We start from the raw sequence: 288,358 nt of genomic DNA on the forward strand, positions 1-288,358 counted from the left end.
CCCATATGTCCACACACTCACCACACCCCATATGTCCACACAATCACCAAACCACTATGTCCACACACTCACCATACCCCATACGTCCACACTCACCACACCCCATATGTCTATACACTCACCACATCCCATATGTCCACACTCACCACACCCCATATGTCCACACACTCACCACACTCCATATGTTGACACTCACCACACCCCATATGTCCACACACTCACCACACCCCATATGTCCACACACTCACCACACCCCATATGTCCACACACTCACCACACCCCATATATCCACACACTCAACACATCCCATATGTCCACACACTCACCACACCCCATATGTCCACACACTCACCACACCCCATATGTCCACACACTCACCACACCCCATATGTCCACACACTCACCACACCCCATATGTCCACACACTCACCACACCCCATATGTCCACACACTCACCACACCCCATATGTCCACACACTCACCACACCCCATATGTCCACACACTCACCACACCCCATATGTCTACACACTCACCACACCCCATATGTCCACACTCACCACACCCCATATGTCCACACACTCACCACACCCCATATGTCCACACACTCACCACACCCCATATGTCCACACACTCACCACACCCCATATGTCCACACTCACCACACCCCATATGGCTGTCCTCAGAAGACCACCGCTGTTGATAGGATATTATACAAATATTGACTTGTTTCCAGGTGGATACGGTGAATTATCAACTCGAGGAAGTGATATTACCCGAGGCCGAAGGTCGAGAGTTATATCATTTTCCAAAGCTGATAAATCACCGTATCCATCTGAAATCAGGTCAATATCTGTTTTATTATATGGCATTTACATGATGTAAACCATTTTACTACATACACGATGTATGTGTACACTGTACATGTATTTCCTCTTCATGATATTGAGTAACCCCTTCTCTCTGATACTCAATAAAATTTTAAAGAGAAAAATGAAGGCTGATAATGTCAATAAAATAGAGAAAACAACACATAATAATTTTACTTATTATTTGTAAAATCTGACAAAAATGTACACACAAATATTGGTAGGATCACATTTATTCCAGTAAACCTGCTGCTCTCGGTCACATCTCTCTGAATGATGACGTCACAATAGATATTTGACTTCACAGAAATTCCCTTTATGCTATATTTGGGTACGACCTGGACCCATCGGAATCTTATATCAACCTATGAAGTGATTGTGACAATATTTTACAAGACGTCACAATGCAAGATTTCTATATTTGGGTACGACCTGTGGATTTTGGAATCTTATATCAACCTTGGATGATGTCACAATGCATAGTTCGAAATTTTTTGATGGATATCATGTTGTATCATGGCGGGAAAGTGTAGTTTCAACCAATCAGGAGCGAGCAAAACACACAGCCATATAATTATAAGCCTTACTAACCAATCTTTATAATCCAACGGATGATTAAGAATGATATTCAAGGATGAATTGACTGATATTCAATAGTCCTCTTAGGGCTTAATTCACCAAGATTAAGCAAATAAATAACAAACACTTAATGTTATAATATGCAATATATATTTATATATATAGTGTATAAAACACTAATCAAACAAAACACATGATCATTCAAACTAATGATGCGCTTCATAAACAACAATCCTTTGACATGTCCAAGCAGAAATCACAACAGCATAAAAATATCTTTTCAATTCATATCACATGGTTTGGGAATAAGCCTCTTCTTTGCTTCAGAATATTTCTTATTGATTGTGAAGACAAATATATTCCTACACGCATTGCTACATAGAACTTAAAATCCAAATTGATTGAAAATCTTAAAAATATGCTAATAAAATTATACAAAGTTAAAGAAATGCTATAATTTATTTTAAATACACATTTAACACTAAATACTTATCTCTGTTTGAAGATTTTACTGACCACATGAATATAGTCATTATAGCAAACATGGGATTTTAAAGCAAATTTGGAAGTAAAACAAACGAAATCCTGTCAATATTGTATCCTTTAGTACAAACGATGTGAATCTGCTTCACTATCTAAAACTTTTTATGCACGTGCAATATTAATGTATGTCAATTAAAAACTACCAATACTCCCGTGACAATGTCTTCATAAAAATACAATATGCAAAGACCGAGATTTAAGTTAAAAACAAATCAGTCCTTATCTCAGACTGATAAACATTGAAATGTAAAATTTATATATTCCAACAACACATACCATACATGTTCTTCTACTATGTGAACAAAAATACATATCTATAAGTGAGAAAATACATTTTATAAATTTCTATGTGAGAAACACAACTTTATTTTCATTAATTTAAAGCATGATTGATTGCTTGAAATATGATGATTTGTTTTGTTAAACTATAAAAACTAAATAAAGACAATTTGTGTAGATATAAACGTTCATCATGGCATTATTATTGATACAGTTGAAGGTAAAGATAAGGAAGGTTGAATGTGCATAAGTAATTTCCTTGTAAGGTATATGATATAACAACCGTACCTTACAATCAAGGATTAATGTCAACTTATTACAAAAATTGACAAAATATGCAAAATACAGTTATGTCAACTATGTTTTCTGATGTTCAATGAGAACTATCAATGACTATGACAACTTCAATGTGCAGCGATGGAATGAGGATAGATGTCCAGCCCTATCACCTAGCTCCTTACACATGATTAATGGAGCTACAATTCCCGTTTATCTAGCCCCACATAATTTATGTTTCTTTTATCAAGTGTCCTCTACTCTTGCCATGCCAGTGCATGTATATATTATGAGACCCCTAAACTGGTAACCTCACCACCACACTAATCTGTTCCTCAAATGACACGGGCACCAGGTAATTAAAGGCTTACCTAGCACTAATACAGTTTAACATCAAGTTTGATGAATTTAAATGAGCTGGCAAAATACAAAAAAAAAAAAAATGTTTTCTACTTTTTTAGTGTCAACAAATTTGACAGTAACATATACGCAAGATATGTATGTTTTAATTGGCAAGAAAAAAATCCATTAAAGATTTACAATGTATATAAGGTGATCATAGTCGTTTTAATTTGTACTAAGGTTAAACGTTTAGTACCATTTACTTTATCAAAGTTATCTCCCTTTGACTACAGATTAAAATCACTATTTGTCTGTCTGTCTATGTATCTGAAAACTTCAATATTTCATTTAATGAAAAAAAAAAGGTTTTCATATATAGCTACATCCAATTTATGTCAGGGGAACATAATATATATGTAATATTTTGTGGTAATAAATCCATTATAAATGCATAAATTATACCTGTTGCTAAATTAGCATAACCTGCTGTATAGAAAATGGACAAAGATTATAAGGAAATGGAAATTTGTTGATGATCTAGAAATTTTACTCCATTATCTTATGTTATTTTTCTATTCATTTGCAGAATTTACAAACTTTTTAAAACTAGACTCCTTTGTATTGCTGGCAGAAGCAGCCTGTTATTCTACCTACTATAACACAGCACTGGAATGAGAAAGTTAATCATCAAATTTATGCATGCTTAAACAGTGAAGTATGGGTGTATATATATTGTACATACATAGAACACATCAAATGTTAATTTAATTTACAGTACACATCCAATCTGCATTCGGGCCAACAGGTGCAACTGCTCACATACCAATGAAAATCAGAATGATAATTAGGTATATCTCCATATTAATAAATTCACTGGAAGGTATAGTTCAAACAGAGTTAACCTGCTGATGGCTCCCTCTGAAGTCTGTTTACATATAGATGTAGGTTATAGGATACACAATCCAGATACATCTTTATTACATAGAGACGACAAAAAAGGATTAATCAAAATCTGACAAGAATTATGTCATTCTTGCCAGATATTCCGAGACATATATTGTTCCTTTTACACTTCATGCTAACATCGTCTGAGACAACAGTTAGCAGCTGGGACTTATCAGACCATTTAACGGCCTACTAGTAAATCCAGAATCCTTCAAATTGAAGTTTTCTCAAGACTTCAACATCAGGTTCAAAATGCTTTATTTTTTCACATTTAAGGGAAAGCATTAAATGATACATAGTACTTTAAATGTTGATTTTAATGAAGTTATTATATTATTTGACACTGTAAAAATCAGTGGACAATAAAATGTTGGTGCTGACCCATTGATTAAGCTATTTACATCACTTACAAATAAAGAGAAAGTACAATCAACAATTTCCATCTAAACTGTATAAAACACATCCGTTTTAATTCAAACACTTGTAAATAGCATATCTTACATAACAAGCTGTTAGGCCTGGTCAAAAGGGAAAAAAAGGTAATAGAATAGATAAAGTTTAAATGTGAATTTCGATCAGAAGGACATAAAAGATTAAATATCAGATGGGTAGTTCCCTTCCAATGGGGTAACAGTATCATCCTGAGCACACACAATCATCTGCAATTTACATTGCTTTATTGCCATTCGTACTGTCACAACAGCAGAACCACACCCCAAAACAAGGATCATGCGTCTCCAATCACATAAGATAATTAACAAATGTCAGTAAAAATACGAGTTTTTTAAGACAAAACATGAAAGATACATATTGCTAAAATATCCCCTGTGATGAAATGCTAAAATATTACATTTTTTTTGCTGTTTATCAATACAAATTTTTTCTTAATTCAGCAATTTGTCTATAACAGGGTTATTCATCTTTAATGAATATTATGTAACCAGGTAGAGTTCTGTCTGTCTGGTTGCCCTCCCGGTAACCATGACAGAGTTCTGTCTGTCTGGTTGCCCTCCTGGTAACCATGGCAGAGTTCTGTCTGTCTGGTTGCCCTCCTGGTAACCATGGCAGAGTTCTGTCTGTCTGGTTGCCCTTTCGGTAACCATGGCAGAGTTCTGTCTGTCTGGTTGCCCTCCTGGTAACCATGGCAGAGTTCTGTCTGTCTGGTTGCCCTCCTGGTAACCATGGCAGAGTTCTGTCTGTCTGGTTGCCCTCCCGGTAACCATGGCAGAGTTCGGTCTGTCTGGTTGCCCTCCCGGTAACCATGGCAGAGTTCTGTCTGTCTGGTTGCCCTCCCGGTAACCATGGCAGAGTTCTGTCTGTCTGGTTGCCCTTTCGGTAACCATGGCAGCGTTCTGTCTGTCTGGTTGCCCTCCCGGTAACCATGGCAGAGTTCTGTCTGTCTGGTTGCCATCCCAGTAACAATGCAACGTATTGCTTAAGAGTTGACAATGCTGTTATGTCAAAGCAAAGGCAAATTATTCTAAGAGCTTGTCAAATACTTCAGTCATTGTTTTCTTTGACAACTGTGTTAAGAGTGTACTTCCACAAAATAACAAGAGCACTGTTAAGCAAGTTAGCTCAGTCTACTTTCTGAGAATCCACTGAAAAGCTTGTTTCAATAACTTCAAGTCACTAACAAATGCTGTGGTCACTCATATCTGAAATGGTCACTATAATGTCATTGTGGCTATAGACCTTGTCAATGGACCTTGTCAAAGCAGGGCATCTTTGTCAACAGTCATTAAAATCATGTCCATGTCATATTAATGTCTGGTTTGATGCACGGATACAAGAAATCAAAATGTTGAACTGGTCACTGATGTGTTGTACTGTCACTGATGAGACACATTAGTGGTGGCTTGTCGCCGTTTCTCCATTGCATGATAACACTCTCCCGACAAATGTCCGGTCAACATCTGTTTCAGCAGAGTTGAGCCACCAATGTCAAGGTCACATGAGTTTATAGATTGTGAATCGCAGAAACTGCCACACTGCTGTGAAGTACTCGAGTACCCACGTAACATTTTCTCAAGTTCTGACATGGTGGTCGTTTTTCCTTCACTGCCAACCTGAGCATGACTGTAAGGTGACCCATTCCTGTGTCGCACACACAGATATTGTCCATTCTGAGAAGAGGAACAGCTAGCACAAGAAACAGCACTGCCAGGCATAAACCTGTTGGCCTGGGGGTGGGACATTTGCACAGAGTATGGATTAGTAGTACTAGGGTAATGTTCAGATCCATTCTGCATCGTACTACAGCGATTGCAGCCCTGAGCAAATGTTGGCCCAACACTTGAAAACTTTTGACATCCTTGGTAGTTGACATTTTGGTTGGTGTAACTATTTGGTGAACAGTTCATATCGGGTGTGGCCTGTATTGGTGCCACTGTAGCCTGTTGTCGGTTCCGGCGCTCTTCAATCGATGACAGGAGTTCTTCACGTCGGAACTCGTCCAGGACTTGTTGGACCTGGTTATCAGTCATTGTATTACAGAACTGAAGCCACATGTCCGATATTTCTGGTGGCAGATCTCCAGCTCCGGCTCCAGACATGTCACTTCCATTGCTGTCGCCCGACATGCCCAACTGAAGGTTCATCATCTCTTGGGAACAAGATGGGCTGACTGGTTGATTCTGAGGACTTAACGGAGAGGCAACGGATGTCAGGGAAATGCTGGGCTGGTGGTCAAGAAGCTGAGAGGATGTGACTGAATGTGTTTTGTTGAGTAGATTAAGTGGTGATCTAGCTGCCTGTTGTAGACTATTAACCATGCTCTGAGGAGAAGCTGTCTGAAGGGTGACAAGGTTTTGTTGGGGAGGCATGCCAGTGGAGGCAACTGTTTGTAGGTTAAGGATATTCTGGGCTGAACCAGCTGACTGAAGATTGATCAGAGGTGAAGGGGATGAAACTGGCATTGGTTGGAGGTTGAGCAAATTTTGTTGTGGAGGTGAAGATGTAGGAATTGACTGAAGATCTAGGATATGTTTTTGAGAACTGGATGCCGGAATAGACTGTAGGCTTATGAGACTTCTTTGGGAAGGAGATGTGACAGACACAGAATGCATTTCTGCCAGATTCTGCTGTGCAGCAGAGGAGGTCACGGAAACAGATTGTAAATCATGTAGTTGAGGTGTTGATGTGACTGGAATGGGGGACAACAGTGTGATTTCACTATCGGATGGCATACCGGGTGATGACACTAACCCTGAGCACACGCTTGACGACCTACTGCTAGTGTTATCCTCCACTGACGGAAGCTGGGTCATGGAGCTCACAGGAGAGAGGCTGCAGGGCTTTCCTGTCTGTAGAATATCAACATTACCATGGAGACCTGTCTCAACAGAGTTGAAATTTCCTTGTGGAGAGTACATCTGAGATTGCATTAAAGGTGGTGTAGAGTTTGTATTGCTTTCAGCACTGGAAAACATGGTCTGGAACTCCCTCGTCGGCTGACTCGGTGGTGACATCATCTCGACAGATGACACTGGGATGTAGCCATTGGTGTCTGCAGGAGGTGGACACATAGCTGCCATATCACCTTGGGGATCCATCCACCCTCCTGCCTCAGACAGCGGCGACTGGTCAGATCTCTTATCACATAACTGACCAGTCTCCTTTCCAAAGCTACTAATGATGTCAAAGATAGACTCATGGCTCGGGTTGATAGTGTTGGCCACTTCCTGGAAAACACCAGGTGGAAAGTCACTACAAGTATCAGTTAATGTCATGTTGTTATCGTCATTAGGATGGCTGTCTGACGGACTTGGGTTCATGCTAGAATAGGGGCTATTTCCACTCATATATCCTGGGTCACTATGGTCCCCGTGTGTGGAGTCATTACATTTCTGGTCCTCTGAGAGATACATTACGCCGGGAGCACAAACAGGTTTTGCGGTCTTCTCTTCATCCATCATGATATAACGCTCACCTTCCTCTTCACTGTAAACAAAAACATCACAATTAGTGGGAATCTACTTCACATCATAATACAATTATTATCACTAATCAGAGTTTTCAGTACTATTTTCATTTACCATTACGGTGCATATAGTATATTTTAACAGCAGTTGATTTCACCAAATCTTATATGCTCAGTCTTCCTTGAAGGATAAAGTTTCAATTGACAATTTTGTACAAAAGGTACATAATCACATAGTTTTAATTAGCCAGCGGTAAACATATGTATGAGTTTTGACATCTTTCACAACTCTTCATACTCACACTGGTATATTAAATGGATCATCTCGTACAACGTGATGATTAATCTTTTTCTTTTTTTTTCCCATTTCATATCAAGGGTTTAACATCAAGTTGCCTCACATATAAAGAATTCACTTCCCTTCCAAGTGCTTTGATCACTAGTGTTTAGAAGTTTATTAACAGCATGTCTTTTTTTTTCTTCACAACTGACTGATGCGTCATCACAACATTTCAAATTTTATCTTGAACTTATAATCAAACATTATGCAAACATAAAATCAAAGCTTGAACCCGAATGTCTATTCATGTGATTGTATATGCAAAGCAACATTATATAGCCTCAGCTAACGCTAGGATTTTTTATATCGAAACAAAGGGGTTTTTTTTTGCGAAGAAAAAAACAACCTTTTACACAGAACTATAGGGGCTTATAAACTTCTACATTTGCAAATTAAAAAAAAATTATAATGATAATGTGGTTAAGTTTGTGAAAAGGATGCTGAAGTTTTCATTGATAATCACAATTCTATTAAACCAAATTACTAACGAGTATTTGATCTAGCAGCTAATTTTACATTGAACCAAACTTTGAAGCTAACTGACCAGCCAGGAGTACTAATTACGTCTTTTCTAACTAGAGTTAATACTGACAGACAGCTAGCAGTCAACAGACAACATTTACACAGATTCGTCATATTTTCAATTAACACCGATGAAATTGAATGAAATTGACACGCTATAGTTTTTGTACACTATAAGTAATTGCTATTACATACAATGAATGGTGTACCTTGAGGGCTAACACATGAATATGTCTATTGAATATGTTTAATGTCTACAGAAAGCAGTTATGTAATAAATGTACATAATGAAATGTATTGCCTCTCAGATAACAATTAGCAAATGTCAAATAAGTTAAAACTCTTGAAAATTTATCCATCAAAAGCAACAGTACTTCAGTAGAAAATGAAGCTGTACACTGATAAATGGCTTAAATGTCTCGGTGTAGAACTACAGTGTAACTTTCTGGACATAGCCAGGTCTCCAGATAATACAGGTTATATTTACTATAAATCTAGAAGGAAAATGCCATATGATTATGCTGGACTAGAGAGGATAAGACAAGAGCAGTTTTGATAAGTAATACTGTATCACTATTATGACAATGTCCAGCAGTGCTATATAATATATCTGGCAAGTAGAAATAACTTTAAAACTATCACTTACCTGATTATGTAGTTCATACAGACGATATACTGTGGCACATTTTTTGTGTTGTATATAATGGTAGCTCGTGTCTGCATCCACACCCAGTCGCAGTTCTTGCCCAGAAAACGATAGTACTTGCTTACTGATTGCCCTTTAACAATCACTGTCAAAACAAAAAAGGATATACATGTATCTCAAAGATGTGATTTATACAAACTTCCTTACTCTACCATGAATTTTGTTAGTATGAAGATTTGATTCTTAATAATTTTTAAGATGGAAACCTGTGCAATAACTATGATATAGACTTCAGGAGGTGCGCTTCTTCACTGTGAGACAGAAACTTATAAATGTATATTGTTTTGTAACATAGAGCCTGAAGGACACAAATTATCTTACTGTGACATGGAGACTTAAGGGTGTATGCTACCTTGCTGTGACATGGAGACTTAAGGGTGTATGCTACCATACTATGACATTGAGACTTAGGGTGTATGCTACCTTGCTGTGACATGGAGACTTCAGGGTGTATGCTACCTTGCTGTGACATGGAGACTTAAGGGTGTATGCTATCTTACTGTGACATGGAGACTTAAGGGTGTATGCTACCTTGCTGTGACATGGAGACTTAAGGGTGTATGCTACCTTATTGTGTTATGAAGACTTTGGGTGTATGCTAATGCAATGTACTTACTGTGACATGGAGACTTATGGGTGTTTGCTATCTTACTGTGACATGGAAACTTAAAAGGTGTTCTAATGGTCTTCTCTGGATAAAGCTTGTTTGAGAACAAATACAATGTAATAAAACTAACAACTCTACCAAAGACTCTTAAAACATTCTTAGCAGTGTTTAACATCTTGCACCAGGAAACATACATGGTTGTGATATTAGGTAAGACTGATGACAGAGCCATGTAAAATCATATCGAGACAGCAATAAAGCCAACGATTTTAATGATGTGGTAAGGTGTAATGTGAAGTGACAGACTGCCATAAACGACGGATTGGTCAATTTTACCTGTATACTCTGATACTCTGTGATACACAAAACATTGGTTTACCTTTCTAATCTGACACAAAACATTGATTTACCTTTCTAATCTGACACAAAACATTGGTTTACCTTTCTAATCTGACACAAAACATTGGTTTACCTTTCTAATCTGACACAAAACATTGGTTTACCTTTCTAATCTGACACAAAACATTGGTTTACCTTTCTAATCTGACACAAAACATTGGTTTACCTTTCTAATCTGACACAAAACATTGGTTTACCTTTCTAATCTGACACAAAACATTGGTTTACCTTTCTAATCTGACACAAAACATTGGTTTACCTTTCTAATCTGACACAAAACATTGGTTTACCTTTCTAATCTGACACAAAACATTGGTTTACCTTTCTAATCTGACACAAAACATTGGTTTACCTTTTCTAATCTGACACAAAACATTGGTTTACCTTTCTAATCTGACACAAAACATTGGTTTACCTTTCTAATCTGACACAAAACATTGGTTTACCTTTCTAATCTGACACAAAACATTGGTTTACCTTTCTAATCTGACACAAAACATTGGTTTACCTTTCTAATCTGACACAAAACATTGGTTTACCTTTCTAATCTGACACAAAACCTTTCTAATCTGACACAAAACATTGGTTTACCTTTCTAATCTGACACAAAACATTGGTTTACCTTTCTAATCTGACACAAAACATTGGTTTACCTTTCTAATCTGACACAAAACATTGGTTTACCTTTATCTGACACAAAACATTGGTTTACCTTTCTAATCTGACACAAAACATTGGTTTACCTTTCTAATCTGACACAAAACATTGGTTTACCTTTCTAATCTGACACAAAACATTGGTTTACCTTTCTAATCTGACACAAAACATTGGTTTACCTTTTCTAATCTGACAACACAAAACATTGGTTACCTATTTATCTGACACAAAATTGATGGTTTACCTTTCTAATCTGACACAAAACATTGGTTTACCTTTCTAATCTGACACAAAATATTGGTTTACCTTTCTAATCTGACACAAAACATTGGTTTACCTTTCTAATCTGACACAAAACATTGGTTTACCTTTCTAATCTGACACAAAACATTGGTTTACCTTTCTAATCTGACACAAAACATTGGTTTACCTTTCTAATCTGACACAAAACATTGGTTTACCTTTCTAATCTGAGAACTTGTCAATAACAAGTTGATTATGACATATTATATTTCTTTATCTTCCTTCTTTTTCTATAAAAAACATCAAATTACTTACTATGTTTGATTTCAAGTTTTATAAGAGGTGTATTTATTCATTAGAAAACAAATGTTCTCAAATAGATAGAAAATGTTATCATTTCTATAACATCATGGTAGTGGTCATCAGGTACTGACTTCATATATAAAAGAAAAAGAATCTACATGTATATATTTCTTTCTACATTACAATACTTACTTAATTATTCCTAATGTTTTCATCAAATTACAATAAAAAATTCATAAGTCAGAAGTTCAAGAAAACGAATACTGAATTGGTCTATATTTATGCTTATGCATATAACCCTAAAGATTACTAATGCTATCATATAATTTCTAAAATCCTATCATTTTGTTTCAGATACTCAAACATTAAAACTATATGTAATAAGAATTTTTTTAAACTTACACACTATTACACTTTTTTTAAACCTATTCCCAAATCACCATGGTAAATCTTCAATGATAATATACATCTAAAGACAAAAAATCAAATTCAATAACCGGAGATCTATTTTAAACAATTATGCTGCAAAGTAAATAAAATATTTACTATTTCTTTATACAATGATTTAAAACAGATATGATATTGGTAACATTTGAATTTCAAGTGAAGTCTACCTTGGTAGTTATTTTTTTATTCATAAAATCAGAATCATAGATTGTACCATTCATTGAGGACAACAAAAAATGTTTACAAACTTGAATGCCGACATGGGCATTAAAGGGGTAAAAACTGACATAGCCCTGTAGCATTTCATGTATTATAAAAGTAACTTAATATTTGTTCAGAGTCTGATAGGGTCATATGTCATGATGATTTCTTTTGAACGAATATGGAAATTTGTGGAGATATCTGATCAATTCATAGATTATCAAGTATCGGAACACACTGGACAGATGACCAGGCAACTTCTCAACACGATGGAATTTCTACAAAAAAAGTTTTTAAATACCCGTGATTTTATCTAGGTTTTATTGCTTCCTCTTTGAATGACGTTCAGAAGCTTAACAATTTTGTACAAATTAAATTTCGGTTATTTCTGACATTTCTGAAATATCTCGCCTGATAGATTTACAAAAACTGTCAATAATTTTCACATTTTCAAATTTGAATAATCAATTATTTTTCTTACTATTCTTCAATATTAATTAAATGCTAATATACCTGTTCGTTATGTTCTATTATGGTAATTTTTTAAAAATGTTACTTTTTACTTTCCAAACGTATAATAGTAAGAAATACTATACATTCAACTCAATTTCACGTGGTTCAGACATTAAAAGCCAATTTATCACCAACAAGAAAACTAGAGTCTTCCATTTTTATGACACCAGAATACATCTAATAATTGGATCTCAGCCCAATCAAACTGAAATAAATTATGCTAAATTTGAAGAGCGCTAATAATGATATATCCAAGACAGGAATTAAAGTAGACAGGACTTGAGCAAGTCTAGATGACAACTTGCTGAGAAATAGCTTGATGTGAGTCACTTACTGCAGGAGTCTAACAAGTCGAAATATGACAGATCATCATTAATCTCTCAGAAAATAAACTATGCATTGTTTTTATAAGATCAACCAGTGTATTGTTTGGAGCTGTATATTTCCTCCTGAAGTCTATAATATAACCAAGCTACATTAGTACACACCTCTCCGCTGGTGACATTTTGTCATTTCGTTTGACATTTAGATACTAAAACCCCAACCAATCATTGAAAATAATGAGTAAAAAACATTTGACAAATCTGGCAGAATAACGTATAAAAAACTTGTTTCTGGTGTTGGATTCTGTACATCTAAGGACTGGGTTAGAAAAATGTGAATAAAATGGCAAGGGCTTTGTGTGTAATTAACCTACAGAAAGACAGAATCTGTCAAGGTGAATCTGTACATGTGATACACACCAGGGAAACCTACGTTAATGTCATTATTCATGAATGGAGATCTTCCTCTTGTTTTACACTAACCTCTGTTCTTTTTGGAGAAATTAACTAAATCAGACAATAGATACGTTAATACTACTATATTTCAGTTATAAAAAAATTATAAAGGTGTCAAACTTGTACATATGAATAGTTAATAATATAAAGATATTGCAAAGACAGGAAATACTGTGACAGTTACAACTTACGATTTGAATGGCACTTTCCAACAGTTTCCACGTCCAGAGGGTTGTGGAATTGGTACGCAGTTCGTCCCAGAACTTCACAGGGTTCGTACCCAATCAGTGTGACGATTCTGATAATGAAATGAACACAAGTTAGGAGAGTGGACAGTCAGGTGAGAAGTCAATCAGCTGATGGCGGCACACCTGGATATAATTAACGGTGAACGTAGAGGGCAGCTGTAAAGTACACACACACACACACATACACACACTGAGATGTGGAGTCTACGACGACTAGGGGCTAGACTGAGGCTTCAGAGGGTGTGTGCCATAGCTATCATCTCTGTACCAGTTGAATTAAGGGATGAAGTTACTAAAGACATTGTCATGTTAATTCTCAAACAGGACGAGGAGGATCTTATCAAGAGTGGTTATGGCTAATGTGACACTATCATAGATTACAATCCTCATTTATGTTCTATAAATATGCATGAAACATTGTCACTTGTTACTGTACATATACTGATGAGGGATATCGCTCCTACTATGAACTGACCAGACTGACCGCCAATCTCTCACCTGTCAGAGATTCAAATGACCATCATGTTGTCTTCTAGCCAGAGGTGACCACAACCTTACCATCTATAGATTACACTGACCACTAATGTATGCACGGTACTGTGAATACTGAATCAGCCTTAACTAACCTCGGAAAGTTGATACTCTACAACCTCGGAGTGACCACTGAGGTGTGACACCTTACTGATCAAGCGTGACCACAGAGGTGTGACACCTTATTGGCCAAGGTCCAATGAGATGTGACACTTTACTGACCAAGATTGACCACTGAGGTGTGACACCTTACTGATCCAGAATGACCACTGAGGAGTGACACCTTATTGACCAAGGGCCACTGGAATGTGACACCTTACTGACCAAGAGTGACCACTGAAGTGTGACACCTTATTGACCAAGGGCCACTGAGGTGTGACACCTAACTGACCAAGGATGACCAATGAGGTGTGACACTTTACTGACCAAGGGCAGCCACTGAGGTGTGACATCTTACTGACCAAGAGTGACCACTGAGGTGTGACACCTTATTGACCAAGGGCCATTGAGGTGTGACACCTTACTTACCAAGAGTGACCACTGAAGTATGACACTTTACTGACCAAGGGCAACCACTGAGGTGCGACACATTACTGACCAAGGATGACCAATGAGGTGTGACACCTAACTTACCAGAGTGACCACTGAGATGTGACAATTTACTGACCAAGGGCGACCTCTGAGGTGTGACACCTTACTGACCAAGAGTGACCACTGAGGTGTGACACCTTATAGACCAAGGGCCACTGAGGTGTGACACCTTACTGACCAAGGGCGACCTCTGAGGTGTGACACCTTACTGACCAAGAGTGACCACTGAGGTGTGACACCTTATAGACCAAGGGCCACTGAGGTGTGACACCTTACTGACCAAGGGCGACCACTGAGGTGTGACACCTTACTGACCAATGGCAACCACTGAAGTGCAACACCTTACTGACCAAGAGTGATCACTGATGTGTGACACCTTACTGACCAAAGGCAACCACTGAGGTGTGACACCTTACTGACCAAGGGAGACCACTGAGGTGTGACACCTAACTGACCAAGAGTGACCACTGAGGTGTGACAACATACTGAACAATGGCGACCAATGAGGTGTACCACCTTACTGACCAAGGGCAACAACTGAGGTGTGACACCTAACTGACCAAGGGTGAGGGTGACACCTGCACACTGTTGACCTGACCTTAACCACTGTGGGACACCTTACTGATCAAGAGTGACCACTGAGGTGTGACACCTTACTGATCAAGGGTGACCACTGAGGTGTGACACCTTACTGACCAAGGGTGACCACTGAGGTGTGACACCTTACTGACCAAGAGTGACCACTGAGGTGTGACACCTTACTGACCAAAGGTAACCACTGAGGTGTGACACCTTACTGACCAAGGGTGACCACTGAGGTGTGACACCTTACTGACCAAGGGTGACCACTGAGGTGTGACACCTTACTGACCAAGGGTGACCACTGAGGTGTGACACCATACCGACCAAGAGTGACCACTGAGGTGTGACACCTTACTGACCAAAGGTAACCACTGAAGTGTGACACCTTACTGACCAAGGTCTACCACTGAGGTGTGACACATTACTAACCAAGGGTGACCACTGAGGTGTGACAACAAACTGACCAATGGCAACCACTGAGGTGTGACACCTTACTGATCAAGGGTAACCACTGAGGTGTTACATCTTACTGACCAAGGGCAACAACTGAAGTGTGACACCTTTCTGACCAAGGGTGACCACTGAGGTGTGACACCTTATTGACCAAGGGCCACTGAGGTGTGACACCTTACTCACCAAGAGTGACCAATGAGTCCTGACACCTTACTGACCAAGGGCGACCACTGAGGTTTGACACCTAACTGGCATAGAGTGACCACTGAGGTGTGACACCTTACTGATCACAGGCAACCACTGAGGTGTGACACCTTTATGACCAAGGATGACCACTGAGGTGTGACACCTTATTGACCAAGGGCGTCAACTGAGGTGTGACACCTTTCTGACCAAGGGTGACCACTGAGGTGTGACACCTTATTGACCATGGGCCACTGAGGTGTGACACCTTACTGACCAAGAGTGACTAATGAGGTGTGACACCTTACTGACCAAGGGCGACCACTGAGGTGTGACACCTTACTGGCCAAGAGTGACCACTGAGGTGTGACACCTTACGGACCAAGGGCAACCACTGCAGTGTGACACTTTACTGACCAAGGGTGACCACTGAGGTTGGACACCCTACTGACCAAGGGCGACCACCGAGGTGTGACACCTTACTGACCAAGGGAGACCACTGAGGTGGGACACCTTACTGACCAAGAGTGACCACTGAGGTGTGACAACATACTGACCAATGGCGACCACTGAGGAGTGTCACCTTACTGACCAAGGGCAACAACTGAAGTGTGACACCTACAGATATGTGAATGGCAAACTCTGAAGGTTCCTGCTCTGTCAAACTGTAGACTTTGCATTAGTTTGGTATCTGTCTGTTTAATACCAAATCAACATCAATAAAGTCATTTACAGATCTTCTAATTTATAAAGCAAAGGAAAGATAGTCTACCTGGAGAACAACCCCAATATAAGCCTATAATATTGACACAGCCACATGTGGGTTTTGATAAAACAGTCTGGAGGTGGAGGACTAATGGTTTCATATCATAATGGTTAATGCTATGTAAAACCTCAATATGGATAAGTAGGAGGCCAAGAAAACGCCTGTCAACAGTTCATGTAGGCAAAGTTTGTTTGTTTAGTTTTACATCCTATTAACAGCCAGGGTCATGTAAGGACACGCCAGGTTTGATGGTTGAGAAAAACCAAAGTACCCAGAGAAAAAACACTGACCAGCAGTCAGAAAATGGAAACTGCCTCACATGGGATTCGTACTCGCATCCTAGAGGTGGAGAGCTTGTGGTAATATGTCGGGATATCTTATAACCACTCAGCCACCACGGCCCTGAGGAAAAGTTATACTAGTAACAGATATAGAAGACATTCTCTTTGTGGGGAATGGGCAAGAATGTGATGATGTGTACTCTTAACTCTGAAAAAATACTCCTTTTATTTCTGATAAAAAGGGCAGATAACTCAATAATGTCATATTTTGGAAATTTTCTGTTGTACAAATCACCAACAAACCAGTGTTTATGTACACCGAGGTCAGCGGAAGCAGAAGATGTACTGATCTAAGTCTCCGTTTATAAAATTTGATAGGACTGAAATGAGAGTAAGAGTGGGGTCAAATTCATAGTCCATCTCGGGTATAAAAGGAATGATCACGTCTCTGTTAGCCTCCACTACAAAGTCAAGGATCAGTGCCCTTATAGTTATTCCCATATAATCCAAAATTAGTCATGATGATTCTAAAACATAGATAGTATAAAAGCCCATCAGGAAAAGCTTAGAATTTTTTTGTAATAACTGGGTCTTATGATGTTTAAATGACAGCCTTAACTCTTCAAGTAGTATGCTGCTGCAGAAGATTTAAGTAATGTTTCCTTTTGAAGAAAAATTAAACTCGCTTAAGTGAATCCTTACAATTAGGAACATAATTTTTGTATGCATCCTACTTTGACCATTGAGGGGTCTGCACAGGAACCCTAATTCACGTGATTTAAAAGGCACAAGAATTTTATGAGTCTGACAGTGGTAAGGTTGATGATGGGTTACATGAGAAGGGAGGATATGGAGCCAAATGTCGCTCGATGGGACACATTTATCGCCTAAAGTACAGGTATATGCTGCCCGCCTTCCTTATTAAATGTCTATTACATATTCATCTGCATCCTATAAAACGGTTTAAAATGATGGTTAACAGAGAGAAGCAGAAATCTCAGGTCAAATTTAGGCCGGCCATCTATCTCAATTACAAACATATTGTAAAACAGTTGACAATTTTAAAAGTAGACCAACTTTATGTAGGTTTATATGCAGAATCATTATAATTAATATTCCAAAAAGATATCTCCTTAAGATGTAGGTCAGGGATGTCTCAGGAGCACCATATCGGCGTGGCAACTGATATCATCTTAAATAGGTGGAGAGACTTTCTGTAGCATTTAGTGGAGACATCATATGATACGGATTGTCATGGCAGGCAGCGCTGATACAGTATCCAGTAACACTTAACTCTTACACGAGGCCAACTGCACTCAAAGCGGGCAAATTTCTAATGAACCCACTTCAAAACCTTAGAAGAAACATCTACGTTTTTAACAAACAAAACGTGATTTTTTTTTAGATAAAAATTACTACCCGGTATCTTTATTTTAATTCTGAAAATATTGTAAAAAACAAGGGCAACTTTATACTGCTGTACTGCGCATATTTCACATTATTACAAAGCTCAAGAGAGCAGAGTTACCAGGAAATCTGAATCACCGAGGAAACTTTAATCTGGCGTCTCCATATCCGGACAAAAGTTTGAGGAATATCGTGAGTTTGACAAGGGGATAGATTTAACAGTTGTTAGAAACTTAATACTCTATGCACAAAAAAACTCTTATCAAGTACCAAAACCGTCAATGACAATTCATTTTTAACTGGAACGCAAAATTTAAATATAGGAGAGTTTTTAATTCAAATTAAATTTAAATTATCTTAAGCTTCAGTTTCAACAGAAGCAAATAAGATGCTTCTGCAAACATTTCTGCATTTTGGGTCAAACTATCCACTTGAATGAATAAGCCTATCAAATTAATGCAAAAAATTCAAAATGAAATTACAAAAATTCGTTGGATGAAAAGACGCGAACTACTGAGGAAAAGATGGGCTAAGACTTCTAACATCAAAGCATGTAGTACTATACAATATAGAGTTTTAAAGGTATAACCTGAAGCTAATCAGTTGCAGCGTTTTTGTATACTTGATAGTGTAGTTGATCTACCCTTATTTAGTTTGACTAAGTTCCACTATTGACATAAGAGCTTCCTAATTTAAATGTAAAAAAATATTACTGTTCCTAACAAGGCCGTTTAAAGGCCAAAAGAAATTTACAAATCTAATTGACATGGGAATGTCATGTCTATTATGTACAATTGTGAGTTTGTCAAACATAACATCACCTAACCCTCAATGATAGGCCTTCACAGTTAGATAATGTCTTTATGTATTCATTTATCTTGTTTTCAGGTTAAGATCTCTGTACAATTACTATTCAACAACGCACATGTTAGACACTGTGATTCTTTCCACAAAACATATCTTCTTGGGTAAATGACGTCCTATCATTTTCATTATGGTGAAATGTAAATGGCAATATTGTATTCACATCTAACATCATATAAAAAAAGCTTTTGAAAAGCTTTTGAAAAAGGTGACAAAAAACTGGTCCTTATAGACAGTCATTTGTGAAGGTTGAACTGTATTGTAACACTAAGTAGAAAATTGGCTTCCATCAGAAAGGGCTTCATGCAACTCCAATAAGTTGCAGTAAATGTAGCATAATGGCTAAAGCAGCCATTTTTAGTTCTCATACCTATTCAAAACAATTACCGATCATAGCCTGAACACCCTTTAACTTTTATTGAAAGCAGACATTTTATTTTTAATCAGAATTCATTAGGAGTCGCTGTGGCCATTTTGGATTCCTAAACCTAATTTAAAAATATAACTATATATATATACATATAGCATCCACTATTTTAAAGTTTTTACCTTTTTTGGAGTCAAAGCAACCTTGTTGGATTTCTCTAGAACAATGCAAACCTGTATTGCCCATCTACATACTATCTGCTACTACAATGTGCAATTTTAAAACAATAGGCAGACTGGGTTTTGAGGAAATCTAAGGAAATGGAAACCAACTGTGGACAGACAAACAATAGTAGGGCACTCTCATCTGAAAGGGGAGGCTAAAAACTGGTAATTAAAGAAGGCATTCTTTAAATATAGGTGATCCTTAGTGCAGGTTTGACTACCTGGATATTGTATATTGATACCTTGTGTCACAGAATGTAAAGCGCATCCCTAGGTCATGCCTGCTCATGAACATGCTTCCTTCCATTCGGATTTCTGTTATGGACGTTGACTGCATTGGACGACATATACACACCAGACATTCGATAGCGTGGCCATGCGGACGGGTAGCTGACTTCTTCATCTTGATACGACCCGACCACTGGACCAACTGTAACAAAACAAGAACTTCATTTAAGATGGGAAACATTCCATAAACAGCTATTGTTAGAAGAAGGGTTTACGAAATTTGTGATGATGATTGCATGCATTCATGATTGTGGAGATTGTAGCAATCATTTGTGATTATTTTTGTTTGATTTTCTATAAATAGCCAGATTCATTAAAGATACTCCACCGCTGACAAATGGTATTTTTTCACTATCAGAAACAGGAGCTGACGATTTAGTATTTTTCGTCAGTTACAAAAGTTACTTACTTTACACCTTTACTACCATTGAAAAGTTTGAGCTTCTAATTTTACTTTAAGTTAAAAATATGAAAAATAATTAATTGCATCCCGAAAAAATTCCGTGTCACTATATCCTATATGGAATGAAGTACTAATGGCGCATGCACCAATGGCGAAATAAATTATTATATATTAATTTTTGTGTTAATTAGACATATATATACAAGCTTAAACACCAATTGTTGTTCAAATGATGAATATCATTTATGCTTTGTCAGCGGTGGAGCATCTTTAACTGACAAGGCCTGTTATCTAAGTACAGGAGGCCTGAGAGTACCCAAGGAAAAAACTACCATACTACAGAAACTGTCGTATAGCAAACAAATTGTATAAGGCTAGTGCTAAAATAAGTATTTGGCCACTACAACCCTATTTTGAAAAGACAGTGGTAGAATGAGTGTGACATCACCTCTCTTACACTTAAACAAAATTGAGAGGTTTATCTACATTTCCACAGGTATTAGTTATTTGAAAAATAGACGAAACTCATAGGCATGGCTATGTCATATAAAACTTATTGGCCTAAAAGCACATGAAATATCAAATTATTGAACTGATTTAATAAATTTCACATAGCCATTCATGTAAGATCCTCTATGTCAAAGAAACCTTGATCACTCAGTATTAAAATGATACAAGGTTACATGACTGTTATCAAATTTGCAGTCTGTATGATGAACAGAAAATACAATGCACTGATGACAACCAATGACCATCGTCCCTGTGGCACATGAATGAATTAAATAAAAAAAAAAAAATCCAGAAATATTACAAAAACTCTTGACATCTATTCTTGGCAAGTGCAAGGCAAGAAGTGGGGTCTCACATTTAGGGGGCTTGTGTTACAAAAAAATATCCATTTTGTCAAACAGAGTTGAAATATACATCAGTTAAAGTGATATCTCTCCAGTGACACAAATTATAATTACACTCTAACTCATACTTTTACCTAAAGACATAATATAGCATCATTTAAAAAAAACTAAATGAAATAGTATCTATATTTTTATCATTTAATCCTGAAAAATAATCTCCATCTCTGGAAGGTAACAAAAACTTTGTGTTAGGTATCCAGGAAATTGGATACATTTACAGATTCTGAAGCAATATCAAGCAATACGGCCATATCAAGTTACAAGCACTTTTGGATATGTGTTTTGGGAATCAGACAGCTTTATTTGATGAAAAGATAATTCATTTCAGTCAGATAATCTTTCTAAACACAAATCATTCCTACTGTCCAAAAACGCAGACGAGGCAAAACGTACTCAGGACTTCTTTTTTTATATTTGAAGGGTATTCAACAACTGACACTGATTAAATGAAAAGGTTTCTTTGCAAAGAAATCGTGGAAAAATAAATACTAATGACATCTTATGAAAAACAGGTTAAGATTCCATAATAAGTACTAGGGTATTTTATAACCCAATTTTGTTACATTATACTTCTTATATCCATTATTTTTTAATGCGTGTATATAACACATGTTGGAATTTGTTTTCCAATGTTTACTTTGAAATAAATGGATCTATGAAAACATTGATATTATCCCTAATAATAACGCCTTATCTTTGATGGTGTTCTTATCTTCAGAAGCTTAATTAAAAGCCTAAGGTTGTTAAAACTTAAAAGAATGGCCGAGTTATGCAGTAAATAAAACTTTTGGAATTAAAACAATCTCTTTCCAGATCATTTAAATAAAATTCTTTTCTTCACTCTTCATTTATGAAATTCATCATGACTGAAAGATACCAGAACGAATGTTCATTTGAGTGTCGCACAGTGCAATAAAATAAAAATGCTTTTTCATTGCAACTTGATGTTTTAAGACAATATTATTTTTCATTGTGTCTGTTTATTGAGGTTTAAAACATACATTATTGCACCATAAAAGTGGCAATTAAAACTGCCTGAAATCTTATAGGAGTCTGCAACCTACCTAGGAAAAGATTTAGAGGAAACAGACTCTGAACTGACAGGTATATTCTCGTTAGCTAAAGAAACTACCCAAGGTGAAAATATTAGGTTGTCTCCCGTCAACACTGCAGCCCTTTAAATTCTCACTCAAGCTGAACTGGTTCATTCAAGAATGGAAATGAATGAGCCCGGTCTTTAAGAGTTGCAGAGGAGAAATTTTCATTAAATCTTGTGATGCTGACTTGTAAATTAAAATAAACGTGGTATCTAAGACCCATCAGTCTTAAATCTGATCCAAGGTGGTTATCCCATTAGGAGGGAGAAGGTACAAGTATATTATATATTTATGCAGGAGTCGTGATAGTGAAATTCAATCACAACTTGCATTTGAGGATTGAAGTCCCAACTAAGTAAAGTACACTACGACCCTATCTATCTGGAATAAATCTTGACAATCGCATATCAAAAACAGGCCAACACTAGATTCTTCTGCTCACATTTCACAACTAATCTTCTCTCCATCTTTACCATCGTACATCTTGGTTGACAATCATTTTACCATTCCTTGCCGCATAGCCATCATACCTACATCGCTGCAGAAGCACATTTTTACGAAATGGCTTTAAACTATGATTCTCAGAATCATTAATAAATCACAAGATCATTGTGGTTTGACAAGGTCTTCAATAGCCAAAAGTTTTTTTCTTCAGTTTTTTTGCAACACTAAATCACCCAAAATATGAGAAGTGAATATTTTAAAATGCATAAAAGGAAAAAATTATAATGCTTCTTTTTTTTCTATCGTGTTTGCAGTGATAAAGGGGAAAAAAAAGAAGTTTAGTGCTATTTGTATGATAAGAAATGAATAAATGCATATTTTTGCACATAAACTGTCCTATAAGTTATAGCTTATCTGATATTTATGCACCTTGGCTTACTGCACTAAATTTTGCACATACCATGCAGTATACTTTCTCGACTTTCGCTATCCTGGTAAATTCACGAACGTTTATCACCACCAATTGATATCAACATTATTGGTATCCGAACAATTTTTCAGTCTGCTAGAGTTTTTCTTTACAAATTTGCTTTGACATAGAAATCGCAAAATTAATAGGAGCTAACGAAAGTTGAATTAAAGCAATATGAACAAAACATTTCAAAAGCATTGATCTAAAAAATATGTTTAACATGAAACCAAAGATTTCAGAAAAAAAAAGAAAAATGAAGACAAGATTTCCCCCCTTGCTTAACTGAACCACTTCTTCATGGATATTGGTTAAAAAAGTCACATCATAATTGTCATCTTAGGGTTATATTTTTAACATGAGACTCTAAAGATTTCATCATTAAAAAAAAATAAAAACAATTATTATGCTTCACTCAACCAGTTCTTTATGGATATCGGTCAAAAAGTCCATCAATATTTATATCTAAGGATCTAAGGCTAAATTTTTATCAAAACTTCTCAATAAGTTGGAAAATGCAAAAATAACAACTTAATCTGAAGTGAACCATGACAAATATTTAATTTGCGAAGACTGTATGTCATGCTTTGATTTCAGTGTATGCCATTGAAACACATCATAAACCCCCACTTGTTTTGCATGAAGGGACTAATATGGGTGGAACACCACCCTCTAAAAAGGTCAGCTAAAATTTCTACTTTGGTTAATCGCCTATTGAAGTGAAGATCTTCATAGATGACATCTAATTTAAGCACACATATCATGGAGAGTAGGATGCATATGATTATACAAGGTCAAAGGTCAGCATTTAGTATCTGCACTGAAAAATACATGAACATAAAATGGCATCCTTGTATAAAATAAAGAGCGCTGACTCCACAAAAAATTGTAAACCTTAGCTTGAATAATTTGCCAGTGTTAAATTTCAAAAATTGAAACCTATACAAGTATCAGTGTTAATCATATGTAAATGATTTTAGTGCGTGAATAATGAACGTCTTATTAGATAAACCTGTTGGTACTCCAACATTCCACGTGACCCTGTGTCAATGTTACGTCGTAGTTGAACTGTGTTCTAATTTTAGCTTTGACCTCATGTTCTAGCATAGTAACATGAGAAAATTAAGAAATTGGCATGACAATGTTTTTGCAACATCATATAGAAACCAAAAATAGATAGGAGCTTTAAAAAAATAACGCATTAATTGTGTTTTAAAGAAAAGAATTTATCATGTAAAATTGATTTTTCAAACTTCATAAAATATTTTATGAGATTTGAAATCTTTCATTTTGCTTTTAACATCAGAAGAAAAACTTTGTAATAAAAAAAAGAAAATCAGACATTTCAGTTATAAATGTTTTGTCTTCACATAAAATTAGGACAGGATGCAACGTGATTTGACACACGGGACAGCATGGTCAGGCCCTTCCACACATTTCTTGAAAGGGCTTAAAATCATAAAAAGATCTTAAATTTCATTAATGCATGTTATAAAGTTAGAAAAGTTTCTATCAATTTCTGCATACTTATTATGCAAACAAATGTTATTGTGAAAAAAAAAAATCAGAGTTTAAAATTCAATACTCAAAGAAACATAAAATGTTCACGAAATGTATTCAAAAATACATTCTTGGTGATGTCATAATGTAACCTAAAAATTTTCAAGCTTCTTTGATAATCTTTAAAAAAAAATTCATACAACTTTGAGAATTCCAGAGTAAATATTTTTTTAAATATCTTTCAAACACCAACCAAAGAAGCGAGAAATTTCATATATGTAAATGTCAGCATTTACGTAAAAAGAAACCATACCCTTAGAAATGGTCCCAAGATAACCTAAAAGGACCTACATGTTTCCATATATAGTATCATAGCAAGGTCACGTGTCTGTAGGTAGGGCACTAGGTAAGTGGGTACAGCGGTGACAGAGGAGAAGTTGGCCATGTTGGCTCCTCTTCTCCGCAACTCGAAACTTGAGGTGACTTTATCTGTGATCGTTTCCATAATCAGAGAAGCTTAATATCCTAATACCTGCTTTTTTTATCAATTAAAACAGCTCATAAAACTTATCCGTCCAGCACGAAATTACGTTATTATCATATAAACAAATTTACATATTCATAAGGAAGTCCATTCATAATTTTCGATTTGTAAAGGAAATACAAGAATTTATTGTTTTTTCTTGCTCGGCACCAGCCCTTAAAAAATTACAATATCATGTTTTAGTCTGGACTGTTAGGAGAATCTTTGTTTATGAAGGAATTTCTATGGTACATATGACAGCAGTGTGTCAAACTTTAAAACTGTCACTTTGAAAATGAGTCCGAGATCGTGATTATAGATTCCATGAAGTTCACAAGCAATGGCAAACAATAATTAAATGCTCATCTTGACTTTCAAAACACATTTGAGCAATATATAATGCATTATTAGAATTTCTTTTATAATTTCACAATGACTAGTATTTTACGAACATGAAATATATCAAGACCTTTATTTCCCGTTTTTAAAGGTTTAAATGACTTGTTTATTGGTCCTCTAATGATAAATCTAATAAAGAGACAATTCAGTCTGAGAGTGTTTTGAAAATTGCTTAATGTAAGAAGGTAAAACGATTGTATGACTGCAACTTGCCCACAAATGTCCACTGTGGTCAGTGTGTACAATACAATGGACAGCTCACTCCCTGCCTTTAGGTTGGACCTGAACCAGCAGTAATGTCATGTGTCTGTAAGTACACTTACAGTCGCATTTGTACCTTTTCAAGTGCATGATTTTGTTAAAAAGTAACTTTCTCTCTAGTTAAAGGTCCTCCAAGACAGGTTATTGTTGCTTAACTGGAATCTGGTATGGGTATGGCATGATCATGAATATATATATATATATATATATGGTCAATATATATATATAGCCATATAATTAAGAATTTCAATATCAAGTAAAATCGTTAACAATACCAATGATATTTTTTTTTTCAAAAAGGGATGTAAAAACAATAGTATTATGTAACATTTAGTTTTGTGGTTACTGTATGTAGCAGAATTACTGTCACTTAATTGTCAAGGATCTAATTATAGAGCACTTTTTTCATTTCATAAAGTGAAATTATGGGAAGTACAAGTGGTTACCAAATCAAACATTGCTTCAAGGAATTTCAAATCATGACACTGAGCATTGATACAAAGTTCTTCCAAGAAATGTGGGAATAAGGTCACTTATGTAAGCCTGACACAGTGTTTTCAATATTATACAAAGAAATAATCAGCAGGAGTATCGCTTGAAGAATTTCAATCTTTAGAATTCTAAAACATCGATTCAAGTTATATGTGACATTATTCAATGAAATGACAATTTAAAAAGAGGAATTCATGTCCTTTTCACACTAAAACATGTTACAAAGTTTTCAAATTTGCTGCATGCTTGACGCGTAGACCACATAAGGGAAATTATGGCCTAAACGACCCGATTATCTTGCAAAACGATGATGACTTTTCATAAAACTCACTTAGTTACAAAAGAGTTATGGGATAGGGTGATATGAAACTAGAGAAAATCGCCCATCAATCTAGAGGTGTCATATGTCAGCCATCTTGGCCAGTCTCCATGTTACAATACTGCTCCCACAAGTCTGCCATCCAACAGAAAAGACTATCAGATAAAATGGTTTATTATGTATTCAAGGCTCCATCCTCATTGTCCTTAGTAACCCTCTTGCCTTCAGCTTGGACATATGCAAATTTGGCCATAATCTTATCATCAATATTTATATTACCCATGAACAGGCCATCTGCATATGTATAAAATTATTATTAACATATATGTCCACTCCAGGTCCTATAAATAAATGTACCCTATCTTTTTTCAGACATTTTTTTTCTCTTTTGTATATCTGATATATGGTGTTGAGATAATCCTGCCTTCAGTTGTTTTTTATAGCTATGAGGATGTGAACCTCAAATCTTAAAAAAGTGTCCGCTGGCTCCGTCAATCTTGATATAACACAGGTTATTTCACCTAGATGCTCTATATTTAGCTTAGGTCAGACGAGTGTTCCGGCTACTTTAACTGTTCCAACATCTTACATTGGAGTACAAATGTTTTATCTATCACCAAGAAGTACTTACCATTTTATAAATCAATATACAGAGGATTAATATAGCTATGATTCTAGAATATCACAATAGTCAGCCAATGCAAAAACAAACAATTAACAAGAAAAAATAATAAATCAAACAATATACAAAATTTTACTTTTTTTTCCCTAACATTTTTGCAGGGCCTAAAACCCTACATTATTGTATATTGCTTTACATTTATATAGATGATTTAAGTAATGTTTGGTGTCTTTAGTCCTACTGAACTCAAGCTTTGGTGTCCTTGGAGCATCAAGGTGAGTGCTTGGTGCCGTAATATTAGAATCATGTTCATCCTTCACGCCCCGAAGTGTACTAACCCATAGCTCATATTCACCTTCCAAAATGTTAGTTGACCCAATAAATTAATCCTAGAGAAATTGCAGGTCAGGCGATTGGATATAACAGCAATATTTTTCCAGAGTATTTAAGGAATATTTCAACCGAAATGCAATATGCACAACTTGGGTCCTAGGGGAACATACATATGAAATTTGAAAAAGATTCCTTCAGTACATTCTGAGAAATAGCAATAACCAACTTCAACTACCAAAATCCAAGATGGCGGCCAGTCGACAATCTTTTTATTAAATTAGTCCCAAAATTGATTATGCACAACAAGGGTCCTAAGGGAACCTACATATGGAATTTGAGAAAGATCCCTTCAATACTGAGAAATAGCGTTAACAAACTTTAACTATCAAAATCCAAGATGACAACCGGTCGGCCATTTTGTTGATCGATCAGTACCAAAATGCAATATGCACAACTAAGGTCCTAGGGGAACTTACATATGAAATTTGAGAAAGATCTCTTTACTACTTTCTGAGAAATAGCGGTAACAAAAATTGTTAACAGATGGACACAGACAACAGACAAAAGGCGATTTGAATAGCCCCCTATCTGATAATGGTGGGCTAATAAAATATGGGCATTTTCCATTAGGAATTAGGTAGACATTTGATCCCAACTATAAAGGTAGAGAAAACACAGAACAGAGGTCTTTATAAAATGCACCAAAACCTGAAATTATTTTACCATATGATATACAGACCTTAAATTAGTATGGCATGTGTGACCTTATGAAATGTAAAAAAAAAAATTCCAACATTGTAATTATCAGGTAGAGATGGAGATTCTCATGGCATAATTTTTTTTTTTTAAATTGTTTTTTTTTTTTTTTAATTTTAAAATTGTTCTGCTAAAGAAATTGCAAAGTTAGAATTAAATTTTTGAAGCCATCTTTGATAAAACACAAAACACTAAAAAATTGTTGAACTGAAAAATGGTAGATTTTAAGCCTTGGATTGTGTCTTTGGGGAAAATTGTAGCCTGGCAATCTACAGGAAATAGTTGTTTTATCTTTAAAATTTTCCAATTTTTCTAAAGAAATTTTTTCGACAGCGGGTAACAAGAATGTCAAAATATGCTCACTAGGGTCAGGTATATATGGACAAGACACTGATAAGGTTAGTCAAATATCAGGAAGTTGGAGAAAAAAAATATCATTATTCTGCACATACACTCTATACATAAAAGATTAATTTTCACGGTGAACCTAGACTAGATTGCTATGTTAATTATTCATCTGAGTGCACCTAAGCTAAAGAAAGATAAGCAGACATTTTGCCTGCAGACAGTCACACCAATACGCCTGTGCAGCAACATACATCATATACATGTCCTAATTAAAGAGGAAGGAAGCGTCTCTTACATTATGTACAATCATTTCTCAAGTTATGTTTTGATGAACTTTCAGAAAAATCATAAAATGCTACTCTGTCACACTTTTTGGTCCAGGGTATCATTACTACATCTATATTTACCTGCCAGATGACTACGCCCTGTAATATTTTTGCATGTGTCACTGGTGTAATATTGTTTGTTTAATTATTTTAACGTCCTATTAACAGCCAAGGTCATGCAAGGATGGCCTCCCATGTATGTTCTGTGTAGCATGCGTGAATTGCGAGGTGCATGTTTTGGGAGACTGCGGTATGTTCGTGTTGTGTCTTCTTGTATAGTGGAACTGTTGCCCTTTTATAGTGCTAAATCACTGAAGCATGCCTCCGCAGACACCAAGCAACACACCACACCTGGTCACATTATGCTCACAACGGGCGAACCAGTCGTCCTACGCCATATATGCTGAGCGCTAAGCAGGAGCAGAAACTACCTCTTTTATAGACTTTGGTGTGTCTCGGCCAGGGGACAGAACCCAGAGCCTTCCTCACAGGGGCGAACGCTCAACTCAAGGCCAAAAGTGAGGCGGTGCCCTGCAATAGGGGCAGCAGGTACAATTCTAACGCCCTACCTGCAGGGCAGCTGGTGTAATATAACCTGGAGCACTTTTCATTAAGTGCTCCAGACAGGAAATACCATGTGACGTCAGTAAACATTGACATGACGTCAGTAAACATTGACATGACGTCAGAATTCAAGGATATTGTGACAAAATGACTGTCATTGTTAGAGTTTTTGCAACATAGGTTATTGTAGTGTTGTTATAAAGGGTATCATGAAACTTGTAGAAAATTTTATATTTTGTAGACTAAGGCTCGCTAAAATAGAAAACTTTCTTGAACTTATTACATGAAATGAACACTCCTTTATCATTCAGTGAATTGGCCCGTGAAATGTTTCTGTTACTGTTGCGGTGATATCGACAATGATATGACTTCAGGAATTGAAGTTGGTGAAACAAAATGTCTGCCTTTTTTTCATCAAGTTTTTACTTTATATTGGTTTAAAAAGTGTACATCTTTTAAATTATGAGATAAGACATATAATGACTTGCAAGAATACAATCTTCCTTGACACATTTCATAACATCTATCAAATTATCACTCATATGACATCCAAAATCTCCATTTCCATATCTTTGTTAAAGTATGATATACATGCATTTGCATCTAATTTTTAAGACAATAAAAAAGGAAATACATTCCCTAAACAATATTCCTGAATTCGTGGAAATAAAGAGAAGGGACATTTAGGCAGTGAGAGAAATGCTTGTAATCTAGAAGGTTGAATGCTTCATTCGGAATAAATTGGTCTTTGACAATATAAACTCTATTTGACACTTGTTGACTGCACATCAAATGAAATTAATTCAGTTATATTGTATAAACAACTTTTGAAACAAATGACAAATCACTATTTGTTTTTTACACTGCCATTTCCCAAAAAGAAGAAACCTCATGGTATGGTTCAAAGTGAAACATCAGAACTTTTGTCTCCATTTTATAAAAATAATACATATGGATGAGCGTAAATGAATGTGATTGAGTTTCACCAGTCAGACTATCTGGTTAGATTATCATTTGACCCCTGTTCTCTCTGAAGCCCTTGTTACTTTTAATTAGTACCAAATTTGCAACTAGATGTTGTTATCTGAGCATATGATCTAATGATTCGCGTGTAATCTTATATATGTTAATGAACCACGGTAACTGCGCACCTGTATAAAGAAATTCTTGTTCAAATCTCCAGTCTATATGCTTATCTGCAAAATGACAAGGGTAGATGGATATCATCGAAAAGAGGCGGCATATCTTTACATCTGCTTGCCTACATAATGTGCTGCACATGCAAAATTCTAACTTTTTCTCTCCTTGTTTTCTATGAGATGTTTGTATATATAGGTGTTTTTTATATTTACAAGACAAAGACGGTACATGAATATGTCACTTTTTATCTGATTTCTGATTTTGCTGATAGAGAAAAAAATTAAAAAAATTTAATGCATAAATTAAAGCTGGTATTAGAATGCATCATGATTTTCATTTAGAACATTTACATTAATTTACTTTAAGAATTGACCAAATGGGCTGAAACTGCTTACCTTTTCTACAACGGACAATTAATTTAAGATATTGTGTTCTGGGAAATCATCAGTGCAAGTTGTTAAATTCTGATATATTTGACCACACTGACCTTGAAAATAGGTCAATGTTATTCAAGTAAAAAAGGTTGAAAGTGTTTCGTCCCGCATGCCACAGGACCAATATTGGAGTAGTTTAGGCCTGAGAAATTGTTTGAAGACTTTAACATATTTGATCTTTGTGACCTTGACAGTAGGGTGGCTCTTTATCCGAGTATGCTACAGGCCTGATATCAGATCTTTTAAGGCTATTGGTCATTGACAAGATTTTATTTTTTAATATTTTATTCTATCTGACCCCTTTGAACGTGAGTGAAAATCAAGGTAATTCATTTTAAACATTTGTTAACTTGGTTGCCCATCAATGCAGCATGCTACAAGCCCAATACCAGGTCTATATGCCTCCTAGTTATTGACAAGAAAATGTTTTAAGAGTTCAGTCTATTTAACCCCTGTGACCTTAAATGAAGTACAAGGTCATTTATTTGAACAAATTTTAAAAAGATGCAGAAACCTGTGTGCATTTACTTACTGTGTATCCATTATGTCGACTGCGAGCACCAGCCTTTGTCGTGTGGTACCTCATCCTCAGGTAGAACATGCGCTTGTCCTCAAGCTTGGGCAAGGTTTCTGTAACACATTCAATGTATAATTTGTAAATATGGAAGAATTAGAAATGTCAGATATAAAATGCTTGCCTCCATCTGAGATTAGGAGAGGACACTACACAACAGGAAAGATCACAGGACACTTTATAACAATACCCCCTCACACTCTTCATTTCACAGCAGGGCAGGCAATGTATGAATTAGTAAGATTCCTCATGACTGTTGTTGGTCATTGTTGAACTGCTACTTCTGAGATTAACAGATAATAAGCCCCTTCCCATCTTTATTACTATTTCAAAACCAGTCTTGAGTCCAATTAGAAACCCTTGCCCCTTTTTTCTGATATTATTTGCTTGTAAAATTTTACAAAGTTTAAACTGACTTTGAAAAAAAAAGAATTTCCTAGTGTTTTCATTTCTTTATAATATATTTCTCTTTCCTAACCCTACATATGGTAATAACCCCCTCCATCTAAACTCCATTTATTTATATATAGGGGTATGTAGGGGCCTTACAGCCAAATACAGCGGTATTTATATATAGGGGTATGTAGGGGCCTTACAGCCAAATACAGCAGTATTTATATATAGGGGTATGTAGGGGCCTTACAGCCAAATACAGCAGTATTTATATATAGGGGTATGTAGGGGCCTTACAGCCAAATACAGCAGTATTATATAGGGGTATGTAGGGGGCTTACAGCCAAATACAGCAGTATATAGGGGTATGTAGGGGCTTACAGCCAAATACAGCAGTATTTATATATAGGGGTATGTAGGGGCCTTACAGCCAAATACAGCAGTATTTATATATAGGGGTATGTAGGGGGCTTACAGCAAAATACAGCAGTATTTATATATAGGGGTATGTAGGGGGCTTACAGCAAAATACAGCAGTATATTGATACATTAGTAGTTTCTATTTTGAGATGAGATCTAAAGAAGGTAATCTACAAATGATCATCAGGAAACACTAATTGAGATACTCTCATCTGGTGGTTGATGAGTATGAGAATAGTAAGTAAGATAAAAACAAGACATGCCAGACACCGTGTGGCGTGACCATTCAACATGACATTGGTTTATGGCTACTCTTGTTTCATTCTGATTTATTCCAATTTTCTCCAGGACATATCAAACTATTTTCTTCTTATTACCAATATCATCCACAACCGTCTTCAAACTCATACATTAAATATCAGTGCTACTTATACATGTACAAAAACTGAAAAAATTGTGTAAAAAAAAAAAAAAAAAAGGCCTTTGTGACTTTTACACATGTGCGACTTATACACAGGCGGGGAAAATACGGTACTCATTAACCTCTCTCCCTACATGTGGTACCAAAGTGGTGGCCCCCTAGGTACTCGCCCCTACCCCAGCCCCTTGTTTCAGGGTCCAGCCCCCTCTCTGTCTGATCACTGACTTACCTTCCTCAATGATAGGCTGAACATCACCATCTTTAACCTGGAGGTTGAACTGTTTCTTCAGCTCTGGTATGTCGTTTGGGTGTAAAAACTCTTTAGCAGACTTACCAATCAATTTTGTCTGAAGATATAGATATACGATATTTAAGTCATATATTACATATTAATTCCTTAAAGTTAACATCACACAAGCAGACAACACCAAACAGGCTATAGGATATGCTGGGTGTAATTAACATTTACAAAGTTTGTGTCACTTTATGATACTTACTCCATGTTAGCTTAAGTAATCTAAATCAAAGTGCCAAGGCCACTCATAGATGCTGTGAATGAAGGACTCGAACAAAGGAATAAAGAAATTTGTTTTTCATTTAAATATTGAATTTAGTATACTAAGTGTGCAGTGTTGAATTTTGGAGTTAAACATATTTATATATATGGTATACCGTATTTATTTTATGATATTTAAAGTTGTTTCAAGAACAATAAGTTGAATAACTCATTTTCCTAAAATAACTGAAATAATTTTTACATTTAAATCATTTCTGAAATAACGGTTTCAACACAATAAATCCGGTCAGAATCTGAGTAGAACCTATCATTTTTATAAGTCTTTATTAATTACTAAAATTATCATTTTTATCAATGTCTCTTAAAAGACAAAAAAATAATAAGTTAACATATCCGTATTTTAATATCCACTTAATATCTAAGAATATTTTTGGAAAAATATAACATCATAGCCAGATACCTTTGATAAATAAAAGGTACATTATTTCGTTACGTGTAACACACAGATTTCTGTTAAATTGACAAGAACGCTAGTTGTTAACATCGAGAAACCTTCATGTAATGCATTGGACTTTAGCAAGTCTTCGTAAGCCTAACAGTTAGTGGACATATTATCGTGAAGAACATATTATCGTGACTTTTGCTTTGTCGACTTTGACAAATAATAAATCATGGCCAGATACTTTTGCCAAATTAAAGGTTCATTATTTGGTTACTTATAACACTCAAATTTCTTTTGAATTCATAAGAACGCTAACATCAAGAAAATCCATGCAATGCATCGGACTTTAGCAAGTCTTCGTAAGGCTACCGTAGATTACAAGGCAACATAAGTTCATTTGTCACTTTAAGTGGCTCGTACATATATAGATCTATATTATAGTATCATTATATTTTGTAAGTTAATGTTAATAAATTTTGAAATTTTCCCCTTTCAATATACGCTGTTGTCGATAAACAAAAGACACAACATCCAGTGACAGAACAAGGAAGGAAACGCGTAATCTAAACTATTAACTTATACTGCGCAATAATATCATCAAATATAGTTCGTCAATGAAACCAAAACACAAAAGCTTTATAAATGTTATAGGAACTTTCTTTTGCAATTATCTTCCTAGCATTTGATTACATTAATCGATCAGCAGCATGAATTACGTAAAATTGGAAAAAACATACACAATCCAAAATCCTAAAGTCAGCCGCGGAGGGAGACATCGAAGAAGGCGTTGTTCCTGATTTTCGGGAGTCAAGTTGACCCGTAGCGAGACCAAAATCATATAGTCCCAACTGAACACTCAGAACACATTGTCTATGGAGCATATGTATGTACAAATTCAATGTTTGTATTTTTGAATACTAAGGTTCGATTTATTAATACCATCAAGTAGTATGTAAAAAGAACAAAACAACATTTAATTTTCATCGCGGAGTGGTTTTATTGTTTAGATGTGCACAGGTTCGCCTAGCGTACCTAAGAATGCTGTTTCACAGCATCAAAAAACCTGCAATCATTTGTAAGTCTATTAAGTAAGAATCTAAAATTGTACCTCCAAAACTGATGGTAACATAAACACCAATCATAACGGTGTAGGGTATGTATATCAGAGTAATCATCAGATGCTAGAGCCAACATCCTGATTGTGTCTTGAGGTTCGGTTGGTTTGTAATTTGTCGTATTAAATATTTACCTGTGAAATGCCCAGAAAGCTCTCCACATTTTCTGATACAAATATGATGTTTTTCTTGCGGTCAAGGACCATTAGGAAACCATTGAGGGCAGCCAGCATTAAATTACTCTCATTAACACAGTCTGACATCACACCAGCTACGGCGGAAACTAAAAACCAAATACAGATAAAAATATTCATGAATTAGAAATCATTGATTGTAAAAAACTTGTAGCTTAACATAAATCTATCTGCATTATATCTCAATTTATCTTAAAAACAATTATTGTCAACCAACTATCTTTTACCACTACTAAATTTCATGATTTCCATTCCATATCAAGTTCATGAAGATAATTATATGCAAATTTGAAAATTGAATGAAGATTCCTTTCAAAAACGTTTTGGTGGAGATTTTAATTTGCAGAGACAAACTTTTGAGAATTTTCTCTTATTATGAAATTCATAAAGATAAAAAGCATGAAAAAGAAATTAGTTTTTATTATATCTTGAATATTTCTGAAAGAAAAGCAAAAATTTCAATACTGGACTTAGGGAAAATATCTACATTCAAGAACTTTCTTTTCCTAAACGCCAAAGGTGTTCCCCACCAACAAAGCATGACTTAGTTAGTGAGTCTGTTGGCCAGATGCCTACGTATAGTTACGGCTAATATACATTATTACATTAATATTTTAGTCATTCCAGTCAAAAAATATTTTCTAATCAATTTCACATCATGAGTTGATCAGATTACAGAGGGATAGGTTTTTTTATTGTCATTATTTTGCACTTTACTTTCATCTCTTTGTACTACTTGATTCCTTAAATTACGTCTTAGATATGTTCTTCAAATACTACAGGGTTATCTCCCTTCTACAATATTTCCTACAATGGGACCTGTTTGTAAATTAAGGATACTGCCTTAATTAATTCTATTATTTAAGGTTTGTATACATAAAGGACAACCTGCATTCCCCTAAAGCTTTTATTCATATTGTACTTTTAATTGATCATAGCTGTCTGCAGCTATCTAATCAAAGATTAAATTATTAAAATAATTAAAATCTAGCTTGTTTGCATATGAATTTCTTCATGCCTAGTTTAAAAAGATAATAATGTTCTGAATAACTGATAAGTGAATGATTCAAGCTATTTAGAAATGAACCTGAATTTTAAACAGCAAAAATAAATTCATTAAAATAGCCATATTTTCAATCACTGAAATCCTTATTTGTTTATATGGCATTAAAAGTCACTATAGCAATAAATCTATACGCTTAAGCTCATGGCTCGGCATCATGCCAGCCAAAAATCAATGAAAGTTATCTCCCTTGTTAAAAGATCACTATGAACTGTACATGGTTACAGGATCTTTAAGGGAAGTGAATAATAGCAGGAACATGAAGTTTGTGGGAAAGATTCCTGTACATTCACTTTATTAGTTTACTACAAACACTCCAAAGTTTCTGACACACTGAGACCTGTCTAATCAGTATTACAATGACATGGATAAGTCATCTGTCAGTCAAGCCAGACTCCAATTGTAGTAGACTGGTACACGACATTAAATCAATACACTTCTTCTGTTGGATTTCTTATTACTAATGAAATTCAGAAGGGTTTTTTTCTAAACCTCAACAACATTTTAACACACACATGACAAAAGAGAAAAAATCAGTACTTTGTGAAATTGACAATCATGACATCTTGTAAATGAAGAACGTGTCATACCGTGTTTGCCATTTGTTCCATTAATTGGTACCAATGCCTTGTCAGGCACCGGACATGTGTCCTCCGTATCCATAGAAATGGCTTTCTTTCCATTACTCGTATCCTTGACAACCCCAGCCAATTCTGTAAAGACAAAAGCATAAAGTGCTTTGTTAGTTTAACAGTGAAATTTAGAGAGACATAAAACGGAAATAGCTGAAGATGTTTCTTGTGTTATTCAATCAGGCATTGTACCTGTATATTTATTGTAATTTAAAAAGGCAATAAGCGTCATAAAGAAAATGATAATTTGCAACATTCGTTTTGAGACAGCATCTTTAATTGATATATATATTTAAGATTTTATTTTAAAAAAAAAAATCAGTGACTTAAAAGCAAATATGCTTCAATTAAAAGTGAAACTTTATGATCATAGGGGAAATGACCAATGATAATACATCTTGTATATTTATTATTTACATACCACCTGTAAAAGTGGTCAATTGTAAGATATATATGCATATACTGGTATCAAAAGTTGTGAAACCTCTTGATTAGAAATACTTAATCAATGAATTGCCAAAAGATTCACATTCAAACCTAAATCTATACTAGTGATGTTCTTTACGTGGCCATAACACCTAGATGGCTACCTACTACAAATCAATTACATGATTTACATTTTATCTCATTAAGATCTATATTAATAATTCAGAACAGAAGAAATAAATAAATTATATCACACATAATATGCCATGTAATTTCTATTTTAGTTTAAAACATATATTTTATAAACCACAACTGTTCCAAAATTGGAAATATGCTTCTGGTTGAATCTATCCAGCTAGGCTCTTCATGGAATTATTTTAGCTTAGAATCAATATGCATTTCACCGATACAGAATAATAAGAGAGATGCTGCTAAATTGGTGCGCCGGGATTATAGGCGTTATATCTGTGTAACGTTCCACACGTTCGATGCTCATTTCAGACATAAATTGGCCATAACTACTTCAGCACAGTAGTAGTAAAACATTTATTCCCTTACACAAATCTAATTTCAATTACATCGCTGATTCCAGTAAGTAATCATTTGATGGATGTAATGGGTTTCTATAATGGTCTTTCTATTCATTATAGATTCAAGATATTTATATAAAACTAATAATAATCTACAGCAGAATTATCAATGTTTACCTCTTAATAACAGATTCAAGCTAGCAAATATTGTCTGAAAATTTAAGTCCACTCAATTTATGGGCAGAATCAACTTCTATTTTTTGAAATTAAAAAAAAACACTTTTGTTCCAAAATAAAAACATGACACTTTAATTATGAGCAACATAATGAATTCAGTTTAAAATAGCGGCATCTGCAAAAAATTGTGATTGCATTAACCCAGAATTTTTCACAAAAGAATTTTTATTTTCTAAATAATTATTTTTTCATTCCCCCCCCCCCCCCAATTTAATATGAATTTTAAGACAACAAATCATTGATAACCTGTCACAACCACAACTCAGTAAAGATACCAGAAACCACACAAGTGATTGTCGTGTGTATGATGCTGACAGCCAAGATTAAATGAGGCTTTGTATGGAAACAGATTTCCTATCCGATAGATTAACTTTATTTGTATTGTACGTTTTACCAATAGCCATGGTCATTAAGACAGGCTTCTCTGTATTAGATATATGCCTGTGGTAAATATGACATCTTTTAAGGAATTTGTCATTATTTTTATGGTTGTGTGATGAGAGCTAATGCTGATATTATAGTGCTAACGAAATCTATGACAGAAGCCTCACATTATTAGTACATGTAGCTGGATACACTAAAATCATAGTGCTATTTATTCACTGAAACATACTATCAAAACCTCCCTGTACATGACATTAAAATGACATTTGAATGCTGCTATAGACAACCTACAGACTACCAAACGATACATTACAATGCAACCTCACTGTAATGTACAACCAAAACACCCAGTACAACACTCCACTCTTCACTTTATGCTGACATTGGTGTACAACCTCACTGTAATGTATAACCAAAACACCCAGTACAACACTCCACTCTTCACTTTATGCTGACATTGGTGTACAACCTCACTGTAACCTACTACCAGAACTACACAAGAGGGCAACTGCTCCAGGGAGCAGTCACATTCTCCACATCACTGATAAGTAGCAACAGGAACATTTTCTGCAGTTCTTACATATTCTGTTACTTAGCTTCTTCACATGGATATAAGGCTTGGTGCAGTATGTTAAAGAGCTGCAGATACAGAAACAATTAAGTTGAACTGTTGGCTTTTATATATGACTTAACAACCAAGCACTTTGCAAAAAAAAAAAAAAAAAAAAGACTGAGTTTAAGGACTCTTTATGAACTCTGCTCTTTCAACAATGACGATGCTCAGACAGACATTGATGAGCTAACCACTGAGTATCGGCATTAACAGTTACAAAATATAGACCAAATTGATGATCATATACCAATTTGATAGTTAATAGTCTGTATTAACACCCCTATTGACATTTCTGGACATGGCTGATGTACGTAGCTGTGACATTTCTCCATCAACACCAACCCCCCACAGATATTAAATATCAAATGATGTAGTAGCTAGGTTATCAGACAAAGCCATGCCACTATTCCCAGCTCGTATGACAGATGAGCAGCCATGCTTGGGTGAAACAGATATCCAAATTTAAATAATCTGAATCAGAAGACAGTTATCTTGATCAATTAACAATGATTTTCTGTCAACGTGTGCTTCCCTTTAAAAAATAGCATTCATCTATTATCAGGGATGGTTTTGGGGAAGTGCTACATAGATAATTCCTGTCTATTTCTTGTCTGAAAGTAAGAGACAGTGTTTGAGTGTCAGGTTTCATCTGACGTTTGAATCCAATTGGTACCTCCATTTGACAACCATGGTCACTGTGTTAGATTGTGATGGTGAATAAATGTCTGCAACATCTGTCTATAGACATTTATGAACTTTGAGCATGAAATCTACATTGTCACCATCAGTCCAACTGAGGACCAATGCATAGTGACAATGAAGGCTTCAAACTGACCACATATGACCATTGGTCAAGCCTCCACAGAGTGACCTCTGCATGCCTGCTGACCTCTCCTCCCTCGCTGTTTAGGCCTATGTACACAGTACAATCAATGGAACCACGAATCCATCCCTGATGAAGACCACGTCCCCATCCTTCTTGTCTCTGGCCTTTCGGCTTTAGACAACCTGATCAGAATCACATCCAATTTCTTTATCTGCTTATCTCCATTTACCAGTACCAAATTTCCATAACCAGTATATGTATAGAGTACTCGATCACTATTAGCCTGGCAGGTTGACTACCTACAGAGGACATCCGTCTGTATAATTGTCTGCTTCAGTGCCCTGATACAGTCTATTGTCTTGGAATAGCTAAATCAGTTGGAGACAATAAACAGGAAAGTCATCATTAAGAAACACATGGATACATCGATTTAACAGATAATTGTTATCATACAAATGAGTTGGTATATATTTGTTTAATGCAATATTTTTGTTTCAGAAATTTGTCTTTTACCACAAAATTAATGTCAATTACAGTCTTCAACAGGCTGTCTGAAATAATTTGTTTGTTGTGTCTTTATTTCCTTACTGTTATCATTACCCATTCCATTCTGGTTGGTTTGTATCACTCCTGCAAGATTTTTAGTTTTTCTTGCCTAAATGTTGTCAGAATTAATATTTCTCCTTTTCCTTTACTTTTGCAAGAAAAAAGTTCAAACTTGCACAGTTCCCTTTCTTCTATAACTGTACAATACATTATGATTGCTTTAAAGTTGCTCTGACAAATGGTAATTTTTCTCTATCAAAAACAGGAGCAGACGATTTAGTATTTTTTTCCAGTTACATAAGTTATTTACTTCACACCATTATCACCATTGAAAAGTTTGAGCTAATTTTACTTCAAGATAAAAATATTAATTGCATCCCGAAAAAACACCGTAGCTTTATGTCCTATATGGAATGCAGTAATTATTGCACACGCACCAAAAGAAATTTTAAATTATTTTTTGTATTAATTACACATATATATATACACGATTAAACACCAATTATTGCTCAAAAAATGGGTATCATTTATGCTCTGTCGGTGGTGGAGTATCTTTAAAAGATTTTAAAAAATTTTATCTTTTAAATCAAACTATTGATAAAAACAAATCTCAGTATCTGAGTATCTGAATATTTTCATAAAACACACATAGTTTTCCAGCTGAACTGTAGCTATAGTGGGCTGCATATCCATCAATGATCTCATGGGGGGAGAAATCATTAAACATTCGAGAAATAAATCACACTTTAATATCCACAACCGGTTACCATGGGGCTACTTCCTCTTAAATCAACGATTACCCGGATTTGAAGAAACTTCAAAGAAACGGTAAACGAGGTGTTACAATGTTACCAATTTTAGTAAATGATTTATAGCTTTTTCCTAGAAAGACATTCAAATTTCCTCGTGTGATTTATTATTTGCAGGAGACAATATATTTTGTTATTATCTATCAGTGTATTCACCCATCAAATAAAATGTGGGATTAGGCATATCCATATAAGGTAATGTAGATTAGGCATACCCAAATAAGGCTATATGCATTAGGGATATCCATATAAGGTAGTAAAGATCATTATTATGTAATGCATTTCTCAAAGCAACAATTTTCAACAAATTTAATGTCCTCCGTTCTACACCAAGTGTATGCCAATGGTGAGTAGTTAATTCAATGTGTTACTAAATGACGACAGATTTGCTCTGTCTTTATATGTACTAGGAAATAAAAGAAATTACTGACATCTGTAATTCTCTATTGAATCTTACTGAAAGCAATCACACACTTTTATTACCAACTTTTTCTCTGGTAAAGGTTTTCAATATCACTCACCTATTTTTCTCTGCTGTAGGCCTTAATATCATTCCCCTGTTTTTCTCTGTTTTAGGCCTTAATAGCACTCGCCTATATTTCTCTGCTGTGTAGGCCCTAATACCACTCGCCTATTTTTCTCTGCTGTGTAGGCCAATACCACTCACCTATTTTTCTCTGCTGTGTAGGCCCTAATACCACTCGCCTATTTTTCTCTGCTGTGTAGGCCCTAATACCACTCACCTATTTTTCTCTGCTGTGTAGGCCCTAATACCACTCACCTATTTTTCTCTGCTGTGTAGGCCCTAATACCAATCGCCTATTTTTCTCTGCTGTGTAGGCCCTAATATCACTCTCCTTTTTTCTCTGCTTTAGGCCCTAAATATCACTCTTATTTATTTCTCTGCTGTGTAGCCCTTATACTACATGCCTATTTTTCTCTGCTGTGTAGGCCCTAATACCACTCGCCTATATTTCTTTGCTGTGTAGGCCCTAATACCACTTGCCTATTTTTCTTTGCTGTGTAGGCCCTAATACCACTTGCCTATTTTTCTTTGCTGTTTAGGCCCTAATACCACTCACCTATTTTTCTCTGCTGTGTAGGCCCTAATACCACTAGCCAATTTTTCTTTGCTGTGTAGGCCCTAATACCACTTGCCTATTTTTCTCTGTTGTGTAGGTCATAATACCACTCGCCTATTTTTCTTTGCTGTTTAGGCCCTAATACCACTCGCCTATATTTCTCTGCTGTTTAGGCCCTAATACCACTCGCCTATTTTTCTCTGCTGTTTAGACCCTAATACCATTCGCCTATATTTCTCTGCTATTTAGGCCCTAATACCACTTGCCTATTTTTCTCTGCTGTGTAGGCCCTAATACCACTCACCTATTTTTCTTTGCTGTGTAGGCCCTAATACCACTCGCCTATTTTTCTCTGCTGTGTAGGCCCTAATACCATTCGCCTATATTTCTCTGCTATGTAGGCCCTAATACCACTTACCTATTTTTCACTGCTGTGTAGGCCCTAATACCAATCGCCTATTTTTCTCTGCTGTGTAGGCCCTAATATCACTCTCCTTTTTTCTCTGCTTTAGGCCCTAAGTATCACTCTTATTTATTTCTCTGCTGTGTAGCCCTTATACTACATGCCTATTTTTCTCTGCTGTGTAGGCCCTAATACCACTCGCCTATATTTCTCTGCTGTGTAGGCCCTAATACCACTCGCCTATTTTTCATTGCTGTGTAGGCCCTAATATCACTTGCCTATTTTTCTCTGCTGTTTAGACCCTAATACCAGTCGCCTATTTTTCTTTGCTGTGTAGGCCCTAATACCACTTGCCTATTTTTCTTTGCTGTGTAGGCCCTAATACCACTTGCCTATTTTTCTTTGCTGTTTAGGCCCTAATACCACTCGCCTATTTTTCTCTGCTGTGTAGGCCCTAATACCACTAGCCAATTTTTCTTTGCTGTGTAGGCCCTAATACCACTTGCCTATTTTTCTCTGCTGTGTAGGTCATAATACCACTCGCCTATTTTTCTTTGCTGTTTAGGCCCTAATACCACTCGCCTATATTTCTCTGCTGTTTAGGCCCTAATACCACTCGCCTATTTTTCTCTGCTGTGTAGGCCCTAATACCACTAGCCTATTTTTCTCTGCTGTTTAGACCCTAATACCATTCGCCTATATTTCTCTGCTATTTAGGCCCTAATACCACTTGCCTATTTTTCTCTGCTGTGTAGGCCCTAATACCACTCACCTATTTTTCTTTGCTGTGTAACCTGCTGTGTAGGCCCTAATACCATTTGCCTATATTTCTCTGCTATGTAGGCCCTAATACCACTCGCCTATTTTTCTCTGCTGTGTAGACCCTAATACCATTCGCCTATTTTTCTCTGCTGTGTAGGCCCTAATACCATTCGCCTATATTTCTCTGCTGTGTAGGCCCTAATACCACTTGCCTATTTTTCTTTGCTGTGTAGGCCCTAATACCACTTGCCTATTTTTCTCTGCTGTGTAGGCCCTAATACCATTCGCCTATATTTCTCTGCTATGTAGGCCCTAATACCACTCGCCTATTTTTCTCTGCTGTGTAGGCCCTAATACCATTTGCCTATTTTTCTCTGCTGTGTAGAACCTAATACCACTCGCCTATTTTTCTCTGCTATGTAGGCCCTAATATCACTCATGTATTCCCTCTGTATCTAGTACAATACTGTATTGATGGACACTAAAAGTACACTATTGATATGAACTACAGGCAATCAATCATCAGCAACAGGACTGAAATGTAATCCAAAATCAGGAGAATGGTGAGCAAGGGTGATAATTAGGGAGGTGTAAGATCAACAGATTGATTCTACTCTATAAAAATCCAAATCCACAGCGTACTTTTTATTTATAGACGAATGCACCGATGAACCTTGTACTGACAGACCACCGACTATGAAGGTGAAAGTAGGACAAACTGAAACCAAATATATCGACTGAGATACGTAAATGTTTAAACATAATTACAGTTTGATAATCCATAAAACGCATCAGCCATTATCTATGGATTTGTAATAAAAAGCACGATTCTTCACTGTAAATTGTCTGTGGTTCTTGCCAATGCTCAATACTCTGACACAGTCGTGAAGAAATCTGTAGTTTTCCAATTTGTATGGTCTATCTGCCGAGGAACATGTCTGCTCAATCCAATAATCTCTAATATAGTCACACACGCTGACACGCCGTAAAATAAAATGTCAGAATTTCACAGCATAAAAATTGACATGCAATCGGTAAAAGATAATGCGTTGGTCAATGCTATTGATATATTTACTTTAACACGCCTCGGCACAAATACATTGTCATGGCAACTAGGGTGTCTGGTCGCTAAACGATGACCAAATGAAACGTCGGAAAACCAATGACCTATAGACATTGGCAAAATACAGTTTTATCCCAACTCACTCAATCTATCTCTGGGGAAATCGTACCACCAAAGGCCTATAAGTCATGCATTCTAGCCAATAATTGTTGTCAACCGGATTTTCACTGTCAGCATGCACAGCCCACACACAAATGTTCTTTGTGGATCAATGATATTTCCCTGCAAGTTTCTTTAAAGAAATTTTGCAAAATTTACAGACAATTCAAAAAGCAATTACAGTGACAGGAGAAAGCTTTCCATTTCTCAAAGTCAAATATTACGTGGAAGGAAAACATAAAAATTCCTTGAGCTTTAGCAGCTCGCACATGATTACAAAACAGAAAATGACTTTTGTGTATAAATATAATGGTTTTGTTCCCCAAATGTCAGACTGTGCTTTCAAAATAAAACTAGGACTACCATATAATCAGGTTGTCCCGATATCATGGCCAGTCACCACTAACCTAGTTGTCCTGATATCCAGTCACTCAAACTGGTTGTCCTAATATCTGGCCACCACTAACCTAGTTTTCCTGATATCCAGTCACCACAAATCTGATTGTCCAAATATCCAGTCAACAGAAATCTGGTTGTCCTAATATCTGGTCACCACCAATCTGATTGTCCCGGTATCAAGTTACCACCAATCTAGTTGTCCTAATATCTGGTCACCACCAATATGATTGTCACAGTATCAAGTTACCACCAATTTAGTTGTCCTAATATCTGGTCACCACCAATATGATTGTCCCAGTATCAAGTTACCACCAATCTAGTTGTCCTAATATCTGGTCACCACCAATCTGATTGTCCCGGTATCAAGTTACCACCAATCTAGTTGTCCTAATATCTTGTCACCACCAATATGATTGTCACAGTATCAAGTTACCACCAATTTAGTTGTCCTAATATCTGGTCACCACCAATCTGATTGTCCCGGTATCAAGTTACCACCAATCTAGTTGTCCTAATATCTGGTCACCACCAATATGATTGTCCCAGTATCAAGTTACCACCAATCTAGTTGTCCTAATATCTGGTCACCACCAATATGATTGTCCCAGTATCAAGTTACCACCAATCTAGTTGTCCTAATATCTTGTCACCACCAATATGATTGTCACAGTATCAAGTTACCACTAATATGATTATCCCGATATCCGGTCACCACTAATCTGATTGTCCTGATATCCAGTCACCACTAATCTGATTGTCCTGATATCCGGTCACCACTACTCTGATTGCCTCTATATCTGGTTACTACTAATCTGGTTGTCCCGATATCCAGTCACCACTAATCTGATTGTCCCGATATTCAGTCACCACTAATCTGATTGTCCCGATATTCAGTCACCACTAATCTGATTGCCTCTATATCTGGTTACTACTAATCTGGTTGTCCCGATATCCGGTTACCAATAATCTGATTGTCCCGATATTCACTCACCACTAATCTGATTGTCCCGATATACGGTCACCACTACTCTGATTGCCTCTATATCTGGTTACTACTAATCTGGTTGTCCCGATATTCAGTCACCACTAATCTGATTGTCCCGATATTCAGTCACCACTAATCTGATTGTCCCGATATTCAGTCACCACTAATCTGATTGCCTCTATATCTGGTTACTACTAATCTGGTTGTCCCGATATCCGGTCACCAATAATCTGATTGTCCCGATATTCAGTCACCACTAATCTGATTGCCTCGATATCTGGTTACTACTAATCTGATTGTCTCATTATGCAGACACTATACTATCAGTTGAGGACAACTTAAAGAGAACTAACCCAGATTTATTTCAGGATTTAGAATATTTTATTTATCATCGATATGTCCTATCAAGACATTAGTCATTTAAGAATATCCTCCCTTATATGTGTTAGCAATTACAGGCTTTGCAATATCTCTCCCATCACACAGAATGCAAGACGCCCTCACAGAAGTAAACTATCTCCACAAAGGCAAGAAATGGGGCAGAAAATAAAGCCTTAGAAATAAAGATAGCTAGAAACAATAGTCAGGTGGGATATGGAACGAAAATGAAAGTGGATAAATATTAACTACATAACGCTTTATGCCCACTCTTTTGGGAGTTAAAAACCTGAAGAAAACATTCTTGATTTTGTAACCTTTTCAGCATGCAACAGAGACACTCAACGTGACCCATACAGCTGTCCCATCACAACTACCAGGAGTTGTCTTAATTCAATTTCAGTGTGTGGAAACAAAACCACTACAGTTTCTGGGGTTCACAAAGTTCTTGTGACCATATCTTTATGAACCTTATAGACAGCTAAACTTCAACCATTGAATAAATGCTGATAAGAAAACCAAGTGTTCACATTTTCGGTGAAACTGGAGTGAGGGATTTTTATGTACTAGTACCCTGAAGCCCTATAGCTAGATGTTTATGACTATGATTAAAACAGTTGTGATACAATCATCGACGACAAAAAAATCTCTGATTTCATGACGACTCAGGGTCAGGGAGGAAAAATTTACATAATCATTACAAGGTCATTTACATATTATCAGTTGAGGATTAGACATTTTTTGTACTGTTTAAACAAACTAATGTACTCTTCCTACCATATTCCTGATCTTTTACCTGATTAGTCTACTGTAAAACCTTAGTAAACGACACCCTGGCTTCGTCTTTACGGACTTGAAACTTGATACACTGTCGAATTCATCAACTGCGGAAGTCCATTAAGGGATCATTCAGTAGAACTGTCGTACAAGCTATTATCAGAATAATCGAGACAAATAACTTTGTGAAAACAACTGGACTAAGGTTAAAATATTAAAACTGAAAAGTGACCTATATTCGGTGTAAAGTTTCTCCTTAATAACATTACATTAAGCAATAATATGTTGTGATCAAATCATGACAGGAGTTCTCTGAAATCTGAAAGTGCCCAAATACCCAAAAACTTATCTAAAATATTGTTCCACCTTTGAAGAGTTCAAAATTACTGTGTGTTTTCAAAGGCGAAAGATTTAAAGATAAGTTATGAGAAACTGGACAATGCCTGTTAACGTAATTTAGTTACAAAATTTATGGAATCAGCCCCTCCAATAATGTTTTTTTTTTTTCAATCTTAAATAAACATTTATGGTCTGGGTTTCAGTACAGAAGCAGTAGAAATAATTTGAAGACATTGAAAAAAAATAGATACATTTAAACATAAAGTACATAGCTTTTTACATGCAGGTTCCAAATGTTGAATGAATGGTTAGATGTAGTTGGAAGGAAAGGACAATCAATGAGAAATATCGTCAGGAAACCAGCATGACAGTTCCACAGACTGGGGGCAATTCATCATCATTATCTACTAAAGTACCCACACACTAATATGGTGTCTGAAATACCACATGTTCACTCTAGTCCACACTACTTGTATGCTGAAGGATGGATAGTACAATCACATCGTTTGACTTTTTTTAATATGAGTAGGTGAGCTACCATGGTAGTTAAAAGTTATCTGATATGTCAAGAACAGAAAGGCGTGTAGCATTAATTACCATTATATAATGATAAAGGTCATAAGAAAATTCAGAGATATCAGGAAGTCAGTATACAATATATGTACAGTGCACATTAGAATAGTAAGGTCCGGAGGCAGATTTAGAAATATCTAGAGCCAGTAGATACTGTGTAACATTTATTACCACCATTACAATAGTAAGGTCTGGGAGAGATTTAGAGATTTCAGGGGTCAGTAGATAAAGTGTAATATTTATTATCAACATTACAGTAGTAAGGTCTAGGAGAGATTTACAGATTTCAGGGGTTAGTTGATAAAGTGTAACATTTATTATCAACATTACAGTAGTAAGGTCTAGAAGAGATTTAGAGATTTCAGGGGTTAGTAGATAAAGTGTAACATTTATTCTCAACATTACAGTAGTAAGGTCTAGGAGAGATTTAGAGATTTCAGGGGTTAGTAGATAAAGTGTAACATTTATTATCAACATTACAGTAGTAAGGTCTAGAAGAGATTTAGAGATCTTAGGAGACGGTAGATACTGTGTAATATTTATTATCAACATTACAGTAGTAAGGTCTAGAAGAAATTTAGAGATTTCAGGGGTCAGTAGATAAAGTGTAACATTTATTCTCAACATTACAGTAGTAAGATCTGGGAGAGATTAAGAGATATCAGGAGTCAGTAGATACAGTGTAACATTTATTATCAACATTACGGTTGTATGGTCTGGGAGAGATTAAGAGATCTCAGGAGTCAGTAAATACTGTGTAACATTAATTATCAACATAACGGTTGTAAGGTATGGGAGAGATTAAGAGATCTCAGGAGTCAGTAGATATTGTGTAACATTTATTATCAACAATACGGTTGTAAGGTCTGGGAGAGATTAAGAGATCTCAGGAGTCAGTAGATACAATGTAACATTTATTATCAACATTACGGTTGTAAGGTCTAGGAGAGATTTAGAGATCTTAGGAGTCAGTAGATACAATGTAACATTTATTATCAACATTACGGTTGTAAGGTCTAGGAGAGATTTAGAGATCTCAGGAGTCAGTAGATACTGTGTAACATTTATTATCAACATTACGGTAGTAAGATCTGGGAGAGATTTAGTGGAGTCAGCAGATACAAAGTAATATTATTACCACCATTACTGTAGTGAGGTTAGGGAGATTTAGAGATATCGGAAGCAGGGTGTGAAGCAATGCACAGTCCTACGCTGACCTTTCCTGGCAGGTAACCCTGCTCTCAGACAAGTCTGCCGCTAATCTGACGGAGATAATTATGTTGGATGTCAATAACGACTTTCTGCATTGTCTATGGAGTGCAAGCCGTCTACCTTGCCTGTGAAATGCTGTGGGTCCAGTAGAATTAATGGTTTCCCTATAAAAATCGAACCACATCTAAATGGAGAGCATAAATTCTTTATAATTACATTACCTTAAAACAACACTGTAATGCATGATTTCTTTGGGAAATCTGATCAAAACAAATCAAATCCCATTACACTGGTTGGTGCAGAAACATCATGGTGAAATGGCAAACATTTCAATTCACTCTGAATTTAAATGAGACTAAGCTTAAGACTATCTTGTATGTGATTTTACATTTTAGTTGGTTTGTTGTGTTTATCTTACCAGTCTATATATATGTATCTTTTGTTTTGCTATCCATGTGAGCATGCAAAGATAATGCAGTAATCATGGTATCACCTTATTTAAATATTCCCCCACCTCTGATTTTATTGGTATACTGAACTCCCTGGGCTTCATATAGAATATATATGGTAGTAAAACCTATTGCTTTTATTTTATAGCATGTGTAGGGATATATGTGAGACTGGGATCTGGTTATGGCCATCACCAACACATTTGGTCCTAAAGCATCACCCTCACATCCTAGACAGCCATATACAGCAATTATACCTACGTCTCATCCTGGCCACATTTTAAATGTCATGTCATTGAATGACAATACCAGACTTATCAATATATAATCACACATGTACAGATGATATATATGTTCAATGCCTGGTGTACCGTGATCCGCCCTATCTTATCAACCTGATACATATTGCCTGCACACACAATGTGCATGTCTTCATGTGATATAATTCTAGTGGCATCTGATAATCCTTACCTGCTGCAGGTGTTAGTGGATCTCCTGCACTACACACATTATCATTTTCATAGTCAGGAACTGAAGCAAAGATATCAAGCAATTGAGGCTACGATACAAACAGACATCCTTCCAGTAAGGGCTTTATCTAAACTAAGAACCAAAAAAGTCAAGATCAGAAGCCTAGAATAAGGTTTAAACTTGCATGGCTATTTTCTAATAGTAAGGATTTTTCAAAACTAAGAGCAAAACTGGAAATATAGAAGTAGTTTGGGTAACTGTTTTTGAATGTTACACATCCAATTAACAACCAGCTTTATCTATGGATAGGTGAGGTTTTGGTGTAGGTTAAAAGCCAAAGTACCCAGAGAAAAACCAGCAGTCTATATAGCCAGACCGTCTTGTACCAGCCCCACTTTTGGCTGACATTCATGACCCATAGGTCAGCAGATTGAGGCAGAATGCTATATAGAATATAAGACACCATAACAACTTAGACCTCATCAGGACAAAACTGTTTCTTAGACAATAAAACAGGGAACCAAATCTTTAGTCATAGTCTGGTATGGTTTTAAATCCTCCTTGAGGACTAGCGAATTTATTCTCCATGTATCCAAAAATTTTAATCCCCCTTGAGCACACACATTTATAACAAACAGACTTAGGACCTGAGAGGTTTGTTATAACCATGGTTTACTGTATTGCTTCGAAGGCTTTTAGTATATAAAAGTAGTCAGGGACACATATGGTTCCCTAAGATTAAAGATGAATAGTTAGTCTGGCTTAGAGGGATTAGGAAGCAGCAGTGATCTGACAAAAGGAAGTAGGAAGTGTGAGGTGGGACGAAGATAAATAATATGTGGAGTGAATAGCTGCAGTAGCATCTTTGTCACTGATGTATAGTGTGTGACAAACCCTGTAGGAGTAGAGATGTATCTGATACAACAATTCTGTTGGTATGGCATGTACAATGCCGGGCTAGTTACCAAACATTTCATGTATCCGGACAACTACACATGCAACCGTGGCCATGAATACTTGTACTTTGGCTGGACTGTAATAACAGATACCATGGTATCATCTGCAACCAGTCTTCATCAGGCCTGAGGAAATGGAAGATATCTCATCTGTAGATTGTGAATATCCGTGCTGGCCTATCAAGATAAACCATTGCTACATAGACAATACATTAATATACCTTATCATCGGACCCGAGGTACATCCTTTCTGCACATACACCGAGACCAATGGTGCCAACGGTTAAACCAGATATATTTTGGTTTACAATCTACAATGTGCTTAGTCAAAAGATTCCCAATGTTATCATTAAGATATCAAACCACATGACCAATGATGCTAAATATAAAACAACATTCATCACTCTGAAACACCTACCATTCAAAAATAAAATTCTACATTTTAGCTGGAGACGGAGACTGAAGTATTCCAGATTTTACAGCCTTATACATACCCACATCCAGAATCAGCCTTGCCTTCAATTTGATCGACCCTTAGTGGTAATAATTTGGGCATGATGGCTCAAAGTTTTTGTTTTTATCAAAACCATTGTTTTTGAAAATAGTTTGAAGTGTTCCTTAAAGAAAGTGAAGCTCTGGTGATCATCTTGGATTATCAGAAGAAAATCTAGCCTCTTTTCAATATTTTCTTCCTATGCCATTATTATAATTTAGACTGCAATGATCTATGTACAACTTCAAAACAACCAGTCTGATGGTTTTTGAGAAAATCTGTGGAAACCCACTTATGGATGGAAACAGTGATTTATTGATATATGTGCTTAGTGCTTCAAAATATAACCATTGACATACAAAATGTTTCGTTGTATATACCATAGACAGGAGTGTAGGGAAATTATTCATAAAATTGTAATCAATATTTGGTTAAAGACAACCTATCAATTCCCTATTATACATAATTGACTGCCAATCATTCTCTCCTGGATTTATATGCTTTAGTTTCAAATTCCATGATAAGTTGCGGATTCAAGACAGGTCATTATAAGTATATCAGTTATCTCCCATTTAGACCATTATTACCTCCCATAACCACTCGTATATGAGATGGTATATCATTGATTTGATTATGGATCAGCCCTGTAACACTAAGACAGCAATATAATAAGTATAAAACCACGTACAAAGTCTCACAACATCTACCGTAATTCCAAACAAATTAATATGATTAGCTTTGCTTGTTATTGATATTTTACTTATGTACAATAACATAACCTAAGTTCCTCCCCTAGATGCCTCTGTCAGACCTAGAATACAGACACAGATGATGTTTTCAGACGGGGCCCTATAGGCATCAAACAAGTTCTATCCCAGGTGCTGAAAAGTGCAGGAGACGGTTACTGTGTTATTGGAGGTCAATGCCCTGGTGAATGCTATATAAAAATGTCATATTCACCCAACTGGTTAACACAATTATATGAGCCTGCATGCATCCTCAAACTTTGGTGGTAGTGAGATTATATCATAGTATCACAGTATATCTATTGCCAGTGACGAAATTAATCAATTTGAAATGCGATTTCGGGATAATCAGCTTAGATCTTAAAAACAAAGATAAAACTCAAGGCCTATGTTATTTCGGCTGAAGCTTGGGGAAAATATATTTTGAAGCTTTGATTAAAGAATTCAAATTGTTGTTGAAATAAAATCAAAAATGTTGAGATAAAATTTTTCCAAATTGTTTTTTTTTTTTTTTTAAATTGATATTGATTAAGAAAAATTCAAGGCATAATGTGCTTTAGATTTCTAATTCCATGATATGTAAAATCACCAACAACAGTTGTACAAAGCATATGTCACAACCATAGCCATATTGACAAAGTCAGTCAAAGACAACTGGGAAGACAAAGGGGGATGATCCAAAGCAGTATCTCAGAGACAAGTTAAATTATAGATTTGATTAATTTGAGTTTAAAAAACATAGCATTGGTTTCAGAAAAAAAAACATAACAAAAATTAATAAACATGTTTTGTACTTTTGGAATGTCTCTATGACTAGCTTAAACAAAATTTCAGTGTGAAAATTATTATTAAAATAGCTTAATGTTAATTTGAATGTTAAAACAATCATGTGAATTTCTTATTAAAAAAAAAATAAACGCAACTGAAAAAAAAAACACCTGTGAAATTGTCTTCCTCTACATTATTACCTTGTATTTACCTTTAAATCGTTTGCGTTGAACAGCAGTCACTTTCTTTACTTTCCTTATACGAATAATCCACGGCATTTTCCAATATAAGTCCTTTCAAATACTCTAAACAACTGATGAATTGGCTATATCAACCACAAAAACTACGCTTTACAAATAGTCAAGAGAAATTTGTCACAGAAATATAAATTGAGAAGCCATATTCTATAGTGGCAGCAAGGTTCTGATTTTTACAATAAATTCCGATTCCCCATCGATGGCAAGCTAACAGATGAAATCCATCACACAATTAATAAATGGACACTGAAGTGGCTACAAGGTAAAACAGCGTGTCCTGAGTCCGAGCCACCGTTTCTATGGACAACTCCACGTAGCTTCCAGTGCTACAGAAGATTGGTATAATATTCACATGATTGTGCTGTACCTAAATGCCTCTAGCAGCGGCGTGTGTTCCGTGTGCTAGGCTGGAATTCTCCCAGCCAAGCACTTTCTGTCTCGTCAGTGTAGGTTTTACAAACGATACCGACTTTCTGCAGGTTTATACAGGGTTCCCTTCCTACCTTTGTTTTGTAATATTTCTTCAACTGCCAACACAGCAAGATACTGCAAATCTGATTATCTAAGTGACTGTGTAGAACTCAGGTCAATTAGCAGGATTTTAATTATTGTTGGGTTCTCCTGCTTCACATAAAAGGTATAAAGGGCTTGTAACAGCTAGTGCGAAAAGATACAATCACAGGATGGTGAAATAGTAAAACAGAATTATAAAGCTTATGTTTTAATGAATATAATTATATTTGGTCACTACGGGAGGTCACTGTGATCATTTAAGTTCTCCAACATGTCCGATTAAAAAGGTTAATCGGATTTAAAACAGTTTATATCTGTCATCCAATCTTGCTATACATAACAAGTACCGTATTTGTTTGCTGTATTTGCATTTCAATTACATTCTTTGCCAATAAAAAAGTAATCTGCAGTCGAGCTGTGAAAATCATTTCAGTTTTGGATAATGAAAAGTATCACATTAAATGTCCGTTAAGCTACTAGCTAAAAGCAATGTATCTGGGAGTTTGCATTACTGTAATAACAGTCTGTATAATTCATTAACACAATGCAGTCAAATGGAAAAGGCACAAAGGGCCTCCCCAAAGGCATTAAGTCCAACATCTAGTTCACTACGTATATCCTACTAGCAGTCGTATATATATAGGGCTATGTACGCTACACACCACATAATTGAGAAACCGTACATGCATGAAGTTCTTACCTCTGACATATTGACAGCTATCTAATACATACTTGTACATACAGAGAGGCAAAAGAGAAACTTTACATGGTTTTTGTATAACAAAATGAACAAGTCCTAACACATCATATTTTTTTTTGCAGATTGCTGAAATTTTTTTCGTAATTGATTTTACTTTTTGCACTCAATTACTCACATGAACATTACTGCACCTAATTCAACCTTTCACAAAACTCTTTCAAGATATCACATACAATAATGCTGATATATAGACACATAAGTCAGGAAGTGAAATCAAATGAAGACTTTCCATACAGCTACTGATTGCAACCTACACTGCAGCAATTGATGGGCACATTACATCATTTGTAAATTGTAAGTCCCACAATTTGAATTTGTTAATCTTTATACTCTTAAATAATTGACTCTGTTTAGTACATGACTTGGCTTATACCTATTCACACAAGCTCTAATCACATCACATTAATTACTCCCAAATAGAATAGATGTCTAAGTACCTGTGGGTCATTTGCTGGAGAGTCAACACCACAACTGTCCCCTCAGCACATTTTTTATGTTTGATGATGTAGTTTTTACTGTCTATCATGTGTTTGAGTTGTTTGTTCACAAAACACTCTATAGCTAGTCATTGGGGTCTTATTAAGGGTGTGCCAGGTTAATAAGATGGAGGACAGCTACAGCATCCGGAGAAACGACAACCTATGGTAACACTGGGCCAATTACCTCATCTAGGATTCAAACTGGAAACCCAGAGGTGGAAGGATACTTGTTAATTGGTGTACCTCAACTACTCTGTAGATGTACCCTTATTACGTAATAGATCCTGAACATGCAATAATATACCAGGGTAATTAAGATATATCTACCATCAACATACTATGCACACATATGTATGTTTTCAAATGTATACAGAAAAATGTTGATTATAGCATAAAAGCAGCTGTCATGTTTCCCTGTAAACAGTACCCATTTTACAACAACAATATTCTTTGTGTGTTATTGTCAAACTACAAATCCATCTCCTTCGAGACAATTCCTCAGGTCTAATTACGTAAACGACACCTCCGCTTACAAATAGTTTATTGATTAACAGTATATCACAACACAAGCGTGGAGGCAGTGACACTGAGGGGATGTTATACAGACAAATATCTCAGTTGTACATTAAAGGACAGGTATATGGGAATATATCATACATACAGGGGTTAATGGTTTCAAAAAAAATGACATATCCACAGACAGGTTCTAACTAACAAATGTAATGTTTCCACCAGGTTGTTACATTAGACAGGTTTTTCTGACTAATGTGTGTCCCTCTGGATGTCAAATTCAACAGGTATAATATATTCCATTACATGTCAAAATGGACAAGTATAATATGTTCAATTATACATCAGATTAGACAGGTATAGTATGTTCCATTATACATCAGATTAGACAGGTATAATATGTTCCATTACATGTCAGATTAGACAGGTATTATATGTTCCATTACATAGTGGCTGCTCTTGGTGAGAATATGGTAATAGGATTGATATATGTCACCACAGCTATATCATCATCAACCTACTGGACATTGCCCCATGACTTTTTACAGGCATTATTAAGATAAAAATTGTCAAGACTTTTGAAACAGTCACTAAATCATACAGGATAAACATGAATATTCATGATCAATAATGGAAAGAAAATAAGACACATTATTAAGATATGAACAACACTGAAGAAATCTTATATTACCCACAATCCATTGTAAAGGTCAGTAGGCCACACATTGACCTCTAGAGGGGTCACCAAAACCTGATAATTACTGCTTTGTGTCTGATAAAGCTCGCTACAGACAAGATACCAAAACAAAGACAAGAGAAATGAAATAATCATGAGTCCTCAGAAAATATGTAATATGATGCGCAGTCGACAATCAATAAAAACAACTTCTGATTGGACGCAGCCCAGTGATACCGCCGACCTGATTTGTGATGTCAGATAAATGTTTGCCTTGCATGACTACACTGGTGCGATTGAGTGTAAACTGATGCAGTTATGTCCCAGCAGTGTTGATGAAGTGGCGGAGTTTAACTCGGCAATTGTCACCACTGGCACTTTTAAACTATAGGAATGTGTGCCAAGTTTCTCTGAGCCCTTCATCAATAGAAAGCCCACTTAAAAACTCAAAGCCTCAGTCCAAAAAAATCAACAAAACTGCAGTAATATTTCTTTAGGCCCTAATTCCAAGATCTAATTATAAAGTCATGATCTTATTGCGTAACTTTTCAAGATATTTTTAAGGCTTTATAATTCAAATTCTCTTTTTTTTTTAATTTTCTCTCAGTAGTTTTCATTATCATTTTTGAAATGTAATAAGTGATTTTTTAAATTCCATTAACACTTTTTGTTTGAGATTCTGTGCACATGTTTTTAAATGTTTTAGGGCAGCTCTGACATAATCTGTAGCTGATAATGTTTATGTGGTGATGAAATTGAGATTTCAGAGGACGGAAATTCAATTTATTCCAATGAAGTTAAATTAATTTTTTTTGACCTGTGAAAAATCTGGCTATAAAATAAATGCTCCCTATGAAGTTAAAACCAGATACAGAGGATTCCACTTATTTGAATAAGTCACCTTCCAGAAGAAGATATTCAAATAACCGGAGCATTCGAACAGGCGGAGACCTCCATTTGACCCCACACATACATGTGAACAGGCATTTAGATATCATTTTGTTAACTTGATAAATACGTAAATTATTTACACTTAAAACGAACAACAAGTTATTATTTTCGAAGATGCAAATCGATTTTATTTGTTTAATAACAAAAAATAACAAAAAATATTCTAAAATTAGATTATTGTTTACGTTAGATCGACACGTGAATTTTGAGAAACAGCTAAACGATCAATATCATATGCAATAACTAAACAGGATTGAATTTGTGTCTGCAAATCTGACCCTAATTAATAAACAAATTTACGTATATTTGCCTGGCAAAATGAGCTTATGATCGTGATTAAAACTTCAAAGTGCTGATCAACTAGCAGTGTTGTTTTGACTTTTGACACATGTGTATGAATATTCGAAAATGGCGGCGGGTGATGAAGCCATGCGTTCACTGGACCTAAATGTGTTTTGATAATTCTTCCTGTATTGTTGATCGATACGGCGAATAGCTTGTTCAAGTAGCAATGAAACAATTACGTAGAAAGTATCTTTCGCATCCTTAATATCACATACGAAACTTGTGGTAATCATTGCACGCCGACTTTGCATGCTGTTATGTCTCGTTTAACGAGACGCTTGATACGCACACTTCTGGGTTAGTCAACGTCTCTGGTTGAACAAGACTACTCATGAATGGCGATTGTTGTAAGGAAGCATGGAAGTAAGGAATGGATCGCGAAATAAGGTACGTTACCTTAATAAATAAACATATTTGACAGTGCAAATGCTTTGATTTGATGTTTGAGTCAGTGATTATATTAAAGTAATGATCTACCACTGCTGATGTAAATCGTAACAGCGCCGAATACCTTTGCAGATTCATGCATAAAATAACAAGCCATATGATAACGTTAATCTGTAACCATGATGATTTCTAGTAAAAGCGAAGTATCTTGAAACATATACTGGCAAATTTCTCTAAAAATATATTGCAAAATTGAAAAATATTCCATTTTAATTTTAGAATTTTCCAAATATTTCATTCGAATAACCGGAGGTCATGTAAAAGTCTATTCAAATACACTGAGTTGAAAAACAAAAATAAAGAAGGAAAAAATTGGGACCGTAGAATTTTATACAAATAACCGAAATATTCAAATAACCGTTATTCGATTATGTGGAGTCCTCTGTACTGCCAAACCACAGAAGACAATTTCTGTTAGATAATCTTTAAATGAGTCTAATAACTCTGTTTAGAAGGTTGAAAGGGGTAAAATTTACTGTCAATCAAAAACCACCTTTTCAATTTTGTTACAGATATATATTTCGACCAGCAACTCCTACGTTTCTGTTGAAAATATAATTATTATCCATGACACAGATTAATCCCATCCACTTTTTGTACTATGACAACATTATAATAATATATCACTTCAAAATAGTCTATCATGTAAATTTATTTTTTGAATAATGTATCATCTGATAATTTCTAACTATGTTAATTTTCATATTTGAATATGTATCAGATTGTCAGACTGACAGGATGTGTTTTCTGGAATATACAACTTGCTACTCACAGGTAAGTATCGGATATCATTGTATATGAGATACTGTTTTCTTCTTTTATAAGAAATATACATAAACATTGGAATCAGAACTTGGGTTATCTCCCTTTATGATAATATTATCCAAGGTTATCTGCCCTTATGATAATGTTACCTAGTCTGTTCTTTTGCTATCAACAGGTCACAAAGGACAACTTTTTCAATTAACATCAGATCTTTTGGTACACATCACGTAGACGTAATTCTATTTAAGAGACCTTTTTTTTTCTTACAATTTTTTTGCTTGTATGTTGTTTTTCAGTTGGTCTTCTTTGATGTAATGATGCCACTGCATTGGTTTGGTACTTTTTTGTTTATTTATGTAATTAACATGATATCAAATAAAACATTTTGTGTATGTATCTTATTGAAATTTAAAGTCTTTATTTAGGAGGGTGTGAGTGTTACAATACAACCAAACAAACTTACAAGTATCCCTCTGCTGTGATGTCATCTGGCAAAACCACACCAGCAAGTACGACCACACTAGTACAGCCCAGTACTTTGCTCAACTTCCTGCACACACCATCAAAAAATTTCCATAAGGGAGGACAATACTTAGTGTGGATCCAAACTAAATATAGCATCGATCACCACGCTATCTGTCATGAATACCTCAAGGAATATCGACTGTAAAGCACACCCAATCTTTAATCAAAACCAGGAAAAAATATCAGAAAACAGGCAAACAGCAAATTGTCATTTTACATTAAAGCCGATCCTGTGAGGGTTTTTACTGAGTAATTTTCATGCATACTGCAATTACATTATATCCTGTGTGCACCAGAACCAAGATCCAGGGAAAATCATTGTTAGATCATATGATACGGCTGTCCAATATTCATTCGTTATTCCCTTGGACATAATAAACATGACCATACCTAGAGCCTGGGCATCAAAAGGCCAATACCATACAATAAATTAGGTTCTATATTTCAATACTGACAAATCCAGCAAACCCTAAACCTTTCAAAGAAAAAGGTCACGGTTGGATTGACAAGATTTTTTTATTTAATATAAAACAACTAAAGCAGACATTTGAAAACTTAAGTTTCATATCAAAGTAAAATCTCCATGATTTATGTGTTTATCACTGGTGAGTAGTCAAGGTTATTCTTCAAAGTGTTCTCTATAGTAGGTATGGATCCCCATACTGAACAACATAGATGCAAAATTAGCTAAAATGTAATCATTCCTAGCCCAGGAATTATTCTACACCCAGTACATAGCGTCAATCAAATACTGGTACAGGAATTATTCTACACCCAGTACATAGTGTCAATCAAATACTGGTACAGGAATTATTCTGTACCCAGTACATAGTGTCAATCAAATACTGGTACAGGAATTATTCTGTACCCAGTACATAGTGTCAATCAAATACTGGTACAGGAATTATTCTACACCCAGTACATAGTGTCAATCAAATACTGGTACAGGAATTATTCTACACCCAGTACATAGTGTCAATCAAATACTGGTACAGGAATTATTCTACACCCAGTACATAGTGTCAATCAAATACTGGTACAGGAATTATTCTACACCCAGTACATAGTGTCAATCAAATACTGGTACATATATAGTGTCAATACAGGAATTATTCTACACCCAGTACATAGTGTCAATCAAATACTGGTACAGGAATTATTCTGTACCCAGTACATAGTGTCAATCAAATACTGGTACAGGAATTATTCTGTACCCAGTACATAGTGTCAATCAAATACTGGTACAGGAATTATTCTGTACCCAGTACATAGTGTCAATCAAATACTGGTACAGGAATTATTCTGTACCCAGTACATAGTGTCAATCAAATACTGGTACAGGAATTATTCTGTACCCAGTACATAGTGTCAATCAAATACTGGTACAGGAATTATTCTCACCCAGTACATAGTGTCAATCAAATACTGGCCAGTACATATATAGTGTCAATCAAATACTGGTACAGGAATTATTCTGTACCCAGTACATAGTGTCAATCAAATACTGGTACAGGAATTATTCTGTACCCAGTACATAGTGTCAATCAAATACTGGTACAGGAATTATTCTACACCCAGTACATAGTGTCAATCAAATACTGGTACAGGAATTATTCTGTACCCAGTACATAGTGTCAATCAAATACTGGTACAGGAATTATTCTACACCCAGTACATAGTGTCAATCAAATACTGGTACAGGAATTATTCTGTACCCAGTACATAGTGTCAATCAAATACTGGTACAGGAATTATTCTGTACCCAGTACATAGTGTCAATCAAATACTGGTACAGGAATTATTCTACACCCAGTACATAGTGTCAATCAAATACTGGTACAGGAATTATTCTGTACCCAGTACATAGTGTCAATCAAATACTGGTACAGGAATTATTCTGTACCCAGTACATAGTGTCAATCAAATACTGGTACAGGAATTATTCTGTACCCAGTACATAGTGTCAATCAAATACTGGTACAGGATATTATTCTACACCCAGTACATAGTGTCAATCAAATACTGGTACAGGAATTATTCTGTACCCAGTACATAGTGTCAATCAAATACTGGTACAGGAATTATTCTGTACCCAGTACATAGTGTCAATCAAATACTGGTACAGGAATTATTCTGTACCCAGTACATAGTGTCAATCAAATACTGGTACAGGAATTATTCTGTACCCAGTACATAGTGTCAATCAAATACTGGTACAGGAATTATTCTGTACCCAGTACATAGTGTCAATCAAATACTGGTACAGGAATTATTCTGTACCCAGTACATAGTGTCAATCAAATACTGGTACAGGAATTATTCTGTACCCAGTACATAGTGTCAATCAAATACTGGTACAGGAATTATTCTACACCCAGTACATAGTGTCAATCAAATACTGGTACAGGAATTATTCTGTACCCAGTACATAGTGTCAATCAAATACTGGTACAGGAATTATTCTGTACCCAGTACATAGTGTCAATCAAGTACTGGTACAGGAATTATTCTGTATCCAGTACATAGTGTTAATCTAATACTGGTACAGGAATTATTCTACACCCAGTACATAATGTCAATCAAATACTGGTACAGGAATTATTCTGTACCCAGTACATAGTGTCAATCAAATACTGGTACAGGAATTATTCTGTACCCAGTACATAGTGTCAATCAAATACTGGTACAGGAATTATTCTGTACCCAGTACATAGTGTCAATCAAATACTGGTACAGGAATTATTCTACACCCAGTACATAGTGTCAATCAAATAATGGCCAGTACATGAATTATTCTGTTTCAAACATGATTGAATTGTTTCTATAATTATGATGTGTAACTTGCTTTTTAGAGTGCCATTATTGCAGCATATCCTTATAAGAAAATAAAGATGGATGATGCCATGCTCATGTTATCAATAGAATTCTCAGACTGTTAAAAATAGAAATGATGAAAATCTGATGAAATTCGTGGGAATTAGCAGTCTGCGCATATCCCTACCCAGACATTGTTGAACAAGAATTCAAATAGGTGAATCATGGACTACCAGGATTGTATTTGAAACTGGATACACATATTTCTGTTAATAGTGGAATAATAAGGAACCCTATATAATTAATACCACCTTGTTTAATGCATTTAAATAATTTAAATAGTCAGAAAATGTTGACATTTGGGCCAAGATAATATTTATTAGTTAGTTAGTAACTGATTTATTGACTACATGACTCCGCTATTATTTATGTAATTACAGTACCTAAATATATTATACATATTCCTAATAATAGAATATCTTAAAATGAGAGCTGTTTTAATGCTGATCTTGAACCATATAAGAAATTATGTAAATGCAATAAATCTCCCTTAATTCAACAAGGGCATAATATTGACAGAATTTCACAATAATGTTCTTTAGGGTAGGTTAGACTAGAAAATTATCCCAAACAAAGTCATATCTAGTATATCATGCACTGACAGTCCAGGGGAGACAATCCTCTTATATATCATTATTCAGAGGAATAAAAATATTCAGTCTTTAATAGCATTGAATTGTTTTTATTGTCATTATGGAAAATGCAGTCAATGTTAATAACTAATTTTCTAGTCATATGAAAATTTGCAGAAGTATTGAAAACAAAAACACATTTTTTTGTGGGTTTTCTTTTTAAATTGTAATTAATTTGAAGTGTACCTTTCAGTTGTCCTAGGCATGGCTCTATTACAGGCCATTATATATTTTTCAGAAAAAAAATCTTCCAATATAAAGTTTAAGTATGGAGTCATCTTGCATGTGTTGAACTTTATTTTTTGAAATTAGTTGTCTTCTTTTACATGGAATGATATAACAACTGAAACCTTAACCTTAAAACTAACTGGTATGTCAGCTAATTTACATTGAAATGTAAAAGTCACAACTAAAGAATCACTGTTGATATGCGATTTAAAGTTTTCTCCCCTAAATTTCACAATGGCCTGCTCCTATCTTAGAATTAGAAGATTTCAAACGTGTCTTCAGGGAGGAATGGGTTGAAAGGTACGAGCTCTGTAATCTAGTGACATTTAAATACCAAGCTCCATATTCCTGATGGAGAATGTTTCCGGCTTCTGAATCGTAAAAAAATACTTTCATTTCCATTCTGATAGACGTGAATGGTGATTAGAACACAACGTTGTGTACTTATTGTACAATGGGTAGAGTTTTGATGGTGATAAACTACACACCTAATCATTGTAGCGTTAATTTGAGTCAATTCTATTGTTAATGTACAGCACTCGTTCACCACGAACAAAGAACATTCCACACGTTTTCTAGCTGGTCATAAAATGCAATCAAGATTTCACATGGCTTTAATACAAAATATGTTCATCATACATATTTAACACAATTTTTATAAATCTTCTTCAATTATAAAACTGGTACCTTTTCTTGTTCATGTACTTGTTTAGGACAATATTTAAGTGTTTGAGACTTCTTGTTTTTATTTTGCTCTTTTTTACAAATCCAAATGAAAAATCCCAACATAAGGATGATCCCCAAGATGACAAAGCTGTAAGACTACAGGAGTTATCTCCCTTCCATGTCTAATGTATGAAATGCATATCTTTCTTGTTTGTCCAGGAAAATAATATGTAACCTGATACCGTTATAAACATTAAAAGAGTTTGTGGATCATACTGACAGTCCTTTCAATGGCATCCTTTCAACTATCCTAAAATTTATCTTTAAGACAGTTTACTTACTGTCCGTTACTGGTTTTCAATAATCAAACATTTGGATTGAACAAAGCAAAACCAAATGGTGACTAGCTGACATTGGCTTTATGTGCATCAACATCAACTTCAATTAATCAACACAAGTTATCCCAACTGTCATTTGTGAGGTCAAAATTCAGAACAACCAATTGTTCAACATGATAAGCCAACAAGTTGGAGCCATCAGTCATTAAAGTAGAATTTGAACAGCAACCCATGTTCTACTGGAATCTTTATCTTTATGTGCTGACACAAAACATATTTCAAATTTGACAAAAACAAGCTTACACACAATCTCATAATAAATGTTCCTGAGTTTTGATAAGCACCACACAGATTGGGATAGCTCCTGATGTCTATTATGGCAGACAGATGTAGTCTGCTGTTACATAACACAAAGGAATATTACACACACAGCTGGAGATGTGAATCTTGTTGGGATCAATGCAATTTTATGCCTGTCCATCCCTGTAGTGGAGCCACTATAACTCATGCTATTTATCTTCCATCCAGATCCATCTATGTGAATCAATATGTTGTAAAAAAGGTCATTTCATATTTATAAATTGGTATTACAGTGTATCTATCTGTAATACAATGCCAAATAACCATCCTTATTATTCATATACATGTTTAACATCAAAATTTCAGTTATATATGCTGAAAATCAGGTACTTTAAAATGTAGAATTCACATTTGCCTCATATATACTATTTGAAGAAGTCAGTATCCAACAGACATAATAAGGATCCAGTTTAACTTGGAACATATCGCTGACATTTAACCCATTTATATACACACTTACAGATAAATTTAGGACTTCTGATAGGTTTTGAGATGAAGAAAAACACTTTCTTGTGTCAATACCTGGCAACTGACAAAATTCAATTTTCAAATTCCATAACCAGAAATTGAAAACGGACCCATTCTGTTTTCGAACTTGAGACCCAGAGGTGGAAGGCCAGTATGAGATTGTTCGGTGGACACACTCAGCCATTTTAGTCCCAATGTTGAGGGAAGAGGAGACAAGAAGAATATTTCATGCCTTGATAATATAAATAAAACAAAACTTACCAGGATGTAGGTAGTTCTTAATTGCCATGTAACTGACAAGTAAACGGACGATGGAAGCTTTGTCTAGTTTTTCCAAGTCGGACAATTTCATGGGAAGAAGTTCAGTAAGGGTCTGAAACTCCACCGCTTCATGGTCTCTTCTAGACTTGGCAGCTACCTTGGATTTTTCTAGTCTAAAAATTTAAAATTAAATTCACAAGATTTAGGAAATTTCTCAAATCAAAAATTTAGAGTAGGAACTTAAGATGTTATGTACATTTGTATATCTAAAGTTTTCAAAACTAGTTAGTAAGTACAATGAATGGATTTTCATTATTTTTTTTATATTAGTTGCATATTTATATTTTCATTAAGACATATTTTTAACGAACATGCTTATACCAAATTAATGGTTATAATGTAGTAATTTTTGTTCTCTGTCAAGGAAGCCATATACTATGCCGGTAATATATAAACCGGTAGGTGTATTACAAAGAATTTTTAACTATACAATGTATGGTAGCTAATACAGCTCTTAAGAATTTCTTAAACATGAGGAAATTGCTAAAATATTTACTTCAAAATATGAAAAAGTTGTATATGTATCAGAGAAGTAATTAATTAAACTGGTGACTGGTAATTAAGGAATGATGAATCTTTCAAATAATTTCATGCATTCATTGATATATTTTAACATATTTTGAGAACTGCTCAAGTGGGAACTGTGAGAAGGGAGGAAACTCTTGCAATGTCATATTTCCTTGCTCTTGTATTTTATTTGTCCTTATAATTATTTCTATAACATGCAAGACATGCATGTCAATTTTTTTTAAATAAAACAAAATTGTAAGCCATGAATTATGAATTTCTTCTAAGGTGTCCTTATTATAATATGTTTTACATGTTTTAAAGATGCTCCATCGCTGACAAATGGTATTTTTTCACCATCAAAAACAGGAGCAGATGAATTAGTATTTTTCTTCAGTTACAAAAGTTACTACACCATTACCACCATTGAAAAATTTGAGCTACTAATTTTACTTCAACTTAAAAATATAAAAAAATAATTAATTGCATCTCGAAAAAATCTGTTGCACTATATCCTATATGGAATGAAGTAATGATTGTGCATGCACCAAAGGCAAAATCAATTATTTTATGCTATTTTTGTGTTAATTAGGCATATTTATACACGATTAAACACCAATTATTGTTCAAATGATGAATATCATTTATACTCTGTTGGCGGTGGAGCATCTTTGAATATTTTAAAGTATAAATACTTTCTTCTGAATCTAAAACCTACTTTGTAGATACACGAAATGTCGTGATTTAGATTCATCATATGCTGTACCACATATCACTCATTCATCACTTTCACACCTCTGACATTTGAACATTTCAGCTCTCCTTCATCTTTACAAAATTATCAATTATTTCTTAAAAATAAGTCACCCTTGAACTTGGTAGTCCTTCATACCAGTATGCTACATGCTCAACAAAATGTCTAGGTATTGCTTAGACCTCTTATTAGCTAGTGACAAGATGTCATTTATCGATGTAAAAAGTCCATTTGACATCTGTGAATTTGAACAAGAGGCCCAGAGGGCCTGTATCACTTATCTTGTTATTGTAATGCTAAGTAATGTTCTGATTACAAGATCATTGTTTCTTTTCTGAAGGAATTTAAAGATTTAATTTTCCTATTGGAACTCATTCTTTCTGCTCCAGGGGGATCAGAGCCAAGATTTATGACTAGTAGCCATTTAAGGAGTTATCTCTATTTCCCCTATTGGGCCCTGCCCCTTCTGCCCCTGGGGGATCGGAGCCAAAATTTATACACACTTTGTTCCCCTTCCCTAAAGGATGTCTTTGTTCCCCTTCCCTAAAGGATGTTTCTGGCCAAATTTGGTTACATTCCATGCAGAACTCTATGACTAGTAGCGATTTAAAGGATTTACCTCCATTTCCCCTTTTGGACCCCGCCCCTCCTGCCCCCGGGTTGTCAGAGCCAAAATTTATGCAAACTCTGTTCCCCTTCCCCCTAGGATGTTTCTGGCCAAATTTGGTTAGATTCCATGGAGAACTATATGACTAGTAGCAATTTAAAGGATTTACCTATATTTCCCTTACTGGACCCCATCCCTCCTGCTCTCGGGGGGTCGGAGCCAAAATTTATACAAACGCTTTTCCCCTTACCTCAAGGATGTTTCTGGCCAAATTTGGTTACATTCCATACAAAACTCTATAACTAGCAGCGATGTAAAGGAAATATTGACAGTCGGACGATGGACGGACGACAGGCGACGGACCCTGCGCCATGCCATAAGCTCACCGAACCTTCGGGCAAGGTGAGCTAATAAAACCTCATTTAAACAAACATTAACATTATACAGACCCAATATCCGGTATCTACGTCTTTCAATTTTTGGAAAGTTTGGGATGAAGTCATTAAAAGCAAACAGGGTATTTGGTAATAACAAATATCATCATTACATAAACAAGAAATTGCATCAAAGTTAAAAACAAGTGAACTGTTAATAAATAGGCTAAATTCTCCAATATCAATGAATATTTACCAGTACTTTTTTAATATTTAAAAGGAATTCATATCCTCAATATTTCTAGATTTCAAAAGAAAAATAGCTGATTTCAGTTACTGATAGTCTAATTGAAAAACTTCATATAATCATCTATCTTGTCATTCTTAATATTTCATGTACAAAAATCTCACCTCTTGTTACGTATACAATTGTGTCAGAATGTAAATTAAAGTCTTGAATCTTGACAACAATGCCAGAAGACACATCATTGGTGGCACATGTTTACTTGACTTAGAGTCACTAAACATACCTCACTGTAAAAACTTGTTTAGAAAATTTCATTCATCAGTTTTTCCATAATTATGTAGCATAGTACATGTAATTCTGTTGAGGTTTAATAAATGATTTATGAACCTCATATGGACATAACAAGCAGGATGATTTTAAAAATGTCAACTGTATCTCTCTCTCTCTCTCTTTCTCTCTCTCTCTCTCAGCCAAACTTCCTAAACTTAAAATTCATACTGCATGTAGTAGAATACTATTAATAATTACGTGTAATTTAAAGTCATCACATACTCTATCAATCCTGGTGAATTAAGTGTCAATTGGAGTGACAACTCAGTTCATTTCTGATCAAAATATCTCACACTCACTTAACTCATTTTCCTAATAAGCTTCAAGGTTAAAAACTTCTATAAAAATACTGCTGCTACAACTGAAATTGTTTTGTCAGCAAGTTGAGAAAATAATTCAAAACCTTTTATTTGGTATGAATTTCACAATTGGAATAATTTCAAGTTGTAACTGTAGTTATACAAATTGCAATACTCATTATTTGCCTGTAGATATATCAGAATCTAAAATGAAATTTGAACTATATAATTTCACACACTTGCCACCTGCAAATGTGTATGTATTATTCATAAACAGATAATAAGGGCTGACAAACAGTCATAAATAAACACAGTTAGTCCTTAAGGTTAGGGAGAATTTCTGACATTGCTTCAAGTTCATTCAGGCATATAATTGCATTGAATCAATAAGAAAGACTGTAATTCATTTCAAAATATGATTATGATTTTGAAATCAACGACCACCAGGTGGCCGTAAGTAAGTGTATTATTATCAACACTTTTTTTTAACATTTCAGTTATTGTATTTACCATGTCCCTTTCATAATGAACTATGTATAGACAACGTCAATGGCCAAATGTTCAAGATATTTTTTTACAGTTTTAAAATGTTCTCATCGTTAAAACTATCTAGATCTAAGCCATGGAAATCAATTGAGTTTAAACACATACTTGCTATATCAAAAGCCAATTTATAAACCATCTCAAATATTCCATATTGTTTAATGCAAGCACCAAATGATTTAGTACCATTGATATACATGTATAATTTATCCAAAAGCAGCGAATTGAAATACAGTGGAACCTCCCAAAACCGAACCTTCTCAAAACCGATCACCTCTAGAAACCGAACATGGATGTCATGTACGGAATGAATTCCTCTTTATTAATAGTATATAAAACTTCCCAAAACCGATCCCTCCCAATTCCGAATACCGGACTGATTTTGAGATCGGAATAGTCAAATGTAACTAAAATACACTTCTGAAAACCGGCCTTACTTGAGCGACACCGATAGATTGCATTGAGGTCTGATCAACCGACCGTGAAATACACACATACCTGTACCATAGTTGTTGCATGCCATGTCCTTGGGCATGTATACCGATGGGCAGGCTGTAGGTACACAGTAATTATACCCGAGATGGTGGTGTAATCATTTAATCATGTCTATTGTTTAGATATCTAACGAAGGTCTACCATGTGCACGCGGTTTGTTTACTGTAGGAAAACAAGCAGAGCTAGTAATAAAGAGAAAGTTTCGTATTCAAATCACACATTTTTTTTTATTTACATATGTAGTTGTCGGATAACGTAAATTATCTGTATGAAGAAGCCGAAGCCATGTATTGTTTTAGAAAATGACTATGTCATATAATGACCGGCATCGACTGATCATCGTGTAATTAGACCATATAATTTGATTCTTGACGTAACCGGAAGCGATCGGTCGTATGTAGGTTGCAGACGAGAACATCCCAAAGAACATTCACGCAACTAACTAACTAAACTACGTTTATAAGCGGTAACAAAGTCAAGTTTGCTGTAATCCATTCCTTTTAAACGTATGATTCTCTCTTTTGTGATAACTTTCACATTAACAATCAATATCGTCCGGTTTTAACGAACACTAGGCATTCATGCGGTGCACTAATGTAAAAAAACGACTTCCGATCGATTAAATCCGGATCGTGATGATCGGTATTCGGTTCACTTCTCCAAACCGAACCCTCTCTAAACCGGCCGAAATTATATGCACCGACCATGATCGGTTTCGGGAGGTTCCACTGTACCATTGATATACATGTATGATTAATCCAAAAGCAGCGAATTGAAATTTTGTAACATTTCAATTTAAATATGAAGGCTATAAGAAGCATATGCATCAGTAGAGATTATAAGTAATTTACCCCCAGACAATGTTTTCCTTACAAAATTAAGCACCTTTCCAATAAACTTCATGTCTTCACATGTCTATGTACAACTCAAATTACGCAGATGTATTTTTGAAACAATAACTTTGAAATTTCATAGCTTACTGAACCTTAAGAGGATGAATAACTAAAGAAAAACTGTATCAACAGCATATCAAGAAGTATTCATGATATATAGATAATTGACCTTGATAATTGGCCTTGACGTATACTGACCTTGACTGCTTAGTTTTCCGTATAGGTTTATTTAGGATGACATCAGACATGTTGCTATTTTCATCCCCGGTACTCGGAGAAACATCCAGCCGCACCGTCTTCAAGCTACAATATAAACAAGAGAATGCCATATAAGGACTACTTCGCTTATAAATTTAAGGCTTTAGTCTTAAACCTAAAATCTCTTTACAATAAATTTTCACATTTAATGAATCACCTTAATGTGATTTAAAAAAGAACCGACTACATTATATAAAACAACTTATTTGTAACATTAATATTTCTATCATATTCCAAGATGTTTACGAGATAAAATAAATGTCATGTTATAAGTCACAATGACCTACTTTTGATATCCTGCCAGGTCAAGGTGAAACTATATATAGTCCCAAATAGGAAAAAATTATTATCCAGAAAGTTTATCTTCCCTTTGTATAAACAGTCATGGTTCTGAAATAAACATAGACATGATATATTTACCTGTTAAAGTTCTTATTAATCCAGAATTTTTAGAAATATCAATATCATAATTGTTATAATATCCACGTCTGGACTACTTCAGAGCAAAATTGAAGGTATTTCAGAACTGTATTCCAAGTGTCCTTGACTATATAGATGTTGCAAATGATATATCTCATAGAAAGTGTCCACTAGTAACACATGTATGATAATTGGATGTGAAAGATCTCATATGATCAATAGTTTGCGATTTAGTTCTATACAAGTAAACATGATCACAGCCAGGCTGATGAATCTGTTTGGCTAACTGATATACTGTTATATATTGTGTCACAACGACAGAAGTCATCCAACATGTTTGTCTGAAACTCTAAATCAACAAGATGTTTGAGGAAATATCACAGCGGGGTGGCCATTATTTTGTTAAACTAACAGGAAGTAATTACGATTTCCTTTCATTAGGCATCATATTAGTTTGGACGTTTTTAGGAATTCCAACAGTTTTCATGACATTATCTTCAAAAGTGATTACCATTATTGAGTGACAAAACAGGAATCTAACATCCGAGTAATCTTGAATGGGATATATGGAGATTTATACACTTTTTATGGAAGACAAGAGGCATACCAAAATAGTATGACGGTCATTTTCAGGCATTATTGGAACTTTTTAATCGTGACAAAGTGTGTTAATTTGAGGCAGATATGTAGTAAATGGGAAATAGGCACAGCTTGGGCCATTTTTGCTATGCCGCTTGATGCCTAGCAGTTAAGTTCATAAGCAAATCACACCATCTTGCAGTTTCTTGCAGGATAGCCATGTAGCAAGAACGCTTGAATTAGACGAGTGATCTGTGTGTTACAAGCTTAAGCATTATGTGTTGAACTAATATTAAAAGGAAATACGGAAACAGACTTCACTATGTCCAGATTCCGACGATATCTTCCTGATAAATCATAGTCACATAGCGCTTGCATCTGTTGAGATTTTACGTGTAGAACAAGCATTTGTATTCTGAATTGGGTTTTTCTAGGAATCAATCAGGCGTTTTTAATGAAATCTGGTTCCATTTATAGATGAAACAAATATATCTGTAGTAGTATACAGTACCACATTAGAGACATTATTTTATACTAATATTGACGGAACACTGATCAAACTATAATGTGTAATGACAGTGCATACTAAAAGCGGAACGAAAACGGAACATAGAACACACAGAAACAAATGAGATAAAGTTCAATATTTTATGCCTGTATTTCTGGGTCTGTCTGTTTCTTTGCATAAAAATCTTATTTCTTTTGTTGGTAACAAAAGTATAATTAGAATAGTTCCTCTGTACTAGGCCTGGCTAAGCTAACTTGCACTAACACAAGCTCGCAAATAATAAAATGGCAATATCATCATATCATTGTGTAATTTCCATATTCTTTCCGAACAAAGTTTTAGGCTTTCATGTAGCCAACTTCGCTTTTTGGAAAGGTAATGCTTCTCAAACATAAGGTTTGGAATCTGAATAATAAATGGGGGCATATAATGGCAAGCAAGGGGGTAGGGTATATATGGGGAGAAGGGGTGTACAGGGGGGAGGATAAAGATGGAAAAACAGGGTGTACAAGGGGGAGGGTATACATGGGCAGAGTGGGTGAAAAAGGGTGGGGGTATACATGGGGACAGGGGTGTACAAAGGGGGCGAGGTATACATGGGGACAGGGGTGTACAGGGGGAGGGTATACATGGGGACAGGGGGTGTACAAGGCGGAGGGTATACATTTCGAGAGGGGGTGTACAAGGGGGTGGGGGTATACATGTTGAGAGGGGGATTACAAGGTGGAGGGTATACATGAGAACAAGGGGTGTACAGGGGGAGGGTTTACATTAGAGAGAGTGTGTACAAGGGGGAATATACATGTGGAAAGGGGTTTTTTTAAGGGGGAGGGTATACATGCGGACAGGGGTGTACAGGGGGAGGATATACATGGGGACAGGGGGTGTACAAAGCGGAGAGGTGTACAGGGGGAGGGTATACATGTGAAGAGGGATGTACAAGGGGGAGGTTATACATGTGGAGAGGGGGTGTACAAGGGGGATGGTATGCATGGGGATAGGGTGTGTACAAGGGGGAGGGTATACATGGGGACAGGGGGTGTACAAGGGGGTGGGGTATACAAGGGGACAGGGGGTGTACAAGGGGGAGGGTATACATGGGGACAGGGGGGGTACAGGGGGAGGGTATTCATAGGCACAGGGGGTGTACAAGGGGGAGGGTATACATGACGACGGGGTGTACAGGGGGAGGGTATTCATGGGCACAGGGGGTGTACAAGTGGGAGGGTTCACATGGGGACAGGGGGTGTACAGGGGGAGGGTATACATGGGGACAGGGGGTGTACAAGGGGGGAGGGTATGCATGGGGACAGATGGTGTACAAGGGGGAAGGATATACATGGGGACAGGGGGTGTACAAGGGGGTGGGTATAGATTGGGACAGTGATGTACAAGGGGGTTGGGTAAACATGGGGACAGGGAGTATACAAGGGGGTGGGGTATACATGGGGAAAGGGGTGTACATGGGGAGGGTATGCATGGGGACAGGGTGTGTACAAGAGAGAGGGTTAGGGTATACATGGGGACATGGGGTGTACAAGAGAGAGGGTGAGGGTATACACGGGACAGGAGGTGTACAAGAGAGAGGGTGAGGGTATACATTGGGACAGGGGGTGTACAAGGGGGAAGGTATAGATGGGGATAGGAGTGTAAAAGGGGGAGGGTAAACTTGGGGACAGGGGGTATAGAAGGGAGAGGGTATACATGGGGACAGGGGTTGTACAAGGAGAAGGGTATCCATGGGGACAGGGGGTGTACAAGGGGGAGGGTATAGATTGGGACAGTGATGTACAAGAATGTGGGGTATACATGGGGACAGGGAGTGTACAAGGGGATGGGGTATACATGGGAAAAGGGGGTGAACAAGAGAGAGGAGGAGGGTATACATGGGGACAGGGGGTGTACAAGGCGGAGGTTATACATGGGGATAGAAGTGTACATGTGGGAGGGTAAACATGGGGACGGGGGTATAAAAGGGAGAGGGTATACATGGGGACAGGGGGTGTACAAGGTGGAGGGTATACATTGGGACAGGGGTGTACAGGGGGAGGGTAAACATGGGGACAGGGGTGTACAGGGGGAGGGTTATACATGACGACAGGGTGTACAGGGGGAGGATATACATGACGACGGGGTGTACAGGGGGAGGGTAAACATGGGGACAGGGGTGTACAGGGGGAGGGTATACATGGGGACAGGGGTGTACAGGGGGAGGGTATACATGACGACGGGGTGTACAGGGGGAGGATATACATGGGGACAAGGGTGTACAGGGGAGGGTATACATGACGACGGGGTGTACAGGGGGAGGATATACATGGGGACAGGGGTGTACATGGGGAGGGTATACATGACGACGGGGTGTACAGGGGGAGGGTATATATGATGACGGGGTGTACAGGGGGAGGATATACATGGGGACAGGGGTGTACAGGGGGAGGATATACATGGGGACAGGGGTGTACAGGGGGAGGGTATACATGACGACGGGGTGTACAGGGGGAGGGTATACATGACGACGGGGGTGTACAGGGGGAGGGTAAACATGACGACAGGGTGTACAGGGGGAGGATATACATGGGGACAGGGGTGTACAGGGGGAGGGTATATATAGGGACAAGGAGTGTACAAGGGGGGAGGGTATACATTACGACGGGGTGTACAGGGGGAGGGTATACATGACGACAGGGTGTACAGGGGGAGGGTAAACATGACGACGGGGTGTACAGGGGGAGGGTATACATGACGACAGGGTGTACAGGGGGAGGGTATATACATGACGACAGGGTGTACAGGGGGAGGGTAAACATGACGACGGTGGTGTACAGGGGGAGGGATATACATGACGACAGGGGTGTACAGGGGGAGGATAAACATGGGGACAGGGGTGTACAGGGGAGAGTATACATGGGGAGAAGGAGTGTACAAGGGGGGGAGGGTATACATGACGACGGGGTGTACAGGGGGAGGGTATACATGACGACGGGGGTGTACAGGGGGAGGATATACATGGGGACAGGGGTGTACAGGGAAAGGGTATACATGACGACGGGGTGTACAGGGGGAGGATATACATGGGGACAGGGGTGTAAAGGGGGAGGGTATACATGACGACGGGGTGTACAGGGGGGAGGGTTATATATGGGGACAAGGAGTGTAAAGGGGGAGGGTATACTTGACGAAGGGGTGTACAGGGGGAGGATATATATGGGGACAGGGGGTGTACAAGGGGGGAAGGTATAGATGGGGATAGGGAGTGTACAAGGGGGGAGGGGTAAACACGGGGACAGGGGGGTATAGAAGGGAGAGGGTATACATGGGACAGGGGTTGTACAAGGGGAAGGGTATCCATGGGGACAGGGGGTGTACAAGGGGGAGGGTATAGATTGGGACAGTGATGTACAAGGGGGTATACATGGGGACAGGGAGTGTACAAGGGGGATGGGGTATACATGGGGAAAGGGGGTGAACAAGAGAGAGGAGGAAGGTATACATGGGGACAGGGGGTGTACAAGGGGGAGGGTATCCATGGGGACAGGGGGTGTACAAGGGGGAGGGTATAGATTGGGACAGTGATGTACAAGGGGGTATACATGGGGACAGGGAGTGTACAAGGGGATGGGGTATACATGGGGAAAGGGGGTGAACAAGAGAGAGGAGGAGGGTATACATGGGGACAGGGGGTGTACAAGGGGGAGGGTATAGATTGGGACAGTGATGTACAAGGGGGTATACATGGGGACAGGGAGTGTACAAGGGGATGGGGTATACATGGGGAAAGGGGGTGAACAAGAGAGAGGAGGAAGGTATACATGGGGATAGAAGTGTACAAGTGGGAGGGTAAACATGGGACGGGGGTATAAAAGGGAGAGGGTATACATGGGGACAGGGGGTATACAAGGAGGAGGGTATCCATGGGGACAGGGGGTGTATAAGGGGGAGGGTATACATTGGGACAGGGGTGTACAGGGGGAGGGTAAACATGGGGACAGGGGTGTACAAGGGGGAGGGTATACATGGACGACGGGGTGTACAGGGGGAGGGTATACATGGGGACAGGGGTGTACAGGGGGAGGGTATACATGACGACAGGGGTGTACAGGGGGAGGGTATACATGGGGACAAGGAGTGTACAAGGGGGAGGGGTATACATGACGACACAGGGTGTACAGGGGGAGGGTATACATGGGGACAGGGGTTGTACAGGGGGAGGGTATACATGGGGACAGGGTGTACAGGGGGAGGGTTATACATGACGACAGGGTGTACAGGGGGAGGGTATACATGGGGACAGGGGTGTACAGGGGGAGGGTATACATGGGGACAGGGGTGTACAGGGGGAGGGTATACATGACGACAGGGTGTACAGGGGGAGGGTAAACATGACGACAGGGTGTACAGGGGGAGGATATACATGGGGACAGGGGTGTACAGGGGGAGGGTATACATGACGACGGGGTGTACAGGGGGAGGATATACATGGGGACAGGGGTGTACAGGGGGAGGGTATACATGACGACGGGGGTGTACAGGGGGAGGATATACATGGGGACAGGGGGTGTACAGGGGGAGGGTATTATACATGGGGACGGGGTGTACAGGGGGAGGATATACATGGACAGGGGGGTGTACAGGGGAGGTTATTATACATTGGGGGGAAGTATACAGGGGGAGGATATACATGGGGGACGACGGGGTGTACAGGGGGAGGAGGGTATACATGGGGACCAGGGGTGTACAGGGGGGGAGGGTATACATGGGGACAAGGGGTGTACAGGGGGAGGATATACATGGGGACAGGGGTGTACAGGGGGAGGGTATACATGACGACGGGGTGTACAGGGGGAGGATATACATGGGGACAGGGGTGTACAGGGGAGGGTATACATGATGACGGGGTGTACAGGGGAGGGTATACATGGGGACAGGGGGTGTACAGGGGGAGGGTATACATGACATGGGATTATACATGGGGACAGGGGGTGTACAAGGGGAGGGATATACATGATGACAGGGGGTGTACAAGGGGAGGGTATACATGGGGACAAGGGGGTTGTACAGGAGGAGGGTATACATGATGACTGGGGTGTACAGGGGGAGGATATACATTGGGAGGGGTGTACAGGGGAGGGGTGACGGGGTGTACAGGGGAGGGTATACATGGGACAGGGGTGTACAAGGGGGAGGGTATACATGGGGACAGGGGGGTGTACAAGGAGAGAGGGTATACATGGGGACTGGGGTTGTACAGGGAGAGGGTATACATGGAGACAGAAGGTGTACAAGGAGGAGGGTTATACATGGGGGGACTGGGGTTGTACAGGGGAGGGTATACATGATGAAGGGGTGGTGTAGCCAGGGGGAGGATATTACATTGGGACCAGGGGGTTTTGTACAAGGCAGGGTATAACATGACAACAGGGGGTGATTACAAGGACCGAGGGTATACATGGGAACTGGGGTTGTACAGGGGAGGGAATACATGGAGACAGGGGGTGTACAGGGTGGAGGTAGTATACATTGGGATCAAGGGGTGTACACTGGGGAGGGTAGACATGGAGACAGGAGGTGTAACAAGGAGGAGGGTATACATTCATGGGGACTGGGGTTGTACAAGGATTGGGAGGGTATACATGGGACTGGGGTTGTACAGGGAGAGGGTATACATGGAGACAGGAGGTTGTACAAGGCGGAGGGTATACATGATGACGGGGGTGTACAGGGGGAGGATATACATTGGGACAAGGGGTGTACAAGGGGAGGGTATACAGGGGGACAAGGGGTATACAAGGGGGAGGGTATACATGACAACAGGGGTGTGTACAAGGGGGAGGGTTATAGCTTGGGACAGAGTGTACAAGGGGATGGGGTTTACATGGGGAAAGGGGTGTCCAAGAGGGAGTATACATTTTGTTAAAACGTTTGCAGGTGCTATTCCCACTTCGATGGTACACTCTGTTTCATATAAACAGAGCATATTGGAGTTTAGACACTGTGGTTTCCGGGGTGTCAGTTAATGTGACAAAAATCATGCCAAAATATGACGTCACAATCACCGTAGTGTAACTATTCGACAGTACATTGTACTTTACCCATGTTGTTTTGGTATCTCGTAACTCCTGTGGGTATTGAGATCCCTATTGCATCATGACCAAGCTCTGATTGAGGAAGGTCTAGGGTTAAACATGTACTTCAACATGTATAATAGAAAATTCATTTTTGTGGAATGGAGATCATATATAAGAAATTGAAGTCATTTAAAATCATTGCAGCTTAGATTTATATCTCATCTTGAATATAAAATACATCATAACATTCTTCAATCTCTTATTTTGTTTTGATATTTTCCACTGTATATACAGGATATGTATTCATGGTTCACTGAACATCTGAAAAAAGTATCCACAAATGACAACTGACAAACTCTCACCTGCATACTAAAGGCTTGTTAAACCACGATGACAATAGGGTTTCTCATACAGGTAAAACTGTTCTAGTAATTACTTATTATCGTAACGAGCCAATCAGTGTCGTCACAGTCCTGTGGCTTTAGGAAGTACAGGGAATGGTGTATAAAGTCAGTGAAGCAGAAATTCGACAAAAATCCACGCACACCTTATTTTAAAAAAAATGTGTTAGGCCTACCTGTCCGAAATTAATATTATGATATTTGTAGTTGTATCATGTACATACAGTACAATATCAATTGATCTATATACTTATATCATCAATAATACCAAATCCAATCGACAATCATTGTCAACAAAAACCTTTCCCTTGATCGGGATATCGGACACACCTGAGTTTTTGCCTCTTCTTCATTACAATATAGATAACGGTTAAATAAAACTACATTACCTTCTGGTCGGCATGCTGAAGTTCTCTACGCCATAAAGCTCCACTAATTTATGTAAAATACACTTTCAATCGGTTCATTTTCCCCTCCAATCAAGTAGGTCAACAACTTTGACATTTTCTGTGTAATTGGTGTCCCGATCAGAGAAACGTTTGAGCTCGTTTACCTGGGACGGATTTGCGTGGTCATCATGATAACTAAAGTTGTTTACGTGCAGAAAAGGAGTTTCCTGGTTTAATTAAAAAACGTGTACACTGATTTATTAATCATTTCATGCATATTGTTCTTGTTAACAAGTTTGTTTACAGCAATAATAAAGCGTCATCCTGACGGAGAACATCAACATTACCCGGATGTTTTCACCTGGGATGTGTATTAGGTTATCTCCCTTAAAAAAAGTATGTCAAACACAATAGGATAAGAATATTAAAGATGCCTGCCCAGCATTTTTTCACATTACAGTCGGGGTGTTTCATTCCTTTCAAAGTGTCATATATTCATGTAATATTGCATTGCATTTATTATTACTACTGGTAAGTAACAAATAAATACCATTGTTTTGATATTTGGAAGTTTTAAGTAGCTATTCATATATAGCCTAATATGTTCGATCAAAATCCATGTATTTGTCATGTCCAATATTATTTTCTTCACTAAAAGAAAATTTTAGGGTTGGGAGTCAGAATGGTTTGGTCTAATCTTACTGAATGTTTAATTAGTCTAATTGACTATATTATATTCATTCTAAAACTAGAAATCTGGCTTACCAAAATTACCATAGACCATAATCAGAGATTTAAATAGTAATGATATTTAAATTTCTGTCATAATATAATATATTGAAGTAGAAAATGATAATTTGAAAGCAATATTCATAAAATGTTAAGGACTGCCAAAATACCTGCATCAATTGAAAATACCCCTTTAACAGTCTTTTTTTTATCTTTTTTTTTTTTTTTTTTTTTCGAAACAAATATCTCTGTGCTCACGGAAGCAATACCTTTAATATTTGTACTTTCTGTAAACTTAAGGATTGGTCATTGTTTTTTGTTTACCTCAAGTAAATAATGAATCACAGTAAATTTTCACTCTTCTGCACTGAAACACCTGTATCTTTCTGAAACATTTCCGTTAAACCTGAACATGCACATACAATGTACATGTGATGGGACGGCAAATGTCACATATCTCAGTGAAAAGGTAACATAGGCTTAGCCTTGTCTATATAAAATACATGCAGACAAGCACGTTTCCTCAAGATATTTTACTTTAATTTGCTCTCTGAAATTATCACTTACAAGAGGCCCAGTTGGTCTCATGGATTATTTACTCTGCTTTGGGCCTCTTTGTTAAAGGGACAATTCACTCAGGCTAATTCTTTTATATAACCAACAAGCAAAATATAGTATAAATGTATTGTTCTACATTTCTTATGAAACATATAAGATAAGATATTGACAAATTCCACGTCATTGTTTAGTATTTTAACTGATACCGTTGTAATTACAAATCGTTGATCAATACGATTAAGCAGGTACAATATGTACGCTGTACCAATATCCGAGCCAAATGTCACGCACGTTAAACAAATGAACTACATTACCACTGTGGAGGTGATATTATACTTTTTTTACGGTGCCATTAATTGTCATCAATTTTCTAGCCCTAATATAGGAGTCTATCAACATTAGGTTCTTCTGTGCAAGAGATGATTTGAGCAGTTACGAGATCAAAAGTTGAGTCAGTACTCTGACGAGCAAGGGGATCTGGGTGCGGCATTACATATGATATTTCGACCACTATGCTGTAATTGTTGCGAGTACCAGCGTGGGGAGTGTCGGCAACCATCTTCGACCACCATGGGATTCTCTCTGACATCACCACTAGTATAAGAATCTGATCTATATTTCACCAGTTCATGATGAACTGGGGTAGTTTTTCCGCACCAGAGTATGTTTAGTAATGTGTTAGATGTAGTGTCTACAAAGTAGGATGAATTGATTGCACGTTTTATCTATGATGCCGCCAATATTCAACTTGACTCAGTTATCTGAGTATATTTCTCAAGTGTATAGAGATAACTAAACAGGAGGATGTGACGATTAATCGCTTTATTCTTTACTTCAGCTTATCAGAAAGAGATTACTATATGTTCCTATTCTAGGAGTGATGATCCCCCTATATGGGATATGACGTTCTGTTTGCATAAGCGCACCAAGAAAGCAACATTATTATGCTATCTTATAATACTTTTTGTGTTGGATTAATTTACGACTTCATATTGCACAATATAACCCCCTAGTAGTGATAGTGTTTCAGAACTCGTATGTTGAGTTATCGTTTGATGTCTGTAGTCGGCGAGTGGACTGTCATCTTTAATCACCGACATACCATGAGTAGTGTAGTTGTTGTGCTATGTAGACCAATTGGCAAATGTTGTGAATGTTTATTATTTGGCTACAAAATTGCAGAGTGAGTTGCTCTGTATCAATAGAGTGTGTGCTCTTGACTAGATTCTCTGTGTTAATTTTAATGTTTTATAATTAGAAAAATGTTTAGATAGTGATGAAAGCATAAATGACAAACTCCAAATAGCAATATAATTTCAGTTTTATTACATGTCAAATGATACATCTCCATGTTTGTAATCTCTGATAGATCACCTACACAACCACCGACATTACAGTCAACATCGGCACACACACACACACACACACACAGGCAATAACAGTCATGGCTCTTTTATCTGGGGGAAGACATTAACAAAATGAAACTATCTATCTACCAAGGGAGACAATCTATAAGCATAGGAGAGAAAATCTCTAACTCAATAAAGGGAGACAACCAATAAGATAAAGGGATATAACTCTATATCATCAAAGGGGATATCTTTAATATAAACATAGTGAAATAACTTTCTCAACCAAAAGAGAGGAAGTAATTGTTGCATGTGTATGAATATATACACAGAAATTACATTTACATCTTATAATTGAGTAGTTCAAAATTAACACATTTGTAATGGAGGATAATTTTTTTCACTCGCGTAACTTTTACTCTTCATGGTTTTTTCACTCGTGTAACTTTTACTCTTCATGGTATTACTTCATTCAATATTTTCCCCAACATGTGAAGCACTGGCACCTCACTGTAGAGTTGCTTTCAATTGAGTTCTGGGGGGAAGTCAGCAATATAACTCTTATAATGTAAAACTTTGTGACAGATTGTTTGAATTGAAAGACATGGTTTGATTTTGAGGTGATTCTTTTCTATCATATAGCTGCTCTAGGTTGAAGCATTGATTGACTAAATAGACTAAATACATGTATAATGTTTCTATACTTAACTAAAAGCATACACCAGACCTCCAAAATATCAGAAAGAACTGATGTACACTGTGTATGTTTTTATAATAAGTATTTTCATTCATTTCTCTACAACAACAGTATATACTAATAAACATTTTTAAATGTTCAAACAAAAAACAGTACAGTTTGTGACTTTGATCACATTTAAAGACCGATACTCATTTAACCAATAACTGTAATACATAACATAGTATTCAGATTTTGAAACATAATACATTTACATGTACCAGCAAAAACAACAGGCTAGGCCCACTGTCAACACTTTAATTACATCAATATAAGAAGTTTAAACGTCCCATTCAATTCAATACATTAATTGGCACACCCACCACAAATGTTGTAGAACAGTAATCCACTTCTTATTACATTCTTAATCTAGTACACTAGCACTGAGGATGTATGATCAACTCAGCAAAATAGTCAATGTTGATATTGGATATAATAATATTGTTAACTTTGTGGACATTGCAGAATTAGTACTTTAAAAGTGGCTTTGACTGGCCTTTGGCAGTTATTTATAAATATACATAACTATACAGGTATATTGCACTTTATCAAATAGGAAGGACAAACACAAAACAAAATACATATGTACAGACAAACACAGAAGAGCAGTAAAAACATACATGAGATTGTTTCTAACCCCTGAGTCACAATATATACATGATGCAGTTTCCATCATCATCCAATCTATGTACTTCAAGCGATAGTTATTCATTTTATTTTGATTCTAAAAGAGCAATAGGTAACTTAATTAAAGATAGAATGAAAAACAGTAAAAAAAATGTTCTATTGAATCTAGTAATTAATGTAAATCCATCAGAGTAAAATTTACAATTAAAGGTGTATGTTTACAGGTGTATTCTGGTAATGATTAATTTTTCTTTGTTTTCATACAAAATCTAGCTTTCTGATTGGCCAATACTTTTTTTGCATACCAATATGAAAACAAAACCAGAGAATGGCATGAAACCCCGAAGTTATAGTGATGTCACAATAGACATTGACGTTGCATAATGATTCAGAAAAATAATCCCTTGAAAAATCACTAGAATGGTACATTTAACATATTTTATTTAATCAAATAGATTATAAAATTTATTAGAAGTATTGATGTATTTTTCAATTTTATCGGGTTATGAAAACAATTTTGTTTGCAATCTTTTATGAGAATTTTAAAATAAAATAAAAAAAACAGTGACATCAATGCTTATCCTGGTAAATGAAATAGACATGTCTTTAATATGACTTGAATTTACTGGTAAACATGTGCAGCAGTCTAACTGTTAAGGCTAGAAATGTCACTGATATGTAAAGGATAACTGTAAGACATACTCTTTATACATCACACTACACAATGACAGGTACACATCAACCAATATCACCACAGGTTACCCAGTGTTATATGGGATCAGCTGACACAACCAGAAGTGCTGTTTATCACTAAAGCTAATAACATGACTTGACAGACAAACATGACATATATCATTAAGGGTCCTAAGATACACCTGGTATAAGAGGTCTTTTGTACCTAATAATGTGATAGGGAGGTCACTGAAGGTCACACTAGGTCTTCTGGGAATACCACAGACTACTAGTTATCTTTTGTCAATATATAGGATGTGTCTGATTGATTACAGGAGGCGGTCATTGCATCTCCAGAGGTCAAGCAAGGTCATCTGGAGTCTCAAGAGATAGGGACATATTGCTAAAGGTCATACAGAGTCTCGGGAGACTGACAGTAGTGTTCTTACATTGTGAGAGGTCATACAAGGTCATACAGTCCCAAGAGACTGACAGTAGGGTTCTTATATCGCTAGGGGTCATACAAGGTCATATGGAGTCTCAGGAGACTGACAGTAGGATTTTTATATTGCTAGAGGTCATACAAGGTCATGCAGAGCCTCTAGTGACTGACAGTAGTGTTCTTATTTCGTCTTTGCATGTTACGGAGTTAGCTCCCTTGCGGGTAGGTATCAATTGTTAAGTCATTATTTTGTGAGCGCAATTCACGTCGTTTTCTCCGAAACCTATGACGTTACGCTAGCAAACTCATGACGTCACAATCAATACCTACCCACAAGGGTAGATAACTCTGTAATATGCAAATACAGAATATTCTTAAATGTCAAGCAAGGTCATATGGAGTCTCAGGAGACTGACAGACGTTATCTTATATTGCTTAAGGTCAAAAAGGTCATATGGAGTCTCGGGAGAATGACAGACGTTATCTTATATTGCTTAAGGTCAAAAAGGTCATATTGAGTCTCGGGAGACTGACAGATATCATCTTATATTGCTAGGGATTGTTTGGTGTCAGGAGAATAATAGAGAACATCTTACATAACTAGGTGTTCTTAAAGGTTCCTGTATGAACCTAAGGAGATAGGCTTAACAAATCTTGTATTGTTGTCATACAAAGTGATATGGGCACTTAGACAGAAATGATCTTACATTTCTTAATATCAAACAAGTCATAAAATGCTCCACCGCCGACAAAGCATAAATGATATTCATCATTTGAACAATAATTGGTGTTTTAGCTTGTATATATATGTCTAATTAACACAAAAAATTAAATATATAATAATTTATTTCGCCATTGGTGCATGCGCCATTAGTACTTCATTCCATATAGGATATAGTGACACGGAATTTTTTCGGGATGCAATTAATTATTTTTCATATTTTTAACTTAAAGTAAAATTAGAAGCTCAAACTTTTCAATGGTGGTAATGGTGTAAATTAAGTAACTTTTGCAACTGAAGAAAAATACAAAATCGTCTGCTCCTGTTTTTGATAGTGAAAAAATACCATTTGTCAGCGGTGGAGCATCTTTAATATCAAACAAGGTCATAAAATTCTCAGAAAAGTAGACAGATGTCACCTTAAGGCACATCTGTAAGCCAAGGTCAATAGAAAGGTCACTATAAGTCATCAAAGGTCAGAGTCATCAGATAGAGACAAAAGTCGCATAATGTTACATAAAGTCAGCCTTTGTCATTAATATTTCAATGTTATTACCAGAAATTAGGGCAAATCGCCAATTGTCATGAGTTCTGGGAATGGTTCAAAGGGTTTGAGGTCAGCAAACTTGCTTTTATCTTCAGCAATAACCTTGTCTTGAAGTCTATTCAAGTCATGTGAATGTGACTTTACAGTAAAAAACGTCAGAACTAAAGCATTTACACATTATATCTGGTAAATTTGCAATTGAAGACCAAGATGTACACAAGAACTTAAGTATGTCTAAGAATTCTGTGTCTCTAAATTGCTTAACTTTTCTGTAATTGTTCAGACATTTCTTTCTATTTGTATGTTACATAACCTCAGTTCTTTGAAATTCCTAAATTGAGGAGAGTTTTGATCTCCACAACCTATAGACTTTTAACAACCAACTTATTTTATAACACACACTATACTCAACTTTCTGGTCATTATAAACTCAACTTTCTGGTCATTATATACTCAAATTTCTGGTCATTATAAACTCAACTTTCTGGTCATTATATACTCAACTTTCTGGTCATTATATACTCAACTTTCTGGTCATTATATACTCAACTTTCTGGTCATTATATACTCAACTTTCTGGTCATTATATACTCAACTTTCTGGTCATTATATACTCAACTTTCTGGTCATTATATACTCAACTTTCTGGTCATTATATACTCAACTTTCTGGTCATTATATACTCAACTTTCTGGTCATTATATACTCAACTGTCTGGTCATTATAAACTCAACTTTCTGGTCATTATATACTCAACTTTCTGGTCATTGTATACTCAACTGTCTGGTCATTATATACTCGACTGTCTGGTCATTATATACTCAACTTTCTGGTCATTATATACTCAACTTTCTGGTCATTATATACTCAACTTTCTGGTCATTATAAACTCAACTTTCTGGTCATTATATACTCAACTTTCTGGTCATTATATACTCAACTTTCTGGTCATTATATACTCAACTTTCTGGTCATTATATACTCAACTTTCTGGTCATTATATACTCAAGTTTCTGGTCATTATATACTCAACTGTCTGGTCATTATATACTCAAGTTTCTGGTCATTATATACTCAACTTTCTGGTCATTATATACTCAACTGTCTGGTCATTATAAACTCAACTTTCTGGTCATTATACTACTCAACTTTCTGGTCATTGTATACTCAACTGTCTGGTCATTATATACTTGACTGTCTGGTCATTATATACTCAACTTTCTGGTCATTATATACTCAACTTTCTGGTCATTATATACTAGACTTTCTGGTCATTATATACTCAACTTTCTGGTCATTATATACTCAACTTTCTGGTCATTATATACTCAACTTTCTGGTCATTATATACTCAACTTTCTGGTCATTATATACTCAACTTTCTGGTCATTATATACTCAACTTTCTGGTCATTATATACTCGACTGTCTGGTCATTATATACTCAACTGTCTGGTCATTATATACTCAACTGTCTGGTCATTATATACTCAACTTTCTGGTCATTATAACTTTAACATACTGTATAATATACAATTTGTAATTCTAGTCAGATATGAAGCATAACATGAATGAACATTTCTTTGATATAGGTTAAAAACAAAAATGCAGGTTAATGTGACTTACTTTTCACATATGATATATGAACCCAAAACCAAAACAAAAAGCTACAGTGACCAGCAGCGGAAGAGAAAAGGCTAAACAGTTTCTTTGTTGATTTAGGTCAAAGGTTACAAAAAGTCCATAGTGACCCGCTTTTGGTACATTACAGTGACCCACTTTTGGTACATTACAATGACCCATACAGTGCAAAACCTATAGGCATTCTGTTTTCTATCTGGGTATCCTTAAGGCAATGTCATCAATAACATAAAAGTATTACTGTGGTAGTCAAATGTAGAAAAAATCACAAGACGAGGTGACACTTATTTATCATGAGTGAGTGAAAGATGAAACAATATACTACATGTATATGACAACACTATAGTGTAACAGCATTCATAACATTAAGGCCAAATAAAAAAAATATATTTGTTTCCGGTAACACCCTTTGAAAATAAAGGGTCGGTAGGTAGGGAGGATTTTCTTTTCTTTTTTGAAATATTTTTTCTCTTCACCCCGGTTTTCTGCAGTGAAAAAACTGAAATAGACTTTATTCAACCTTATATAAACCATGGATTTGATTACAAGGGGATCATTGGTGTCTTAAATTTACAGAATTCGTAACAAATTCCTGATTTTGTGCAAAACCAAAAAACAAATAAAGTTGATAAAAGTTTTTGATTAGGCACTGATTTTATAGGGTCGATCGGGTTACCGGAAACACAACTATTTTTTGTATAGCCTAAGCTATAAAGATAGCATTTATAGCACACTGTTTGAAGGAGGCTATTTGGTTACTACATATTACCAGTACCTGATAGTATTTTGTATTAACTATTCTCAATTTGTTCATCTAAGGTTTATCCCGTTGGTAGCAATTACACTGCAGAATTTCGCTACAGAGCATAAATTATTCTAAAATCTCTAAAAACATGGTAGAACATCACCTAGATTACCTGGTTACCAGCGACTGACCATGTCTATTTCAGCTATATACATATTTATTGGTTTTTTTTTATAAATATGTTAGATAGACAGAAATCACACAAATCTAGCAGGAATCACATACAACCTCACCTTAAATACATACACAACTATTTAAAATAGATCAGTCAAGTATACAACACACATAAATCCATTGTAATAAAATATATGACAGATGATGATTTCTTCCCTTGTATCAATCTCCTTGGGTAATACATGTTCACAATGAGAAATGTTCATCAGGATCCAGTCACATGACAATCATTAGTGACACTGGTCATATGACACTGGTCACATGACAGTCAATAGTGACATTGGTCACATGACACTCATTTGTGACACTAGTCACATAACACTCATTTGTGACACTAGCCACACGACACTGATCACATGATCTTCAGACATGTCAGATTCTCTCTTTTCACATATAAATATAGAATCACATAAGAAGTCTTAAGCTATCGTCCTTACTTCCATACAGAACCACAAAACTGCACCTGGAAAAAAACAAATATGATGGTCAGCAATCTTCCTCATGTGCAAAATTCAAAACAACAAAATCTGTAGCTAGATCAATACACCACACAAGTTAATATGATGATAACTCTAACAAGATTTCCCTTTAGCAGAAAACACAATGAGTTGAGCTACTAGCTTACATATGGTATTTACATTCAATTACATATAAAAGAAAAGTTCGAGTTTTGAGATCTCCAGCACTTAACAGATCTGGCTTTATCTCAAAAGCTACTTGGCTTTGCTATGTAACATAAAATTTTATTTGATCAAACCTTGATAAAAGACTTTCCTTCACCAATATGGAATTTCATAAAACCATTTGTTTTAATGATAAAGATTTTATCACGTAGACTCACCTTCTTTCAAACTTAAGTTGATATAATTGGTCAGTTATTTTGCTGAGGTATTTTCTGTGTCTTTGTAACCTGAGAATTAAGATTAAATGTTCATTAGTTAATGATTCACCTTAGTCTAAAATTTTTAAAGACTATCACTAGCCCATTGGTGTGTTTGACTATCACTAGCCCATTGGTCGTGTGTTTGACTATTACTAGCCCATTGGGCGTGTGTTTGACTATTACTAGCCCATTGGTCGTGTGTTTGACTATTACTAGCCCATTGGTCGTGTGTTTGACTATTACTAGCCCATTGGTCGTGTGTTTGACTATTACTAGCCCATTGGTCGTGTGTTTGACTATTACTAGCCCATTGGTCGTGTGTTTTTGACTATTTCACTAGCCCATTGGAGGTGTGTTTGACTATTACTAGCCCATTGGTCATGTGTTTGACTATTACTAGCCCATTGGTCTGTGTTTGACTATTACTAGCCCATTGGTGTGTTTGACTATACAGCCATTGTTTTGACTATCACTAGCCCATTGGTCGTGTGTTTGACTATTACTAGCCCATTGGTCGTGTGTTTGACTATTACTAGCCCATTGGTCGTGTGTTTGACTATTACTAGCCCATTGGTGTGTTTGACTATTACTAGCCCATTGGTGTGTTTGACTATTACTAGCCCATTGGTGTGTTTGACTATTACTAGCCCATTGGTGTGTTTGACTATTACTAGCCCATTGGTCGTGTGTTTGACTATTACTAGCCCATTGGTCGTGTGTTTGACTATTACTAGCCCATTGGTCGTGTGTTTGACTATTACTAGCCCATTGGTCGTGTGTTTGACTATTACTAGCCCATTGGTCGTGTGTTTGACTATTACTAGCCCATTGGTCGTGTGTTTGACTATTACTAGCCCATTGGTCGTGTGTTTGACTATTACTAGCCCATTGGTCGTGTGTTTGACTATTACTAAGCCCATTGGTCGTGTGTTTGACTATTACTAGCCCATTGGTCGTGTGTTTGACTATTACTAGCCCATTGGTTGTGTGTTTGTTTGACTATTACTAGCCCATTGGTGTGTTTGACTATCACTAGCCCATTGGTCGTGTGTTTGACTATTACTAGCCCATTGGTGTGTTTGACTATTACTAGCCCATTGGTGTGTTTGACTATCACTAGCCCATTGGTCGTGTGTTTGACTATTACTAGCCCATTGGTCGTGTGTTTGACTATTACTAGCCCATTGGTCGTGTGTTTGACTATTACTAGCCCATTGGTCGTGTGTTTGACTATTACTAGCCCATTGGTCGTGTGTTTGACTATTACTAGCCCATTGGTCGTGTGTTTGACTATTACTAGCCCATTGGTCATGTGTTTGACTATTACTAGCACATTGGTCGTGTGTTTAACTTAGACAAAAATAACATAGAAAGGTATATTAGGCTGGCTACGTATATTCATTCTAATTGGTCCTATGTTTGGCAGCATTACCTATTATGCAAAACATGAAATAACCAGTGAATTGGTAGTGAGGCTTCAAATTATTCATTATATCTTACTTTTCCATCACTACTGCTACGCTATCTTCATAATCTTTTTCTGAGTTGTCAAACTGAAAAGTAAAGCAAAATGAATTTTAAAATTTTATTAATCCTTATTTTCATTATTCATCTAAATATTAATTTATCCGACTTTCATTTCAAATTCAAATTCTTTGTGGTACTATTTGAAGTTCATATGAATTTCACCATAAGGATTACATAATCCACTCCAATGTGAATGTCACATCACTCTCAAACCTCCAAGGTAATGTATGAAAATCACATACCTCAAGGTAAAGTTCACATGATGTGTTATTTCAAGGTGAAATCACTCCTATACCTCAAGGTGAAGGTCACATTACTCATATACCTCAAGGTGAAGGTCACATCACTAAAATACGTCAGGGTGAAGGTCACATGAAGGACACATTCTGAATACATGTTTATACTTACATCTAGAAATGCTGCTATAACTTTTAATACTGCTGCAGTTAATTCCACACACACCACCTCAAAAGACTTGGTCTGTACCCATGACAGACTGGACGACACTTTACTGTATATCTGTATACACAAAAACATGTTTCTGCTTAAAATTGACACATATATGATAAAGATGTGAAGCAAATATCAGAAAAGACTGCAGACATTTATATGAAGCTTTCACATTTTTATCAAACTTCAGTGGCTCAGAAATATTGTCAGTTTTTCATTTCTTGATATTTTTTCAGACAGAACTCTAAGGAAGGATTTAAAAGACAAATTGTTATCAAGTAGAATTTTGTGTCAGTAAAGAAAATTTCAAGTAACTTTTTTATGTTACTCCTCTGTATAACAAAATACCCGTCTTGGCATGTATAGAAGCTTCCTCTGGTTAAAATATTCAACATTTTCAGGAACACTGATGCTGTATAATCTTACTTGAGACTCTAACTTCCTTCTCATGTTAGCAGCCAAACGTCCACCCTCCATCATTATAAACGAGAAATTTAACGTAATGTTTGAAGATAACTGACTGTATTCAGAATGAGGCTGATAAATGGCAGATGAACTTTTTCCACTTTGATTTTGCTGCGTTTCATTTTGATCTCTGTGAATGAAATTCAGAAATACTAGATTTTATGATGAACTTTTTGTGAATCAGATCTACATTAGTTCTCAAATTTGGGTATGCTGATTGCAGATAAATGAAATATCTTATGAGGCTAAGATTTATACAATAACATACAAAAATGCTTTTCGAAGACAAAGAAACACTTTTAATAGTGAACTTTTATCAATTGTGAGATCAGTCAATTTTATCATCTCATTAAACAGTCCATGGTATACATTTAACAATTTTATCAAAATACAAAAATATGGGTAAACAAGGGCCCAATGGGCCCGAATCGCTCACCTGCAATCTGGTAATCATGAATGGTTCATACTTAACAAATAGAGTAAATAAGAATTTATATCATCCCTAAGCACATTAGAGGACCATTTTGCCTCCGGGTTATTAAAAAGAGGTTGTTTAAAGATGCTCCACCGCCGACAGAGCATAAATGATATTCATTATTTGAACAATAATTGGTGTTCATGTTCGTGTGTATGTATGTCTAATTAACACAAAAATAATATATATATTTTCATTTTGCCTTTGGTGCATGCGCAGTCAGTACTTCATTCCATATAGGATATAGTGCGTTGGAATTTTTTCGGGATGCAATTAATTATTTTTCATATTTTCAACTTGACGTAGAATTAGAAGCTCAAACTTTTCAATGGTGGTAATGGTGTAAAGTAAGTAATTTTTGTAACTGAAGAAAAATACTAGATTGTCTGCTCCTGTTTTTGTTAGTGAAAAAATACTATTTGTCGGCGGTGGAGCATCTTTAAAGATTTTAACATTTTTGACCCCTGTGACCTTGAATGAAGGTCAAGGTCATTCATTTGAACAAACTTGGTAGCCCTTTATTCCAGCATGCCACAGGCCCAATATCAGGTCCCTAGGCTGTTTGGTTATTAAGGAGAAGTTGTTTAAAGATTTTAGCATATTGGACCCCTGTGACCTTGAATGAAAGTCAAGGTCATTCATTTGAACAAACTTGGTAGCCCTTCATCCCAACATGTCACAGGCCCAACATCAGGTCTCTAGGCCTTTTGGTTATTAAGATGAAGTCATTTAACAATTTTAGCCTATTTGATCCCTGTGACCTTGAATGAAGGTCAAGGTCATTCATTTGAACAAGCTTTGTAGCCCTTCATTCCATCATGTTACAAGCCCAATATCAGGTCTCTAGGCCTCTTGGTTATCAAGAAGAAGTCGTTTAAAGATTTAAGCCTATCTGACCCCTGTGACCTTGAGTCATGGTCAAGGTCATTTATTTGAACACACTTGGTAGCCCTTTATCCAAGCATGTCACATGCCAAATATCAAGTCGCTAGGCCTCTTGGTTATTAAGAAGAAGTTGTTTAAAGATTTTCACCTATTTGACCCCTGTGACCTTGAATGAAGGTCAAGGTCATTCATTTGAACAAACTTGGTAGCCGTTTATTCCAGCATGCTACATGCCCAATATCAGGTCTTTAGCCCTCTTGGTTATTAAGGAGATGTTGTTTAAAGATTTTAGCCTATTTGACCCCTGTGACCTTGAATGAAGGTCAAGGTCATTCATTTGAACAAACTTGGTAGCCCTTCATTCCAGCATTCAACAGGCCCAATATCAGGTCCCTAGGCTGTTTGGTTATTAAGAAGAAGTCGTTTAAAGATTTTAGCATTTTTGACCCCTGTGACCTTGAATGAAAGTCAAGGTCATTCATTTGAACAAACTTTGTAGCCCTTCATCCCAGCATGTCACAGGCCCAATATCAGGTCTCTAGGCCTCTTGGTTATTAAGAAGAAGTTGTTTAAAGATTTTAGCCTATTTGACCCCTGTGACCTTGAATGAAAGTCAAGGTCATTCATTTGAACAAACTTGGTAGCCCTTGATCCCAGCATGTCACAGGCCCAATATCAGGTCCCTAGACCTCTTGGTTATTAAGAAGAAGTTGTTTAAAGATTTTAGCCTTTTTGACCCCTGTGACCTTGAATGAAGGTCAAGGTCATTCATTTGAACAAACTTGGTAGCCCTTCATCCCAGCATGTTACAAGCCCAATATCAGGTCTCTAGGCCTCTTGGTTATCAAGAAGAAGTCGTTTAAAGATTTAAGCCTATCTGACCCCTGTGACCTTGAGTCATGGTCAAGGTCATTTATTTGAACAAACTTAGTAGCCCTCTATCCCAGTATGTCAAAGGCCTAATATCAGGTTCCTAGGCCTCTTGGTTATGAAGCAGAAGTCTTAACAAGATATTTCAGCATATTTGACCCCTGTGACCTTGAATGAAGGTCAAGGTCATTCAATTGAACAAACTTGGTAGCCCTACATCCCAGCATGTCACAGGCCCAATTTCAGGTCTCTAGGCCTCTTGGTTATATAGAAGAAGTCTGTTGTAGATTTTCACCTATTTGACCCCTGTGACCTTGAATGAAGGTCAAGGTCATTCATTTGAACAAACTTGGTAGCCCTTCATCCCAGCATGCTATAACTCAAATTTCAGGACTCTAGGTCTCCAAGTTTTGGAGAAGAAGTTGTTTAAATGGAAAAGTTGACGCCGGACGGCCGGATTACGGCTGGACGACGGACGGACGACAGACGCTGCACCATAGCATAAGCTCACTTGCCCTTCGGGCAGGTGAGCTAAAAAAGAATATGAAATAGAAACACCTATGTTCCTTGTTAGCATATTATTGAGTTATCTGCCTTTATTGTGATGTTATGCGTTTTTGAGAGTAACATACTACTTTTTCAGAGAATACAATGTAAGGTTCCCTCACAAAAGATAACTATCCACAAGGGAGAGTAAACTCTGTTATATGCAAAGACAGAATAGGCAATTCAAATTACTTTTAAGTTTATCACAATGATCATGATAGATCAGAAGGCCAATGTTTCGAAGATGGGAGAAAACAGGCCAGAACTAAATCTTAGACAAACATGAAAACACCGGCTCTGATATAAAGATTTTACAAGTCCTTATAACTTACACTTTGGAAGCTGGATTCTTTGGTTGTAGGTAATCTGGCAAATCAGGAATGTTGATTTTCTTTTCTGTCACTCTTTCTCGTTCAATTGACCGTACCTAAATACACATACATCAAATAATGTAAACTTAATGATATACCTATAATTTGGGAAGAAATCTTTGGAAATGTCTAGCTTTCACCGATATAAACTTGCAATCTTATTCCATTCTGAATATAAAAGATGGACATGCAATACAGGAGACAGGATGACTAACAGGTATGACAGGACATGGTACAGATGATTGGACAGAAACAAAGACAGAACAGCAGACAATAAAACGTACACAGTTTTCATTTTGTCTGTTTGCAATTCAAGGTAAGCGAAATTGAGGCTGGTGTGTGTGTGTGTTTGGTTATTGGGTCAAATACAGTATACATGATGTGTATATACAAGTGTTTTGGTATAAGATTACCCTGACACAGCCGGTATCTGAATCCTTTAGGATGACTAGATATGTAATCCCCAATGTCCTACAGTACTCCTGGATATCTTCTAAACTCTGAAAACATCAAACACACATTATTATAACCAAGAACATATAAAATTTAAGGATAAATCAATTAAATCATCAAAATTTAAAAATACTTTGCTAAAAAAATCCAAATATACAAGTGTATGGTTAACATTACTTCATGAAATAAATAAGCTGTTTTATTTGATCTTCATAGAATCATTGAGTATATTCTAATATTACTTTATTGATGGCAGTAAGGTATCGGCCCTCAGTATTCTAATATTACTAGATAGATTATATTGATGCAAGCAAGATATCAGCCCTCAGTGTCACTATGTCTCTGAAGCAGTCCCTAATACTTGTATTGCCCTCAGCCCCCCAACCCACCCCCCAAGTTCAGTAATACATCTGCCCTCACCCACAGTCCCGCTCCCCAGAGATCTCGGACTACACCTATTTCTCCGTTGTAACATGTAGAGTGTCCATTAATATATCCGCCCTCAGCCCAGCTCCCAAGAGATCTCGGACCACACCCATTTCTCCGTTGTAACATGTAGAGTGTCCATTAATATATATCTGCCCTCAGCCCAGCTCCCCAGAGATCTCAGACCACACCCATTTCTCCGTTGTTACATGTAAAGTATCCAGTAATATATCTGCCCTCAGCCCCGCCCTCCCCAGAGATCTCACACCACACCTATTTCTCCATTGTTACCTGTAGAGTGTCCAGTAATATATCCGCCTTCAGCCCCGCCCCCCAGAGATCACGAACTACACCCATCCTCTCCTTCAGCATCGGATTGTAACCAATTGTACACACAAGGATATCATAGGGTCCAGGTGGATGAAACTAGTAATACAAACAGCAAAAATAAGTCACATTTCAGGAAATAGTCATAAAAATATCACAATATATGATCGGCAATTCACTCTTTAAATTTTTATCTTTTGTACAGTTTAGTTTGTCTTATTTCATACTTTCAATCTGGTTACAACATGTTCATGATAGTCTGTTTTATGTCCACATCTTAATGTCAGTATTTACACTGTGTTAGCGTTTTCATTAGTTAACCATTGAAAATAAGTCACTAAGATTCCTTGTGGCTTTTGTGTCATTGTTTTTCTTGATTATGTTTCTTCTAAACATATTTTCTAACACAACCCTACATACTTTCATTTGATTATGTCTGATTTCTGAAAACTTCTCCATCATATCTATCACTGTGTATGGTTATGTCTGATTTCTGAAAACTTTTCCATCATATCTATCACTGTGTATGATTATGTCTGATTTCTGAAAACTTTTCCATCATACCTATCACTGTGTATGATAATGTCTGATTTCTGAAAACTTTTCCATCATACCTATCACTGTGTATGATTATGTCTGATTTCTGAAAACTTTTCCATCATACCTATCACTGTGTATGATTATGTCTGATTTCTGAAAACTTTTCCATCATATCTATCACTGTGTATGATTATGTCTGATTTCTGAAAACTTTTCCATCATATCTATCACTGTGTATGATTATGTCTGATTTCTGAAAACTTTTCCATCATATCTATCACTGTGTATGGTTATGTCTGATTTCTGAAAACTTTTCCATCATACCTGTCACTGCATATGATTATGTCCTATTTTTACAAACTATATAACCTATTGCCCTGCAGTTAGGGCGTTAGAATTGTACCTACTGCCCCTATTGCATGATTGTAAAATGCGACTAAATTTAGGATATTATCTCTTCTCTTCTTCCTAACTGACTTTGTTCTTCCTAATGTCTCCCTTGGCACCGCCTCACTTTTGGCCTGTTGTTGAGCAGTCGCCCATGTGAGATAGGCTCTGGGTTCTGTTCCCTGGTCTATAAAAGTGGTAGTTTCTACTCCTACTTAGCATTCAGCATACACGGAGTAGAACGACTGGTTCACCCATTGTCAATATGATGTGACCGGGTGGGGTGTGTTGCGCGGTGTCTTCGACGGCACACTTCAGTGATATAGCACTATAAAATGGGCAACAGTTAAACTATACAAAAAGACACAACACAAGCATACTGCAGTCTCCCAAGACACGCACCTCGCACTTCAAACATGCTACACAAAATAATCAAACAAACAAACTATATAACCTAATTATGATGATTTACCTCCTTATTCTCCGCGACTGCTGTGACAATTTTTTCAAAGGCAAGACTGACCCCGACAGCAGATGGACCAATCGGTGATGTGCTCATAGATATTGGAGACTGGAACTTCTTCACCTGCGTTTGAAAAAAGAACTGCTACAATTCACAAGAGATTCCACTTCAAAGAAAAATAGATTGGAAATATCTCCTTTAGGAGACAACTAGCGATTCTTAAAGCATTTCACATCACTAGGGGAAACAAGGAAACAAGTGGAAACTTCATTTAGCGTATAGCAGAAGAGGACCACATACTGTTTGATTTCTAAATTTCATGTTTAATATAGAGAAAAATATCATGTGCAAATCTGGAAATTTTCTGTACTCTATGAATAGTTTAACTTTTGTTTTTATTGCTTTGCTATAATAACTAACAATAACTTCATTGGAATACTACAAACATACACACATGATTGTGCCAAGAAGATAAGTACGTTGAGATCATCCAAATTTCAAAGTAATCTTGACACCAATTAATACCCACCAAACCGTCATATCTGCCTCCTGCTGCTATAAGTTCAGGAATGGTTCGTTTCTTTCTTTTAGAGTCAAACACAATTTGGAATATCACTCCAGAATACTGTTGTGTATTGTATATACATCCTAAACTGAACACAATCTACAAGTAAAGTAGACAATCCAACAGTAAGTAAATTCATTAATCATAAACACTGAATGGGAAATCCAGTTAAATCCAACAAATAAGAGTTAAATCAATGTTTGTTCAATTAAGCCTAATAAATATGACAATTTCCCTATGAAAAATATACCAAATACAGAATAGAATAAATAGATGTGTGTGTTTTAATCCTATCAAAATAGTTGTTACAAAAAAATTAAACTTTAATGCATTTTCATTGAAAAGGACAATGCAAGTGCTGTAAAAATTATTTATTTTGGTTGGGATAAATTTCCTTGGGAGACAAAATTTTACAAATCTATTGGGATCAAAATTTGTGGGGAGACCTGTAAATAATGTATATATGTTTGTATATTGACACTGTAATTAAACTTTATGTATGACTTTGGATAAAACAGCAATTATATGAAAATTAGCTTCAATTAGAAATCAGATAACTTTTGATATATTTGGTTACTTTTGACATAAGAGACTATCTATTTTATATCAGGATACAGACTAGCAGTTTGAGCCCCACAGTGTCTGAATTTTCTATTAGCATGCATAGAATATATAACAGTATTTATGATAATCGGGATATTATATTAGGTTACTATTTAATATCCGGATACAGACTGGTAGTTTGAGTCCCATGGACTCCGCATGTCCCATCACAGCCTCCACTTCATGGATCCCCTGTTTAGCTAATGTGGCTGCCTAGCAACAAAAACAACACAGTAACAAGTTAGCACAGGGTAAATAGAGATCAGAGAAGAAAGTTTTCAAACATTTTTCACACACAATATAGATAGAAAAGAACCTGTATCAGAACATACAACAAGAATTCAATATATGTTTATGCTGATTTTTTGTGCTGTTCATCTGAATAGCAAAAGAAAATCAGCAAAAGGAAGAGGAGATTCCCATGGGTAAACCAAATACAAAACCCATAAGTCAATTTATTATTTAGATTTTTCTACCCATGAGAGCAGGTATTATGTCATTTTGAAAAACATTTTTTCAAAACTTGACTTTTTTTTTCAACAAAAGACTATGGTGCAAAGCATAATATGTCCATCACATGCCTATATTTTGCACTTAATAATAAATACCATTTGGTCAATTGATTGATAGAAGTATCTGAAGTTTCACATTTCAAAACTATTTTTAAGCTCATTTTTGTAGTGTTCAATGGTAAGTGAAACTGTGTCAACATTATTTCTCAAGTGGAAGTCAATAACGACATAACATGAACAAGCATGTACAATAAGACCATACTTCTGTCTTTTTAATCGTTCATTAGCCCCTACCTGGCCCTTTGTCTTGGTGATGATACGGAGGTAGCTAGACACCTTTTTGTACGGCCCCTCTATCTCTAGGGTACTAAGAACACTTGCCGTGACGGACTCACTCAGACCTAGGTTAGTCAGGTTTTTTATGTGGGTCTTGTTCTGGCTCTCAATCTGACATAGAACATTTTATCATTATGTATCCATATGACATTGAAAATTTTATTATTTTTTTATCCATAATGTTCAAAAATCTTGACAGCAAATTTTTGTCTTTTTATTCAATATCCAGACACTGAACATAAATTCATAAAAATTTGATTGCATTTTGAAAAAGATAAAGACCTAAAATAATCAAAGAATTTGAGTAAAAATGGTCAAAATAGTAACAGGCTACTGGCACAGTGATCTTCCTCCTATGTACAGTACTAAATCAACTCTCTCGTGCAAAACGAATACAGTCAAACCTGCCAATGCGTAACCCTGTATATTAAGTCACCCTGTCTAATGCGTCACATCCAAAGTCCTCCCGCGAGATTTCCTATATATTTCACCTGCTTAATGCGTCAACCTGTCTAACGCGTCTGCGTCACCCATTTTTTGCACATATTTCGTACAAGACATGTATACTGCGTCACTAAATTGCCGATCCTAGTCTTGCCTACATACCAGGCAGTGGGGTACTGGCTTGATTATTAAACAAACAAAAGGGATGTGAACACTCCTTGATCGGCACCCCACTGATCCTAATTAATTAGCAGCCCGGGGCTGTATTTTCTAATTTGGCTTGGCAGTGTCAATTTCACGTGTGTAGGCCTATGTGTATTAAGGCCGATTAGGAAACAATATTCTGACCTTTCAAAAAATTTTGTGATAACAGCTAGTGAGCATTACATCAAAGACAAATTCTGCTTATAACTGTCAATGATTTACTGACATTTTTAATGTTCAATAGGCTTAACACTCAGGTGTAAGTCACAAGCTTTGCAATCGTAATAGCCGCCATTTTGGGTAATTGTAATACTAGATCCGGAATGGTTTAGAATTTCCGGATCTCACTAATAATCATGTTAAAAATAATGAAAGGGAATTAATTTTCCAAAATTTTGGTGTAAATCTAAAATGAAAAATCTAAATAAAAGATAGTAGTTATAAATAATTAAATTTTATTTTTTTAATAGTAATTTATAACTAATTCAAAATTTAAATAAATCAAATTTCAAAGAAATTTACTTTTGTTTTCTCTCTCTCTATAATACATTTTGACTACTACTGTAACAGATTAAGAATATTTTAGTAATTAGTGAGTGCATCTGTTATGATGAAAATTAAGTATATTCATAATTGTGAAAAATTTAATTAAGCCCTAATTAATGCAGTATTTTTTCCAATATTTCATAGTATATGTTATACATAATATGGTGTCGCGATCCTTCGGTAACCTGTATATTAAGACACCTGTCTAATAAGACATATTTTTCTCTGTCCCTTGGGTTGTCTCATTACACAGGTTTGACTGTACATCAAATTAAAACTTTATCTCCTTTAACATTATGGACATGGTATAATCAAATGTATCATCCAATTCGATGAGTATAGTAAATTGATTTTCCAATTAATGAGTATAGTAAATTGATTTTAACACTACTGACCTTGACCCCAGTAAGGACACGAAGTGTCTTGTCTTTAAGGTCGTCAGGTACACCACTGTGAGACAGGATAGCGTGTAAAATGGACACATGGTTCATCCTCACATAGTAATTTCTTGCCTGTAAATGAAAACTTCATAATGAATAGAACAAGCCAAATACTATTCTTTGTCACAGATATAATAATATGAAGGATATTTCTTGTCATTTGCTCTCATCAGTTTCTAGATTTTTACCATATAAGTACACAAACAGAATTTGTAACAGACCTTGGCCCAGTTTCAAAACAGTGCTATAACTTAAAATTTCTGATAGGAAAAGCATTAAAAACTTTTGTTCCTTTAAAGAACTTCTTTAATATTTTCCTATAGAGAATTTCAAGCTAAGAAAGTGCATGAAACTAGGGCTGGCCATTTAAAAATCCTATCTGAAATATGTAGAACATTGATGATATTTGGGTATGGGATGAAGAACCTCTAACACTGATGGCAGGTCATGTAATTACACTGACACAGTAAACAATACTTTATATTATCTTTAATTTGTTTCATCAAGAGAAAATCATTCAATCAAGAATTATATCAACACAATCAATGATTCAAGAGAATGGCATTGTATATATGCCCCCACAAATCGTGCAATAAGCATATACAAAGTCAATACTTCAGCCTGGTATAATTCCAGGTCATTCCTACGACTGTACCTGTAAAACAGGAAACTCGTTGACGACATCTTGGACCATAACTAGCAGCTCAGCATCAGGAATCAAACTGGCAAAAACAAATGAATGTTGATAAATTTGAACCAACCCACAAGCATTTATTACTACAACACTTTTAAATATTAAACAAATAAACAATTTATAAAATCTGATGATACCTTATAGAATATCTATCCATTTGTCTACTACTTTCAATATTTCCCCTGATCTTCAAGCAAATTCACAACATTAAAAACAAACATGAAGACAACAGGAGAACAAAAGCATTATAAGTTATATAGGAATTAAGATCAAAAAAATTTAAATGCTCTAGAGAAAAAATTACCCAGGTTCAACAAAATGCTTCAAATTGAATGGGGTCTTCCACTGATATAAATTTGACGAAATGAGGCTTGCTATCACAACACATAACGCAAATATAATGTAAAATAGATTGGATAATAACTTTGGAACATATAAAAGAACAAACTGTTTTCTAAAATCGAAGATTTGAAAAATATCTGTAGATTTTTAAACCTCTATTTATCATGGCTTGAAAAAATGTGAAAATAGGGGATTGTCTCTCAAAAGACATGCAAGTTTATGTAGACGTCTTACAAAATCCTGGATAATCCTGAATTATAGATTTACACTTACTTTCCCTGGTTATGAGTAACAATGTCAAACACACATTCAGTTATCTCCCTTGGGTGTTGGATATTGTGCATTTTTTCACGATAAACACGGTCAATACAGAAACGTTTCAGGCGCTGCACACCTCCTCGTGCAATGTATCGTGCAAATGGCACCTGTAAGATGTTCATAAGATTTCAATGTCATATGAACAAGCATCTATATAATTAGTGTCAAGCAAAGCCAATGTGATCAAAATACAATTTTACATTTCATGATGTATAAGGGTCCGACTTACTCATCTGTTAATAACTTCAATAATGTTTCAAGGTATATCGACGCCAATGACAATCAAAGAATACAATAATAGAATAGTGGGATACCTTAATCATTTGACCACAGAAGTCAAGCAGAAAAAATGACATGTTTGTGTGACATGGCTTCATTGTATATTTTGTATATTTTATATTTATCTTGACCATGTGTAAGACGAGCTGCTAAGCTCAACATGTTATCAAGTTTAAATAAAGTCTATTATTATTATGGCTGAGCACCATTCCCGAGCCCTACATGGGCACCAATGTAACAGAACACAAGATTTAATATAGATTTAATCACTGCCACCACTAGGGATCAAACTTGGGACATCTGATGCTCAACTGATCAAGCTAAAGAGGAATTCTCAATAGCTGAGAGGTTTACTGCAGCTGACATTCACCAGGGTTACACTGCTTTAGATAAACAATGAATTATCACACAACATTTTACCTGTTTAGATAAACATTTTGATAGGACAAAGTCCAGTTTACACAGAGTCCAGTGTTGATGACCATACTAACCCTGAGATCAAATGGTAATGCGACAGGCTGACCGCCGTGGTCAATAAGACAGGTGTACGCATCACTGGCTGCGTAAATGCCACACTTGGGCATGAGTAGAGGTGTAGCTAGCTGTACTGCTCCGTGTTTCTGGAACAGGCGTTTAAGGGTTTCCCGGACTAGCTGCTGGATCATGGTGGTCTTTAGGACGTACTGTGAATGGAAATTTTGGTCAGGTGAACTTAAGGTTTTCTGTTTTTGAATGATTGACTCTTTACTTTAAGTTTATCAAGATTTTCTGGAAACAGCAAGTGTCTTGGATCTTCAATAATCCCTGGAATTTTACAATGGTCTATTCTCTGGTTTTACCCCATACTTCACAGGTGTATCCCTGATAGAGAAAAGATAAACTGGCCCTATCATCTGGAAGGAAAAACTTAACAGGTAGATCCCTGATAGAGAAAAGATAAACCGGCTCTATCATCTGGTAGGAAATACACATAGACAATAGTAGAACATATACAGGAACAGACAGATTGACCTCACAGAAAAGCTTTTCCAATTCTAATGTTTAACCAAATCAAAGAAGACAGATATAGAATTAATGACATCCTGATTTCCTTGACATTTGCAATGTTATGTTACCTTATGATAATCAGCGTCGTAGAGAACATCGTCGGCCGAGTTAATGGTCTGTGAGAACAGCGCCCCTATCATACGACGGTACGCCTTGCTGTTGGTGTTTGAGATTGTTGACCTTAGCACCTCGTTAAGTTCTGCTTCCTCCAGCTGTGGAGGGGGGAGGAACGGTGATTGTAACAGCTCAGTGGAGGTGGGTCGTTTACTTGGGTCATGACACAACAGCCATTTTATTATATTGGTCTGTGAATCAAATGTGTTAAATCAGAAATTTGTTTTTAACTTCTGTAAATTAAGTACAAACATACTTCATATTCAAATATTTAACAAAGACAATATACATCTTTCATTACTGGTAATTTATTTTCTAAAATCAGCAATTTTCATAATCATGGAATAGCAGAGAAACAATAACGTATCAGATAACAGAATGTTTACATCAAGAAAAGACAAACACAAAGACAACATATCTTATTAACATTTAACAAGAAATAAATATTCTCAGATTTTCTACTATTCTCATTATATTGGCTAATACCTTGTCACCTGGAGACGTATTATGATATAATCTTCAACTAGATGAAGGTGGTTATTATTTTTTAGATGGTTTTTCAAATTTTAGAGTCAATATTGTTACTGTGACATTGCAACCAGATAAATATTGCAGTAATATCATAATATCATGACACGAGTTCTTCAATTCTTGAGTCATTATTTGATTCTACCATAAATAAATTAAAAAGAAGTTATTTTGATCAGATTACAGAGACAATCATGGGAAAGAGAGTGGGCCAACAGTTTATTTGTGAGGTTAATTGATAAAGGATCTTTTACCTGATTTTCAAAATTACTCTGATCATAGTCGTCAGGAAGTTTGACCTCAGGGAGTCGTAGGTTACTGAGGATTTTTACCCTCTCCATGCCTGTGGGGAGGGGCTTGTAACACATCTCAAAGAAGATTATCCCCATACTGTACATGTCCACTTTCTGCAAATAGAAAGTTTGCCAAGATGAACATCAATAAACAAACAATGTTCTGTTGTACAAAAAATTATAATCTATCATGTTATTCTATTTTGTGCTTGTTATCTTAACTAGTAAGCATATCAGCAATTGAACTAGATAATTAGAACTCACAAGTCCAGGCCTCAAGATCGTGAAATTTTATTTAAAGTCTAAAACAGTTTTAAGGTTAGACTTAGCCAATAACAAGAGGCCCAGAGGGCCTGTATCGCTCACCTGGTTTTTTTGTTAGTAATTATCACAAGACTCTGACAATTAGAAAAATAAGCAAAATTGACTACCAAAGTTTAAATTTGAATCACAACCATACAATGATGCTATTGATACCATACAAATATGCTATCCAATACATAGGTTCAGAGACAAAGTAATTTATATGAAAATAGTAGCCTAATTGACCTTTTGACCTCGCATCTATTGCCGTCTAAGGCCCGGGGGTCAGCCCTATCATTTGTACAATTTCAAATCCCAACCCTATAAGGATGCTACAATTGCATTATAAGTGCTCTTCCATTCTTAGTTGCAGAGAAAAAGTCGTTTATATGGAAATAGTTAAATTGACACCTTTTGACCCCACCCTTCAGGCCCCCGGGGAGTCAGCCCCATCATTTGCAAATTTTGAATCCAAACCCTATAAGGATGTAACCATTGCATTATGAGCGTAATCCCATGTTAAGTTGCAGAGAAAAAGTCATTTATATGGAAATTGACCACTTTTGACCCCGCCCCTCAGGCCCCCGGGGGTCAGCCCCACCATTTGCACAATTTTGAATCCCCACATTATAAGGATACTACCATTGTATTATGGGTGCTATACCATGCTTAGTTTCAGAGAAGAAGTCGTTTATATGGAAATAGCTAAATTGACCCCTTTTGACCCCACCCTTCAGGCCCCCGGGGGGTCAGCCCCATCATTTGCAAAATTTTGAATCCAAACCCTATAAGGATGTAACCATTGCATTATGAGCCTAATCCCATGTTAAGTTGCAGAGAAAAAGTCATTTATATGGAAATTGACCACTTTTGACCCCGCCCCTCAGGCCCCCGGGGGGGTCAGCCCCATCATTTGCACAATTTTGAATCCCCACCCTATAAGGATGCTACCATTGCATTATGGGTGCTATACCATGCTTAGTTTCAGAGAAGAAGTCGTTTATATGGAAATAGCCAAATTGGCCCCATTTGACCCCGCCCCTCAGGCCCCCGGGGGGTCAGCCCCATCATTTGTACAATTTTGAATCCCCACCCTATAAGGATGCTACCATTGCATTATGGGTGTTATCCCATGCTTGGTTTCAGAGAAGAAGTCGTTTATATGGAAATAGCCAAATTGACCCCTTTTGACCCCGCCCCTCAGGCCCCCGGGGGGTCAGCCACATCATTTGTACAATTTTGAATCCCCACCCTATAACGATACTACCATTGCATTATGAGTGCTATCTCATACTTAGTTTCAGAGAAGAAGTCGTTTATATGGAAATAGCCAAATTGACCCCATTTGACCCCGCCCCTCAGGCCCCCGGGGGGTCAGCCCCATCATTTGTACAATTTTGAATCCCCACCCTATAAGGATGCTACCATTGCATTATGGGTGCTATCCCATGCTTGGTTTCAGAGAAGAAGTCGTTTATATGGAAATAGCCAAAATGACCCCTTTTGGCCCCGCCCCTCAGGCCCCTGGGGTGTCAGCCCCATCATTTGTACAATTTTCAGTTAGTAGCCCATAAGGATGCTACCAGTCAAATTTTGTTGAAATCCGACCAGGGGTTATGGAGAAGAAGTCGATTGTTGACGGACGGACGGACGGACGACGGACGACAGACGCCGGACGCCGGACGCCACAGTATGGCATAAGCTCACCTTGGTCCTTCGGACCAGGTGAGCTAAAAAAACAGTTGTCCTGGATGCTAAACATTCTAATTATGATTTTTGGCACAGGATAACTCAAAGGTTTACCACGAAAAAACCTCGAATCAATAAGATTTTACTGTATATTATAAATACATGTAATAATGATGACATTGTATCTGACAGAATTGAAATTTGTAACCAAGGTTTGTGCATACAAATCTGATCAAATTGACTTTTTCCTTTTGAAAAATGGACAAATTTTTCAAGAAATTTTTCTCACAAGCACCTGATTCCAAAATAATATTTTTTTACAATAAAACAAAAACTAATTTGTACCTGGCTGTAAATGATCTTGCTCTCTCCGGTCATCATCTCCGGGCTGACATACAGAGCCGTGCCCACCTTGCCGGTCAAGTGACCATCACCGATACTGCCCGACGTGGAACTATACTGGTTGTCAGCTACAAGGCTGTTGGTCAGCATGGAAACATCCATCAAAGCACTCTGTTGCTATAGAAACAAATTCAAATGGCATTGGATTAATATGTGAATACCAAAGCTGTCAAAACAAGACAAGTATATGCAAATTACAGTCGTATATCAGTTGTAAATGTGACCTATATTCGGTTTGTTGTAATTATTCTTACCTAGATGATCCTGTGACTTACCTGGTAAATAAAAAGTAGTAAAGGAGAGAGAGCCTGTACAAGGAAATGGGCAGAAAAACAGATAGACATCCCTGAACCTTCAATCTTTTTTTGTTACTCTTTGTTAACAACAAGAGATCCCAGAGGGATTTTGGCGCCCACCAAAGAATGATCTATGTCTGACAAACGAAAGAGGGATCTTTTCTCTGCTTTTCAAACTTTTACTACATATTACTACATATGAAATTTGAGAAAGATCCTTTGAGAACTATCTGAGATATATAACGGTAACAAATATCAATGATCAAATTCCAAGATGGTGGCCTGTCGGCCATCTTGTTGACCGATTGGTCCTAAAATTCAAGACAAATTGGAGACAGATCCCTTCAGTACTTTTGAGAAATAGTGGTAACAAGCTTCAACTAACAAAATCCAAGATGGAGGCCTGTCGGCCATCTTGTTCATCAATCGGTCTCAAAATGCAATATGCACAACTAGACCCCTAGGGGATAATGGACATGCAATTTGAGACAGATCCCATCAGTACTTTCTGAGAAATAGTGGTAACAAACTTCAATTGTCTAAATCCAAGATGGCGGCCTGTCGGCCATCTTGTTCACCTATCGGTCCGAAAATGTGATATGCACAGCTAGACCCCTAGGGGATAATGGACATGCAATTTGAGACAGATCCCATCAGTACTTTCTGAGAATTAGTGGTAACAAACATCAATTGTCAAAATCCAAGATGGCGTCCTGTTGGCCATCTTGTTCATCGATCGGTCCCAACAAAATGCATAATGCATAACCAGGGAACTAGGGGACCATGCACATGAAATTTGATACAGCTACCTTCAGTGCTTTCTGAGAAAAAGTGGTAACAAACTTCAATTGTCTAAATCCAAGATGGCGGCCTGTCGGCCATCTTGTTCATCGATCGGTCCCAAAATGCAATATGCACAACTAGGGCCCTAGGGGAACCTACATGTGAAATTTGAGAACAATCCCTTTGATACTTTCTGAGAAATAGCGGTAACAAACTTTATCAATCAAAATCCAAGATGGCGGCCTGTCGGCCATCTTGTTGACTGATTGGTCCCAAAATGCAATATGCACAACTACAGCCCTAGGGGTACCTACATGTGAAATTTGAGAACAATCCCTTCAGTACTTTCTGAGAAATAGCGGTAACAAACTTTATCTATCAAAATCCAAGATGGCGGCCTGTCGGCCATCTTGTTGACCGATTGGTCCCAAAATGCAATATGCACAACTAGACCCCTAGGGGAACCTACATGTGAAATTTGAGAAGAATCCCTTCAGTACTTTCTGAGAAATAGCGGTAACAAACTTCATCTATCAAAATCCAAGATGGCGGCCTGTCGGCCATCTTGTTGACTGATTGGTCCCAAAATGCAATATACACAACTAGACCCCCAGGGGAACCTACATGTGACATTTGAGAAGAATCCCTTCAGTACTTTCTGAGAAATAGCCGTAACAAACTTTAACTATCAAAATCCAAGATGGTGGCCTGGCGGCCATTTTGTTGACTGATTGGTCCCAAAATACAATATGCACAACTAGGGCCCTAGGGGAACATACATATGAAATTTGAGAAAGATCCCTTCAGCACTTTCTGAGAAATAGCGGTAACAAGAATTGTTAACGGACGGAAGGATGGGCGGACGGACGGACGGACGGACGGACGGACGGACGGACGGACGGAAGGACGGACCACGGACGAAAAGCGATTTGAATAGCCCACCATCTGATGATGGTGGGCTAAAAACCAATGACAATTTTTTTTAATCCATCTAAATATCTTACAAAATCAAGAATTTGTTTTTGTCATTGCAAAGCAAAAAGATTTGGATTGGTTCTTAAAATTTACAGGTAGAAGAATGCTATTTGAATATAAAAATCTCAAATATCCTCAAAATTGGGAAATCTACCTTGAGTATGATATTAGTGGTAGCTAGTCCAAAGTCACCGATCTTGACATGGTCGTTGGAGTCGAGGAAGATGTTGACTGGTTTGAGGTCACGGTGAATCATGCCTTGTTGGTGAATGTGTTGGATACCTTCAATGATCTCTCTAAAGAATCTCCACTGACGATTCTGGTCCTCGTACAGTCCCGCATCTATACAGTTCCTCAGGGTACTCTTCTCACAATACTCCATCTGTTAAAACACACTTATACTAAGATGAATGTCCTTTTAAAGAAATCCACCAATTAATTTCTTTATCACACATGATACATGCGTCTATCTAAAAACCCCTAAACTATTTCTGCCCAACTTCATTATGAACTTTTAACAGTATTCCATGTTGATTGCATGTCCATTTACCATGGTTGCACATCTATCCAAATAGTTTCAAATGCCATTGAAGATTCAAACTACTTTAAACTGTATCATTCCACTTTTTAGGGTCTCTACTGCATTTAAAAACATGCTATATTTCTTTTGTGCTTTAGAGCTTTCAAATCATGATTAGTGACAAAATTTCATGTTATGCTCATAAAACAGCAATTATAGAGAAACATGAAAGTATATTTGTTTGGTTTTTTTTATTTATTTCATGATTCTAAAGAATCAATCAAAATAATGAACATTTGTATGACTAGATAATGTTGTCTTCATTTGAAATTAGACTCTAAATCCAATAAATCTACGACATTTTCTATGTATTAGTTTACAGTTTATCTATGACATCCTTACTCAGTCTTTGTTTTTAATTATAAAATTACTTATGTGGATTATAACTTCAGGTCATATATTATATCACAAAGATATAAGTTCTACTACCTGTATGTAAAGATATTGTAGTCGTGGTGTCAAATCTTCACTGTCGGTTGTCTCCCCCTTCTTGTCGTCGGTATCCTGGCTTTTCTGTGAAAAAAAATCCAGAAAATGGATTCATCATCATTGTATATAATATACAAAATCATCTCAGTCACCCCCTTAGCTTGGCATCAAACCAAAGTTTCTTGTTTATCGACCTTTTACTTTACTTTTTAAATATAGAGATTTATCACTGAATAGTTGTTAAATTTGCTTTTTATTGTTTGGCACTATTTGCCGGTGTTTACATTGCGAATATTCAATTATTTTTTAAGCTTCTCAAAGTGTCATTCCTACTACATGCTATAATATGCAAAATGTGATTGATCACGAATTTCATGAAACTAAAACCCTTGCAGATATTAGCAACTACTGGTATACAGTATTTATTTGTGACATTAAAAGTACTGCAAAGGTAATTAATTTGAGTGTGGTACCTTATTGGCCATGGAACGGTCATAAGTGGAGGTGTCTTCCTCTCCAAACAGGTTTTCCATACTGTGTTCAAACACAATATCCTCAGACGAGTCAGACTTTGGGCTGTACCAACAACCAAAACTCATTAGTCATAAGTATCATTTTACAAAATATTGTCAAAGGGAAAGAAATCATATCGTGTTTAGAAAACCAAATTAGAACCTTATTAATTTATTGATATTTCATAAATTCACTTACAAAAGGTTGTGTACATTATAATTTGCAAATCAAGGAAAGCCAAACATTCCTGGTTTTTCTCTCAAAATTCTTATTTCATTCTTTTGTTTCTTTTCCTAGTTCGATTTGTAAAGATCAAATAACAGAAAAAATTTTTGATAGTTTACATGCTATTACTTTGGTTTGTTTATTTTTTTTTTACGTCCTATTAACAGCCAGGGTCATGACATGCTATTACACAGTGTTCAAATCCTTAAGATAAATATATGCATTACCTATTTTGATGACCAATATACCAGAACACCATAGTTTTTTTCTACTCACAGAAATGATGTACCAAAAACATCTTCTTCGTCCTCGGAGTCAGATTCCTGTGTATTTGTTCCTCCAACATCGTACGACACACTCCATTCGATTGACTCCTCTGCAGGCACAGCCTTTGGTACCAGGTTCTCGAAATCACCAGTAATGTTTAATGTGTTGTGGTGGAAGGATGAAGGTTGTGTTGTAGCCAACACTTTGGCCGCAGGTGACTGGGGCGTATTAGAGGAATTCCAAGATGATGAGTCGCTCTCAGCAGGGTCCTCACTAGTTTCTATCCAGGAGTTGTAATACCTACCAAAAAGATGACATTCACACATCAAGGTTTCATCAAAATAAAGTCACCTATCACAAAGGTCAAGGACATTCAGATGTCAAGGTTTCATCAAGATGAAGTCACCTACCACAAAGGTCAAGGACATTCAGATGTCAAGGTTTCATCAAGATGAAGTCACCTATCACAAAGGTCAAGGACATTCAGATGTCAAGGTTTCATCAAGATGAAGTCACCTACCACAAAGGTCAAGGACATTCAGATGTCAAGGTTTCATCAAGATGAAGTCATCTACCACAAAGGTCAAGGACATTCACACATCAAAGTTTCATTTACACAAATCCACATAATACTTCTTTACATTGTAGGTTTGATTTTCAACCCAAATTGATTTTCTTAGGATATAACAATTTTGATATCCTGTTCATAGATGAACACAAGTAAATCAAGTCTTAGGTTGTCTGGGGTGGTCACATACAAAGAGTGTATAATTTGTTTTATTACTTCATGAGTGTAACATTACCCTCAATATTCCATGGTTACTCTCATTGTCGTTATATCCACCCTTTGACTATACTTTTGCTGGCATAGTCAAGGGTGGATATGACAACACTGATAGTAACCCCTGTAATATTAATGATGCATACATGACTATTCAAACAACGACAATCAATGTTATTATTACCCACCAGGGCTTACTTTCATATTGAATTCATTTAGACGTACCTGACAACATTTTCATGGTTCAGTCGAGACAGCAATTTCACCTCCCTCGTAATTTTCTTGTTAAATAACTTACTGCGAGGATTCAAAGGTATTCTCTTGATGGCATACATCCGAGCATCTAACTTGTTCTTCACCTGGTAATAGATACAGCATGTCTTAAAGTCAATGTATACGTGATATATACCACCTGGTAACAGATACAGCATGTCTTAAAGTCAATGTATACGTGATATATACCATCTGGTAACAGATACAGCATGTCTTAAAGTCAATGTATACGTGATATATACCATCTGGTAACAGATACAGCATGTCTTAAAGTCAATGTATACATGATATATACCACCTGGTAACAGATACAGCATGTCTTAAAGTCAATGTATACATGATATATACCACCTGGTAACAGATACAGCATGTCTTAAAGTCAATGTATATGTGATATATACCACCTGGTAACAGATACAGCATGACTTAAAGTCAATGTATACGTGATATATACCACCTGGTAACAGATACAGCATGTCTTAAAGTCAATGTATACGTGATATATACCACCTGGTAACAGATACAGCATGTCTTAAAGTCAATGTATACGTGATATATACCACCTGGTAACAGATACAGCATGTCTTAAAGTCAATGTATACATGATATATACCACCTGGTAACAGATACAGCATGTCTTAAAGTCAATATATACGTGATATATACCACCTGGTAACAGATACAGCATGACTTAAAGTCAATGTATACGTGATATATACCGTCTGGTAACAGATACAGCATGTCTTAAAGTCAATGTATACGTGATATATACCACCTGGTAACAGATACAGCATGTCTTAAAGTCAATATATACGTGATATATACCACCTGGTAACAGATACAGCATGTCTTAAAGTCAATATATACGTGATATATACAGTCTGGTAACAGATACAGCATGTTTTAAAGTCAATGTATACGTGATATATACCACCTGGTAACAGATACAGCATGTCTTAAAGTCAATGTATACGTGATATATACCACCTGGTAACAGATACAGCATGTCTTAAAGTCAATGTATATGTGATATATACCACCTGGTAACAGATACAGCATGTCTTAAAGTCAATGTATACGTGATATATACCACCTGGTAACAGATACAGCATGTCTTAAAGTCAATGTATACATGATATATACCACCTGGTAACAGATACAGCATGTCTTAAAGTCAATGTATACATGATATATACCATCTGGTAACAGATACAGCATGTCTTAAAGTCAATGTATATGTGATATATACCACCTGGTAACAGATACAGCATGTCTTAAAGTCAATGTATACGTGATATATACCACCTGGTAACAGATACAGCATGTCTTAAAGTCAATGTATATGTGATATATACTGTCTGGTAACAGATACAGCATGACTTAAAGTCAATGTATATGTGATATATACCACCTGGTAACAGATACAGCATGTCTTAAAGTCAATGTATATGTGATATATACCACCTGGTAACAGATACAGCATGTTTTAAAGTCAATGTATACGTGATATATACCACCTGGTAACAGATACAGCATGTTCTTAAAGTCAATGTATACGTGATATATATACTGGTGATACAGCATCTTAAGTCAATGTACTGATATATACCACCTGGTAACAGATACAGCATGTCTTAAAGTCAATGTATACGTGATATATACCACCTGGTAACAGATACAGCATGTCTTAAAGTCAATGTATACGTGATATATACCATCTGGTAACAGATACAGCATGTCTTAAAGTCAATGTATACGTGATATATACCACCTGGTAACAGATACAGCATGTCTTAAAGTCAATGTATACGTGATATATACCACCTGGTAACAGATACAGCATGTCTTAAAGTCAATGTATACGTGATATATACTGTCTGGTAACAGATACAGCATGTCTTAAAGTCAATGTATACGTGATATATACCACCTGGTAACAGATACAGCATGTCTTAAAGTCAATGTATACGTGATATATACCACCTGGTAACAGATACAGCATGTCTTAAAGTCAATGTATACGTGATATATACCACCTGGTAACAGATACAGCATGTCTTAAAGTCAATGTATACATGATATATACCACCTGGTAACAGATACAGCATGTTTTAAAGTCAATGTATACATGATATATACCACCTGGTAACAGATACAGCATGTCTTAAAGTCAATGTATACGTGATATATACCACCTGGTAACAGATACAGCATGTCTTAAAGTCAATGTATACATGATATATACCACCTGGTAACAGATACAGCATGTCTTAAAGTCAATGTATACGTGATATATACCACCTGGTAACAGATACAGCATGTCTTAAAGTCAATGTATACGTGATATATACCACCTGGTAACAGATACAGCATGTCTTAAAGTCAATGTATACGTGATATATACCACTGAACAGATACAGCATGTTTTAAAGTCAATGTATACGTGATATATACCACCTGGTAACAGATACAGCATGTTTTAAAGTCAATGTATACGTGTATATATACCACCTGGTAACAGATACAGCATGTTTTAAAGTCAATGTATACGTGATATATACCACCTGGTAACAGATACAGCATGTTTTAAAGTCAATGTATACGTGATATATACCACCTGGTAACAGATACAGCATGTCTTAAAGTCAATGTATACGTGATATATATACCACCTGGTAACAGATACAGCATGTCTTAAAGTCAATGTATACGTGATATATACCACCTGGTAACAGATACAGCATGTCTTAAAGTCAATGTATACGTGATATATACCACCTGGTAACAGATACAGCATGTCTTAAAGTCAATGTATACGTGATATATACCACCTGGTAACAGATACAGCATGTCTTAAAGTCAATGTATACGTGATATATACCACCTGGTAACAGATACAGCATGTTTTAAAGTCAATGTATACGTGATATATACCACCTGGTAACAGATACAGCATGTTTTAAAGTCAATGTATACGTGATATATACCACCTGGTAACAGATACAGCATGTCTTAAAGTCAATGTATACGTGATATATACCACCTGGTAACAGATACAGCATGTCTTAAAGTCAATGTATACGTGATATATACCACCTGGTAACAGATACAGCATGTCTTAAAGTCAATGTATACGTGATATTATACCACCTGGTAACAGATACAGCATGTCTTAAAGTCAATGTATACGTGATATATACCACCTGGTAACAGATACAGCATGTCTTAAAGTCAATGTATACATGATATATACCACCTGGTAACAGATACAGCATGTTTTAAAGTCAATGTATACATGATATATACCACCTGGTAACAGATACAGCATGTCTTAAAGTCAATGTATATGTGATATATACCACCTGGTAACAGATACAGCATGTCTTAAAGTCAATGTATACATGATATATACCACCTGGTAACAGATACAGCATGTTTTAAAGTCAATGTATACATGATATATACCACCTGGTAACAGATACAGCATGTCTTAAAGTCAATGTATATGTGATATATACCACCTGGTAACAGATACAGCATGTCTTAAAGTCAATGTATACATGATATATACCACCTGGTAACAGATACAGCATGTTTTAAAGTCAATGTATACATGATATATACCACCTGGTAACAGATACAGCATGTTTTAAAGTCAATGTATACATGATATATACCACCTGTTAAAATTGTACATGACCAATAAAGGTTTTCTACATACAGAATCAAATAACATGTAGCTGGTTATTTACATATGGTCAAAATTTTTGATGTTCGCGATCTGGCTTTCAAGGTTAATATATGATTCAACTATTTCTCAATAATTCGCATATGACATAGCAATGCCTCCCAAAATCGCTAAAATATCATCTCAATCAAATGGCTGTATGGTAGCAAAAGTTTTTTGATTTGTTAATTAATTCCATAATCTTTCCTTAAAAGTTACAATACACATACAGTGAAACCTCACCTTACGACCACCTCATAATTAAGACCACCCCGCTATTACGGGCACTTGTTTTCAGTCCCGTTATTTCCCCCTCTTTATCTTTGTACTGGTCGTCTCAGTATTACGACCACCCCGCTATTCCGTATTACGACCAGCCCAGACAGTCCCAACGACCACTGATCAACGGTAATTGACCCCCTAATTACGACCATTCACCTGTGTCAGTTTATAACTGTGTGTACAGCAGTCCTTCAGACCACTAGCCAACGCTAATTGACCCCTTCATTACGACCATTCACCCGTGTCCGTCAATCGCTTGACAAGTGACTAGTTGTGTACTAAGCGGGGGATTGGAGTGACGGAATCGAGGTCAATTATAATCCAATTAATTACCCGATACATAGGCATAATAACTGTGACCAAAAGAAAGCATAGGGCTTTTGATGGTAACCATTGTTTAGCCAAGACACCAGTGTGTACGTGCAGATTTCTATCTTTAGTTTACCGATACGGGTCGTCGCCCTTGTCACATGTTGACCTAGCAGCTAGGTGGCGCTTTGAAAGTGAAACTAGACCAATTGATCGGATCACTTGAAAATCGATCTTTTGTTTACTAATCAAAACATTAACCTGGGCTCTAATGATTTTACATTAGCAGTATTTAAAGCCCTATCTTCACAGGTGAGTAAAATAAACTTCGTGGATCTAAGGCGTTTCGTTATGATTGTGAAATTAATCCGGTAAGAATGTCGCCGTATTTTTGTTTTGACAAAACTTCAATTAAATTTCCGTACAAACACGATAACTTTCGAACGTTTGTATGTAATATTTCCACCTCTTGTAAATTCACATGCAATTTAAATCAAGAAGGGTAAACCACGTAAACGGAATGAGCTGCCGCTGAATAAGAAAGTTGAACTCCTTATATAACTGTAGCAAAGGCCGTTGTCAACTCGCCAAACAAGATTGCATAGGTAAAACACAAGTGCAGTCGATATTGAAGAGAAAGGCGGAAATCTGTGTGTGTATGTTATGTGAATTAGACTTTATTAATTAGATTATTTATTTAAAACAAAATATCTTCTTTATTTTTCTTTATGCTTAATTCAATAAAAAATATTTCGCATATGACATCGCAATGTCTCCCAAAATACGCTAAAAATATTTTATCTCAATCAAAACAAATGGCTGTATGGTAGCAAAAGTTTTTTGATTTGTTAATTAATTCCATAATCTTTCCTTAAAAGTTACACAAGAAGGTTATACACATACCTTCAACACATCACCAAAGCCACCCTTGCCTAAAGATTTTAGGATCTCAAATTCATTTGTCAGTCTAGATTGGCCGCTGGCTTCAAACGCTGTGATAAATGGCTGCTCTTCTTCCTCCTCCTCAACGTCAGTTTTCTGGTGATCACCATCCCCCGCCCCTTCACCACCTGGGACAGACAATACAAAGACAACATCATGATTAAATGACTGTATATAACTCAATGTGATAAGTTCAGACAACAGTAGCCTGCATCATTCTTGTAATTCCAAAATGTTTCTGGTATTTCAAAACAATCTTGATCTCTGCGCCATTTCATTATCTGTGAATTTCTCTTAGCTACAACAGGAGAGTCATGCCAAAAGTAAAAATAATCCAAGATTGCATCAAGTGTGAGCCAAATGAGGGAATACTTTAGATACTGAACTCAGTCAGTCTTTACAAATATTTGAGCTCTATCACTTCTTAAGCTTGAACAGTTCATTATGAAATTTAAGCAGCAATTGAAGAATTATTTTTACTTTTTCCACTTTACAGACTTTAATCCCACTGGGGAACCTTACTTACATGGTGTCTGTGGCTTGTCCATAGGTTTGACATGTGTGTAGTGGATTGTCAGAGGGACTGACGACTTAATGAAAGAATGCTCTAGTAACTCATGTACGGCCCAGCGGTGTCGGTCATCCTTCAGTAGGCATCTGTATGATATAACCACTCAATACACTGTAACTCATCTTAGCAAGATCTAATTTTAGGATTTGTACATTTACTGAAGTTCACAAAAAACAAACATGCTATATTAAATAGAACTGATAGATACAAGGATTTCTGTGACATATTTCAGCATATGCATGTATGATTGCTGAACAATTTTGTTTTCGTAATGCCTTCAAAATTATAGCTCCTCTTTTAAGACACTGACTATGTACAGTCTTTTCTTCATCTGTAAAGCTCCTACAACACAAGACTTACTTGGTCAAGAAATCCTGGAAGTCTACAGGGAATATAGTGGGTATGTCTGGTGTTGTTGTAGTTACTTCTTCTCCACGGGCAATGGACAGTAGCATCAACCCCTACAACAGGTCAGAGGTCACACTAGGTTAGAGGTCACAACATGTCAGAGGTCATAACTTGTCAGGCGTCACAATAGGGTAAGGTAACAGCAGGTTAGAGGGTCATAGCAGGTTAAAGGTCACAACATGTCAGAGGTCATAGCAGTTTAGATGTCACAACATGCCAGGTCATAGTAGATCAGAGGTCAAAGTTCACAGCAGGTTGGAGTTCACAATATATTTGGGTCGGAGGTCACATTATGTCAGAGGTCATAGCAGATTATATGACATAGCAGGTGAGAGTTCAAAATATAACATATTTATTATTTTAAACAGTGAAAAACACAAAACAGATATAATTAACCGCTTGAGGCAAGTTTAAATACCTTAAAAGCCACTTTTAAAAGTTATCCATTTTAGAACATTAAGTCTTTCAGAATATATATTTTGTTCTTTCCAGATTCTGAAGTGGAAGTAATGTGTGGGATCACTCCATTATTTTGTTTGTAGTCAGGTGACCAATCAGACAGGGTGTTACATACCAGTTGGAAGACATCCCCCTTCTTTCCTCCTCTGCCAGCAGGGAAAGGTGGTCGGTGCTCCGTAAAATGGACACCAGGGCGATTGGCTTCCACCAGCTGGAATAGGTCACTCAGTCTCCTGTCCAGACTGTAGTCAGAGAGACGTACCTTACCGGACTGGTCAATGAACACACTGGACGGCTGTAATTACATATAGTACAATCTTCTGCTACTGCCTTAATTAAAGATTTGAACTTTTTTTTAAATGCACAATTTAACACAAACATTTCAATATTGTGGTACTCTCAGATAGTGCATGAAGATTGAAGGTGAATAAAACTGAATGTGTGCAAAATATATCTTTTACTTTTCAAAATCATTTCTTTGCTATTTCAATGCTCAGATTTTCAACAAAACCATTCCCAGATTACTGCACTCATCTCACATTACCCCAATCATTTTATCCTCTGCCCTTTATTACTACATTATATTCTTGCCACAGTGTCTCTCTAGATTTACCATCAGTACCTGGTGCCACTATAGTCTAACAATAACTTTCAGTGTCCCTCTAGACTTATCCCCAATACCAGATACCACTTTATTAACAAGCTTACAGTAAGTGTTGTAAGCAACACACGTCCCCTGCTGTCAATTACATTTTCTAATCTTTGGCTATATTTCTATTATTGCTTAGTTATGCTATCATTGTATGAAGCTTGAACAAATTCTGTTGATGTGTTCTCAAGTTACCCTCTGGAAACTAACATTTATGTGAAACAATCTATTTTTAGTGACCTTTGTAGTTGACCTTTTGATCCCAAATTCAATCCTAAGCTTCGTTATCTCCTAAGTTGTATGAAATCTGAACAAATCCTGTTGACGTGTTCTCAAGTTATCATCTGGAAACTTCCTAGTTGACCTTTTGACCCTAAATTCATTCCCAAGATGTGTCATCTCCTATGCTATCATTTCATGAAGTTTGAACATATTCAGTCTGTTAATGTCTTCATCCAAAAACAAAAAATTGTGAAACAATATATTTTTAATAACTGTGACCTTTGTAGTTGACCTTTTGACTCCCAATTCAATCCCAAACTGTATTTTCTCATATACTATCATTGTGTGGAGTTTGATCACATCCATCAATTTGTTATCAAATTATCATCTGAAACCAAATCAGGACAGACAGGGACAAATACTATAGTCCCCTCCGGTTTCATCTACAGCGGACTAATAACTTTCAGTGTGCCTCTAGACTTACCCTCAGACCCTTATGGACCACATCCTTACTGTGTATATATTCTAATGCATGGAGGAGATCCTCAGCATAATGTTTGACCAGGTCGATGGCTATTGGCTGGCTCTTCTTTGTAAATGTGTCCATACTTAGACCAGAACAGAATTCCATCAAAACCTAGGAAAGTCAGGTAAAACGGAAACTAGTTTACCATCAATCTGTGATGACCTGAATGAGTACAAGAATTATTCATAGCTTTGATCTACATGTATTCTCTCAAGTCATGACAATTATTATATGTATAAATGAAACAACATTAATAATTTAATGCACTGAAAACCAATCAAGAGATCTAGTTTGTATTGAACCCACTCCAATAGATATAACCAATCAAAAACCAATCAAGAGATCTAGTTTGTATTGAACCCAATCAAGAGATCTAGTTTGTATTGAACCCACTCCAATAGATATAACCAATCAAAAACCAATCAAGAGATCTAGTTTGTATTGAACCCACTCCAATAGATATAACCAATCAAAAACCAATCAAGAGATCTAGTTTGTATTGAACCCACTCCAATAGATATAACCAATCAAAAACCAATCAAGAGATCTAGTTTGTATTGAACCCACTCCAATAGATATAACCAATCAAAAACCAATCAAGAGATCTAGTTTGTATTGAACCCACTCCAATAGATATAACCAATCAAAAACCAATCAAGAGATCTAGTTTGTATTGAACCCACTCCAATAGATATAACCAATAACCAATCAAGAGATCTAGTTTGTATTGAACCCACTCCAATAGATATAACCAATCAAAAACCAATCAAGAGATCTAGTTTGTATTGAACCCACTCCAATAGATATAACCAATCAAAAACCAATCAAGAGATCTAGTTTGTATTGAACCCACTCCAATAGATATAACACTAGATCACCAATCAGAATTTATCTTACAAACTGTACATAACATGGAGATGAAGATCAATAATCAAAGCTATTTAACCACAAAGAAAACAACATCTTAAATAAGATATATATTAAAACGGAATTCACACAACTAATCAAACTGATTGTTAGAAACATTCAAATGCAGAATTCCACCACCAATCAGAACCTGTGTAATACACTGTCTGGTACATACATTTATAGTGATCTTGTCAGCGTCCTTCTGGTATTTCAATGACAGGTAGTGGATGAGGTTTGGGTGACGGAGATGGATGAGCGAGTTCATTTCCTGTTCTATACTCATCACCTTAGAGGTCAAAAGGTCACATCAATATTCAAAACAATCTATGGTAAATCAAAAATAAATAATCTTCAAAGTCCAGAAAAGGGACCGAGTCCAAGGGAAAACACAAGCATTGAGGATTGACACTGCTTACATAACATAGCAAGAGCATAGTCATCTGTTTGCCAAATGACATTCCCATCAGTTATAATGTAAAGTTTCTTAAAACAACTTTTTTTTCAAAATTAAATATTTACAGATATGATACAAAGAATGGATAGTAAATAAATTTTGGGTGCATGTTGCATCTACAATACATGTCTATCAAATCAGTATATCATATGGGGATCATGAGTGGCATTAAAATCCCAAGTTAATCAAAGCATTAAGAAATCATAATTATATATATTTAATCACTACAATTACGATACCTATATTAAGTATAGAGATATTACAGATTTGACTTCAAATAAGACTTCCACCAACCGGAGAAGAAATGAAGTGGGGGAGGGGTACATCGATCCATTCATCACCATCTACCTGTTTAGTATATAGGCTGATATCCTTGTCATCCTCCTTGGTGTTAGTCAGTTTACGGCGGCCACTGTTGTGCCATCTGAGGATCCACTCGACAACAGCCACAAGGTCTCCGGTCTGTGTGTCTATACCCGCGTACACTGTGCTACCATTGTTACTATGACCTGGGAATATATCAATTAGATTGAGGTTATGATAAAAATTCTTTCTTTACTGATGAGAACTTTTGTCGAAAACAAATTTTAAAAAATCACCATTAATTTTGACAACTTGTTAAAAATCAAAATGTGCTTAATTGATCCAACATCATCATCTTGTGTGCCAATCAATACAACTGTGTACTTTTGACAATTGTTTCCTAGTAGAAGGATTTTCATTTCCTTACCTAGACACTTGCCGCGGTTGATGGTTCGGTCAGACTTGGTATTGAAGGCAAGAACGACCACACCACCAACATGGTTCTTACAGTGAGGGTCTGAACTGTCACCACCAGAGTTACGATGTGGAGTGCTAGTCCTTCTAAAAACAAACAAAATATTGAACCCTTGGAGTAAGATCATGACAAGTGTATGAAATAGTACAGATGTATGGGATCTTACAGCAATGGAATTGGATGTAACAGGAAATTGATTTAACAGTGTCAATAACTTCATGTGACTTAAACGTTTAGGAGAGCTGCATTTCAAATTACAAGACAAGTATACATATGTCATAAGTAGTACTTTTGAGATTTTCAGCAAAAACATTTCAATTTCGCTTAATATAACAGAGAAAATCTTTGCTAAAACTGGACATTTCTGTCTATCAAGACAACCAAATGATGTCACGTATTTATCATGTCACAAAATACTAGTGACTTAAGATCCATCCAGAGTATTAGTGATATTGATAACATAGCTGTATGACATAACAGAATAAGTCAGATGTTAACACATTTTCTATAACCCACATTATTAATTCCTCACCTCTGTCGCCGAGGTCTTTGATCAGCATTCATTTCCTGGTTGTTGAGGACGATGAGAGGAGAAGGTGATACAGATGTCCGGGGTTTACGTCTGGGAGTTCCAGGAGTCCCAATAGGTGAACAACTAGCCACCTCTGCTGACAGTGTGGAGGGCTCGGAGCTGACTGGTGAGTCGTTCTCCTAACAGACAAAATATCTTATATGTATACAATAAATCTGAACAATTAAATATTGGATATCACTATATTCTAAATGAATTATTTGAGAATTTTGCTTGCTTTACACTCAATTTATCTTTCTTGTAAAGCATCCCTACTGAATTTACTTGACTTTTTCTTGCTGATTTGGGTTCGGGGCCTTTATACTTCCTTTTAAGATGGTTTGATTTTGTTGGTTAAATGTCCTATTAACAGCCAGGGTCATTTAAGAATGTGTCTGGTTTGTTGGTGGAGGAAAGCCAGAGTAACCAGAGAAAAACCAGCGGCCAGTACCTAGCAACTGCCCCATATGGGATTTGATCTTGCAAGTCAGAGGTGAAGGGCTTGTGGTAATTTGTCAGGACATCTTAACCACTCAGACACCTTTTTAGAAGGTAGATTGGAAGGAAAACTTCCAGAAGTAGACTTTATTTCCTGGAATCATAGATAAGTTCAGAAATGGGGCTGATAATTGACCCTCAAGAGAACCTAGAAAAGGCCATGAATTTACTAATAAATCCATTCCATCTTTTCAGTTCAGTTTTACACCTGTTACAATACCTACTGTTCTATAGATAATCAAATTTTACCTGGTAAATCTCTGACTTGACTTTCTTTGTTTCGATCTTCAGGGCTGCTTTTCTACGTTCTATCTCATTCTCCAGTAGCTGTCGCTGTAAAATAATAAACACAGAATTCTACTATAGTAAAGATTCATAGCAACACAACTAACTCCAGCATCTTGGCAAAAAGTGTGAAATTTCCAATATGTAAATATTAATGTTATATTATATAAAAGATAATTATTATATAAAACTCATTATAAAAAACAGAATAATTTTCTCTTACAATATTTAACACTACTCAAATGAGCACTCATTATGTGTAATTCCACTCATATGTATCAATTTTGTTTTTATTTTGTAATAATTCATCTTTGTTTGCTGGCTTTCTGACTGGCGTTATTCTTTTTTTCCTTATCACTACGAAAACAAAAATTCGAGAACGAGTCACGAACTTTCCATCTTCCATTCGGCATCAATCGCAACTTCTATGGCGACCAGTTTAAAATGAAGACATGTTTACAAGTATCGACTTTCAACAACTGTACCAAAGTTAACAGTTCTAACTAAAAAATATAGCAGACATATAGGTTGGATATTGAAATTTCAGAACCCTAACCAAAATTTTATATCAATCATAACACTACTCCTATACCATGGCTACATAAAACTATGAATTCTAACACCTTTATTATACTTAAAACTATGAATTCTAACACCTTTATTATACATAAAACTATGAATTCTAACACCTTTATTATACATAAAACTATGAATTATAACACCTTTATTATACATAAAACTATGAATTATAACACCTTTATTATACATAAAACTATAAATTATAACACCTTTATTATACATAAAACTATGAATTATAACACCTTTATTATACATAAAACTATGAATTATAACACCTTTATTATACATAAAACTATGAATTCTAACACCTTTATTATACATAAAACTATGAATTCTAACACCTTTATTATACATAAAACTATGAATTATAACACCTTTATTATACATAACTATGAATTTAACACCTTTATTATACATAAAACTATGAATAATAACACCATTTTATTATATAAAAACCTTTATTATACATAAAACTATGAATTTAACACCTTTATTATACATAAAACTATGAATTCTAACACCTTTATTATACATAAAACTATGAATTCTAACACCTTTATTATACATAAAACTATGAATTATAACACCTTTATTATACATAAAACTATGAATTATAACACCTTTATTATACATAAAACTATGAATTATAACACCTTTATTATACATAAAATATACACCTTTATTAATATAATATAACACACCTTATATACATAAAACTAGAATTATAACACCTTTATTATACATAAAACTATAATTAACACTTATATACATAAAACTATAAATAACACCTTTATATATAAATATACATAAAACATATGAATTATAAACTTATAAATTAATAAACCTTATATACATAAACTATGAACTAACACCTTTATTATACATAAACTATAAATATTTAACACCTTTATTATACATAAAACTATGAATTATAACACCTTTATTATACATAAAACTATGAATTATAACACCTTTATTATACATTAACACCTATTATTATATACAAAACTTAATTATAACACCTTATTATACATAAAACTATGAATTTAACACCTTTATTATACCATACATAAAACTATGAATTATAACACCTTTATTATACATAAAACTATGAATTATAACACCTTTATTATACATAAAACTATGAATTCTAACACCTTTATTATACATAAAACTATGAATTATAACACCTTTATTATACATAAAACTATGAATTCTAACACCTTTATTATACATAAAACTATGAATTATAACACCTTTATTATACATAAAACTATGAATTCTAACACCTTTATTATACATAAAACTATGAATTATAACACCTTTATTATACATAAAACTATGAATTCTAACACCTTTATTATACATAAAAATATGAATTCTAACACCTTTATTATATCAAACTACAAACCTGTTTTTCCTCCTTCTGTTTCAGGAGTTCTAACTGTTTTTGATGTTCCTGTGCCTGCTTTTCCTCTTGTTCTCTTTTGTTGGACATCATTTCTTCATAGAAAGATTTGGCTGGGGGTCGATTGTGTTTGTGTAGATACTGTTGTACAACTTGGGCAAGTTCTAAGAGCATCACCTGGAAAAATAGTGGTATAAATTATTACTTTTTTTTTTTTTAAATGATGCATGAAGCACTGGCTTATTATAGCTGTAAACTAACTGTAACCCAGGTACATGAAACTTTACTTTATCAATTAGAATCATAAACCTGTAAACCAATTCAAATTCTTGTTTTCCTGCCTAGTGACTTTTCATGGCTGTGACTTTTCATGGCAGTAGATCTGAATCAGTTGATCTACAGTATAACCTTACTAAGGTTGGCAGATAAGAATTTCCCTTTTGCCGAGTTGTCTGTCTTAGCCTGTGACCAGAGGAATGACAAATTTTAAAATTGAAGGTAGCACTACCAAGTGCTCCAGATAATTTTTGGCGGGGTGGGTAATTGTACTCGCACTTTTGAAAACGAAGAGGTACAACTCTGACTTCAGTTCGAACTCAAAAGTTAACAGACGTGTTGGGAAAAGATGTGTGGTTACAGAATAAAGTAATTAATGACAAGCCATTAATTGTGCAAATATCTATATATGGAACAAGAGCACAGTTGATGCAGACTCTTGAGCATGACTGAAATTATTACAATTTCACTGCTTTTCTCCTGATTTATTTCTGAATGTAAGCACTCATAGCAATTGGGTTACGTAAAATACAAATGTTGTAGGGGTAATCAATACACATTCATAAATATTTTAGGGATAATTGACAAATTTTAATGGGTATTTTACCTATGTACGCGTCTTAACTGGAGCACTGTGGTAGGGTTGTTTTTCACAGCTCTCTCAAGTAAAAAAATCATCAAGCTAAAAGTTAATGTTAAAATTGGTACCTTAAGTATAAGCTGATATGGTTAAATAGTATTGCTAACTCAGCCTATTTGCCAGGTTTACCAGATGTCTTTTAGACTATGTATTTAAAATACATGACATAACCCAACAGATTCATTGGGTCATCAAATAATATAATATCAGCCCTTTTGTAAAATAGATAGTCACACTCTGTCCCCCACACCATTCCTAACAGGGTATGAATTCTGTCCTATTTCTACATTCAGTGCCTGGCAACTGCATCACTTATCATTGGTATTCAAACTCAACATGTTTAACCAAGAATAGGAGCCCTGTGATCTAGTGCCTAATTAACACCTTCATCACTGAGTCATGTGCACTTCAATTCATCCCTCATATAAGTTGATGTGTTCAGTATTCATTTTATTAAACTCTTACTTCTCCTTTTAAGTGGTTGGCTTGTTTGTCCACTTCTCCCTTCAGCTCATCTAGTTCCTTATTAGATAGTCCTTTTGAATTTTCAAAGGCAATCTCTGGAACCCTGGAAATATATTTTTCATTAAAACATATGCATGTTGTATTTAAGCAAGCACTGCCTAGTATATGTTCATTAAAAAGAGAATCAACAATGATGATGTTGATGATGATAAATCAAAATAATTTACTTAATAAGTGAATTACAGTGTGGTTCAGATTTAATGTAAGAATAAAAATTATGAGATTATTTCAATTATTATAAAAATTACCTAATATTGATTTGATCTTTAAAATAAATACATAAAAATGTTTAAATAAAAAATTGCTATTAAAACATACTCTTCCGGATATCTTGATGGACATTTGACCACCATGTCCAGTCTGGTATGGATAACAACATGGGTTCCAGAACTCTGTTGAGGAGTAAGCTTCAATTTCACCTTTAAGGCCTGCTTCACCTTGGGCAAAGAATAGAAAAAATAAACGACATCGTAATTATTTACTATGTATTTTAGAATTTACTATTATAAGTCTAATTATATTCCATATGTAAGTAATAAGATTAAGTATTTTTTAAGTCAGATTCGGGTAATTATTAAAAGTAGCCCTAAAATAATGGAAGATCGTTGCATGGCTTCTTTTTATGAATCTTATAAAAACAGTTGAAAGGGCCAGTCCCATCTAGTTCAGTACATGATAAATGATGTCGAGAAAAAAATATATAGAAATACAGCAATAAAATAGTTTTCTGTGATTATATGAGGTAAATTGAAGTGAATTTTTCAGTTATGCGAATACCTTCCACACATCTTTAGCTCGAAGATCTTCCACATCGTCCATGTAAACGGCTTGCAGCACCTGCAGTTCATCTTCTTGTCGTTCGCTGAAGTCTTCACTCATTTTATCGTGAGAAATTAGTTATGTTATAAAAGCATTTTACAACATCGGCTTGGTGTCTCCCACGAACACCTTCAGATTGACACCTTCCTCCCCATTTTTACGTATTACATTTTTTTTCTGTCACGTTCAAAACTTTCAAAACATTAACCGGAAGTGAATATGTGGTGTTTATACACTCCGATTACAGATTATGCTGAACGTTCATTGGCTAATAATAGTAATTAAAGGCAAACATTTACAGACAACAATAATCTTAATTATAAAAGAAGGAAACACACACAACGACAATATTTCAAATTTTCAAAAAGAAATTTAACTAAAGAATGATTGATTTGGAAATATAATTTCATTACAGCAGAAGTAGTTATCTCCCTTGACCCATAAAGTTTCCTTACCAAATCATTTTGATTTTCCTAAATCTACTGTGTAAATCCAATATGGTGTGTAAAATATTTGAGACATAGTATCTCAATGATACATATACAACAACAAAGTTTGCATCACGGAGCTTAAACCACTGAGCTTAAACCAGAAGCAGAACAGGCTTTAATATGGAGGAGTGGTGTAGGCCAAGGATCTTTGTGTAAGCCTACACAATGACGGTATTTATTTTAATAACAACAGAACTTAACCCCATCAACCTTATAATATTATTGGTTTATGTATTATATAATGTTATTTATTTTAAGATTAAATATATTGACATATATTTACTATAACAGGCTGGAATTCCCTACCACCATAATTGTTTTTTCAAACCCCTCAACTCCAGCCTTCAAATCAGCAATCTGCTTTGCCTATCAAACTTTTTTTTACACTCACTTCACAGTGACATAAACTTCCGCTAGATGAAGGTGGGAAGTATAATGATGTAGATGAGAAAATAAAGAGAAAATAAAGGGAGATAACTATATTATAAGACCAACAAATATGTTTAGGGCTACATTGGCAAAAAAAAAAAAAAAAAAAAAAAAATGGGTCGGTAGATAGGGATTTTTTTATGTTTTTAATCAAGGTCAGATGTAATAGCGAACTGTTTACTAAACGGATATATGGTTCCTATTTATCAATAAATCATTAAATATTAGAGTCTTTCACTCTTGACTTTATTTCAACGATGAATACATGGAGATTCGAATAAGAAAGAAGGTATTAACAGCTCAGATTGGCCTAGAGTAAAACTATTAATAGGAGTATCCTTTCAAATTAGGGTCAGGGGTAAAAAAATAAAAAGTCGAAAACAAATGACAGTTTCAATGACAGCTATAGGCCTATTTATCAATATTATGAATCTTTGTTGAGGTCCATATGGTGTTATACCACCTTACTAGAGTTAAATAACCGAGGGCGTAGCCTGGATTCAATATTTTCGATTCCACCAAGGAGTTATACCACCATATGGTCCGAATCAAAGGTCTTTGATTTTTATGTAAGATATGTAGTTCCTTTTACAAATGTCAGAATTATCCTGTATATTATATGTTTATTACATGAAGAATGATGGCCATAGGACGTCACCCTGAGGAGCTCAACGTGTTGGTAATGACGTTACATAAAGAATATTAACTCGATGTTTCTAAAAATGGAAACACCAAGTTATATATCAAACACCATGTGACCATGTATTTACCAATAAGGATAGTGGAAAATCAGAGTACATCTGTATATCTAATATAGCAATATATTAGATATGCTCTGATTACCCCATATTTTTATTGGCTAATATATGGTCACGTGACGTTCAATATATAGCATATTGACTCGGGGTTTCCATTTTTAGAAACTCCTTTGCGAATTTCATTGCCCAAATGCTAAATTCTTCAGGGTGATGTTCTTTGACCAATGCATTTCTTGTAATTGATATGCACATTAGAATTTGTTTTTGAAATTTGTTAACGACATATCTTACATAAAAATTAGGGACCTTTGTTTCGGTCCATAGGGCGTTACATCACCCTTGTAGAACTTAAAATAATGACATTGGGCTAAACGCTCGGTTAATATTTAATTTACTCGGGTGATATAACACAATATGGACCTCAACAAATGTCCATAATTGATATATGACAAATACAAAGAATATTGAACTACGAGTAAAATTGGGATGTGTCTGAATACTATCATAACAGGTACACATGGGGATAGCATTTTTATAATAAAAAGTTTAGCAATTGCAAATTTTGCAAAATGATATTTTGAATGATTGAGATTAAAAAAAAAAGTTTTAAAATGTTTATTTCCATGGTGGCAAACATCATTTCAAGTTATAGTTGGTATAAAACTGATATCCATGTATATTGTAATGCTTAAAATAATAACTCATTAGTTCAAAGTAGATGGTCAAGGCAAGGATTGATAAGTGAGACACGTCCTTGCTCAAGGAAAAGTGGATTGACTGTTATATGCATTAAAAACACACTGATTTTGTCAATTATGCAAACAATAATGAGAACTTACCAAACAACCAATTTTAAGGGGGTTTAAGATATTTTAGATTTAGACAATATGCATTGCACTATCCAAGTCACTGTTTAAGTGTATAGTGTGTAGTTAAAACAGTGAATTCCGTTATGCACATGTATAGTGTTAGATAGCTATCTTTGATTTATTACAATATGTAGTTCAAAATTAAATAGCACACGTATGATGTATGATATCCAATTTGGTTTGATCTCTTAATTATATCCAAACATCTATAGCAGGAAAAAGGTTAGTGCACTCGCACCATTAATACAGAATTCAAATTAAACGTGATGAAATCTTCAATTAGAATTAATAGGTTACGGAAAACGATATGTTCTAATGTACAATCTTGATTGACTCACATATCATTAACGACGGGTGTATATCGGGCGTATAGTGGTAATATTTAATTTGTAGCAAAAAAATCTATCGCTAACAAGATCAAATTTACTGTATACATAAACATAATGTTTATATAGTGTTTTAATAAAATAATTGTGATTTCTTCTACCAAAATGAGCCCAATCGGCTTTCGTATGCGAACTTGTATTTAAAGATAAAAAACCGATTTGAAGTAATTTCAATACAGCAATCTGATACTATATTGTGTTCTGAAGCCCAAATCCACATTGATACTACTTTCCAATGGCTGTAATATGAAAAAAAAATCTTTAAAAAATTCCCATAATGGAAGGTCCGCAATAGTAAAAGGCACAACTAGGGCACTTGTCTGATATGTTCAGAAATTTTCATGGAGCTGCGTTAAACGGATTTGGAGTTATAGTCCGGAAACAAAAGGAAACAGTTATTTGGTATTTTTGACTAAGTTTCCATACTAAGTTTCCATGGTACCGAAAAAAAATCCCAAAATGGAAGGTCCGCAATTATGGCAGGCCAAGTTACTTTTTATTCCGATAAAGGGAATTCTATTTCCCGATATCGGAAATTCCCCATATCGGAAATTCTATTTCTGATATTGGAAATTACTTTTAATATCTGATATCGGAAATTCTAAATCTGATATCGGAAATAGAATTTCCTATATCAGAATTAGAATTTCTGATATCGGAATTCGAATTCCCAATATCGGAAATTAATTCCCGATATCAGAAATTTAATTCTAATATCGGAATTAATAGAATAAAAAGTAACTTGCTGTTTATTCCGAATTTCCGAAATTCTATTTCTGATATCGAAAATTACTTTTAATTTCTGATATCGGAAATTCTAATTCTGATATCGGAAATAGAATTTTTTTAATATCAAAATTAGAATTTTTTTAATATCAAAATTAGAATTTCCGATATCGGAATTAATAAAATAAAAAGTAACTTGGCTTGCCATACGCAATAGCAAAAGCCACAACTAGGGCACTTGTCTGATGTATTGAGTGAATCTTGGACGGACGGAGTCCGCAAACGCATTTCGCGGGGTATAAAACATAAAGAGAGTGTGTGATATTGCATTAAATTTTTTAAAAATCTGTCAAATGGATACTATTTGTTTACAATTTTATTTTACGTTTATATTTTGACATAATAAATGTTTTGTCAACAAAAGGGCGGCTTCCGGCTTCATAGAGGTGGTGATAAAAAGGAAAATTCGTGTTTTAATTGCAAATAAACTCTGAGATATAGTTCATCTAAATGAGTATTTCAATAGTCAAACTTGGCTTTCATAATATGTTGAAATACTTAGTAGTATTATTTTAATTGCTTTAGTAGTTTACGAGATTTTGTCAGCGGGAAATGTTTCTGTGGAGTCCTCAGACCTTAGTTTTAATTGAAGGGGACATAACTCCGTCGATTCTAAATCAAAACTTTGTTTTTCTTCACGCGAGTAGCTTCCCTTTTACTACGATCCTGTTTTTCTCTCTCGTCGTTTGTCATACGAAACTATGTACATTTCCTAGACATACATTTGCCTTTAATTTATTTACGTTTCACATTCAGTTAGTGTCTATAAAGGTTTACTTAATGATTTTGTAAATCTGACGAGAAAATTATCCATGTTTATACAAGAAAACATAATTTTGTAGAAACCTTTCAAAACATCATTTCAAGTTTCCTTAAGACAAATACTTTTGATACAGGTGAACACATTCATTAACTGACAAGACATTTCCGATTTAATAGCGGATTTTTTAATTGTCCTTTCAGACAATCAATAACAAGCTCATACATCATCTTAGATATTTTTTTGTCCCTTCATATTAACATAATTCCGGAATTTATTACCTGTTTTCTGTTTTGTAGCTTTTTATTCCTACGTACGTGGTTATTAAATATTCATTTATTCAGAATGGCTCTTAGGTTAACAAATTTACTTTTCTTCTGACTACTAAGTCTAGTTTTTAACGTAGTTTATTGTCGCCAATTACAAAGGGATGTGACCACTGTAGTTTTTCTCTGCTACATTAACATGCTGATAGAAACCTACAATGCATATTATGGTTTATGCTTTCGTCAAACTGATGCAAATAACGTTTGAAATTACTTTTACACAGATGAAGCACATAGTCTCTAATGATAATGAAGAAATAGACACTCAAATAAGTAAATATATATTCGATATATGTAAGTAGATTAAGAAATTAATTATAGAAAAATAACACATAAGAACGTATGATGGAACAAATAAACGAATGAACAGACGATTGATCATTAAAGACAAGGAGGCGTTTTAAACTTCATGTACATATATGTAGGTGTATGCTTTTGTGTTTCTTTTGAAGACGATGGCGTTGCTATGGTACCTTTTAACTGGAATGAACAGCAAGGAATTTCAGATTTTTTATTTCCACTTCAACAGCAGAAGGAATAGAAGTTACATAAACTTTCTTATCCTAGATCTGGTTATTATTTTTCTATGGCTGTACCAGTCGGATATTAAACTTTTCTCAGTCGCCATTCAACAGAATACTGCAGTTGTCGATTTTGTTTAATATACAGGAAATAAAATTCATTATGAAATTTCATGATTCCTCGTACACATCTTGATCTATTTCTGTGTATATTTTATTTCATATTGGATCGCGTTCTGAATATTTATGTTTGTCATAAAATATGTTTCGATTTTTATGCGATTCAGAGAAAAAACTCAACAAAAGAAACTGTTGCGATCCGCTTTCGGCATCAATGCCTTTAATTCCTATCCGTATTTTATGTATCTATATATTTATTTTCACATTTTATTATGGTGTTTTGTTGTTTCTCATTACTTATCACCTGATGTAATCTGTCCTTGATGCCTTGTATCTACCTTGTTTTTGACGTTTATTGATATGTATTTAGTTTATGTGTTGACGCTATACTACAATGTAATCGACATCGTGATACCGTGTAAATCTGACACCTTATAGGACGCTTTGCTGTTGACGCTACGTCATGTTTAATATGTGGATATTATAATTTGTTTACCCCGTATTTCAATGTGTCAATTTTCAAACACTCGTTTTTTTATTGACAACGTCGTTGTGTGTTGACGTGTTGCATTTTTCGTCTTTGTGTGTTGACGTGTTGCATTTTTCGTAGTTGTGTGTTGTCGCTGTGCTATATTCTGTTGTTGTGTGTTGTCGCTGTGCTATATTCTGTTGTTGTGTGTTGACGCTGTAGTATATTTTGTTGTTGTGTGTTGACGCTGTGGTATATTTTGTTGTTGTGTGTTGACGCTGTGGTATATTTTGTTGTTGTGTGTTGACGCTGTGCTATATTTTGTTGTTGTGTGTTGACACTGTGCTATATTTTGTTGTTGTGTGTTGACGCTGTGGTATATTTTGTTGTTGTGTGTTGACACTGTGGTATTTTTTGTTGTGTGTGGAGGCTGTGGTATATTTTTTGTTGTGTGTGGAGGCTGTGGTATATTTTTGTTGTTGTGTGTTGACGCTGTGCTATATTTTGTTGTGTATTGACATTGTGGTATATTTTGTTGTGTGTTGACATTGTGGTATATTTTGTTGTTGTGTGTTGACGCTGTGGTATATTTTGCTGTTGTGTGTTGACGCTGTGGTATATTTTGTTGTTGTGTGTTGACGCTGTGGTATATTTTGTTGTGTGTTGACATTGTGGTATATTTTGTTGTTGTGTGTTGACGCTGTGGTATATTTTGTTGTTGTGTGTGTTGACACTGTGGTATATTTTGTTGTTGTGTGTTGACGCTGTGGTATATTTTGCCGTTGTGTGTTGACACTGTGCTATATTTTGTTGTGTGTTGACACTGTGGTATATTTTGTTGTTGTGTGTTGACGCTGTGGTATATTTTGTTGTTGTGTGTTGACACTGTGGTATATTTTGTTGTTGTGTGTTGACGCTGTGGTATATTTTGCCGTTGTGTGTTGACACTGTGCTATATTTTGTTGTGTGTTGACACTGTGGTATATTTTGTTGTTGTGTGTTGACGCTGTGGTATATTTTGTTGTTTGTGTGGAGGCTGTGATATATTTTGTTGTGTGTTGACGCTGTGGTATATTTTGTTGTTGTGTGTTGACGTTGTAGTATATTTTGTTGTGTGTTGACACTGTGGTATATTTTGTTGTTGTGTGTTGACGCTGTGGTATATTTTGTTGTTGTGTGTTGACGCTGTGGTATATTTTGTTGTTGTGTGTTGACGCTGTGGTATATTTTGTTGTTGTGTGTTGACGCTGTGGTATATTTTGTTGTTGTGTGTTGACGCTGTGGTATATTTTGTTGTGTGTTGACATTGTGGTATATTTTGTTGTTGTGTGTTGACGCTGTGGTATATTTTGTTGTTGTGTGTTGACGCTGTGGTATATTTTGTTGTTGTGTGTTGACGCTGTGGTATATTTTTTGTTGTGTGTTGACGCTGTGGTATATTTTGTTGTTGTGTGTTGACGCTGTGGTATATTTTGTTGTTGTGTGTTGACGCTGTGGTATATTTTGTTGTGTGTTGACATTGTGGTATATTTTGTTTGTGTGTTGACGCTGTGGTATATTTTGTTGTTGTGTGTTGACGCTGTGGTATATTTTGTTGTTGTGTGTTGACGCTGTGGTATACTTTGCTGTTGTGTGTTGACACTGTGGTATATTTTGCTGTTGTGTGTTGACGCTGTGGTATATTTTGTTGTTGTGTGTTGACGCTGTGGTATATTTTGCCGTTGTGTGTTGACGCTGTGGTATATTTTTTGTTGTGTGTTGACATTGTGGTATATTTTGTTGTTGTGTGTTGACGCTGTGGTATATTTTGTTGTTGTGTGTTGACGCTGTGGTATATTTTGCTGTTGTGTGTTGACACTGTGGTATATTTTTTGTGGTTGTGTGTTGACACTGTGGTATATTTTGTTGTGTGTTGACATTGTGGTATATTTTGTTGTTGTGTGTTGACACTGTGGTATATTTTGTTGTGTGTTGACGCTGTGGTATATTTTGTTGTTGTGTGTTGACGCTGTGGTATATTTTGCCGTTGTGTGTTGACACTGTGCTATATTTTGTTGTGTGTTGACGCTGTGGTATATTTTGTTGTTGTGTGTTGACGCTGTGGTATATTTTGTTGTTGTGTGTTGACGCTGTGGTATATTTTGTTGTTGTGTGTTGACGCTGTGGTATATTTTGTTGTGTGTTGACGCTGTGGTATATTTTGTTGTTGTGTGTTGACGCTGTGGTATATTTTGTTGTGTGTAGACATTGTGGTATATTTTTTTGTGTGTTGACATTGTGGTATATTTTGTTGTTGTGTGTTGACGCTGTGGTATATTTTGTTGTTGTGTGTTGACGCTGTAGTATATTTTGTTGTGTGTTGACGCTGTCGTGTGTTTTGTCGTCGTTAGTTGTACTCAAATTAAACTTTTAATCATGAAACAATGTTTGTCTATTGTTTTGACATGTGCATAATTTCACTAAGTGCATAATTTACACTGGGTCTTTGTTTGTAAACATTTCTGTTATGAAAATTTCAGTGACAATAATAGTGAAATATTTTACATTTTAAAGAACACGTTAGAAAATTAGTACGATTGCATATAATCTTAACTCTCTGTACAAACCACGATAATTTAATGCGTGTGGTAGGACACACCATAACTCAATGCACATCAGAATATTTGTACTATTGAATAACCTTTCTAATTATTAAAGATTAAGTCATTTAATGACGGTCTCACCTAGATAGTAACTGAATGCATGAACTAAAACTAATTTAAGATTTCTCAGTCGCTGTGGTATGTCCGTTTTCCATGCTATGTTGCAACACATTTTGTGGTGTTATCGCACAGAAATATATTTCCAAAGACACCGTAGAGCACACCTAACCCGCCACGTTTTAGTGGCAACGGGTACACACAGTCTCAACCAAGGGACATAACTTTTTTAAATGTCGCCTTATCGATCATACAATTTAGGCAGGAAAAAACAAACTAATGCACAAACGTCCTAACAGCATGTTTTAATTTGGTTTGAATGTTTTAACGTTCTATCTAGGGGTACTATAAGGACGTGTCAGATTGCGGAGGTGCAGAAAAGCGGAGTACTCGGAGAAAAACCACTGACCAGCACTCAGTACCTGGCAACTGCTACAATTAGGTTAAATTTGATTTTTTTATTTAAAGACTACCTTGAATTTGGTGAAGGGACAAATCAAAATTGTAAAATAACTATTAACTTACGAGGCAGTATCTGATGACTGGTGTTAGAATGTCCTAACACTTTTGATAACTCAAACTACTATTGCGGAGGTTAAGATGCGGAGGTTTAGAGGTAGACTTTCAAACACCGTAACCACTCAGCCAACGTGTTGTTCACAAGCTCAAGACTACATATCTATGTCAATAATTATCTGTGAGGAAAATGCTTTCTAAGTTGTGAAAACTTGTGTCTAATCCTTGTTGTTACATTTTGACAATAAAAACAAAAAGTACAACTGATCAATTTCTTATTCTGATCATATATGTGGCGTATAAATGAAATTGAATTAATGGACGCCTGTTCAAAACAATGAAAGCTTTTTTTCCATGCTTCATATTTTGCATATGTAATCGTATTTGTTTGGAGTTTGTTTATGATCAAATAAAAGCAGTTTAAAGTATGCATTAATGGTTGTATTGTTTATGTGATAAACGTTTTGTTTACATTCTGGCAGACATGACATGTAAACAAATAATTGTTTTGAGTGACAGCTGTTTAACGTGACGAATTCACCGTTGATTCATCAGTCACGTCGAATATCAAAATAAAAAAATCATAAACTACATCAAAGGAATAATTTGTTTAGCTCGTACTTTTACTTACGGTTTGTTTATGTATACGATTTTATTTCATTTATTTTTTTCACCACGATTGCTCTCGAAATACTTTATGCGTGAATATCTTGTATAGACCATTTCTGTTTTTTTTTTTTTTGGTTTTTTTTGCACAACATAAAGTACTATTTTTGCTGGCATATCTTATACTGCATACATATTTGAATGCATATTTATCCATGATCATCATCATCATATTATTAGACCCATCATAATCATTATTACCGTCGTCGGGTTTTTTTCCTTGTTGTTGTTGATGTTAGTGTTGTTGCTGTTGCTGTTGCTGTTGTTGTTCTTCTTCTTCTTGCGCTAGAATAAAAATTATGTTGTGCTATATTTTGTTGTAAGATATTATACACACTTTACCATAAGATCATGTTTTCTTTAAAATAAAGTATGATAAATTGATTTCGGTCTTTTTATCTATAATGATCAACAATAATAGCAACACATACTCGGCAAACTCCGTCAGGCCTAAGAAGCGAACCGAGCCTCGACGGAATTGACCAAGGTTTTATTGAAACTATACCAAAATATTTCACTAAAAATAAAAATAATCTCTTAATTATGTGTTAAACATCTTAAAATGTAAGCTGATGGATGAATGGTCTTTTATTCTTGTGAGAGTAGCAATTCAGTTTCTCAACCCAGGAAATCCGTGTGATATCAATACATTTTTGGTTTATGAAACCTGTGTCATATGTGACTATGGTATGTAACAACGGGAAAAAACCCTTCAGTTTCCAGGATGTAAGAAAAACACACACATAGAAAAGTGAAGTTCACGTTTTTTCGACATGACTAAGCGGACATGAGGCTGTTTGCCCAGCATTGAAGATACCTGTAGATGTAATTCAGAGAATACGTGCACATACCATTGCACAGTGTACCAGCTAGTTCTTTTGGCCCGGATAAGGGACAATGTCAAAGGACCTGAATCACGGGAAGTAACTCTGAAAGAGCATGCGGATGTGTCCGAACGGGATTCGAACCCAGATTGAGAAGGTGCTACGTATTTAAAATCTAAACAATACTGTTTTGGTCATGGTTTGTCGGTGACCGGGTTATTAAAAAGCGCCAGTTTTCGTTGACTGATCGTAGGTCGACGATTTTCCCTCTGGAAACATCATCATATCTGTCGATAAAAAATAAACACACACGAAAAAGAAAATATTTTTTGAAAGTGTTTTAAAATACAATTGTGTTAAAATCATTCACGCAATATTTGGAAGGCGGGATACATATATGAAGTCATGTAAATCATGTAATGAAAAGATTGTTAGCATTTTTACGAAGGCTCATTTTGTATTCAAGATGGTATATTTACTTGAATTAAACGGATATTTTTTGCACTAATTTCAAAGTATACGGCTAAACATCAAAGGCATGGACATTAATGTGCACGTGTATGCATCCATATTTCTAATTTTATTGACATTAATAAAGGAATAAGTAAAATATATGGTAATTTTAAGATACGATAAATAAAGCTAAACCCAAAGCATTGCAGAATTATAATAAAATACCTATAAAGTTACGATTCAAATACTTTAACTTCTTACGAGAAACAAATTTTAATAATACATTTTATATTGGTGAACAGCATTGTTATAAAAAGATATTTTTTCGATGTATTCTTTCATCTGATCATTTAACGAACAAGAAAAGTGGGTATAGCCGTAATTTACATTACTAATGAGGTATGTTCTAACACTTTATTATGTTTGTACCAATATACTCGATGCGTTTTGTGCAGCAGGATAAGAATGTCCACCATTACCTGGACGGATGGTTGCGATAGTGTAATTTACCGAGAGACGTCGTAACATTATTTAACAATTTGATATTAACAACGAAATCAAGTACAGTAGTTTTTACAATACACAGTACTTTTCAAAATAGCGACCATGGAGAACAATCGAAAGGATGGTACTATAGTAATTGGGGAGGGAAAATTACACTTTCTTTTCAATATATTGGTAACCTACGATTATTCTCAGCAAACTTTTTTGTGTTTCAGTGTTGCCTATCTAAACACATTGTGACGAAATAATGGCGGAAAACAAAGACAGAAGAAAATTTCCCAAACCACGTGTCATTGTCCTAATGGAAACCGATCGACAGCTTTTGTAATGGCGGGGTATTGGGTCTATATTCTCGAAATAAATGACATTGAATGGATGTTTATTACTCCTGTCATTTCTGATGGAAAGTTGAAATATTAAAAATGATAAAACCCTATTCTTCGACACTCGGACACTGATAATGTAGCGCCCAATGTAAATAAAGGCAAGCAAAAGAAAATAAGAAAATTACGGCGCGCCTAAATGTAATCATACAGGCCGCCCGAAGACCGTTTATCTTTCATCATCCATTTCACGATATTCGATTTGGTATTCTAGTTATTATAAACGAAATAGGAAAATGACCTCGAGTTGAATGGGAAAGTGATCACCGTTATTGACGATAAAACACTGGACATATTTAGTGAAAACCGAAATTTGAACGCGTGTAATTACAGTTTCACGGCACGCAGACAGACTGGGAATGAATGCATTGTTAGTAAAAAACGGTTTTCGCTCCGCTTCTCTTTCATTGTGACAAATTTGCATATCGACTGTGTAAAGGGAGAAACTAGCATGCAAACCGGCCTCAATAAGTTCAATCGTTATGTTTTATTTATCCGGATGCAGACCAAAAGTACAATTCTAGACGATAAAAATCGACGCGTTTGTCTTTGTTTTAAATTCGGGGATTCCATTCGGAAAACAGTTTAAAGGTTTGGTATACAATACGTAATCCTATACTTCGAGCTGGGATGCAATTTATGTATACCATGGTATACGTTTTTTTCTTTGAATAAAACAGAGCTTAAACGAAAAATACATCGAAAACTTTCGAGATACATGTACATGTACATTGCTTAATCAGAGCCTTATAAATTCAAAATCATACGAATTATATTTTAATCCTGTTCATGCATTTTGTTTTCGTTCTATTTCTCTGAGAAAAAATGCCTATTATATTCATTATTCATAATATACAATTCCTTATGATTTATCATGGAAAATATTCATCATTTCCAGACAAAGCAAATATGCAACTGTTGCATTTGTTTATTTATTTGTCAAATCATAAATAGATCAATTTCTCCTCTTTTTAATATATTATATTCCTAGCTCATGAAACCTGTGCTTTACATTTTGTATATGACCGTAACAGTCGTTTAACACAACATCCGGGTCCAGTGGTAAAGGTCATAATGAGGTAAAAACGGTATAAAGCTTGTATATTAATAATCCGAAATAAAAGGCCAAAATAAATTCAAAGTAAAATCAAAATAATTTCTATGGAATACATATTCAGCCACTATAGGGCCTTCTTCAGTCCAAAATCAAAAAGTTAAAGGTCAAACTGGACTTGGTTTGAGCCAATACTTATGGTCGGACACTCATCGCCCGGTAATTAAATCGGCCGAGTATATAACATGGCCTACATTGTTAAATGAGTGGTTTGTGAGGACAGAGACAAATTAGTTAGGATAGCACACGAAACGATACGGATATTTTACATCAACACTCTGTCGGAGCGTTATCTGAAAGGAATACATTATATAAACGTCTGGCACTTCCCCTCCGTCACCCCCTCCCCGGGGCCCTAATGACCCATGGGTAATAAGAGTGTCAAATCCCCCTACCCCTACCCCGACCCCTTCCTTAATTGCTTTCTTTAATGTAGGTCAACATGTCACCATTTCTGCCTCTCCCCCAATTCCTTGATAACACCCCTCCCTGATAACGAGATCTAGACCACTCGATGACCTCTGGTTGTCCCCTGTGCATTATTTCTAACACGCCGTACCATAATGCCCCTTCCTCAATCCGTTTCTGGAACACCACAAGAGAAATTAAATAATTAAAGAATGCGTGACCTTCTAAGTCCTTCGTTAATCCAAAATTTCAGGTTTTCAGAAAGTTCTTTTTCACCTCGTGTCTCACCTGTGTGATCGGCAATCGCGGTAATGTAATTATTTTATTTTTGATCATTTCCACCCCTGCCTCAAGTTCAAAATCATTGGTGATAGTTTGTAGTCACTTGCATTATCTCCCTTACCGATAGAGTTATGCCCCTTAAATAAATTTCGCTGTTGTATCACTTTCAAAGTTACAAATGTAATTGTTGGTTAAGTAATTATAATGTCTATACGTATACTTTTGTTTGAATGTCATTGTTATAAATTCTTACATTGCACGTGATTTATATTAGGGTATATGTATCGTGTTTAGGTTGGGGATGTATACCCTACCCAATATATCCGGGTCCGGGTTTTTTTCTTTTATGTGAAAGCTGGTAGCAAACAACATGTTACATTACCAAACATGTTCTTCACATATATACAACAGAGATGATACTACAGTGAATACATGCCTCCGAATTTAAAAGGCGTTGTTATCCGGAGAGCAAAGTTTACTCGAGAATTTTTTCTTTAGCATCGAAGTTTCTTAGTTTGGTAATGAACCATCTGCGCATGCGTTCTTATAATGACACAGAATTTTATTGAAATCAATGAATGTTTGATGTGTCATACAGAAATTTAAAAAAGAAAAGAAAAAAAATCAAAGAAAGAGCAAGAAAGAAAAGGCTAAACGTGTGTTTTAAGGGTGTGGCTGAGGTCGGCCGACTGTCACTTCGATGAAACGCCGCCCGGAAGAGGGCGCTGAAGTGTAAAGAGATCCCTATAGGGTGGGTAATCGGACTGGCAGCTCTTCCTCCGCCCGTCACTCAATTACAGCTATTTTACTGGGCCGAATTATAGTATTTCATACCTAGATCTAATTAAACCAGTCCAGCCTTAAAATTGCATCTTTTACATTTTTCCACTTGTCTTAAGATATTAAGATATTTCGGCTGTAAAAAAGCAGTTCCTACTAAAAAGGTAAATTTTGCGGTTCTTTGTGGAGTGATAATTCCTATCATTTACACCGAGTGTCTCGAGGCATGCTATTTCTGGATTTGGGAGGGGATGGAACGAGGGATCGAGAGAGAAGAGGGCGCCATCAGGGGAGTTTAAACTACAGACAATGGAGACAACATGACCAATCATAGAATCCTGGGATACATTTTCAGACAACATACCTTGAATTAGGGCAAGATTCAGAAAGAAATTTTACATTACTGCATGATACTTGTTATAATTCGAAACATTTCCAGGGCCTGGATGTTTCGATATCCCACCACCTAAGCCTCCATCTCCGGGTTACATTTCGTTTGGTACCTATTAACAGCCAGGATCATTTAAGGACGACTTTCCATGTGGTGTTGTGTGTGGACTGCTGTATGTTTTGGGAGGCTGCGGTATACCTGTATATTCGTGTTGTGTCTTCTTGTGACATCCTCGATACTCCAGGGGTTACTATTACTGTAGTAGAACTGTTGCCCTTTTTATCGTGCAATCTCACTGAAGTATACCACCGAATACACATGGGTTGCATGCGAGTTTGAAACTAACGCGGGACACTTTGCAGGTACTGACCGTAGATTCGTGTTTTTTCTCTGGCTATTTCGATTTTCCACCATTGCAACTGCCTGGTATGTCCTTGAAATAACCATGGCTATTGATGAAATAAAATGCACAAATCATGTGAATTAAACGATATGGATTGAAAGATAATGGGGCACAGAAACAATGGCTGATAGAGGGATATGGGAATACATTCAAAATTGTAGAAAACAATTTTTTTTTCCTTTATGAAACATACTAAAAATATTCTTATTCTAAATTGGTGTTAAGCCGATCTCAAACTAAAGACAAGGAATATCGAAAATTGTACTGCTCACATCTTATCTATAAATATTGAATATATTTTAATATCCGGGCAATGTGATTGAGGTTTTAGGTTCGATTGAGAAAACTGATGAATTACGTGATTTCGCATTTCCAATATTATATGACTCATATAGAAGATTGTCAATATTTGAAAAAAAGTCAATATTCTCAAATCTTTCATAAAAAGTTAAAAGTCCGAGCCAGATAAGTGTGCACGAGTCTGTGTTAAGCCACAAGTAAGCATTTATTATAAACAATAGAAATTCAATCGATTTCCAACACGGGCAATCAATACCTAACCAATCTCGATAATAATAATAAAATAATCTTAATCCGGATTTGTGTCACTTCCGTCAAAAGATGTCGGCAAATTTAGATATCAAATAAAAGTATTAGATATCACATATAACGTACACACAACTATCACATAAGTAAAGTAGGAATTCTTTAAAGAAGAAGAAGAAAAAGATGAAGTAGAAGAAACAAATTTAAAAGTAAGAAACAAGCAAAGTGAATATTAAACAAAGAGGCAAGAAACACTTACAAACCGGAAAGGAAGGAAAAAAAGAATTTTAGTAAGGGGAATTGTTGACCTATCTTATAAACCTTTTACACCGAAATTCCAATCTGTTTTGTTTATATTATTTCCCTGACAAAAGAAAACGCGAGTCTGTATAGATCTGTGAATGACATATTCCTGATTCACGATTAAGTCGGATGTGATGGGGAAACAAAGATAGATCCATTTCTTTTGTTTCGGTAATTTTTAAAACTTTTTTGACCATTTGTCGAATCCGTGTGTTTTTGAAGCGACAAATAGCCATTTTATAGGGAAATTCCTTTAAGCGATGATACATCTATATGTAAATTAAGACGAAAAAAGTTTCGATCACACATATTTTTTCTTCCCATTTCGGTCGATATCCCGAAAATGGGTCACATAACTATCGTACACGTCATGAAACGTGTTTATATTCAACGTTTACCGAAAATAAAGAAGAGAAACTGAAAACAGGATCACAGATTCAACTGCAAATCTTAAATTAGCGTAATAAAAGACGAAGTACCATTCGGTTTGGCCACAAAAACCTTTCGGTATTGATGCGTATCACGAAAATCAAGAGAGCGTAGCAAAAAGAAAAATCTATTTATCTAAAACATCCGGGTAGCGAGTAAACCTAAATGAGGTCACAAAACGTGTAAACCTAAATGATGTCACAAAACGTGTAAACCTAAATGATGACACAAAACGTGCCCACATTGTAGTGTATCATACCTAGGTAGTGTAACAAACAATTTATCCAAAGATAAAATAAAACCAAAAAAACATTTGTGTATTACAAAGCGTCAGAAAACGTGTCTGTATTGTGTATTACAAAGCGTCAGAAAACGTGTCTGTATTGTGTATTACAAAGCGTCAGAAAACGTGTCTGTATTGTGTATTACAAAGCGTCAGAAAACGTGTCTGTATTGTGTATTACAAAGCGTCAGAAAACGTGTCTGTATTGTGTATTACAAAGCGTCAGAAAACGTGTCTGTATTGTGTATTACAAAGCGTGTCTGTATTGTGTATTACAAAGCGTCAGAAAACGTGTCTGTATTGTGTATACAAGTCAGAAAACGTGTCTGTATTGTGTATTAAGCGTCAAAAAGTGTCTATGTGTATTACAGAAAACGTGTCTGTATTGTGTATTACAAAGCGTCAGAAAACGTGTCTGTATTGTGTATTACACAGCGTGTCTGTATTGTGTATTACAAAGCGTCAGAAAACGTGTCTGTATTGTGTATTACAAAGCGTCAGAAAACGTGTCTGTATTGTGTATTACAAAGCGTCAGAAAACGTGTCTGTATTGTGTATTACAAAGCGTGTCTGTATTGTGTATTACAAAGCATCAGAAAACGTGTCTGTATTGTGTATTACAAAGCGTCAGAAAACGTGTCTGTATTGTGTATTACAAAGCGTCAGAAAACGTGTCTGTATTGTGTATTACAAAGCGTCAGAAAACGTGTCTGTATTGTGTATTACAAAGCGTGTCTGTATTGTGTATTACAAAGCGTGTCTGTATTGTGTATTACAAAGCGTCAGAAAACGTGTCTGTATTGTGTATTACAAAGCGTCAGAAAACGTGTCTGTATTGTGTATTACAAAGCATCAGAAAACGTGTCTGTATTGTGTATTAAAAGCCTCAGAAACGTGTCTGTATTGTGTTACAAGGCTCAGAAAACGTGTCTGTATTGTGTATTACAAAGCATCAGAAAACGTGTCTGTATTGTGTATTACAAAGCGTCAGAAAACGTGTCTGTATTGTGTATTACAGGGCGTCAGAAAACGTGTCTGTATTGTGTATTACAAAGCGTCAGAAAACGTGTCTGTATTGTGTATTACAAAGCATCACAAAAACGTGTCTGTATTGTGTATAACAAGCGTCAGAAAGTTCATTGTGTATACAAAGCGTCAAAAACGTGTCTGTATTGTGTATTACAAAGCGTCAGAAAACGTGTCTGTATTGTGTATTACAAAGCGTCAGAAAACGTGTCTGTATTGTGTATTACAAAGCGTCAGAAAACGTGTCTGTATTGTGTATTACAAAGCGTCAGAAAACGTGTCTGTATTGTGTATTACAAAGCGTCAGAAAACGTGTCTGTATTGTGTATTACAAAGCGTGTCTGTATTGTGTATTACAAAGCGTCAGAAAACGTGTCTGTATTGTGTATTACAAAGCGTCAGAAAACGTGTCTGTATTGTGTATTACAAAGCGTCAGAAAACGTGTCTGTATTGTGTATTACAAAGCGTCAGAAAACGTGTGTCTGTATTGTGTATTACAAAGCGTCAGAAAACGTGTCTGTATTGTGTATTACACAAAGAAACGTGTCTGTATTGTGTATTACAAAGCGTCAGAAAACGTGTCTGTATTGTGTATTACAAAGCATCAGAAAACGTGTCTGTATTGTGTATTACAAAGCGTCAGAAAACGTGTCTGTATTGTGTATTACAAAGCGTCAGAAAACGTGTCTGTATTGTGTATTACAAAGCGTCAGAAAACGTGTCTGTATTGTGTATTACAAAGCTCAAAACTGTCTGTATTGTGTATTACAAGCGTCAGAAACGTGTCTGTATTGTGTATTACAACAAAGCATCAGAAAACTTGTCTGTATTTTGTAATACAAGGCGTCAGAAACATGTATCACAAACAAAATGTCAGAAAACGTATTACAAGGCGTCAGAGAAACGTGTATTACAAACAAAAAGTCAGAAAACGTGCCTGTATTGGTGTGTATCACAGATACCTAAATGACGACGTCACAAAGAGTGCATGTTTGGTCGTTTACACAAATGAATTTTATTTTTAGAACAAATACGTTTTGCACTCTTCAGTGGTGTTCATTTTACATGACTAATATGGTACCAAAGTGTGGTGCATTCTTCAGGATATCCTGGTAGACTTTTCAGTACGAGCCGATAAGTAATATGTGTCAGAATGTGCATAGTATAGACTAAATATCTTGAAAATTATTAAAAGATTTTGTGAATTCTTGTCATTCTTGTCAAGTTTTATATTGGTTTTTTTCTCCCTTTGTTTTACTTGGGATGTTAAGACAGATAGGAATGACAATTTGATTATTTCACTATTGATCATTCCTGTGTGTTTGATGAATCCTTCAGGAAGTACTACATTGTACTTTATCTACAGGGTACAGGGTAAGTGTGAATCCAATGTATTGTATATTTTATATGAATACTATAAACAGATTAAATCTGACATAATCAAATAATAAGGCAGATTTTGTTTAAAATTTGAAAGATGACTGATGAAATAGCTCATCTACAAAGTTATCATTTTAATTTCATACAGAAAACTCAATCTGAGCAATTATATATTAGCCTAAATCTTCTAACTTCAAAAGCTCTAAGTATACTCTTGCTTTAATATACTAACAGTATGCAGCTCCTGAAGAGTTGTCAGTTTCAATTAAAGAAACATTGTTACAACAGTATAAATTTGAATTTAACCTTAATGCACATGTAGATGTTAGTTAATTTGAGCATTTCATCTAAACACAACACAACAATAAAATACCTTTTATTACAACAGTTTATTTCTCTGGAATTTTACTCAAAATATGTGACAATCTCGTATTAAAATTCCCTAAATTCAAAAGAACTAAGCTCCAAGCTTGGCGACATTTGTTCTCCAAACACCTCTCATACAAACACAATTATTCAATCCCACTTCTGAGGACACGCCCCCTCACACATAGCCGCGCCCATCGACCACGCCCATCTCGTCATAATTTCACTTATTCAATCAAGCATACCATAGATGTTTTGGTGAAGTTTTCTGTGATTGTCATAACTGTTGGAAAGTTACATTGTAATATACAATGACTTAATAATAACTACTCCCATGTCAAAAAAGGTAAAATTGCAGGTTTAAAATCAAAATCTTCATATAAAACATCAATTGTTTTGGAAAGGAAATAAGTTAAAAAGCATTTGGAGCTAAAATCAAATAATTCTAAAATACAAAAAATCAAACAATATTTTTCAGTGTAATTATTACAAGTAGGAAATCTTCCCATTGATTTTGAATTTTGCACCAATAGCACTTGGAAAACAGACCATGTAAAATGTTTTAACAATTCTCACAAATTCAAATAATACTTATACAATGGTTATTGAAAGCACTTATATAATCTAATTCAGATTGCTAGTAGTTTAAAACCATCAGCACTTACTCTAAAGAATTCTGGTAAACTTTTCTGAGAAACGTTTTCATAAAAGCATTTCTAAATTAATACTGATGAAAAGTTAATTTGTTTCTTATCTGAATTTCATTTTGAAGCAGCATTGAGACCTAATAATAGATACAATAATACCGTGTAATTAAAACAGATTATCTTCAAAAGGTTCCACAAAATGTCTAACCTGGCTGAATGAGGTTTTACAAAAAATATTAAAACTGGACAATACTTATTAATATTCCTCAAACTCTTGATGCCATTCATAGCATAAAAAAATACAAAATGGCACCTGCATTTTACTTGTTCAGAAATATCCTAAACATGTACTTTTTTATTTGACACATTACTATTATTTTTAAGAGAACAGGTAACATGTTCTTTGTAAAATAACATTTGAAGGAACTTTATTTCATTAAATTTAATACAGAATGGCTACAAATAAAAATATTTTGATCTTCATCGTGTCTGTATAGTTCAAGATTCACCAAATGCTGACAACTACATTTAGTCAATTGTACATACAATATTATGCTTGAAAAGATGTCATTCCCAGTCAATCCTTAAAAAGCAGGGGGAAAACGCCAAGTTTGTATCATCAACAAAAATGATTATTTCTAGCAACAAAGAAAATAAACCAGAAAAAAACCAGAATTAAATATATTTCACGAAACAAAATGTCAAAAATCACACCGATATTTTTATTGCTTTAGATATATAGCAATTCAGCTTGGCTTACAACCTGATACAAATCAAACAAATCAAGTTTTATCATCATACAAAAAAAATCCTGCTGTCATATTTGTTTCTCGCTCTCTCACACACTCCCTCGACACCAAACACCAAAATACATGTGCATCTCACATTCTACTACACACAATATAATGCACCAAATTCTCCTTTTCCAACATGCACCATTATGATATATAACCATTCTTTCACAAATGGCATTTTACAACAAAAAAATGTCTGAGGTAACGTTAAAGCTCAAATCTGATTGGCCAATTTTGGTCATGTATGTATCTATATATATAATTCTTCAGCAGCAAATCACAAACTGTCCTCCACTGACCTTAGGACACGCGCGTGAGAAGGAGTTCTCACGATCAATGACCTTGAGAAAAATCAGTGAACTTGAAAAGTACCCATGACCTAGGGAAACTTATCCACTGACCCTGGAAGGTCAGCATTTGACCTTGTGATTTTGCTGATAAAAAAAAATGAGTGTCGGCAAAGGCAAACCGGAAAGAGTTGCCAGCCTTGGAAAAGTTTCTCCCTCTGACTTCGACTGGCGCCGCCAATTGGTGCCATCGAGGTTTGCGTATATATATATATATAATATATGAGCATCCTGATGGTCTCCCCAGTCTTACCTCTCGGCTACAGATCATAATTAATACTGACATTGACATTGGTTTTACATTGTGATACTTCTCATAACAAATATTGTGACAGGACATCTCAATACTTATAAAAAAAACATATATATATATATAATGTGGAGGTGCAAAACTGGGGAAACCGGATCTCACAAAAGTACATAAATCAATTGTAGATCTAGAAAAAAAAATTGAAATATTATTTTTTTTTATTGTTAAATTTATAAGTGGAATGCTTGCAAAAAAACACATCTATGTCCGTGATCAATCAGTTCAACCCTGGCAGTACGAGGTATTTCAAATGTGTGACCACTCTATCCGGCTAAAATCTACACGACACTTGTAAGAGTCTCATAAATAGTTATAATACTAATACTTGAACACATCTCGTGTGTCCGTTGTCCTCAATAGGATAATACTATCAGCATGTTTGTGTTTTTTCCCCCCATACAGTTTTCACAACTATAAAGACTAGTATATGATAAGTTCGACCTGAGGCAAGTTGGCCCTTTAAACTCCCTCTGCGTCTGCGTGACCGACCCTCTGGCCGGTCAGACCAATCGCAACTGTCTGCCCATCCTTTTCTCCATCGTCACAAGGATGCGATACTGACTAGTTTTATACTGATTTGACCTAGTTAAGACCATCTTTTGGCTTGCGGTAAATTTTTCTGTATGCTAACAACAACACTTGACAGAACACTGTCTCACACGATCTGGAATTACATCCCGATACAGGACCTAGTCCGAATCTGTTGCCTGTTCGTCCGTTCCGATTTACCACAGCCAATAGCCATATCACCTATATGCGTAGTTCACAACTTCTGAAAAATAACACTGGCCTTTTTTTGTCTAAGTCAAACCTCAGGGCCACGCTCCAATGCACACAAGTTTGTCCATGTTGTCTTGACAACCACAATACAACGGTGTACGGCGACAGGAATGCCAGCCAGGCGCAACGCACATGTTCACACACCGCGACATCGTTTACCCTGCATGTATATCTTGTATATGTCCACCCATGCTTTCCATGCTGCTGTGAAGTGGCGGACTCTGGGCCGACCCCATCGACATGCCATGTGGGCTCATGCCGGGAGCTCCATGGCCCATCATCATATGGTGTGGGTGTCCAGGGATAAGCATGGCCTGCGAATGAACAGGGGGACGCAACTGTGACATTTGTGAGTACGAACTACTTCCTGTAACAGGGGGCGCGCCATACATGTCTCCCCCGTGCATACCCTGAACTCCTAACATATCATAACGCTGTGAACCGTCCATGTGAGGGTAACCGGCTTTCATAGGGTCATACATGTCACTGCCGGGTCGGCCTTGGAGCACTGAAATAAACAAAGGCAACATTACTAACCAAACAAAATATGGTATCAATCGGATAGAAAACCAACAGTGTGAACAAAAAGGTTAATAAATCAATGGATGGGAGGTTTGCCAGTTAAATTATGATAAACTCCAGACCTTCATGAAATTACACTCCAGAATATGAAAACAATGAACCAGGTTTTATAGTAGAAACCACAATATTCTACATATCCTAGTTAGTTATTCACCCCTAAAATTTCATAATGAACTGTTCCAGCTTTACAATTAGAAGAGTTCAAATGTGTATTTAGGGGTGAAGGCATTCTGTTTGCTTTTTACATGATATTTCTCAAACATCTCATAGGAACTCGTAATTGACTTGTTTTCCCAAACTACAATACATGAAAGCTAGCATAAAGATAAAACCTATCATGTTATTCAGAATTAAAATTCTAGGGCAACACCATCCACGCAAACTTGAATATATTTAGCTGAAGTTCAGTTGTACAGTTAAAGAGCGATATTGTCTTGGCCACTAAATAGACAATCAATATTTCAAGTCTTCCCGATATGTTGATTGTTTTTCTGAGTAAACTGCAGAGCAATTAAACCATTGAATATATTTTGTCTTCAAAATTTTACACCAAGCAATGATGAATACTTACTATGGGGCCCCATGTGGGCCATGGGCTGATTGTCGGGCCAGCCCATGCCTCCGTCTGGACTGTAACCATGACTACCAGGGGCTGCAACAAAACAGAAACACCATTACAATCCTGTGCGTTTCACAATGCAATTTAAATACTTATAGGCGCACATGTATCCCAGAATGCAATTTCTAGGTCCCGTAGGCGATATTTCCATTTTATTCGCTCATCTACGTAGTAATACCTAGGTGTCTGCCAGCGAGAGTCATGGGTAATTTGGAACGCATTTGAAAGTTTAAAACTTTAAAACGACGTATAAATGCTGTGTGCCAAGACAACACTGTGCGAGTATTTAGAATTTTTTTACACATTTACAGTCCCCTGTCAGGGCGAGGGGGTCTAAATATATCTCACTAAATAACACCGCCTCATCAATGCTCCGATTCATGGCAGCATCTCCTCGATATATTCTTTTTATGAGTGCCAAACGAGGCTTGTGGAGGGTCTCATCATAAAGCCAACTTTTTAAGCGTTTTCTGAACAGAAATGAGAACATTTTTGCAAGCACTGCCCTCTGTGAGTCCCCGGCTCATAATGGGGATTCAATAAAATGCTAGTTTTTTGCCCCTTAGGAGTCTGATGTTACTGTCAGTAGATAATGAGAGGAAAAGAAATGCAATTTGTAAAAGAGCTCCACTACCTAACCACCATCCCTCGTCTAATAGTTTGCTCTGGACCACTTGCCGTGAGTTAATTATGAGCGCTCGTGTAGATAAATACTAAATTGATGTTGATATATGCCAATTCAATGTTAAATAGGCTTTTTAAAACATATCATATGTACTGGGATATTTAGGTCAATCAAAAGCTGGGCTACAAAGTAAAGTACAGTTCTACATTCCCAGAATGCTAGTTTTTGGTGAGTGACTGCCGGGCGATATCATCATACACGTAGGTTAATGGAAATGTGATTACCTAGAAATTTAATATTACACTCGACTTTAACACCAAAATACTCTCCTAGCTAACAGTTACAAAAGATTTCCTCTAACCTTTACTGACTGAGGCAGATCCAAAGACATAACTCTGACTTATCGCCAGAGTCTATATATAAAGTATATCTCAGACATTCATTTTACCTAAATACTTCCATGCACAAGTTATTAAAACGGCGCAAACTTTCATCTACGAAACACACAATGTTTCACTTTCAACTGCTCTACAGAAATCCCTAGATAAATTTATGATGGCACTTCCAATATGAAAGTTTTAGCCATTAAAGTACAAAACAGCACACGAGACTCCATGTTAAAATGTCACTGTTGAATTTTTTCCTTATCTTTTGCAAAACCTTTTTTCTTCTTCAGTTTAACTGTGCATTACACCTAGTGGCAGTTTGCAGTTATGACGGAAGGAGTGTTTTAGGAACCATCTTACTGCATTAATTACGTCGTCGGCTGGCAAATTGCTTCTAACGACTCTTGTATATTGATGAATTTGGCAAGGAGAACTATAAATGAGGTTAATTTCATTAGCCGAATAAACCCTTCCCATCATCCTTTGCTACTATGATGCCAATTGCGGAGAGAATTTGTCATCAATGTAACAAACATGATGGCAGTACATTGCAACATTCTAAGAGTGTATGGAAAACATTCACAAACTACTGGATTTATGTGAACTGGCGATGTTAAGGCCTGAAGGCCAAACACGCCACTCTGGGTAATCGCAATACAAGTGAAAGGTAGCGTCAAACCTCGTTAACAAAGGTGAGACAGATGTAAATCCCTCCGCATACAAATTCAGATACTTAAGTGCACTAAATATAGCAATATATAACAAAGTATTGGATGGGTCAAATTCATCAAGTAAGACAAAAAAACACAAAAAAACCACTAATCATAATTACAATTTGAAAATTAAAATTTGGCTGGCAATCAACAAATCCAATATGAGGAATTGTTATTTTAAACAACATCAATATGATTAATTATTTGTTTGATCTCAAAAGAATTTATTCTTATCCAAAATGATAATACTTGGTTACCATGGAGACAACCTACCTGCTCGATTTGATTGGTCGATCATTGGCTGGACAATTCGTCTTCTTGCATTGATAAACCTGAAACGAAAGAAAGAAAAGTTGTAAAATCTGCAGTTACAAGCCAATTGTAACACAATTAAAGAGAATTAGATTTAAAAGTCAAAAGCAATGTTAAATGTTTGTATTGCCATTCTGACCTATGGCAGTGTGTGTGTATTAAATGTGGATGTGATTAAAATTGGTTTGGTGTGATGATGTTGCAGATGCTGGGAGTTGATTAAGCTGTAGAGATGCAGAAGCGAGTTTCTTTCCCCTATGAGTTTGACAGGGTGGTACTTGGTGTCTATGTTTAGTTAGAGAGCTCTGAGAGGACATTTGGTGTGGACAAACTGTCAGATTTGAGATCTGGATTGATTAATTGCTGCCGATCTGGTTCGGAGCCAAAACACCAGTTTCTCGGAGAGACTTCATAATTTGCCATGGTTTCCCTGCCTTGCTCATTAGTAGCAAAATCTTCCGTTTCCCTCTCCAACTTGTGCAAATTGCAACCCTATCCGAAACGAGAGTTACAAAGCCAAGACCAGACCTACCCGAGCCCCCCTCCCCCCTACCAGCCTCAAATTAAAGATGGAGTTTTAAAAGAAATGATAAATGATGCTAGGCATTGTGACTTGATCTGTTGTTCCCTGTGTTAACGTATTCTTCTCCAAATTACATCCTTACTCTCATTAGCGACCATTTCAAGATTGGGTTACAAGTTGATGACGCTTTCTGCTTCCGTACTTCATTTAATAAGTAACCGAGCTGCTGGGACTTGGAAGCTTAACAACGATGCCTTATTGAATGAGAGCATAAGAAAAAAAGCTGTAATGTGGCCAATCAAAGTTCTGTATATTGTCCTGCTGCGACCCAAGCCTCACTTTCAACCTCGACCCTACAGCCAGTTTGACAGAAAATTCATCTCAGCTGTCCACAAAATCCTCACTTTATCAACGTTAGTGGACTACTGTCTGGTGAAGACACTTCAAAAGGGAGACAATTGGAAGAAATGATATGAGGAGATTGGCTGGAGAGGTTGGAGAGGGGGAGGTGTAGTAAGGTTGGTGTGGTGGGCAGGGATTGAAAGGTGTGGTGAGGGGCAGGGAAAAGTGTGGTCGGGAGGTAAAGGAAGGAAAAACTTGAGGAAAAGAATAGAAGCAGAAAACTTCAAAAAAAATGTTTAAAGAAAGTTTAAAAGGAAAAAGATAAGTTAAAATATAAAAGGTAATATCCTTCTTCCAACTATTCCTATTTCCTCTTCCTTCCTTCAAACACATGAGTTAAGTTAGCAGTACTCGCTCCTATTGCCTCATCATGCGAGCTTTAACATACTCTATCATGCTCCAAGTTTTTCTCCGAATTACTTTGAAAAGATAATACATATGTTCTTATAAACATCATGTTGTATTTCCCTAAATACTTGTATCAAAGATCAAAGTCGATGCAGTGAAGTGTCTTAAATTACTCAAATTGCGGGAAAGCAATGTTGCTGGCTTTGAAGGTTGGGGAGTTTGGGGCTTAATTTAATTACATCAGAGATGCCTGCTCTGATGTAGGTTGATGTGTGACTGCGCAGCGGGAACGTACTTAGCCGAGCCCTCGCAAACCCCCCCCCATCAAAGCTCCCGAGAGATTTATAGTCACCCCTCTTCAAATCATGCAGATTTTATATAAATCTGAAAAATTAATCACGATAATTTCCAACTTGCTCCAGGGTATATGAAGGACAATGCAATTGAAAGTGAAAGTGAAACATGAATAAATTCTTAAATTGTCCCACCTGGGGGGGCCATTCCTAGTTGGAGGTAGATGTATCACGAACACTTATCATAGTGATATGGCACCGGCTATCGTCTCAACTAATAATAAATACCTACATCCAAAATCAATTTGAAAAATGACGGCCTAATTATCCATCTAGGATATTAAGAAGATATCAAAACTACATAATGGATATTGCCCGCCATTTGGGGTACCTAACAAGTGTCAAAATTCTCCATACATTTGCTAATGGCTTCTGTCAGAGATAGAACACTTCTGAGACAGCCTCCCTTCTATACTTAGTAATGACAGAACTATCGCACTTCAAAACTGACTTGATCAAAACCTGTCCGACTAATCGCTGGTCTGCCCGGTGACAGCCGTAGATGTGGAACTCTTCTGTTAATGGAGGCTTAATTAATGCTGCGTTACTGGTGAAGCCTTAAGACGGTAGCTGGTGACGGATTTCCACCAGATGAAGGGAGCGATTCCTTCTCTTGGGAGGAGTCCATGTCACTGTAATGTGTGATAATTCTTCGGTTTTGTTTTAATGACACAAACCGACAACCATTATCCCTAAATGTATGAATTATTTAAGATTTCTCGGGTCGGAAATGTGTTGGTGGACCGTCCTTGTGTGTCTGGACTAATCGTTGGTGTATCATCTAATACCGTAGCTGGTAAATCCTTATAACATACGTTCAGAAAACCACGGAGGAAAGGCTGCATTAATGCCAAGATACAAAATAAAAGGAAATCCAAACGCCAGGTTGCTGTATAATTTCCTTCATTAGCTAGGCTACTGACCAAAAGACACTCGTATTGTCCATTTTTTAATTACAATTTTTAGTAGAAAACAATAGAAATTCCGTGGGCGAGTGATCCTTAACACAGCTCCATTTCCTGTGACCTTTCCTGTCAGGAGTGTCCAACACCCAGTTAAGCCAACTTTATTAATGGTCAACACAGAACTGACCAGTCACATGACTGCTTCAGCCAATGTATCACAATAAAATCCAAAACCTGCTAGGAAAACACTTCCCTTGCTATAAACCAGAGTTAGCCTTCTGTAATCATTAGCAATTTTCTACACGTGTGGTATTTCCACAATAAAGAAAGTTCTTCATCTTTAATTTGATAAACATTTGAATTTCTATAATTATGTTTTTGTCAAACTATAAAGATCTCTTTATCTATGATGTAGCGTTAATTTTGTCAGAAATGTGAACATGTTCACTGCTATATACATAATTACCAGGTTGACACTTAAAATTCCATTTCTTCTTTGATCACACGTAGGTAATATGTCAAATTAAAAACATAAAATTCAAATTGCATCGAGTGTATGCGATGTAAATAGGACTGTGTGTAAGTGAGCCGTGCCTGTGCGATGATAAACAGCTGCCATGGAAATTGTATATCGCCACAGCATCCTTACTTTTTACACAGAGGCAGCTAAATGCCTAATTTATAGAGATCTTGGCATTGCGTATGTACAGAGGGTTTAAAAGTATTATAATGAGACGTGGGATAATTTTTCTCTACTTCGCTCCAGTTTCCATATAAACAGACCCAAATTCATTAGAACATCTAGCACGACTTCACCATTTTCAATCTTCTAGTTCACCACACAGAGCAAACGTCGATTTTTAATCCTCCACCATATCTGTGGTGTGAACGACAAACTTAAAATAACCCCCCCTTATTCTCCCCAAATACCATCTCCATCGCGGGTAGATTAGTTGAAATCCATTTTTGATAAAGACAATGTCCTTTTTCCTTGACTTTTAAGATATTTACAGAGCCGGCCGCCATTAGCCTAAGCCGGATAATCCAATCTTAATATAATACGTGGAGTTTCAACTGTCAAATTTCTGTCAAAAGTTTTGATGGATGCATAGAATTTTATTGACAGAGCTGAAATAAAGATTTTTTTCCTTAACTTTGGAAAAATGTGATGATTTTGTGATACCAAATTTTAATCTTTCGTGCCATAATCTTGAAAGGTCACACAGAGCTTAACGTTCGACAAAAAAAAGAAGTCTTTTCACATTGGGTGAAGTTTTTAAAATCTTAACCATCAAACGCCATTAAATCTTTTCTTTTAAGTCTGATAGCAATGAAATCTGAACCAAATTTAAATGAAAAGAACTTTGAATATTCATCATACGAAAACATTTTTTTCCTCTGTTGTGTAAAATCTTGGTATACTATGCTTCAGGTGAAAACATTTTTCCAACCCCTCTGAGTTGTAAAACCGTGGTACACAATACTAGAGCGCTACGGCAGGCATTGTTTGATACTGTATGGTATAATAATCGGGCTATATAATCGGCCCAGTGTGTGTGTTTTTGAGTCGGGTAGATGTAATGTGACCCTCACGTCAATTCCACAATCGAGGGTAAGTATGATGGCCGGGTGTAGGGTGACACCAGACAACAACTTTACTATGGGTGGCAGCCATTCTCTTCCGCTACGTTAACGACACTGCCCCAGAGGTCATGTTCCTTGACCTTTGTTGTTGTCATTTCTTCAAATTCACACAAAAAGCAGTGACGACTACTGCAGATAGGACAGAGTAATCTTCCAGCTGATTGGACAAGTCGTGACCAGAAGTTCTAGCGATACATCTGACCTCTAATCTGACCTCTACCCGTAATGAATCCACACTTATGTTGACTAAATGAAATGAGTAAGTTAGACGTAATTAGTCACCCTGTCAACACGAAACATCTAGTCAAGCATACAGGCCATTTTTCTTCTTCCTACCACCACCACCACCGTGTAACGACGAATGTGTCACTGTAAAAGATCTATTGCTCAACGTAATCAACATTTCAAAAAGGCCTTCCGTCAAGCAATATGATTGGTCAAATTATGTAAAATAACAACACTGTTTCACACCTTTTTAGGGTAAGTTATTGTAATTGTTTTGTAGATGACGATGAGAGGGCGACAGCAGCAGGGTGTCTTGTAGAGGCTGGAATGACGTTGGATGACAATTATCCATGTGATTTGTGATGTTCGGTAGAGTGATAATCACCTGCATCGTTTATACAGTACATGTGTACAGTGCCCACTGCACTATCTCTACTGTTGTAATACATGGCCTGGGCCCTTACATGCCTCCTATATCATCCACACACACAACTTGTTTATAAGCTCCAGATTAGTAAGAAGATCATCTCCCCAGATATCCCTCCTTCAGTATTTGTTTATCTGCTACTCCCTTCGTATTTTCTATTCACTATGCATATTTCCCCACCCCTGAAAAATCCTATCTCAAAATTCGTAGATGTATAATAGTACCACCAGAAATATTTATAGGTACACCTAACACCCAGGGCTTATTGTGTAACAACATTTGGGCTCGTATAAAAATATTATTAGAGCTCACAATATAGGTTTATATCACCCACGGAGGGCTTGCTAAATAAAAATACTACCATATCTCACAATGACAATATACCATACACTGAAGGCTCGTAATTAAAACTATTATTGTAGAGCTTATATAACAATAGCACTAGAGCTCACAATAGGACGGAGGGCTCGCTGTAGGAGAGTGTAATGTAGTATTGCTACATTCTCGCCCTGGTGCTGACACTCACAGTTTGCCTGTGTAGGCTAGTGTTGTGTTCTGTTTCCCTGTATAAACCTATCATCTGTAATTACATCACATTAGCAATGTCTCCCTAGACAGCTTGTACCAGTCTCCTATATATATCTCTACATCCACCAGGCTAAACAAATCCATCTCCATTACACATTGGACTATGGCTCCGACATGGCCCGCTCACTGAGGTATGGCCCATAGCGACAACATTAGACCCACCATGGCCCATAACAACTAGACCAGGCCCACCATGGCCCATAGCTACTGGACCAGGCCCAGCATTGCCCATAGCAACTAGACCAGGCCCACCATGGCCTGTAACCGAGACACGGCCATAATATAAGGCATAGCCCATTGGGCCTTTCTAAGACCACCATAGCCCATCACTAACTCATGGCCTATCATGGCCATATTAGGCACAACTTATGGCCCATCAGAACTTTCTTGGCCTGAAGACCCTAAAATAGATCCAATAAGCTCTTTCTGGATCTATCCTAGACCTGTCAGGCCCACTTGGCCTTTTCCTCACCCATTAAGCTGCCCTCCCTGGCCTACAGATTTAGAGACAATGGTATGGTTATGACAGGTGACCAGATGTAATTACAGGCCATCAGCAACTGTTCAAGGCATTGACCATCCTTCTTTAATGTTAGGTGGTCAAGCCAATGACCTAGTATAGGATAATTGGATTGGTCAGATGATATAAGCAGAATTCAAGCTTAGAATCAATGAGACTCAAATATGTAATACAGAAATAGTTCTTGTTTCTTTTTTCAGAGCTTTCCTCCCTTTTCAAACATTATAATAAATCAGTCGGAATAAAGTAATTTCAGTATGGTGATTAAATTTAAGTTTGAAAATAAAATTGCAACCTTTAAAAGTATGATAATTGTCAGATGTATAATTTTCCTTGAACCGTATGTAAGTACGTAAATGTCACACACTATATCAGGGGAAATAACTCAGCAGCTCTGAACCGTTAAATCATGTAAAATTTTCCGTTTGTTTTGCCTTCAAATAGATACAAATTTCACTTAAATAATTTAAAATCTATTACTGTATTCAATTGTTTGTTACACAAAGTGTGGGGGTCGTCACCGTGGTCCAAGATGAGACACCTTATCAGCTAGACTCACAACGACAAAATACAGCAATTCATGGATTTTTTCACTCGAAAAAATAGTAAGGCATGGCAAAATTAGCAATAAATATAATCAGATGAAATTAGAGAAGTATGGTAGTGGTATTCTTTTTCTCTATGTTAACATCGGATAAAATCTCTTAATTTAATGTTCCTCGCGGATGTGCTTCGGATGAAAGGGCGAATGGAGGATTTGAGTATTTCACTTTACACGGCGGGAATGTCCCGTCCCATTACATATGGTTGATATGTCATGCGTGAATATCAGATAGTGTGTGTGTTAAGCCTGAGGGCAGGGGTGGGAGAGATGGGGCCCTATGTTATTATCAATCCTACTGTTCCCATTGTCTCTGTAATCAGCCTTAATGCACATCTAATCTCGACAATAATTAAAAAATAGGGGTTAAGATGGACCTCCACTGGGTAACTAAATCTATATATTGATTAGAGGCATGGGGGGAAAATACCCTTCTCATCATCACAACGTAACAGAACGGTCTAAGTGGCTTTCTGCATCGTCAGTGTGGATAGGTCCGGAGGCTGACATAGAGGCATTCAGACACTTTATTCAACCTCTTAAAAGGTGCAGAAGTCAACTACTAATTTAATAACCCTTACTCATATGTTTTCTTTTTCTATAATTATCCAATTTACTATTTTTGGATCGGCAGCCAATTCCCAGATGGTGTTATACCAATAAATTTATAGGCTAACTTTTATAATTGATAAAGTTTTATTTCATGAAAAAATAATTACGGTTTTATATGGCCCTAATGAAGAATCCTGCCAAAGGCAAAATATATCAAGGTTGATTTTTTTTTTCTATTTGGGTCATGTTAATTTTCAGTGAAGATGTCTTTCTTTCATTTTATTTTTATTATTTAATATTTAGGTCATATAAATTTTCAGGGAAGAGGTTTTTTTTCATTTAATTTTTCCAATATTTATTATTTTTGCCTTTATGAAATTTAAATGAAAAAATATGCCTTATAGAACTTTATCATATTTACTGGGAACAGTGTTGCTGAGCTAATTTGAAAATGATATACAAGTTGTCGAGGGTTAATACATTGGCTGCCCTTAAACTGGTGTAGTTGAAGGCAATTTACCACTCATTTCTATTTGTCTAAAATGCACATCAACTCCTGCCAAACATCTCTCAAGCATCATCAGGTGTACGATGACGGCCATACTTAACTTCTCAAAATCGACACGGTTAGCAGCCTCCAGTTTAATGACACAAATATGATTCATAAAGTTTTGAGCCGTTCATAAAAAAAGCATAATACTGAGTATACTGTAAAAAGCCGACAGCAGGAGGGTAACTCCCGGTCTGGCGTTATCGCTACCATAGATAGCACCCAGTGCGATACTTCCCCCCACCCCCTCGGTAAGCAGGGCCCAGCTTCCTCCACAGCCCATTATACCAACCTGGCACAAATGATTTATTAGAAACCCTAAAAAATATTATTTGTCTTTCGGGGTGGCCTAGCACATTTTAAATCATTTCTTCCCCAGGCATATGCTGACTCGGGACAAAAACTGTTCCTTTAGATTTATCTCCCTTCCCACCTTGCTGTAGGCACTTCATCTTGTTGTTAGAAGATTATATCGACATCTGACCCCAATATCGCTTCCCCCTCCCTCCCAATCGCTTAGGATATTACTTATAGTGCCAGAAGGAAGGCTAAAAACTGTAAAATACTACATTTGTTAGACACTACAAAATCCTTACAGATTCCTAATTATCACTAACAAACGATCAAATATCCAGGTTTTCACTACTTATCTAGGATGTCAAGTGTTAAACTTCCATTAAAATGTGATAACAAAATCAATATATCGTGTCAGAGATAAATTGATAAACTGCCAATAAACATAGATATACTAGTATTTACAGATCATATCTCATAATCCTCCATTTTTACACCAAAGCATGTACTTATAAAAAGCCATGCAGTATGTCCCTTTTTCCGGTTTTGAAATTTGAGAAATGGGATATAAATAATACGACATAGGAACAGGAAGTGAGTATGGCATTATGGGTCGGCCCTCTAATGGTTCCCTTACTGTGAATTTATGCATAAAAATGCCAAAGGAAGGGACAAGTTGTTATCCCTGGTGTCTTCTGCCAATAAATTTTTGTTCCTGGCAGTCTCCTTCATATGGTCGCTATGGCAGCACAAATTAAAATTCTGATAAGGGATTGAAAATAACATTAAAATGTAATGTGAGATGCGTGCTGATAAGGCAAAGAAAATGGCTGGCATCTTCGCCAGCATCCCAAAACCTCATCTCCTTCACAGGGATATCGGCATGTAGCTCCAATTTTAAAACAATGAACCGCAAATAAACTCCACACAACCTGGTGTACTGGAGTTGGTGCAGGTCGACTAAGCGAACAGATTATGTGCAATGTGTCAAAAATGCTACAAATCTCCCTTCAAATGGCTCTGTAAGAGAAAGGGGCAAAATTAGAACTATAGTCTGTTTCCAAAAACTCCATCTCAAAGTACTGTTTCCACAATTACAATACTGTTGTTGTAACCAAAAGTAACAGGAAGTAAGTTAATGTGGAGCCATTGCTTGTCAACTACTTCTGACTATACTATTTATTTTGACAGTATTCGGTGACTTTCTAACGATCTAAACAAACCTGCTCCATACTCCATCTCACCATCGACACAAAGCATGTTATGGGTATTACGTCAAGTTACAAAATGAAACATTTGTCTTTCAAGCAGTGCTGATCTTTTTTCCGCATCGTTGAAGGACCAGTGTGATGATGGTTGTCAAGAAGCCATTAGACATTAAGTAATGCTTTACTTTCTACACTGAGTACTTATACGAAACCTGCTATAACGCAAAGAAATAGAAACTGAAATATCATCATCAGAGGGAGATATGAGGGATGCTAAGTATTCAAACTGTGGCCAAGTCGGATAGTTTCTTGGGTGTTTTTTGACTTCCTGCTCGAACAGGCTGGAGCCAGGCTTATCAGGAAGGGGGGAATGGGGAATAAAAAAACACCGAGAATGTGTTAACTGTAGGCATGGATCGCAGCTGGATGCCCCATCACTGCTCAACTCGTCACTGGAGCAACACAACACAATATTTTCTGACCCATTACCCTCACCGATAACTGATTCTACCATAAATATATAGTTACAAGTAGCGGAAGGCAGAGAAGGCCGTAAAAAACACCAGAATACAATAAATGTATTTTCTCTCCAACTTAACCAGGCTTTCGGGTATTAAACCTGCCAGATTCTAGAAATGACACACACCGGAATGTAGGCCTCTTCCTAACACATAAATGCCCAGACTCGTTTCATTCCAAAGCATCGTCAACTTCCAACGTGTTTTTCAATTTTTTGTCCAGACTGTTTGGTGTACAAGTCTAGCTTTGACAAGTTGTCTTAAGTAAATAAATGGTCTTGTAAGGATCAGGATTTATCTGTTCAGCAACCGAATGTCATTTAAATATCAATATACTGTTAGTTCGAATGATTTGCTGATCCGACAAGACTTTGAGCTCGCTTTAAAAGTCGTTTATATATCCGACTATGATTTTACTTTTGTTGTATTTTCTGTTGCATCAAAACTCTCGTAAAACCACAATATACGCAAACTTTCATTTTTTAATTTCATTTTAACATCCGAGAAAAGATAAATATTTTCCGTGTTCGCCCTTAAAACACCATTATATAAACAGAGAACAATTTGGAGGAAGTCTATGGTAGGCGAACACATCACTATATGAGTTGTGGAGAGGTTTTTTTTTTGGATTTGTGGTGAGTAGTGTTGAGTACAATATTTCGGTGGGGGGATACCAGACCGGTGCTGAGGTGAAACTCTATCAGCATGCCACTAAACCTATCATTAAAACCCCATTACCAAGCTTGGCTTAGCCCTGGTAACATGTCTGAAGAAAAAGCGCTTGGATTCAGTATTACTGGTAAACTTCAGCTGGCTACTCGACACATCAAACAGCAAGCTCTGACAATGGCCAACACCGACTTTTGATTAAATCCACCACATTACATTAGCCATTGAAAAAAAAATTGGGGGTCAAAACAAAATCACCTACAAAATGGCTAAACATTTTAGTGTGGAAATGATCAGTGTTTGTCTAAGGGTGGTGATTATCCCACTTGGAGACAACAAAGACAGCGACAATCATCTGTTTTGGGTAGGAGTGGTCCAATCCAGGTATTCAAAGATGGCATTTGACAAACGATGGTCGTCCACAATGACCGAGGCCAGGTCATTACAAAACTACCATCAAAACACAGGATATTGGCCAGGAGAGGATGGGGTATCGGTGTATAGTCTGTCCTGCCCACTCGGACCATTGTGTCCAGAGTGACCACAATACACCCTGGATCCTCCCCTGCTAAATGGTCTTTACAGAAAAGAAACCCAATCTGAGGGATCTTTTCCATATCTTTCATGAACTGTCTTGCCTCGGCCATTCCAACATTGATTAGAATACCACAGGAAATTGCCAACAAGTATGCCTAATGTCAAAGAACTGTGTTCAATGAAATGCAGATCAATCTACCAATCATTATTTTCTAAATACTTATTGATCGTGTTACGAGACTTGATTACAAAAGTCGTGTAAAGTAAAAAAAAAAAACTAAAAAAAAACCAACATTTTATCTCTTCTCTTTTCCAACACATATTTTTCTGGGGAAAGTATTCGGTTTTTTTAAGGATCCCAGAGAAATGTTCCAGTCCAGGGCCAAAGGAATATATCTGAGCGAGGAGACCCATCATTTGCCAGCATATTGGTGGAAAAAATCGGAACAAGCTGCAAATTAGTTTTTTGTAATTCAATTTTAACTAGAGAAGTACCATGAAATTGCAAACAGGAGTCGTCACAGCCATGTGGTAAGTTGTGGAATGAGGAAACTCGATCAATGTCGTCAAACGTGGAGTCTGATTTCACAGAGTTAAGCGACCATCAGAGATTTCAACATGGTACTTGAATTGGTTGAAATTCATGTAGTTTGTCTCTAAATGGCAATCCACTCATGTGCTCTGTCATCAAACGCCGGTCTAAGAGCAGATCGGGGAATTAATTCTGTGACCCGACAACATTATAAGAGCAATTCAGAAAATAAGAAAACAGGAAAAATGCTGGTCTTTCTCATAACCAGATCTTTTAAAAGTTGATAAATCCCTCTTAGGAACTGTTCAACATGAACCCATTGTCCTTGGTTAACTAGCGCTCATTAACAGATCACAAGTTCATACCTTTGGGAACCTTCAGATTCGACAGTTACTGCCAGGAAAGGGGGGGGGGGGAACAAGGGTACATAACTCTATAAAATTTAACACAGAACTTTTCATGCTTAGTTTGTCAAACTACGCTTCAGGACTTACAAATGAAAGATTTATCAATTGCTGTACTTTTATATTGAATTATTGCAGATACTTATTTTTTCTTTTATGAACTTAAAGATGCTTCACTGCCGACAGAGCATAAACAATACTCGTCATTTGTACGATAATTGGTGTTTAATCATGTATAAATATGTTTAATTAACACAAAAAATAATATGAAATAATTGAATTTGCTTTTGGTGCATGCGCAATCAGTACTTCATTTCATATAGGTCATAGTGCCACAGATTTTTTTCGGGATGTAATTAATTATTCTTATCTTGAAGTAAAATTAGAACCTCAAACTTTTCAACGGTGGTAATTATGTAAAGTAAATAACTTTAGTAACTAAAGAAAATAACTTATTTGTCTGCTTCTGTTTTTTGATAGAGAAAATTACCATTTGTCAGCGGTGGAACATCATTAAATCTATTATAAGAATGTTTGAATTCTTGCAATTGGAGGTATATGACATTGAAATTTCATAAGAAAAATTAAAAGTTAGAGAATCATAATGAATCTTTTTCCTGAAGTAAAAGTGTAATTAGAAAAATAAATAAATGTAAAAATTATTTCAGAAATTAAGAACATCAATACATAAAATTCCCATCCAAATTTTTCTTCAAAAAGGTTGAAAGTTGAATTTGCCTAAAAACAAGGTCATTATGAATGCTGAATTCCTAACCTCCATAGACAAAATATTATGCCACTATGACTTGTCAGAGATTTCAATGAATATTCGCCTGGCCAGAAAAAAACTTTATCTTCTGATCAAACTGGTGGTTTTCTTATTACATTGTCTATAGTCTGAAAAAAATATAGAAGAATATGAATATGTCTGTCTCGGCCTATGAAAGGAAAATATGAAAATAACAAGAGCAGCTTCTTCTGCCTGATTTGCTAGCCAGCCAAGCAGACAGCATGTAAGTGCTGACACCTAGACTAGTCTGCTGATGACACTATTGACAAGGGCTGACAGTAACAAGAGTTGACTTGTCAACATCTAAACTTAGATCTCTTACCACCTATAAGATCACTCCTCCCCTTCCTACTACCACCAAGATCACCCCCTCCCCCCTATATCATAGGGTCTAAAACCAAAATGATAACAACAAATCTGACACATAGCTTTAAAACAAAGATAAAGTTATCTCCGTTCCATTAAAAATGGCCACCAGATCAGTTTTTGTTCCTCCAAAAATTTGGCCCAATTATACCTCACAACCTAATTATGTGTCTTTTGGGGGGAAATTTGAAAAGCAATTTCACGAAATACTGATGATTTGGTGGTGCATGAAATAAAATCAATCTTCTTCCCATGTCTTTAAAGCTACCCCCCCCCCCCCCCCGGGTATGTCAATGAAATGTTTACGTTTTTCAAGCTAACAGTACCGAAGTCAGTAGATGGAGGGTTATTGGGTCATAATGAGGCGATCGCATGTATAAAACTAGCATGTGTCATTTGGATGGTGAGATCAGTCACCAGACCGGTCACTATCCTACAAATGTCGGTATAGCAGTGAATTTTCTCATTACGATTCATTGACTGGTAAAATCAACAATAACAACGTTTAGTTCCCCCTGGCTGACTAAAAATAGTATTTTGAAAGAAAATACACCTTAAACCGAACCACAAATCAATTTTCAAACTTCGGGTGATGAAATACTGAACCAACTGAAATTACTTCAAATCTAGTTGAATCAATGTGTCTACGATCAATTTTTTTCAATATAAACTGTGCTAAAATCAAAACAAAAACAGATTAAGAATTTTATTAATGTATTTCAGGGTTGAAAGCCTGGAATGAAACAGAGTACATATCCCTGATCAATATGCAGAAATTATCTCTGAATTAATTTTTAAAGATATCGCAATAAGATTTGCCTTCTGGGGTTCGCTTGTGTTTGTGAATAGTTGTGTGAAGATAAACCCAAGCCTCAGGACTCATCACCGAGCCACACATGGGGCCAGAGATAGCTACCCCTGTCATCCATCTCCCTGGAGACAAGAGGACAAAAACGAGGGTCAGGACTATCTCCCTAGCGACAGAGGATAAAAACGGGGGTCAGGATTGGTCCCTAATGCTGGTTGTTGATCCGTGAAATAATTCATGTCTCCATTTTAGCTCCAGCAGCTGTCTAAGACATCCTCTATTGTATGAGATTTCGAGTTGAGAGTTTTGATTTCTTAATTTCATCTAAAGCATCGAGATTTAGGAACACTGACCACGGAGAAATTTTGGACGATATTTTCACACACACTAAAGATGTCAATCTTAGGAACAACTACAATAAAAAGAAAACCTAACAACTTTTTTCCTCTGTAGATGTTCATCTCCAAACACTGACCCCACATCTCTTTTAACTAACGAGCAGTTTCTCATCATCTTCACCCTGGCTTCAGATCTTATCTTGAATAACTAAACAGGAGCCGACAAATAAAACTTTACCCTGAGCCGACAAACGTTGGCAGGTTTTTTTTCCGCAGTTCTGCAGTCATTATACAACTTGAGAACCTAAACGTTTAATCTCCCTTCTTACATGTATTTTGAAGAAACCAATTTATCTAAGGTGTTGAGGCTAGTAATCAGATCTAGATTAGTTAACACTGCCAAGGCCTAGCACTCTAACATCACCACTATTATATACACCGCACACATTTTTTTCTAATTCCTTGTTCCGATCAAATTTCAATCAGTAAATTTCTTCATCCTAGTACTAATTGAGCCTAAAGATTTCTACCGATAAACTCTTATTCTAAATAAAAGTCACTAATGTAATTTAAATCTGACAGAAATCAAATCAATTAAAAACAAATTCTAAAAACTTTTAAGTATTGTATATTTTTTCTCCTACACTTCACTGACATAAAAAGTTGAATGAAAATTCTGTTAAAAAAACAAATGAAAAACAGGCCTTTCCCTGTGAAACAAAGAACCGACTGTTAACCGAGAACCTTTTCCTACTTAACATGAAACCAAATGTATCTTTTTCTCATTACAAAACACATTCAGAAAAATTCAATTTCCTCTTTAAAAACCCCGTCAGAATTAAGGTTTAAATACTTGAAAACATAATAATTTCCAATCATTATTTGCACTCATTGAATATAATTAAAAATTCATTGAAAGTGCCAATTAGGGTGATTTTTACTTTCCAACGCATTCAAGCGTATCTAAACACAGTATAAGAAAGACCATTATAAACAATAGCTGAAATCTAGATTAAAAACACTTCAGATTTACATTAAATGGCTAATTCATAATAATTACCGTTGACTTGATTAAGAGTAATTTGATTTTAAACATGACATTTTCAATATCAGTTTTATTTTAGTAATCTATTAGTATTTTTCCTGCCATTAATTCAGCTTTAAGTTGATCTTATACAGAAACTGCATTCAATTTCCTTTCAGATAAAGTGTTATCCGCAATTCTAATTCAGTTATCAGCCGAGATCAGGAAAAAATATCTTGACAGATTTTCATCATCAATATCATTGAACATCTCTGAAACCATCTTCTTTCACAGGTATATGATTTCTCTCTCTAAAAATAAGGGGGAAAAAATCTTTCATAATTTTCTGTATAGTGAACTGTAGTCAGCAATAAAATGCCGAGAGATCAAGATATTTCCCTTGATCGTAATACAAGATGGCAAACATTAAGACGAAGCTGTTTAAAAAGACCAGAAATTCACCTATTTGAGATGAATTTACACATCACTACCAGATGTGTCGTTTATTATGAAAAGAAGGAGCTTGGGTGGCAAGACTTGCGTTAGTTCCGATTTTTATGAGAAAATTTGTGATGCGTTTTATGTGCTAGTTCATTGACATTGCCGGGGCCAGTTTACCAAGCATCCCAGTGACACATTCTGATGATTACCTGAAGGATCCTTTGACTGGTTCTGCACGTGTGATTTTTTCTAAAAACTGTAATCTTGGTCTTATTCATCCATGCATATGTTTATAGAGCAAATTGCTAGATTTCACCTGATATCATCATAGCGCTATGCAACTTGTCAGATAAGCCAGATTTTTTTTCCTGCTAAAAATAGCGGAGCAGAGATCATTAAAACTCCTGTTGTAAAATGTCATTACTCGTTCTACTGTTATCTAAATTCAATCTTTATGATAAAATATGTCAGGTATTCATTTTCTTGAGAAATGTAAAGTTATTTTAATGCCCTATCTAAAGTGTATACCTTTGTTTTCAATTTTAATAAAAAAAATTTATTTTTACCCCTTGTTTCTTTCCAAATCAAATTTTAAAAGTTTGAATTTAGAAATTAATTTTTTTCTCTCTTCATTTTCTTGCGTAATATTTGAAAAAAATCATCATTTCAATTTTTATTTATCAAATTTTAAAACAGTAATGATTATCATAACCAATATGAATTACATTGCTATTGTAAATATTATTATTACTACAGTATTAATAACACTAGAAAAAAAATCATCATAAAAAATGTCAAAAAAGGTGAAACTGTCGCCCTTGTACTATCATATCAGACATCCCTCCTCATTATTTGTAAGTTGGGGACGGGCGTGGCGGAGGGAGGTGGGATACCCTGACCTGTTTCAGTATCTGCAGACCTAAAACTCGAATAATTGGCCATCTCACACGCTTCACCTGACGCATTGTGTTTCAATTTACATCGGCTTCAATACCAGGCTATTTAAAACGCAAGTAGTAGATACACAGGCTTCAGAAATTATTCCGCAAGTTTGAGCTTCATTACACTTTAATTCTGAGCACATTTCAAAAGGGAAATGAGAGGTAAAATGTTGGCCATGCGAGCCTATTTGATGGTTAATCACAGCAAACCCTGTCTCTACACTAACTGAAAGGCCTGAAAGAGAGAGTCACACCGTCCACAATGTTGGAGGGGAGATTTTTACCCAAAGGCAATTTTTGTATAATTAGGCCAACAGACCGGAACAGGTTATTCAAAACACACATAATAGGTCTGCTATCTGTGCTACTCTAACTGAGCAAGTTCCATGGACGGACTGATCGCACTGGATTATGACAGGAACTGTTATGGAAGATGTTTGTGGTCAAAAGACAGTCAGGCGATGGCCTTTGGGTGGACGAAGTCGCAGTCGGACAACTGACCAGAGAGTGAATAAAGTCAGACAGACACAGATGGACTGGACAGAAGAATAAAAGACATTTGTTATTTCTGTCAAACAGATTTAAGGCTGTAGGTAGACTTCATCCTATTATTAAAGGTAAAAATGGCTGGTCGATTTCGTAATGAAGCTCTCGTCAGAAAAAAACCCAGTTATGGTTTTTAATGTTGATTTTATTTTCTGTAATTCCACCATCTCCTGGTCATTTCCTTGTCCTGTTTCTGGGTGAAGTATAACCTACAATGTACTTGATATATACTGAAATTCCAAACTTACTCGACCATTACACACACAGGGTCATGCCGACCAGCAAAGCGTATATAATGCTGAAGGCTACAGAATTCCTTTTTTCTCCACTTTTGCGTAATTGCCTATAATTTCATAATTATGAAGATATTTCTACGTCCTTTTCAACAATATAATTCGTCAAAATCGTTAATATCAATACTCTGTCTTCGATACACGATCAACCAACCGCCGTCCGAGACCAGTCCGACAGCACGACAGGCTAATCACCATCAAGTGGCCTTTTATTTTCCCTTCAAAGATTCAATAGTGGAAAAAAAATCACCATACAATTGAACTTTCCGGCAGAGTTTCATTTCCATAGGTGCTATAATCCCTGCTCTTGATTAAATAGATTGATACGGGTGTCATTTTTGGGGCCACACCATTATCCAAACACAAAGTTTCAAAACCAAAGATTGTATCTGGAAATTTGATAGTATGCAGTTGCATAATTCTTTCTCTTTAATCGGATTTTAAATTTCATTTTAAACCTGTGCCAGTTAGATAAACAATGGTCCGTACCACTAGATACCGTTTTCACTGAGCATAATTGCATGGAGAGGTCGGAACAGTACCAAGCACCAATACATACGGATCACGGCACTTTAAACACTTTTTCATTAACACCCCATTCAGACGAGGAGTTTTTATGAAAATTGTTGACATTGATCATAAAGAAAGCCAAAGAATGATCACCCCGGTTAATTCTATCACAGACTGATCATTTCTGACTGGGGGTGGTGTCGTAATTGTAATAATAGTGTATGGAGCTTACAATAATATCTTTGTTTATGCTCGTTTCCACTCAACACCGATTCTGTCAATTTTTTTTTATCAAATATTTTAATTCTAAAATGAATTTTTGAGACAATAGCCTTTTAAACAGTGATTGTTAGTAGTGTTTAATAATTACTTCACTTAAGAAATATGTAACATTTTTTACAAGAAGTCTGCTCTAATATTTTTACTTTCCGACGTCTAAATCATTAGTAAAACCAGACAATGAAATTCGCTCCGTGTCAAATGTCATATACGACTTCTTGGTAATTTTTTGCCAAATGAAATGAACCAAGATTTTGACATTTTATGATCGAGGTGACGGGATATGTATATTTGAATTGCTTCCGTCACCACCAGGGGGCACTGTGAGGAATTGTCGGGAGGAAGGAAGCACATGTTGTTTTGGAAACACCGTAATTTCATGCAACACCTCCAGTGTAACGGTGTAGTGGAGCTCGGGACAATACATCACACCAACTCCACAAACATACTGTGAAGCTGTTCCCTCGCATGTCAAACCCATCACAATGTTGAACATAGCTGGAACATCTTCCACAATTTATGTGAGCACACTGGTTTGCCCTCCTCTATTTTCCTCTCACTGAGAAGTGGATTCTCTCTCCACAATACATCAACACACTATACAAAACTCTGTTGGACTTTCCAGAAGTCATGTAAAAAACCCACACAATGTGTCAACACACCAAAAAACAGTTCTCTTCCTTTTTTCATAAACTGGAGGTAATGCATTTTTATAATTGGTTCCAATTCAATCTATACCTGTGCCGCATAGATCTTTTTCAGAAACAAACTTTTCTAGGGCAGTTTGAACATTTACACCTCGAATTTGGATTTTCCAGAAGTGGCTCAGAGACACAACTTTCAATAGAGACAAGGGGACTAACTATAAGCTATACAAAGTAGCTAGAGTATGCAAGGGGAATAACTTCTATGAAGTGATAAGGGGAGATAACTGCTGACTGTGAGATAAGGGGACATATCTGTTGGTGAATTTTGACATGCGACTTGAATCCTTTTAATATTATTTTCATTTCTGTTGCTGCCTTGTAGTTTATTGTCATGGTGTTGTGTGAATATTTTGATGGATCATAAATCATTTATTGTGCTGAAATGGTGTTAAAAGAGACAGTACTCACCAGTTATTGACTTGTAATATTGTTAGTCCTGTATCTTGAGCTAACTGTTTCTTTTGTTCTTCTGACGGGTAAGGATGCTGTAAACAAAAACAAAATCTATAAATATCATATAACCATCAATAAACAATATTCATCAACACAACAGTGACTGCTCTATCAATGAATATTCACTTTCCTTAAATAAAAAGAATATCTTGCATAATTGGTTAATTAAATTCAAGAAAGAAAATGACTAAAATTTTTCGTTAAAAGAAAAAAAACCCAACAACATTAGTTTGACTACCAACTAAACTGTTGTATAACAAGTCTTACAAAGTCTACATTTTACTGCTAGCCTAAACAGAGCATAGATTTATATTCCTTCCACAATGACAAAATGGCCAAAAAAAATTGTAACAAGAACATAAAAGCTATTGCATGTTGTCATGGAGATCTATGCTTCGCTGTCAAGACGAGGTTTCGTCTCGACAGACTCCGAATGTTGAGGCTTTCAGCAAATTTGATAGGCCTCTTATCTGTCGGTTAGCCTTACAGTAAAGAATATTGAATTAAATGCTCCTGTTTCGATAGTTATTGGTAAAGGGCTATGTTCAAGAGCTTTTTCGCCCTCGTAATTCAATAGAGTGCCAAATAAAATGTGCAGAATACTAAAAAACATTTTATGTAAATTTTGGTCAGGTCTATTGGAAATTGATTGTATTAATTTTGAAGTCAATTGGACATAAAATTGGAGGAAATATATATCTATACAGAGATAAGTGTATTTGTCTGAGATCTAATGGGCGCAGGTATCGGCATGAATGTTGGAGCACGCTTCGAGCCAAGTGCGCCCGGAATTGTCGGTGAGTGAGCACCCATACGTGACCTTCGACCCTATGTTTTCCCAACTGGGACATTTGCTATGCAAAACATGTCAATCCAATTTCAATCAAAGTAAAATAGATATTGTACCAAATTGCACCCCTCCTTAGGGAGCACTCGATTCTAGGGGAAAACTGCATTAACCTACCAAAACTGGACGACGGTTTTAAATGAACGATAATTAGAAGGGACCTTTGTCCATGTTTGAATCAAACTCCCATTTGCGTGGATCAATATTCCTCCACAAGTGCTGATCTGTAGGTTAGGAGGCCCTCCAAACCCCATCATTGTTTTGGCCATTTATTGATTTCAATTTCATCACAATATACAATGTACTCAAACTATCCATCATAATATTGTCACCACATCTTTCTACGATCCCCTGCCGATCCTCTGCAAACAAACCCCAATACTGGCTCTCAAATTGCCCCAACACTTGCGTAACAGTCTTCTCGTCCACATGAGTGGCCCGTAATATGTTTGTGTTTTATTTATCCGCTGTCTATCACATTTTTGTCCATATCTTTAAAAAAATTTATCAACTCAAGTGCTGCACAACAGACTCGTTTGAAACTCAAGTGCAATTTTTCTGTATGTCAGATCTTTAAAAAGCTATGATTTACAAAACGCTACAGTTATCTTTTTAACTATGTAAAACTAAATCTGACTTATTTAAATCTAAAGCTGTATGAAATTTTATAATCAATTGCATGTTACGTTAAAATATTTTAACATGTCATTTTAACTTTCTACAGGAAATAAATAAATAGTTTAATTGATTTGAGACACTTTTATCAAAAAGTGCATCAGTAATTCAGAAAATATCCTTGTAATAAATTTTTGGAATTATAAATCATTCAAGTGTTGGCTTAAAAAGTAAGACCCTTAATTCACTAATGGATTTGATGCTATTTAATTTCAACGATCAATTTTGATGTAAATAAACCGTTATTTCTCTGAAACGACCGGTTATTAAGTAGTTAATGAAGAGTCTGCGATACCGAGACACATCTTTGGACGTCGTCTGTAATAACCAGGCAGATCTGGTCTGCGGACTCAACCAATCAAAAGGTAGGCAAAGTTTTCCCGACCACCGACACCACACTTAGACCGTAACCTTTTTCCGAAAAGGAATACTCAAATTGTCAACTTGATCAATTGATCTTAAAAAGTTTGAGGAATCTCTGTCTAATTACGGTCAATCACTAAATACTATAACATAAGGGAAGCCATTTCGGTAGCGGAACAGTCATTTTGTCAGCTTTGCCTGGTGATTTTGGCCCCACTAGGTGGTGAAGAATGGTAATGGTGGGCCAAACTGTCAGAGTTTTTTGTGGTAATGATGACAGTATCGCCAGCCCCGTGATTTTCTTGTCCAGAGTGACGGTGATTTACTTCCTCTGGCACACAGACCTCTATTTTACTTGGTCACATGATCACACAAATGGCCGTATGCAAAAGTTGAGTTGAGAACTACAGCGTAAAATATCCTTGGAATAACAAGTAATGTTTAGGAAATACACAGACTCAATGTTTATTTTTTTCTTGAAGTTAATTTAAATGTTTTGTCAGTGGTTGTTTGGCAAAAATAATTATAGAAAAGTAAACTTTCAGGTCAAAGTGTATTGTAAAATCATCGTTTTTATTTCATCAGAAAATGGAATGGAGAATTAGCTGAGAAAGCATCAAAATAAGATGTTTGTTTTTTTCTTCTATTAGACGACATGAATTCTGTTTTGATATCCGGTATCTATTGAATACTCCTAGCCTTAATGTGACAATATTCTTGTTATTAATCAGTAATTCGTGTTTTAACAGAAACCGTATATATTTACAAAGTAAACAATTGGTCTCAAAGTCAGATTACAGGGTGAAATCTTTTAAACAAATATTAGTGGTCGGAACTGGAGTGGTCATCAATACCTAATTTGTCACTGTCGAGTGGTCATTCAGTGGGGTGGACAAAGCAGCTGGACATGTAGTGACCGTTGGACAAAGACCCAGGTATGGGGTGGTGGCTTACAATGGTCAGAGATACTGATGGTACTTGGTCTGGCCGATTGTGTCCATCGACCCAAATGACTGTTCCCATTCAAGTGTCATCTTCAAATTATTCCTACATAGTTCACAGATGGGGAAAATCCTTGTGATTAAACTTGTCCAAATGATCAACCATTGCTCTGATTTTACGATAATCTAATAATGATTTTGGACACATTATAATGAAGTTCCAAAGGTTCAGAATTACGATAATATCAATCCACAAAACAATCTAATAAAATTTTCTATGAAATGAACACCCAAATGTCATAAAGTTCTCAATGTATCTGGAATTAGAAAGAACTTTGGTACAAATATTTGGAGGAAAGAAAATCATATCATTTCTCTGAACTTATCTTAAATGCTATCAACTAGAGTTTGTAAAAAAAGAAAAAAGAAAATCACTTGATAAAGATCTATTCCTAAATTAGACTTTGTCTTGAAAAAGGAAAAGAAGTTAGACTTTGTCTTGAAAAAGGAAAAGAAGGATATCCAAGGTATTTCCAGTTGATTTGATTAACAAAATAGTCACTATTATCTGTTTGTATCAGGTTAAAATCTAGATTAGGATTCCGGCAGATATCTCGATATGACCCTCTTCTTTTCAGTGACCAAATGCATTAATAAATCCCTTTGCCCTTTATATTTTCCCTTCTTTAAACAGAAATCAGATACGATTTATTGAAAGACTGATAAGGGGGAAAGTGAGATTGGTTGATAGGCTTTATAATAACACGTTGGTGTCGTCTGCTTTGTCACCGCGTTAGAACCTCCCTGCACGATGGACGTCTGTTGGGGACACCTCCGTCAATGGTGTCGTGAGATTCATTAATGAAGACATTAGTGTTCTGTAACTAGCCATCTCCAGCCTGACACGCTATCCGAGACTTTCTCCATTATATCGTAAGAAACAATGAAATAAATACGTAAACAACAAAACGGTAGAATTCCAAGCTCCTAACGACACAGACACAGCTTTTATCTAAACATAAAATCTTTTGAACCATTTTTTGTGGAAATTCACGAGAAAACAAAATGACCCTGCACAAATGTTTTAACATTTAAACATGTTTCAAGAAGCAAAATGTCAAAATTCAGAAATAAATTGATAGGTATTAAACCATTTTTAGCATCTTCATAAATTTACAATTAAATGGAAATGTTCATGCTATAAATGTTTACAAGTGTTAATTCCAATAATCCATTTTGATTATTCATTACCAAATACAGTCTTTGCAATTTTTGTTTTCGATTTCAAACTCTGACCATCCAGCCAATGAAAGCAGCCTGCATATTACAAACATCTAATGTCAATCATGTAATTGTTTTATTTCCCGAACTCTACACAGACAATTTTAATGGGGGCGTTTTCTATGGTAGTAGCTATCAATTATTGACAAAAAATTAATTTCCAAACTTCTACAATTCTTTCATTATTTGTTCAAAGTGTCAAATAGTCATAAAATTTTAACAATGAAATGTAAATGGTTTTTCCCTCTAAAAGACCGCCTCGTCGATGAGGGTGTTGGTAGTTAAGAGTCGATGTCAGTAACCACCATTTACCGATGGACGTAACATGTTTCGAAATGGTATAAATCAAAACAGAAAACAATAATGACCGCTATGGGGGATCCGTTAAGTGTAACTGTGAGCCGCCGTGTGATTGGTTGATGTATACCTATTGTTCGCATGTGTGATTTCTTATTAACCTTTGTCCATTCCATTTATCGGGGATGAAATCTCGCACCTTATGAACTGGAAAATCAGCTGTTTACTTCAAAATGTCTGTCCTTGTGTTTTTGTATTCTTCAACGCCCATCATTGGTTTTTCTAAATGACTACTGCATCTAAACGCAGAGAGTGTTCGAAGAAAGAAGCTGGTGTTTGGTGATACTTGGCCATTTTTATGTAGGAGCACACAAACTTTCCCGAATGGATTGTGTCCCTTGTTTCTCTTCCGTTTTGAGGTCGACCCGTTAACCCTCTTCAATACCCTATCAATGCTGGTCTCAATCCCCGTAATACCGTGCAGGACGGTGCGAGCAGCTCTCAGCGGAAGATGACATTTTCTTTATATGCTAATGATGTCGTTCTAGAAGCAGATTCATTTCACAGATAATGCTGCTCTATCTCCAGATACAAAATAAATATTTCATATTTCATATTCTCTCTACGGCCAATATGAAATCCTCGATGATAGGGGATTTAGTTGTGATACGGTGATATAGTAGGGCCGGCCAAACTGCGTGGATACGCACTGACATATCAACTACTTGTTAAAAAGGGGATTACACAAGGACTACAGCGATATGGAAACAAATTACATCAAAATTTCCATCCCTCATCCCCGGCCTCAAAGCATTCATCATTTTCTGACATTTTTCATTATAAAAGTCTTGGTCGACAATCTGCAGTAATTACACACCAATGCTATCATTTGACGGAATAGTCTCGACCATAGATCCATATTCTGTTTTATTATAATTTTTTAATTCATAATTCAGTGTAAATATGTTTATAAATGAATCTGAATGATTACTTTAGCGCTTAAAGCAAATTACATATCATCGACATAAACTCATTTTTATCTCCCAAAAGCTATGCTGGACAAATTGCTCCTAATTCTTACCGATCACTTGATTATCAAATAATGGCGTGTTACGACAAATGAAAACGATATTGTCATTCTTGAAATGTATTTATCATCTATTTGTCTATTTTTACACAAATGAATGGTTAAGCTTTCGATTTCTATCTTGTATTTTAACTTTTTAAAACGGTTTATCTTCTAGATACTGATGAATGGTAAATCCTTTGGATTATTTTGTTTTAACCCTTTCTTTCCATTTACCTTTCCCTCGATAGAATGATGGATTATGCTTTTGAGCCCATCTTATTTCTTAACATTGCCTTTATCATAATTACAAATGAATAATTATGCTTCAACAAATATTTGTTTATCACTCACCGTTAAATGTTGAAATAACCATGCCCGCATGATATTTGTTGCTACTTTTGGAAATATTCCCCGTTTTTTCTGTCTTTTTGAGTTTGACCTGTCACCGTCAGCGTCTTCATCAGCAGTTCCCTCCCCTGATCCTACACTATTGTCCAACCCATCACCTGAAACACAAAATTAAGAAATCAGTCATCGACCAATAAAACTTAAGATAATCAGACATCGTGGTATAAACAGCATCCTGGCTGTAAAAAAAAAGTTAACATTTTTATAATTCCACTTAAAATCTGCCTTCAAGTGAAATATAACACGAGCATTTTGAAATGAAACACAAAAGTATGTTTAAAATTTCTAAAGTCTTAATTAAGAAATACTTATAAGTATGGAGATCCTTAGGAAATAAAGAGAGTTTTGCTAGTAGTTTTTTAAGATGCAATTTTTACCCGAACTAAATTCGCTGCCAACCTTGAATAAAGCGTGGTGTATGCATATAAATGTGTTTTGTATTAGCTTACATCTTAAAGGAATGCAGTAAATATGTCAATCTAAAAACAGAACACAAAATTTGTGAAACTTTCAGTGAGGGTCGAATGGAGCAAAATAAGTACAATTTTTTAGTGGAAAAAAGCATGAAAAATATTCAAGCAGCATCAGATACTCCAGCAAATTGATTTATACGATAAGACATGTGTAATTCTAATTTCACTTTAAATGAATGTAAAGAAAAATTAACTAATAAAGTCTATTGTGAAAACTAACTATACTTTGATGAATGAAAACAGGCAACTGATGTCATTAAACTAACTGTACTAGATTTCCTTACCTGACTTTTCATTTGAAATGGGGCTAGATATTTTTTGGATTTGGAGGGGGAGGGGGAAGGGAAAGGGAGGGTAGTGGGAGTGCTGTAACATCCTATTCACATCTGTACTGTGTGTTTAATAAGCTACACCTGATTCAATATGTTTGTACATGTTCAAATTGATTCCAGGTCCAGAAATTTTTTCTAGGATAGATTTATAATTTACATTTCATTCAATGCATGCATTCAATTTATATATTAACTACAATTTTGCATGCTGATAAAACAAGATGAATTACTATGAAATGCTATAATTTACGCAATCGCCCTTAGTTATTTTTATCAGGTTATCATAACTTGTATTAACCTCCTGAAAAGACAGTAATTGTATATCTTTGTGTGATTCCCTTGAATCTTTGTTTTATATTTTCCTTAATCCAGATTTTTAATTATCATGCTGAGATTTCACTCAGTTGCTGAGGGTGAAATACCCTGTCAATGTTGACTTCTGGTAACTGATTATTCTGTGGGTACGTGTCTATAAGACACTATATCAAGCCTGTCATTAACTCAGATCAGACCGACATTTAATTCCACGATTTAACAATTAAACCAACACCTAATTTCTACCTCCCAACCAAGAAATTTGTCAGGTGAATAAAATCCAAGCTATACTTATGCATACAATGGAGTCAAGCTTGACTGAGGTTTCAGCCCTGAATCAGATCTAACTCCCTAAGGGCTCTCCTACCTGGGTTCTACTACGAGGGGTATGTTTTGAAATTCCAGAGATCCTCCTGGTGTAAATTACGAGGAAAAGACACCCGATATATCTTATAATAATACATTATAGTTGGCCAAATCGCTACTGATCGATGATCAATGATGCGTTGACCCGTGAAATACCCGGTGTAGTTACCAATCACACAAGCACTTCTTGTTACAACACGTTTGCAGAAAAAAAAACCAACACATGAATTTTTTGAATGAAATACCGTCTGATAACTAGCCTGGATATTCAATTCAAATTAAAATCCAGTCAATCTCCATTTGAGATTTATATTTACAATTGAAAAAGCATTCTGAATAGAAGTTAAAAACAAATAATGTATCCATTCAGATTTGGCTTGCCTGACATGAATGGTTGTAATGGTAGGGGTTAGTGTACCATATAACGCATGTAAATAAACACGTTATCAAATGCTTATAGTGAAACTAATCCTAAATGGATTTCTAGAAAAAACTGTTTCCGGCTTTGAGAACAGATTTAAGTTAGAGAAAGCAAAACCGTATTTTTTGATGTCTTGCGATTTGATGGGTCTGTCAATGCACCCGAACAGGGTTCAAACTTATGCCCTCAGATGTGTGTGCCAACAGTAGAGCTATGATGTAATTTAGAAGCAAGAAATTTTGATAAAAGTCAGTGAGACTGTACCTCTGACCCTGCAGTTTCTCACAGAGGTGATGAACAACTCAAGCCGTGCTTGGATGCACTTGAGGGACTCGATGCTATGGTGATTGCAGTTGAAGAGCGAAAAGGTTATCAAATTAAATTCAGCAAAACTCACAAATTCAATTCACACTATAATACTGGTATTGCCCTAGAAATCCTCGGTTCTGCAATAACACTGTGAAAAGGCTGTTGAAATGCAAAAGAATTATTCCATGGCAAGCTCAAGCCTATATCATCAGCCAAAGATATTAACCGGGGTCCTCTTTTCCTCCCCAATTACGACAGGAGAGGCAGACCCACCTCTACAGAAACGGCCATTATAGACGCGAAGCTTCTATTTGCTGCTTTAGGATAATGAGATTTCTGAAAGGAACGACTAGAGTACATTTCACAAATCTCATGACACTAATGCCAAAATTTTCTGATTCAATAACAATATTTCCCACATCAAGCCCCCAATTTAATTACCTTGGCTACCGAGCTATGAATGATCACAAATTAATAGGAATTCGTTCCCAATCAAAGACAAATTGGATGAAAGACATCATTGGGTCCCATCTCAAATTTTCCCTGTAATCCAATAAAAACGCAAAGAATCTTACCCAAAATCTTGTAAAAGTGTTGAATGGCAAAAATAGAAAATGGCACGGCCCAAATCACATTAAACCTAGCCACCATTTTAAAAGAGGCATATCACAAGTTGGTAGTGCACGACCACTCATATAAACACAGCTATTCCCCAGAAAGTATTGTTTCCGAAATTTATAACATTTGATATTTCCAAACCAAATCACCACTTATCTATATGGACTGAAGGCAGGAAAATATTCAATCAAGCAATTTCATGCCGATGATTTATTCAATATATACTAACCAAAATAATGGCTTCTGTGTCCACAACACTCCAATTTCAACAGACATACACACACAAATAAAAAAAATATAAACACAATTTCACTTTCCATGTGTCGGCCGGACTCAGTCACGTCCCAGTCTCAGACAGCCAAGTCTTCTGTATTCATAGGTTTGAAAACCGTCTTGGTTAAATAATTACAACAGAGGACAATTTAAATGGGAAGATAGAGAATGCGTTTAAGCAGAAAATATGTAGGCTTGATTAAAAGTTGGTGGCCTCTAACTAAAACCCAGGATCGTCAATGTGGGAGCTCCATGATTTCGGAGAGATAAAAATTGTTATCGTGGGTATGTAATTTCTTTAAGCAGGGAAATATGGCCGATTGTCAGAAATGATTTCCGAGTCCATCCATCAAAACTTGTCAGAATCATATCACAGCCCCGCACAAATCTACAGGAGTTCAGACGCAGATCCGTTCACTGCTCAAAACCTATTAGTAAATTTGTTCTCTCTCGAACACCACTACCTTCGAAACACATCAACGAATTTCCATCAATAAAGTTTCAAACCATTCCGGACACATGCACAACTGAAGTAGTTACGATTATCATGATCTGTGCCTCAAAATTTTAAAATACACGAAATAGGATATCCCAAAGGAATTTTTCTGCTGAAATTATTTTCAATGACATTTTCAAAACACTAATGATTTGTAGGGAATGAACATACAATGACATGTATTAAGTACACTTATGAAATATGATACGCCACAGTGAAGCCATTTTGATAAGATTTAAATGAGAATTACGTATGAATGCTACATAAAAGATTTAAATAAGAATTACTGACGAATGTTTCAATTAAACGAATTAAGAAGAGTAAAACAAAATCATGAAAAAAAATAAAATAAAATAAATAAATTAATTGCAAAACAAACACATTCAAAATAAATTATAAGTTTAAACGAAGAAATTTCTCACATTTAATCTGAAATAAAATATATTAAAAATATACAAAGAGAATCATTTACAATGAAACTAGATATAGATTAGATACCAACCTAGCAACTTTCCAAGAATTTTTCTTGACATGTTGGTCGAGTTAGAATCCGAGACTGGCCACATGTGAGTATATTAGTACCACTAAGAGCAGTGGTTATGTAGGCCTTACACAAAACTCCACACACTGATATAATGAGCCTTGTTTAGGGTATACAGGGGTTTTTGTGAGTCGGTCAGCCCCAGGGTAGCTGGTGACAGTTCAACAAGATGACTGACCACTCTATAAGCTGTCAATATCAGACCTTCTCTATAGTACAATGGGATGGGATGTGTCTCCGAGCCTAAACTAAGCAACCCTCGGGACAATATCACCACTTACCACATCATAACAAATGACATGTCATATTGCTCTACTGTCAACACTCATAAAAAATTTCTCTGGCCTGGCCTTATGCATTATTACATATACCTTACACAGACTCCACATAAGCCTTTACATTTGGTATCTCTGCCTTAATTGTTCAGGAGATACATAATTCTTCCTCGACTTGTCACAGCCAGCTGACAGGTCCCCAGTGACAAATTAATTGCCTCTATTTAAAACTCCACAACATATTAAGCTTGTAGCAGACTAGCTTGTATAAATTCATATATCATAGCATTTAATTAAGTCGCCAACCATTTCCTTTATTTTTATGTAAAAATTGTGTGTATATATTCATTCTTGCGTACAGTATAAATAACTCAATTTATATAAAATGTAAAATACCTACAAAAAGCCAACATAATTTTTTTAAATTTGCTTGGACAAATTTATTGTTTAACCGCTTTATTTACATATAATTTTACTTTTATTTTGTAGCAATGAGTGTAATTTTACATTTTTTCCATATCTTGATTTGCTAAAACTTTGTCAACATTGAAAGAATTGATTGTATATTTATCGCTGTGGGAACTGCCACAATTTGTCTGTCATGTCAAAACATCATGGTCTATTGTTAAAGTCCACAATCATCTTTCATATGTCATACTTAACAAGTGATCCGATTATGAACCAGTTCAATCAATTCCACACGAGTAAAACCTAAACCGGATGTTATTTTCCCAGATAAGAATATTTTTGTCTATAGCAGAAAGTATCTGTCACATTATATCAAATAAATTGATGAATATTTTGTATGGAAATAAATCAATATCAATTTTTAACATTAGATGTCATCATATTGATTAAAAAATTTTCAAATGAAAAAATTATTGCTCTATAGCTTAAAATAAAAATAAAAATTACTTTTAATTATGAAAATGTGTCGTTAAAGTGTATTTTAACTTAATCCATGTGATATCAAAAGATACATTTTATCTTTAGAATTGTTTGTCATTTAAAATTTCAAACGGCTTTAGAGGAATATATATAATATCAACTGATAAACCCATGACATTAGCCCTGTCTCTGCTTAATCAAATAAATAAACATATTTGAGTGACCTAAATTTAGCTGGGATTTCGCAGTTCACTATGTAGCTGGCTCTGATAATACAAGGCATAGGCCCTTATCAGAAAAACTTTTCGTTGCCAGGATCGAACTCACCAGGCAAAATTCTAAACAAATAGAGACTAAGGCTAAAAACTCGAGTGAAACTAGGACACTTTGCTAAACAGGTACCGAATGATATTGACAAATAAAAAGTAAAAATGTTGTACACGACATTGTGCCACTGAGCGATTTTTTATCTCAAGTTCTCTCAACTCACAAGGAAGTATTAAACATGTTAAATAAAAAAGAGAAATAAAAGAGAAGTCTTTGCAGATGAAATCTTTAAAAAGATACACACAAAATTTTTATTTCCTTTCCACAAAGGAAAGATTTATGAGAATTCCGCACGAAAGATTTTCTATTGTTTGAATTTAATGATAATAAAAATATACAGTATATATATAAATGTATATTTTATTGATGTTTTCATTTCACTTTTTTTCTTTCTTCAAAATTAATCATTTTTAAAATTTTGTTATCTAATCTGGATACTGTGCATTTGAAGTGTTGGTTTTTACAAACCTGTAGTTATATAAGTATTTATCTTTACGTAATATAAGTTTGTTGACAGACTGTATGTGAATTGCTATGTGTGACTGTGGATGCGATATATATAAATGATCAATTTAAATTTAAGCTGGGAAGGAATCTTCTCCTAACAATACAATGGAAAAAATAACTTTTTAATGCGTATGTATAACATTGCATTGTATGGGGAAGCTCGTAAATCAGACTTGGAATGAATGTCATAATTCACACAGTTCCTGAAATGAACAAGGGCCATTGATTTGCGTCAATCACGCGATGGACGGGACAGCTCACTCCAGTTTCTACCACCATAGGTTGCTAAGATGGAATCAATATACAGTCCATGTAGCTCTTACACTAGCAAATCACCATACTTGAAAAATATGGACGAAAAACTGGAGTACAATTCAATTCAGTTCCATGGCTGTTGAGCTAGACCTATCGGTACCGCATCCGATGTGGAGAGGCAGAGAAAGCACCATAAAGATAAAACAGTTCTATTGAATTACCGACAGCTGGAGATATACAAATTAAATAACAAAAAGAATGTTATATAATTGTGAAGATATGATGATGTCAGATCTTGCTGGAGTGTTAGCTCTATGAGTTGTCTCCCTTGTCTCACTGAGTTTGACTTGGTGATGAATCACCCCCTGCCCATGTACACTGTTTCTATCCCTCACAATAAAACACACAGCTTTTTCTTCCTTCAGATGTGTTTCCACGATTTCCATGTTGATAGTGATTACACAGTAAACTCTACCCGTAATTGTGGTCCCCTAGCCGTCCAGGGTGGGTCCGAATCGCCAGGGCGATCTTCCCCACCCATGCTGCGTACTATCTTCCGCTGGTGTCTGCTTAAAATACTATTTAACCCATATCTCTCCATTCCTGCTGCTAGGGAAACACATCTATCAGGGTGTAGAAATTAAACAAGAAAATGGAACAACATAGCACTACTTCATTTTCAGATAGGTAATGGTAATTTGATAGCCGTTGTGAAAAAACCCATGTCTGTTTGTCTATGATTTGAGGTTAAGAAATCCTGTCAATTTTCAGGCTCTATAACAGGCGCTATAGCTTAATGTCAGCTTTCAATTATTCTCCATTTCCCTCTGTTATTTATGTGTCTTGGCGAACAACCACCAAATCCAACTCGTAAATTCATTATTCATTAGTAGAAGAAAATCTCTCCACTACATCTTATGACTGCAAATCCTTCACAATACAATTTCTTTTTTTAACAATTTAGATAATGCTATTTATTTAGTAATTTTATTCCCTATTTTTCACTATATAGAATACAAATAATGAATTAAGTACACAACATTATGCGTCAATTTCTGTTAGGGAAAAAAATAAATAAAACTGTCATTATACTTTCAAAGTAGTAATCCAACACATATGACTCCTAAATATTTCCCAGTCACTGTAAAAGAGGAGTTTTAGTTTAGTGAAATTAACACACAGCTGGGTTGAAGGTCAAGATCCATTTAAAATTTGATTGGTCTTTTTTTGGAGGAAGGGTGGAGCTAAAAACGACACTTGGAAGTGACCTTCTGGCTGTGTGTGTTGAATTATAAGCTATAGTTAGCATTGATTCGAGGGTAAGTACAGGTTTTATTCGGCCATCAATCTTTTGCCTAGTCTACTATACCCAACACATCATGTCTACTAAAGACCCTTGTCGAAACCACACACAAACACACAGACATACAAAAATACGGCCAATTAAATTATTCCACTTTTCTTCACAATTCTTTCAAGTGAATAGATTTATAATATATCTTTACGGAAGAAGACCAAGAGATTTGAATGTGTAAACTCAACACTTTTCTGCCAACTCAAATACACTTGGTATAAATTCAACATATCTACTTTTTAGACTACTTGCACTAATTATCACTTTATCTGAAAAAATGTCTTTAATCTTTAATTCTGTTCCATTTATGAAAACATATTTTTGATGAGTATTTCATAAAATAAACATGCTTTATTCATCGCATATGAAAATAAGATTCCATACACTTTTTATTATTAAACAAAGGCCTGATATGGTTTGCCAACAAAAACTGTAAAATTTCAGCTTGTCATTACCATGATCTTGTAACTAGGGAAATCATCAGCTTCGTGTATATGTATCTCAGATTCCGAGAATCATTCTTAATTAAATACGAAAAACACGGAGGTTCCAGCTATTCCTAGCTGTGACATTTTAACAAGTTTTAATCTAATTGCAAACATGATCGTTAATTAAGGTTCAAAGGTCTCAACACGTACTCAATCTGTACTCCCGACTCATTTCACCAGTTCAAAAATTGATACGCATCACCATTACACAGGCCCAGAATTACCGTGGCAGATTTATTTAATCAGGAAAATTTTCTTCCATTACCTTACACTAATATCCTTATCAAGTTGGAATAAAAATCTGCCTTCTGCAAAAATTCTTGGAATTAGTCAATTCCAACAGCAACCCAAGGAATAGCAAATTCCCCACCATCCGAGTCACATGGATTTCATTAAAAGCTTTGAAAACAAATTATCTCCATTTCACTGGAGCATGTGTGCCCTCTATACAACAGCTAACAGCTCTTATCTAGCCACTTCTGGTCAAGTTTCGCTGACCATGGGCTGGGTCAAGCCAGGGACACAATCCTAATGGTCATTAGGCAATTTCTGCCCCTTCAAAGTTGTGGTCAGTCATGGGGCCCTTTGGGACTTGCTGACCTACCAAAACATCATTATCTTGAAATGGTACACTGGAAATTTGTAGACTGTACTGTCTAAAACAACATCAAGTCTATCAAGGAAAGAAATTCCACCACAAATGTCTGCCATTCAATATTCTGTATCCATTCTCCGAGCTAGAGAGTATATAAGTTTAAGGTACAGATTAATTTTCAGAATGTGAACTATGAGGGTAGTTTGACATCTCCAAGTGGGGACTGGACACGTTTAATGTCTTTCACAGTGATGGAACATGTTTCCAATTAAAATCATCTAATGATCCCTCTTTGGCCAGATTGAAAAGCCATACCCATATATTAATCAGGGCTGCCAGCAAATATCTGCTTGATTGGATGGACCTGTGGCGGTCATCGGTCAGATGGTGGGGGCCGCAGTGGTCAGCAGTGATCATTCTAAGGACAGATCCCTAATTCGGAATTTAGATCAACAATATATCCAATCAGCCAAGATGTTAATTATATTTGACCCCCATACTGGTCAGCAATATTAATATCAGTAATTGGTACAGGTAGTGGACAAATACTGGACAGTGTCCACTTATTCCTAGGGACCAGTCAGTTAATGATCGACAGCAAAATACTTTGATTGTGTCTAAACAAACAGAATTAGTAACTAACTTATAACCCTTATCTGCGAAAATCTGGAAGTCTGTAGGTTCCTTATTAACGCTAATTAGTTTTAGTCAAAGCTTATACTTATTAGGTTTACCATCTTTAATATTTCAACCAGATACAATTTCTTGTGATACATCAAAGACTTTACAATAATTACTGATCAAAATACATTTTCAATATTCATTTGCATTTTGGTATTCCAATTAGATTTTCAGTGAGGATCAAACAGGTACTTTTCGCTAGAGGCATGCATCTTTAATAATATATATATATACCTTTGTTCTTTCTTTAATCAAATATAATATATTATAATACAATCATTTTCTCCTTAATAATAAAAATACCATTTGTTTCACATAAAGCTAGCGTCTTTCACATCTATAGTGGTTCTAACGCTTATTCGTGATCAATATACATTCTTACACTTTATTAGAAATTCTAATATTATAATCTAATTAAATGTTTCATCAATCAGCAATATTTTCAAACAGTAGTGACTTCTTTAAAATTCATAATTCTATGTTTTCATACTTCAACTGTAAAGTACATTTTTACCATTAGGTGTCAGAATTAAAAATAAATAAATTCAACCACAAAATTTGTTTAACTTTGGAAGTACAAACAAGTTTAGAGTTGATGCAACAAAATCCATTCTATATTTATACATAGCGAACTTCTGGATGTATATAATGTCACTTGCATGAATTGAAACTGATTACCTATACATATTTCATGTAATTGACGCCCTGCTGCTCTTAAAGTCATTACAAGTCACTTTAATGGGTTTCAATAAATTTATAACAGTAACAAAGTGCTATAAAAATTAATGGGTTTTTTTTCTTCAGGTAAATATTTTAAAGAGACAGCAATGAATGCACTATAAATGACAGTTTTATCCATTTATCAGCTGCAGAAATTTTTAAATGGAGAATTATGGTACACTAGTACGCTAGAACAACAAGCAAAGTACTTGGTATTTTAGTTTATATAAACATGTTAATATATACGTTTAAAAAAAACCAGCTTGCATAATTTTACTCAGTTATAAATATTTCATCACCGACACATTTTAATTCAATTCTGTTCCGGGTATGGATCTAAATTAAAAGACTTGAAACTCAATTGTCATTTTCTTAAAATTAAATCACCAGAAAATATTACTGTATATAACTTAATTTTGTCAGCATGTTGAAAGCTATGCAAAATGATTTTTAGAAAATCAAATTCTTTTCCATTATTTACCACTAATTTTTTCTTTCTTGGGATAGTGTTTTGAAAATTAATAATGTTGTTCTTGGTAAGATTTCATGAATTGTATGTAAATACAATATTTCTGTCCCAATGGCTCACTCACGTCATATTTGTCGTTTTAATTCCGAGTAGGGAAACCTATAATTTGTGTACATTCCACTCCACACACAAACGTTTTTTCATCCAACTGTGCAAATTTGTAAATTTCATTCTAGCTGTGCCCACAGTTTATATAATAAAATACCACGCAATTTTTATCATTTCGATATGATTATACGTAATTTGCCACAATGTACACATGGTTGGCCCAGTGTCGCTAAATCACCGGTATCAAACTAAATGCTCGCTCATCTAATCATTACTCCCGACGATCCCCACACATATATCAGTTATTATCCAGATTGTACTATTAATTCTATGTACTTTACGTCCAAACATTAACAAATAATTACTATTCTAAAATATTTCTTCATTAACAACAGAAACTACTAAATTAACTCTCATAAACCATCGTCAAACAGACATTTTATAAATAATCTCAAAAATGTACTTTATGTTCGTTGAATAACTCAAAGAATGTTATTTCATGAATGTGTTTTAATACAATTAAATATATGGCAAGTTTGTGAATAATCCTCAGAGACTTTTAAGAAATGTTTGCATCTTATTAAAGGTGTAAGATTTCAGGAAATTAGCTATGTGCATATTTAAGTGTCAGGTATATCCCATTTTCTCCGTAAAGAAGAGTTCGTAAAGAAGAGTTCGGACACAATACGGCCATTATCGTATACATGTTACAATATACGTGACCAAAAGAACCTAATCTTTCATACAGAACACAAACTTTTATCGGTGGATGGCAATTTCAACGCTATCTTCTGCACATGTACATGAAATTTCGTCTTAATACCAATTTAATTCTTCTACTTCACGTGAAACTTTTAATACCCTAAATCCGTTTTTTATGACGTTCAAATTGTGCAAGTGGAAACGCAGACTTAACAAAACTCCCCTAACTGGCTTTAAAATGTGTCAAGTATCAGAATAGAAACGAACAGTTTAACTTACCCCAGTGCAGGAATTACATTTTCAAATATTTGCCATTTGTCAATGGGCGATTTAGCATCAAAGTTCACAGGTTAAAAACTATCCTCGTTACTTTCTGATTTACCAACAAATGGGGAAGGGATATAAAAATGTCAGAGGAGCAAGTCAACAACAGCATCAGTTTAAAACTCGTGTGTATAGAGGGGCTCTGACAGTAGGATTGATTGTATAGTAAGGTTGGAGGAGGGGGGAGGGGGGCTCATTTCCATACCACAGGACAAAACGTGGACAGATTTAGGTCTAAAATTGACCTTTTTACACATTCATGAATATCACATTAGTAATATATACATTGTACATGTGGTGTCATTCGATTCCATACCTTAGCAGTCCTCTCCAGTTATAGTACAGCCGGGGCTGGGTAGGTTTTTGGGGGCAGGGGCTCATCGTAATTGATCATGTGTAGTTATAGGGGAGGAGGATCATGAATGTATGTGTGCTGGAGGAGATATTATGTGTATGTATGCATGTGTAGACAAAAAGGGGGACTTCAGCCAAGTGTGTGATCTTGTTAAGTTGAGCAGTGAGAGAGACAGGATCTTGTGAAGTAGGGAAAGGGGATAAGGCCAGCCTTTGTTTGAGTTCGGGCAGGGGTTTTGTCAGGGTGGGGCTGGGGGCATACAATGTGTACATGAGAGAGAAGATGTATATTTTAACTTGTCGATTTTCACTCTAACCATTACTATGATTTACTGTCACTGACATTCATAGTCACCTAAACTGTCGTGTTGTCATAACTTCTACTCCATGCCAATAAACTTGTTTGCCTTTAACCATTTATAACATATATACAACACGCTTCCTTATTAGCCTTCCTCACTACATTACCCGGGAGCTAATTCACTTTGCCCCTCCCCCAGATGCCTCCCTTCAGACCTGCCCCCTGCCAATGACAAACGATATTAAAAGTAAACTTGTATACAAATGTGTGTTTAGCTCCAACAACGATTTGTTTGTAAAAGCCAAATATTATTGCAAAGACATTCAATTCGGTCGGCTTACACGGACATAAATGTTTTAATGGCCCGATCCATTCCTCCAACAAGGCAGCCATGTTTGCTTAGAGCCGAAAAGGGAACCAGATTAACTGCTTCGGTACCCATTTAATCGGTGGAATGAACAGATTTGAAATCAAACAAAACGTTTCATTGGAGGTGATCCTTATAATATCCTTTCTGTTTGTATGTTTACTCTCCACACACGGGCTATTTAACTGATCCCGAGTTAGGCCCTCCCTCTAAATCCCCCCAGAAAGCAAATGAAGAGCATCTCTACCCTGGACACAAATGGTGGCCACAAGTACGACAAAACGCTTCCTGCCATGCATGTCAAAAACATGATCAGATCGAGGATTCGTGTGTATAGGGGGATAAAGCTGCAGTTATTAGATATTGAATAGAAAAAATAGGATTTGAGTCCTTTTGTGTAGTAATATCTCTGACCATTCACTCTTTCTTCGATTTCTCAATATGAAATCACAGGTGTGAAAAGAACATATGAAATTATGAAATGGACATTTCCTAATTAATAATTCCTTTCTATAATTTTTTTTTTTTTTTTTTTGCTAATTAATCAAATCATGCTAATAGGGGCAATGAATAACAAAATAAAATTCCTAGAATGTTGATGAATTTCTGACACCATATTGACAGGAATTGGTTTCAAAGTACAACTTAATTGGTTAAATTTATAGAACGTGTGTGTCGAGAGTGTTTCTGGTGAAAACAAGACTACATGGATCAGTAGCTCAACTCAACAACTAGGACTACACAAGTCTTAGTGATAGAAACTAATTCGGCACCTGATAAGGTCCTACATGGAACACACACTTCACAAAGGGCCGGCACAGACAAAAATCGATAATAAAATACTTGGGGTATCGCTGTGGTTCAACTTGTACAACTGCCGGGGAGAAAGAGAGCCGCCTGACCAAAATCACACTTTTTATCAAATGGACGACAGTGGTCCACTGACACCAACGAGTCAACGTGATTTGGTGGTGTTGCCAGGAAGATCACTGCTCATTGTTAGTAAAAATTTAAACTCTTATCACCAGAAATAAGGTGTATGTACTGGGTCAGTTAGTGTCTGGGTCGGTAGTGGGTATTGACTCACAACCAGTCCTACACACATGGACAAATAATGCTATCATCTAATCACTTTCTCCCAGTCAAGATGGAGCAAACCACACTTCACCTGGCCATTCCTCATCGCACTCCAGGCATTGTACACTTAAACCCAACACGATATCACATACCTCACATGAAAAGCACATCAAAATTTATGTTTCTCAACAGATTAAGAGTTTACAAAAAAGATTTGTTTTATAAAATTTTGACCTTAATTTATTTATCTATTTTTTTTTTTATTTCAAATGAAATTCTCAGCATATTATAAAGCTGACAGAAATTGTAAACTTCAGATTAAAAATCTGGGTGGATTTTTTCTCTGTGTATATTAGGGACAATCCAGACTGACATTTTTATACCTGTGCATATATAGCTATAATGATTTGGTTCAACTGGGCCGAGAACACTTCAGCTAAAAACCTTTTTATTACGCCATTAGTAAAAGCTAGCACTTTTCAAAATGATCGTACATATGTAAATTTAAATAGTGTTGAAGAAATCAAAGGGGTAATGTAATTTATGGTTGTGCATGATATTACCGTTTAGTCGTGTATAAATGTTTAAAATTACATTATTGATCAAAACACATGTACCTATAGTAATCGAGTAAAGCGTGTTGAAATAAATGACGAAGGATTGAAATGGGTTTGATATAATCGACCATATTTATATCTCAAAAACATCGAGGAGAGGAGAGCAGATTTTGCTCCGTGACCCTAAATCCTGTTTCGACTGGCAAGCGCGTCCGTTTTGTTGTTTCTATATGGACTTGATTGATCCGTCGGGATGACATATATGATCTGCTGGGATCAAACTCCCAGACCATAATCCCACATAAACCCAAGGAAATCGTAACAAAGAGTTGAGACAACTCTAAAATGCCCATTTTGACAGGTTGAATTTGAGACTAACTTAAAGCGCTATTACGACGATTAGTTTTAGGACAGACCAGCTCAGAGGTGAACTCAGGGTAGGTAGACGCTCCATACCAGGCCGCTAGGGAATCTCTACGCAGACACTCCGAACAGGATTACCATCGGACAAGTTCCGACTGGACTCTCCGAAACAGGGGGGAAAGTTCCAAATAGAAAAGCATTCATCTCTAAGTTATATAAATTAAAGAACATTTGTTAAGTGATGATAAAAATAATTTTGAAAACTTAACACTCAAGTTTCTACAAGTATGGTACTACCATGACTTGACGAAAGATGGTGACTTTGAGAAAAGTTTATGTTTTAAGAAATATTGGAGCAAGATGGTATTACTCTGTCATAATCGGTTATTCAATTGTAAACCGAGTGTACTTTAAAGAAAGACACTGGCTAGAAAGTAGAAAGCATGTCAAAGTAACTAGAAATGATCTGTGAATTGTACGAAGTATTTATGATTTAGAAAAAGCACTCTACATTCCATTATTCCCTAAATTCCATCAATGTCCCTAACAAATAACTACAAAAGTCTAACCATGACTACTTGGGAGGTATTTAAAACATACATTTAACACTTAATACTGTGACAATGCCATATGAATTCAGTGGTTTGGTCCTTTTTAACTAATTAAAAGAATATATCAATATTGTGGAAAAGAAAATTTGAGACTTTTTCCGTCCAATGAATAAGATGGCGACAAATGGACTCGCCATTAAATGGGGGCTTTCACTTTGGAGTATGATGGGTCAGAGTTTTGTCAATTTGGTTCAAGGATGAATTAAATACATACAATCAAATTCACTTTACATTGGGCCGGAGGTGCCACAGATACCCCTAGTTAACGCGTGCGGAACACCGCCCTCCTGAGACACCCAGTGCTGCCACCTATAACCGTCCACCCCCTACCCGACCTGCGTGTTTGTTTTGTATATTTTTTCCCTGGCTGTACGGAGCACAAGATCAGATAAGAGACACTTTGCAGATGATTTCACTTTGACAATTGACTGTAACAGAATCGTGGTCTGAGAGGATAGGCTATGTCACCAGACCCGAGAACGCCAATTTATGAACCTATTCAAATTTCCATTCTTTATCTACACAAGTAGAACTGACGGGACTACTAGACCTTCATTAACGGCCTGACCTTTTAATAGCTTTCCGCAAAAATACCAATTTAATAAGCAATCATTATTATTACTGTTTTTTCTTGAATAACTGCAGGGTGTTGTACGGTAGGTTTGTGTACACAATACCAGCAATAAAAACACACGTGCGTCCCCGCCAAATGAACGCAACAAATTATCAATCTCAATGGTTCCAACGGAGCAATATGCGACTGAATAAAGCGGGGCACGAGTCTCGGTCCACACTGTTGCCCCTCCTACGTACCCATACTCGTATTGAACATTTTCTGATAGCACGCCAAGAAATCATTATACTGTATATCCAATCTGCTTGTCTTATTAAATAGCACATTTACTTTTGTCTAGCTAGCAGTCTCATTATTGCCATTCTTCTGCTAACTTCCCTTTCTTAATGCAGTCCCGCGGCTTTACATTTCCGCCTGCCTATTTCAATCTTTATAGATTTTGCATTTACACACAATCGTGAATCGGTTTTAATCTGCGGAGGACACAGTTAAGCATAAGGAGCCCAGGAACAATCCTGGGGTAGCCACTCACGCAGAAAACATTCAGTCCAATACAATCAAATGAAGTAACTAGACCGCCGAAACCATTAATGTTTCTGGTTGGATCCATGGAAAAAAGCCATGCAAGGAAAAATATCACAAAAGACGAGCCCAATCACTGGAAAAATTAGCTTCTACATGGCTATTTATACTAGGCATTGTTGCTGGGCCTGGCTGCAAGGGCACATGTTATGTACGAAACAAAGTTACAACTTGTGAATGGCCGACCATTCTTCGTCAATAAGCTGGGAATGTCATCACATGAAAAGGAGGCTGTCTGTCCCACCAGCCCCAGTGATTGGTATCCATCGGCCACAAAGAAACTGTTCTTACAAACCAGAAAATTGACTCTAGCACAACAGTAATGGAACTCTCCAGACCTGAACAATGCCTGCCTTCATCATTATCATGGTAATTTTCCAGAGAGAAAAAAAGGACAACACATTTTCTGACACAACACTGTTGTTAACCTGTGTCATTTCCATCTCTGAAGTTTTAACACCTAAACCATCTGTATAAACACTTCATACGCTAATCAATTCTTCACACTCAAATCAATTGCATATATGATTCTAACAAAAACAAAAAACAAAAAAAACTCTCATATGATATTACCTCTTTAAAATGATAATTATACAGAAGTAATAAGCTGTCTCTGAATACTCTCCAATCCAAATTAAATTATAATATTTTAAACCTAAAGTTACAAAATGCATTTTTATCAAAAGATGCATACAACATCCTCTTTGATCAAAAGTTACAAATGCTATGCTCTCTAATCCAAGGACACAAACTTTTCAATTAAATAGTATTGTGTATTCTCTGACCAAAAGTCAGAAATTATCTGCTATTCAATCCAAAGTTATACATTGAACTCTAATTAAAATATAGGCTCTAATTGAAATAAAGAGACATTTTCAAGTCAATGATAGGTTTTCTCCAACATTTAAAACTAGAATTTTCAACCTTTCACAATTTTTGTATGTTTGAAATAGAACTAGAAAACAATTGCATCTAAAACGTTTTTTTAAAGAAAAAGAAGAAGATATAAATTACAAAAGTGGAATCTACAAGTTGAAATGTCTTGTCATTAGAAACTGATACTGTGACATGATATGTAGACACGCCTGTCATTCTTCTACAGAAATAAACATCACCTTCCAATTAATCACTGATGGTATTCAACTGCTGGAATATAAAGCACTGTCCTATATCTGTATGTAACATCTGTATGACACAAAGCTAATTGATGTTGGTCTTTCTTCCCCTCCACTGCCCTCATACACTAACATACAGTTTGTGGCATTCTGAACACTTCTAGTTTTTACATTATCAATTTACAAACTTCCTACTTTATCAAACGATATAAAACCATGTTTGATGGCTGCACATTTTTCATCCCCATGAACATGAAAGACATGTGCTGGAGTGAAAGTATACATGCTTCCATAACCCTGGGTAGACTTGTGAAAAGGGGGAGGGGGAGGGAGGAGTTGAGAGGGGAGAGGGGGGAGGGGGCAGGGGGTAGGGGGCTGTATTTACTTCATAGCACCTGTCGGACCAGACCAGACAAGGAGAAGAAAATGAATGTAAAAAACATCTAGCAGAAGATATATACTAGTAAAGTACATGTTAAAAGTGTGTGCACAACCTGAAATCTAACCCAGCCAGGATACAGGTGATGGACCAATGTCGTCTCACAGACTAACACCTGTTCATGTAATTAATTTTAATCAAACGATAATTTCAGACAGAATTTTACTAGTTATAATGTAATTACAGTCATCTTTCATCCAAAGAAATTCTAAAAGTTTAATTTGAAATTGATATGACACTATTTCATTCCTGATTCTGGTAAAAATATTTGGCTTTTAGTAAAATATTTAGCAATTATCATCCACTTATAATTAAATAATAAAATTGACAAATTTTAACATTATGCATGTTTTCCATCAATCAAAATTCTCCCATGTATATTATTCTTGGAACATTGACAAGCACAAGGATAATATGTCTAATTCTGAAATTTACAAAAAAATAAAAAGACTTTATTGTTCATGTAAATTTCATTCATATGTATACAAAATGACCACTGTCCACTTCACAACCTGGAAAAAGAAGGACCTTAACTTGCCCTTAAATAACCCTTCAGCTTACAATCAACAATATTGAATTGATCAAATAAACCATGAAAAAACAGAAGTCTTAAGAAAATGTTGCCATGGTAACAACAATTTCATGTTAACGAGTTGGTAGTATCTCCCCCCCCCCCTCTCTCTATCCCTATCCCCCTCGTTCTGTATACCTCCCGGCTAATTTACCTTGTGAATGTATACTTAGCAGACAAGCTTATTTTTTACACATGATCTCGACTCCATCAGTTTTCCATTTCATTTGCTAAAAGCTGTTAGGAGCCTGGTTTAGGGTTACAGGAGAGGCTAAGGGCCAATGATAACCACAAAATTATTCCATTTTCCCCCACTGTTGAGATCTCAACTCGATTCTCGACAGGAAAAAAACCCTCTAAGATTGGCTCGAAATCTTTCCTCCAGCACTTTTTCCTACCTTCCACAGTTAAACATCTGTATCGTATTTGTCAAAAGAAACAGAAAAAGTTTTAAGAGAATCAACTGCCCGCACTTCAACATAGCCTGGGGGTCAACGAGGGGATATTCACATTTGTTGTTTATGTATAACTTAGGTCATGTTATGCATGAATAGCATTAAGTTAATCTGTAAGCATTAGTGAATTTGTATGAAAGCAAATGAATTGATAGATATATTTGTCACTTACATACAATACATTTCACTGAAAAGTCTCTTTTTAAAACCTATGAACATGAAATTAACAGTAATAGCTTTATATTTATAAATATTTCAGCACTTATGTGTGTTTATTTTTCTAAGAATGCATGTTTTATATTTTGTGATATTTGTGATATCAAGATGTTCGCTGATTAAACAGAACAGGGGTAGGAATGTGACTACAATTTGATCTACCATATGGATTGTATGCACCAAGGTAAGGATGGAATGACAACTTTGTCAAATATATGGAGGAACAGCCCCGAGTAAGGACCTTATGCCAATTTAATCCAATTTATGAACTATATGTTAATATGCAAGATAAAGATGCTTTGAGAATATGGTCAAAATTGCATCCCTTGGGTAAAGATGTTATGAGAGTTTGGCCCAGCTTATAAATTGCATCATGGGTGCAGCCCCTAGCAGGGACAGGACAACAATTTGGCCCATTTTAGGATTGCTATGACAATGCTGTTGTGTAACTCACCTATTTCACTGTTGTTGTCTGCATGTTGTGAAGAGTTGGTATTTGACTGACTAGTTGTGATGGGCGTGTCCCCTGACCGTGAGGATTGAGTGTCATCTTGCTGGCTAAAGTTCAAACATTGAGAGGGCGGCCTCTGTAAAAGAAGAAAAGAAAAACAGGAATAAGTTTTCAAATTCCACATTATTTGGTTGATTCTGAAGTTAAAAATAATACATTCAAGCCACACCCTGTCTATAAACAGAAAAGAACAAACAAAAAAATTCTGAAAGATTTCAGGTTTTTTTTCTCTGGCAACCTTTATGTTCAAATTATAATTTATCATGAAAAACTAAAACAAAGGGCAAGTAAGGCACAGATTTACTAGACAATAGCTTCAAATTAAAGAAAAACAACAAGAAAGAATATAAACAATTAATTAGAGGAAATTGCTGGCATTCCATTCTCTTCAAAACAACTGTGATTGCCATACAGAGGACAGTGTTTCTACAGATTTGATATTAATCTTTAATCTTGCCAGCCAGTATTAACTAGGTCACCTAGAGTTGTCTGACTAAGAATAGTGGATTGTTTGGGGGAAAATGAGTAATGGCCAACCTTGTACCATATCTGGTACTGGAGAGATGCTACCCAATGCCTAGAGTGTGCATGTTGGGCGCCGGGAATTGGCCGATTGATCAAACACAAAAAACGTTATCCCTTTGCGGTGCTCATCAATAATTAAGCACACCTTTCCTATCAAATATATCCCACTCGCTTTACCTTACAAGGATGAACCAAGCCTGGCGGAGATCTGGGACTACTATTCAGTACAGTTGGGACGGCGTTCAGGACTTTGATATCCTACAGAGTGTATAGTGGGGATTTGGACACTTGGGGACGCTGAGGTACCAGGGCTGGGGAGATCTGGGACTACTATTCAGTACAGTTGGGACGGCGTTCAGGACTTTGATATCCTACAGAGGGTATAGTGGAGACATTTGGACACTTGGGGACACTGCGGTACCAGGGTTGGGTTGATCTGGGACTACTATTCAGTACAGTTGGGACGGCGTTCAGGACTTTGATATCCTACAGAGGGTATAGTGGGGACATTCGGACACTTGGGGACACTGAGGTACCAGGGCTGGGGAGATCTGGGACTACTATTCAGTACAGTTGGGACAACTTTTAGGGCTTAGGAATTGTACAGAGGGGATAGTGGGGACATTTGGGGCACAAGACAGGACAGTAAACAGACATATTTGTGATAAACCAGTTATAAACTGAAATTATGAAACAAGTCTCTGGTATCAAAATATCAATATTGAGGTGTTTTTTAATTCCAAAGGTCAAGTTTAACACCAAGGTCAAGTTTGGAGCTTCCCTGGGGATCACGGTTAAGTTACTACAAGATTAAGAGGTCAAGTCTGGCACCAAGTGGTCAAGTCTGGCACCAAGTGGTCAAGTCTGGCACCAAGTGGTCAAATTTGAATGGCCCTATGGTCTAGCTTGAGATATAATAAGATCAGGTTATATTTTTGTATAAAGATCACATTGTAAGTCTGTGACCAGTCACCTTAGCAGGTAACATACTAACAGCTATCTACATACATAGATATAAATTATCGTCTACTTGTACAGTATTTTTTTTTTTCGGCTATGACCCATCTAGCGACCCACCTCACACTTACATCAAACGGTTTTGTGATCAACATTGAGAGTCACTACATAACAGAACGCACACACGATCAAGATGTTTGGTTTGATTAGAGAAAAAAATTTACATTTGCTATCGTTGGGTGACACAGCATTGGCTGGTTTCACACCTGAGCGGCTTTTACGACTCCCCCTATATTGATAAAAGTGCATGGTTAGGACCTGATAATCTGGTTGGTCTTCCTCCCCGGAGTATACCCTCCTAAGGTGGCCCGCCCTCTTCTAGGGTACAGATCATATTTATTTATTCACGGTGACAAGATAAAATTTCATAATGCTGACAGAAAGAAAAAAAACTCTGGATATAAATCTGCGATTGTAAGGTTATATTTCTGATGTTTCTAGCACCGAGTGTCTTCTGCCATCAGATAGACAGATTGGAATGTTGTACTCGCTGTAATGATGCAATGGAGAGCAGGTTGAACGTGAGCACGATGACGTGGACGCACGGGATATTGACATCAAAGCCGTGCTTGCTACAACAGGTGTGAATTAACAGAGTACAGCGCCCCTTCCTCACAGCTGATCGGGTGTGGACATCAGCGACCAGCCGGAAGCGATACCCAACTAAAACTGATACACATGTTGTCATAATTCCCGCTATCTCGCCACGTAAACTACTCGCAGTCCATTAATTATTCAGACAAAAAGTGTAATTTGAAATCAATAATTGTCATAGTAAGATATGTGCCAATTTATATCTAGTCGACGTAAGGAAGCTGCAAGTTCACCATCCCTCACACGCACCTGCCCTGGTACGATATCCGTAGTGAATGTCAGTCCCAGTACGTCTCCTAGATCACATGTTTGTCCTAGTACGTCCCCTTATTTAAGTGTCAGTCCAAATCTGTCTGCAGGAGAATGCCCCAATATGTCTTTCTGACCATGTTGTCCATAAAATATTGTCTCTTCCTGTCCCAGTACGTCCATGGAATTAAGTGTTGGGTAAAGTCTGGAGATGATGATCTATATGCCAGTTTAAATGCCCTGCTAAGTGTTGTGTTCTAGCACTGATTCAGTCATTTCCTTGTGAGCCTTATATGTACCTGACTGTTGACACTAACTAAATCGGGTCTATTTATAGTCCAACACTGTATAGACACTTCAGGCCATTGGATTTTAAAACACACCTTTACAATAATTAGATACATTATCGTTAATTACAATGGTGCTTTTACTATATCTATTACTCCTACCTCTATGGACACAATCTCAGCCTATGAACCTTTCCAATAATGACCTTGACCTTATTCCAGGACAAACCTTACCAATAGTGAGTATGGTTATATTCTGACCTCATTGTGGACATGGAATGTAATTCAAGTATGTATCAAAGCAATACCTTTCTCCACTTAGCTGACAAAGTAGGATGGACATAATACCTATGGAATAACAGTTGATGGAAGGATGAGGGAATAGGGTGGGGGTAGGGTGGGGGTGGGGTGGGGTACTAGGGGATGGATTATGGGGTTGGAAGAGGCCTGGAGAATAGAAATAGGGTAATTTAGGCAGCAGTAGAGGAGAAATAATGGTAAGGAAGAGGGTGCAAATGAGGGAGACTGGAGTGAAGGGGAAAAGGAATCCAAAGAAACTAAAAATAGCATAAGACCAAAGGACCAGGGAATGAGAGGGAGGGGATAAGTAGAACAAATGAGATGAGTAAGAGAGAGGAGACACAGTGTTAGTGATGGTACCCATGTGTTGTCAGGAGCAGTCTATAACCCTGATGTAACCATCAAAGTGGCGCCCTCTACATGAGAAGACCTCCTGCTCTATGTTTGTCCTCTTATAACTACCCCTAATATCAGGGGAAACAGGCAGTGAATTGCCTGTACATAACACCCTGCTGTATCAGGCAACACCATGGCATACACATGTACTTCCCTCTCCATCAGAACAAGTAATTTCTCTCGTAAAATTATGTGTGAATTAGTCTGCTATAAATTATAACATCCCTCCCTCCAAATCACATAACTGTTGCTTCAAAACCATCAAAGCACTTGCCCTACCTTTGTGTCAATTCGTTTAGCACATTTGAAGGAGCCGAGTATGTATCAGAATTTATATATGGGACCCTTGGGCTGATGTTTAATAGACTGGAGCACAGGTTTCGGCTGCTGGGATGTCTTCTCCACCCCCTCCCCTCTCCCTCCTCCATCACTTACTAACATGATACATAGCTCAACATTTGTTTGATCCCAATTTACATGGCAAATTTCCTACGATAATACAGAGGAGTTGCTAGCATGAATGTTTTAAGATAGATCTCCCTCGTAAGAAAAATATTGCATTTTTTTATTAAGATGTTTGTACTGTGTAAATGGTGTTGACCTTAAGCCTACTAATTTATATAGCTGGTAGATGTATGTAGCATCGGTGAGGAACGGGTGTTTGATCGACAGTATAACATTGTAAACAAGCTCTCCCACACCTTGTACAGATTCACTACAATATATATGATGATAAAAGACTTGCGGCTCATGTTCTCAATGGCATTCATTTCCTTTTTATAAAACTGTTGATTCGGTAAGAATGAAAGAACAGGAGTTTCAAATGTAAGTAGATTTAAGGTACATATTCTGAGAAAGATAAATCGATTGTTTATCATTTTAAATATCTGTTAATATGAGAATCAAAGTTAAAAAAAAGTGCTAGAGAAAATAGATCCTTGCCTAACCATTCTAACCATGCCTTATCTCCTAACCTTAAGTATATTATATATCTTTAAAACATTAATTTTCTTATCAAGAATCCCCAATCCCATTACTAGCTTTTGCATTTAAACTTAAATCAAATTTAGCAGGAAAATTTATATACACAACATACTTGACCTTTTCAGTTACTAGATCCCAATGCCTTCTACATATATATTAGTGGCATCTTCTGGGCACGATTTTCATCACAACTGCTCGACTCAGAACTCCTTAGCTTTTAATTTTACATACAAATTCTATTATGCTTTCCTGCAGAGAATTTAAGTTTCACATTCTTCCTTTAAATAAGGAATCCTAATGAAACCAGCCTCAGTCAGTATAAAATATTTCAGCTATTATTTTGGACACTTTCCCCATTCCCTATATTGACAGTATGGTAGTGATATTTTCGGAGTGTAGGTACATTTTTTGTAGCTGTGCCATGACCTTTGTCTCCATTAATGTGTGGGAGATCAGACATACAGGTTAAACATTTCTTCTCCTGGCAGTTCAATTGTCGTTCATTGGACCTGGTGTACAGTTTAACCATCACAATCATCACCCTCGCTTTGGGAACAGCATTATGTAAAACCAACATTTTGTAGATAAAAGATTGAAGTGAAATGTATTGGGTATACTTTGTTGTTTTCAAAGCTATCAGACAAAGCCGTATAAAGGTAAGAGGGTCTGATCTTCAGATTGCGATACCAAAATCAAACATATTGTTTCAGATATTTCCAAAGCAATCATCATTTCGGTAATAATTTTCTCATTTTTCAGCGAGCCATTGTAGATTGCAGAAGGTCTGACAGAAAACTCAGAAGGCTGGTGTTCTAGTACTGGAGATAAGCATACAGTCGAAGCATTTAAAACTGATCATATCTTGTCCATTTACGTTGGGATAAAAGCATTACCGATTGTTCTGAGACAATGCCCCGTGACAAAGTTCTCACATGCTTTGACGTGGGTTGGAACTCTGTGCGTTCATCAGTGCGCTGATAGCAGTGTTGAAGACAACAAAAGACTGTGGCAGTCCGTTAGATGGTTAACAGTAATATTGGGAGCTATCTGATCATAATCTGGTCACCCTAAATGCTTGCGTTTAATATGTCAATGTAATGTATATATTCACGGCACTTAATTAAAACTACTGCTGCCAAAATACGAGATAAGTAGACAACACGAGCCGTCCAACTTGCAACCAACCTGTCAAAAAGTTCACCAACATTTCTAATACAAATGATTTAGACAGATGACGATGTGTATATTTTGATAATAGTTGTACCTCTTTAAATTTGACTATTATAAAACGGAATTTGATCAACTTAAACATCTATAACTGCAAATGTAACTTTTTTTTCTACGCTGCCGTTCTTCGTCACCCAATGATCAAGATTACGCTTCTCAAATTTCAGCACAAATCATAACCTATTTTCCTCCATTCATGTAGGCAACTCTGATTGTCTGATAATTTCAAATGTAACAACTTGGACCAGTTTTATGACTGTTAAAAATATCACAACCAGGGAAAAAAAAAAAAACTTTATGACTTAACGTCACGGTCAATAAAAGTATCCTTACAACTGTTCGATATATATTTATCTTGGTTTAAAGTTATTGAAGGAAACAAAATTTAAATACACAAGTTTAATTAAAAGTGAAATTATCAAGCGACTATGTAATTGATACTACACAATTAACTAAAGGGATGGAAAAGTCGCATCTCTCCATAGTGCCAAGATGGCATCTTGTCCAGTTCTTCAAGATATATGTGATATACAAACTGTACATGCATCACGATTGAATCATTTAATTAAGTAAATTTATGAAATTAACAGTTCTACGAAATATGCAATGAAATGACCGAGGTAATTTCCCATTATTGATAAAATTTTGACTACAATGTTGAAACAATTTTGAGGAGAGATACATATATTCCTCCTATTAACGAAATTTAGCTAAAATTTTATTATGCGCTCTTAATCCATGATAATTAATAGGCTTTCTTGTTGGCGTGATCTGCCAAGCTGATGAAAGACAAGACTTCTCGCAAAACAACTGTAAAATATCTACATGATAAAAATTAATTGGTTCAAAATTCAGAATTCCTTTTAAAATATATTACTGTACCATAAATATCTGAAATAAGTATAGTGTTAGGGTTTGAGAATGAGATATAAAACACAAGATTAATTTCATGTCTGCTAGTTCTCTCCTTTTCATTCTTTGTAAGATTTTCTCCCGAAGAAACAGAAAACGTTATAACAAGGCCCATTTTTAAATCAGCACACACAAAAAAAAAAAAAACATTTGTACGAAAAAGAAATCCACCAACCAAACAGCATACACGTATCTGGGAATGTTGATGTTTCCAATCGTAACCAACTTGAAGCCAATATCGTGGAGAAGAGAAGATATTTTCTGGCATGCAAGCTTGAGGAGTGAGCGAGTTTTGGGTTGATACAGTACTAGTTAGCATTGCTCTATCCCTGACTATCACTGACCCCGCCCCGGAGTCACCCAGCCATGCACCGGCTCAATTTCCCCCCAAAAACAAACTATCTGGAAACCTGCTTGGTATGTCAAAATGTTGATGATCATTTAAAGTGGAAGAAATTTATGATTATAACAGGCGGATGCGATATTAAAACCCTGTTTCTCTCGTCAGAAACTGTGGAAGATGCCGCTGGGAAAAATGCAGTCAAGTCATTATTGACAAGAGTTGTACCCTGGACAATAGTTTTGCCAATACATCTATTCAATCTGGCGGGGCTCCAGCTACCAGGCATTATGTGGCGTGGAAGTGCTTGATGCTGCACAGGAAAGCAGACACAGTTGTAATTCAATAAACGATCAGCCTCTAGCCTCGACAATTTTTACCTTTAATATGAAGTTTGGTTTGTATTGCCTTGCAATTATGTGTAAAAGATTACATGCAAATGAGGTACGTTAAGACAGCCGAGTAAAAACTGAGCCAAGTTGGGCTATTATCCACGCTTATAACTGGATGTATTGTTGATATGGTTATATATAGATACATAAACAGTGTATATTGTCCGAGTGTGCTACTGATTAACGTCCAGACGATACACTGGACAGCTCAGGTAAAAACACCTTACCTGAGGCCAATCAAGAATTGGGGAAACGTAAATATGCCAGTCCCCTGCTACACATACACAACCGTCTGCCGGGTTGACATCCAGGGGAGATAAGCAGAGATAAGTATCTTCCCTGACGATGACCTTTGCCATCAGTGTGTACTCGGCAGGCCATCAGAGAACACCGGTATTACAGAACCACAGGAAATTGGGCTTTTCTTTGATTAAAATCCTGGGGGTGGAATATCGAAAATCAAAAGTGTTGACATAGTTACAAAATGTCTACTGGAAAATTTAGACCCATTCTTTGACAAGGTCACTTGCAAACATATCCCACGCTGCTTTTTAAGACGAGGGTTGCCATGGCGAAGGAAAACCCATCCTTGGAATTGTACAAATTTGAATTTGAATCAATTCCCTTAGTGAATTAGTGACAGCGAAAAGTATCTTACTCTGAAGAGGATACAAGAGGAACTATTTTTGTGAGTGGGAAATTAAGTAAGTTCAATCTAAAACACATAACAGCGATGATTTGGAATATCAGTAACACAGACAATAGTGGTAAATTGACAAATTGAAGAGGAGGAGTGGGAATGGAGCAGACGGCACAGATATACTACAAATTACTCTTTGAAATACACCAAATCAAAACTTTTTATATACTTCATCACGATTGAGTTCTCTACCCATGAAGCTTGAAATATTTCTGATGAAGAAAACTGACACTGATATTCAGGACCTGTTCATGGTGACCAGATTGTAAGCTTTCAGGATGTAGTGTTCCAATTCTGAGGTTAAGGGTCCTATCCATAAGCTTTCAGGAATCGGCGTCCTCTTCCTTGCGATAGAATTTTATCACTTCAAGTAATAACTCTCTTAACGCCGGGTTTCTTTTTGTCGGAGACTGAGCGCTCATAAATGGCAAATGATTTAAGCTGTTTTGTTCTGATTTGATTTGAGTGTAAGTTGACAAGATACTAATATGATTTGTATGTAATGTGTTTTTAGAGGAGTTGTAAAGGTCCTATATGTATCAATACCAGTCCGGGACCAGATAGTGCAACTCCACGCTCATATATACACGCTGATTTCTCTATAAAGATGTTCAGCCATATTTCCATTTTACTGTGCCGTCGCTAATGCACATCTACGATATTGGGGAATTGAATTTATCTTTGATTCAATCCAAATATGGCATTTGTCAATCGCATAGAAGGGCCTCTCACATTCAGATGTATGCGCAGCCTGTACGCAGAATATTATCGTCAGAAAACTAATTCAGGATACGATAGAAAAAAACTCAATATGTCACTGTGCAACTACGGATAGTCTTTCCTATTATATTTAAAATCAACATTATACAACGCACAAAAATCAATAAGGCCGATGGAATTATCAAACACACGCGGCAAATGCCGAGACTTTGCAGTGGTCGATGGCAAATGGTCTAATTCTAAATTAACTTGACCCTCCTGTCAGAAAATGTGATCCGTAGTATAATAACCATTTCTGAGTGTGAGTGAGGAAGGAATTGCTAGATGGCTATCTGTGTTTGTATGGGACCTTCCACGACGGGATAGGTTCCTTCTACGTCCCCAGCACTTCCCTTTAATTTCCTCATGAAATTGCGATAACACCATCAACCTCCATCTCTCCCTAAGCCAAGAAACATTTCAAAATCACACACCAGATTTCTCCTTTAGACAAAGTCATCGGCTAATATTTAATAACTGTTTATTAACATTTTGTAATTTGTGTATTTTCCACAATCCTGCATAATGAGATAGTGTGTGGGAGATTTTCACTGTAATGTACAGCAATGGCCATTAAAACAGCAGAAATCATCTCTTACTAATTTTGATTTCATTGGCGTATACCCACAGTCATTAGAATTATAAGAAATCACTTATGTTTTATAAATAAATGACCTGCCAGTCATTGAAATTATAAGAAATCACCTATATTTTATAAATAAATGACCTGCCACAGTCATTGAAATTATAAGAAATTTGTTATTGTATATTGTAAATTACCTTATGAAATCTCAACTCTACATAAAAAAACAACTTAATTAGATAATTTTAAGAGAGTTGTTCACCTGTACACAGGTGAGAAGTTTTCGTTACGCTAACATTAGCAGATGACTTCATTAGTGAGTTGATATTCTGACGCAGCCATATCATCACCACGTTTAACACGAGACTGTTAATGTACAGGGCACTTAACACACGTAATTTATAATAAACAGTATTTCTTTTAATGTGTCGAGAATCTCAAGCATCAGGAACATAAAGTAATTAAAACTTCATTCAGGAACACATTTTATACTTAAAATGGCATTTTTTAAATTCAACTGATAACCTACAGTTATAAATACAATATTTTTTTTGTCTATTCCTTTCTACATATTTTTTTTCTTTTTTGCAAATTATCACATCCTTTTAAAATTCATCCACATAGAAATTTTACAGTTAGAATACCATGTTTAATATCATCTATGTGTTTATAGCATCAGGAAAAAAAAGAAGACATTTCTGATCATTAAATTATCAGATGTGCTTTAATGTCCCGACCCCATCGTTGTACACATGGCAACATTTACACGCGGGATAGATTTGTTGACACAGTACATTTTACATCAAACAATAGGCCATTGTTTTGACAGTGTGTAAAGCTAAAATGGATGACCAGATTCGTTGGCTATCGCCCTCATCTGTCATATCTGCATAATTTTTCCGCATGAAATCAGCATCAAATTTCATGGTCATGTAAAAATATCATTGGATTAATTTTACCTGTCAAGCTTAAGCTCAGGGCAATGAATCATAAAATTTATTTATTCTCCGCTGAAAGGTGAGGGGGTTTGGCTCCATGCGACTTAAGACACACAACAATGGAAGAATATTTGTCCTCCTTTCTCCAACAGATTACGCTGGTAAATACAGATTGACTAAGATCCGCACAAGTTTTTTTTCCCTCGCCCATTCTCCAATAACAATACGAGACCACCCATTTTACAGGTGAAACATCATAAAAATTATATATCGTGGCATATAGGAAACATGTAGAAGTTGTTAATTTTACATGTAATATTTTTATAAACTTAGAAATTTTCTATAAAACAACAGACTGAACATGGAAAACTTAGGAGACAAGAGGACCATGAAAACAGGCGATCGTGACAAGATGATGTCCTAGGACCATGTCACGACAACAAAGGGACTCTACTCTGATCTTCTCAACTGCTAGGAAACATTTGGAGGAGCCTCCTAAGTTTTATAGCTAGATTTAGCAGCAGCTGTCCTGCGACTAAGTAAACACACGTGTTTCCCCAGCGAATGGTGTTGAGATCTAAACTGTTTCTCCGACACAAAGCCTAGGTAACACCAGAAACAGAGTTTAAGTATCCTCCTAACGATCCCCCTCCCACCCAATATACTACCGCCGTAACTTTTATTTAAAACACCGCCGAAAAACCAGATGTACTTAGCCTTTCCAAACAGCATAACCTTTACCTATTCGCTATAACTTTCAAGATGTTTTCATCAAAAATATAATTCATTCGGTAAAAATTGGTTGGTAATGTAGTATCTTGCATGCCAGATGTGTACACAAGTGTCAACAGTTGGGCAAGGGTTATGGAGCGAAGTAAGTCCGTTCTTACGATTCCCCGATCTCTTGCATAAAACACAGACAGGCAAAACATTGCGAGCCTAGGAGGGTTTTAACACCATTGTCTGTATAATCTTTGTTTTTACGAGTGTAACAATGATGTACATAGACCACAATCTATAATTAATTATAGCATCTGATCAGATTTCAAGTTACAAATATATGCTATATTCTTATCAACCAGTTTAATATTTTCAATCAAGTAAAGTTCCATATTCACTTGATTAAACCAAGGAGTCTATTACCAATGTATTAAGTTAGAAGTCTACTATTGAACATTTAGTAGCTCAAAAGTCTTGTATTCATGAATTACTTTCGTTTACATGTCTTGCATTCAACAAACACATTATATCAGTAATTTATCTCTTTAAAACATGTCCTGTATTTACCAATTTCTCTTATTCAAATAAGTCTCCTAGTCAGTCACATATCACGTAAGTCTCCTAGTCAGTCACATATCACACAAGTCTCATAGTCACATATCACACAAGTCTCCTAGTCAGTCACATATCACACAAGTCTCATAGTCAGTCACATATCACACAAGTCTCATAGTCAGTCACATATCACACAAGTCTCATAGTCAGTCACATATCACACAAGTCTCATAGTCAGTCACATATCACACAAGTCTCATAGTCAGTCACATATCACACAATATCACAAGTCTCATAGTCAGTCACATATCACACAAGTCTCATAGTCAGTCACATATCACACAAAGTCTCAATCAGTCACATATCACACAAGTCTCATAGTCACTCAACACTATCCACAGTCACAGTCTCACACTAGGTCCATATCAATTCACACACATATCACACAAGTCTCATAGTCAGTCACATATCACACAAGTCTCATAGTCAGTCACATATCACACAAGTCTCATAGTCAGTCACATATCACACAAGTCTCCTAGTCAGTCACATATCACACAAGTCTCTCAGTCACATGATCACAAAGTCTCCTAGTCAGGTCAATATCTCACATAGTATCCTATCAGTCACATATCACACAAGTCTCATAGTCATCCACATATCACACATGTCTCATAGTCAGGTCACATATCACACAGGTCTTGTATCAACTGTATGGAAATTAGTCCAATTATCTTACTTTTTTGCTGTAAAGGATTCTGGTAATGACCAATATTTCGCAATCAAATAACATTAGTATGAATCAAGTGAAATAGATATTATAATGGAAGTCTAGTAGTTGTTGATAACACATTCTTTTATTGATATTAGTGACTTATGATACAGATTTAATATAGCAGTACCAACCTCCCTTCTCTCTCTCTCATTCTATAATCTTAAAATAGAATCTTGTACACAATCAAAATATGGCACGATATCAGGTTGAATGAAAACTACATCTTTAAAGAAGCAAAATGTATAATTGTAAGTTGTATCTAGTACTCGTGGGGAAAAAACTCAAGCGATACAGACACTCAAGATGGATTTTTTTAGAGAAAAAGAAAAATTCAATAAATAGTTATATATAGAGGAGGTAAAGTCTCAATCACAGTGAACAATTCTCCCAATTCTAAAACTTTTATCATTTCTACAAAACGATGACATATAGGATTTCCCATTGACTTTAGAATCGTAATAAAAAGGACCTTTTCAAGACATCTATTGAGAACAGCACAAGACTAGGTTTGACAACAGTACTTGGACTACTAGATTTCACGAGGCGTGATCTTTGTCATTTTCCACAAACACAAGGACGTTATACAGAAATTCTCATATTTTTACAAAATATGATCAAATAATCAAAATGAATGATCACTAATAAGAAACATTTTTAACATCTATTTTCTGATAAAATAACATCATACACTGTTTCTATAACAACTAAATAAAATAAATCACAATTTTTTTCTCATTTTGTTAAGCAAAGCACAACATTTTCTGCAACAAATATGCATTTAAAAAAAAACTTTTTTCTCAATAAAAAAATGTAAAATTTAAAAGAACATTGCAAAAACAGATTGAAGGTAACATGAAATAGACTGATTATCTGAGATTCGATATCTATATCCCCCGATTAACATTTTAAATAGAGAAATTTATTAAACCATATAGATTTTAAATCTAGAAAATTAAAGAAAAACTGGAATGCAATATTATACAAAATTTGTTTCTTCCTTCGAAACATTACCTTGGTCATTCGTAAACTCACCGGATCAGAAACATGCACACCGACCCATTCCGACTCTCACATATAGTTGTACACACGATGTAATATATGACTTCGATAATTCAAAAATGAATTATATATATAAACATTTGGTTACCTGCACAAATTCTGACAACTCCACCATGATATAAATATTGTTACGTAGATTAATCTCGTTTGCTCATAAAAAACGAGAGAAAACAATATAAATGATGATATGAAAAAGATCATTTAATGAAATGTGACATTTTAGAAGAAATAATGTAGAAAAAAATGAGTTTACGACTCAACACACAAGCACCTTGGAGTAAAAAAACTCACTAAATAGAATCATATATATGAACACTTCAAAACTGAACAACTTTTGTTCTAATGAATTGTAAAATTTCTGTACGTTTCTTAACGTATGTCCAATATGACTTTCTGACTTTCTTAAAAAAAAACAATTTCTTCATTGGTCTTGTTCTCCATCCTTTTATTTTTTTTGCAAAATAATTAATATTTAATCATATTCATGTTCTTTTTAGCATGAAAATCATTGAACAGGTTTATTCAATGAAATAAGTATATCAATTTTGAAACATTTAACTTGTTCAGTATAACACAATTTTTATGAATAAATGTTCAATATTCTCCTTTTTACCAAAAGTGACATATAATAATATAAGTATATAAAGATGAAAAAAAAAAAAAAATAAAGTAGAAAAAACCCATTTCTACAACGAAGCCTGATTATACAGACTTTGAACAGATAGAACACTAACATGTACATAGGAATGTTAAGGTAGTCGCTTGACACCAACCAAATATTGCCGAAACGACACCAACTCAAAAATATAGTCATCGCTTCACACTATCAAAATATTGAGGAAAGCAATACCAAATTGAACTTGGTAATGTCTCCACAATATTGAAACATTATTGAAGTGACACAAACTCAAAATATGGTATTTCCTCCGCAACAGCGAAACATTGCCAAGTGATACCAACTCAAAAATTCTAGCAGGATGATAAACATACAACTAAGAGTACAACATAATTACAGGTACTTCAAGTATACCCCTGTATAACACAAAGAGACAAGTCCAGGTCTGCGACACCACATATATGTAATAATAAAACAAAAATCTATTTTTTTTTTTCATATATATTTGTAACCCTCAGGTCGTCAAAATTGGGGATAAAATGTGTTGCAGGTAAAAAAATTCAGCACTAGGGTTTGTAAAAAAAACAAAAGGTAGTCGAGAAAGATTCAGATCACATAGAAAAGTGGAAGGAGCCCGAGGTCAGGATTGTATTTCAAATCAAATAAAGCTGAGCCTGATTCTGTATTGTGGCGACCCAGTTAAAGGCTCTCTAATGATATCATATGTAATCGGGCGTAAACGCCAAAATAAAGCCAGGTAAACATTATACCAAACTTGTACTCGGGGCATGTACATGGTATATTATGTATGTGTGTGTGTGTGTCCCATATGTCCAGTTTAGTCACCCAGCATACACATACATACCACACACATGTGCTGTTGATGCCCCAGGATGAAGGAAGAGTCGTCCCATCATCGAGGCTGTGTTCAGTTATTTCTATTAATCAATGGCTAATCAATGAGAAGAGAGACCCACAGCGTTGGTTCCTCACTCCCTAGTCAAATCGCACAATCTAAAACTCACCAGCTCTGGCGATCACGCCAGGCCCCCAATGTTATAGATATATTGAACAATGGCTAGCGTAGCGGCTGTTATTCCAAACGCTTTGATTATCCTGATTTGGTGTTTGCTTCTTATGCGATAATTGAAATGGGAGGAACACGTCTTAATTGATCTATTGTTTACGTAAATATGTAACATGTATATTTTTTACTTCTTGTGATTTTCTGATCACACGTACGGCAGTCACAATTCATTTGAACGCTCTGTCTTGCAGTAAAAACAATATCGCTGCCTCTTTCAATCAATTATTCCTTCATCCATTCCTTCGACTTTGACATAATTATTTTTTTGGCAAATTTGCTACTCCTTCTATGCCTTTCCAATTAAGATTCGGTATATAGCTATATATATGTATATATAAATATGTATATAAAATATCAACAAAGATTTACTTTTGTAAACAAATGTAGACTTGTGTATGTGAAATGTGACCACTTCGTGGGATGTGATGGGGTTGAGATTTTGTGAGACCAGGCTTAGATAGGACTTTTTGGAGGGAGAGATTGGGGGTGGGGGGATGGGGGCGAGGGTGAGGTTAAGGTGACCATATTAAGGCAAACAAAAATATTTTGACTTAGTATACACAAGGGTAAATAAACAATAATCAACAAAAGAGGATCAAGGTCATATGATAGCCGATGACCCCCGATGATATAATTCCTATCATCACTTTGAGGCTGAAGCTTTTCCCGGGGGCCCCTATCACGTCGGCTGGCTGCCTCAGCCATGAAAGTGACGACGTTAGAAATTCAATAGTAATTCATTTTTTTTCTTCAATGTAGTTATTAAATCACAGGTTTCTCCTTCAAGGTCACTCATATATATGCTATCACACAACTTCTACGCCATTTCACACAACATCCACTGTACGCTATTGTCCGAAACCCATGTCCATTCAAACACACGAGATGTGCAGTCCCTCACAGTTCCATTGTCCCATTACCATGGCGACCCCTTGTTCAGTTCCATGACCTTGGCCACTCCCCAAACTCCATGACCTTTGACCTCTGGTTCAGGAGACAAGGCACATGTCATTTGCATACAGGTAACCACGATGGCCTCCCCAAAAGGCTGCGTCCATGGCTACGCCCTGCATCCCCATGACGACATCGATGACATCGAAGAAAACATTTGGCCCTGTCAACAGAGAAAACCATAGCAGGGTGAGATGACTTAAACTATTGCTCATTTGGAACATCTATTACTGATATAAGCCAAAGTGGAACTCGGATGCACACTTATTACGGCGTGACATCCGTTAAGAAAAGAATAAATTCTTATTTTACAGATACTTTGGCTTTCTGTTAGATATATTATAAAAAAAATTTCAAAAAATGAAATCTCAAAATTTGAATATTTCAATTTTTCAGAAATCAAATTCTCGAATTCCCTGCTAGGTTTTCTCTGTGTGAGAATTTTGAGGTTTTTGATCCATTAGGATACACAAGGACTACTTATAAAATAGGGTGGCATAAAGTCAGTAAACAGTGTATACATTACCTACAACAGTCCACACAGCATGTCAATAGTAAATACTTTGTCTACAACTCTCACATCATACCATAACACACTGGTGCTCTCAAAAACTGTTTCTAATAACCCTGTTACACTACCAAGCAATGCCCCAGTGGGCAGATCTACTCCACAACTGGCCAACTAGCTCTCCAAAGAAAATAAACAAAGACGCATGTTAAAGATAACCACCTGGCTACAGTACCAGGAAATATCTTCCTCTTTGTAAATATTATAGTAAGACAAACTCACTCTCAAAACTCAAAACAAAAATTTCTAGACTCCAACAAAGTTATTCTAGCAGATGAAAACCACAATATGTAGGACAAATTGTCAGTCAGTCACACCAATATAACCCAAAAGTACCAAGACTTTCAATACAGACGTCCCCAGTCACTAGGCATTTATAACACTGCCAACATTTCACCACAATGAAAGCAGTGAACTACATTTCTATATTATATATTTCAGACAGAAAATTCTGTCAGAATTATTACCAGTAACCATCCACACAACAGTCATAAAAATAAAATTTACACCAAAAAATGTAAGTCTCTGTCGCTTTCAAAAACAAAATCTTGTTGCAGTCTTGTCCATTGCTTTCACCTGTTTCAAAATCGTTGTCATACAATCATTCAAGCATAAAGACATCGTAAAATTCATCAAACAAGGTTATTATTATTAGTAATGTGATGAAAAATAAAATCTTTTTTTTTTAATTTTGTGAAACATGCTGTGAATTCAACATTTTCAATTTCAGACCAGAAAATGGAAAATTACAGATTCATATTACTGGATCAAGTGTTTACAACTCATAATGAATATCTGCTGGGTTCCTTCATTATTTCAGAGTCAACGAGACTAACTGCGTTTATCTCTGGTCGTTAGTGGAAGTTGAGTAGCGAAGGAAGCTGAAGAGAATGATGTTTTGAGAGATGTCATATTGTTGGGGGGAGTTTGGAGTGGTATCGCCCTAGTGATCACCGTGTTGTCTACCTAGCCCCAAGTAGAGCCTAAGGGCCCTGAGTGGGGCCCCAGAGTTGAGTATTGCCTCCCGGTGTACCACGACTTGTGACTGTACCGACACTAGCATTGCTCGGCCCATCAGCTGATCGTCAGCTGGCCGTGACAGAGTGACGTGAGAACGGCTTAAGTGGGCGATTGCGTTTATGAGGAACAATACACTTGTAATCAGTGTTGTTTTGAATGTGGATTTTCCTGTCATTCAGGCCAATCGGCAATTCACTTTTCCCCACTGGCTTTCCGTCCTAGCACTGTCAATGAATGGCCTGCTATGCCTATACTTAACATGCAGATCTCAAAAGACGCTGCAGCATGTTAGCAAAAAATCAATATGGCCTCCTTAAATGTGCAAAGTTTTTATTATCAACGTTTATTTATTATTTTCTACTGTTATCAAAAGTCTACAAAGATAACACCAATGCTTATGGACAAAACTTTCAACATATCCGGAGAATATATGTATATATTACATCAGCTAGTTTAAACAATATTTTTGCATTTCATTTTCCATTCATGTGAACACAAGAGTCTATGGCCCCAAATTTTACCAATAATATTCTGACGAAAGTCAGACTTGAGCTCTATACTTATATAATTTCTGCTACAACGATAATGATACGTTTTCCTTTCTGGGTAATTACTCCCACTCCCCATTACCGTGACTGCGAGTCGGAACTGCATCCACAGAAGATGTGTGCACTGTTATTGAAATACAAGGACAACATTACGACAGCTAAACAAACTACTTTGTCTACCAAGTCAACGAGACTTATTGTGTACTTTACAGTCTTAAAAATTTCAAATTCGAATCTCCTCAAAATTTGGTGACAAGAAGTTAAACGGATTGCCAGCACTAGTGTGCTGGTTTGAATGTGAAGTTAAAATGATCGTTATGTAAACTCAGATCACTTTTGACCTTTTGGGTTCCACCTTTGACCTTTGGGGGTCCACATAACCCTAACTTACTACCACACCTAACCCTTACATTTGCAGACAGTCTGGTGACTTTGTCATACTTATTTTTTTTAACTTACCAGAAAAGAACTTTTTACTCATTTTGTATTTGGCAAACTTGGTAATATTTTTTAATGAACAAATAACATTTCAAATTTAATATGAAGTAATATATAGTGTATTTAGCTTAAAACACAAGAAAAAATTATACAGTGATTAAAGATCAAACTATTATGAAACCTAATAAAAGATGGATTTAGAACATTATAAATAGCCGAATTCTGTGTTAACATCCCTTTAATGCTAATAGATAGCCAGTTTAAGCAAAGAAATTTATTGAAGCAAGCCATCACTAAATCTCACAAATGGGGTCTGAACTGATGAAAACAAAATGCATGGCCCTGCATAATCTGATCCCGAAAAAGGAAACCCCTTTGGCCCCTGAAAACAATCTGTCAGCCTACCACCGACAATGAATACTTCCGGGGCCTCATTCTAAACATGAAACCTGGAACCCACAAAAAACTAGACTTATACACTCTCTAAATATATCTGTTACCACGACTCATACACCTGACGATAATCGAGAACACAGGTATATTATCAACATACAACTCAAGCATGAAAATAAACAAAAAATTTGGTGAAACGAAAATAGTATAACGACAGGTAGAAATTGAGCAAAAACCCTGTAATGTAACAAAAAGTTCCACTTTTGGCCCGATTACAATTTTTGTATATTAGGTAAATGACAACAGTAATTATCCCGCCCATTGAAAGACAAGAAAATAACACAGGAAACCTAGTCGAGAATGAATATAGATGGAAAAGAAATTTCGTTTATTATAACATGTCACCAATCAGAAAACAATAATTGGTTATTGTTTAACTATATAACTACAAAATAAGATTGATCTTCGCTTATTGGCAAATTACAAATGTTGACAATTTTAAAGAAATCTATGCCTGCTATAGCCTAACATTACCAAAGTTGTGTCGGACCATTTTGCTCAGATGAACTCAGATGGAAGGAAGAGGAAACACAATTAAAACATTGTCAAATAAAGCATGATGAGGTTACAATACTCGAAGCTCAAGGCGTGTTTAGCTTAGATTATGAACAGCTATCCACCCTTCCACCCCAGTAGCTGGCTGGCAAACACCTCTAATTACGCTAAAGCCAAACAAAGACCCCCCAACTGGGGCCAGGGCACTGGAGCAGACGTCAAATTAGCCTTTTAGGGCACATTTAGTGACAACATACGTTTCCTCATCGCTTAGTAGTCAGACCCTTCGGGCAGAGCTAAACAAGCCCACACTTCTCCACACTCATCCGTCCCCTTCAAGCACCAATTTATTGTGCTGAATTTCCCAATTTCCTCATCGGTAAAGAAAACTACAATAACACACAACAAATTGAGCATCGCTGCAATATTTTTTTTTCTTTTAGTGTTCAATTTAACGGGATAAATCTACAACTTTTGCTATTGGTGGCGAAAAATATAATCCAAACGAATTTACAAAGGCAAATGAATTTCATTATAAAACACAATCTTCTGAAACGAGTTCATGCACCAAGGGGTTGTGATCCTCAATACAATCGGTATTCATTACATGACAATTTTCGGTTATGATGGAATTTCTTTATATGGCCGTGAGAAATTTGATTAGCTGCGAAAGTGGAATGAAAGCAAATGGCAAATATAGCAAAAAGATGAGGAGCAACAACCAGAGTTAGGGCCAGGGCCAGTCATCACCATGGCGATTGTCTTGGGAACACCCCATAGCAACCTGCCTGAGTCCTTCATAAGCCATCGCCAGATGAGTAAAGCATAACATATCCTGATGATTATGTTTTTACATCTTGCCAAATGAGGAATTACACCTACAGCGACTTGGTATCACAACAAATTACGTTTGTTCTCTATCAGATTATGTAGACCAGGACGAGCAGTGGCCACGGCGACAGTCTATTGTTACAGTACCGCACGATCATCATCACCGACCATTACCAAAGCTGTTTTTGTCCTCATCTCATCGTCAGGCCGCGGCGCTCATTTAGAAGGATGATTTGCACACTTGTGCGTGGCCTGATGTGCCCCACAATAAGTTTTGTAGCACCAGACCTTCACGGAGATGCCATCTACATAGAGACCTCACCCATTATCCAAGAGATGAGCAGAATCTAAATTAGATTCTCGTCAGAAACAAGCACAATTTTCCCATGTTAAAGAAAGCAGCGAGTTTTTTCTCCCTTTGAAAGCAATACAATATTTAGCTCCCCCCAGTAATTACAACACACAGATACGGTGCATGGGGGACCCAAGAAATGAAATTTGCAATATTAAACATTCAATCTCCTTAGCAACCAGGCATCGGGCCCTGACATATCCCAACTCGCTGGCTTAAGTGACAACACAAAATACTAATCGTTCTCATTTACCCTCACTTCAGCACTTATATTTGGGGAAAGCGTTGTAAGCTTGGGACAGCTCTAGGCCGGCACCGAGGGATATTGGGCTGATCGTTATTCATTTTATGCGGTGGTATTGAGACAGATTTCCACACTGTAGCCTTATCTCAAGTCTTCTAACTGAAAACAATTACTACTTCTCCACCGTCTCACCAATATCTACACACATAATATCGCCCCAAAGTAAAATAATATCTGGAACATATAGTGTCAAGCTTGACCTGGCGACTGTTACTTTTGTATCCCATACAGATAGGGGTCTGTATGTATCCTGACAATTACTACGATCTATATCTCCCATAGTAGGTAAACTAAAATTACACTGTTTTAATCCTATCACAACATCATCAATTCATGAAATATTAATGTTGGAAGACGCTTCGCCTGCCAAGGAGCCAATACTAGCGCAGTCCCTCGTACCAATGTCTCTGGAAACAGGTTGATAAAGTATTGTGAAATCCCTGGCTAGTGGATCAACATAAAACCAGGCAATCATCTTACTGTGGAAAATATTGCATTATATAATAATAAAACTCTACGGACAAATCTTTTTAGCCTAATACAAGCATCCATTACCAATGGCAAACATTGATGTGTACTGGAGTAGGATCGTCCTGTCCTTCCAATTCATCTTAAATAAAGTTCATTCTCCATCCCTCCAACTAACTTAAATGATTGCTCACCCCATAAAACTTCAGTAGTTATAATAGAGTACCTACACCACACCATCTACAGGGACCAAGTGCATCATCTTCAGTCTTATATACCAGTAAATAATTTATAATCATCAGAATTGTACAAGGATTAAGTTTCATGTCGATTCACCATTAAAGTTTGGTCTGAACTGAAGTCTGAAAAATGATAATATTTCCAAAATCTATTTATAGTAACACTGGCCTATTTTTTGTCACAATGAGGTTATGAACATGTTGTGGGTTCAATAAGAACAAAAAAATCCTCTAAACAAACCTTTTGCATCAATACATTTATACCAAATATAACTTTACAAACACAAACAAGATAATCACCAATACAGGTATAAATAAAACAATTTCCTCTACCTGTGTTATCAACAGATAATTACCTGTACAAATATAAATCACCTGAACGCAGGTGTAGACAATAGCATTATAGCACCATCTTAATGACTAACCAGAGAAATCAGGAAATCACATGTGTGCAGATCTTTAACCTCGTTACTTTTGTGTGAACCTGTGTTTTTTTGCCGTTGCGTAATTATCGTTTATGCAGGCGTGTCAAATGACGGCCAATAAAGACTAGTATGCAGGTCTTGACATCATCGTTAGACCAGCATGACTACCCCACAGTTAGTGTATCATAACTCGTAGTAACAGTGAGTTTTATAACACACTTGTCGCTGTTCCCACTGCATTTCATAGTTGAAGTGCATATTCTACTCGTTAAGATATTACAATGAAAGGCCCTGGTAGCCGGGGTCGGAAATTCTCAGAAACCCATAAAATACATACACTAGCTTTACTTTATACTATGCATCTAACATATATTTTTATATCTTGAAACAACTGTGTTAAATTTAACAAAATATTTGGCGAGGTTATTATTGAGATTCTGAAATTTATTTTCCATTGTTTTGTATGGGAATACAATCTTTTGGCATTACAATTCACAGTAATTTAAAGCTAATATTGAAATCATCAAAGTTTTGAAATGTGTCAATTATTCTTCTGCAGGTTTATAGAAACGCTTGAAAATACCAATAAAAACAAGAATGTATCCATATGGTGCTCTTCATTCCAAAACACATCAGTTGAACAATTTATTGGAATCTTCTAAATTATTAACAAATAAAAACCTACATATAAAATACAACAATGCGATACCCGATCGGTGAACTGTGAAAAATGTGTCGGGCTTGACTAGCTGAACGCGTTATTTGCCAGCTACGATTTCAGACTACATATACAAAAATTTTATTGCAGCTATCAGATACGTGGAGAAAAGTCTGTTAGTTATACAGTACATTGAGGATGTCATTTCGCCACATTGAGCCTACCTTGATGGGAAGTACCATCTATACAAGAGAGTTGGCCATTTAGCTTGGTTTAATGATAGCAGTGGGGTGTGTATAAATGTAATTTCGGGGAGGTACCCGACACCGAAATTGTTTCTGAAGTTAAATGGAAAGTGTAAACATTGAATTTCACCTTTCATCCAGCTGATCAATAATATAATGATCCCGTTTTATATTACAGTTTTAAACTACCATCATAATAATTACGGGCCATCAATGCCGAGAGGAAGTCATGCGCGACCTACATCCATAAAAGCGTTGATACACCTGCCCGTGGAGTCCCTGTAGTAATTACTATGTGTTACTCACTCGATTTGGGGCGATTTGAAACCTTTGCCAATTCTATTATCTACCCTCTAGGAAAATAATAACACTGCTATTTTGCGCGATGTTATCTCCTTGGAATAGCGAAGGTAAAGTGCAGCCTTTTCTCTGTCGCTCCCATCAACGGAAACCAAACACTCCGAATCGATCAAGAATTACCAGCAATGTTAAATTAAATTACATTTTCGAAAAAGACAATCAGTTTTTCCACTCAGAAATTATGTGTTGATATATATAATAAAACAAAAATATTATTGACAGATGTTTTCTAAAACTGTGTGACCATTATGATCCTAACCACAAAGTTTTCTATACTATTCCAAGTATTCACATTCTCTGTCCAAAGGATGAATGCATTAGTGAGGGGAGGGGGTTGGGGTTAGAGTGGAGATGAGAATCTACAAATTGAACTTTTTATCTGGTGACAATCTGTGGGCCCTCACAAACCTAAATAGAAACACCTGTTGAGAGAAGAAGTAGCTATATATACACAAGAGGTTAGGGGCTGGGAGCTGGCCCCTCTCTGACCAAAAGGCCATACCCCCTGTCCCTACAAATATCCAGCCAGCAGGATTCTACCCCAAGGCAAGATGGTTATCTCCCATTTTTCAAAGTGCTCTGACCCCGTGGAATGTCACTGGTGGGCCATTAGACCCTGCATTCCCAGGTGTGGCCCCCTTAGTGCTGCCCCAGATTAGCCTGTGACCTTGAGCCCCTAATCTGCCTAATGATCCCTATCGAATTCTCAACATCCCTTAACAAGATGTCATTAATCCTTTCAAACTATAAACCTCCGCCACCACAAGTTTTTAAATATCGTTTCAACATGTTTAACGGGTCCTCTCCAGACTAAAAGTGTGTGTACTTTCTCCAGGTGTAAAAAAAGGCAATTTGTTTTGCACTTATCGAGGAAATAAATTTCGATACAAAATGGTATAAATTACACAATTACCACCCAGGTCACAAGGAAACATGTATATGTAAACAATAATTTAGCCGATCTGATTTTAATATCCAGGTGGCATTTAACGGGGGAAAAAATTGGACAATACTTTTTTGAAGAGACTAATAATATCTTGAAATGATAACAAGATAGTAATACCTGTATTTGAACAAATACTGGACTAATTTGCAGGTGAAGCAGATGAAATGTGACAACCTTCACTGCAGATGAAACCAACCCGTCAATATATACTCGTCTCTCCCGCTACCTAAACGAAGGATATACCTGTCTCTCGGCACTAACTATCATCGCTGGTGTTGTTACAAGCAAGCCATTGATTTGTTTAATTAACCATATCTATAAAGCAATCATTATGATAGTGTCCTGGGGAGATAGATAGGTTAACATGTACAGAATACCTAGGATATAGGGAAATATCCCAAGGGGTAGGATAGGCCCCTAACCTCTCACTCCTAATCCATAGGCCCTTGAGGGGGAATCCCTGGGGTGCTGGATACCCTTAGAACTATAACATATCCTAATGTTATCATATAGAGAGAGCATATACCCCTGGGGCAGGGAGGAACATCCCCCTCCCCACTGGAGGTTGGGTAGTGTTTGATATATAACATATATTAATCCAATAATCTCCTACACAAAACCCCAGGGGGAGGGATCAATATCCCGTGGGGAAGAGTTAAACACACAATCTACTTTATCTGCTATGTTCTACCTGGCAGGAAGAAAAATCCCCAGGAGGGGACCTTAGTACAATTTGTCACATATGCAAGCATGTTAAAATTAAGGAAAAAAAACATAAATAAAACCATTCATATTGGGGATACAGATTTCAGCTTTAAACTCCAGATTTTTTACCTCAAAAAATGCAAGTCACTTGTGTTTTTTTTTATTCATGACTAAAACTGAATGCGGACATGTTGACGGATTGCCTGACAAATGTAAATACCATTCCTTCAATTGAAACACTAAAATAAATAATCCAGATGAACTTGATATCTGAGTGTAGCTGACCTCCATGACAACCCTCCATCACGGACACAATCATAGAACCAGTGGCCTAGCCTTCCATACAACACATCCGACCAGAGGCTCTAGTCTATCTTATACACATCTCCCTCAATATTCCCGATGGGTAAACAAAAAAATACCACTATCAAATCAAAATATCAGCACAGAAAAAAATATTACTCCCTAGTCATATCCCATATCGACTAGCTTCCCCTCGAAAAATATGTGTGCTCGCCATTTTTATGTTACAATTTCCGATATCATGTATGAACGAGTGCTATTCATGGCTAAACCATTCTTAGAAAACTTGAGTTTTAAATTCAACAACTCAGAAATATATGCACAAAATTTTCCATAAATACTATTTAACGAAGCATGAAGCATAAAGCATAAGATGGAAATGGACAACATGAAGCATAGGATGGAAATGGACAAAGATTTTTTTCCCCATCATCAAACGGCCTTTGTGGTCAAGTTTCATCCTTGACCAAGTTGTTACATTAACCAGTACCGACTGACCAAAGACTGACCAACAGAGACTCTGAGGTCCATTCTCTATAGCCATCAGATAGGGCTACTCCCCATGGTCATTACAGGAGTAAATGGAAAATCCAGCCGCTAGTAAACCTCCGATAAGATCAGCTATCCCTCCAGAGTGACCAGTGGTCAAATCTACCCTAACAAAGGCTGCAGATTCCGGTCAGCAGCTATAAAGCTAAATATTCCTCACACATTTTCTATCAATATCCAATGTTTATTTGATTATGCTACAATGTTTGTTCAATCGTTTATTGCGATATTATTCTGTCACATTTTCTGCAAGGATTTATTCTATTATATCAAGCATAGTGTTTATTAATTTTGCAGCAAACAAATAAATTGCCTGATTGAAACCGACAACTACTGCTCCTTTCAATGTACGTGTAGAAATGTTTATATGTTATACTCTCTGAACTTGGAAATCTATTATTTCTTTATACTCCACCTTTCTGAATTTTAACAAAATTTCCAACACCTGGTAGATACACAAAAAATAAACTCCAATTGAAATCTAAAGACAGAGTGAAATTTAATTCCCACGTGTTTTTAACCTACTGATTGAAACTGGAACTTTATTCATCCAACACAGAACAAATTCAAATGGAAAAGATTTTTCCGGGACCTTGATATTCGACAACTTCTGAATATTCAATTAATGTAATCTTGTACTCGTGTTTTGAAGGTTATGAATAAATTACTTCAGACACATCAAATTTGACTTAAATTAACTTTGAAGGCCCTGGTAAAACTAAAACAAATTCATAACATACATAATTTAAACCAATCACCTGTCAAAACTAACTGGCAAGTACTTTCTTAACTTCAAAACATTTTAAACATCTTTATGTTTAATGTTTTTTTAATTTAATAGTTTAAATATCTTATTCCTTTCAAAGAGACAAAAGTAATTAATGAATTTTTTTTAAATAGTGCGAGAAGTAATCAAATCAGTGAATTGATTCACTGACAAGTGTATTTAAAGTCATAGAATTAATATTGTTTTTGTGAGCAGGGTAGGCTCCCTCTGTTGAAGATCTAGATCTTCGTTTACTGACAAGCGTGACACACAAAACGTTTTTCACAATTTATGAACCGAAGAGTTCGTCTTCCTTCCACATACCCATAAATACATATATCTTGTTCAGAGGACAAACTTCGAGCCCTTATCTGGTTTTTAAAGTCTATACCCGAAGTCTGTCTCGAATCGAATTTTGACTTTAATTTTTCTCACACAAGTAGTGTACTTCTGTATGTGATTCAGAAAACATTTAATAGAGTAAATAAATTCCATTTTAATACAATTAGTTAAAGCTGGGGTCAGCTAGCCGGCATGGCTGATAACACCAGGCTCTGAGGTAGGTAAAACGTTAAGATAAAAGAACAGATCAGTCTATGACGGTCGTCATTATTTACAATAACATCTTTCAAAGTCTTTTTTGTTCTCCTTGAAAAGGATTAGCCATACCGCAAACATTTTTGAGACATGCACGATATCATTTTTGTGGAGGAACTGATCCGGTGACTTCCAGTGTCAAATATCATAAAAAATTGGTATTCATGTCAAATTGAGTAGTATCATAATCAATTAGGCCTCAGCGACCAGGTCGTCGACTTGGCGAGTCTTAAACGGCCAGGCAAAACTAACCTCAAGTATTCTCAAGTGATTTCAGCTTTAATAAATACGACAAATAAATAAAAAAGATGTTTTGTTCCACACGAGACGGAGAGAAGAGAAAGTTTTGATCGTTGAGCCCACCTAGCAAGTGCAGGATGTTTCTAATCTCGAATACTTACAAAGTAATTTAATCAAATCTACAATGCTAGTTTTGTGTGCTAATAAATTGCATGTGTACATTAGGTTTGATGCTCGATATACAACTCCTGTATTATATCATTAACTATTTTGGGAAGGCTTTTTGTAATAAAGTAAAAATATATTACAGTCACTCAACAAAACCGTATGCACGTCTTAAATTATCTCGGTATTTTACAGAACAGCATTAAACATCTTAAGATAAATTTCTAATAACACTTGAACTAATTCTCCTCGAGAATAATATATTGTAAGTTAAATATATCGCCATTTTGTGTAGGAATCGTATACAATGCCATACAACTCGACAAACTTCTACACATCAAACCTGAAACTATCCCAACGTTTCAACACACTATCAAAAATATCCCTTCAGAGTATCCCGAATTTATTTTAAATATTGTGTAGAATGGAGGACAATAGCTCAGTCATTAGTATGTCCATTACCGCCAAGCATGGACAGATAAAGACCTATTGTCGAACGTACTGCGAATATAGACCCGGATACTCCCCATACTATACCTAACACGACAAAAAAACGTCTAAAGGTTCCCGATCACGCACATAGACAATCATATGTTCTATAGGGCTTACAAGTCCGGGGACAACACAGTCAATTAATACCGACACCTAAGACACAAATTCTGTCAACAACCTTCCTCGACCACGGTCCCTAGAGTGTTTAGGACAAGCTTGGCCCAAGACTAGACCTGAAATTAACATCACTTTGCCAGGATGTCAACAAACTTGTTAGATTTCCACTTCCCCAGTCAATGTGCTATTTCTGTCGCCATTTATCATAATTTTAAAACGTGAACCATAAACTAGGGATCTCTATCAGCCTACTGCCAGGCTTAGAATGTTTATCAGTAAACTTTACGTATTTATCATTACACACATATACTTGAAATCTCCGAGGCACACCACTGTCCTTCAACACATAACTCTTAACGACAACAATACACCCAATTACCTCACAACAATACATCCACCATCAATTTCAAAATCTCAGAAAGTCGTTAATTGAGGGACAGTGATATTACAAATTCTAACACTTTCATACTAAATTCCTCCAAAACAAAATATCCCAACATTTGACAGATATAAATTTTTATCCCTGAGGTTTTAGAATAAAAATAGCCTATTACCAAAAATTGGTATTAAATATTTTATATTAAAACAATTTATTCCTTAATTGGATAAATTTAAAGCTACAAAACATCATAAATATTATTGAATGTAATAGAATATTGATTTCATGAAATTTGTGTTTTACTAATCAAAGTGGAAAATGCTGCTGTCATGATAGATTAAGCTTGTGTGAAAATAATTTTAGTAATAGTTTTACCAACCCTGAGCAAGTCTCGCAAGAGATTTTAGGTGAGAAATTGGGGAGAAATGTAGAATTAAAACCAAAGTAAAATATTCAATTTGTAAAATACATCCATTGCCCTCATTAATTTCAGTGACAACAATCCTAGCTTAATTTTTACCCCATGATAATATAAAATTGTCTTCCCCGATTTTTTATGCTTCATCAGTTTGCATTTTCCAGAGCAATAAGTCTGATTTATATGTCTCGTGATAGTGTTCGCGTCTCATCCCGAAATCATGTTTTATACCCAGAAATAACTATTTAAACGGTAAAGTGCAGTCGGCATTGTATACAATGTGTGTGGATATAAATTGAAGATAAATAAAATTCAATAAAATGTTCAAGTGGAATACATTTCAAGTGGGTAGCTTGACCCACCATGCTGTCACTTTTACGACCCCTCAATGGTAATCGTGTCGGTGTATGGCCCATAAACTAAATGGTTGGACACCCTTTCTGACTAGGAGGGAGGGGTATACATTTCAGTCCATGCAGGGCCTCGTACTAAAAAAGGGACATTGCCCGTACTCTTGTTATTCAATGTTAAATAGGTCACCGTTTAATTAAATATCAACGTCGGGTAAAACATTTGATATTATTTTACTGTTTACACGTTCTTGTAGCAATTTCAGATAATTATAGTATGTAATTTTATTATTAATGTTCGTTTCAGTATTAATTACTTATTTAATGCCTTTCTTGTCCTTTGATATAATTTTTACTCTTGCCCATTGCTTTAATTTTTACTCATCTTTTTAGAAGAAATAATAGTTTAGGAACTAAACTTGTATATATTATAGAAAGTATGTGTAAAATGTGACGTCTAGTTTTTGGTGGAATTAATGAACAGTGTAAAAATGATAAAAATAATACTTACTTGGTCGACAACATCATTAGGATCGGGAGGATTGTCCGAACTAGATTTCGACGTAGTGCTTCCACCTTCTCGATCATCTATCACTAAGTCTATAGGCATTTTTCCTTTTAAACAACTTATATATCTGTGACAGAAATTATCACAAAGTTCGTGGACCTGAAATACAAAAACATCAAATTTTTTATTACCGAGAAAGCGAAAAATCAGACACCCTCAACATTAAAATTTACAAAATGGAATTTAATTTATAATTATAACCCCCTAACTCAAGAAATTTAATCTTAGAAATCTTCACACATTCTTCAGTGAAGTTTTAATTTCTTCCCAGGGTAAAATTCTGAAATTACATTGATGATATTTAAGGACCGATTTGAATATGGGTCTCGATGAGGTCGGGAAAATCCGAGTCTATAATTGTCACTTATCGGGAGATTTCCGAGGGTCAGCTTACAAGAGGGCATGATAGGTCCCGCATACCACTATCATCTAAGTCAAACAAAGACGGCTGATAAGTGCCGATACACACATGCAATTAAAACCCAAGTCTGCAACAGCTTTTAAATTTGTCAAAGGAGGTTAACGGAATGTCCCATGAGGGCCTAGCCGAGAAATTATTACACCTGAAATTTAATTACGAATGGTGGATTAAAAAACGTACCTTTTCTAGCTCCAATAAATGAAAACGAAGAACTTGAATGGCTTGAATCATCTGGAAATAGAACAAAGAAAATTCTCTCATTCAATACACTGATAATTAATAAACCCATTTCATCTGAAAATTCTTACTTTAATCCTGTGTAAAAAATATTGCAAAACATTTAATTTTTTTTAATATAATTTTATCATAGATTTCACACCTAAAATATTTCTCTCTATTTTTTAGAAATTTGTTTAAAATGAAAACCAGTAGCATATTTTTTTGTCTGACTAACACATGTGAAAGAAATATTCCAACATCCGCTGTTTAGGGGGAATTTACATTCAAACTGGACCATTTTCGACCGTTTCACATTCCTAGGCCAACTTGGCCAAGGAAAAACGCAGATCTCTTGGTCATTAGCTGTTCCACAAAACATCTGGCCAATTTTTCAACGAAATTTGCTTGTCTGGCCATGTGCTATTGGGGACTGGGATATGATTATTTCTAGTTCTATCCGAGTTCATGGTTCATTAGACACGAGTATGCTGGGTTGGTAAAAACTTGGCTCCAAAAATAAATTACTTCAGAAACCATAATATGAGGCCAGTGAGAAGACTATATGTACACAGATCTTAAAACCAGTTGCAGATTTTTTTTTCACAGTTCTAATATCATAAACAAGACCAGGCATATTTTAATGAACCGAAACAACAGGAACAATTATTTTATAATGAACATTTCAGAAATAAAATAATTTAATTAAGTGGAAATAAATAAAACAAAAACTTACCACACTATCTAACTCATGATTTGCAGAGAATAACGGTTTTTCCGACCGTGCCTAGAAATAGTAGAAAATGAAAAATCTTTTATTCTCCGTTCCTTCCATTGCGAAGTATTATCCATAAAGAAAATCCCAAGAGATCAAGCATGTATCCGCAAACATTTATGAAGCTCCACAATCATAAAATGTCTGTTTATTTCTTTCTGGTTAGCAAGTTAGTGCCCAAAGCTAGATATTCCATTTTCTCCATGAGTATGGCGAACATTCAAAATACATTATTTGCCAATAATGGAAAATCCTAAAGCCAAACACATAAACACTAATCTTGCTAATATAGCTTCGAACTCCAAAGTCCTGCTGAATCCGCCATGTTGTTAGTTTTTACACAAATGTGTTGGTTACTAATAAATTGCATCTTTATATAGATATGCGTATACATCAGATTTAAAAGCAATTGTCTGGCTTAGAAATTAAATTGAAATGAAATAATTTAATCTACTGAAATATTATTCTGAAACTGAAATTAAATTATTATATCTAATAAATTGTTATTTTCACTTTAAAAAAAATTATTTGATAATATGTTTCATTTATATTTACGATTAATATATATACATATATTCAATTTTTATCAATACCAATTTTCTGTTAAAATATAAAACAAATTATACATGTCAAAATAATTTTTTAACTTGATGTAAATATTTTAGATAATTTTGAAATGCTATAAAGGGAATATTAAAATCGTTTAATATATAATACTTACTAAAACTTGTTTGCTAAAAACTGCTATATCTTCGTTGAATGATTCGGAGGAACATACATCACCGCCGGCTACCCCAGGCTCCCGAGGGGTGCATGTAGCTAATTCACATTTTTCAAATATAAGTGCTAATAATGGAAACAGTGGGTGTCTGAAAAAAGGAAGAAATAGACCTGTATATATATAATGTGGGTGAATATTTTAACGACGATATCTTAGATAGTATATGGGCTGTTTACAAAGATTTGGTGGTGGTCGGGAACGGCCCGGTGTCAGTTCGGGGCCGTGATATATATATAGACAGTGTAGGGTCAATATTGTTGGAGATTCTCGTCACATTTTATCAATTACAGCATGTCATGTATTAAAGTGGACAAGTTGACAATCGAATGACAAGGAATGGTGTTGTATTTACGTCAGTGAGTATATTACGCGCGCGGACTGCACGAGCTGCACGTGGTCCCACGATATTATAAACTTTGGCCGGGTCAATATATAAACACACACAGACAAATGATTACGTACCCATATATTGAATCTTTGTCCCGTTTTAACTGACTGTCCTGTGACGAACTGACCCCTGGCATTGAGCTGCTGGACGTATAGGGAGGGTATTGGTGCATACCAGGCGTAATGTTGCTCTGATGTAGGGCCGGGTGGTTTGGTAAAGTCCGATCGTACATGCCGTCCATACCCGCGATTGAGCCTGGGTAATGTGCCGGGATATCATTTTCGTACTGAAATTAAAATAGACGTTGAAAACATTATACTCCCATCCATATTCCGAATGATAAAGTAGTTCAAAAGTCCATCATAAATCACACATGAATCCAATATATTCACACACAGCACAATAATAAATAAAATGTAAATAAAAGCCTTCGGCCTACGGGATAGATTATATACGTACTCGCTGAGCCATGGGCCGTGTTCATGTAGCTTCGGCCCTTTCGGCCCCTACAAGATCCCGCTTTGGCCCAGTTGGATCTCCGTGGTCCTCTTCAGTTGTGTCCTCTTTGGTATAAACGGATCTCTGGCCCTGTCAAAGAGACGTTCAACTGTCAAAGTTGGTAAACGTTTCAACAGAACAGCGTCAACACTCGCCCAGTTTAGCAACTAAGCTGTCTCTACTCGTGGCTACTAGTTCTAAATCTGTCAATCAAAACCTACGTTACAACGGGCCGGTATAATGAACGGCCTGTCATACTATGGCAGCCCCGGGCGAGCTAACTATCGACAGCAGGGGCTACCGAAGTATTCCACACTGCAAGCAACCAAATATATGTCAAGTTGAAATTACATAAAAGAGAGGAATGGCCCAGCGGAATGGGGGACCACCACTTCGTTCAAGTGGAGGGGTCGTAACACATCTATACGAAATTTATTCGTATGCCAATTTATCTTCCGCTGGTTGAGTATATACCGTGTGTAGTGTAGAGATCCCGATAGTTTTAAACACCAGTCAAAACATCGTTTAACTGTCGCGAATTTGACAGCATACAGTGTAAAAGCTCACAAGGCATTTCAAATACAGATTTTTCTAAATGTGTACCCCTTTTTATAACACCGGTTTGAGCGTACTTAGAAAGATCAGCATTAATAGTTTTGATCCTGTATTCCAGCTGTATGTTCAGAACCGTGGCCCGTTGCTGAACTTTCACGATAACATCAGTGATCTGATAAAACGTTCACCATTCCTACAGACCCTAAATATATACAGACCGAAAAAAAGTGTGAAGACCGGTTGGTTAGTAAGGGCAAACATGCACTCCCTAATATAACAAGAAGGGGTCTAACCTGGGTTGTGTAGTAGGGCTGAGAAGTCGTCACTGAGAAATATAAACAAACTTCCACTGCGTCCCGGGACAGCGAAAAATCACACTTGGAAAACCAAAAACGATATATTTTAGAATTACTATTTAACTTTCATTGACAAATATCGTTCACCACTGCTAGCAGTAAATTCACATCCAATATCGGGACAGTTCGGCTGCTCAATCATCGTCAAATACATGCCGAGACGTTACAAGTAGTTAACACTGCCAAGCATGTCAAAATGGAATCGTCCAGACACGCCCCTTGCTCCGCCTACCGAGGATCGATCAAATTCTCCCTCTAATCATATTTACCTAGGCTTAGCCAATCCGCGCCCGAGCTGTGATCGCGCCGCGCAAATTTGAGTAGTGAATCACGCTTTCGTTTACTCAGTAAGCGATCGTTGCCGCCAGGCAAAAACTAGCTACAGACATTTGCTCATTTAGAGCTACGATTTCTTACCGGATCTTTTAAATATTTGAATAGCTTATAGCCCCATTTCATATATGATACACTAAGCTTATGTAAACAATCTTTGAAACGGGGTGGACTGGACATTTGACTAAGCTGAAAATCGAAGAAGTCGCACGTGTAAAAATCGGATTGTTATTTGTTATATTGACACATGTTTTAATGGTATAACATTAACTGTAAAATAAATAATATACAATTTTAACAGTATTTGGTTTTTCAAACATTATATTATTTAATTTGTATATTTACAACATTGTTATAAATTGTTACACAATGTAATTATGCCTGCGTTTCTAAACAATGTTAATGTAATATAATGTGATACATTGTATCAAAATTCAAATATATGGAATTCGATTAAACAATATATTCACATAGATTTGATTAAGTTATGTTTTTTATTGCGATATTCTAAACACAGCAAATGTATATGCCATGTACAAGTCAACGGTAATACAGATATATAAACAAACTTATTTTACTTGAATGAAAACATGACACTAAAAGATATAGATACAATTAATCAAATAATATCTTTATTAATTATTTTTATAATGCGTTCATTTGAATCGGTGTAAAATAATTATAACTTGGGCCTGTGCTACTTTTCGTGGTAAATGAGGTAACAAGAAACTGATAGAGTTAACAATTTAACACAAGTTGGATTGGTATTTTTGTGGAGTTGTCACATAAAAAAACTGATGTCTGGAGAGGCGAAGAGTCGTCAGTAATTGAAAACTGACTAAAAAGGTGATATGGTTCTATCAAAGTTACCATCGATACCAGAACTCGCATCCATGTCGAGCGCGGAAAGGGTCGTACAATTGCTAGACCGGACGGATTAATTTGCCGGGACATTTTTTTCCGGATTCAGATGAGAAAATGGAACGGGTTATTAATTCTATTTTCATATTGGTAAATTATGAAGTTATGTAATGAAATAAGCCGCACGACGTCCATTTGATATTTCCGTATAACATAAAACCTATCTATAAATATAAAAATCCTGTATAAAGTACGTAATAACATCTAATTAGATTATGAATTCATTAACATTTACAATAGCCCGACATTGATTGTATATCTAATAAATTGTTATTGCTATTTTGATCCACATAGTTTATTGAATAATTGAATTTTTTCGTTCTCTTTTGTGAATATATTTTTTACATTTAGAAATTTTATTAATTCCATGTACGTTTCTAATCCAATCTACCGGTAGATTATCCTTCATGGGATCTCTGCATAAAACAAAAACAACAAAAGTGCACCACCCATGCCGGTATGAAATGAAGCCAGATTATCATCTCCAAAAGAATTGCCTTAGCAATTAGATAATAATAATAATAATATATTATTTCAAACAGACTTCATCGCTAATGGCTCAATCAACACTTCAAACGGATCTGAATGACTTTGTCTCGCTAACAAGCAGGGGGGAAAATTACGTAGAACTATGGAGGAACATGTTCTTTGATTTTTTCTGCTATGTTTATTAAGATGCTTTTGTTATGCCAATAGCTCTTTTGATATTATATCCCCGCTTTGGTTACCGAGACATAATCTTAAGATTTTTATTATATCAGTCTATTAAACAAATCACCTGATAATAAAACCGTGCATAAGAGTCACCATATAAATTTGATTTATTTACTAATTTTTTCATCTCGGGATAAATCCGGATATTTTGTGTCTCATTTTCTCTGTTAGAGATGTTATCATATTATGTTAATTACGGAGTCGGATTTGTTTCGTCATTTTCTGCATTAAGATAAAAAAGAAAGTGTCGAAATTTACACACAACCTGTTTGGAATATCGGAAAAATTCAGGGACGGATAAAACCGCTCGAAAATAATTATTTTTAATTGTAAAAAAAATCCAATATTGGATTAAAATTAAGCGAAGGACATTTCGGTATTGTTGACATGAAGTCCTAAAGAAATTATAAATCGCGTCCCGGTTTTGGCGTCAGTGTGTCGGGCCGAGGTAATGGTTCCACAGATGAAAATACGATGTATAGTTGTCTATCTGTAAAACTCATCTACACCGGTCCTCCATCCCGTTCAGGAAGCATTCACTATCAAGTCTAAATTACTTACATATGTAGAAACTGATAGTTTTGACGGGTTTTCCAGTTTCTGCCATATTACATATTTTTACGAGCGGACTATAGCCGGTTTGGGTATAGTATTTCTGATAATTCCACTACAGGAACTGACCCTTGAAAACGGCGAGCTCCCGTCAATACATCATGGTTCCACCGCCCGTGACTCGAGTGTCAATAATTTATACCGATAACTCTAGACAATAAAATACCCATGACAGCGTAAACACATACCCGCTAGAATCACTATATACCCATAAGAAAAATATATATTAAAAAAAAAAACAAAGAAGAAAAATATTTTTCCTGTTAATAGCAACATGTTTTATGCAATTGATTTATTGATAAAACATTCCATTTCAGTTCAAACCATTTCACTCAATATATGAAATAAGGTTTTTTTCTTACAATTTTAGCTGATTAAACTATTTTTGTCGGGAATCTAATTTCAAATATATTCAATGCTTATTGTTGCGGATTAAATTCTAACAGTTCAAAGTAAATAACATTACCAAGAGCCTTGTCATTAAATAAGTTTGAAAAGCAGTAAAATATCGAGATTTCCATCCGTTTGAAAAACTCATCGTATTTAATGATACAAGATTTCAGTTTTTACACGTAAACTGGGAGAATTTAGCTGTTGATAAAATAACACCGGTATTCGCTCCTGGAAAATTAAATGTTTGAAGAGGGAGAAACTTTTGACCCGATACTTCCGAAATCTTTAGTAAATGCTATTAATTCCTGCCCCGGAGAATAACTACATAGAACCGATGACGTCGATAATACTACTAAAATATTCTGAAACACCAATATTGTCATTTCCAGCGTCCCAAAGACTTATCTTCCGACGGGGATTTCCAACGGTTTAATCCCCAAACAGAATTCCCAACGGATTTCATTTTCCGTTATCGCACCGTTATATACAACGGTCGCATGTAAAAATTGTTAAATACACACATTACGTCATGGCACTGACCATTAACTGTCGAATGTCGCAGGTATGATAGCTAGATACCATCTATCAAGTCTGCTTAGACGAAATCCAAAGACCGTCATTATAACCCTATTAAATGAAGCACTCACGAATTGATTTGCAATAAAAAAAATATATACGGTTCTAAGACACCGCCAAGGCGAACGCCATGGAAAAGATCGAATATTGCTATTTCTCTGCGTACTGTTAAATGATTTTGGCGGCCAGAATGTACCCTATATAGAACTATGATAAGTGTAAAGAGTGTTTATATTTGTAAATAACAAAAACAAAAATAAACACGTGTATATACAATAGCTGATATAGCTAGATAGTAAACCACGGCTAATTAAGTGGAAATAAACATGAATTATATGTTGGAAGTTGTTTACAAACACAAACATTCCCTATAGACCATATAATAGCTAAGATAATTTGACTATCACAATGATTGAATACTCTGAAGTTGACACCGTTATTGCTGGACGTGTGTAACGATTATTAAAACAAATATTATTTGTTAGAAATCAGACACTTTCCATTCTAAACTTACCCTTGTAAGATACTCCACCGAATAATTGTCTAAATACGTCGTGTAGAAATGGGTATTAATCCTTGTAAACGAGAGAAAAAGAAACTTTTATAAGTGTACTCCGCTGTATATCCAATCTAGAAGACAAGTTGTTGTGAGAATTATTAAAATCCACGGAATTTTATGAATAATAAATATACACAAGTACTATGAATGAACTCCGAAAGATTTGTAAACAAAGCACAGCGTAGCACACACAGCCCTGCTCTCTATCCGTCAAAACGTCAAACCGGAGCAAACGAGTTTCTGTCCCGCGTTCTGTTTTCTACCTGACAGCCGAGAAGATAAGTTCTGAAATGCTTAGTCTCTCCGCTGTTCCCACTGGTACAGGGTCGAGGGGCCCAGAAAATGACACTCCCATTACTTCTTAGCTACTCACTCATCCGCATCCGTGTGACCCTTGGGTCACCGATTAGTCAAAGGTCAAGGTCGGAATTGATGATACCCCCATCTTAAACCAATTTTACCTGTGATTCAATTATATTGGCCAATTATTAAAAAGAAATATACATATATAGGGAGAGATGATATTCCCAGTTCTTGGCATCTGATAAAAAAGAACTTGCGTTTTTAAGTCTCCAACTCTCTCCTGGACTAACCCTTGTAGCTTTTAATTTTCTTCTATGTGGGTATAAAACTAATTATTTTGAAATAACTGATAAAAAAGAGACCAAAATACTTCTTTGAAATTAATTCTGTACCAGTATATTACGAAATGAAAATGATATGTCTTCCTTTCGTTTCAAGGTTTTCATTTTAATACAAAGCCCATACAATGCTGGTTTAGCCTCTATTCTGCCCTTTGTCCCTTAATTATATCTTTATTTTTTTAGTAAATTTTGGGGTTGGGGAGTATTGTTTTCACTATTTCTTTTGCATTCTGGTTTAAAAGTTTTGAACAAATCATTAAATAAGTTTTTACCAATATACTTCTGATTTCCAATCAATTACTAATCTGGAATTTAATTTCTTTCATAATTCATACAAGAAAATATTATATAGAGTCTTGTTGTTATAACCAGTCCAATTTGATTGATTGACAAATGTAATTAAATATTTTATTATTATTATGCAATTTATATCTGGGTTTTTTTTTTAATAATAAAATGCAATGCATGTAGGCAAACATATATTTGAAAAATGAAAATATATACTATATACAAATGTATATTATATGTATCTAAGTTTATGGTATGTACAAATCAAGGATTTATACGTCCTTGCTACGAATACACTGATTTTAATGTGCGTAACAGGCATAGCTACTGATTAAAATTTTATTAGCTCACAGCTTTCCAAATATTGGAATTTAAATTTTTGTAAATACGTGCAGACTACAATGTTTATGTCGTGTACAGTTTCCATATTAAGACATAATTACCAATGGCTGCAGTAAATTTACCTTCAAAAGTGCGATATTATGTGTTTAGACATCCATTCCAATGACATAAAATGATCTGTTGACAGTAAGGACAGACACTGTTCTCTGAAAGTTTATATTGAATATACATAACATTCCATCTATTAATTTCTATTAACATGTCTTTTTTCTGACGTTTTTCTCTGGTTGTATTTGACAATAAACACAATCTTTCTCATCAGTAATACTCTTTTTTTTATTTTGTTTGACAAAGTAGGAAATAAGATGTCCGGGGACATACGAATTGTGTGTGAGAGGAGATTAAGGACCTGGTTTGGTCTAGTTTGACACGTGACCCTGCAAGTTAGTTGTTATCTACTATAAAAACGCCAAGAAACGTCACTACCTTTTCTGTTCGCGTTCAACAGTTCCGGACACTTTGATCCGTCATCTGACCACGCCTACTGCATTTAGACACGACTTGGACTGCCTTTCTCTCATTACATATTCAAAACTACGTCACCTACTTAGCACGTGGTTGTGTTGTTGTTTTCAGCCTCGTGAACGAGACGGGTTACAATTTCCAATCAATTACAAATACACGAATATTTTTTTCTTCCCTCAAAAGTTAAGCATCTTGTTTTGTTGACAATCTAAAGAAAATAAGGAGTAAAAACAGAGCACCTATATAATCATTTTCATCCAAATTTATTGAAAGATGAACAAAGTGTTTGCTTCATAGTCAAATAAAAACAGTATAATATTTTTTTTATTAAATTACCGAGCTTCACTTGTCCTAAAACATTAAAATGGATAGTCAAACTGAAAAAATATGTTTTAATTTTAATGCAAACACTAGAAAATTAGGTAAATAGTTTCTACTAATTCAAGAGATAATGTAAACAATCATTAATACAGTTTTAACGTACTTCCCTTCAAAGTTCAAATTATGATTCCAATAATATTTTTGTTTGTAAGCGAATTTCTTCTATATGTTTTATATTTTGTATTTGCCCTGTCGTTCCTGAAAATTATATGAAAATATCATATTCCTTTCATCATATTAAACCATTTCTCTTAGTATTGTTATAAATTATTTACAATTGTGTCATAATTCTACTGAACGTGTAAAATAAGTACAAATTCAAAGCACCTGTTTATTCATTTAACACAATAACAAACTGTATTTCTAATAAGCTTAAATAAGACCGCAAACTTTGCTCAAGTTGATTTCTTTCCCATATTTTGCTTTCTCCCTTCTAACTTTTAGAGGAGAGAGAGAGTGCATAGTTTTCTATGTAAAGGATAGATACCATCTAGTGTTGTTGAATCATAAATATTGAAATAGACATTCTATACCAGCACATTTTGGTTTCTATTTCATTTCTTATGTGACTGACACAATACTTTACATCTGGTGTTCATTTCATTGGTGTGTAAGTTACACAACTCCTTATTCATAACCAATACATCTAGCTTTTAAAATCAATATATTTCCGATTTTGGTGAAGACTTTTATCTTACCATATCCTGTAACTTATAGCTAAAAATATATCTTTAGAATTGTTTATATATTTACATAAATAACAACTGTGTACCAATACCATCAGAAAACATCATAATACAAAACTAATACAAGAATTTAGAATATATTACTGTTTATTTTGATAATGATAGTTCTCCCTCAATTGCAGACGGTAAGCTTATAAACAAATCTTTAGAATCTCAGAATCTCTTTTAGATTACTAAAGCTTTGAATTAAAGCATTGTAATCTTAAATTTACTCTTAAAAAATAAAGATATTTTTTTGCATCTCCGGATTATGAAATGTAGTAAACACACTTGGACCTAATATTAGAAAGTATAATAGGGCCATTGCTGAGGGAAGACATTTTGTTTTCATCCTGTAAAATTTATCTTAAAAGAAGTTGTTTACATCCTCCCTATAACCATAAATTAGAATTAGAACACTCAAATAAAATTAGGCTGAATTTTAAACAAGAGAAGGTATCGATTCTGGTTATTTCTAATTCTCTTTACATTCTCAAGGGAAAGTAAAAAATATGAATTATCATAACAACTATTGGTATAATTTATTTTCTTGGATGTTTACAGCCCAACAGCGAAAATTACTGGTGAATAATATCGCTATTTATTATTTCAGTAATTCGTCATAATGTAACACCGTTAGCTAAATGTTAACTTTTTCTTTTCTTAATAAATTATTTTCGGCAATAAAATAGTGAAAAATCTATTTTTTCCTTATTTGCCCCTGTTCGTTAGGGCCTCATAAAACAGGATATAAAATTTAAATTATACAGTTAATTGAATAGCTATTTACAATCACCATATCCTGTTCATAAATTCTAAATTCTCCTAATATTAGGCAACAGCTACACGAAATATTTTTTGGAAAATAATTTTAATATTTCTCCATAAATGTAGTTTTTGATAATAATTCTTTCCTACTCGATCTCAAATTATATTATTCAGCAAAAATATCAATCAACTATAATATATATTTTTAAATACATTTTTAAATGATTTTTTTTTTTTGTGTTTTTAAAATTCACCTAATTATTTCACCAACGGGAACACTCAACCGATATCGGCAATGATTTCTATTAAATAACCATAGCAGATGGTATCTTCAGCTAATAAAAAAAATACCAAACCTTAGCCATAATCGATGGGCGTGGCAGAGCCTGCCCTACCCCGGGGCTGTTGTGTCAAAGATCATTGTACGGAGCTGGGTGGCGAGAGCTATTCCCTAGAGCTGTTGTGTCAAACCGTCTTGTGTGGGGCGGGGTGGCGAGAGGCATCTACCCCCGGGCCTACGTGTCAGTAATTATTAAGCATTAACCCGGGTACATCTAACTAGCTATCTCGTGTTACAGTGATGATCCCGTAATTTTTATTGTCATTTTGAAGGCTCATCCATCTTCTAGCTGTCCACCCTGAATGGTCCCAATCATGACGTCCGAACCCAGTACTTAGAGGAAATCAATCAAATGTTGAAATCAATTCAATACATGTGATATATACAGCCTAGCTTAATAAGGCCTTGGAGACAGGGAAACTGTATTAATTTCAAGCAATCTCTATTTCATAAATCGAATGTATTTTGTAGTACCTTATACACTCATTATAAATTAATAATCTAATTAAATAAGTTTAGTTTGAAGAATGAATAATATTCATAAAGTGAAACTTGAATCATAACAAAATTATCTTTTTATATAGATTTAGGTATTTTCATATACATGTAAAGTGCTTTAAGGACATTTTAGTAAACTGCACCTAGAAGGTGTAGCTAAAAATATTAAAACCATGAAATACTACAGTTACTTGAGTATAATAAGAGCTTTATATTTAAATTCATTTAACCAAATACAAGTGTAGGTTTCATAAGAATTATGAATTATTGAACTGCACAATATTTTTACTAATAAACCAAAATAATTTCAGAAATTACATGCCTGACAATGTGTATTTTTTACTTTTATAAATTTTGCATCATATCAGCTATATTATATGTAAATAAAAAGGAATATTGCATATATTTTAAATACATTTTCGGTAAAAGGTGTTTTTCCTTACACTGAAAGCGTGACCAATTTTCTATTGATGTGAATTTAATTGACGTTTTGATATTGAAAACATTGAAAACCAAAGAATCCTGATAGCCTGATCATGCATTATTAAATCAAATTTGCATATTTCATTAATATTCAAGTGAACAGTACAAAACAGAATTGAGGAAATGAGTAAAACAAATGCTAGCTTTAACGGCCGTAATAATTCTAACTTGTAATTTTCCTACAATTTATGTATGTGATTCATTTATATTATATACTTGCTTACAAACTGTTCACTTATATATATTTAACCTAATTTAGATAAAAGGAACATATAATGAAACTAAAACTTATGATATTGGAGCTAATGAGATGATGTAAATTAAGATCAACAAGCTGATATTTTAGGGGAAGGGGAAGATGTTATTATTGTCCAAACCGTTAATGACGAATTTTCATACAAAACACTTTACAATCATCATTTAATGGCTGATTACATTAAAACAAAATCTACTTACATATGCAACGTAAAACATAAAGATGATCTTTATTACAATAAAAACTTGACAGCCATAACAACCGAATGAAATCAAGTATGACATGTACATTTCAAAAGGCTTACTACTGTTATAATCACTTGTACATATCAAAAGCTGAAATGTACATTTCATGTCAACAAATGCTACGCACGTTTTGACTTAGTTATATGTTTGTTTCATTAAAAATAAAGTAAGTCGTAAATATTACAATCAAACAACTTCTGGTGCATAGATTTATTGATTGTAATCTATACGGCTCTATTTGACAAGTAAACGACAGATATGTCATGCTGTAAATAAGAGCGATTTCACACGTTGAAGCATATTTTGCATCACGCTAGAGATTTTTTAAGTTAATTCCAATCCTTCTTTCCTATCTCCATCCTCAGAAGAGGGATAAATATTTACGCTACAGATATCAAATCTAGTAAACTAGGCGCCATTTTAAAATTCTGAAAATGTGAGTTTTGAACATGACTTGAGTAAATTATGTGATGTTGCTGTCTCCGTTTTCGGAACTGTCTGTTATTTCGTGTATTGTTTTAACTTTGAAGCCTGATGAAACGCTAGGTTATTTACAAACAAGAGATGTTTGATATGCAAGAGTCAAGGCACTTTTTAACCATTTTTTCTCGCCGATGACGATATTTTTAGATTGAATATTACTTCTTTTTAAAGAATTAATTTTGAAAAAATTACTTGTATAAATAATCAAAAATAAAACAAATTGTCACAAATAAAAAAAGAAACAAAATAAATTAATCCCCGATAAAGCCATTATTTTGTTATACTATTTATCGTATTGAACGAAAAGACAAACATGTACATACGTTTTTATTTGTTTGTCTTACAAAACGAATAAATTTTCTATTAAATCGAGTTCACCAAATAGGTCGGTGCGTTCGATGTGACCGATGTTTCGACCATGCAATTGATGATCCTTATCGAACGCGCCGATATCAAATCAGGACCTCTACTTCTTATATTACATAAGGGTTTCCACGGGTCACATGCGATCTTAATTGGAAATCATTCAACCGTGGTAACATTTAGGGCACTGGCATAGCCCCTAACCCCCTGGGGACGAGTTCCGTCCCCTGTCGTGTCAAGAGGTTTCGTTATCACGGCGTTCTCGTCTCATCTCTCATCACCCTAAATCTTGCCTCATTACCGGGACTATACTGGCCCCTCTCTGACACTATTGGTACCATTAACGGACCAAACATTTGTTTATAATTTGGTGCGTTATCACAAACAGAGATATGCAAACATACACACACTCGATAATTATGGTTTGTCCAGCTTGACCGGGTGGCTGGTAACAACACCCCCCCTCCCCCTCCACCATTAAAATGGCATGACCTCTCTTGACCATTGGTAAGCATCTTTATGATTCGTTCCTGATACCTTGAATCCAACATTGATTTTTCATAGTGATTTAAGTTCATTACCAGTGACCACCAGAACCTTTTGATTTCGACATTTCAGGTGCCAAAACATTCTTACTCAATAAAGAAGGACATTTTTGACAAAGGGTGCTGGTAAACTTCTTATCACAGTATAAAAGTTTTAACGAAAATATGGTTGCAAGATCATTGAAGTAATTTTTAATTACTCCCAGGGAAAACACTTTTTGTGCTTTTTGTTTAAAAAAAATACCGAAATCTAGACTAATTTCAAACAGACCGGCTTAGCTTTTGTTTCTGGGAAGAAAACATAGTGGATTCTGGTATGTAACCGTAGAATGTCAAAAATGCTTATACTGTTTGTTTCTGCATTCCAAAGACAATGCTTTGTCCGTCCAACATTCTTACTGTCTGAAGTCGTCAAAATCATCACTTTTCATTGGTGAAGCAATAAAAGAATTGGACAAAATTTTCATCCGATGATGAACTAAAATGTTTCGTTTATGACGTCAAATTGGCGTTAGAATGACAGAGGAAAGCATTTCTATTTGAAGATTTTCGTTAGTTTTAGTTTTATAAATATATTTAGGAAATAACCTGACGTCACGATAAATTGGCACCAGAGAAATTCCTTTGTTGAATTTTTTCGTTTGATAAATATATCCAATATTCCCAAGACCTCACAATGTCCAATTTGTAGATAAGAGAACCTTGGTTTGCTTTCTTTAATATTATAAAATAGATTTCGTAGGCTTCAGAACCATTTAACTAAAATTAGAACGATCTCTCAACACTAGGCATGGAGTTCGAACCTCGCAAAAAACTATCTCAGCGATCCCAGCCATGTGGCGAAGCCATTAGATGACAGAGATGATACTATCAGAGAAAGTCGGCGACTAGCGCCAAATCCGAATTCCGTAATGTCTACTCCCCCTCCCGCGGGCATAAATCCCCCACCCTCTACCACGATTGACGACATCCTTCTTCCCTAAATCATATTTCCTCATCGGATTATCACACACGGCCAGTTTGTATTGTTCAGCCAGTTTCTTATTTATATACAAAACAAACAAAGTACAAATAACTTTGAGATGAGGATGGGTTGGGGTTCTTTACTAAACATATATGACGTAATGAACAAGATAAGTATGTAATAGGGAGAGCTATTGACGGCGGAACAGGGTTATACGGTTTAAAATGACGTTGAAAAGTGGCTGGGGTTGGGATGAATAGAGTTGCATCTATTATTTGGGGGACGCATCTAAGGTGTGGGGGAGTATTCTGGAATTAATTTTGGTCTCACTGCACTTAAATCCGTTTCGTCATAACTGATCCAACGACGGGTCAGTGCAATTCAACAAGGCCGATTAGGACAAACCTTTAAAGTGACAAAGATGGACAGTGTCCATTAGAGACATGTGCAACAGTTGAGCATTACAAATTGTAGACTTAAATTTGGATATTGATAATTTGATAAGGTAATAACTTGGGCTTGATGATATCGGTCACTACGATCGCACTACAAGAGAGCAATCTAATATTATAATTCAGCTAAGAAATTCTCATAAAAAACTTTGGCTCGATAGTGGTCAGTCGGCCCAAAACCCTTCTTAAAGCATATTTTATTTTTCAGTTGTTATATGTTATTCCTTTAGTTTAAAATTATTTAAATGTACGTGAAGTTTTCGAATGACACTTAGCAGAAATCCGAGAGAGCGTGTAATACAAAGACGGTGTCTGCCAATTAATCTGGAATGTATCACCAGGAGGCAGCACCATTCTGATCTTTTCACTTCATCAGCGCTGACGGAATGAAACGAGGGGAAATAACTCTAAACGAAGGGAAGTAACTATCCGATGTCGTGTAATCGTAACTCGACGTCAAACTGTTCCTCAACGTTGAAAAATAATGGAAGTATTTTTTTACTTCAAAGAAAAAAGGACGATATGAAATATTTCAAAATATATCCCCAATGAATTATCGGAAAACTATCAAAATGGAATGATTCTATGTCAGCATCTCATAACGTAACAAATTATGTCACCTCTGTCTGGCTGAAAGAACGGCGTAATGTTTTCATAGACAAAAGAGTCCGTCAAGAAATATAGGAAATTGAGTTGTAAAGGATTAACTTGAATAGATTGCTTATGATATGGGTATATACTACAAAAATCAGATTGTATTCCATATATGACAAATATAAAATACTGAATACAAAACCAAACAACCGAACAAAGTTAAATAAATTAAAATAGTAAAACGTTTTTGGTCAACATACGATATTATATTCTGTACTTGAAGATGGGCTTAAAGTACCCAGTCTACGTCTAGCTTCATTTTAAATGAAAATGTACCAAGCGGTATCTCGTTTATTTAACGTGGATACAGAAACCCAAACAAAACAGACTTTATTGTAAAGAAATATGATATTTGAAAATATGACTACACTTGTGTGACACGGGTGGGGATACGTCGTACAATAAGAGCCCGACATTGGGGTGAGCGGTAATTGCCGTCTGTTTATATACCGACTGGTTTCACATTATATACCAGTCTACTGTAGCCTCCAAGGAATGTAGATTAGACCTTCATCCATTTCTCTTTAATAGATGGAGGTTTAAGTGAAAATATTATATTTTAATGGTTAACTTGATCTGCACATCCCGCTCACGCGGGACCTCCCTGATGCCGCTTGGTCCTACCGCGCGATACTTACTTTTGTATCAGATCTAATTGCATGCTCGTCAGGGGCGACTAAATTCGAGATATTTATCCTTCTTTTGTTTATAACATAATTACCAACTCTCTACGTGATTTGTCTTTTGGATGAAAGTTAAAGAACTTATTTGAATGCTGCTTATTGTCCAGATTTTTAGTGTGTGATTAATTCATCTATTGCCAGTGGATCAGGCGGGTTTCCTGATGAACGTCTTTGGTGGTATGCTGCATTGAGATTGCACTATAATTTCATTGGAATTTATTCAGTCTTAAACAAGGGCACCAACGACATATTGTATTGCAAAATGAGTGTATTGTAAATGTTGATCGGAGGTAACTGAACGGTAAACTAGAATTCAATCAAATGTTAAACATAGATAAAAGAGAACACATTTACAAACATTAAAATCGCCTTTCTTATGTTTTGTCTAAAAGTTCTAATATCCCAAATCACGTGGCAGTTCATCACCTATCACAAACTTACTTTAGATCAAGGATTTATAAGTGACGTATTCGTCCTTACTTTGGATATAGCGCTCCCTGTACCTCTGTACTAGCTGAACACCTCTATACATTGTATAAACTATTTCAGTCCGTTTTATTCTAAACCTTTTCTATTTGTTTGCTGCTTACGATGGGTTTTTTGTGAGGGTAATTTTCCTTCTTTGCTATTGCTTCTAAGAGTCAGGGTTGTAAATGGACGCACAAGATTGGAGGAAAACCAGAGCACACAGATAAATATCCCGACTAACGGTCAGTACCTGCCAAAGGTCCCACGTGGGTTTTCGAACTCACCACCCAGAGGTGGAGAGTCTGTGACAATGCATCGGGACGGTCATCGTAACCCGTTATAACTCTTTCAGCACTTCCCACCCAACAGCTCTCACACTATAACCGTTATAATATTTGTACTTTATTTCAATTTCTGTATTGTATAGGATTGAACGAGGTAAGCTGGTTCAGAAGGAAATTGTGTTCGCTTCCGTTAATTCTATACGTAAAACATCTCCGAGCTAAATTTAGCCCATAATTTACCGTAAGTTGCGCGACATGCATTTGGCGGTTATCTCAGGGCATATCGGGACATTTACGTTCGATTAGATTTCTGGGTCGTTTAGTTTTCTAAATACACTCTGACGATGAGAGTTAAGATACTGAAATTTAAAGCAAATATGTGTGAAATGTTTTTTGTTGTGAGTCGACAGTGTTCACTACCTATTAAGGACGAGAGAGATAAACAAACATTTAAAACTGAGTGTAACGTCGCACATTTGAAATCCATTAGACATTTTTTATAGTTCTAAAACGATGAAGTCTTTTGATACAAAGACGCCGACATTTTGATAGCGGTTTTGGAGTTAACCTTGAAATTATGCACATAATCTGCGTATTTTGACGATTCTTGGCTGATTTATTGGCCCTTAGTGGTAGGTATATCACACCTGTTCATACCGATCGATTTACATATATACTAACGATTTCAGATCTTCGCTAACGACTCCGGTTACAGGTGTTATAATTACATTGAGTCACCTGAGGTTGTTAAGTAAGTTTTGTGCAAAAAGACTGTTTTAAATATGTCACTTTTGTCTTTCCGCAGAACTACAGACATCTCCCATAAATTAGAAACGAAAATACGATTTTGTTTTTATGAAACGTCTCATTATAAATTGGATCTGGTTGTCAACACGTCGAAATGTTTGATGATATAATAATGATATTTCAATACGGAACAATAAGCCATTTTTTATTGATAATTACTTTTATGATCCCGTATTGCTATATACCGACAGGAAGTATGTATACGTCGTTTCCGGTATAATTTCAGTGTCTTTATCAACCCAATATAGCCTGTTATCATATATTAAATATTATTAAATCTTTCAAATGAAATCCATTTTCCAATGATGATTACAAGAAAATCATGACGTTCAATTACAGATTCAGAAAAACGAAACTTCAAGCGCATGCGCAAACGCTTTCTGCGTTTTTTATCCAATAGCAACGAACAAAGAGTTACGCAATTCCAATGTGTGCCGTTACTCACGTGAGCAGGAGTGACCTTGACATGTTTGTAGGTTCACAAATGAGAAACAGTATTTCATGTGCACTACAAATCTGATTACGCATGCTTGATGCTTTCACTCCCAATGCGTCACTTCCTTTTAATGAACAAGTCCAGTTAATCTAAATAGCACGCAAACAAGTTTGGAAAAAAAATCATAGGATAAGAAAAAGAAACCTACATTTTGAAACAAAGTATAAGGAAGGGAAATAAAAAAAAATCCTCATTTCTCCGGCAAAAGAATCAATGATAATTGAGATAAATTCCGCACGAACGTCACACCTTTAAAACAATTAGAATTCTCTGACTTAATGCTCGTAACCGATTTGGCTAAATCATATCAATCGTGCGAATAAGGCACAACAGATAGACGAGAATATAAAGTGATTCCCGCAATGGACACGTTCCCGATGGGATCACACTTTTAACTTCAAATCTTTATTAAGGAGCGCCGCTATTTGTTCTTTATTTAGTAGTTGTTACAAAAGAGCTACAGAAGGGGAGATAATAAAAGCGTTGCAATTAGCGAACACTTACCATGGCGTCAAGACAAAAGTAATAAAGGTAATTATAAAGCGACACTCAGGTAAGGTGTTAGCTTTTTATCAAGCAGTTGAAAGAGCTATAAAAATAAGGATTACATATGTATGTATGTTTAGAAAACATGAACATTGATGTTCAATAAGCTAATTGATGTTCAATAAGCTCATGATTGTTCTGCTTTGCTTTATTTCATTGCATTAATCTAGATCATATTTTGTGATTTAAATATATTTTATTGTGATATTTTTATACACAGTGGAATTGGACACACGATTTCCAGCTGATGTGAAGCCCTCTCTCTCGATCCGACTACTCATTGTTGATCATATTGTACTAACAAACCTTAAATAGTATGTAAATAGCATCACTTTTCATTTAGAAGTCAAAAGCTTATGTTATTTGCTGTCACTATCCAAAACTGAATTCCATTCCGAGAAAAATAAGCGTAGTTAGTGAAGTTTCAAGAAGCTTTGCATTTTCGCAAATAGCCTACAACATCTGGAATGGAATACAACAACTTCCGGTTCTAACAATAGCCCGTTTTATCTATATTTAGCCTCATCATTTGCTCTATCTTGGCACGATTGATAAACTGATTTTTGAGATTCTTTGTACTTGTAAAAAGAGCCTTAAAATATCACACATACACTCAGACAAATATCTCTCGAAATAATCCTGCACCGAAAAGACGTCATGATAGTGTTTTCCATGAGTATTTTAGACAAATTGGTGTTTACATCGTATAAGAAAGTGTATCGTATCAATATTTTTCTATTACCTTATCTGATATTGTCTTTGTCAATCGAGGACTCTTTTGATTTTGAATATGTTTGTATTTTCCCCTTTTGATAACACCTATTATATGCGTATTTACAGTGCTATTCAGCTGAAAATTCATCTCCTGAAAAATTGTAACTTTCATAAACTAAAGGCTCACAAAATTAACATTATCCAATGCGTTCCTCACAGAGACGAACGCTCAACTGAAGAAAAATATTAGGAAAGTATATCTTCTCCTCAGGAAAAAATATAACGTATTTGTAGATCTGCACTAATATAGTGTACTGCAAAACTACACTGTACAAAACAAACGCTACTTCTCTGACACGGTAAAATATTAATTTCTCAACGGACATAAAACCGTTACCCCGCTCTCAGGTTTCTGGTTTTCATTGGGATGGAAGCCCCACATATTCCCATGGATCGGCATTCATGAATTATTTCAAGCTGTACAAGTCCAATCCAGACAATTATTTTCCACACATATTCTGCAATATCCGTCAATACAGGTAACATAAGTTATATCAAATACAGGTGTGATTTCTAATCAGCGAAAGGCGGATAAACAGGTGAAAAGCGACACCAGTAAACACATAACTACTGAACAGCAAAATACTCAAAAAGCCAAAGAAAATATGAATGTTCATCACGATGCACTTCTTGGAAACCGCACACATTAGATATGAAATTAGGACAAGTCCTCATGAGTTTATATGTTGAAATGTAGGTCAAGAATTCATCATTTGCACAAACGGTGTATTGAAATGATCAATTTACATTTATATACATGACAGTGTCATTTAAATCAACATCGTTTTTGAAGGATGCATGTGGACATGCTAGTTGCATTACTGTTCACTAGTATTCATGCCATGAAATAGAAAATATAACTGATATTACATCACGTATTCAAATCTTAAATTCTTAAAATTGCTACCGAGCATCTCACAGGATTATATTTCTATCTATCCCGCAAGGTTGGAAATCCTACAGGTTAATGCGAAGGTGAAGCCTTGGGCTTCCCCATTTTAGCAACACTCTTCTCGAATTACGGCACGTGCTAGAATCCAAGCACGCGCAACACGTCACTAGTGCAATAAGATCCAGGGCAGCGGAATCTCCTTTATATATCACCTGTTTATTTCCTTTGCAGAACTGTAAACTTATTATTTCTTGATTTACTTAAATTTTTCGATAACAGAAATATGCAAGTAAATGCTGTTGTTTTGTAATCGAACAAATGTATATACTCTACATTAAATCAATAATAAAACTGGTGTTATTGCACTCAAATCCGTAGTTAGACTGGACACGACCTGGTATAGATGACCAGGTATTTTTAAGACCGCAAAACGCACGTAGAATGTCAGTTAGGATTCCGCCTTATATTCACAGTTCCCGTCACATACTGACTTCCGGTGTGTATGTTTGCACAAAACCTTTCAACACCTCGTTAGCATAGAGAACGTTGATGACGTACTGGATCGTTCCAGAAACCGGTGTTCTGTTGAATGAATAAACAGTGGATAAGAGTGGAACTGGTATTCTTTGGTCGAATACAGGAACAATTAGCATGGACATAAGAAGATCATCAACTTCCGGTTATCATGTCAGCACGATAGTCCCGATATGAACCAAAACGACGTATTCCGGTCAAAGTTACTTCTTCGCAAATTTTCGCACTTCCCGTGAATTCAGGTTGTGGAAAAGTAATGATTATCAATGACAAAATACATCTACTTTTATTGCAAGAAAACGACGCACATATTTTTAATTTGATGGAATGGCATGATTCGGATATGTCGATGGCAATCTTCTAGAATAATGAAACATGTTGGTGTTATTTCCTGTTAAATACATACCATCAAAATGATTCTGAATGCCAAGTGATAGTTACACAATATTCTATTGGATAAAAGTTTCGGTATAATTTGGCGCAAAAATCTTAAAATCTCCGTTTCGGGCGCGGTATCATTAAATTAAACTTCTTGGATTCTTTAATTCTTCTAGAACTATTTGCTTATATTTCTTATTATATTACCAAGAAAATGCAACGATGCACAGCAAAAAAACAAAGTCATAGTCAGTATTCCAAATTTCAAAAATAAATGTCACTTAAATGTACCTATCTGATATGCATAACAACTACCATGTGTATTCGACATGTGTTGTCAACTAGCAGAAGATCACTTCATGATATAACGATTACTCATATATGTATATCTCTTAATTACGGTACTCGTGAAGAAGTTTGACGGACGGGAAACCCGGACGATCTATACTGATGATGGATATTGGAAGAGATAGATGACCCCCAACTCTTGTCACCTTCAGTCCATCTCACCAATAAGCTCAATATGGATCTCTTGTCCTGACAACAGTTCGGCAGCCATGATGGATCTATCTTATCATCTGCTAAAAGTGGCCACGTCTTTTCGATATTTTTCAGTCATTCTCGATCTGTCGAACGTCGTACGTACTTTCTTAACCTGCATGGGATATATAATGCGCAAACCGGAAGTGTATTTCGTACGTAGGACTAAAATACAACTAGGGATTTATGAAGAAACTCGTGAATGCTAGAATGTGTCTTCAAACAAGGGATTTAGGCTGTGGAAATGTTTTAAGGAGAAAAACTTTTATTGCAACTAAATGTTACTGTTGATGTATCAAACGATTCATCATGGCTATTTTCGTCCAGGTCCGGATTCCGCTTCAGCAACTTCCTGTTTAGTTTTTTGTTCATTCCGGTTTGTTCGTATCGCAAGCTTTTGAACTGAATCAAACCTTTCTATTTATCTTTTAAACATTTGAATAAATTCCTCGCAGAGTATTATTAATGAATTTCTTTTTACAACTAATCAGTGTGATCGATCAATTACATATTTGTATTGTCATTATTTTGTTATGTCGTGTTTAATCTCTTTGAACTCGATTTCATCAATGGATTGTTCTTGAATATGGTTCGTTTGATTTACCTCACCGTAGACTTAAGATTGTGAATGGAATGATGCGGTGAGAATACCAAATAGCTTATGTATTATAAATTAGAAATCGATTGAAATAAGTTGTGAATATGGTCTAAACAAGGATATGATAAAAATAGTCAAAATTAACATTTTTGTTAGATTTTTAACAGAATATCCTGAAAACCCGAGAAAACTTGCGGATTTAGATTTTTTTTTTATTTTCTAATTTAGAAAAATGCCGTATGTTAATATCACCGCAGCCATGTTAATGAATTACTCCAATTGTCGTAAAAACGGTTTTTTTTCGTTACATTTTTTTTTCGTCTGACGATCATATTTTATGAATAATACCGGGAATATGTAAAACTCTGGATGTTTGTGTGTTTGTGACCGTAAACGAACAGTATTTGCATCGGGGCTGTTATAACCGCGTAGTGGCCTGGGGCAGTTCGCCATCTAGGAATGGCTCAGGTGAATTGCCCGCAGGTAAAGCTAGGCGATTTCTACTAGTACTAAACACACCAAGATGTGACATCGGTATAAATTTCAGCCGAATTATAAATGGACTGTCATCGTTTAATGAATGAGGATGACGGTATGAACTCATCTTGCACCTGGACATAACATTTCGCTGGTCGTGTTTCTGTGTGTATCTATATAGGTATACACAGTCGAACATATATGTATGTACATACCTACATAGAATAGCTAAATTATGCATAATTATATATATCATTTTATAAACATTTAATAATTTCGAGAAGAGTTTCTCTTTCAAATATGCGTGTATTATTAATTTGCAATAGATGTTAAATTGTTGTAAACTTTTGAATATTAATATCTTTGGACCTTTTCTTCAGTTTAATTAAGAAATTATTAATAAGTTTGAGCTTTATTAATGATATACATTGCAGTTTTAAGTTCCTGTGATCTCTGGACGTATTCTTAATACGACCTAAAATTACTTCTTTCAATGATTTATGTTATTCTATTTTTAATGTTTGTGGACGGATTTAGATTGAAAACATAAAATTGGCCAGGATTAATATTACGTCACGAGAGAGATATGAAACTTATCCCATGACATCAACACGCTTCTTTTACTGTACTGTCATTAAGATTCAAATATGTCACTTTGAATTAAAATCCCATTACCTTTCCCTTTCTGAGGCAAAAAAAAAAAATAAAAAAAAATATCGAAAACAATAATAACGTTAGGAAATTTATAACTATGACCAAAGATTAAAAAAAACTTCAATATTTTTCTGACTAAGTATTTTTTCTAATAATCTTATCATAAAACCTTCAAAGAAATATTATTTGTTATTTTTTTCAAGATCTTTACATCAATATCAAACATTTCACGGTGCGACACAGAACTATTCAGTTGTTGTAATAAATGTTTGTTTCCATTCTAAGTATGTCAAAATAGGTATCTAAAGCAAACCTTCAATGATGTATAGACTTATACATATAATCCAATATATCTACCCTAGTAAAATCGGTTGAAGATAATTTATCGACTTGGTAGCTTGTCGGTTTAAAATGTCACACGTTTGTCTGTTTTAAATTCTAATTTCGATGGCATTCAACAAAGTCAAGAAATTGTCTTATTGTCTTAAATTGTGTTACAAGTGTCAAATTAAGACAATTGGTTGAAAAATTTACATTTCAATATCGTTACATTTAGAACAGTTCTAATACTAAAAAAGGAAGAACTATTTATATAAAACACACCAGTTTCATTAACATCGCTATCAGATTTGTCTTACTATAGGGAGAATAAGGTGATTATGGCGAGGTGTGACGCTCTCCTTTAGATTAGACATTATGACTTCGTGTGATAGCTTTCATGTCATGATTTTCTCCCCTAGAAGGACGTGATGTGACTTTTCTGTCAGGTTGGATCGCCGAGTGACCATTTGGACCGTTGAACTAAACACTCGGACTGCCTAAATGGTGTGATACATAGACATGTAGGATGTCCAAAACTTGTTACCAAACACGACATTTAATGTGGCTAGGACATACAGCTAGACAGCAAACACAACACATTTATACTGTAACAAACAGGGGTCAGAACAACGCCAATCGGAGCGCATTTAGTACGACTGAAATATTGGGCGCATCATTTAGTACGACTGAAAAAAAAAATCGGACGCATTTAGTGCGACAGAAAAATTCGGCGCATCATTTAGTACGGCTGAAATATTGGGCGCATCATTTAGTACGACTGAAATATTGGACGCATCATTTAGTACGACTGAAATATTGGGCGCATCATTTAGTACGACTGAAAAAAATCGGACGCATTTAGCTCAGTAAATCTAGGATGCAATTTAATACTGTGGAAATCTCGGACGAATGTAGTTTGAATAAACATCACGGACACATTGAGTTCGACAGGCGAGAACATTAGATTTTTTTCATGGTAGACATTTTTTTCATTTTTTTTTCTAGTGTATTAAAACAAATGGAGATGGCTGAAAAAAAGAGATCTTTAAAAATAACTTAGACAATAGAAACTTCAAGGTTCAGAAATCAGCAGAGAGCATATTTGAAAATACGTTTGTAATTATCTCTTATATAATTTTACAAATGCGTGTACAGGTTTTAGCCAAACATGCCAAGCTGTCGCAGATTAATGTAGTTATCAAACTTTGTAAATATATCAATCAAATTGTTAAATACAAAATGGTGTATCTGTGTGCAATACAAAAATCGTATATAACCAATGAATTATGAAGGTTTCGTTTCAGTGTCGATTTTAAAGACGAGAACCTTACAAGTTTTTTTCCTATTAATCAATATTCTCTGATAAATGATTCAATTTTCCTGGCCTTTGTAAATTTTAAATACAACGTTTAAAACAAGTTTCAATTTCACTTGTAATATGACCGCCGCGTTTAATACAAGGTAAACAATTTTAATTGATCAAAGTTATTTCTTCAAAAAATATTTTTAATTAGCATCTACGTGTGGCCTGATATTTGACAAAGATAGAAATCTTACCTAAGCTGATATATTTATATAAATTTAGTATAATATAATTTTGAAATTCTTTTAAACTATGGTATCGTGTCTCATTACGGTAACTCTAGACAGGCCGACGTTTTGGGGGTATTGGTACGTTCGTGCACCGGTGTCCATATCTGAAACGTCTTAGAGAGTTAGGCAATTATGTAAGATGTTTTATTGTGCTACCTGGCTATTTCTTCGAGACGAGAGATCCATTGTCTGTGAAAGCATTAGACAGGATTACTGCCACGAAAACACCCCATAGAAAACATATATATGTAAATATAGTAATTTTCAGTGTATAACTTCTGATGTATGTGGCAGATTAATGTTCTGGTGTTTATTTCGACCGGTGTCCATTTCAAGTTGCGTTTTTCACTTGTTCATTTCCATCTGAGCGTATACCTGTTCCCATTAGAATATTTTTTTGTTTATTTTTTTTTCTTTCTTTACATTCTTTTCACGGCTTCACGAAGTTCGTAATTTAACACAGAACAAAAGTAGTAGTATTTTAACCCTCTCTTTTCTGTCAACAGCGACACGAAAGGACACTTATCTTGGCCCACCCACCTTTTTGAGGTTTTTGTATGAAAGATAAATTCTCCAGTTCATATGATTCAATTCTATCAAGTCAATTAAACTGAAGAGTCATCAACTGGTTTTGCCCGTTCATTACGCTTTGTGTCTCCTAGTTAAGGGAGTATGGTTGATTATAATAACACGCAATGTCACAAAAGGTGCGTTCGATTCAGGCTAGTCGTTTGTTATCGCTTTTTGGTCGTTTGGAGGTGAAAGTTTTGAATGCGTTGTAAAAAGTGGATTCGGGTTTTAAATCCGGATACCGCCCGGTTGTATAACGGGTTAAAGGCATACTAACGAGTCCGAGTTTTTATAGCTATTTCTGACATTACTCATTATTCATTTCTAGTTATTTGTAAGTAAATTATTTGGCTTTTAATAGTCACTAGTCAAGTCATTACCTACCATACAGACAAAATATGAAATTAATAGCTTCATATTCAATAGGGATCATCCATATTGATTTATCGACTGATTTTTAAAGACATGACACCATTCTCATAGTAAGTGTCAAGCGTTTTGAAGACCCGACCGACCTTGGGGCCGTTCGATAATGGCCCCGTGGGTACCATAGGAATCGCCAGAAAGGTACCATTAGGAGTAATGTAGCCGCTTTGAACGCTATTTATATTACGTGTATTATTTGTTATATAATTATATATAACATATATCTTTTATATACATGTTTTCTAGAGACCAAAACAAGGTTTGCGAATATATTGAGCATACATACTGTAGTAGCAGTATGTATTCAATCATACAAGACAAACAGATATTAACATATCGATAATAAGCCAAAATTGTACAATAAGTAAAATATTTATATGCTATAATTCATACAATGAGTTCACAACCAATACTTAGCATAGACAATATTTTACGATGTATCGGGACAGACAATATTTGCTTTGTTACTGTGCTTAAAAACTGAACCAGGGGATGTTTACAATTCAAGAAATTCAAACAAACATCAGACAACATGTAATAAAAATCATAAATTCTATAACATACAATAAAACTTCTGCCAAATATTTATATTAGTTGCTATCTGTCTGTGTAAATAAAACATCCTTTTATTTATCAAATATGTGAAGGGGCTCGATAATTGAACTTTATTCCGGATTTGACATTCTTTAAATACCATAAAGATTAGCCGTGGAAAAATTAACAATGCATGTTTAAATAAATTTGAATATCATTTATGTACTTTGAAAATTTCGAAAATTGAAGGAGAGAGGTCCATTAACTGGGAATGCGAAACATAATTAAAAAAATCTTTCATTTTTTACTAAATCTTCATTTAGACCATACCTTATAAAATGTTCTAGAGGCTATAGACTTTGTCCAACAATACTTACAGACGGTTACTACTCAATGGTCAAAATGGGTGAAACAAGGGTGAGAGAACTGAAATTCAAATCTGATATATAAATTGATAACTTCTATTCTGCGTAAACTTTATAAAATCAGAGATGCAGATTCTATGAAAATACTACACAGTCCTGAATTAGACCTTGGGGAATTTACAACATTATTTATAAACAATTTAACAAAAAACAAAACGACTAACAAAGAAAGCGTTTATTTATCTAATTAGACAAAGCAAGTACAGCCCACAACTAATTTGAGAAGGCTGGTACAAATCGAGTCACGCCCACAAAATAAGCATCTCTGATATATATGCCCTAGTTACATTGCCTTTCATGAAATCGATAACTGCAGATGTAAATTTCCTTATGGGTAATGCAGATTCTCCGCTGATCCAGACAGCATTGCTTATGGGTTGCCCCATCACTCCTACATCCAAGTGTACTAATAATTAATTCAGAAGTACAAAATGTTTAGATCGCTGAACTGCCAAGGTGCATAAGTTAGTATTCTATTTCCACTGTCTGGTAGTGAAGAAGATAACAGTTGATGTTAAATGTTGCAGCACCTTTTAACACAAAGCTGTTTTCTATCAGGGTAATAAATATTCAATAGATTTGATTAGTGCTGTAAAGCTGTTTGTGAAATTGTTATTTATATATAAATAAAAATTGTTTAATTGTATTTACTTGAATCGGAATTAAAATGAGAAAAAGTAAAAAACAAAAAAAAATATCATCATATTTCTATTATTGTGATGTGACGTAGATGCTATGAGAAAATGATAGTTCTTATTTTGTAGAATGAGGTAATGCTATAAGATCGAATATGACATTAAAACCAAAACATTTTTTTTTTGGGGGGGGGGGGGGGATGGGTGTTGATATTGTAAAATCATTATTATATTGAATTATTAAACACACAAACAAACGCAAAAAATGGATTTGTTAAATTCTAAATAGGTTCACCGATGTTCTGATTTTGTCATTCGTCAACATAAATGATATCTCCGATATGCTATAATAACATTTCATTTATTCAAACATTGTTGAAATAAAACCACAAATATCGGGTATCAAACGCTAGCCATTTAGTATAATACAAACATTTAATTCCCCGATTCTTTATCATTAGTTTTTATACGTATTTTAGGAGCTTTAACTTGTAGGGTTTAAATTTACAAATAGAATATTGTTTATGTTTGCTAGCGTTAAAGACAGTGTTGAACTTTATTAAATATACGACTAGAATATCCGTTTCAGGTAATTTACTCTGCTATGGTCTGTGTTCATTCAGGTAAACTCATGTATGATTTATTTTCTCATTAAATCACATTTATCACACTATACGTCATCGACCTGCTGAAATATCTGTCCGTCTGCCTGAGTGACCAGTAGACGCATTGAGGGGACGGACAGTAAACCCGACCCCACGGGATAGCGGGATGTATCAAGGGACATTAACCTGACTCCCGAGATAGCACACACACACACACAAACAAACAACTGCTGCCGAAGTAAAATTCTATATGGAGGTAATCTCCAGATGTCAAAACTAGGAATTTAAAGAAATATTTATTTCCCCAAGTTTTCAGTGATATATGTATGGTTGGTTGTTTACTACAATTGATCATCTGACCACACCGGCGGGATTTTGTATCCGAGAGGACCACAGGGTATTTGTAATTTGTTTCTCCATCGCTGTAGTCTAAATATTAGCGCTATTTTCAGGGCTTGTTTACGATCAACAGGGCATATGTTACCCTAACCTGCAATACAAATAAAGACGCGGATACACCTTCGAGTATATGATATCTTCATTTGTATGACACTAATTAAAAGTCTGTTTTTCGTCACAGCATTGTAAGACAAACGGCCGATGAAAGCTGATAGTAGCGTTTACCGCGTTTAAATACATTGCCTGTTGGGATGCTGAGCTGATAGACCGTGAGATACGGTCCGTGAAGTAACTCTGTCTGCTATCACCTGTCTGTCATCATCTGTAACCCTACACCTGGACACGGGACCCCTGGGGTCTCCCCCCACCCCCGGGACTGACCGACAGTTTTGCCTTCCATTGAGGGACATGTTCTGTTTCCTTTCATACCTAGACCTCCCTGGAGCTAGAAGACAGGGATAAAACGCGAGGAAAATATCCCATCAGGATCACATGTTTATAGATCGATAAATCAATGTTTGTGGTGATCGATCACTGATCGCCCAGGGGCAGTAGGGATATTTCAGCTAACATAGCGAGTATTTCCTGTCGGATGTGAAGTCATTTTGTACGTTTAGTGTATACACATGTACGGAATAATCTTAGTTATTTACCGTGTGTATCTGATGAATGTTGATGTTTATCTAGTGCAGTTTATATATAAATATATATATTCCAAACAAACGGGTTTCTCATACACACACTATATATATTAGTTTGACTCATGCGTCCTTTCTTTGATAATGCTATCAATGACTTGCGCATCTTTTGGATTTATTTTAAGATAAATAAATAAATAATCGATAATATAATATTTTTATGCAAAAGAATCCCCATTCATAAAATATTTTTGATATGATCATTAAAAAGATGAACTTATTATTTTTGGACTGATCATGAATTTCAGGAATTTTAGCAACCCGCAAGTAGAAACTAATCAGTCGTCATATTTAGCGACTGAATCCGGAATTTCAAGCAGACGAAAGTACAAACTAATTAAAAAATAATTAAAAAAAAAGCAAATATGTTCAGCCAACGAATCCGGGACGGTCATATATCAATACTTTAATCAAACCCACTGAGGCAACATCGACCTGGAAACCATACATTTAAATCAAAATATTTATTAAAATCAAATGTCATACATTGCACATCAGGGCAAAAACATAAACATGTGAAGTGGAGGAGCGGAGCAGACGGCCGTGTGACAAAGACACATTTACACGATAAGAATTGTTATCACTGAGCTAGGAGTAGTGAAAAGTTCATTAAAATTATTCCAAATGACAACTTGGGGTTTTATTTATGAAAAACCTGGTAGATGTATCTACAAGTGATAAGGTATCAGCAAACGTAGCGGTGTAGTGATCGATTCTCGACTCACACTTTATATTTATGGCCCCGGCAGAATTAATGTACATCACTTATCAGGACCAGTCGGAATTACAATGGAAAAACTATAAAATTTAACGAGGAATAAATACCAGCGGGGTGTGACAAAACATAGAAAAATACGAAACTAAAAATTAGTGAAATAAATTTTCATTAATTTTATTTACTTCTCTGTGGGTTTTTTTTCAGTTTCGTATTTTTGTAAGCAAACAATAAATGTAGCTAACAAATTATATTTTCTATGTTGAAAAAGTGTACTACAATATATTGGTAAAACAGGAAAAAAATAAATGCATGGCATACAAACAAATTGATGTCTGAATCCGTTTCGAAGTTAATGGCATATTGATTTCCATACAAAATATATCTATAACCGTCTGTCTCTAAGGCTGAATAAAAAGTCATTGAGTCAAAATAAAGCATTATCAATTTACTTCATAGTAAGAACAATAATTTTACGAAATAACAGTATATTTCAGTGAAAGAAAACATTTCAATACAACAGTTATTTCAGATTACAAGCGAATTCGAGGTTTAAAGTGATTTATCTTGTTTTAGTTTAGTGGTCGGCTAGTTGTGTCTGAGATTTCGACAGAACCCATTACGTTGACAAGTTAAACAAGACGTCTCATTCTGATGGCTGATACAAGGGTGTCCTCGATTTAGGGTAAAACATGCGTACTTAACGCGTGTGTAAGAAACGGGTGTTATGTCCCGTATCACACACATAAGTGTATGAAATGTCACCCCACAAACACACCAACGAGAAACACATATGATTTACTTGATGGAAAATTGAGGCTGAAATAAATGAATAAATATTCACTACAATAGATGGAGAGGAGGAGCATATGTCAGTATATGTCATATCGAACAAGTTCTCCCCTCAACCCTACACACGGACTGACAAAAACCCGATTCTATCGAATTTAATTACCTTCGGACACTATTAATCAAGATTACCATCCAACTCACTGATCTATCTTGATTGGGTAATCTGTTAAAAACACGCGAGAAAAAATGCAAGAGAAACTCACGTGCAATTGTTATTATAAATCAGCGCTCATAGCTCTCATTTATCAAAGATAAAGAATTGAAGTTATGGAAAACTTACCTTTAATGCCGTGCCCCAACTGGATGAATGCACCGTATATGTTATAAACTCCTTTGATTGAAATCGTTAGTTTGGACTTCTGCCCAGTTGTCAACTTGCAAGAAGACTTGTATGCAGACCAGGATCTGTCAGACAGATTTCTAATATTTTATGGTTACCGTGTTTTTCTATCAGATTTACTTGACAGTGATGAGCGAATAGCCAGGCCGCTGGTGGAGACGTTGTAAGTCTGAGTGAGGGGAGGAGCGCCGAGGCGGTTCTGTCAACCCTACTCATTACGCTTGTAAATATATACAACTCTCTATACTTCTACGTTCAACCAAACCTCTACAATAGCAGGAAACTTAAACGTCAGTTTTTTGCAACACATATCAGTTTTGGGATAGCTTACAATCAGCGATATAAGGAATGGATTGTTTGGCTTTATTTAATGATGTTTCCCTTTATATGGAGTCTGTAAGGGCTTTTCATCAATAGGTTTGTCGAGCTCTCTGTTTCTCTCTGCCTCAGCGACCTGCGAACCTACAGGAAAACGGTTACATGGACTTTACCCAATACCAGAATATTTCATGGAAGTGATAAACCGTCAGTATGAACTGCATTCGGAAGCTCTGTCCGGAAAATGCGGGAAATGTTTTGGGGTCAACTTTTATCAATTATATTTGAAACAATCAAAATTGATTTTCCATTAACTAATATCAACAATTCTTAACAAAATCGACAATTATGCAAAACTCAAAATGATTGAATTATTATTGTATTACTTATTATTATTTGACTTGAAAGAACTTTGGAAATTCAGGTACACTGTTTACAAATCACTTCCTTTTTTCACCATAGAAAAAAAATAATTGTGTGCAAATGTATTTATATATTATGAGCTACGATGCAACCGGTTTCCTAACTGCAGGAAGGACTGAAAGTGAACTGTAAAGTCATTGGGTGTAATCGTTATGTGAACAGTTTCTGATTACTATTTGGGTTTTTTTTTTATACCGGAAGGGGCGTGTCTTAGATACAGAAAAAAAGCCGGATATGACGCCAACCAGATGGACGTAATCATCCGTATTTGTGTAATATTGTTTTGTAAATCGTTCTTCGCATCTGTATATAAAATATTCATCTATCATTAAAAGCTGGGAATTTTCCTTCTACAAGTAATGGTTCCTTGTCCATTATTCATGAACAAGCGTACAGACACATGGATAAGAAACTTTCTCTTGTGCTTTCACACAACTTGGTGTTTATAAGTCAGAAATCAATGCAAATCTTGTTGGCGTGTTTGGCGGGCGCGGGAAGCGGGTTTCAGCGGCTGAGAGGCGGTCATTCTTCGGTATCTTAGCGACACCGCGCGGCCCATTCTCTAACTAGCCGTCGTTAGACGGTGTTATAAACGTGACGAAGAACAGATAAAAATGGCAGGGCCAGCATTAAAATTGGCTGAAAACAGATAAAATCCATGTCCATTTTATGGACGGTTTGTACCGGAAACTAATGTAAGAACGTCCGCCATGTCTTATGGCTTGTGGCGGAGACTGGAGATACTAGTGGAATTGATTCTATGTATTCCGTTCGGAAATGGGAGTTTTTGTTCGTTATTATTTTCTCATGAAGTTAAAGACTTATATCGATTACAGAAAGAACTGCTCGTATATATTATGCCCGTTGTAATTTTTTTTTATTTATAAGAAAAAACATAATTTGAAATATACCGGTAGTCACCAGTTTTGACAACCTTACTTGAAAATATGCCGTATTTTATTGTAATTTGACCATAACATTGTTGATACCGTTGTTATCACATGGCCTTAACTATTATTTTATTTATTTCATATCAACTTCAAAAAAAATATATACGTGTACGCGGTAACAAACATACATGTCAATGTGCATTCACTTCAGGATTCAGGATTTAAAGATGCTCCACCGCCGACAGAGCATAAATGATATTCATCATTTGAACAATAATAGGTGTTTAATCGTGTGTATATATATGCTTAATTAACACAAAAAATAATATAAAATAATTTATTTCGCCTTTGGTGCATGCGCAATCAGTACTTCATTCCATATAGGATATAGCGTCACGGATTTTTTTTCGGGATGCAATTAATTATTTTTCATATTTTTAACTTGAAGTAAAAGTAGAAGCTCAAACTTTTCAATGGTGGTAATGGTGTAAAGTAAGTAACTTTTGTAACTGAAGAAAAATACCCAATCGTCTGCTCCTGTTTTTGATAGTGAAAAATTACCATTTGTCAGCGGTGGAGCATCTTTAAGTAAGACCGCAAATATGAATAGCTCTTTCAATTGCCATTGTATTCGACGAACGGTTCATTTTTGTGTTAATATCAGTATTTTTTCCATATCTACGGGTGTAATACTGGCTTGTCTAGGGCAATACACTCATGTCGCCTAAGGCTGTATTGCATGGCTACCCATACAATGAAGCCTCGTCACGTCACGGCGTCAACAAAATCTCTATTTCCTCGGTAAACTTTTAACTTTTTTTTTCCTACAAACTTCACTGGTTTTACTATAAAAGATGCCTACAACGGAATTTGTTTTGAAAATATCACGTAATTTTTCATAGATTTCTTCAAATTCATTTCAAATTGGCGGGATATTATAGTTGTAAAATTGCAATAAAACGTCGAGGTATGAAAGAAAAATACTCTTTCATAAGTGGATATGAAGGATAGGGATATTCTACCCTCGGGATCAGAAAATATTGCAAAACCCTCGGCAAGCCTCGGATTTTACTACATTTTGTGACCCTCGGGTGGAATATCCCTATCCTTCATATCCACACATGAAAGAATCTTATATTTTATCCTGCACGTACCGCACATACTGACGGAAAACTATTGGCGGATAAACTTGTGCTTTATCCGTCAATACGATGACGTGAATTTGTTCCACATTTGACGGAACATTTTCTAACTTGACCCCGGACTTTAACCTTTCGGTGAATAAAACGTCATTCAATCCCGCTTAAAAATTGTCGTCACATTCACCGGGATGACGTCATTTTGACGATATCAAAAATCTCGCATGGCGTTGTCTTTTTCTTCGCTCACGGCAAAGGTAGGTATTGTAAAGAAATTATTTGATGGGTAATTATTGTTTTTTGAGTATTTTCATATTGTTTCAGTGATATTACGGACTGAATAGAATTACTAGTAATGTTTGCGAATGCGCTTACATATTTCCCACGACAGTAAAAAGGAGTACACACTCATTCGGTTTTTTCCTCCGCATCAAAGATGCGTCTCGCTTCAGGTGAATCCAAGTAAATAACTGCCAAATGTCTGCGTTTTGAATGTCATAATAGATGCAGGATAAACAGAATACACGTTTAGTATCTTACAATATAAGTTTTATTTTGGTGCTCGACACGGAAAGCCGAGATGACTCGGCAAAGCCTCGTCTTCTCGGCTTTCCTAAGTCTCACACTAAAATAAACCTTGTATTCTCTATATAACCCGGTGGTATGTCGGTTATTAACATTACTTCATTGTTTCAATGTTTATTTAAAAAATCGATTAATTAGGAGCATAATAATCAATATATATTTCAGTTAATATTCCCAGCCTCTAAAGAGACCTAAAATAACACATATTCAATTTATGCCGATCGTAGAATTGCTATTAATCGGCAAGGTTGTTTTTTGTTAAGGGCCGAGAGAGTTACAAAAGGCTGGGAGAATATCGGGTGGTCCCGGTTGTCAGTAGCGTAAACCCCTAATAGAGGGGCACCTGTTCAGAGAGGAGCCACGCCCATACATCATAACTGTTTGGTTTCCTGAGAACATCTGACCTGTCTACTTGTCACAAGTGAAATCGACAACGAAGTGAACAACCCTTTTCATTGCAGTTTGTTTACAAACCTTTACTTGGCATATCAGCTGTACTTTTATAATGGAAAATGCTTTTAAAATCGTCAATCACGAAAAATATAGAAACAAAGCCAAGATTATTGAATATCCTATTAAGTATATTTTAGCAGATTCAGTTTTCTCTTTGAAGTGATTTGTCAAATGAAAGAAGGTAGGAATACCGTTTTTATCCTTTTCGTACTGGAGTTAAATGTTACCAGGGTATCTCGTTTAAATATAACATAATCTTTTCGCAGCTTCCCGCCAAACAGTAATTGTCATGATGAAAGAAGTTAAAGCCAACAAAAAAGTGACATCTTGCACCAGCACAAAGGGATAACATGGCTTAGACGGTAAGAGCAAACGTCACAGCATAAGTGATGAAATGGAGTGAAATTTGACATAGTTCGTGAAAGGAACTCAATGAATAAGCAGGAAATGTAACAAAAATAAACATCAAAAGAGAAGAAAGAAAATAAGGCAGGCAAATGTATAAAAAAGAAAATAAGAAATAAACAATCCCATGGTACTTTTGCTACAATTATTAATGTACATAAACGGTTGTTGATGCCATGCAATTTAAGTGCAAAGAAAATAACTTGACAGCAAAACTGCAATTTGAACATTTAAACATTAAATATTGAAAACTGGAAATATTTGCAGGGCACCTGTTATCAGTCTACTTAATTGAAATATGACGTCATGATGACGTCATAATGGTATCCACGAAGTTTCTACTATTGCTTTATATTGCTTGAAGCATAACACGGAAAATAGTTTACAGCGCCACCTGCTGGCGTTCTCTACAGATAAATCAGTTTCTAACGCATATCCGCGTCCCCATCAGATCGGTTGGATTGTTTGCTTAACTGATGGGTTTTACCTCATTACAAGGCAATAATTGATCTACACATTAGTACTATTATAACGGTCTATAGGGTAATGAACCGCGGGTTGACGGTGTGGGTGCTGAACCACGTGTGTGAGCCAATTCAGGTAGCGTTAACTGGCAAGCTCCGGTTTCAATATCATATATATTATTCTCTTCTCGATCTACTTCATTTTTATGTCTAGGTCCCCTTTATCATGCTCCATCTACCAGTCACAGAACATAAAAAAATCCACAATTACTTCCGACCATGCTTTCAAATCAGAACGCAGCCGTTTCTCGCACGGGTAGATGACAGGCTGGTGAAAGGGCAAACAAAGCACTCTCCCATGCGGAAACCGATGTTCACGGCTCCGGGTCTACATTTAGTGGAGCTGATTAGCTTCCCTTCGGCCGCAGAGCGGGAATAGGAGAGGATTGTTATGAAAATTATGAAGTTATGGTAAGATCTTTATCAATAAATGTACTTAATGAAAAAGGAGCCGAAATCTCCCCTGGAGACATGGATATCTCTATCCTTGTTACGTATGCTAATTGGATCACTTTCCGCATGACTGCGTAAAGATTATGACGTCACTATTGGCTACTCGAAATGAATGCTGATGTACAATTGTGCGCGTTCAGATGTGCATACAGGTATTCAATGACCACGCATGGACAGGAGGCTGTCAGAAATGAAACAGTGTCAAAGACGTCAAATTCCTAGTCATAATAACCCTTCTTATGCTAATGCCTGCCTTGTTACATCGTCAAGACGCACGAGCGCGCGAGAGCAAGCGCAATAATGATGCATGACATGGGTCCTCTGATATATTGCTTACCATTGTAGATTTAACTGATGTGGTCTGATTAGTTCGGGATTACTAATAAGCAAAATAAAAATACATTTAATGAGACGGAAGGAAAGTAACAAGTAGTATGATGGGATTTGGGGAGTGATTTCATTATCGTCAATAGGGATAACTGTCGTGGGGACTTGGTAAACATCATGTAGGCTAGGTATGTGGATTTCAGGGAACAAAATTAGAGGACTGTCTAGAAGTATGAAATAGGAAATAGTCATAGTACGGGAAAGTCAGAAGCATACACAAATGTAGGTAAAAAGGGATATACAACGAAAGATCATTTTTGATCCTCTATTGCCGTAAGTCGGTATTGACAATTTTCATTTCATGTTCAAATAATGGACACTGTTATAAACTCACCTTTTTTCATGATGTGAATTAATTGTTTTATGCTTTGAGCAATGAGTGTCCGTTTGCTTTTCTCTTCTTATGATTTATTCTCAAATTAGAATGGAAACATATCTTAAGGACAATCTAGGACTAAAGGATCGAGCGAGATTCGAATAATACACAATTTTGATAAAGGAGTAAAGTTATATACATTTACTTTCACGTGATGTCAATTGTTATGATCATCGATGCATGAAATGATTACAATTTCGTTTTTGTGATTGGAATATAGTTGGTTTTGTTGTCTTGTTGTTGGTCGGAACTCTTTTTAGAGCTATATCACTGAATCATACTGCAGAAGACGCATACACTAGTAATTGGCGAACTGATCGTTCCATCTCAATGAGAGAGCATCAAAATGAGGTTGGCTTTGTTTTGATTAGTATTTAGGAACTATTTCCTTAGTTATAATGCTACCTCACCGATATATACTGCGGAAGACACGTATCAACAAATGACATGAATACCCAAAAATTCAGACAGGAGCAGTACGTCACCATTTTGATATTTATTGGCGTATGTCAACCAGGATACACCATCTAATGTCTTTTTACCTTTTTACAGGTACGAAATGTCCAAATACGATTCTAGATCAGAATAAAGCATACAAGATAGAAAGAATTATAAACAAAGACAATAAAGCTATAAATGTGGATTAAGAGGTTAATTATAAAGGAAAAATAATATGAGATATAAAACGTATAAAGGAAGATAGAGGAAATAGGAAGAATAAGATCAAAGATAAAAAGGAAAAAACCGGAAAGTCCAACCTTAATTTACCGAGCCGAGCAGTCCCTAGCAGGCACCGGAAGTCAAAACGGTGACACCGGAAGCTAATTGACTTGAAGCGCAGTTGATATGTCAACGTTTTCCTTTGCTCGATGTTAATGGCGGACAATGATGGACGGCGAATTTGACATATTTGAAGCAATGGATGTGATAATGAGAGATCTTATACCCTAAGTGCCCTTTAGGGATATATATGGTACAGGTTTCAGTTTGATAAGGTTTCATTTCACCTAAGTTCATGTAAAGATAGTCTCCCCTTTTAAAAGATGACGAAGCAATAGGAATACATTACTGCTACTTATGCAAGAAACAAAAATGTCATGTGAAACCTATGAAATGTTCCGAAAATGAAGCATCTCTTTGATTGTTCATTATTTTACGTCAGATGTGTCATTTGTGGACGTACGTGGATCCAATGGCGACAAGCTGGTGTTTAAGAAAAAGAAAAAAAAACGGCTTTCACACGCTACCGCATTTAACTACCCATAGATGGAAAGTATGGTAATAATGCCGGATACATTTACCATTTGACTAATGCCACCTTTCCTACTAGGTTTGCCTAAGCCACAATAATAATGACAACACCCATCTGAAAACCCAGCATGAAAATCCAACGATATGCAACAACACGCTTACATATATACATATATATAGTTGGTGATTAAGGTGGGTTTGGTTTATTATATTAATTTCCTATTAATAACCAGTGTTATTTACACATCCAGTGTAAGTGGTGTCTTGTGTGTGAAGTGTGAGGTGTGTGGCTTAGGGAGACTTTGGTGTCTTGTGTGTGTGAAGTGTAAGGTGTCTGGCTTTGAGAGACTTTGGTGTCTTGTGTGTGTGAAGTGTGAGGTGTGTGGCTTTGGGAGACTTTGGTGTCTTGTGTGTGTGAAGTGTGAGGTGTGTGGCTTTGGGACTTTGGTGCTGTGTCTTGTTGTGTGAAGTGTGAGGTGTGTGGCTTGGGAGACTTTGGTGTCTTTGTGTGTGTGTGAAGTGTGTGGCTTTGGGAGACTTGTTTGTGTGTAACTTGTGCTGTGTGTGAGGTGGGTGTGTGCTTTGGGAGACTTTGGTGTCTTGTGTGTGTGAAGTGTGAGGTGTGTGGCTTTGAGAGACTTTGGTGTCTTGTGTGTGTAAATGTGAGGGTGTGTGGCTTTGGGAGACTTTGGTGTCTTGTGTGTGTGAAGTGTGAGGTGTGTGGCTTTGGGAGACTTTGGTGTCTTGTGTGTGTGAAGTGTGAGGTGTGTGGCTTTGGGAGACTTTGGTGTCTTGTGTGTGTAAAGTGTGAGGTGTGTGGCTTTGGGAGAGTGGGTTGTGGAGACTTTGGTGTCTTGTGTGTGTGAAGTGTGTGGCTTTGGGAGACTTTGTGTCTTGTGTGTGGCTTTGGGAGACTTTGGTGTCTTTGTGTGTGAGGTGTGTGTGTGTGTGGCTTTGGGAGACTTTGGTGTCTTGTGTGTGTGATGCAGCGCAAGGTGCTTGGCTTTGGGAGACTTTGGTTTCTTGTGTTGTGAAGTGCGAGGTGCGTGGTTTTGGGAGACTTTGTTTTCTTATGTGTGTGAAGTGCGAGGTGCGTGGTTTGGTATAGTTCGGTGTCTTGTGTTTTGAAGTGCGAGGTGCGTGGTTTTGGGAGACTTTAGTGTCTTCTGTGTGTGAAGTGCGAGGTGCGTGTCTTTGGGAGACTTTGATGTCTTGTGTGAGTGATATGCGAGGAGACTTTGGTATCTTTTGTTGATAAGGTTATGAATACTTTTATGAACTTGGAAACGGTTAATACGTATGGTGAAAATGTCTAGATTCTTTTAGCTATGCACAATTTGGACGAAATCAGTAAGTCAAATAAGATGATTTATTTTCAATAGTAAATCTCAAGTGAAAAGCAAATGAAATAAACAAAATTTGGCATAACGTATGTTTCGCAATGACAAATGCTCCTACCATATATGAGATCAAAATGGTAAACATGTTAGTTTGCTGCCACAAGACAGTCGCGATCGCTTCTTTGGTGATGGACAAGACTAGATATAAAACAATTTTGCGATGATTGCAAACTCACAAACGTAATAAACATTTATGGCATAAAGAGTATTTATAAATGACATCAATGACGTTTTGATGTTGTAATGGAGCGTTGCACCATAAGAAATAACCCCATGTTAACCTGTGACAGACGTACACCACAAAAGGCCAATGCCACTTAGCCAGCATATGAACATACCTGGGTATCTATAGAATGCTCTTTTTTTCAGGAAGTTTCCGGACAATAAACCATATCAATGGCATCAATAAATATGAGGACTAATTGAAAGTATATCTTTTTGTCATTGGCCCGCGTGTAGCATTACCTAGAGAAAGCCTACACCGCAATACAAATAATGCGGTTCTTTTTCAGGAATTGTTAGTGGGAAAAATGGCCATGTTTAGTTTGTCCGTTTAATGTCAGTCATGTGAGGATTTGACTGTAAAGCAGGTATTTAATACTTAATAAAGCTCCGGTGATCTGTTTATCGATAATGTAAAACCCGATCGTGTAACACAATTCTCTTTTCATCGTAATGAGAAATGCCAAAATAGGCTGTATTTGATTGTTATTGTGACGGGAACTGTGTTTTGTGAACGCAAGGACAGATGATCGTAGAGTGACAGGTGCCAAGGGTCAAAGGTCAAAACCTGAACCTGCAGCCGAGTTCAAAGGTCGTAACTTCAGGTAAGTACATGTTGAAAAGGCAAACAAAAAATTAAAAATTAAAAAACCATGCGTGTCTTTTTGTGTTGTTTCATTTTTTAAGATGTTCAGGTTTCATTTTATGGGATGGTCAGAGTTATTATGCTCGAATATTATTAAAGTGGAAAATGTCGTATTAGTACTGGTTCTTGGTTCGAATCTATACGCACTGCATCTTCTGAGATCATTCAGTAATTAATACAGTATGTATTTTATAAACGTAATTGTTTATTGGTGTATAAGAACCTAAACGCATCCACACATTAAACCTATCCATGCGAAGAACATCACCGGTTCTTGTTCTGCCATGGCTTGTTTGTGATCATGTGGAAATAGCAAGGAATTCGTAAATTTCATTTTTCATGAGGTCGAAATCACGATTGGAACGCCATGCAACTTTTCTTCTGCTATTGTAAGTTGATTTGTTCTTCTGGCTTAAGGTCGTCTAAGTCAGGACAACGCACAGTCCTTTTTGTCTTGCTATAATGTAAGTGTTCTTTGGGAAAATCGTTAGTGATCTTGGGGGCACCATACAAATAGTTCGCCACTCCTTGTCCAACGAGTCATCTTTAATAATGTGATGGGTAGTCATATCAAACAACTTGTTTTGTCTTTCTTGGAATCCATACAACTGGTATTATCCTTCTTTGACTCCAAACAACTGGTTTTGTCCTTCTTGGACTCCATACAACTGGTATTATCCTTCTTTGACGCCAAACAACTGGTTTCCTTCTTGGACTCCATATAACCGTTTTTGTCCTTCTTGGACTCCAAAGAACTAGTTTTGTCCTTCTTGGACTACATACAACTAGTATTGTCCTTCTTGGACTTCATACAACTGATTTTGTCCTTCTTGGACTTCATACAACTGGTTTTGTCCGTCTTAAATCCATACAATTGGTTTTGTCCGTCTTAAATCCATACAACTGGTTTTGTCCTTCTTGGGACTCAATACAACTGTTTTTTGTCCTTCTTGAACTTCTTACAATAGTTTCGTCTGTCTTGTACTTCATATTTCTTCCTTCGTCCTTCTTTGACTGAATACAACATTTGAGTCTTTCTTGGATTCCATTCATCTGTTTTGTCCTTCTTGAATTCCATACAACTGTTTCGTCTTTCTTGGATTCCATACAACTGATTTATTTGTGTTTGGGGCATCACGCATCTCTTTTGTCCGACGAAAAATCCTCAGTAATGTTAGGGTCTCGTACCGCTGGTAGAAATATGACGCGTACCAATGTCATTTGAATTAGAGAAAACGTCTGAAGATTGTCCTACAGATTGTGGTACTGAGTTACCAGTATCTTCAGCAAACACTTCCGGTTTTATCAGGAACTGATTCTTATTACATCATAGCATCATGATAGTTAACCTCTTTATTTACTTACACACAACTGATAATCAGCACGAGAGCCAACGATCTGATAGATTACATAAAATACACACCAGCTACAGGTACGACAAAGAAAAAAGGTTTTGTTTATTTTCCATGATACTGTATACATTACGCATACTGCCTAACGACCCGAATGGAGATTTTCGTGCTAAGTCTTCATAACTCAATACACAAGCTCCTATCAATTTTCAATATTTCAACAGAGTTGAATAATGGCTTTCAGGATGACGATGTGGCGATGTACGTCAATATGCAACTGATCTGCACGAGGGTAGAGTACGCTATACCTAGAGCACGTGTTGACTTACCCCTGAGGTCAAGGGCGCTGGGGGTGGGGCAGTGGCTTTGTGAGATGTGACGACGTGCCTGCCCACGTTATACACAGGTTGGCCCATTCCGTGCTCTGATTTGCGTCTCAACAAAGGAAAGGTCTTCGGGTCGAAGCGATAGGGAAGCACATCCATAAAAGCCTGATGATATCTGTCTTAGGGTGCTATCCGTGTAGGTCAATCGCTCGAATAGCTCCTCGGGTGGGGGTAGCTGCAAATTTACCTTATGTAGGTGGTCTTAATATTTGGTAATCTGAAACGTATTTCACTACTAAACCTAAAACTGTACGCATTTTTAAGGTTGACGACATTTGAACAATTAATGTTCATCGTTCATAAACGACGTGGTTATTAAAGCGTTAATTTACAGTGAAGAGCTTAACAAAGAGCCATCATGGTTTAAATTAGCTACGAGTCGGTGCGAAGAACAACGACCCGACCTACCGCACATAATTTTTTTTGTGTAACTAATTACTAAAATAGCAGCTTAAAAGATATACCCATTTTTAAAGTGTTTGTACATCAGTTTAATTGTAATGCCTTCTAATTGATTTATAGCATTCTATACTATATAATCCCGATTAAAGCCACGGAGGAAATATATACCTTTGAGATCTAAACGCTTAGTAGCTTTGAATTGTTTCGTGCATTCAAATGAACATCATTCGGTGCGTTCGAATAAGGTTTAAATATTTCGTGTTACGTAAAGTTCAGGAAGTGCAATTATTTATTTCCGGGTAGACAAGGAAAAGTGATCTTGGTTAAGGTCAAGTAAAGGTCATGCCGTGGATACCTGTTACACTTGAAACAGAAGTTACTAATCTAACCGTGACATCAAAACCGAAACTTTCTACCGGAATCTGACACATAGAAGAAAAAACTTTAAGTGACTGACATACTTTCTTAACATAAAAAAAACATAATCGGAACGTAGGCAAAAAGTTATATATACTGATGTTTTTTCTTCTTGATTTTCAAGATAAATTTTGGCATAGCCGTGTCAATTTTCATATGACATTTGAACGGATAGATAAAAATAATAGTGTCACTCTTGTCAATGTGTCGATTAAGTACCAAAGCAAAATGAACTGGCATGGAATCCTTTTCTTAACTTTTGATATCCGAATTGTTGTGGTTTGATTTGGAAGCTGAAGAGGTGTGTACTTTAAGAAGTGTGCCCAACTTTTACATATGAATAAATTCGTTTCTAAATCAGTCCGTTGATTTCTCTTTGGTTGTTTGGTTTAAGACTACGTCCTATTAACGGTGGAGCATCTTTAACAGTGAGAGAAACCAGAGTACCAGGCGAAACAAACCCATCATTAATCTATGCTCAGTACCTGGCAACTGTCCCTTTCGGTCGATGGACACCTTATCCATGATCCCGCTTCCTACAAAGTTACATTTATTAAGATATACAAAGCCACGACATCAAACATAGTTTTTTAAACTCTAACACCATACTTGTCACTTTAGTTAGAATTACGATCAGAAAATAACTTTAAAAGTTAACTTTCTTTGTCATTAAACCATTTCATCTCCAAAGTCAGCCGCGATAAATCGACAAGAATTTTGATAGCTCCGGAGAAGAAGTTCCGTAACCATAAAGTAGTGCAATTATATTTTCACCTCCAATTTACCACTTTCAGAGATGACTAAATACATTAGCGAATACATCTTGGATTAAAGAAACTCTGGGGAAGAGGGCGGGCTCGGGTTACCAAGAAAACCGAGTCAGACTCGACGGCAGGAATCAAACAGACTCTGTTGAATTATTAAACTTTCTGGCTGGTTTGGCGGCGAGTGTCTTATTTCACTTTTTGATATACTTCGACTTCCCCCGCTGTAGCAGTTGTAGAAATGTGATCATGATGAAAACTAATTGGAGATTGTTTGATTGTAACTTTGTCGCCATGTCGTCGCAGTACTGGGGAGGGGGTGTGTCGTGGCGGTCCAGAGTAAAAGTATAATGTCTCAGATGTAGCGATTAATTACGGGACGTTTAACAATTCTAGCGGTACGTGTCTTCTGACACGAGTTTTGACAAGGGGAAATATGGACTGGACTATAATAGGATGTTGCGTCTTTTCGCAATTCTCTTGAAAGCAGATATTGATTATTACGTGATTTGTGTGTGATTTTGACGGACTTCGCGGTTTTTCAATCACATTCACGAAGTTATACACAAGAGCCGATCAGGTAAAGATATAAAGAGAGCTCTCTTACGAAGAGAAACACTTCGAGCTTATAGTGTTGTTTTTGAGAATAACATGGTTTGGACAACATAAAGAAAACTAAGCATTCACATTTTGCAATTGTTAAACTTCTTTTCTTCCTTGCTACGTCCATGTACAGTTCAGGTCATGAAAAGATGATTGAATAAGATCGAAGACTTCGTTTTGTCTAGACAGCAGTAAGAAAACCCAGAGCACTAGACGAACATTAATCTATGTTCAATTCTCCATAAAATGATGATATCCCGCGCTACCAAGAATAACATTCCATCACCAATGAAGGTACTAGTCCCGCACAAACGTTATCGGGTATCACGTGGTACGTGAATTAGTCCCATTCCATATAGACTGGATTGTCTGCCGTAGTTTTTCTACTCTACGCTAGGCTTCGCTCCGAAAATACAATATTTAATGAGTGCAGCCTAGCGGAGAGAATTAGTACTAAGGCATGTAATCCAGTCTACATTCCATATTCTGCATTTGTATTTTACATAGTTATCTGTCCTTGCGGGTAGGTATCGACTGTGACGTCATGTGTTTACGAGCGAATATAGTTTTTGGAGAAAATGACATGATTTGCGCTCAAAAAATAATGACGTAACGATCGATACCTACCCTAATTTTCGTACCACGTAAGACGGGGTATGGACAGTTTGATTTGCAGTGGAACTGACTGACTATAAGGTAATGAATTAAACGTGCCATGATGTCCAGTCCATATTTCCTCACCCTCCACACAGACAGAACAATACGTGTAGCGGGTGGTAACTCGAGTGGTCCCTCCCTACAAGACGACACTAATTAATGTAATCAACCGGCAGGTTGATATTAATAAGAATTTTTAACAAGATATCTTAATCCACACGAAATCTCAATGAGTAAATTAATTCGGATGCCATTCCTGTAAGATACTAGCAAATAATGTGTTATGCGCGAAGAAAGCGATATTTTTTCGTTCAAACTACCTTTGTTATTTACAGTCAGATGGGCTGTAGTTGAAACTTAAGATCTCAAACGGTTTAGGCATAATGGTAGTTAATTGGTACGTTTTAGAATTCAAACAGGGATATTTGAAGCTATTAATACAACGTTATATATGTATTTCAATCAGAAAAGTCTGAAATGTCGGTTCGAGTTGGTAACACCAAGCTTTATTTTCTTACTAATGTATCAACAATTGACATGTTCTGTCAACTTAATATATAAATCACTATTGTTGGCCCAAATGGAAGCGACGATGGGTCTTAATGTTGGAGGACACCGGAGTATCCAGGAGAAAACCATCGACGTCGGGCTGGTTAACTGTCAGATTGGGACATCAAATCGCGACCGTTGAATGGTGACAACCGTGTCAGTAAACCACAATACGGATATAACGCTTTCTTTTCATTGACATTGAGAAATCTGGGGACATCCACAGAAAAATCCTTGGTCATCCAAGAGTAGTGTGTCGGAGTTGGAAACTGGACTGCACAGAGCATCCACTCACACACTTCAGTATGTTTAAACGGATTTAATGACAAGTGTTCTGTCCATTACAAATCCTTTACTCGGCAAACACAGCTCTTGGAACAATCCTTTCAGTTCGGCAAACAAAAATCCCGGAAGAGCATGTGCTGACTTTCCATTGTTTACCGAACTGTGGTTAATCCACTAAATCCAGACACAAGTCTGAGGCTACATCCAAAATGGCTGATGCCATTCTACCTTAACATTACCTGGGTTTTTTTTTGTCAAGAAATTTTAACAATGGAATGTTTCACTTGTTTCGTAATCTTGACTATCGTCTATTTTCCCGATTTTCACTGTGAATTTTACAGAGAATCTTTCATTAAACAGCTGCCGATTGTGTGGCTACATTTTAGTACAACTCCATTGTTTCCCGGTAACAGCTCTCTCCGAAATACAAACATAAGATCATGTAATTGACGGACGCGTGTTGTGGATATTTCCGGAGGTTCGACTAGCTCTACTTCATCGCCATATTGTTCAAGAACGATAACTCTGTTCACATATGACTTTTAATTAAAGCGGCGTTTTATTATTTTCAGATATACGTTCGTTGGCTGTCTTTTTCAAAGGGTTACATATCAACATTATCAAGTTAGTTAGAAACACGTAAGTTTATATTTCTACTGAGTAGGGTAAGACCTGCCTTAGCGACCACCTCTGTATGACACAATTTGACTTGTGTAGATATGGATATTTTATGAACAATGAAAAAATTATCAAAAATGTCATGTATTTGTAGTAAAATAGACCTGTCTTTTGATTACGACTTGACTTCTATTTTATACCATCTGATGACACTTCCTGTTTATCAAAAATACATTTGCAGAACGCGGACAGGTTGGTCAAATTTGAAAAAAAATGGTTAATACATTGTGTCGAACTATAAACTAGATCTAAATTAGATCGGAATGTGGAGCTCGTCGATTTCAGAGGACATATAATGAAGTGTCGATGCCAGCGTTGTGACACGACTATGCATCAAAAGCCGAGCTCTTCAAGAGGGAGGTAAACTTTTGCCGCCATATGGCAAATATCAAGAGACCTGAGATCGAGTTTCACGGGCCCAGTGTTTTTTGCCGAGTTCGAATGAGTCAGTTTTTATATAAACAATATTTGTTCAGCAAAAACATCAACGGTATCACTTCTTCTAATGTAAACTGTTGTTTCAAATGTCCTGATGCTATAAGATTGGTCCGCCCAGTGCAGTTGTAACGTTATGACCATTTTCATGAATATTGATATGAAATTGAATAATTTTGATGTTTGGAAGTCAATCTATATTTCATAGCTGACAGTAATAAAAAAAATAGGTGTTTCTGTGTTAATAAGACCGCGTTCAATTTCATCATCATTTTACACGATAGAATCGGGAAATCCTCTGAATGTTTAATGCAGTATACATTACGGAGGGGCGGGGTGGGGAAACTCGATATATCCTCGTTAGGTCGATATTGGATTATTAACTACCTGGTTATAAATCCAACGATAGTTATCATTCTAACTGTTTCCCTAGTTCTGCCATACTTCCTATTTAGTCAAAGCCCCCCTTCTCCTCCTTCTCCTCTCTTACTTTCCATTTTGTTCATCCGTATCTAAGCACTGCTCCCTCTGTCATCACAACTGATCCTCGTCTTCTTTCTAAGATTCTGTTCCCGCCAGTGTCTCTAATACATTACATGTTCTTACATTCCATATCATATTCCATATATACCACTCTATAATTCAATTGTTTTCTACTCCACGATGACCCCTTGTTGCTGGGTTCCCTCAATAATTTTCTCAGATCTTACCCTAAGGCGACCCATCTTTGTTCCCTTTAGCCCTTATTTACTCGTTCTAGTTCATTTACCCTTCGATAACACATTCTCGTTCCCATTCAACCCTCGTTACATTTGCCGATGATCCTTCCTCGTTCCCTTTCCGATTTCCTTATTCCCCTCATTCGTTGACAACCTAATCGGCCCCCTCTCTTGCATCTATTGAACTAGTCCGCTAAACCTGTCGATATTATTAGATTTTTTTTTTTAATTTTGCCATATATATATTAAAAATTAAAAAAAAAGTCTAATAAAATAGGCAGGTTAAGCGGATTACTATTGAACAACCTCGCCCAAAACTCTCTCAATCCATTCACGTATTGAAACATCTTCCTTTCGTTTACCTCTGTGCAACCCATTCCCGTTCCCTTTATCCATAATAACGAATCCTCCAGTGGCGTAGGAAGATGAAACCTAATGGGGGGGGGGGGGGCAAAGGTCCTCAATATTTTGTAAACCCACCCCCCCGCCGCGCCCACAGTAGGAGATTTTATTCAACAACCATACAGACTTTTTATTCATATATCATTAAATTTAATCCTTGTTCACGTGCGAGCGCCGAAAGCGCGAGATTTTTGGTGTTTTGGGGGTCCGGGGGTCTCCCCTGGGAAAAAATATTGCAATTTAGAATGGTTGAGATTTAAAGTTACCTGCATTTAGAAATGATAATTGTGAGTTCGTCATATCATTATGCAACTCTGCTCGATCTGAACATACCGGATCACACCATTGTTGTGTAACTCAAAATAATAATGAATTAATTGCTTTGTTAAGACATACATGATGATTTATAAACAAATAAATCTTTTAAATCTTTTTGGAAATAGTAGAATCCCTTGATGAACATTTTAGTCTAGTTCATGTGTATTGGATTTGTACTATTAAAGGTTTGAACATTATGTGCTTGAATGTTTTAGGATGCGCAGCGGAAAATTTTCTAAAATGAAGTACGAAAAAAGTGCAGGAGGACCTTTTTTTTCTTTCAAATGTGCATTTTAGAACATTTCAGTCGGCGAAAATGGGGGGGGGGGGGCAAAAGACATGTGTGCCCCCCCCCCGTCCTGGGACACGGGGGGCCCCCCCCCCCCCCCCCCCCCCCCCCCCTTCCTACGCCCCTGTCCTCGTTCCCTTGTGCCGACCTTGATCCCTAGGACTTCCCATGACAACAATGTGTACCCGTTGTCCACCCATCCACCATTCCATCACAACATCCTGACAAGGTAAACACATTTTTGTGGTTCGATAAAAACAGCACCTCAGATATTGATATTGCTAATAAACGTCTATTTCATTGTGAAATTAGATATAAATAATTCATTTCATCATTTACTTCAACGATCATCATCATTTGTCACAAGGCGACAATATCAAATACGTGAGATTCAATTAAATTATGTGCTGGTTATTTCACATTGAGGTGTTCTAAATTTATATCAATGTATGTTACCTTTCATTTTAATATTTATGCAGTACTGTCCTATGCATCGGTGTTTTACCATCGACAGGGACTTGTTGATGATATTCCACGTCTCATAAAGCCCTAGGTGAGTTGTTTATGTTTCCGGTATATCGGAATAAAGTCAATACACCGCACAGATTAATTAAAACTATTGTGCGTTATTACACTTAAATATAGATTTATGATGACGGTAAAACAAAGTTTTATACTAGCTGTCCTGGTGTTGTCGTCGATATTTGATACGCGTAGACGTACAACTATCTAGCATTTAATTTTTAGCATCAGTATATTTTGATGAAGTCACAGATTTATATGCGTACATGTTAAGTTTGGTAGTAAAATTAACGGGAGAGTTACTTGACAGTAGACTAGCAGTAAGAAATTTTGACAGCAATGAACGGCTCTGTCAAATATTTTTTCCAAAAGTTACCCAAATGTCATTATATCTATCACATGACTTTGTGTTATGTTCCTTTTATCACGTGACTATCTTGTTTCCGTCTCAAAAACATCAACAACAAAAATGTGGTAGATTGCGTATTGTCCTGAATGGGTCGATGTTGATTTATCATTGTGACGCCAGAATTACGTATGATATTAGTTTGTCCACTGAGAAAGCATGTCAACTGAAAAAGTTCACTTCAGCATATTGGAAACAGGCCACTAAGTTTTATTTTCTGGAAATCGTCTAAGAAACAGACAAATAGCTTTTGTAGAGGGCGCTTCTTGAAGCCATTTCATGGCTATACGGTACTACCAGGTTAAGTCTCGTTCAACCAGACGCTCGAATAACTAGATTACATTCAAAATAAGCGAAACCAACAAGAGTCTAATGGAACGAGACTGCATCCATGGTTAAAGTCCAGCTTAAAGCTCAGAAAACCGGTTTACACTTTAAAGCATTGTAAAATATCTGTACACAATCTATAAATGAAATTCGTTAAGCAACACTGGTCAAAACTTATAAATGTATATCAAATCCCCTTAAATGTGTACAAATTAATTCCTAAATAAAATGAAATATTTGTTGGTTTACTGTGGAATATTTTTATATGGTCTAAACATTTGATCTCTGAACCTTGTTCTCGGCGTTATCACCACCAAGAGTCTAAATAAATAGCCATAAACATTTAATTGTCCTCTCATTAACACTGTTTTAATGAGATTTTCATGCAGACCGATTATAGACATGTATTTTTAATGGCCATATATAATAGCACCTGCCACGAATGTCATTTCTACATATAAAAAAGAAAATTGCATGTCGCTTTTTGACATCTAACTTATTACGTTTTTTATATCGTTTTGATATATAGGTCGCCAATTACAATTTCATGCACCATTTTGTCATCAGTGATCACGTGGAAAATATGGTTAATTACAAGGTTAGTTACATGTAATTTCTAATTATATTAAACATCTTGTGTGAAAGTTTGCAGCTGACTGTTCCAATTTCCTCGAGGAACATTTTATCTTCTTTTAAATATGCATATGAACATCACCTGGCGACCAAGTACTTAAGTCCATATATCATATGGTATGTACGAGGATGAAATTGTTCTTAAATGACAAATACGTGCACTATATGGTTAATTCGCGGAAGGTCATGCCATAAATGAAATTATATATTTCAAGTGAAAATATCATTGCCAAATTCGCTGTCAAATTAATATCTTATAACACCGTCAACGGTGTAATTTTGTACAAATTTTGATGGCATATATCTTAATTAAAAATGTTGAATTGCTAAGTGACATAACTGAAACAGACCGAATATTATCCAGAGGGAAAAAACATTCTCCCATCAGACCAACGAGACAGTTAAATTAAGCTCAATCTAAGTCTCTTTACAGCGCCATGGAATAAAAAAACTCAAATAATTACTGCTTTATACCCTGGAAAGAAAAGTGCAAAAACAATAGAAAGAAACGAAGCAAATCCGGATATTATATACATAACCTAAATGTCGCGACGGAGCTAAAATTCCGGATTCTTTGTTTTTTTATCATTTTAATGATTGATAAGGGATATTGTTGGAAGAATGGCGAAGTCAGTCAGCAAAGGTAGACAAGGAGAGACCTCGATGTAGCGGTTTCGTTTGCAATCTATTCCATTAATCTAAGCCGGCAGATTTGGCAGCTCCAAGTTTTTTGCCCGCTCTTGTCACGTAACCTCTCGGGAGAACGTGTTTTTGTAGAATTTATAGGCATTTATCGGTAGTTCTGGAGTCGAAGAAACCCCAACTGTCAGATACCGTATCAACTCCCACCAAATACATATCTCGAAGATGGTAGATTTTGTCGCGGGGCTGACATTAGTGAGCTGCCATCAGAATTGGATTCCCATTCTGTAGATAACGTGATATCAGAATTCCACATAGCTGGAATTTGGGAGGGGGATAAAGAAAATTGGGAGGGGGCTGAGAAAAAATATCACCGTGGATGATATTAGCGTTGCAAGCGCCAAGAGTTCAACCGATCTGGTTGTTTCCACTCTATCTAAATACAATTTAACAAAGTCAATATGCCCAATAAACAGGTTACTCGGTGTCATTTCTAGCGTTTCACGACATAAATGTAGGGGATTTGGTAGAAAATCCCTCAATATCTTCGAATCAGCTTGGTCGGCTAGCGTCAATCTCGCGACCATATCTTTCTCTCCTAGCAATATAAACAGGCTTTATCCCAACACGCGTTTTGTAAATTTATATTAATCTGCCAAATTAAAACATAACCCGAGATTTGACAGTCACGGTACGGTCTGATAGAGCTAACATGGGAGAACATATGGGGTTCCTAACGTGGAATGGGGAGGGTGGAGGGTTGTGATGAATGGCTCCATGGGGCTGCAGTGATACGGGACCTAGGGAGGGGGAGGATGGCGGGGACCTGGGGAGGGGGAGAGGTGGTGGGGGTCAGGGCATCGGAGGGTTACAACACAGTCTGCTTTGTATAGCCAAGTACAATAATATATACTTCAGTTATAATATCAAGATAATTGTTGTGATGCCCAATTGTTCTGGTGTTCGTGGTAATGGTTCGTACATCTTTGTGATGTTCCTGCTTTTCAGCAGACGATGTTGTCTCAGGACAATATCATTTTTTTTAAATGTGAGAAAGACAACTTTAGAGACGTTTTGGAACTCTTGTCGGAAGTGATCTAGAGGTCGCCGCACAGGGGTCATTGTTTGTAAAGTCTGCGCACTGAATTTCTTTGTAACTTTTTGTGATACCTTTAGTGTTCCCTGCCATCATTTGAAGACATATGTCTGTGTATGTTGGAGAAGAAGTGGAAAGAAACGGCTCCTTGGTTAGGTTATAAAAAACATGTTAGCAAGCTGCGTAAAATATAAATTAAACATCTTTATATATTGTCTAATCGAATACTTTGGATTTCAGTGGACACTTGAGGTGGCCTAGACAGAGCCAATCAGAGGATAATTAGTATAACCCATCACTTATAAGTACATCTACACACACGAAGAAGTCAAATGACATTTGCTTTGAACCCAAACAAATTGCTACAAAGGTGGAAACATATCTAGGAAAATAGAAAAAGTCATACATTGAATCTTTTGGGCCGCGATGGTCGAGTGGTTTGGGTTTTTCTGTGAGTACTCCAGCTTTCACACACACGGCTGTTATTAATGGGTATAAAACAAATTTAACCAAAGTGAACAATCAAAATTTTTCTGTCCATGAGAAAATTATTTTTCTTCCTCAAAGCAAAAAACAAACGTCTGTATGTATCACACTTGTCCCTTTCCCTGTTTGTCTTTGTTCCTGTTCACGACATTGCCAAAAGTTAGTATTCAATCCTTGCGCTGTGACTGTTCATGCCACAAAGAAAATCTTATTCCGACAGTCATGCTTTCGCTTCCCCTTTCGTATCCATTCCGTTGGCCATTTGTTAAATGTTGTCTATCACACCTATCCTTTCACTTTTATCCGTCCATTCGTACGCCAACTGTGTGTGCTCTCCGTTATTCATTTTGCCCATGTATTTAATCTTTCATTTCGTCGTCTTTAAGTTTGTCCTTTCTTTCAACCTTTGCCTTCTTTCTTCAGATTTACCCCTCTTCTCTCTCTTTGTTCATATTACGCTATTCTCTCTTTCTTGTTCTTTGCCTATATCTTTTCCGTCTGTCAACTGTCCGTTGCATCGTCCGGCAGTAAGCCAGAGGTCAATCATTACCAGATCAAATATTACTTTCAGGGTCCATTATTTCCTCAGAAAGCAAGTCAATGGCAGAAATCATTTCGACATTCCAAGCTTTTAATGGATAACCATAAAACTGGGATCAGCTGGTCGACACACGGGCTCAGCGTCTCTGTCCATTAATGACATGAGAAAATTTGATCATTATCACAAGGATATTAACACAAAAATAGGTTTTTTTTATAATTTCACTAATATATCTTAATTAAAAATTGTAGAATGCTCAAATTTTCGAGAAAAATAATTTAACTGTTGGTGTTGAACAGTACATATATCTTACCGAAACATTAAAATCAGGCATATTGAACAGCAATCCGCTTTCTGTAGCGGAAAACCGAGTTATGAAGAAAAACGTGCGAGAATGATCTCTGCTCGTATAAAAACACCCCAGACATGTATAGGGCTCCCACGGGGGTCGGTCCACTATATAACACAAGAAGCCATTGTATATATTAATCCAAATACACATATATGTAGCGTTGTATTACTTATATCCGCGAGAAGAAGTGATATTTCGGCTTTACGATCAACAGATTATACTCCTGTTTTCCTGGGCACATGTAAGCCGTATTACGTCGAGTCTACTTAACGTCACGGCCATTTTGTGACAGATAACTCGGAACCCCTGTCCCTTTGGGATGTACGGAGAGACTCCGATGGAGATGGGTTGAGTAACTCAGAATTAATCTTTAAGACGCTAATAGCATTTAGATGTCATATTTTGCCAAAGATCAGAAGCAAGTAGTATGTTTCATAAAAAACGGACTTTGCGACCTCTGATGTTGACCAGAAGACACCATGGATAGTTGACTCGCTTGCATCAGAAGTACGTGTATTTCAGGACCCCCAAAACGAACATGAAACATACATTGATGCACCTGCTTGGGGTTTTCCCTAAGGAATCTGGTTGTGCTAAACCCAGGATTCGGTCGAATTATAGCTTTTTAAAAAGTTGTTCGAAAACCATAAAACGCTAAATAATAAAAACAGATTTTCTCTATTCACGTATTTGTACCGAACTGTTAACTGACTAATTAGTGCAAGAGGTTATATTTTGACAATCGCGAAAACTTTTACTGCGAAGATGTTTTAAAGATGCTCCACCGCCGACAAATAATAAACTATTGAGAAAGAATATTATTTGTCAGCGATGGAACATACTACAGTAAATCAACTTTACTTCGCGTGTGATTTAATCTCGCGAATTTCGCGATCAAGGTAATTTCGCGAAAGTTTATCTCTGCGAATTGATATCTTATAGAATTCTACACAATTAAATTCTAAGATATCGCCATTCAAACTTAAACCCACGAAACTTAATCTTCGCGAAAAAAAATGAAATAAAAATCGTTTTGTAGCCAAAAATAATTCGCAGTAAAAAATTCATAAGACAAGAAAACACGAACTGAAGTCGCTGGGGACTTAGCTGATTTGTGGTAAATATTACCATTGTCTAAAGACACATTGATGTACATGGAGAATGTAATTCGAAAAAAAAAAACAAGAAAAAACAACAACGTTTAAGGTCGCCATGACGTATTCTTCTGTACTTTCATGCACAAGCCTATATTCTCGGCATGCATTTACTTACATGACTAACCATTGTGGAAATAGTTTTAACCCAAAACTAGATTTAAATCTACCACCTGATCAAGCGCTACATACATTATCATTAGACAAGCAGACACTTTTTCGTCCTTTCCAACGACTGTGGTCATTATTACCAGTTCCTTTCCATAATGATAGAGGAAATGAGACATGCTTTATAATATTAATCCTTAATGTTTACTGAATTTCTATATTTACAAAAATAGCTCTTCAATACTTTTATTGAGAAACAAGAATCAAGGTCACTGATAGAGAAAATATAGCGAAATCGCAATTTCAGTCGCTATTTAATGGTCACTCAACCAGGCAGCATGGCTTGCCAAAGATTAATATTGAGTTGTTCAAAATGAAAGCATGAAGCGCCGTATTTAGACAAAATAAATTTGCTCTTTTCACCTGGTTACATGATACAAAGGGCTTGAACTTGATACTGTCCAGTTGCATGTCCAGTTGCAGTGGAAAAAGCCTAGCGCTCGACGTTCATCAAGGAAAAACACCTTTCCAAATCATCAGCGTGTCAATGAAAAAGAAAGAAAAAAATCTTGAGCGAAAAACTATTTCGAGTTTGAAGAAAACGATACAAGAGATTTATAGAACGAAAAGCCCTGTTTTAAAATCTAGGCCACCTGTCCGATGATGAGGACGCAACATCAAAGAACAAATCCGACTTTGTATCACAGAGAGAAATTATGACGTCGACCTTTAAACTGCTTTGCAGTATTCATCAACATGCCTTTTTCAGTGTTTTCTTATTCATATGGCATGTTCTCGAAGAACAGAAAATATGCAATTTAGCAAATTTTCACAATGTTTTCTTTTCATTATTTTCATTGACGATGTAGCATTAAATAGATTAAGCCTCTTCCATCTGCGAAGGTTCACATTGGTATAAGTGTAAAAATACTATATCAACAATTTTATATAATGAAATATGTTTCGTAATCGGGAGTTGGTGCAATAAAGATAAACACTGCTGTCAAATTTTATCATAATGTAAAACTGATATTTTCACATTACAATAAATACTATCCAAGATTAATTTCAGAAATAAACCGATGGTTTTTATAGGGAATACTAAAGTGTTCCCAGAAGACCAAGGATATATGTGTTTTCAGTGTAAATCTCTACATTACTGCAGATTACGGTATTGTTTTTATACCAGTTCAGATCTGATACCCAAATCTCTTCCTGCCAGACAATTATATATTAAGGAACATAAAAAAAAACAAATACATTCTCTTATTCAATATCCAGGCTTATCATGAATATATTAAGACAATGACTGCGATAAAGTCCGGCTCGGTGCGTATCTGATAAAACTTCGGGTTATCCACGTATTTTCCGAGTCCGGTCGGGATACACAGACGAACCCTAATGGCCGATCTCTCGACTGGAGATTTTTCCGAACCTCACGAGGTCCGGTAAGTGGACAAATGCGCCCTTGTCGCCACATCAGCCGGTCATATCATACCGCCGCTATTTAGTCCTCTGGTCTTATCGTCCAGTTTATACATTTAAAGGGTCGCGGGTCTCTTCCTTAACAAGAAACACTTATCGTACTTAGCTGTATATCAGAAATTAGTACAACACGGGAATAGGTTATGTATTAAAAACGCTTATATATCCTTTATTTAATTATACATCCATCTCTTTCCTCCGTCTGTCTGGCCGTCCGAGATGTTTCCCCGAGGTACAGCTCGCTCCAGACAGCGGCAGATGGTATCGGACTCTTGTCATCCCCGCTGGTCATCAAGAAACACTTTTACGTAAGGATGACCCCTGATATAAATGACCATTGGGATACGGACAAAAATAACATAAACTAACATACAGCATTTTCTCCTGAAATAATCGCATTCTCGGCGACCAGTTCGAGGCGATTTCGCGACCTAACGAGTATTCTACACAATTGGTAGTGATTAGAACCTCGTCAGCTTAAGCCATGTGCTT

The 288,358-nt window shown here is 36.0% G+C and overlaps 3 protein-coding genes and 1 long non-coding RNA gene across 9 annotated transcripts; 1 reads left to right on the top strand and 3 right to left on the bottom strand.

The window, feature by feature from the left end:
- Positions 1–1,579: 1,579 nt before the first annotated feature.
- On the bottom strand, positions 1,580–79,883 carry LOC138317975 (protein similar-like). Of its 3 annotated transcripts, XM_069259967.1 has the most exons (12): positions 79,544–79,883; positions 71,466–71,568; positions 71,119–71,223; positions 65,812–65,984; positions 37,329–37,451; positions 35,616–35,764; positions 33,637–33,754; positions 32,132–32,229; positions 20,210–20,397; positions 13,662–13,768; positions 9,262–9,406; positions 1,580–7,773 (listed from the first exon to the last, which is right to left on the bottom strand). In XM_069259967.1, exons 3-12 carry the CDS (start codon positions 71,166–71,168, stop codon positions 5,664–5,666), a joined length of 3,261 nt encoding a protein of 1,086 aa, XP_069116068.1. In that variant the 5' UTR covers positions 71,169–71,223; positions 71,466–71,568; positions 79,544–79,883; the 3' UTR covers positions 1,580–5,663. The 3 variants fall into 3 exon arrangements, with proteins under 3 accessions (XP_069116068.1, XP_069116067.1, XP_069116070.1); XM_069259966.1 differs by lacking the exon at positions 71,466–71,568; XM_069259969.1 differs by lacking the exons at positions 65,812–65,984; positions 71,119–71,223; positions 71,466–71,568; positions 79,544–79,883 and adding an exon at positions 53,968–54,388.
- A 5,591-nt stretch (positions 79,884–85,474) lies between these two features.
- On the bottom strand, positions 85,475–128,436 carry LOC138317976 (eIF-2-alpha kinase GCN2-like). The gene is made up of 38 exons (XM_069259970.1): positions 128,188–128,436; positions 127,729–127,847; positions 127,351–127,453; positions 125,973–126,146; positions 123,947–124,030; positions 123,161–123,339; positions 122,581–122,714; positions 122,199–122,359; positions 121,572–121,682; positions 120,446–120,598; positions 119,206–119,385; positions 118,584–118,684; positions 118,179–118,309; positions 117,614–117,780; positions 112,345–112,478; positions 111,348–111,638; positions 110,807–110,909; positions 110,334–110,417; positions 109,479–109,706; positions 107,214–107,387; positions 104,838–104,990; positions 104,010–104,246; positions 103,386–103,577; positions 102,571–102,722; positions 101,917–101,983; positions 101,217–101,333; positions 99,586–99,738; positions 98,912–98,992; positions 98,141–98,275; positions 97,621–97,734; positions 96,186–96,320; positions 95,429–95,515; positions 94,977–95,071; positions 91,830–91,998; positions 91,362–91,472; positions 90,927–90,979; positions 89,385–89,453; positions 85,475–89,006 (listed from the first exon to the last, which is right to left on the bottom strand). Exons 1-38 carry the CDS (start codon positions 128,287–128,289, stop codon positions 88,949–88,951), a joined length of 5,091 nt encoding a protein of 1,696 aa, XP_069116071.1. The 5' UTR covers positions 128,290–128,436; the 3' UTR covers positions 85,475–88,948.
- Positions 128,437–147,905: 19,469 nt separating this feature from the next.
- Positions 147,906–262,572, bottom strand: LOC138317977 (homeobox protein Meis1-like). 4 transcript variants are annotated; one of them, XM_069259972.1, is made up of 13 exons: positions 262,327–262,572; positions 232,129–232,257; positions 231,744–231,955; positions 231,222–231,369; positions 230,462–230,512; positions 229,690–229,740; positions 229,032–229,187; positions 199,067–199,199; positions 179,137–179,291; positions 173,268–173,344; positions 153,978–154,036; positions 151,933–152,013; positions 147,906–151,287 (listed from the first exon to the last, which is right to left on the bottom strand). In XM_069259972.1, the coding sequence occupies exons 2-13, from the start codon at positions 232,138–232,140 to the stop codon at positions 150,935–150,937; spliced, it is 1,488 nt and encodes a 495-aa protein (XP_069116073.1). In that variant the 5' UTR covers positions 232,141–232,257; positions 262,327–262,572; the 3' UTR covers positions 147,906–150,934. The 4 variants fall into 4 exon arrangements, with proteins under 4 accessions (XP_069116073.1, XP_069116075.1, XP_069116074.1 ...); XM_069259974.1 differs by lacking the exon at positions 262,327–262,572 and adding an exon at positions 237,142–237,453; XM_069259973.1 differs by lacking the exon at positions 262,327–262,572 and adding an exon at positions 233,016–233,221.
- Positions 262,573–265,368: 2,796 nt separating this feature from the next.
- Positions 265,369–266,678, top strand: LOC138319993 (uncharacterized). The gene is made up of 3 exons (XR_011208064.1): positions 265,369–265,413; positions 266,005–266,179; positions 266,461–266,678. It is a non-coding gene; the product is annotated as an uncharacterized lncRNA (long non-coding RNA).
- Positions 266,679–288,358: the final 21,680 nt, after the last annotated feature.

Source organism: Argopecten irradians, chromosome 3 (assembly GCF_041381155.1).
Source record: "Argopecten irradians isolate NY chromosome 3, Ai_NY, whole genome shotgun sequence".
Lineage (NCBI taxonomy): Eukaryota > Metazoa > Mollusca > Bivalvia > Pectinida > Pectinidae > Argopecten > Argopecten irradians.

Excerpts from the sequence above, each read along its gene's own strand:
- LOC138317975 (XM_069259966.1), bottom strand. Across the intron at positions 37,452-65,811 it reads TAAGAACTACCTACATCCTG|AATTGGCTGGGGTTGTCAAG; the intron begins GTAAGTTTTGTT and ends TTGTCTTTACAG. Across the intron at positions 33,755-35,615 it reads GCTTTCTGGGCATTTCACAG|ACAAAATTGATTGGTAAGTC; the intron begins GTAAATATTTAA and ends CTATATCTTCAG.
- LOC138317976 (XM_069259970.1), bottom strand. The coding sequence starts at position 128,289 with ATGAGTGAAGACTTCAGCGAACGACAAGAAGATGAACTGCAGGTGCTG. Across the intron at positions 122,715-123,160 it reads CAAAGACCTCGGCGACAGAG|AAGGACTAGCACTCCACATC; the intron begins GTGAGGAATTAA and ends GTTTGTTTTTAG. Across the intron at positions 90,980-91,361 it reads TTATAGCAGCATTTCTAGAT|TTTGACAACTCAGAAAAAGA; the intron begins GTAAGTATAAAC and ends TTTACTTTTCAG.
- LOC138317977 (XM_069259972.1), bottom strand. Across the intron at positions 230,513-231,221 it reads TTTTTAGCAAACAAGTTTTA|GCACGGTCGGAAAAACCGTT; the intron begins GTAAGTATTATA and ends TACTATTTCTAG. Across the intron at positions 229,188-229,689 it reads ATTTATTGGAGCTAGAAAAG|GTCCACGAACTTTGTGATAA; the intron begins GTACGTTTTTTA and ends TTTGTATTTCAG.